General features: G+C 32.8%; 2 long non-coding RNA genes across 5 annotated transcripts; both read right to left on the bottom strand.

The window, feature by feature from the left end:
* Positions 1-104557: 104557 nt before the first annotated feature.
* On the bottom strand, positions 104558-126715 carry LOC140687743 (uncharacterized). The gene is made up of 3 exons (XR_012062264.1): positions 126670-126715; positions 123540-123687; positions 104558-104971 (listed from the first exon to the last, which is right to left on the bottom strand). It is a non-coding gene; the product is annotated as an uncharacterized lncRNA (long non-coding RNA).
* A 22160-nt stretch (positions 126716-148875) lies between these two features.
* On the bottom strand, positions 148876-257566 carry LOC140700455 (uncharacterized). 4 transcript variants are annotated; one of them, XR_012078857.1, is made up of 4 exons: positions 257406-257566; positions 235633-235714; positions 178229-178329; positions 148876-149128 (listed from the first exon to the last, which is right to left on the bottom strand). It is a non-coding gene; the product is annotated as an uncharacterized lncRNA (long non-coding RNA). The 4 variants fall into 4 exon arrangements; XR_012078849.1 differs by lacking the exon at positions 148876-149128 and adding an exon at positions 166970-167112; XR_012078853.1 differs by lacking the exon at positions 178229-178329.
* Between the last annotated feature and the right edge of the window lie 30792 nt (positions 257567-288358).

The following is a 288358-nucleotide window of genomic DNA, read 5'->3' as shown; positions in this document are numbered from 1 at the left end:
AATTGCTCCATTTACCTGAATATACATTGCAAGCATGCACACCCACACATATCCATCCACATGCATCCATCTGTGTATGCATGCATGGATACTAATATTCTTACTTAGGACTTCAGTTTAAAAGATACCATCTTCAGAAGCAAATTTCATCCCTAGTGGAGAACGAGAGAGTCTTTGGTGTATTTCTGTTTTTACCATCTTGCTCTTCTCAGTGTCATACTTTTGATCACACAGTAATGGCATATTAACAACCCTTATTCCCTTATTATGCTCCATATAGCTTGAGAATAAGAACCGTACAATGATGTCTCATCAGCACCTGTTCTAGTGCCTTGTCCATAGTAGATGATCAATGATTTTTAATGAATGCTAAAGATAATCATGAGTTACATTTTTGTAATGAGAATTGAGATACACAAAATAACCTTCCAGCTTAAAGCTGTCCACATCCTTATCCCTGGAACCTATGAAAATGTTACATTATGTGGAAAATGAGAATTAAGGTTGCAGACTGAAGCAAGGTTGCTAATCAACTGATTTTACAATGAAGAAATTATTTAAGATTATTTGAATGGGTCTTAATCTGGGAAAAGAGAGGCAGGAGAGTCAGAAACAGAGCTGACCTTGTGAAAAAGACTCCAATGGCCATTGATGGCTTTGTAGTTGGAGGAAGGAGCCAGGAGCTGACGAATGATTTCCAGAAGATGTTGGTTATCCCCTGAGTCCAATTCTGACTGCTCCCTCCAGTATTGTAAGACAACAAATCTGTGTTGTTTAAAGCTTCTAAGTTTTGGTAATTTGCTGCAGAGACAATATGAAACTAATAGAATAACATACTGTATTGTTCTCAGCAAAATGATCTGAAATTATTTTAAAAATCAACTGCAGAAGAGATATAATTGTTCCTGAGTTTTCTAAATCTAATTTAATATAAATTTTGACAGTGTATTATACATTTAGAAAGAAATCAGTATTTTAAAATTCAGGAAGAAGCTAAGTAAACATTTCAGAAAAGGGATCAATTATTAAATGTGTGAGGAGAGAGATACTTTATTAGTTAATTTAATCAATATTTTTTCTTTACCAGATATGAATTTATCATATTTGATGCTTAATCACAGTCCACTAGAATTCAGATTTAGTTTATTACAACAGCTAAGTTAAAGGATTTACATGAAATACATGTACTAAAATTGATTATAATACAGATTTCTAACAATTCTCCTTTACTGCCGAGATATATTTAATTTTATTCTCTTTGATGTTGATAAAAATCTATACTGAGAGCCAGTTTTCTTCTTAAAAAAATTTTAAAGATGTAGCTTATTATTCATGGACTCTGGACTTGAAACAGATTCAAACAGATCAGTGTTCATATCAATTGTAGAATATTTATTTTTAGGTGATAACATTTTATTAAAAATTTTCCTGAAAGAAATTAGGAAGGAATTATACTTGAAGAATAAAAACAATCCATATGAATCAATACAAAGGAAATTAAAATAAATCAGTAAAAATGAAATTGATATAATGTTTCATGACGAAAATGATTCATTTTCATACTGTGTTTCTGGATTCATTCAGTGTTTTCACGCTAGTTATTTAATTTTAATATATATTAACTTTTCCTTTTCTTTGTTTAATGATTTTTACCATCAAGTAAACAAACTGTGTATTAATCACTGATATAATTTATATGCTTTTCTAACTCATAAAAAATTATTTTCCAGTATTATTAATTGCATATATTCTTTTTATTATAAACATTTTAGTCTTTGACAGAACATCACTGGAAAAAGCTAAAATAACAGTAGTGGCTTGTACAGGGACCAAATTCGATCTTCTGATTTTAATAATATTTTCAGCAATTCTTACATTTACCACTCCATGAATTTTACTTTATAAAAATCCTTGACTACTAACCAAGAAAACATAAATTTGTCTCTGTTTGTTTGTTTACAGTTAAAAAGGAAGCTTTCCTACAAGTAAGCTGCAATCTTAATACAGTGACTATTTAGGATGGTGAATCCAAGAATTAGGAAATCATGTTGTCCTGTTGAAGCAATTATTCATGTCCTGAAGTCTAAATAACTTAGAAGTTTCAAGACATGATGTATGTAGGAAAATCTTTATTGAAAAATATTAATTGCCAAATAATAGTAGTTGGATAGTAAGAAGAAACATACAGGCATCTGATACATAGTGTATAATATAAATAAAATATGGCTTTACAAGATGAGTGCTATTGGAAGTAAATTCCTATAATATTTAAATCACACAGAGTGATGGAATCCTAAATACGGTTCATGTCATGTATTTACTTATTAAAAGACCACAGTTCATGAGTATTAAAATGGGAGACAGGAAATTGAAAATTGTCTTAAGTCAACACCTGTATGTGTGAGGGAGGTGGATGGCCACAGGAACCAGTGAAATGGTGAGTTACAAGACAAACTTTAAAGTTTTGCCTTTTGATTTCTTACATTTACTTTTCCTTAGGTGCGAGAGAAGAGTAATTAACATCTTGGATGTATGTTGGTAATGGCCTTCATTACTCTTATTCTGCCCCTGCAAGTCTCCAAAATTTAACTGAGTTCTTTCTCCCAGTATCATATTCCCCAAAAGGTTAAAAGTGTAACTCTGAAGAGAGAAATTTCCTGATTTAAAAAAAAATTAAATAAATAAAATAAAGAACGTAGTAGTCAACTGTGGTACTTGGAGCTTCTGACCTAGCGGTCTTCACTGTTGCTTTTCTCTGACCTCACTGGGCTAATAAGGACTGAGATCTGGCTGTAAATCACTCCCCAGTCCAGATTACTAGACAGAGTAGATGAAACCCTTAGAAAAATATTAGCTTAAAAGACAAAATAATTAAACTAGAGCTACCTCAAAATAAAGACTAAAATTGACAGCTTATACTAAATGAGTATAGAAAAGATATATCTGGGATTTAAAATATACTTAATACATGTTCATAAAGAGAAAAGGGAAGATATTAAAATGCAAGCAGGAATAAGAACCTAGTTGTACTAATTGTTTATTTAAATGCAAACTAGTTGAATCAATGAATACAGTGGATAGGATAAGTACTGAGACAGATGTAGGTAAAGAATAACTTAAGGATACATCTATCTAGGTATAAGGAAAATATTAAAGATATCAAATATAAAAGAGGTAAGATATATGGAGGCAAGAAATACACTCACTAACATCTGAATAATATTAGACCCATTGATTAAAAAACAAGGGCAAAAATAAAAATAAAAGAAGAAAGAGAGGAAGGGTGTGTAGGGGAAGATGTTTGAAAATTAATGTAAACCTAGTTCTCGAAAGAGTTAAAGGTTATTTGATCTTGTCGAAAACGTCCAATAAGACATTTGCTCCATACCAAACATTTGGTCTTATCCAAAACATCCATGAGCATATTTGGTCCATGCCTAATGATTCTGGACAGGAGCAATTACAAGGACCTTTTGGCATGGACCAAATATCTTATGGACTCTCTGGACAAGACAAATGGTCCTGCAAATATCAAGGACATTTTGGTGTGGACCAAATGCCTTATGGACCAAATATTCCATGGACCTGATGTCTTATGGATATTTTGAAGTGGGTCAAATGTCTCTGCGGATGTTTTAGACAGGATCAAATATAACCAAATATTAAGGATATTTTGGCATGGACCAAATGTATCATGAACCAAATGCCTTATGGACATTTTAGACAAAACCAATGTTCTACAAGACTCAAAAGTTAAAAATCAATTTGCAAGATCTCAGATTAGAAAGCTGCACAGAAGTCAAACAGGAAAGGAAATATCCATTATTATATTGAAATTTATGAACACCAAACTAAAGAATACGAAGACAAATAAAAAATTATAAGAGATTCTACAGAAGGAAAAAAACAGTTCATTTACAAAGAAACAAGAATCAGGCTGACATTAAATTTTGAACAGCAACACTGAATGAAAAAGGACAATTAATTGATAGCTTTATTATCTAGAAAGAAAATGATCATAGATGTAAACTTTTAGATCTTGTTAAAATGTCACTGAAATATGAGGATATAGTGAAAATATTTTCAGGTGTACAAACCATAGATGATTTGTCTTCAGAAATCCACATGGGAAATATTTTTATAGGAAGTACCTACGTAATAATATTAATTTTAAAAATTCATAAAGTACTCAAGAGCATTAAAGAAAGAAAGTGATCATATATCTTGATAAAAGTGTCTTGTAAAAAAAAACTACATACAAAGGGGAAAATGAGATATAAAGTATATAAGGAAGAAATAAAATTTTAATCACTTTGATTATTGTTGGATATATGACCTGGTATGAAAACATGCTGATATATTTGTCTAATTATAGGAAAAATACAAACATTAATAAGTTTAGATGAATTAATGAATAGTAGTTAGAAATTTTAACAAACCTCTTTTGTTAGCTGATAATTTTTTCAGTAGAAAAAATTAAGAAGAGACATCAAAATTTAGCAAGTCTAACATGCCTGACCTATGAATATAGATAACTTGACCCCAAAGTAATAGTCTCCAGCATATACAAGCATATGTTGAACGTTTTCACAAATAGACAATTATTTAGGCCAGAAGTATACATCAGTAAATTCCTAGAGATAAATATCAGATTACATTCTCTAAATATAAGGCAATAAAATTAGAAAGTAATAACCAATACGTAGACTATAAATCCACATAATTAGAAATGTACTTTACACTTAAAAATTAACCAGGCAGCTAATTAACAAATATTTAGAATTAAAGTGCTGTAATACCATCTGTCAAAATATGTGAAAACAAAGCTACCATAGAAGAGAAATCTAAAAATTTAAATTCATTAACTCAAAAGAAAAACATAGGAAAAAGTACAACAGAAACAATAACAACAAGAAAATTTAAAAATCAAGAAAAAATGAAATCAATATAAGGGTAAAACTAAACACAACAAAAATACAAGATTATAGAAACAAACATGTTCTTTGAATAGATGAATAAAAAAGACTGGTCTTTATCAGCACTAGTCAAGAAATGCTAAGAGATGATGCAAATAAATACAATATTAGGTTAAATATATGAAAATAAATTTACAGATGGAGGAGATTGATTACAAATGCTAGTAGGAAAAGAAAAAAAACCCTAATTTTAAAACAGTTAATATAGATTAACAATATAGACTGTCTTTGTGACACAGAAGATCAATTAGGGATGATAAAGTATCTCTTTAAACATAAAAGGTAAATTCATTAAAATTATTAATTTGATTACTTTATATCAAAATTAAATATTTCCTTTCAATTAAGTACAATGAGGAAAAATGTTAATAGACAATTGACAGAGAAGTGAACCATACTTAAAATACCTAAAGCCGACAAAGGATTATTAGATAAAAAGTCCATGATAATTCCTTGCAGGTGCATTTCAAACACCTTAAAGTACTCTTTGGGAATGTGCTGAAGGAAATTAAAGAGATACAGAGATAATTAGAAAAGTAATATAAAAATAATAGTTAATTTTATATGACTAATTACTTGCCAGGTCTTGTTCAAGTATGTTAACTCACATTTCCCTCCACTCATTTGGTCTGTGAAACTTTTACACATACCTATTAATATCTTGCAGAATCTATTGCACTGAAGTCATTACCAATAAAGTCAAGAATAAGGACGTGATGCCTGTTTTTATCACTATTATTCAAAATGATCCCTGATGCTAGTAAAAGCAGGAAGCTGGAAACAGAAATAATAACTTGTGGAAAAGCTTGCCTACCTAGAGCAGCTATGAAACTCCAATTAGAGCTGGAATGTAACAAGTGAGTTGAGGAAGTTGGGCAGATATGTACATTTTTAATGGCTTACTCCTTGGCAATAGTGAGTTAGAAAGTACAATGGAAGCAATACATTAATCAACAATATGAAAATTACAATGAAATTATAAAATATAAGCCAATGATCTGGGAGAAAATTATGAAGAATCTATATAAACATAAAAAAATATGTTAAGGCATATTCAAATTTTTTAAATAAGTTAAAAGGTGAATTATATGCCATTGTGAAATTATCATTATTTTTCAAAGCTATTTTATACATTTAGTGTAAAATAATTCAAATAATTTTTGAAAACTGAAATCATATCTTAAAAACTTAGAGGAAGAATTTGATAACCATCACTACACAAAAGTAGCAGAAAAATGATTTATAATAATGAATATGATACAAGTTACCATACAAAAGTGCAATGGAATATTGGCCTAGGCTTGGAAAGAGTAATGGAAAATAAATATAAAATGAATTCATAAATGATCAATAAAGTTCCATCAAATCAATTTGGGAAGGACTAATAACTGTTTTGCTTGATCAGCTCTGCTCTCACTGAGTGGGATGCGGACCAAGCCCACTCAGCTCCTTTGGCACATAGAGTAAGAGTGAAGTTAGAGGGCTTCACTGCTTCTGGGATGACCTTTATGCAAAGGCGGTGGGAGGCAGGTGTCAGTGAATAAATAGGTCATTCCTCATTTCAGGCTGAAAATTCTGAGGTGTATTCTAAATAGTAGGGTTGATGCCCAGTTTCCCACTTAACCAGCTGAATCGTGCCTTCTCAGTTTAGTTTTTCCCTCTTACTCCATAAGCCTTCTCAATGTCTTCCTCTTCCCTGTTTTCATACCCTAAAATAATTATCCAGGTGGTGTATACAAGCGCTGATTTTGGTGGGGGTGAGCTCAGCTACTGAACGAGATGGAAAGAAAGCTTCAGAAAAAAAGCAACAACAACAACACAGAGTTGCTTGGGATACCTCTGGACCCTTAAGCTTTTCTCCCTTTCACTTCTGTAGACCATAGAAATGATGCTTTTAGGGACAAGTAGCTATCTTTAAAATAGAAGTTGTTACATAAAGGCAAGACCTAATTCTAACGCTAGGAGAACACCAAGAAGAGTCTAGTTTTATCATGCCATTGCTAAACTCTACTTATTTAAGCCTTCCTACTAGGTTTTGCCATTACAACTGATCCTTGAACAAAGGGTGCGCATGTGTGTGTGTATGTGTAGTGCGGAACTGGGCGGGGGTGGGGCGAGGTGAAGGAGTAGGAAGAGGGGTAGGTTAGGGGCCTGACTCCCAGCGCAGTGGAATATCCTTGTATGATTTATAGTCTGCCCTCCATATGGGAAGTTCCCCATCTGTGGATTCAACTAAGCTGTAATGTGTGGTAGTATTTACTACTCAAAACACAACAAAACAAAACAAAATGTGTTAGTGGATCTGCCCAGTTCAAACCTGTGTTATTCAAGGGTAAATTGTACTTATAGCCAGAAATGTTCTTGACTAAGGATATTCAGTATAATCTCAGTAGATCTTAATTTGGAAATAAAACAGGACCTATACAACAGAGGAATGATCAAGAGCCTTTTAATAGCCTAGTTATCCCTGCTGAGTTGGATTATAGCACATTTTTATTCTTTTCATTATAATTTTCTGACTTTAAAAACTGTCTATATTTGTAATTTAAAATAAAAAGGTGTAAAATTTAACAAAAATATGAACAGATATTAAACACTTAAAGAAATAAGTGAAGGAACCAATCTATAATACTAAAGAAAGGAGGTAGTTTGATAAAAGTCAAGAATGAATTAATTTCAGATTCTAGTTTTGTCATCTTATACCTAGGATAATTGATAATTTGGGCTGGGATAAACTAAGTGTCAAACAAAATTTGATGTAGCTGGTTTATGTAAAAAAAGAAACAAATTAAGGAATCAAGGCTATAACAAAGAGCCTAAACCAGGAAACGTAACTATAGATGTAACTTTACCAGCAAACTCCCATTACCTCCCATCTCCTTAACAATCTTATTTTATTATTATAATTCCAGGGCTGGGACCTTGTGAAATGCTACCCACTCATCAGAAATGTGACAGTAGATTTAAGAGAAGTTTCCTGGCTTAGGTAAGCAGCTTGATAAAGTCAGCTACTGTTTTGTTTTGTTTTGTTTTGTTTTGTTTTGCTTTGTTTTGTTTTGTTTTGTTTTGTTTTGTTTTGTTTTATTATTTTATGACCTCTTTTAAAAATTATATGTGAATTTTTTTCCTAGATAAATTACCTTATACTTCTTATACATCCCCAGATTGATGAATATTACACTTTTCTGCTTACATTCAGAGTCAAGAACTCTTCATATCACTTATACTCATAAATTAGGCATTTTATTCTCTGAAAGAATTTGGTGTCATTGGTATCTGTCCATTTGTTATCAACTACAAAACTAAAAGGTTTTGTCTTTCTATTATCTTAAGAAAACAGTTTCATAAGTAATTGTCCCACTCCAATATTCAGATCTTTTCTGTTACTTTTCTAAAATTTCAGGCTTGAGAAAATAAAGTCTGAATCTCAAAAGGCAGTATCTACTAGTATAATTAATCTCTGCTTAATTATCATATGGTAAAGATTGTTAATTTTTCACTGAGAATAAGAGGAATCTTCTTTGTCCTCAATTCTACTTAGTCCATACCATATTTTATGTACTGTCACTTTAAAGGCTTACTTCCAGAAAATAATGTCTATATTTGTCAATTTTTTCTCAGTTAGCAGTGACAAATAATACAATGCAATTTAAATAACAAAACAGGAATTTGTGTATTTATGCTGTTAGAATGACTTTGGGGACAAATGGGGCTAATGTTTTAAATGGTCATTTCAGAACCCTCTATCAGTCTCTGCTTCCCTCTGTATATTGGTTTTTTTTCTTGCAGCTCTTTCCTCCTTGCAGTCAAGCAATACAACCATCAGCAGTTTAAGGCAAATTTTGTTTAATGTTTTGCTGTCAAAGAGGAAGCTAGCATGTCTTTTCCACTGAATTTACTTAAGATGTTTCAGGGAAGAATCTCATTGGTTTATTTTGTGGATAAAGAATTCAGGGAAGAATCTCATTGGTTTATCTTGTGGATAAAGATAATGGGCCCAGCATATGTTCTAAGCCTACCCTTTGCTGAGGGGTGGCTCTCACTGCATCTATATTGAGTATAGGGCAACTTCTTAGACCAATAAAGCAAAACAAACAAGAGCAAGAACAAGAGAAATGGAGGAAAAATTCTCTGGATGGTAAAAAATCATAGGTTAATATGTCATCTAAGTTTATCATTATTTGACAAAAGAAATTAATTAAAAAGAAATTTACCAAATAAACTAAATGATAACTTCCCTCTCCCACAAAAAAATTTAAGATGAAGTACTCTCAAAGGCAGAGTGTCAAAGTGGAAAGAACTATGTCATGGAAGTTGTATATACCTAAGTTGAAATCTTGTCTCAGACATGTTTGATGGATTTGAACAAATTCTAACTCTCAAGAGCTTATTTTGCAACTTCTTACCAGAAAAAAAAAATCCCTTCAAAGTATTGGGTATTTTGCTGAAAAGTTTTTGTAATATCAATAAATAGTGGAAAATAGTTAATTAATAAGTCATTGAAATATAATAGTGTCTACAGCTTTCCAGCAAGTATTTAAATGACTGTAATATATATAATACTCTAGTTTAATTAAAGTATTGTTATGCATTATGGCAGAGTTATGCTACAAAGTACTAATCAGTGAATTTTCTCTCGTTTGTTTGTTTACCATTCTGCTTTCTTTCTAGTACCATAAAGCAGCATAGGTGTACCTGAAGTTAAAAAAAGATCCACTAACTTAAGTGTGGGATCGAAACTATAAATTCATTTTTTTAAAGCAAGTTTTTGTTCTACTGAAGATGAAAAAAGACATGAGCTGAGGAAAGACAAATGAATCCCATCTTCAGAGGAGGGGAAGGTCTCCGGGAGGACCAGAGAGCAGGCTGAAGGAGCACTGAAATACTCAGTGCTAAGCTATCTTAGATTCTGCATCCTCTCTCCAGCCAACATCACATTATCTTTAACTCTTGTAAAACTGATTAGACAATTTAATGGGGAGAGGGGGGCATGTGGAAAAGCCTACTAATCTGATGGGCACAAAACAAAACTTGTTGATGCTTTCCTTTTAACATTTAGCCTATTAAGACACTGTGAGTTTATACACTTGAGATTTTTGTTTTTGTTCTAAACTACACATCCTCACGTTGTCACAGTGTTAAAACTATGGTAGTAAGCAAACTCTTAATTAATGTTTCTTCAATTGCCACAAATACAACTTGCACTTGAACTTCATCTAATTTTCTGTTCTAAAATTGACACAACAAAACGATCGTCTTCTATGATTTTTACTATATTCTCTACTCTATAATATAGCTCTGTCTCTTCTGTATAAAGTCAATAAAATAGTGCTTCAGATATTAATGATGTAATATTATAGTTTAATATGTAAAGCACTATAAAATAAATCCTATTGCCACATTTAATTTGTTTAGCAAAACATACCTTCCTTCAGTTATTAAGTATTTTATTGACTTTACACTTTTACATTAGTAAATGCTTATTAGAATCAGTGTTAGGAATGTCTGTGGGACTATTGGAGGGGAAAATGGTGGCTTTTACCTTTAAGAAGTTTATGGTCTAGATTGAGATACAAATATTAAAATGAAGTATTGAGACCAGTACAAATGTATTGAAGTTAATATGGATTACATAAGTTTAGGGTGTTGGGAGAATTCAGTTATTCCAGTTGAATTTCCAAGATTGTGTAAGTTTTCTATTTGTTTATTTGTTTTAACAAGTAGCAAGGAAGCCTGAGTTCATAAGGAAAGTACATGGGGAATTTTTTTTTAAGCCTGGTAAGCTTATGGAGAGTATATCAATGAAAAAAGTCCACTGATGGAACAAGTAAACTCTAAATTTCAGCGTATTGCAGCAACCAGTGTTTTGTTTATTTGTTTGCTTTGTTTTTTCCTTAATTATGCTAACTATCTATCCATTCATGCCATTTTCCCAGCAGGACCAGCCTGAGGGATCACCCATCTCTGTCTAGAATACTGACAGTCTCTTGACAGACAAAAAAGAGATATGCAAACTATAAGTCAATCCTAAATCTGTCCAAATGACACATTGGCCAAATTAAGTCATATAGACATTCCTGAGATGAATGGCATACAGTAGAATAATCCTCCTAGAATGAGACTTAATATTTTAAAATACAAACTATCACAAAGAGCTCAAACCTTTAGCTCATAACATTAATTTGAGTTCCCAGGTAAAAGTTTTCTAAAATTGTTTACACTTGAAACACTTGTCTTGCAAACATGGCTTACTACCCTAGAGGAGAAAGGTTGAAGGTATACGTGGACACGTTTATTACCAGCTTCTAACACAATGTCTCAAACCCAGGCTTAATACATGGCAACTGAACAAAGCAATGATCACAACCAGAACATTTAATCAGCCCATGGCATAATCCTTCTACATGATATAGAACATTGTCCAGTAACAATTTCCTTAAATGTCAGTTTCTGTATAAGGCAAAATTCTCTGTAAAGAAATCCAGATCCTATCATCATTCTCACATCAATTTAATGAGACATTCTTAGATTATACAATCAGAGATGTAATTATTTTATTTGTATTGCTGCTTCCTTGTATATTGCTTGGATTTTCTTTAGACTCAAAGTTCCATCAAGGTAAAGACTGTGAGAGGGTTTGATACGCGGGACGATGCTTAGTAAGTGTTAGCAGAATGGAGGTATTTTAGAAGCCTTAAACAGGCTTTGAAATCATGTAGGTGACATTAGTTAGTAATCATTATATGAGACATTTCCTACGTTTCAGTTGTGTGGGTAACTACATTACTGAGATGAAGAAAATGTGCAAATGGTTCTGGGTCCAGTAGGATAATGCTGTTACGGGTTGTAGATTCTCTTCTTACATGATGCCGTTCTTGCAAGAATTTGTTATTTGGCAGAAACAGAAATCACTGTCTTATAGGCTGTTTCTCAAAGAGATTCTCAAAAATTGCTGACTTCCTCTACTACTCCTTCCTTTGGATGGGTCCAACTTTCCATGGTGATGATAAGAGGAGAGTGCGCAATCAAAGCAGCAACCAGCAACTCTTAAAAGACACAGGAAAATAAACCTTGTCCTAGATCATGGATCCTTCCAAGCGGCAACATTACGGAATAGAATAAAGGATGCACTGTGGATTTGTAACATTTCCTCAGTGGGGAAAGTCCCAGGTACCATAGCTTGTGTTCTCACTTTCTTTTTAAAACATGCAAGTCATATTCTTCCCTGTCGTGACATCATGCTTTGTCTTCAGCTCTGCCTACTCTCTGGTAGAGCTAACTAAACTAAGTAAACAGTTTTTTTAAATTTTCATTTACAGGTAGTTTTCCTCATTACATTATTATAACCACATGTGAATTTGAAGTGGCCAGTGTAACAGTGAGTGACATATCCCTGTTGAATCTTATAAAGAGCTTTATTTCTTTCCCAATTCTGCCTTAGGAACTCTCACTCTAGAGGTTAAAATGTTGTGAACCTTTCCTCTGGACTGCCTGTTTTCTCTCTCTGCTTTCAGGATCTCTCTCACGCTCTCTGGCTCTCCCTCTGCCCCTCTACTCCCTACAGTCTCTGGCTAATAAGTAATTTCTCCTGAATACACCACCCGAGTTCCTTTTATTCACCTCTGCCATTTGGCTGCCCTCCCTTCCTTCTGTACCAGAACTATCTTCTGTGTTCATATTTTAACAATACCTCATGTTCAGTCTTTGCTATTATTTTAGTATGTCTTACCCAGCTTTTTGTTGTTGTTTACCTCCTTTTAAAAAAGAGCCCATTAGTGATATTTTCCTTGTCTGTGCTAAAAGAAGAAGAATAATAACCATTATTTTGAAAACGTTTTATCGCCTTTAAGTCAGTGTATGAATCTTACAGTTACAGACCCAAAATGCCTCATCTATTCTACCCCTTAACATGGCCATTTAGGAAAATCCATTATCTAGGAAAGGATCATTCCCCTGCTGCTTTGTATGAGATTTTTGCTGCAGCTTAGATGATCCTTTCTGTCCTTATATTGAAAATTAGTTGTAAAATATCAATGGCCCCAATTTCTTCTTCCAATGAATGACCGTTTCTTTCCCAGGTCCAAAAGCATTATCTTTTGATCATATTAAACATCTTTGTCCCACTTCTTTGCCATGTTGTTTTAAGTGCTGTCATGTTTCACTATCATCTCCAAGTTTACTAATAATTGGTAGGCCATCTTTTCTAAATCATTTTCATCATTAAACTACCACCAGACTCCCTGTGATCTGAAAGGTAAATTGTTACACTTCTACTGCATTTGAAGTCACCAAATAGTATCAAAATAAAATTATGACTAGGTGAAAAGTCTGTCCTATCAACAAGAGCAAAAACACTTTGAAACGTTTGCTTGTCTAAATGACGTTTCCCATGATTTTGTAATCTTGTGTAAGCTTCCCTTTACCACATCTCCAATTTAAATTCTATTAGGAGGCGCTCTAATTTTCTCTCAAGTGGGAAGTCAGATGTGGAACAAATCCATCCCAAAGGAATTGATTCTATATTCCACTGAAGACCAGGTAGCTTCCATGTGTCATTTCACCTCATTCATAATGTTTCTCTTTTAGAGTAAATGGGGGTATCCTCTTTAGGAAACTACTCCATCTCAATTAGAGACATTGCCTCCAGGGGATAACCCCAGAGGAACTAGAATTACAATCATATATCTTGGATAATTGGGCTCAGATTTTGATGGCCTCTTGTCTCAATTTTACAAAACTTGCCTGAGATTTTACTGGATCCCAGAACTGTCTAACAATATTCAGTTCCTCACAGTCCCTAATCAGCCAGTATTCAACTCACCTCACCCATGTGACTTCCTGCAGTATTTTCAAACTCTGCCCCAAATGGGAAATCTCTAAGTGTGTTCTGGGGAGACAATTTTCCACTGGTCTCAAGTTTCTGCACTTATTTGTTCTAGCCTATCTGTTGAAGGATGTTTGTATATTGAACAGACTTGGAAGGCAGAGATGGTATTTTCCTTCAGGTCACAGTGCAAGCACATTTCCTTCTTTTTTGTAACACAACCCATTGTGTTTGCAGATATTCCCTGCCTCAATTTTGTATCTTCATGTGGAAATTGGGGCTCAGAGAGCTGACACACATACCCTCACACAAATACTGCTGACACTTTGGCTACTGCTATAGCTGTGAATAATAAGCTGTCTTTTATTTCTGAACCAGGACTCTAGTGTCTTCTATCAATACTCATGAAACCATGGCCGACTCACTTGTTAGCTTGCAAGTAAGGGAAAAAAACTCTCAGGCCCTTTACAGTTTTTGATACTGATTGTCTCTTAAACCTTAGTGTAGTATATGTTTCTTGAAGCAAGAACCACATCTTACTCTCCCTTATATTTTCCACAGTAGTGGAAGCCCAAGACGATGCCTTACATGGAGAAACTACTCTACAAATCATGTAGGAAATACATATTTCTTTCAAATCTTATCTTACCTAGAGATCACTTAGATCCATTTTGCCTTTTGTTGAATAGTTGAAATATGCTAAGAACAGAATGTTCTCTCTGAATAACATTTAGAATCATCATTAGTTTAAACTCCCTGACTCATTTGTTTATGAAGTGAGACTCACTGTAAGAACATTAACACTTGCCATAGAATTGTTTTGAATTAATCACCAAACTAATGTGTTATAACTTTTGGAAACATAATTTCTCAAGTTGGTTTAGGTTATGGCCATGACATTTTTATTAAATAAAACAAAGTAGAAAATAAAGTAAAACTCTTGTGAACTTTTAACCTCTTTTTGTTAATTGCTTTGTTCTTTCCCTATGGCACCGGCAAAACTATTTAATAGGGAGATACAATTTTCTAGTTGCTGGGTTTGCTACCTTTGTTAACATTTTCAAAACATAAAAATTTGGACATTGCTTGACTATTTACTAAATTACTGATGTACACATATAAACATAAAATAATTAATGAGTGTGACCTTAGTATTTCTCTCATTGGATTCTGCTTTGCTGTATCATATTTGTTTTAAAATGCAATTAATACAGATTCTACATATAATAACATCACACTCACTTCCAACTTATCAGTAGGTCCATCATAGACCATGTATGGCGTCTACTCATTGCTATATTGTGATCAAGAGATATCTAACAGAGTCCCATACTGATGCACGTAGATGTTTAAAATACAGTCTCTTGTTAATTTGCTAGGCTCTGATCAGTGTGCCTGAAAGATGGTATCTCCTGCATCAGGTATGACTATTACAAAATGTTATTAGTGTCTTATATTATGATGAACCAGGTGGGTTAATTTCCAACTTGTTAATTAAATCAGAACAGAGAAAATCCATTTGTATTTGTCTTTTACTAGTTTTTTTTTTTAAATTCTTTCTCATGATTGTTTTTGTGTAATATTTATCATATACCTCAACTCCTATATCTGAAAATAGAAAAGAATAATCCAAATGAGTTTAACACATAATAATTTTAAGAAATATTTTTGAGACCTGTTGTATTGTGTTAGCTTGAGAAATATGGGAAGGTATATTTTGTAGTGTTTTCCACTTTCTACATGCCCTTACTGATTTCATGCTTTCCCTACTCTTCTTATGATGGTTATAACCTTTATTAATAATAACAAGCAATGGAAATTCATAATATTACTCTTCTTTAGGGAGTGTATTATTTTAGCAAGAATCCATGATCAGAAATACAAGCCACTGCTCATCTGGTAAGGGACAACATTGATGTCTCTGAAATCTCAACAAATTGAGTTTGTCTGTTGTCTTAATGAATGTTGATATCTCTGAACTGAAGGTGTATAATTCACACTGAAGTTTATTTTGCATTGCAGACAAGATTTTATTGAAGTCTAGTCATTCCAATTTAGTTTAGGTTTCTAGTGTATCTTAACTTATTTACAGAAAATACTTATACTTGAACGTCCCTTTTTCTATTATATTTATACTGAAGCCTCAACTAGTCAGAGATGTCAGATCTGAAAAGCACTACCATTCTGTAATTTCTATTTCCTAGGATGAATGGACATCCAATTTGAGTAAAATTATCCAACAGTATTCAAATTCCAGCATGAATTTAAAACATAGTTATTACTTCTTAAAAATCAAGTATTAAAATATACAAACAACAACATCTCTGTCAAGTTGCAAATGAAATAAACTTACACAAACCGTTCTTAAAACTTTCTAACCTAAGGAATCTGATATCATGGCCTCAGGGTAGTAGATTCAATGTCTATAATATGTTTCCTACGAGAGAGTAAGGTGGACTCTGAGTCACTGTTTGCCTAAGGCTGACCTAACAGTGCTTCTGGTATTTTTTTGTTTGCTTGTTTTTTTGAAAATACATCACTTGGTCTTACTCAGGAAGTTCAGAGTTTGGAAATCTGTGTAAATTAAGAATGATCTTTTTATACGTTTGTCTTTTACTACATCAAGTTAACATTATTGAACAGAATGTCACTAAATTAAAGACTATGTTAGGAATTGCATAAAGTAATGCTACTCAAAGTAGTTGCACTTTGAACCATGGGTCTTCAGTCCAGGAGGAGATATGGAACTTGAGAGAAAAAAATAAATCATTGCTTCCTGTTTTAAGAAAGTTTCAGTAGGAAAAAAAAAGTCAGCTAAATTAAATACTGTGTTTATGAGAATGAAGATATTAACTACTATGTATAAAACAGATAAACAGCAAGGACTTAATGTATAGCACAGGAAATTATATTAAATACCTTGTAATAGCCTATAATAAAAAAGAATATGACAAGGAATATATATATATATATATAACCATATCACTATGCTGTGTACCAGAAATTAACACAATATTGTAAACTGATTGTACTTCAATAAAAATAATAAAAAGAGATAGTGTGTTTAATGACAAAGTGATTTACATTTTTCTACAAGCTCCTTATCACCTGTGAATCATAACAAGTATTTCATGAGTCACCATTAATCCTTCTCACCTTGTTACACTACTGTAAAGGACAGTCAGAGATTGGCAGTTAAACCTCTAAAAGTGCTACAGTTGAGATGAAATACCATGTATTTCCAATTAGGATGGACATATGCAATTTATTATAATGCAATGAAAAAGAAAAAAACAATCATTTCGAATGTAAGGCCCAATTTTAAAACCTGCATCTCATTCGGTCCAAATTACAGAACTTGACTAGTGACTGAGCACTTCCTACATGGGCAACTGTATGCAATGCACCCAGGGTAACTTGGACAGAGATTATTGTTTCCTTTTACCGATGCTTGATTATTCTTCCTAGCAACGCAGAGAAGACTCTCTAATTTTAAATCAACTCTCAATAATTCACTGTTACAAATTTAAGATTGATTAATTTTCATGGTTTTATAGATTTATTTATATTTAGATTGTTTTACAATGTTCACAATACACATTAGATATAAAGTCTGTGTATACATTATACTGAAAATTAAAATTAAAATGACATTGTAGATGATTACTAGAAGTAGCATTTCCCAACTTCCTTCACTATGTAAGTTGTGTTGAGTTATTTATAAAATCTCCACTGAATCATAAATCTATTCTTTGTTGGAATGGTTGGTAATGTTCTTATTTCAAAACATGCATTTTGTCTATAAGAGTACTCGAATATTTTTGCTAAGTGGCTGATTGGCCTTGAACTAAAGAAGCTCAGAACATTGCACATCAAAATAATACGGTGTGATGAACCACTATGGCAAGTTATACATATATTAACCACAGAGGATTTGCAAACCAATCTCAGAGTCAAATTCGTTTTTCTAAGCGATGTTTTGGACCACTTAGTACTATCATTCTACTGAAAACTCAGTGAAATCATTCAGATTTAGAGTTCAATTCATGTTCAAAATCATTATACATACTTTGTGAAACTTTTGACATTTGTTTAGTGAATAACTATTTTATTCTGAAAACATATTTATTTTCAATTCTGAAAAATATTTGTTTTTTCCTCTTATAATAGTCATCAATGTGAACTAACAGTAGAATTTGAAACAAAGAGGTAAATTAAAATAAAGGTAGGAGAATATTTTCCTTGTCTTAGTTCTCCTTGACTAGAAATACATTAGAGCATATTATCAGTTTTAACTTATCATGCACTTTTTTGGACCATTTTTACAGACCAGTCTGTTTTATTCCTTTCAAAAGATAGAGGTGTACTTCTTTAATTCACACAAATTCCATTCCATTTGATAAAACCTGAAATAAATTTCAATAAATCAAAAAATTTTTAAATTACATCTGTTTAAATACTATATGGCAAAGTAAAACTGTCAAAAATAAAGGGGACACACACACACACACACACACACACACACACTACCCCACGTGCTGGCAAAGTGCAAGAACAGCTACAACAATAGATCAGAATAATTCCACAGTTAAGTGCTACTGAAACCTCATTTAACAACAAACAGATAGACGTTAAAACAGCCCAATTTTCCAGAATTCATGAAAAAGCCACATGGAATTTATTTAAAGATAAAGACTTGGACAGATACTCCTCAAAGTTAGAAAATTCAGAATTTAAGGATTAGATAAATATTTGCAGTGTTTATTATACTCTATCTTTTCTTCAAAATATGTCTGTCTTCTCTAATAATTTGAGTTCTCCCCCAATTTTTTTTTAATGTGTGTCACTGTGTGCCAAATGTTTCGAGACCTGACATTCTTCAGTGGATTGCCATTGTGCTCAATCAGTAGTTTGGCTTGATGTAAAATAGCTAGTTTCAAAAATCCTTTCCATCTATACATAAAAAAAGCATACATGCATACACAGCAATCCTTTTCTATACACTGTTACTATTGAGAATTTTGTTGTCACTGTGATTCTTGTACATTTCAGGTGACTGTTCTTTCTCTTGGGCATCATTTATGCTCCTCTCTTTGTCTCTGATAAATGACTGTATTTCCTTCTCTCTCATGTTTGGCATCCTTTCAATCAAATATCTATCATCTTTATTTAATCCTTCAAAAATATGTCTAATTGCTTATTCAAATATTTCCTCCTTTAATTTTTCTCCCTTTTTCTGTTTCATTTTGGCAGAAGTCATTTATTTGTTTTTCAATGCATTTATTTATTTCACATCTATATTCCTGACTATCCACTCTTTATCTCATTCTTTATTTCAACAATTTTACCTTAATTAATGTTGATAGCATTTCTTTTTTCCTTATATATATCATTATTTTATCACATTAATTTTAAATTATTTTTCTGCCTGTTCTAATAATAACACTTCAATTTGTACATAGAGCTCACTATATTGTCATTTTCAGAAGAAACGTCATTATATTTTTTGTGTGCATTGCTCTTTTAACCAGGGAGTTCATTTTTTTCTTAGGATCAGCAAGCTATTGTAAAATCAAGGTATGCTAGGATATCCTAAACAAACAAACAAACCAAAAACATGAAATCTTGGCAGCTTAATTACAGAGAAGTTTCGTTCCTCAATCAGTCAAGAATCATCATATACTTAGCAGCTTCCTTCTAGCTTGTAGTTACAGTACGTGAAAAACTTGACTTCTGATGTTACTATGATATGGTATATTTGTTAGAGTTCTCCAGAGAGATGGAAGAGAGAAGTGGAAGATATTCTTTAGAGCCAAGTCTAGAAGTGGCTATCAAAGTATCTAACCAAATTCAACTCAACCTCATTCACTTGCTGAACCATAAAGAATTCTGTGTATATTTCTGTGCACACACGTCTCTCTGCTATGACTACTTACCTGGCAATGTGCATCCATGAAAGATTGACGGCCAGTCACCACTCCATGGAAGAACTGGAGAACTTAATGAGAAATGTACCAATGAGGCAAAGTTCAGAATCACAAGTACCTCAAAACTTATATAGATTACCTCCAGTTGATGTTAACTCTACAAGGCAAATCCTATGGTCAAGATTTCAATTTTATCTACAATGAGGTTTTTCACCTCACACCAGTCAGAATGTCCATCATGAAAAAGTCCACAAACACACTTAACATATGATCCAGCAATCCCACTCCTGGGCATATATCCAGAGGAAACTCTAATTCAAAAAGATTCATGAACCCCAATGTTCACAGAAGCACTATTTACAATAGCCAAGACATGGAAGCAACCTAAAAGTTCATTGACAGATGAAGGATTAAGAAGCTGTGGTACATTTATACAATGGAATACTACTCAGCCGTAAAAATAGAATAATGCCATTTGTAGCAACATGGATGGACCTGAAGATCATCATTCTAAAGCAAAATAAGCCAGAAAGAGAAATAAAAATACCATGTGATATCACTCTAAAAAGAAAAGATGCAAATGAACTTATTTACCAAACAGAAACAGAATCACAGACATAGAAAATAAACTTACAGTTACCAAAGGGAAGGGATAAATTGGGAGGTCAAGATTTGCAGATACTAACTACTATATATGAAATAGATATATAAATTTCTTCTGTATAGCACAGGTAGCTATATTCAATATCTCGTAATAACCTATAATGGAAAAGAATACGAAAATGAATATATGTATGTATATGTATGACTAGAAACATTATGCTGTACAACAGAAATTGGCACATTGTAAATTAGCTATAATTCAATAAAACATTTTTTAAATAAAAAATTAAAAAAGATAAATAACCCCCCAAAATTTCCATTTTAAACCCTTGTAAAGAAGAATTACTGGAAGGAAACAGTTTTCATACTTTATCATTCATTAGCCTTAGGTGTTTGGAGGGAAAAGTGTGAATGAATAATACTTTAGGGAGCTGGTCTCTCCAAATTTTTTTATCTAGTCCTTATCCCTTCAAGGATTTTATACAGTCCTGATATCCTCTTATGATTTGGATTGATTCCTGCCATGAGGGGTCAGTAAAAAACTGTCCCAAAGGCAGAAATAGGACCTAAAAAATATCAGCGGAAGACAGCTTTGAGTCCTCTCAGGGATTTATCAGTGTTTACTTTTTGTTAGTATCTGAAACATATTTTTCTTTTCTCATTTGTAAAATTTCTCCAGAATTGACTTTGGAGGAAGGATGCAAAAGCACAAGTTAGTTCAACATTTTAGCAAAAACTTAATTTTTAAAACTCTGCTTTTTTACCATTTATCAATTTCTACTAGCTGACATATCCCAACACAAATAATATAACCATGGGCTCTTTATCAAAATCTACAAATTTTAAATACATATGTCACTTTTTTCCTTATTTTTCAACAAATTTTGTATTATGTGAATTGGTCAGATATCTAGTTTATAAAATTACACTGGAGTTTTTAATAATACATATTGGCAAATATTTTTATTTAAATGCAGTTTTGAAAGAAATATACTTCTTTAAATACCACTTTTTTTCTGTTTTTTAAAAATTTTATTGGCAACTGATAAAATGTTTATCTAGATTATGAATGTTAGATTGAAAAATGATTAATAGATGTAGGTTCAAATTATTATGTTCTATTAAAAATGATTTAGTCCTTGATGAACATCTGTTTGATAATATGTTATACCCAGATATAGTAAATTAATGACATATATAAAATTACAGGGAAATGACACCTTCAGATCCATTATGAACAGATCTTTTAAAATGCTATTTGTCACAACCTATCATCCTATCATTATATAGCATTATGTAGCATTTAAAAGATGTTTACTTTTCATTTTGAAGTTCTTTAGAAATCTAAAATACAAATTTCTATGATTTCTGGTTGCATATTCCTTTATTGCCAATATGAACAAATCTGTATGGTTTGACTAAAGCAGTTATTACATTCTGCCTATTTGGAAAAAAAAAATGAATGTTTATTCTCATCTTCTCACCCTTAGCAGGTGGTTTAATTTTAGTGCACTTCAGAATTATAATTTCATATGTATTAAAAACATTTATTATGATTACTGATGCAACTCTATATAGATGAACAAAACTTTTACTTCATTAAATTATTTACCAAAAAAGGCTGTTTTTCACAAAATTTCTTTCCTTTGAGTAATCACTTTAGAGTCTTCAGAGAGGATCTAAAAGTATGGGAATATGTGGGTTTTGAGTAGTTATGAATTGGTGAATTATACAATTGTTTCTTTAAGGCTCGTGTATATTCCCCTTTATATGCTATAGAATATTTTGAAAGTAAATAGGCTATGTTATATGTAATTTGTTCTGGGGGAAAATTTTTATCATATGTTTTATAAAAGTTTGCAGTCTTTTAGCATTAGGTTATTTGACAATTTATCAAATGTCTAGAGGGCACTCACTACGTGGCAGATGCTACTTTACATCAGTGGACAAAACACTTGGCTTGGCAGAGCTTTTATTTTAATGGGGAGACAAAATATAAGCGATAAATCTAAATAAGGAAATTATGCTTATGTTGAAAGATGATGAGTACAATGGGGAAAAGGAAACATTAGATCAGGGTGAGAAAAATCAAGATTATTGGGTAGGGATGGGGAGTTAAAATTTTAAGTAGGAAGCTCAGTGCAGTTATACTAAAAGTGACATTTGAGCAAAGAAATGAAAAGGTGAAACAGTTTGCCAAGAAGTGTCAGCAGTAAGGCCACTCCAGACAAAGGGACTGGCCATTGCAAAGGCCTTAAGGTTGGATCATGCCTGGCGTATCTGAGAAATTTCAAGGAGGCCACTGTGAGTGAGTGAGGAGTCGCGAGAACGAGGTCACAGAGGTTAAATGAGTGGCTAGCTCATGTAAAAGCTTAGATGTCATTGTAAAACTCTGGCTTTTATATTTGAAAACTTACTGTGTGATAGAATTTCCACTAATAACTGAGAGTTCAAATGTCCATAACTTCAAGGATACTTATTCTAGCAAGATAGAATAAGGAAAAGAGTTTGGGTTTCAATACAGTGTGACAAATCCTATGAGAGCCAAGTGTAGGATGTATCGAGACACAGAAGAAGGCCACTACAATCAGGCTGATCTATTTGGTGACTTTATGTGACTATACATTAGTTTATATTGTCTAGATTTTTACAGTAATGGAATCACACAGTATCTCCTTTTTATTTTCTGGCTTCTTTTACTCAGCCTACTTATTTTGAGAATTGTCTAAATTGTGTATATCAATAGTTCAATTTATGCTGAGAAGTAATCTCATGTATAGTTATATCATAATTCATTTATCATTGCTGTGTTAATGAATATTTGCATTGCTTCCATGTTTTTGTATGAACGTAGGGTATGTTTCTCTTGGGTAAGTGCCTAGGAGTAGAATGGCTAGTTCATGTAATTAGAACACATTCAACATTTCAAGAAATTTTCAAACTGTTTTTCCACAGTGTATTGTGTTAAGTGCCATCAGCAGTTTAGGAGAGTTCCTGTTGCTTCACAGCCTTGCCCAGACTAGGTATAATCAGACTTTATAGTTTTAGCTGTTCTAATAGATGTGTGGGTGCATCTCATTCGGATTTTAATTTGTATTTTTTTGATGTCTAAATGTTGAGCAGTTTTTCATGTGCTTATAAGCCATCCATTTATCCTTGGTGAAGTGTTTCTTCAAATAATTTCTCCATATATACAATTGGGTACTCTGTTTTAATATTTGTAAGGTTTTGTATTTCTATTTTTCATAATCTGAGTAGATACCATTATTAGATATATGATTTGCGAAACCCTTCTCTAATTTTATGGCTTCTTCGTTTTAAACAAAAATTAACAGTGTTTTCAAGAAGCAAAAATTCTTCATTCTGATTACACCAAATTAATGATTTTTGTGTGTGTGTGTGGATACTGTTTTTGGAATTCTGAGAAATCTTTGCTAAACTGAGATGAAAAATACTTTTATCATATATTTTCTCCTAGAGACTTCATACTTTTAGCTTTTGTATCTCAGTCTATGATGCATTTTGAGCTAATTTTTGTATCTGATATGAGCTTTGGATCATTTTTTTTTTAAATATGGATGTCTAGTTGTTCCAGCACCATGTTTAGAAAAGACAATCTTTTCTCCACTTGTTAGGCAGTTAGCTAGAAATGAGCACTGGGCAGGGGGAGAAAGGGGGACAGGAGCAACCCAGAAAATAACAGTACACCTGCACTCAGGATGAGTGGCTCCAAAAACTTTCTCTCAATAAGGGACAGCAAAGAAGCCAGCTGGGACCCAACGCTGCAGCCGGGCAATAGAGAGAAGGACCCGGCTTAACCTGACCCAATGTCCACTGTAATGTAATTAACATTACAGTTGGAGTCCCGTCCATGGGTTTCTCTGTGTGCTTCATGGGTAAGAACCTGCCCAAAAGGGGATGGGCATCCCTGAGTACAAGGACCGTGAGCTGTCAGACAGCCTGAGAACTCAAAGAACCTGAGCCATGAGTCAATCACCACAAAGGAACGCCCCTAAGCCAGGATATAAAAACAGGAAAAACAAAGGAGTGGTGCCATTTTCCTCTCTTGGATTGGCCCGCTCCCAATTCTTGGGAGTGTACTGTATTTTACTACCTTTTTACTTTACTAATAAAATCTTGTTTATATCACACTGTCTGTCTCTTGTTAAAAATTCTTTTTTTTCAGGTGACTAAGAACTGAGGTGATTCTTATTTCCCTCCTAGTAACACACTGAGATGCCTATGCATATTTGTCAAAAATCAGTTGATCAAAGATGTGTGAATTTCTTTCTGGACTCTATTTTCTGTTGCATTGATTTATTTGTCTGTTATGACACCATTACCTCATTGTCTTGATTTCTGTAGTTTTGTAAAAACTCTTTAAGTTAGTATCCATATGTTCCTTGTTCTTTTAAAAATTATCCTTGTTGTTTTTTTTTTAAATTGGCTGTTCTTAGTTCTTTCATTTTTCATTTGGATTTTAGAATTAGCTTGTCAATTTCTCACAATAAAAATAAAAGCCTGCTAAAATGTTTAATCAAGACAGCATTGTATCTACTGGGAAAATTGACATCTGGTAATATTAAGTCTTCAGATCCATGAATACTATATAGCTTTCAATCTACTTTTCTTTTCCTTTTACCTCAATAATCTTTTTTGTCCTCAATGTAAAAGTCTTGCACATTTTTTTCAGATTTGTCCTTAAGTATTAGGTACTTTTGATGCTACTGTAAAAAATATTTTTAATTTGTTTGTAGCTAGAAAATAGAAATACACGATTATTTATGTGCTGTTGACTTTTTGCAACCTTGCCAATTCCCATCATAGACATAGACAATTATGCCATTTGTGAGTAAATTTTACTTCTCTTTTTCCGAATAAGACTATTACATTCCTTTCTTCCCTTATTGCACTAGCTGAAATTTTAGTTCAATATTGTTTGAAATGATGAGAGGAGACATCCTTGCTATTCTGTATCTTAGGGAGTAAATATTCAAGGTTTCATCACTAAATATGATGTTAGATATTGGGGGGGAGTTGTTCTTTCATAAATGCCCTTTATCATAATGAGATGTTTTTTCCCTCCCTTTTTACAGTTTGATAAGTGTTTTATCCACAGTGGACATTGGCTTTTACCTAAAGATTTTTCTAAATCTATAAAAAGTACCATACAGAGGTCCTTTTGTAAGTTGTTATACTTTCAAATGTAGAATTAAACTAGCATTTCTGATATAAACACTGCTTAGTCAATGTGTGTTAACCTTTTTATGTATTTTGGATAAATTTTAGTATAACGTCTAAAAGGTGTTTGCATCTATGTTCATGAATGATATGGTGGTGTTTCCTCACAATTATTTTTCTGGTTTTAGTATCAGAGTAAGGCTGGTTTTGAAGACTTCGGTAAAAAGTATCCTTTTCTCCTCAATCTTCTGAAGAATTTGTATATAATCAGTACTGCGTCTTCCTGAAATATTTGGCAGGATTTCACAGCGGAGTCTCTCAGCCTGGACTTTTATTTGTGGGCATAATTTTCTTGCAGGTCTATTCACATTTTCTGTTTCTTCTCAAGTGAACTTCAATAGCTTGTGTCTTTCAAGAAATATTCCACCTCTTTCATTTCTGATATTGGTAAGTATTAGTAACTAGAACATTATCAACTTTTGAACTTCTCAAAGAAAGTCATTGATTAACTATGTGTATTCTGCTGTTGTTGGAGAACTTTCTATAATATCAGTCATTTCCAAATAGTGGATAATTTTGTTCAAGTCTTCTGTATCTTCCAAATTTGGGGACTACTTGTATAAAATACTAAACGAGAAGAAATTTTTTTAACACAATTGCCAATCTTTCTATTTCCCCCTTAACGCATAAGCTTTTGTTTCATATGCCCCAAAGGTCTTTTACTGGGTGTATAAAAATCAAGAATTGTTATACTCCTCAGATTAACTGACCCTTTTTCTCTTTTGTAATTTGAAATGAACTTCTTTATGTCTAGTAATAGATTTTGCTCTAAAATCCATGTTGCATCTTGTTGATATAACCACAAAGCTTTTTTATTAGCATTAATGTAATGTATGTTTTTCTTTACTTTTAAGACACTTCAGTATTTATACCTTAATTAATAAATTAATAATTAGCTTAATTAAATTTTAACTTAATAAAAGAAGAAGGTTTTTTTTGGCTCTAGACACATCTTCCTAGATTATCCTAAAATCATTAAATCATAAGCTGAAAACTCCTGGTCAAAGATATAATTTTTCAACCTTGTCTTTTATTTTTTTAGTTTTCCTAACTCTCATTTTCAGTATGATCTATTTCACTTCCAAGTCTCTCCCTCTGTTTTCTATATGCCCTGTTTCATAGGAAATAATTATCCTGGCTATCAGAAAATTCTTTGTTGAAAATTTATTACATCTCTTTACCTTATTAAAAACTGGTTTTTATTGTAAACTGACTATAACTCAATTAAAAAATAGATTTAAAAAGTTATCAGGGAAAAAAAAACTGGTTCTTCTTTGACTCATTTGAGTTTTTTTCAAAGTGGGAAATAATCTTCCAAATGCTCTTGTCCTCAAGATCAAGAGTATGTCTCAGCCTCACCTTTACTCTTTCTGAAGGTCTCTTTTCAAATTCTTGCACCTCTTTTTGAAGCTTCTGCTTTTTTATGCTTCCTGTTTTTCCAATGATCTATCTTCATTGCATTTGGTTGCTTCAATAACAAGTCTGATTACACACTATCCTTGACAGAAAACTGTAAGATTGGAATTGTAGTAGTCTTCTTCACCCCAAATCCTACTAGAACCCTGAGTGGCTTCATTCATTCACTCACTCACATAACAGAAGATCCATTTCAACGCTACCTTGATGACATCCATTACACACGTATTATGATCTTTTACCTCCTAAACTTTGCACTTACTATTGATGTCCACTGAATGTCTAAGTACTAATAATCACTGTGTTTTTAATCAGAAAAGACATCTCCACCCAAGTTTTCTATATACCAGGAAATGAAGACTCCACTCTTCTGTTTGTGCAGATAAAATAAATGTTGACATATTCTGTCTTGCACATACCCCATCTCCTTCATCAGCAAATTATATTCATTAACCACCAATATATACAGAACAAACCATGTCTCACCACTTCCATTACCACCAACTTAGTAAAAACACCATCATATGTTCCTGAATTATTGACCTGATTGGTTTCCCTCCCTCACTGCTTGGTCCACTCCTCCCCCTCCCCAATCTGTTTTTGGCACAGCAACTTACTTAAAAATAAAATCAAATGGTTTTATTCTGCTGCTAAAACTTCATCTGGTAGCTTCCCTTTCACATTAAATAAAAATGCAAAACATTTCTACATGCTAGAAGTTCACCCATCCCTCCTTTCTTCCTTTCTCCATCTCTCTGACCTCCTTACTTGTCTCCTTGCTGTTCCTCCAATGCAACAGACAAGCTGCTCACTCAAGGTCTGTGTACTTGTTACTTTCTCTGCATGGAACATGCTTTTTCTTTATATTTGCATGACAGTCCTTCACCTTGAATGTTTATTTATTTTGCTCAAACAACATCTTATAAGTGAGATATAATCACCTTATATAAAATAAAATTAACCTCCACCCTGGGATTATCTAGTGACCTTTATTCTTGTTTTTCTTTGGAATACCTATTGCCATCAGCTACACTTTTATTATTCTACTATCTGTTTATTTTGCTGTTACACTTCATTAGAATGTAAGCTCTTTGCTATCAAGTATTTCGCATGTCTTGTTAATTTCTGCATTCCCAGAAAGACAGCTGGCAGATTGTAAGAGCTCAATAAATATTTGTTAAATGTGTTTTTGTTGTTGATGGGCTTCTTTGGTGGCTCTACTTCTTACTTTAAAACTCTACCCTTCAGAAGCGATCAGTAGAAATAAAATTGTGCTCAAAGTTCAGATGAGTAAAAGCTTGTATTAAATGGCAAACTTTGAAAGCTAAGTGAATGGCCTAATATTAGTATATGGAGGAAAAGGAAACATCATTTCGACAGTTTTGTAGTGGAATTCTTTTATAGAATTTCTTTAGAAGCTACACTAACGTAGTCTAATGGGCACTTGTACATTACAATTATAAACACTTCGGGTAATTTATATCCTCTTTGTGATTCATGACTAGATCATTTAGGCGCGTTATAGTATTTCAAGTTTTCATGTTCAATAAACCTTTTGGGGTTGCAACCTTTCCTGTTCAAATGGAAAAACTGTCTAGTGTTTTCATCTAAAAGGTTTTTGTTTTTTGTTTCTTGTTTCTGTTTTACTGCAGGAATAAATTACATTATGTTAGTTGCAGAGTTTTGTTAAATTTCCAAATCTAATCACTGATAAAAGTCTTTCCATAGAGAAATAATTTTACACAAAACACAAAAGTTATGAAACATTTAATTGTTATACTATCTGTGTTTCTATCTTACATACTGACAGCATACATCTTAACTCCACCTAAAGCAAATCATTGCCAGGTGACTTCTTAACATATGGTATAGAATCAAATCTAGTGTAACTAGGAGTTTTTGGTTTTAATTGGTATGTAAATCAGTTTAGAAAAAAAATATTTTGAATGAAATATAATTCTTTAAGATTTATTTGGCAATCATAAATTATTTGCATTTTTTATTATATTTTCTCAAATTTCATTGAGCCCTTCTACAATAAGAAACAAGTTATAAAAAAATTGATTTCTTTTTCTACAAAATTATTATTATTATATATTAGTAAGGTAGTTATAGAGGTTGAAGTATTTAAAATATTGAACCTAGAATGTTTGATTAGACATTCTGCTGAGCATTCATTGTTGAAGTGATGCTAATATTATCAATAGATTGATATAGTCAGGGAGGAGAAAATTTTCCCTTCTACCCCTTTTGAGTTCTTATGACTCAACAAATAATAAAATTGACACAAGACAGACTAACAGGAGAAGAAGAAACAAATTTTAACTAATGCATATGGAGGGCTTATAGAAATGGGACCTAAGAATTGGCCAAAGCAGATTATCTTTTATCCTTTTTAGACAAATAAACAATAAATTTGTGAGGAATTGACAAGACCAAAAAATTTAGGTTTTATGTGAAGAATCTAAAACAGAATTTGGGTTTAGGATAGTAAATAAAGAAGTAACACAGTCTGTGTATATAGGCTTTTCAGCCAGAATCTCCTGTCTTTGAGAATAAGAGTGTTCTCCTACCTCCAGGTGCAGGGACTGTTCCACAGGAGAGATTTATTTCCTGCTTTTAGGGAGACAGAAAGGAGGGTCAGTGTCCCTCTTGCATCAACCGTTTCTTAAGTAACTTTAATTCAAAATAATATGCCATTGTAGCATACTTGGGGTCCCCTGCCGTGAGCCTCAAAGTACAAACCTAAAATTAAATACATTATGTGCATTTTTATGGTGAATGTCTACTTGATATATATAACAAGATTTTGGATGAGGAGGGCCTTCTAACCATATTTGATTTCTACAGCCCTTTAGGCTTAAAATTCTTCATTAAGAATCTACTACAGCTTCCTTGGCGACTTTGCCTCAGGATTAGGTTACAACCCTAATTATTTTCAATTTCTGCAAAATTATTTTGAAATTTGCTATCTGTATTTGAATCTCGTGATAGGATGTTGTGGTCTTTATTTGGAGCCCAGAACATCCTTTAGCCTCCCCCATCCTCAATGTCCTCTTCCAGAGTGGAACATTTGTTACAATTGATGAACCTGCATTGACATGATATTATCACTAAAAGACCACAGTTTATGTTACAGTTCACTCTTGGTGTTGTACATTCTATAGGTTTAGACAAAAGTACAATGACATTATCTACCATTAGTGTATCATGGAGAGTAGTTTCACTGCCATAAAAAAATCCTCTGTGCTCTGCTTGTCCATTTCATCTTCCCTCTAACCACTGATCATTTTTCACTCTCTCCATACTTTTGCCTTTGTCAGAAGTCTTATAGATGGAATCATAGAATATGTATTTTCAGATTGGCTTCTTTCATTTAGTAATATGTACTTAAAGTTGTTGTATATCTTTTCCTGGCTTGACAATTCATTTCATCTTAGCACTGGATAATATTCCAATGCCTGGATTTACCAGTTTATTTAACCATTTATCTATTGAAAGTCATCTTGGTTGCTTCCAAATTTTGGCAATTATGGATAAAACTACTGTAACTAACTAAATGCAGGTTTTTGTGCAGATACAAGTTTTCAACTCATTTGGATAAATGCTAAGAAGAATGATTGCTGGATTATGTGGGTAAAGCTTGTTTTGTCAGAAACTGCCAAACTGTCTTTCAAAGTGGCTGTACCATTTTACATCCCCGCCAGAAATGTGTGACCATTTCTGTTGCTTCATAGCCCCAACAATATTTAGTGTTCTCTGTTGTTCTGGATTTTGGCCATTCTAATGGTGGTGTAAGGTATCTCATTTTAATTTGCATTTTCATGATGACTTAGGGTGTAAAGCATTTTTTCCTATGCTTATTTGTTATCTGAGCATTTTCTTTGGTGATGTGTCTGCCAGGGTCTTTGGCCTATATTTTAACTGGGATGTTTGTTTTCTTATCCTTGAGTGTTAAGGGTTCTTTGAATATTTTGGATAACAATCTTTTATCTAATGAGTGTTTAGAAAATATTTTCTCCCAATCTTGGTTTATATTTTCATTCTCTTGACAATATCTTTCACAGAGTAGACATTTTTATTTTCAATAAAATCCATCTTATCAATTCTTTCATTCACAGATAATGCCTTTGGTGCTGTATCTAAAAAGTTATTTCCAAACCCAATGTCATCTAGGTTTTCTCCAACATTATTTTCAGGTAGTTTTATATTAGAATTCCAACTCTTTCCTCTCATTCTTTGTGTTATTGTTGTCATCAATATATAGCAAATTAAATCAATCAACATGGTAAATATATAACATATCTTGACCAAATGGATTACAACGTTGATTCAACATTCAAAAATTACTCATTAATTCACCATGTCAACAGATTAAAGAAAAACATATCATTATTCCAATAATATGTAAAGGAGTTTAATAAAGTACCACATCCAATTAAAATAAAAACTCTCATAATCTAAGAGTGAGCATCAACCAAAGACCTACCACTAACATCCTACTTAGTGGTGAAATATTGAATTCTTTCTCTCTAAGATAGGGAAAAAACTGAAGAAACCACTCTTCTTATCCCTCCTGTGCAACGCAGTTCTCCTGATTATGTCACAGTGTCTTCAACTACCCCTCTATGAACTTGGACTACATTGGATTCTCTTGTACTTTTGTTCTCTCCATCATGATTACATTCTAACAAAAATCATTTTATTCTTTATGCATAATTTTTCTTAGATTCCCACTTTAATTTCCTTTTTGTAAACAAAATATACATTCTAACATAACAATGTGTCTGAAATATAAATTTAGCTTAAATTTCCATTCTATTATTTGATGCATGATGTTTACAAGGAATTATTCCATTGCTGGAAACATGATCACACAGAATTGATTTTGAGGGAATACAGTCATCCTTTCAATTTCGACTTAGGTGTCAACTCCTCAAGGAAAACCTCTGTTTATCACTACTCGAGGTGTCTATCTTGGGGAGGGAAAAGCAAGTGGTTTAGTGGAAAGAACGTTTACTAGGAAAACAAAACTTGTGGAAGGGACAGAAGGAAGCAAGATTGGCCAGAGAGAAAAGCCAAGTTGCAGTGCTGCCTTGGTTCACTCCACAGGAGGCTTTGGAGATAAAATCGCCAATTAAAGTTGGGTACATAGGTCCAAAATATCTGGGTGTTTATATATCCTATGTTATCCCATTAATGTAACATTCTTGAAAATTAAAATAATTAGAGCAGAAAAATCAGTGATTGCCATGTGTTTTGAGTGGAAACAGAATAGGAGATCGACTACAAAGGCACAATAAATCTGTTTTTATGGTGGTGGAAATCTGTATCTTGATTGTGTGATAATTATAGGACTGTATGTGTTTTTCAAAGTTCATCAAATTACATGTTTAAGTAGAATTAATTTCATGATATTTAATTAATAAACATGACAAAAAATAAAATAGCAGAACTAAATTGTATTGACAAGATTAAAATTAATAAAGTTATGACACACCTAATAGAGATTAAAGAGGAAAGTTTATTTATATACATGACATTAGTAATAAATAGATATGAAACAGATCTTTAAGTGCAAAGTACACACATAAAAATTCTTTAAAATATGTTGTCAGAAGTACGTGTATATGTTTCTGTGTGTGTGTGTAACATCAGGAAAATATTGCAAACTATCAAAGATAGAGGCAGAAAACTAAAATATGAATAAACCAATAACAATGGGTATTATAAAAAATGCCTACATTGTACATTAATCTAAAGTAAATGCCAAATCTTTTTACAAACTAAAGACTGATTTGTGATATGTAAAATCATAAAAGTATGTTAATCTCACCTTGGAAAACAAAGGAGTGATTAAAAAAAGAAGAAAGCTTAAGACAAGGAGTCTACCAGTGAGGATTATTCAAGTAAAATCTATGATCTAAAATAGAAAGGAAAAGGAAAGAAAAAGTAATAATAATAACAACAAAAGACTGAGTAGAAAAAAAATCAAGTCATGTTTCTTGTAAAATCCTTACTCTGGTGGCTTCAATGTATAGCATCTATCCTTACAAGTTATACAGAGTTGAAGTGTATGCACTTTAGTAAACAGACTATATTTTAGCTCTTAAGTTCATTCTCCTGAGTTCCAGTCAATTTATGTCTGCAGAATGATTATGTTACTACTCTATCCCCGCATTACTTGCATACAAAAACTTATCTTATGAAAAGCAATGTATTAGGTGCGTGTGTGTGTCTATGAATCTGTGCGGCTTATCAAACCAATCTTCAAATTTGAATATATCACAGATTAGGGGGTTTTGTTTAATCCCCCTAATCTATTCAAAATTCCTATCTATATGTGTCCATGTCCCTAGAAAATCACCATGATTAACATCAAAGATATTTTCCATGTCTACCTGAGAGTGTGTTGATTTTTCTTTTTGTATTTCATATATTACATGATTTTTAATGTTCCAAACATAAAACTGAAATTTAAAAACAAGATAGTACTGTACTTTTGTAATCAGGAAAGAAAATGGAGCACTCTGTCCCTCTTATTTTTAAGAGCAGTTCAGATGATGTATTAGTTATTCATTACTATTTAACAAATTACTCCAAAATTTAGCATTTTAAAAATACTTACATTAACTATCTCACAGAGTTCTTGTGGGTTAAGTGTGTTGGTGTGTCTAGCTCACAGTTCCTTATGAGATCACAATTAATATGTGGTCCACAGCAGCTGGCTTCTTAAGGCTTACTTGGTTCTAGAGCCTGCTCTCAAGGATGCTCACTCAAATGCCTGGGAAGTTAGTGTTGGTTGTTGGCAGGAAGCCAAGAGTTCCTCGCCATGTGACTTTTCCATAAGACTGTTGCGGTGTGCTTATGGAATGACATTTAGTTTCCTCCAGAGTTAGTGAACCAAGGGACAGCAAGGTGAAAATAATAATGTCTTTTACCAACTAGCCTTTGAAGTCATAGTCCATCAAGTCAACAGGATCCTCTCTGATACAAAAGTGAAATGTATTCAGTTTGGGTGAGGGCTCAAACTGATATCAAGAAAAAGAAATCATTGAGGGCATTCAGATATTGGCTACTTAATGTGATATTTTCATTGGTTGAAAAGCTTTAGTCACTACACTTATTTTATCCCCTTAAAAAAATTAACCACATGAACAATGTAGATATTGGAAATATCCATTGCCAAAAAAACAAAATAGATAAAAAACTTAATTTAACTTGCAATTTCTGAATTTGTTTTTAGTATTATCAGTATTTCATGATAAAATATTTTGGTTTGTCTCTATACTATAATGTTGTTAACCATTTTCCCCATAGTTATTTTTATTTGCAAATGTAATGTTTTAAATAAGTCAGTGAGAGTAGCTTAGAAAAACAAAAAGGGAAATATTAAAAAAGACACATTAGTATTATAAATGGGACTGTTTATCCTTAGGATATCTGATAAGTAATGACAAACCCATAAACTTGGTAAATATATCACTGGCCATTTTTCTGATGATAACTTATGAAACAGAATAAAAGTATGGATACAAGACTTCGGAAAACTGGATATTTGAAAGTTTCCTGCTCTGACAGATAATTATTTCAATATTTGAAAATTATTTAATTTCAAAAGTCTACATTCTAAAGACTAAAGTTCTCATACACTTTCAGAATTTTCTGAGTTATTAAAAAATAACTAGAGGCTTTTAGTTTAGGAAAGAAAAGGCAAAGATAGATTTAAGCATTATCTTTAAAAGATGATTGACAATTTGCTTATTTTCTTATTTCAGATTAAATAAGACATTTGGTAGGTCAACAAATATTGAGTATGCTCAGCTCAGCTTCAAATGCTCAGATTTCTCACTATTATTAGTATGAAAAATATCCCTGAAAATAAAGTTAAAATTTCCTTTGATCATGGTATCTTAAAATAGAACAGAATTTCATCTGTTTGGAGTAGTTTAGATGAATCCACTTTTAAAGTTAGATGATGGAGTTACATGACCTCTTCAAGTTTCTACCAACCCTATGATTTCATGAGAAAATAAGAGTTTTCAGCTTTCTAGCTTCCCCTTCCAAATCTTATTCAAAGCAAAATGACAGATTTGAATATAATCTAGGGTGATAAAATATTCTTATGGCTAACTTTCAGCCCAATACTTTTTGATGTTTTCACTAATGAACCTCACTAGGGAATACAACTTCTGCTCATTAAAGTTATGTAAGATAATAATTAAATCTTTAAAAAAATTCTGTGGTTGTTATATCTAAGGTTCAGGAACAATATGATTTCACAAAATGTTGGTAGTTTTAGGGCTATCCTTCTCAAACTGTGTTAGAGCTCTAGTTTGAAACTATGCAAGATGTGAGTGGGCAAGGAAGGAGGAATAACTAAACTCATCTTTAGGAGAGTACTTTCTGCTGTGTAGGACATATTCTCATGATAATATATAAAGTAATTTTTCATGAAACCTGAATTAAATATAATATTTCAATATTGACTGATTTCTATTGGTGAGAATGATAGTTTTTTAAACATTTAAGACAGTGACATAATAATTTAAAAAACACTTTCTATAGGTAACAAATATAGATCAATTTATATAAAACATGAAATAATAATTGGAACAGTTGTATGTGACTATGGTACATAAAAAGCTTAAGTTTGCAAATACAGCTTTAAGACTTAGTTATTATAATACAGAAGATTTCCTCTGGACTTTTGATGGAACCATAGAAACACCAGGAACAAACAAGTTGATTCTATTGAATTAGCCCCAGATTCTTTCAATACCAGCTGTAAGCCATGAATGTGTGACAGATCAGTAATAGAAATGGATTTCTTCACTCCCCACTACCAGCTTTCAACACGTTGCCCCCTTCCTTGGATCACTCCTGGTACTTGCTTGTCCATGGTTTTGTAATGGTTAAATTCTGACATTGGGATGGGGTTTGGGTGAAGTAGGGTGGCTGTTGGAGCAAGTCCCATAGGCTGGCTCACAGGAAATACATAACCTGTGATAGCCTAGTTCCAGTCTTAGCAAAAGTTCTTGAAGAGAGGTTTATAAATTTAGGAGTTAAATATATCAGTATGCAAAAGTCAAGTTAATTATCAGATAAAAAAGAAGTTCTTAAGAGAGTGAGAAACTGGATAAAAATGATTCTCCTTGCTGGGACCAAAAGTCTAGTTTGACCACTCTAACAGAATTTTGTGCCTCAGGTCCATTCATGAACTTGTAGTCTTGCGCTTCTGAATTTGTAAGGTTCATGATTATAGACAAACCATAAGGAGGAGTCATGTGGCAAGCTTCCACCCGACCTGCACCTTTGGGTTCTGACATACAGCAATTCTCATTCATTCAAAATCACAGTTGGTGACTTGCTGCTATGTTCCTGGCATTTTGCTAGGATTAAATTGAGGGAGAGCTTGTCTTAGTGGATATTTGGAGAATAATGATAAATACATAAATAGAAAATTGCAATAAGGTTGGCTGATACCATGATCTGGATAAACACAGCATGATACTGGAAGTATGAAGAAGGCAACTGTAGCTTGGGTTTATTTTTATTCAAAAATATTGTAAAGCACAGAAAAATCCACTGAATAATGTAATGAACATTATCCTGAATCCTAATGAACAAATCCTAGATTTGTATATTTTTTTCAAGTTTCCTTAGACAGTATTTTCTTTTTACTAAAATAAATCAAAATGTATGGATAAACCCAAAGCCCCCTTTTAACTGGAAAGGGGTACACAAAACACTTGCCCTAATTCAACCTTTAATGATCATGGTGAAAATTGTGACATGTCACCCAGCTCCACCAAGTAAGAACATGTGCATGCTGATGGGATTGTCATTGTCAACTGCTTAAGGGGTTGCCTCACCCTTGGACGGCCACATGACCTTATACAAGGTCAGTCTCTTCCCAGGGTGGCCCATATCCAATGACTGGTGGAGGTGGACTTAAAAATGCTGTGACATTTTTAACCAACAAAGTACAACTCTGATGGTACATTTTAGCTCCAGAGTTCCTGCAGTCAGCCGAGAACAGTGATCAGATCATTATCATAGTTGAAATTCTCCCTGACTCAGTGATACTTCCTTTCTCTCCCTTCTAAAGGTATCAATTCCAGTTAATACCCTAAGTAACATTCAGATCACTAAACCTCATCTCATTGTCCAAGGAAACAACCTACATCAATGATCAATGGTTCTTCTACAAAAATATGGCACTTACACAGAGACCAGAAAGATGACTACGTGTCACAAAGAAACATGTGAAATTATGTGTACATGAACAGAAAGCATTCTTCTAAACACCCTGCAGCTCAGAAGTAGAATTTGTATTTTTGGTTAGGTGTTTGTGTGGAAATGAATTTTGTGATTGCAAGAAGGAGGAAAAAAGTGAGATTTCAAGAGAAATTATGAATGAAGAAATAAAATTATTTCATGAATAATATAATAACGGGGAAGAAAAAACTGAAATAAACTTGAGGTGATTCCAGGTTTATAAAATGTAGCATTGAGTGGGAAGTCTCTTCCAGGGAAAGATGAATGTAGTTTTTGACATGCTGAGTTTGAGGAAGTGACAATTATCTTTCTGTGTAAATCCCCCGAGCAGTTGGAAATATAACTAGCTCACAAGTTAAAGAAAAAAAAAAAGCATTTGATTGGTTCATCCACTTAAAACATGTTTTGAGCTTCTCTCTGTTTGTTTCTGAGTACGGAATAAGGAGTAAATTTGGTGTGGCCCCTGTCCTCAGGGTGCTTACAGTATAGGATCAGTGACAGATATAACACACATTAATTATACAAATAAACACATGGCTGCAAACTGTGATACAGTCCCTGAGGACAAAGAACAGGATATGATGAAAGAAAAAGGAGAGGACTTAATTGTACTGTGGATGTCAGAGAAAGCCTCTCAAGGCCATGACATTTAAGTTAAAATTAGAAGGACGGATAAGATGTATTTTAGCAAAAGTCAAGAGGAAGAGTTTTCTTACCAGAGGGAGCAGCATCTGCCAAGTATTTACGTGCTGTATGAAAGGACCTGGTAGGATTTGGTTAACATCGGGATGCTAACCTAAATGCCAGTGGAGAGCCCCTGAAAAGTGAAAGACAAAAGGAACACAGGCATGAAGATTTAAGAGTTATCTGTGTTCAGGTTACAGTAGAATCCAAGGAAGCAGATGCTCTTTGGGAGAAAAAGTAGGTAAGAAAAACAAAAATGGGGCAAAAGACAGAGACTCATGGACTCTTAGAGACCAGAAAGTAGGAAAGACCTTAATAAAGCTCAGACTTAAACAGCTGAAAATATACAAGATCAGAAAAGACACAATAGTGCCAAACAATACAAGAAAGGTTGGCGAAGATTTTTAAAATGGTCACCAGATTACGAATTCTAATTTTAAAGTAAAGTTACACTAGTATAATCATATGTTAGGAAGAATACCGTAAAATTGAATTACAGAGTTTTTGTTTCTTGCAAGATTTCCTGAACATCTCTATTTGTTGTAAACTATTCACTATACATATCTATTCCTCCAAGGGAAAAAAATAGTGTTTTTTATTTCTTTTTGTAATTTTCCAATCAAAGTGGTTGGGTTTTAAGCTAGTTTTTAAATTGTGTTTTAAAATAGTTTGCACAAAATATTTTAAAATTCATTTTCTGAAAATTTGAGGCAACTTTTACAAGGTAGAAAAATTTTACCTGCTTATAACCTTCATTTAATGAATTTTATTTAACTAATTGATTTCAATTAAATAATAATTAAAATTTAGCATTTTCCAATATTATGTGGAAATAATATATATTATTTTAAAATAAAATCTAAAGCATAACATATGACTATATGGTTACCCTAGACGTTATTATTAAGTATTCTTTTTTAAAATGTACTTTTTTCCTGTTTCTGACTTTCTGAAAAGTAAAATCTGGTTACTTGTTTCCACAGGTTTGTTCAGGATGAATTATTAAATCGACCACCCAATCCACCATTAACAAATGATTTTAAAAGTATTAATATATCTTTTTAAATGGCTTATTTTCTTGTATTATGATGTGATGGGGAAAGAAAGAGAGAAAGAGAGAAAGAGAAAGAGAGAAAGAGAAGGAAGGAAGGAAGGAAGGAAGGAAGGAAGGAAGGAAGAAAGAAAGAAAGAAAGAAAGAAAGAAAGAAAGAAAGAAAGAAAGAAAGAAAGAAAGAAAGAAAGAAAGAAAGAAAGAAAGAAAGAAAGAAAGAGAAAGAAAGAAAGAAAGAAAGAGGGAGAGAGGGAGAGAGAAAGGAAGGAAGGAAGGAAGGAGGGAAGGAAGGGAGAAAGAAAAGGAGAGAGAGAAAGAAAACCTGGAGGCTTTAACATTGCCTTTATCTTAGTTACAAACCTCGTATCATAAAATCAATAATCTCCCTCATGGGCATGTACTAAACTGAAACAACACCAATTCTTCTCTTTTAGGCCTCCCAGTGCCACTGAGTCTTGCTATCAAACTGTAGTTTATATCTTCTGGCTCACAATACTTAGTCAGTAATTTAAATTCCGTGACGACCTCCAGGGACATTTTGAAAACATGGATCTTTTTTAAAGCCTATCATTATGTGACATGCAGCCATGCTACATCAAATTATTAAATTGTTTGTATTCTTCTATCAGTTTGAATAAGCCATCAATTTGATGATATGCTCAAATATAAGTGTTAAATAAAAATGACAAATTGTGTGAGCAACAACATGCCCTACAAATTAAATACACTAGGCAATACAGACATTCCCTACTTCCACATCAGATACAGTTCTTTTGAGCAGCCATGGATGGCAAGTCTCTCAGCAGATCCATCTTTTAAGCTTTTCCTAATTTTCCTAATCAATTTCTATCCTTATGCAAATCCACATCCTCCAACCTTAAAACTAACTACATACAAACCTTTCACTTTCCATTGGTATATTTTAACTTTACCTACAGAAAATTTATCTCATATGAACCTGCTCAGGTAGAGGCTAAAGAATTTTTCTCATCTTTGTCCTTCCTCCGAAATGAAACTCCCCTTCAGCTCCATCACTAATTCTGTCACATCATTCTCTTTCAAGAATCTGGAGCAACTATTTCATCAACCATTTCAACACTTTCTTTCCTGCCTAGCTCTTGACCTTTGCAAATATGTTCCAGAATCCCTTTTTGTCAGATGGGGTGGGGGTGGAAATCAATCAGAGTTTATCCTCCTTTAAACCATTATATTTACTCCTTGTCAAAGCTTAATGTCTCAGAATAATGAATTAAAAATGCTATTCCCATTCCCTCACAATTATTCCCTTTAATTCCTCTACATTATGGTTTGAAATCCAATAAACATTAAATGTTTAGAGCAAGGAAACATCTTTTAATTTCCAGAATCTCTGGCATCATCTAAATTTTCATTATGCATATTAATTACACCTCATTTAATTTGTAACTTTCTGTCCTTCACTTTCATACTTAGCTTCTGCTCCAGGGATTTTCCCAGTTCTCTATATAGCAATCAAAATTCCAGAGTATAATTCAGTCTTTAAAGGTCTCCTTCAGCTCAGGTATTAAATATAATTTTGAAATGATTCAATTAATTTCATTAGTCAATCATCAAACATCTTCTATGCTTTAAGCATTACCTATATCATCTAAAATTCAGTTGTTGAACCTTGTCTTTTTTTTTTTTTAACATAAGAAGACCTTGAGCATCTCACTGTCCATCTCTCCTCGTTTTTCATACTTCTAAAGTATGAAAGCATGTGAGCATGTGAATATCTTACTTTATTATTTTTTAAAATTTTTCCTGGAGGTCCTGGGGATTGAACCCAGGACCTCCCACAAGCTAAGCATGTGTTTTACCACTGAGCTCTATTCCTCCGCCCCCTGTCTAGCCTACTTTAATTACACTTGTATTCCTACTGTCTAAATCATTAGTTTTCATCTCACCATGAATATCTTTGACAATGAGCAGAAATTATAAAGTTGACAATATTATCTTTCTGGTCAAATGTTGCCTCAAACTCCCAATTTCTAACAAGGTACTAATCACATTCAAGCAGACTGTTCATTCTCCATTACAATTCATAGATTTTATTCTTACTTCTATTTTAGTTTAAAAAATATTATTATAAATGACTGTTAGAAAATACATAAAAACAGAATAGTAGACTGTATTTCTCTATGTCTACCTATAAGCTTCAAAAATTAACAATATTTTTGTCTATCTTATTTCATAAATACACTCACTTCTTTTGTTGTGTCTGATTCTTTTGGTTTTGTTTTTGTCTTTCCAGGAATATTTTATTAAAAATCCAAGACACCATGTCACTACACATAAAACTACTTCAGTAAGTATCAAATAAAGAGATTTTATGTTTTAATATTCACACCAATTTATATTTGTTGTGTTTATATCTTCTGCATATCCCATTATTTTAAACATATATAAAATTTTACAACTGAATTTTATTCTTACAATTTTGTGCTATTTATTTTATAATCTACTTTAAAATTACTATTTTATATTTACTTCTTTACTTAAAATGAGAGCAACAGCTATTTAAATAAGCCAGTCACTTTCATTTTCCACTTTCTTAAAAAATGTGTGTATATCTGAATGACATTATTTATTAGCTGACTCTTGGTAAATATACCACAAATATTAAGATGCTTGTCTAAATGCACTGATGACTTCTGATCGCAACTAAGATGGAGTAACAAGGCCTAACATTACTTTCTCCCCTGAAACAAATACAAATCTGGACAAAATATATTAAACAATGGTTTTTAGTCATTAGGTGTCAGGAAACACAGGGTAGGAACACCGAGAAAGGGGAAACCAACAAAGTGAAACCTTAAATGTTTCCAGTTTACAGACTGAATGGCAGGAGTTGGTCAGTCTGCAGGAGTTGAAAAGATGGTTTGGGAGTCTGGCAAGGCCAAAAAATGCAGGAACTGCAGGGTAGAACATCAAAGAAAGAGAGCTGCACATAGGGAGTTCCAGAGATTAGCAGGAGTTCCCCCCTAGAACCTTCTTCTCAGGAGAAAGAACCACACAAAAATATCAGAGTAAATGATCCTCCAAACTTACATAGAGCCAAGATAATATGCGTTCCCCAAAGTATGATTAAGCCAGTTTACCTAGGATTGTCCTGGGTTTAAAACTGAAATCCTTGTGTTCCAGGAAACCCATTCCAGGCAAATTGGGACATCTGATCCCAGTGGCAAAACCTCAAAATCTGAAATATGTTATGTTAGGAAATTAGATGAGTTTTGCTTTGGTGGTAAAAAGTTAGTCCTAGACTAAACAGTCCTAGACTGTTCTGACCTTGCCTAGTAAAACTTAATAGTCTGAAAGGATCGAACTATTTTTGGGTAATTTAAAAAGTCAAGAATATTTAAAGGAATAAAAAAATCCAGCAATGAACTAGGTATCATCCACAATGTATGGAATCCAATAAAATACTCCAGGCATGCAAAGGGGCAGGAAAATGTGATTCTTAATAAAAAGGAAAAAGTTAATAGAAACAGACATGATAATGACACAGATAATAGAAGAGGCAAGAACATCATAAAGGTCATTATAGCTGTATTAAATCCAAGAAGGCAAAGAAAAGATTTAGCCTAGCAAGTATAAACATAGACGATAGAAAGAAGATCCATCTCTAAAAATGAAAACTATAATGTCAGAAATAAAAATTCACTGACTAGGATTAAAAACAGATTAGACAGGTCTTCTGCCCATTTCTTGATCTGTTTTCTTTTTTTTTGATGTTGAGTTAAATGAGCTTTTTATTTAGGATATTATCCCTTAGTGGTCATACCATTCACAAATAGTTTCTCCCATTCCTGAATAGACATTTCTCCAAAGAAGACATACTTATGACCAACAGGCACATGAAAAGATGCTCAACATTGCTAATTATTTGAGAAATTCACATCAAAACCACAATGAGGTATCACCTCACACTGCTTAGAATGGGTATCATCAAAAACCTTACAAATAATACATTCTGGAGAGAGTGTCGAGAAAAAGGAACCCTCCTATGTTGTTGGTGGAAATGTAAATTGGTGCAGCTGCCATGGAGAACAGTATAGAGGTTCCTTGAAAAAACAAAAATAGAGTTACCATATGATCCAGCAATTCCACTCTTGGACATATATCCAGAGAAAACTCCAATTAAAGTAAAAATACATGCGCCTGAATGTTCATAGCAGCACTGTTTATAATAGCCAAGACATAGAAGCAACCTAAATGTTCATGGACAGATAAATGGATAAAAAAGATGTGGCACACACACACACACACACACACACGTATATAATGGACTATTACTCAGCTATAAAAGGAATGAATTAACACCATTTGCAGCAACAAGGGTGGACCTAGAGATTATCATACCAAGTGAAGTAAGTCAAACAGGGAAAGACAAATATATGACATCACTATATGTGCAATCTAAAAAATAATGACATAAATAAACTTATTTGCAAAACAGAAAGAGACTTACAGACATAGAAAACAAACTTATGGTTACCAGGGGGAAGAGAGGGAAGGAAGGTATAAGTTGGGAGATTGGGTTTGGCAGATACAAACTACTATGTACAGAAGAGATAAACAAGATCCTACTGAATAGCGAAGGGAACTATATTCAATGGCTTATAGTAACCTATAATGAAAAAGAATACAAAAAAGAATACACATATATATATAACTGAAGAAAATTTTAAAAAATTAAAAAACCAAAATGAGCTATCACCTCACACCTGTCAAGATGGCTATCATCAAAAAGAACACAAATAACAAACACTGGAGAGGATGAGGAGAAAGGGGAACCCTTGCACACTGTTGGTGGGAATGTAAGTTAATGCAACCACTGTGGAGAGCAGTATGGAGCTTTCTCAGAAAACTAAAAATCTAACTACCATTTGACCCAGCAATTCCTCTCCTGTGTATATATCTGAAAAAAAAACAAACAAACACACTCATTCAAAAAGTTATGTGCACCCCAATGTTCATAGAAGAATTATTTCCAATTGCTGAGATACGGAAGCAACCTAAGTGTCCATCAACAGATGAATGAATGAATAAATATATATATACATATACACACACACATACATACATATATGTATACATATACAAAAATGGGATAATCTCAGTCATAAAAAAGAATGAAAATTTTGCCATTTGCAACAACATGGATGTACTTGGAGAGTATTATTATGCTAAGCAAAATAAATTAGACAAAGACAACTACTATATAATATCACTTATACATGTAATCTAAAAATTACAAAATAAAGAGCTTGTCATTGTTGATAAAAAACAAGGTAGAACTTTATGTTGTCTATGGGAAAGTCATTTTAACATAAACACACAGATAAATTAACAGTAAATAGATGAATAAATATATACCATGTTAAAACTAATCAAATAAAACTGTCAGATGAAGTAAATTTAAGAAGAATAATACAAGGGAAAAAGAAAGCCACTTACCTTAATACAAATTTTAATTCATGGAAAGGATATAAACACACAATACTTGCGTTCTTATATAACAGCACCTTAAATATGTGAAGCAGAAGCTAATAGAAATTAAGTGGGAAATAAACAAATACACACTCATAGCTTGAGAAATCAACACTGACCTCTCAATGATTAAAAGAAAAAGTAGGAAGAAAATCAGTAAGAATATAACTGTGTTGAACAATACTATCAGCCAGATATACCTGATTTACATTTATAGAGTATTCTGTCCAACAAAATAGTCACAAATCATTTCAAAACTATTTAAATCATACAGTGTGTTTTCTCTGAACAAAGTTAAATTAAGTTCAAAATCAATAACACAAATGCATTTTTAAAATCTCCAAATATTTGAAAGCCAGGTAAAACAGTTCTAAATCACATGTTGGTCAAATGACAGTTCAAAAGACAACTTGGAATGTATTCTGATGTGAATGAAAATGAAAACTCAGCATATTAAAATGGGTAGGATGCAGTTAATGAAATACTTAGATGGAAATTTGGGGCACTTTTAGTAGACACATTACTATAAAAGAGGAAACTTTCCGAATCAGTGATCTCAGCTTTCACCTTAAGAAACTAGAAATAGAAGAGAATTGAAAAACAAAGTAGGCTAAGAAAAATAATAAAGAAATTGCAACAGTTGCCTGTCATGGTCTCACAGATTTGAAAGGGGAGTTAATGACAAATTATACAGAATTAGAAATATAATATTATACACATGAAACATAATATTATAAAGCAGTGTTAATGCAAAATATAAACAAGCAAATAAATAAATAAATAGATAAATTTTTTACAAAGGATAAATTGTGCTGGCATCCAATCACAAAGAACCGAGGCTAGAAGCTGGGCTTGGCAGGGAGTAACACCCAGGTTGAAACTGGAGAAGATATTTCATGATATGAATCCCTTTAATGTAGAGAGGAGCTTTTGACTCTACATTTGGATTTAAATGAGTGTCTGGTAAGTAGTATGCGTGCTCTGGTTCATCCCAAAGCCACAGACAGGAGGGTACAGGAACTGAGTGTGAATGTCTCGCTGAAAGTGCACTCGAACAGTGGTGTTGAATAGAATAAGCTTAAGATAACTTATTGGGAAACAAGAAGGAATAGTACAACTTCTATTTTTATTTGTTTTTCATTTTTTTCCACATGTAGCTTCTATATTTCTGTACTTATTTTGATGTACACAATAGAATAATGTACTAGTCCATGTAAATAATTTTAAACACACATTCGCTACAATACATATTAGGTGATAATATTTAATATATAATGCATAAAATATTTATCAAATAATCACACATAATAAATTATTAAGTTTAATGCAATTATTGTAATAAATAATATATAATAAATAACAACAATAATATAATCACATATATGATTCTTTCCTTTCTTCTTTCTTTCCTTCCTGAATTTTTTTTTCTTTCTCTTCCTTCATTTCTTTCTTTCTGTCACAGATTTAGTTCGAATTCATCTTTCTAGCAGAAACCACACTGGTAATTCATATTTAGATTTCAATTTGTTTCATTCTGTCTGAAATATATTTGCAAAGCAATCTAATTCAAAACACCTATAGCTTTTAAAGCTTTTCTCAAATTGTTACACACACTGTTATAAGTAATTTAAAAGAATATTGTAAATAATTCATCCTTAATAGGTCTTTGCAAATATTCAACTTAGTTTCTGTGGAAAACTCATCCATTTTATATCAGCATTTAACAATTTTGATGTTGGCATAAAAACCAGATAATAACTGTAACAGATAATTATCTAACCAAATAATTAGAACAGCAGCCACAACTGGCATAAATATGCTTAGGAACAAATACTGATTAATATCGGTGAGTTTACAACTCATCCGTTCCGAGCAGAAATGTTTTAAGTATTTGGAAGATTAGCTAGTAATTGCTCTTGGTTGTTAGCAAGCCACAGTCTTTTTCAGGATATTTTTCTAAGAAAATAGGTGGGATTTGTTTACTGACTACTTAACTAATCACCCCCTAGGAGGGTTTCTAATTTATTATTATTGGTATTAAAAATTAGTATTAAAAAATCAAATGGATAGTTGTACCAAACGTTCTTTAAAACTCTTCCTTGTAGCATAATTTATATATCCATTCAATCATACAAAATTCAATTTATTGTTGATGAATGTATTCCCATATCACTATTCCATAGCAAGCTGATATAAAATTAGACAATAATGTGTCTTTTTATTATAGAATAATATAATATCTCTAATGTTTAATCAGAATCAGGGATAAAACAAAGAAAGGCAATGAACAACTGTATTTAATAAATTGATTTGATTCAGTGATTCTTGATTTTTAAAGCTCTTTAGTTTCAAGGATATGACTATAAAATGCATGTTCAACATCCATAAAAAGGTATTTTTCTCTGAATGGGAGAATAAATCACTTTTCTGCTTCTGGTAATATTCTTGTTCATTTTTTCTTACAAAATATGAAATAATATAATAAAACTCATTGATAAATGGCCCATCATTTTTAGTTTGGCAATCTTATTTTCTGTGGAATAATTGAAAATGAAATGGTTTCACCTCACATATATCTACTCTACAAAATAGTAGGATTATCCAAAAATGAGAACAATTTTTCTTCCTAATAAAGAAGAGTTATGTTAATAATTTCAAAAACAATAATATAGCTTAATTTATTTATTTCTCTCACAATGGATGAATTTCTAAAGTAGGACAGTTTGTGTTTGGGGTGGTGAGGTGACAAAGACAGAGACAGAGAGACAGAGATTCTACATATTAAGATAACATGTTGGTTGAAATTATAAATATTTTAATATTTATAATCAAACAGGTTTGGATTTGAAAGCTGGATTAAGAATTTAACTCCTTTTTATTTTTAATTTAAAACATGGGTCTGTATATGATGAGTGATCAAAACCAGACTGTGTATCATAATAACACAGTGAGATTTTGAAGGCTGATGCATTCTTTATTCAGAAGGGACACACGTTTCAGGAATGAATTACTCAGGAGACAGAAAAGGAAAATCGCTCCCGGCCTTGAAGAAAGAAGAGAACTTCCATTTTACTCCATATGCCCACTGTGAATCCTCTCTAGTTCAAGTTTTGGTTTGTTTTTGACTTTTTATTCTTTATAGTCCTAAAGATAAAAAGTAGAGGAGAAGGGGAAAAATAACCCTCTTCAGAGTTTAACTTATTAAGATCCTTTAACCAATTATCTTGCTTCACGGATCTGAGTTAGACCTGAAGGTACTTAATCCAAAAAAAAAAAAAAAAAGGGAGAGAGAGAGAGAGCGATTATAAATATTTGAAAACAAGTCTAGCTTAGTATATTCAAAACCAGAGTAAAATTGAGCTTAACCCTTCTGGAGCAGAATGCTTTTAGCTTCAATATGTGACCGATTAATATTTTATTTCTTTTGAGTTTGTGCTTTTTATGTCGACTTGGAAGAAGAATACTTCCTGATGAGTTGTGTGTGTGCGTGTGTGTGCATGTGTGTGTGTGTGTGCGTGTGTGTGCGCGTGTGTGTGTGTAGATCAATACAACTTTTTTTTAGGTGTTTAGTTTTTCATGGCATCTTTAAACATTCCTAATCACAACAACCTGAACTTTGCATAAAATGGACAACTTGAAACAACTTTTCTGGACGTTGTTTTGACTCGAGTCATCTTTTCTCACTCGTAACTCAGTTTCATGAAGACTTTCTGGATTTTTTAGGTCACTGACATCACTCCACAGTCTCATGGTTTATCTCTTATTCCTAGAATTCTATGAATATATTTGTGAATGTGACTAAAAAATTTTATAGTCCCTTTCCATTTTTCTACCATGTCTTAAACTTTAAAAATTATATTAACACAGCATGAATTCTAATACCAATTAAACTGTATTGACTTTTTAGGTAGCAGGTATTATAAAAAATGCTATCATAAACATCTATTTAAACTGCATAACAAAATCATGAAGTATTTATCATTTTGTAGATGAGGAAATCCTGTCTCAGAGTAAATAACTAGTCTGATTAGGCACTTTTACATATTAAGCTAAATTGCATTAATGAATCAACTGTGTTACTATCTTTCATTACAAACCAATATTTTAAATCCTTTATCAATATCAATCATTATTCTAAGTATACATATGAAATATATACATGTATGTAAATATCCTTCCTTCATACCCTAAACTTTGAGGCAAGACCAATGTAGTCATGGTTGCACACAGCTGTACATTGATATTTTGAAAAATCGAATTCATTTTCATAAAGAACTTTGAAAATTGCTAATTATACAAGTTAACAAATAGGTATCTACTCGTTTATACTACAATCTATATAATATGTTATATTTTAATTTCTTTCTGTAAATGCATTGTGAATCCCAATGAAGAACCTGGAACCTGGTGCATACCTGTCTTCCTCATCTACTAATGAAAATTCTGTACTAAGAAAGCATTAGTCTCCTCTTTACATTCCTGTAGTGAAGTTTTTTTTTTAACTGCGTCTTGCACAAACCTCATATTTTTCCTGGCAATTTATATTATACTTTTGATATTTTTAGTTTATGCAATCGCCACGTGGCTTGTCCGCTTTGGTGATTATATCCCCAGTGCTTATTACAATGCCTATAACACAGCAGGCATTCAGAGGTGGTTTACAGGTTAACTTGCTGGCTCTACCCTCCTCTTGTTATAATTTCACATTCTTTGTTTTTACTTTTTCCCCAGGCTGGGAAGGAAATGACTTGTTCTTACATCTATGCAGAATTCATACATATGAATATATATTATCATATATGTATATACAATACATATGTAATTATATGTGTGTATATATATATATTTTTCAAATTTAAAATCAGGATAAATAAGTATGAGGATACTAATTTATGCAATATTGCCTGTTCAGTAAGTGGCTGAGCCATTAACATAATCTAGTCAGTCAATGCATCCTACCACATCATGGTCACAGATGTCCTATGCCTGACCATTTTCTTTTAAACTATGTTTAATCATGACAAAACCAATAATCAAGGTCCTGTAAGAGTGCATTCTCTGCCTGTAACTTGATACATACACACACACACACACACACACACACACACACAGATATCTATCCATCTACCTATCTACCTACTTACCTATTTATTTATCTAACAAATGTATACCATATTATTTTTGCCAAACCATGTGTTCTAGTTGTGAAGTGTACAAATGGAATCAAATTGTTTGCAGAACACTCCTTGAGGCTTACATTTTTTTGCAAAAAATCTTGGCAACAAGCAAGTTTAAAATGTTATAGAACGTGAAAAAACAACACAGTGTTTCTTGAGAGAGAATATTGATTGGCAGTTCTGTCAGTAGCTATTTTAGATAAGGTGGTAAAAATGTCATTCTCAGGAAGTGAAATTTAAACAGAGACATAAAGATGAAGAATGAGCCATCAATGATGGGGAAAAAATGATGAAAGGTGGAAAAAAATTGAGGCAAATGAAACAAATAGACCATGTAAATTATAAGACTATAATATTCTAGAAAATCTCAAAAGGCTAGTCTGTCCAATACATATCAGTAAGTAGCAGTGTTGCAAGAAATTATGTTTGGCCACTATATATTTGGAAATCTGTCTAATCTCATTAGCAATTAGAAAAATGTATATTAAAAACAAAATGAAATAATTTGCATTCAGAAAATTGTCTACATTTTAAAATAAGGCTATATAATGTCAAGTTTTCATGAGATGAGCAGCGATCTTATACAATGTTGGTTTGAACAGACATCTGTTGCAAGCTCTTTGGTAAACTACTTGGGATTATGTGCGTACTCTAATGCAGTAATTCCACTAAGGGATGTATACCCTAGAGAAACACCTAACAAGAGAGCCTTAAGACATATCAAGAATGTTTAACAGAATGTGGCCTAAGACACACCCCAGAACATTATTTAGCAGATAGTGTAATTAGCACAAATTTTCATTCACAGGAAGAAACATAAATATATCTTGGTCTCTTAGGGCATTGGAATATTATAAAGTTTAGTAAAAGACCACCGTAATTTTAAACTAAAAAGTAAACTTCAGAAAATATCAAGAAACTAGAAATAAATCTATGAAATGGTGTGCCAGAATGATACACTGCAAACTATAAAACACTGCCACAATAAGTTAAGTAAGCTATAAATAAATGGAAATGTTTCCTGTTTTCATGGATGGAAAGATTAAATATTGCTCAATGTCAATTCTCCACAAATTGGTTTATAGAATGGATGTAATCTCAATCAAATCCTAGTAGATCCCAAAATTCATAGAAAATTTTTTTAAAAATCTGAAATTTTGCATAACAACAAATTTGGAGAAACGATCTTGCACTTTTAAATTTTGTATAAATCTAGACCAAATAATACATAGCACTACTGGCACAAACATATAAGGATAAGAGAACAGAATAATGTCCAGAAATAACCTGCTTACACCTATATTATTAATTCATTTAAGACAATTTTGCCACTGCAATTTAGTGGAGGAAGTAGTTTTTAAAATAAATTATGCTGAAATAATTAGATATCTGTATGGAAAGCCAATTAATTTGACCCCTACTTCACACCACATGCATAAATAATAGCAGTCACTTATGAAATAATCAGAAGACATAACAAAAAAAGAAGGTCTCAGGTATAATAATGCATGCAAAAATACGCTTTAGTAAATGCAACTGGAAATGTACAGGGCTACTGGAAACTATTTTTTTTAATTGGAAGGGAAAAATAGAATTCAACAAATGAAAAGACATACTCCATTTTGGATTTGAGGTCTCAAAGTATTAGAGAGTTCAATTCTTTTTTAATTTATGATATGTTTAATGCAAATGTGATTTTTAAAATTCCAAGAGTTTTTGAGTGAGAAAAAAATGATTCCAAAAATGATGTAGAAAAGCATGTAAGAATAGTTTTTAAAAATTCTTAAAAAAAGGAGAGCAATGAGAAGATATTAATACTACCAGATTTTTAAAAATGTAAGTTGGTTCTATTAAACTAATGTGATACAGGTATGGATAAAACAGACAAAAATAAAACAAAGCAGAAAATGCAAACCATGGAAAACATACACGAGGGAAATTAGTTTAAGTGTGCACTCTCAGTCAGGAAGGAAAAGACGGATGATTTAATACATTTGATAGAAATAACTGGATAGCCAGTTGTGAAAGAAGAAAGGAAGAAAGGATGGGAGGGAAAAAGAAGGCTCTATCTTACTCTGTTATTCAGGATAAATTTTAAACTATATAAAAAATTTTAAAAATATATAAAAACATGTAGAACAAAACCTTTGTTATCACGAGTAGGAAAAGCTCTTCTAATTATGAATCAAAATACAGAAGATAAAAGAGATGGATAAATTCAAAAACATAAAATCACAATTACAACAAAAGCACCTAAAACTCAATCCAATTAAGAAAAATTCTTAAACATATGAATAGACAATTCAAAGAAGAAAATATATGGTTGTCACTAATATTAAGCTAATGACACTTTAGCATCATCAACACAGGGAAAGAGTTTCATATGCTTTTTGATGTGTCCCCAACCCCCCATCTCCTTTGAAAACACATAAAAGACTTTTCTTGCTAACATATGATAAAAATCAATTGAAAAACGAAACAATCATCCAAAAGAAACATGTGCAAAGAATATCCACAGATATTTCAGAGAAAACCTACAAATTTTGCTGATCTTCTCATTAGAAAAAGTTCTCAGCTTCAATCATAATAAAATTAAGTAAATTAAAATTATAGGGCAATTCTATTTTCCACTTATAATATTGGCAAAAATTAAAAGCTTTGAAGCTCCAAAGATAGACTACTTGGCAATAGCTATTAATATTTCAAATGTAGGGAAAGTTTGACTGAGCAAGTCCACTTATAGAAAATTTTTGTTTTGAAATATTCATACAGGAACAAAATGCCATAAGCACACATTATACTTACAGCATTATTTTCTGAATATGGAAGCAGCTTCAATGTCCTTCAGTAGATTAATAGTTAAATAAATTATGCTTATTTATTTGTAAGCAAAATTGAGTAAAATATGCTTCTCTAAAATCAATGAGAATAGGGACCTCTATGTTGTGATAATTAACTAATATAATTCCCAGACAAATAGATCTAGGGAGAAAATTATATAATCAATCTTTGTAGATGACTCAAATCCTGTCAAAATAATGTAAGACCTCTTCTTAATTAAATACATTTGTATAAACATTTGGATAAAAATTAAATAAAAGCAAAAGCATACCCGACACCAGAGTAGTTCCAATGTTTGAGATCTGTTTTTTTTTTTTTAATTTTTTTTGTTTTTGTATACTTTATTACAGATAAAACAATCTTGCTTGACAAACTAACAGGAAAGACAAAGAAAACAGGAGAGGATTCTTAAATACCAAAGAGGTCAATAAGCCTTTAAAACTAACTCACAAAGGAAAGGCAATAGAATAAAAATAAATAAATAAATACACACAAAACCAATCACTTCAATTACATTTAAATAAATAGTCTGAAAATGAAAAATACTGCCTGCTATATCAGTAAATAAAAGATGCTTCAGCCATCATTGGCCACTTCCTGCCCCTGACAGTAAGCTGAGGGGAAATCAGGATGGAGACAAACAGGTAGCCCTGCCTCCCTCACCTGCAATGGTGCACCCTCAGGGAACTCTCAGGATGGGAAAGAACAGGATACTGGTCCTAGGTAGCTAGGTGCATATCAAAGGAATAATTTCAGTGAGCCCAGAATTTTGCACCTTCCCATATAGAAAAGAGCTAAATTCTTTAACTTGAGATGTCTAGTTTTCTTTAATTAACAGTAATCTTTTGATGTTCCAGACTACCTGGTCTTTGTTGCAAAACCTCCTACATGTCCTGGCTCTTCCTTGCCTGTTTGGAGCAGATGTGGGAGAGGCTGCATTCCTGGGCTGAGGTCCTCAGAAACGTCCACTGAATGAAACACAACTCTCAACTTTTAGATTGTGCAGTTTTTTAGTAACAATAGAAATAGTTTCATGACAAAACTTCATTGAAAAAATAGAAAAATAAAATAGGATTAATATTTGTAACATGTATCAAAGAAAAGGACTAATCATAAAATATAAAGAACTTTTCAAATTAAGATAACAAAATTTAAAAAATTGAAAATAAATAAAAAAGCATAAACCTAAACAAATAGTTTATAGAAAAAGATAGATATAATGAGTTAAAATATTCAATCACTCTCATAATGAGTATAAATTTTACTGCACTGAGATACGACTATCAAATGAATTAAAATGAAAATGTTTAATAATTTTAAAACATGAAAACATCTTACATATTTAAATAAAAATCGCATTCAAACATTGAAATCAATCTGAAACAATTCAACATAATTTTATATTATAATTAGTAGAATAAAGCATACTAGAAAAAATTAATGGAAGTGTTTTATATTAACTTGACTATATTAAAATAATTTTTTGTGTAGCAAGTAAAACATCAATAAGGTAAAAAGGGCAAGCCACAGCCCAGGAAGCAATACTCAAAACACAGATCATCAAAAACCAACCCTATCAAAAAATAGCCAGAAAGACAATATGTAGAAGAACAACTCTGAATAACAAGTAAATATACGGGGAAAAAACCCTTGAAGTTAGCCAAAATTTACAAAGATATTAATTCACAATCATTTTACTGTCAAAAGATGTAAATTTCCCAAATGTAAAGTATCACCAACAAGAAACCTCATATGACAATGATGTGTTGGTATAATAGTTAAAATATTTGGAGAAAAGTTGGAAAATATTTAGTAAATTTTAAGGTACACTCTAAGTTTGTTTTGAAGTACACAAACGTGGCAATACATTGTAGAATGGTTTATCAAGAGTGTAAGAGTGGCAAAAACTTAGTGTTTATCAGTAGGAATACGAATGTAAAAATTTTGGATACTCATATATTAGAATACAATACAAGATGGATTAGAATAAACTAAGCAGATCTATGGGTATTGACATAAAAGTATCTTACAATATGCTATTGTATAAAAAGAGGAAGGTGAATGATACAGGGAGTGTAATATATTTGTGTAAGTTTAAAAATAAAAATATAAAAGCTATTTACAGACATGGAACTATAATAACTCTTAAAAACGATGGGCCACAAAAATAACCACTGCCTTCTAGCGAGAGAAGTAGAACCATTAGATAATGGAGTCAGCTAGGGGTATCATGAGGATAAAAGGCTATCCTTAGCCTTTTATTTATTTTAACCCATCTTAAAGAAGCATAGCAACATATTAACATTTTAACGTCTGGTTCCTATATGCATCTGTGTTTGATACTTTACTTTATGCTATTTTTAAAACTAATAAAAATAACTCTGAAGTTTCATACAGGTTTCTGGGAAGATTGCTAAGTGCTTTATGGAGATGTTTTTATAGAACAGCCCCACTAAACCTAAAGGGTGAATCTCTGATTAATTATTAAAGCAAAAAAACCTGACAAACGTAATGAATTTTAAATATTTAATGGTACCGTGCAATTTTGTTACCTTGTGGTTCCAAGCTCTTTGATGAGTTGTGAAAGCTGCTTCTTGTACTGATATCAAAGACTCAGTTATTTTTAAATGATGATATTCTTGATCTGTAAATTTTTTTTATCCTCTTTAAATCATTTTAGGCCTAAAATATCCTTATGAAAAACAGTGTAAATCTTCATTCTGAATTTTTTTTAAGTAACTCATTTGTCTTTTTCTAGCTTTCTAAATATGACTGCAATTTAATAACCCTCATTTGATTTTCTTTTATTGTTTTCTTAGGTCATTCTAAGTGATGGATTGAGACTTTCCAGATAATACATGCAATTTAAAGCATACACATTTGAAAAAAAAGTTTATATTAAATAATCATAGTATAGAGTTAATGTGTAATATTTTAACCTGTGATTCTAAGGTTATCTTTAGTTTATAGAATTAAGTATTTTCTTCTCTACCATAATAATTAGATGTATATAGAAAATTATCTATGTCATACAGAATAGTGATGGCATTCATTACACAGAAATATTTAGAAAAAATATTGTTCAAAAAATAGTCTCAAGTTACCATTCAAGTAACAACTGTTCAAGTAATAGAATGTTTGGTAGATATTTTAAAAAGTGTGATAAGTACTATTTTATTCATTTTCTGGTAATGAAGAATAACATATTAAAGATGACTTCTTCATGTTACAATTCATTATTTGTATAGTGATTTTATTATGTTCCAGTCAGGTTTTAGAAAATTGCCTAAGTCTTTAGGTTAACATATATTACAATTTTTTTTCTGTTTAAGACTGAAAAACAAAACCTACCAATTGCATTTTTTTGTGTGTAGAACATCTATCTTCAAGATAGGATACAAAATGCTTGTTTATTTATTTAGGTTCATTTTCCAGGACACTCCATCATTTTTATTTCATCTGGATTCAATTTATGTGTTGAAAACAGATTTTGTAGGCAATTTTTGTTGGTAGTAATTTTTTAGCTAGTTGTTACAGAGACTTCCAGCTGCTCCCTGAAACCCACACTGGTGTTTTTTTTTTTATATATATAGTGAGCAATGTTACATTTCTCTCTCTTTTCTGTTATTTGTTGCTGAATTCTAGCCAATATGATACAGGAAAATGGGACATAAGAAGATGGCCATGTCCCAGGTCCCAGGTGAGTCCCTTGGGACACACCCTGTCAAGCGAGGGTCCATGGCTTCATGCAGGAAGGAATTCAAGAGTGAGCCACAGTTGAGTAAAAGTAGATCTATTCAGAGAGATGCACTGCATAGACCGAGTGTAGGCCACCTCAGAAGGCCAGAGGGGCCACGAGGTGTGGAGTTGTTAGTTCTTAAGGGCTTGGTTACTTCATATACTAACAAGTGGGAGGATTATTCCAACTACTTGGGGAGGGGCTGGGATTCCCATGAATTGGGCTGAAACCCTCTTTTTGACCTTTGATGGTTAGCCTTGGAAACTGTCATGGTGCCTGTAGGAGTGCCATTTCCCATGCTAATATATTACACTGAGCAAGCATATAATGAAGCTCAAGGTCTACTGGAAGTCAAATCTCCCACCGTGTTGGGCCTTAAGGTCAATTGGGAGTTGAATTTTCCATCATCTTGTTGCTAACTGCTGTGTCATTCTTTTAATGGCTGTGCCCTGCCTCCCCCTTCCTACCTGTCTCAAACAGATTGTGGGTAGAAGTGACACTATTCCATAACAACTTTCAATACCCATTTACTGTGCTTTTTTCACCTCTTGTCAATGGCTGGAGATATAAATCCCAGAAGAAACCTTAGTGTAAACTTTAAACATTTTATACTGTGGAAAGCATGACTAACTAATACATGTATTTTGCAACTTAATTTCAAGGGTCTTGTGGGGGAAATTTTTAAAAATAAGACACACACAGAAACACATACATCCAATTTTCCAGTCATTCATTATAGAAGATTTGAGGAATGTTTACTTTCATCTACCACAAAAATGTTTTTTCAGAAACACTGAGGATTTAGTAAATATAATCACTAAGGTGTTTTAAGACGTAGCACCTGACCTGTTGTGAAGGGTATGTTGATATATTTAAGCCATGACATAAGACTTCTGCTTTACATATATAAAGACCACTGTATGCATATATATATGAGGAGGATCCACTGCCATATATATTTGGGAAGTGGGTCCTCCAACTCATATGTCTTTTATTGTGTGGTGATTCTGGCTTCATTGCTGTAATCAACTTGAGGCACTTTTATTCTGTTATCCAGCTAGAGTGGATGAGTGGATCTTCAGGTCATATCTAACTCCTTATGAACCTAAAACCCAAAAAACCACAGCTTCAACACCACTTACCATTATGCATAATTTATTCTAGGAAATGGTTTTGTGCATGCCAATATGTTAGTACTAAATTTAAAGAGTTCTTTTACCTGTCATTGCTATAGTTTTGTCACTGGGTGTATAACAGAGGTGGCAAGGCACAAATCATGATTTCTCATACCATCTGGATCACAAATACAACATGTATTTATTGCAGTTAGGCATTTCCATGGCTCACCTTTCACTTAGATATGAATATCTTAATTAAAACTAACAATGAAACCTAGTTGCATTACAGAGTAAATCCAATTGCTGTATTGAAATGAAATATTTAAGGTCTTTCTTTTGATTATATTTTGCTAATTAAATCAAATGCAATACAGTGTAGATGTTCTGTTACAAAATACCACATTGTTCAGCAGATGTAAAAACTCCTTCTTTTCAAGGTCCTTGAAAAGTACAATCAGGGCATCATTTGGATAATGACTTAAGAGCAACAGGGCTGCTAATCATATCTATTTTATATGTATCCAATCACTGCAATAATAACTGTATAATTTGGTGTGCAGAATCCAAATAGCAGTTCATGGTATGGTAATAGTCATTTTAATCTTTGATGTTTAATCAGATGTTTATAGGAATATAGTCATTTCATGTTTTTATTGTTTATATGGATATGTAATTTCTTCTTATTTTTACTCATTCCCTGATCTTCTGTTAAGCATACTTAATAGTCACTGCTGAAATTCCTTTCCATTGTATGGATTACATTATATGCTTTAGGCACAAAGAAAGAGAAAATAATGGATCTTTCAAATAATTATGCTTCTTGTCTCCAATGAATGTAAGATAATTGCATTAAGAAAGAGAAACAAAATGTTATGCTTTTAACAACAGGAAATGGTTATCATTGTCCAACAAAGAATAAAATAAGCTGTGTAGATAAAGACTCTGCCTTGATCCAACATAAATCATACACAACTAACACATTTATCCTAAACGTCTTTGAGAATGGATAATGGATTCCTTGTTTGATTGAAGTGCTGGAAAAAGGTTAAGCTGTATTGCAGTAAAAGCATCAAAAATAAGAGTCTTTTGTTAAGAACACAAATTGTGTTTAACTTCTCTTAGTCAAAACATATATGTAATGGCCATGGGATAGATCTAAGGAAAATACTTATTTACAAATAAGACATGGATTAATTAGGTAGTGATTGATTACATGTACACACACTTTTATTTGTATGTGTAAATATTTTTAAAAAGGTTGTAGGAAAAACTTATTTATCTACACAAATATTTCCATACACATATTTTCCATAAGGCATTGAGCTAATTTATGCACATGTGTTATTTTAAATTTCTTATTACAATCCCATAAAGACAGGCCAACATAATTTTACAAATGGAGAGCCCATGATTTAAGTGGGTTAAGTAACATACTCAAACTGACTAGCTCATACATGGCAAAGCAAGGAATCAAGTTAAGACTGTCTGACTATCCAGTCAAAGCTTGTGAACACTTATGTGTTATGTAGAAGTCAGATAATAATCCAGGAACAGATGCAAGCTTTCATATAAAGGAAGTTGTGTCCTCTCAAGATTTGTTATCATGCAGTAGCAAGTTGCTGTGATAAATGATATGATTCTCTTTATATGTATATTGTCAAATAAAAATGTGTAAATGTTTGAAATAATCTCATTCATGAAAGCAATTTCTCCCTATTAACATTTCTTAAGCCTGTATTTTATAAATGACTTATTCAAAAGATATTTTCACATAGTATCACAGATTCACTTACATTCTTTTTTTTTTACTTTTTTAAATTGAAGTATAGTCAATTTACAATGTTGTGTCAATTTCTGGTGTACAGCACAATGTTTCAGTCATACATGGATATACGTATATTCATTTTCATATTTTTTCACCATAAGCTACTATAAGATACCAAATATAGTTCCCTGTGCTACACAGTAGAAACTTGTTTATCTATTTTATATATACCAGTAAGTATCTACAAATCTCAAACTCCCAATTTATCCTTTCCTACCCCTTTCCCACCTGGTAACCATAGTCTATGAATCTGTTTCTGATTCATAAATAAGTTAATTTGTCTTTTTTATTTAGATTCCACATATGAGTGATATCATATGGTATTTTTCTTTCTCTTTCTGGCTTACTTCACTTAGAATGACATTCTCCAGGTCCATCCGTGTTGCTGCAAATGGCATAATTTTGTTCTTTTGATGGCTGAGTAGTATTCCATTGTATAAATATACCACAACTTCTTTATCCAGTTATCTGGATGGGCATTTAGGCTGTTTCCATGTCTTGGCTATTGTAAATAGTGTTGCTATGAACATTGGGGTATATTCTAATTTAATGTTGATTTCAATTCTTCATAACAAAATTTCAATCAATGATAGTGTATCTATTTACTATGTTTTCCTATAATGGACACTCACTATATTACAATATTGCTACAAAAAGACACTTTACTGAATCTTTAAAAATAAGCAACAAATTAATACTGATTACATATAATTGGTATTTGCGCACTTCTTCTATTCAACAGATATTTACTTATCTTCTGCATGCCTCACAGTATCTTCCATATCAGGTATATGGTCTTGAACTAAACAAAAGCCCCAATTCTTATAAAGTGGACATTTGGGACTGGAATGGGAAAGAGAAAAGCTTCAGATGATTAAAAAATGGACAAAACAATATTTCATGTGCTAATAAGCGAAAAAAATAGAGCATGGTAAGGAGTAAAGATGGCAATGAGGCATTCTATTTACGCATAGAGTTCAAAAAACAAGAAAACCTCTGTTACAAGGTGATATTTGAGAATAACGTAACATGATGTAAAATCAATCCTGAAAGACTTAAATGTACAAGGGGGGTAAGAAAATAATCGAAGACGATTCATTTTCTATTGTTAAATCTTTCCTCAATTCTTGAAGATTGAATGGCTCATACAATTTAAAAGTCACATATTTCATTTCTAAAACAAGATCTGATAGTGATGTGAGCAGAATAGGCATATTCCCTCCTTTACTGTCTTACCACAGGGAAGATCTTTGTCAGTAAATCAAAGAACCAAATTTTGGAGATATGCAAAATAAGAGGTGATTTCTCCAGACACAGAAAAGAAACTTATAGTTACCAGAGGGGAGGGAGATAGGAGGATAAATTGGGGTTCAGGATTTGCATACACTAACTACTATATATAAAATAGATAAACAACAGTGTCCTACTGTAAAGCACAGGGAACTATGCTACACAGTAATGACCTATAATGAAAAAAACATAAAAAGGAGCATATATATATATAAAACTGAATCTTTATGCTGTATAACAGAAATTAACACAACATTGTAAATTGACTATACTTCAATCAAAAAATTTAAAAAATAAGTGATTTCTCAAAAGAAATATCACATTAAAAATGTGATATTTTTGGATTTTCCCCTTTAATATATTGTACTCTGTTTAAAGGTATAAAAAAAAAACTAGAAAATGTTTAAATCTTTTATTAATAGATGTCTCTAGGATTTGGCACAGTAATTTGTGGCCTATGATATATTATTCCATTGTTTCCCAAACAATAAGATTCAGTTATGATTTGGAAGGGCCAGAGGAATGATGTTTAACTTTATTTCCAGTAGATAAACTAAATATATCAAGAACTCCGAAGTCTTTATAGTGTAAAATAAAGGTAGTCTTGTAATTTATAGTGATCTTTCTTATAGAAATCCATTAGGAATAAAACTAATGCTTTTATTAAATTTTTTACTCATTTTGACTAAATATGCAATAATTCTCTGAAATAAAAAGGAAAATGCTGTATGATAAATGTAACAGGTACTGGCATTTTGACATCAAAGACTATCTATCCCCCCATTAGGATTTGCCAGGAAACCCCAGAGCTATCTTAAGTCATTGAAGATTCTTTTCCCATTCTCTGTGATTTCTGATAAGCGAGATTTTTTTAAAGTAGGATATCCCTAGAAAAACTTTCATAAACTTAATAAAGTTCCATCCAGAATTTTGGAGTTGGTTCTAGTGCTTTAGGTCAAACTCACAGAGTTGTAATATTATCTGAAAATGTGTGAAGATTTGAGTAAGCATAATTAGCAATGCTGCTAAGATCTAAGAAACTTAAACCATCTGTCTATTATCAAGTGCTTTGATGCACTGTCAGTGCGCTGGATGGGAGTATCAGCAAAGACTGGCTCAATCAGATCAGACATTTTACAATATGCTTGTTTTATTGGAGTTGTTAGAAACACAACACACATATTTATTCAATGAATGTAACATGTATTTTGTGAGCAATTACCACAGGCAGATAGCAATGCACCCTGTGAAACATTCCCAAAGAAATATAAGATAAGGTCACTAATGGGCAGCTCTGAATTACACATGCTGAATACTTTAGTGTATGAACATGCATTTTGAACTTCAGAAACAATGTACTTTCAAATATTTGAAAGTTGTTTGAAATATTTGAAATTTGTTGCCACTTTCCACAACTTTATCATAAATAATGATCAATTTAAAAATAATTTTATATTTTTATGTGCCATCTAAAACTCAGATTCCATTCCAGATGCTTAGAATACCTCAATAAATAAAATATCCCTAAATCTGCAGAGCTTACATTCTAGTGAAAGAGACAGAGAGGAAACAATGTATATAATTACCAAGTAAATTATACAGTACATTAGGAGGTGACATGAGCTATGATTATTATTATTATAAGGATAAAAGAACAAGACCAGAGAAGAAAGAACATGATTCTGTGAAAGTTACTGTCTGGGAGATGATAAGCAATTTAATATTGAGTGATCACGATATGTCTCATTGAGAACTTGACATTTGTGCAAATGCTTGAATGAGGTGAAGCAGGTGGCCATGTGGATATTGAGGGGAACAGTGTTCTAGGAAGGGAGAACAACTGGCACAAAGGCTCTGAGGACTGAATATCTTTCAATGCTCAAGGAATAGAAAACAGGCCAGGAGGTTTCAATGGGAGTTATGAGGGGCAAATAGTAGATGAGATCAGAAAAGGAATAGGGAATTCAGATTATGCAGGCCCTTGATACTATTAAAGGACTTTGGCTCTTACACTGAGAAGTTTTGTAGAATAACATGATCTCACTTTATTTAAAATGATCATTCTTACGGCTGAATTTCCACAGCACTGTCAATAAGTGTCTTTTGCCTTTTTAAAAAAAATACTCTTTTAAGATAATCACGAAATCCTAATTTCTAGAATATTTAGAACTAAATATTATACTTTATCCTAACCCCTCAGAGTTTCTGGTAGTGTTGGACATACAGGTAAAGCATTCAGGAAAAACATAATATTTGATTAAGCACACAATCATTAATTCAACCAACAAATGTATTTGAACTCTCTGTAAGAGTCTGATACTTAAGATGCAGTAATGAACAAAGAACATGAAAACTGCTGACCTCAGTGTAGCTTATATGACAGGACAATCGTATGTCCAGTGACTAAATACAGCTTTTGCTTAAAATCTGGGTAGTAATAAGATTGTTTTTACTAAACTGCTTTTCCTATACTATTGTGATTGCTGGTGTTTATGAACTGCCACCTAAACTTGCAGGTGGATGAGACTCTGCTCACATTACACTACTCGATCACAGTCATCAGAGCATCCTGCATTCACCTACACAGCACGCTCAGAAGTCACTTGCTTTCCTGTGCTTTTATCGCTGAGGATGGGGAACAGTTGTCTTTGAATTCTTCCGTTGTCCTGTCTAGAAATCTGAGTAAAGAAGGTGGTTGGGAAAGATGTGATGGATGTCGGAAAACTTTACCACATAATGAGAATAACTTCAAGTTTTACAGATAATAAAATATTTGCATATATTAGAAAACCAATCTTTGAGCTTCAATCTCATCTGCGAAACTGGCATATTAATGAGCTACCTCACTACATGATTGTGAGAATTTTAAAAGATAAAGGTGTGGTAGTGCTTTGATTAACTTGCATACCCATCTTACTGTCAGTTAAGTAATTATAGGTATTATTTCACCCCCAATTGCAATTTAAATTATGAAAAGGTTAAATGTCCTGTGTTTTTTAAAGTAAGCTACCTCAGTGAACTGAACAAATTGTATAATAAAAATTCTCAGCCCAGTTCTTAGAACCTGGACCTACTTCAACATTTTAATATCAGTAGCTTTCCTATATTATCGAAATACAACTTTAACCTGTATTCATAATTATAATGCATATATATGTATATGATTATATAAAATTCATTCTTAAAATATCTATTTTCAATCAGTGAGCATAAAACAGGTTAAAAAACTAAACGGACAATGTAATACGGTTCTGTGGTAATTATGTCACAAAAAATTTCATTTTCTAGGATTCTGTGTAACAGAGTTAGTATCAACCATTTAAGGATTCATCAATATAAAGTACATCTGAAGGCAAAAAGGCATATTTCAGTGAACACTTAAAGTAGTTTCAGAAAAGAGAAAATTGAATTAATAGTTAACTAATTCTTTCTAAAAAGGCCTCATTTGGCAGGTTGGAAAAGCAGATGGCTCATCCAGACTGACAGAAGCTTATTAAGATCTGAAAAAAGTGGTTCTCTCTATTGGTTTTGCAATGCCAGTGCAGTTTAATCCATAAGAGAAAGGTAGTTTGTTGCAAAAGACAGGTGTGTTATTATTAATATGAAAATTAACCGGTTTCCTTTTTATAAAAATATTATAAACCTATCTAAAACATTTCGTACAGAAAGGGATATAATCGTTGCAAAGTGCAAGGCCCAACCCCAAATGTGAATCCAGGTTGTTTCTTAGCTTGCCACCACCATGGAACCACTCTTTCCAATGAATAATGTATTACTTGCCTTGGGCCCACCAAAAATGTAATAAGAAGGTCAATTTCTGGTTGGTCTTTATGAATTTTGAAGAAATCACACCCAACATTTAGGGATACTAATTTATCTTAACTACCAAATAATTGACATAGAGTTCATGCAATGATTTCTTTACCAAAATTCACTGCATAGTGGAGGAAAAAAACTTAGTGTTGAATTACACTACGTGTAAAATTCTTGCATCATTTTTTTTCTTTGAAAAAGATAATTGGTGATATAGTTCTTGCTATAGAACTCCTCAAGGAAACTCTATGAATAAAGGCTGTATATCTAGAAACATACCAAGTGTGGTGGAAAGGAAAATATCAAGGAAACACTTGAGCAGGTGGCTGCAGGCTCTGAGGGTCATGCCCATCTTCCGCTGACACTTTGCCCCTGACGTAATGCAACAGACATAATTAACAGAGACTTTGGTTGATAGATAAAAATGCTAAAATGGCTAAAAACAATTTCGGAAAGCTGTGGTGTAACATTCTATTAATGGAAAAAAACAGGTCTCTGGATGTTGTGGCCAAGAAACTTCCACAAGAATTATTTGCAAAAGAATGCATTGGCTCATCAGTGACAGCCATGTGGTTACAGAGATAAGCACAGGAGAGCAGAGACACTGCAATATGGCAGCAGGAGTGGTGGAAATTGCTGTGTTTCTAGACTCTAAGATTTTGGGGGGCTACATAGATACTTTAAAAATGTGTTCCTAAAATAGCACCCAAAGTAATAAAATATCTAGGAATAAATCTAACCAAGGAGGTGAAAGAATTATACACAGAAAACTATAAACCATTGATGAAGGAAATTAAAGACTTTAAAAAATGGAATCCCATGCTCTTAGTTTGGAAGAATCAATATTGTTAAAATGGTCACACTGCCCAAGGCAATCTACAGATTTAATGCAATCCCTATCAAATTACCCAAGACATATTTCACAGAACTAGAACAAATCATAATAAAATTTATATGGAACCATCAAAGACCTAGAATTGCCAAAGCATTACTGAAGAGAAAGAAAGAGGCTGGAGGAATAACTCTCCCAGACTTCAGACAATACTATAGAGCTACAGTCATCAAGACAGCATGGTACTGGTACAAAAACAGACATATAGACCAATGGAGAATAGAGAGCCCAGAAACGAACCCACAAACTTTTGGTCAACTAATCTTCAACAAAGGAGGCAAGAATATACAGTGGAACATAGACAGTCTCTTCAGCAAATGGTGTTAGGAAAACTGGACAGCAGCATGTAAAGCAATGAAACTAGAACACTCCTTACACCATACACAAAAATCAACTCAAAATGGATCAAAGACTTAAACATAAGACAAGATACAATAAACCTCCTAGACGAAAATATAGGCAAAACATTATCTGACATACATCTCAAAAATGTTCTCCTAGAACAGTCTATGCAAGCAATAGAAATAAAAGCAAGAATGAACAAATGGGACCTAATGAAACTTACAAGCTTCTGCACAGCAAAGGAAACCATAAGTAGAACAAAAAGACAACCTACGGAATGGGAGAAAATTTTTGCAAATGAAACCGACAAAGGCTTGATCTCCAGAATATATAAGCAGCTCATACAACTTAATAATAAACAACCAAACAACCCAATCCAAAAATGGGCAAAAGACCTGAACAAGCAATTCTCCAAGGAAGACATACAATTGATCAATAAGGACATGAAAAAATGCTCCATATCACTATTATTAGAGAAATGCAAATCAAAACTACAATGAGGTATCACCTCACACCAGTCAGAATGGCCATCATTCAAAAATCCACAAATGACAAATGCTGGAGAGGCTGTGGAAAAAAGGGAGCCCTCCTACACTGCTGGTGGGAATGCAGTTTGGTGCAGCCACTGTGGAAAACAGTATGGAGATTCCTCAAAAGACTCAGAATAGACTTACTGACCCAGGAATCCCACTCCTGGGCATATATCCAGAAGGAACCCTAATCCAAAAAGACCCCTGCACCCCAGTGTTCATAGCAGCACTATTTACAATAGCCAAGACATGGAGACAGCCTAAATGTCCATCAACGGATGACTGTATAAAGAAGAGGTGGTATATTTATACAATGGAATACTACTCAGCCATAAAAACTGACAACATAATGCCATTTGCAGCAACATGGATGCTCCTGGAGAATGTCATTCTAAGTGAAGTAAGCCAGAAAGAGAAAGAAAAATACCATATGAGATCGCTCATATGTGGAATCTAAAAAAACAAAACAAAACAAAACAAAAACAAACAACCAAACATAAATACAAAACAGAAACAGACTCATAGACATAGAATAGAAACTTGTGGTTGTCAAGGGGGCGGAGGGTGGGAAGGGATAGACTAGATTTCAAAATTGTAGGATAGATAAACAAGATTATACTGTGTAGCACTGGGAAATATACACGAGATCTTACGGTAGCTCACAGAGAAAAAAATGTGACAATGAGTGTGTATATGTCCATGATTGACTGAAAAATTGTGCTGAACACTGGAATTTGACACAACATTGTAAAATGATTATAAATCAATAAAAAATGTTAAAAAAAATGTGTTCCTAAAGGCATATTTGCTGGATGAATGGAATGCAGAGTTTATGAATATAAGCTATAGACACAGAAAAATCAGATGCATGCGATCGGTTAATATGGGAAGCCAAATAGCACATAAGTGTGGGTCTATTTGGGATGATTACCTTAACAATTAGCAAATTCTACATAAACATATCTGAGTCCAAGACTCACCTATGCTATAGACTGAGACTTTCTACCAGTGAAACTTCTATAGGACAGCATCTTGAATTGCTGTCAGAAGTATTTCTTTGGATTTATGTCCACAGTACCAGACAAGTTTAAGGGATTATAATCCAACAGTAAATTGAACATTAACTTAAAAAAGAAAAAAAAAACTTGTATGGCTTTGCTTTTGTAGTTCCTGCAAATGATACTACAAGAAAGGCTTAGAACTATTACATTGTTTGTTTTTCATCAATTTCATCTTTCATCAAAGCAGACCTCCTGCTTAGATCTCTGACCAAAGAGTGACTTCATATACTCTGTAGAATAGAGAGGACAAAGCACCATATTATAAAATATTACTTTTCTATCCATTTATACTACCAGAGCAATAAATTAAATAAGATTGTACTGGGCAGACAAACCAGCTATTATATAAAATGAGTAAACTTTGGAAGGGACATTAAAGGCTAACTTGTGAATTGGGAAAAAAAAAGTATAAAGGAAGATTTTATGAAGTTTTGATTAAAGCTGAATAATTATGCAGCATTACATGAAGGTTTTAGGATGATGTTATGGAAATACTTTGCCTATTATATGATAATGCCTCACAAAAATGTTACCAAATCACCTAATACTTCTTTCTGCTAACAGCCATTACTCTTTGTTTTACTTTACCTAACATGTGATGAATTGGTATTTGTAGAAAATAAGGGGTAAAAGCATGGAAGACATTGAACAATTAGGTAGGATCAAAGTAGGGTAGGAAACTAAGAATAAGCACACCTCATTTTATTGTGATTCACTTTATTGCAGTCCATAGATATTGCATTTTTTACAAATTGAAGTTTTGTGACAATCTTGTGTTGTCAGTTAATGGTAAGCATTTTTTTAAACAATCGAGTATTTTTTATTAAGGTATGCACCTTGGTCTTTAGACATAATTCTATTGCACACTTAATAGGCCACAGTATGGTATAAACATAACATTTATATACACTGGGAACCCCACAAATTAGTATGACTTGCTTTATTGCCATATTAACTTTACTGCAGGGGTCTGGAACCAAACTCACAAAATGTCCACAGTGTGCCTATAATTATCCAGTGAGTATGATTGTACTACATATTTGGTGGCTTAGTGTACAAACATTAATGAGCTGAGAATTTTCAGGAGACAGCCAAATAGACAATCTAAATGGTGATATATAAAATTGTATAAGACCCTTCCTTCATGTTAGTTTAATAGCTTGATCTCAGCACATAGCTTTCATAAACCAGAGTATGTAATTTCAATAATAAGCAGTTAAGCAAAGACAAACATGGCTGAAATGCATGATGAATCCTAAGCATTTACTCAATTTTTTGTTAGTCTGTTTTTACTCTTTAATACCCATACTGTGTTCACAGTATCCTAAGTGTTTGTGGTTTTTAGAGTAAAATGAGTTAGAAAATTTTCATGAGGAAAAAAATAGTATCTATTAAAAAAAAAAAAAAACACCCAGGGCACCTTTCCTGTGTTTGTTTTCTGCCCTTCCCTCACTGTTGTAAGCATTTTCATCAACACCCACCACACACTGCACAGGCAGCCATCTGTGTTTCTGTCTTTAAGAAGTTATATCCTACAAGTCTTTCCTCATGACACTGCTGCCTATTACATAAATCACAGAGACATTCAACCCTTTGGAATGGAATCAGAAACCCACAAAGCTGACTGCTGTCAGGACTCATAAGGAGTGCAATTAATAAATTTATTATTTAGGAGTGGAGTTGTTTCCATTCCAAAAATTCATGCAAAATTGGAGCGTTGGCCACAGAGCGCTTATCAAAGTAAGTAAGCTAAAAGTCTTTTCATCTTCAAGTTCACCCATTTGACAGTCATTATGTTTTCTGCTTCATCTCTGCTTCTGTAAGCTCTGCTAGTGTCAGAACACATAACTCACTCACTCAATCAACAAAGATTCACTTAGTGCCAGTTTTCGTGTGTGATGAACAAGAGAAATCCCTGCCATCATGTAGCATATGATCTAGACTTTAAAATTTATTTCTGTCCTCGAAACCACAAACATAGCAGCATTTATAAAATTGAAAAATATATAAATAATAATGATATTAAAGAGAAATAAAAACTTAAAAATTAAAGACAGCAAAACTGGCATGCCTACTAGCAGAAAAACAATATGATATAGTTAAATATCAGCTAAAACAAAGTTTCATAAAGTTGGGGAGGTGCAGTGTTGTCATCAAGATGTCAACATAGGTTGTTCCTGACTTCAGTTATTCTCACAAGTAGACCAACTAACTCACAGATAAGACACCATTGTGAAAGTCCCAGAATGCAGGGTTAAGGCTAAAGAAATGCCCTAGGCAGTAGAGAACAAAAAGGACCACATTAGAAGCGTAAGAGGAATAGTTCCAGTTTTATCATATTGTCCCTTGAGTGCCCACCTAGGCCTACAGTTTCCTCAATGGGAAAAAGAGAACCCAAAGTAGACAGAGCACCCTCAGAGCCTAACTCTAGTACTGCCCAGCCATAGAAAAGAGTTTACCGCCCTACGCAGCAGCAAAGCTCTGCAAATTGTCCTCCCAGAATGGCTGAACACAGCCTAAAGGCCCACTAGTAGCAGACACCAGACTACAGCCCTGCCTGATAGCTGAACACACCCTGCAGCTCACCTAGGCGAGGAGTTCAGCCATTGACCTTGCCCAACCCAACCAGAGAGCCTGGACAGTGATCCCACCCAGCGACAGAGCACAGTCTCTAGCCCCACCCAACTGTGAAGTATAGATGGAGGCCCTACCTGATAGTTGAGCCCAACCAGCAACACCACTTAACAGTGGAGGACAGCCAATAGTTTATCTGATGACAAAGCCCAGCTTGCAACTCATCCTGATGCTGACATAGAGCCTGCTGGCCCAACTGGTTGCAAACCATAGCCTGAAAACCCATCTGAGCATAAAACACAGCTTACAGCCCTACCTGAATACTGAATTCAGCCAACTGAACCATCCAATCAGGGAGCACAACTTGAGGCTTCACCCAACTGGTTGCAATAACAGAGCCATATCCCTGCTTTATCATGGAATCCAACCAGTGGCACCACCCTGCAAGAGAACACAGTTTGAGATTCAACCCAACCAGAGGTGATTTCAGAGCCCAGGGAGTTGCCTCATGTGACTGCAGAGCACAGCCAGTAGTCCCACACTAGCAGTGAGCCCATTCATTGGCCCTACTTGAACACAAAGCCCAGTCAAGGTAACTCCCTCAAACCTCAGAGCACAGGCAGTGGCCCTGCCCATGTAGAGAGCCCAATAGAAAGACCCACTTGCCATGAACGCTATCTGCTGATCTATCCAGTATCCTCCAACAATCTGACTGGAGAAGGTCTTTCACTGCTAAAACAAACCTATAAAATCCAAGAGGAGACCTCATACTCAACTACACAGATACCAATGAAGTGCTACAAAGATCATGAAGAATCAGGGGAACATAACATTTCCAAAGGAAACTATTAAAGCTACAATAACTGATCATACAGAAATGAAGATCTATGATCTAGCTGATGAAGAATTTAGAATAATCCTCCTAAAAGCTCAGCAAAATATAAGAACAAAGACTAACAACTAAACAAAATTAGAAAATCAATGCATGAAAAAGAAAAGTTCACTAAAAATAAAGAAATTATATTATAAAAAGAAATGCTAGAGCTGAGGAACATAATAACCAAACTAAAGAATTCAATGAAGAACTTCAACAGCAGACTTTAACAAGCAGAAGAAAGAATCAGTGAACTTGAAGACAAATTGTTTGAGATTTTTCAGTCAGAGGAGCAAAGGGAAAAAGAACAACAACAAAAAAGTAAAGAAAGCCTAAAGGATTTATAGAAACAATTATAAGAAATTATATATACATTATGGAAATCCCAGAAGGAAACGATAAAAAGAAATTCAGGCATCCATTGAGGCTCAAAAGATTGAACCAAAAAGGGCTACACCCAGACACATTATAATTGACTTGTCGAAGTCAAACATAAAGAAAGAATTTTGAAAGCAGCAAGAGAAGATACTCTTCACATGTAAGGAAGCCCCCATAAGACTATCAGTGGCTTTCACAACAGAAATTTTGCAGGAGAGGAGAGAATGGAATGAAAAATTCAAAATATTGAAGAAAATTGTCAATCATGAATACTATACATAATAAAGCTATTTTTAAGGAAAAAAGAAAGATAAATACTTTTCCAAATAATTAAAAGCTGAGAGAGTTAAAAAGGACACAAATGAACTTATTTACAAAACAGAGACAGACTCACAGACGTAGAAAACAAACTATGGTTACCAGGGATAAAATAGGTAGGGAGGGATAAATTGGGAGTTCGGGATTTTTACATACTAACTACTATATATAAAACAGATGAACAGCAAGACCCTACTCTATGGCACAGGGAACTATATTCAATACCTTGTAATGGCCTATAATAAAAAAGAATATGAGAAGTCATACATATTAATCACTAGGCTGTATACCAAAAATTAACACAACATTGTGAATCAATTATACTTCACTTAAAAAAACAAAAACAAAGCAAAACAAAAAAACCCAGAGAGTTTATCAACACTAGACCTGCCTTACAAGAAAAGGTAAAGGGAATTCTACAAGCTGAAATGAAAGGGTGATGACATGGTAAAATATATGAATACATAAAATAGATCAGTAAAAGTAAATATAGTCAACATCAAATTCACTACTATTGTAATGGTGGTATGTAAATAATTTATAGCTCACTTTAAAAGTTAAAAATAAACCTGTTAAAATAACTATAACTAGAATAATTTTTTACTGGTTACACAAAAAAATCAAAATTGTAACATCAATAACCTTATGTAATGGGGGAAGAAGTATAAAGTTTCTGCATACTATGGAAATTAAGTTATTATCAGCTTAAAATAGGATGTTACAACTATACAATATTTTATGTTAGCCTCATGGTAACCACAAAAAAAAATATGAAGTAAATACTCAAAAGATTTTGATAAAAGAGTCAGAGTATACTGCCACAATGTCATTGTATCACAAACAAAAACAGCTAGAGAGTAAATAAGAAAAAAAGGATCTACAAAACAGTCAGAAAACAATTATAGGAAAGATAATCCTAAATCCTTTCCTATCAGTAATTACTTTAAAGATAAATGGATTAAATTATCCTGTCAAAAGACAAAGATTAGCTGAATGGATAAAAAAACAAGATCTAGCATTTGTTACATACAAGAGATTCACTGTAGATTTAAGAACACACACATGCAGAGAGTAAAAGGACAGAGAAAGATATTTCAAGCAAATGATTACCAAAACAGGCAGGGTTAGTAATACTCATATTACATAAAATAAATTTGCTGCTAAAAGGGTCACAAGACAAACAAGGTCACTGGATAATAATAAAGTGGTCATCAAAAAAAAAAAAAGTGGTCATCAATTTGTCAAGATATGTAATAATTGTAAATATTTATGTACCCAATGTCGGAGCACATAAATATATAAAACAAATATTAAGAAAATTAAAAGGAGAAATAAACAGCAATACACTAATAGTGGGGGAATTTATTACCCTACTCTCAATAATACATAGATTACCCAGACAGAAAAATGATAAACAGCAGATTTGAACAACAATAAACCAAATGAACCTAACAGATTTACACAGAGCATCCCATCCAACAGCATTAGAATACATATACTTCTCAAGCTCACATAAAACATTTTCTAGGGTAGATCACATGTTAGGCCACATACACATACAAAAAAAAAAAAACCTCAAAAAATTCAAGATGATAGAAAATATACCAAGAATCATTTCCAGCCACAATGTTATGAAACTAGAAATCAATGACAGGATGAATTCTGAAAATTTTAGAAATACATGGAAATACATAACACATTCTTGAACAACCAATGGATCAAAAAAATAAATCAAAATGGAAACAAAGAAATATATTTAGACAAGCAAGAATAGAAACAAGATATACCAAAACTTAAGGGAGGTAGCAAAAGCAGTTCTAGAAAGAAAGTTTGTAACTATAAATGCATACATCAAAAAGAAAGACCTCAGGTAAACAATCTAATATTACACATCAACAAACTAGGGAGGAGGGTATAGCTCAAGTGGTAAGAGTGTGTGCTTAGCATGCATGAGGTCCTGGATTCAATCCCCAGTACCTCCTCTAAGAATCAATCAATCAATCAATCAATAACTGAATTACCTCCCCCCACCAAATAGAAGGAAGGAAGGAAGGAAGGAAGGAAGAAGGAAGGAAGGAAGGAAGGAAGGAAGGAAACTAGACAAAGGAGAACTAAGCCCAAAGTTAGTAGAAGAATGGAAAAGAAAGATTAGAGCAAAAATAAATGAAGTAGACAATAAGAGAACAATACAAAAATTAACAAAACTAAGAGATGGTTTTTGAAAGCTAAACAAAATTGACAGACCTTTATCTAGACTAACTCAGAAAAACATGAAAGGACTCAAATAAAATCAGAAACAGAAGAGGAGACATTACAACAAATAGCACAGAGACACAAAGGATCAAAAAAGACTATTATTAACAACTACATCAACATTGGCCAAAGTATAAGAAATCAACAAATTCCTAGACACACTCAACATATCAAGACTGACTCATTTTCAGAAATTGAAAATCTGAACAGATCAATAATGAGTAAGGATTAAATCAGTAATAAAAAACCTTCCAACAAAGAAAAATCCAGGACTAGATAGTTTCTACAGTGAAATCTACCAAAGATTTAAAGAAAAAATAATAGCATTACTTCTCAATCTCTTCCAAAAAATTGAAGAGGAGGGAACACTCTCAAACTCACTTTACAAGGCATGAATTATCGTATTACTAAAACCAGATGAGGATATTATAAGAAAAGAAAACTACAGGATAATATCCCTGGTGAATATAAAATGCAAAAATTCTCAAAAAAAGAAATACTAGTAAACTGAATTCACCAGCACATTACAATATCATACAAAATGATCAAGTGGAATATATCCCTGGGATACAAGGTTGGTTCAATACACACAAATCAAATATTATAATAAATAACATTAACAGAATAAAAGGTATAAATCATATAATCATTTCAATAGATTCAGAAAAAGTATTTGAAAAATTCAACATCCTTTGATGATAAAAACACTCAACAAATTGAGTATAGAAGGAATGTGCCATGAAGGCCATATATGGCAGGTCCACAGCTAAAATACTCAATGGAAAATGGTTGAGAGCTTTTTCTCTAAGATCAGTAACAAGACAAGGGTGCCTACTTTCCCTACTCCTATTCCATGTAATACTGAAAATCTTAGTCAGAGAAATCAGGCAAAAAAAGAAAATAAAAGCCACTTAAATAAAAAAGTCAGGAGTATAATTGCCTTAATTTGGAGGTGACATAATCTTATATGTATACAATTTTAAAGATTTTACTAAAAAACTCTGAAAACTAATAAACAAATCCAGGAAAGGTAAAGGCTAAAAAACACCAACATATAAAAATTGTAAACATTTGTATACTCTAATAATGAATTTTCTGAAAAATAAAGCAAACAGTCTAATTAACAATAACATAAAAAACAATAAAATACATAAGGAATAAATTCATCCAATGATGTAAAAATTTGTATACTGAAAATTATGACATTGATTAAAAAAATTGAAGAAGAACATAGGTAAACAGAAAGATTATCTATGGTCATGAATTTTAAGAATTGATATTGTTTAAATGCTCATATTACCAAAAGCCATTTGCAGATTCAGTATCAAAATTCCAATGTTACTTTTCACAGAAATATAAAAATGAATCCTAAAATTTGTATAGAACCACAAAATATCCCAAATAGACAAAGCAATTTTGAGAAAGAAGAACAAATCTGAGGTGCCACAATTCCTGATTTGAAACTATACTACGAAAATATAATATTCAAAATAATATGGCACTGTCATAAAAAAAAGACACAGACCAATGGAAAAAAATCAAATGTCCAGAGTTAAACTCTTGCATATACACTCAAATAATATTTGACAAGGAAACCAGAATACTCAATGAGAAAAATATAGTCTCTTTAATAAATAATGTTTAAAACATTGAATATCAACATGTGAAAGAATAAAACTGTCCTATTCATACAAATTAACTTGAAATAGATTAGAGACTTAAATACAAAACCTGAAAATCCAGAACTCCTATGAGAAAACATATGAAAAAAGCTCCTTGACATTTGACTTGGAAATATGTCTTTGGATATTGCAACAAAAGCAGAAATAAATACGTGGGGCTACATTCAAACTAAAACCTTCTGCACATTAAAATAAGTGATGAATAGAATGAAGAGACAATCTACAGAATGGAAGAAGATATTTGCAAATCTTATATCTGATAAGGGGTGACAGCTTATATGGAACTCTACAATTCAATAGCAAGAAGACAAATAATACAACTTGAAAAACAGGTACAGAATCTGAATAGATATTCTTCCAACGAAGACCTACAGATGCTCAACAGGTTCAGGGAAAGTTGTTCAGTATCAATAATCATTAGAGAACAGTAAATGAAACTCACAATGAGGTATCACCTCATATCTGTTAGAAAAGCTACTATCAAAAAGTTAAGAAATAGAAAGTGTTGATAAAGATGTGGAGAAATGAGCATCCTTGTGCACTGTGGTAGGAATATAAATTTGGTCAGGCACTATGGAAAACAGTATGGAGAATCTTCAAAAAATTAAAAATAGAACTATTGTATGATCCAGTAATCTCATTTCTGGATATATATATGAAGGAAATAAAATCACCATCTTAGAGAGATACCTGCACTCCCATACTCATTGCAGCATTATTTACTACAACCAAGATATGTAAACAACCTATGTGTTCATTGACAGATGAATGAATAAAGAAATGAATATATACAAAGTACACACACACAGAGAGAAATATTATTCAGCCATTAAAAAGATGGGACTCCTGTCATTTGCAACAATATGGATGGACCTTGAAGGCATCATGCTAAGTAAAATAAGTTAGAGAAAAGCTATATGATATCAGTTATATGTGAAGTCTAAAAAAAATTGAAAAGTCAGTCTCATAGAAACAGTAAATTAGTGGTTGCCAGGAGTTGGGGTGGGTGCAGGTGGTCCAAGGTAACAAACTTACAGTTATAATACGAGTAAGTTCTGGGGGTCTAATACAAAGCATGGTGACTGCAGTTAAAAATACTGTATTATATATTTGAAAGTTGCTAAGAGAGTAAATATTAAAAGTTTTTACTACAAAAAAGGAGTTCCTATATGAGGTGACAGATGTGTTAACTAACCTTATTATATGTTATTTCAAAATATATATGTATATCCAATCATCACATTGTACATCTTAAACTTACACATTAATGTCAATTGTCTCTCAATAAAGCTGGAGCTTTTTTTTCTAGAACTAATCTGTTTTTTCAAAAAAAGGAAGTAAAAAAGTAGAAACTGTAACTAACCATGAAATAATAGAATATAAAATCCATTTTAGTTATGTATACTGTGACCAAAATATTACTTAGTTTAGATTGAAGCAATATTTATGAAGCATGGAAGATAGACTATAAAAAATGCTGAAAGAACCTGTTTTTAAGATTTAAACTTAAAGTCTTCCTCTAAAATAGTAAGTTGTCCATCTGGTTTTTTAAAGATAAATGTATTAACTGCATGAACTTATTTTATACAATTCTATAGTCTAATTTCATAAGAAAGTGCCATACAAATTTGAAATAAGACAGACTTGTTTAAGCTTCTTTACATTCAACAGTGAAGGATACTGCTTTGTAAATAAATATAAGAAAAATCAGATAGGATATTCATTATACCCATTATTATTCATAAGGAGGTTTATATTGGATTATGGAAAGTACATTCTTAAAGTAGACTAGAATGAAATATATTTTGGTAAAATATGTGTCTATGAATAGTCAACACAGTACCTTGTAATTTAAATTAATAATATTATTTTGAACATTTTATCATTTTTTTAAGAATTATTAGTTATAAGTATGAAAATAGCTACCATTTTAGCCTCAGATATGAATCCATCATGTTCCATCATTTATCAAATTCACACAACAACTCTGTGTATTATCATCACTACTTCATGGGTGAGAAAACTGAGGCTAACAATATTTAGAAAACTAGCTTATGATTACATGGCTAGTAAAAACATCACACAAAATAGGCTTTATGATTTCAGAACTGTACCATTTCCACTACACATTCTAATATTTTGTAAATCCTTGGCTTGTTTTCATTTAATTGTTTAATTATATGCATGTGCTGATGGCTTAAAACGTCATTTATAGGAAGCTTGGAAAATTCATCTAACCAAGAGTTCCACAAGAATTTAAAGTGACACGTTTAATGTAGACATTGATATCACTAGTTGACAGAAACAGCTGTACCCCACCCTGGTGAGATAACAACCAGACATTTTTCTAAGTTTTAGGCACTCAGTTTTAAAAAGAATTTTGGTAAAATGGAAGTATCTAGATAAAAGTGACTAGATTTCCAGGTCAGGTCTCTCCAAGAAAACGTTAGAAAGCTCAGGAAACAAATGAAGGCTTGACCACTGAGGTTTGATACGATGGTTCTTCAAACTACTTGGCAGAGTATAGAAAACCCTATGTAAGCTGGCCTCAGCTAAGCTTTTCCACCTCCAAGCATATAAAAAAAAAAATATATATATATATATACATATATCTTATATATATATATACATAAATTGAAAACTCGTATGACTGACACATCTTGAGAAATAGAACATAGCCAGCACCAAATTACACCTTTCCACAACTCTCCAGTTTGTTAATAAATAATTATAAATATTAAATATATATCAATTGCTGTATAATATACAATTATATAAATATTCCACAATTTTTTGGTTGTTATAAACAAAACTACTATAATCATCTTTATGCATCTCCTGGTGTAAAAATGCATTTAATTTTATGCTGCATTTCTAGGAGTGAACTAAAAGTTATGATTGTCATCAAGCTTTTTAAGTATTTCCAAAAATACCTAAAGTTCCTACCAGTAAATATGGACACTGCCCATTCTTTCACATTCTTGCCAGAGAGTTTTACTTCTGGCCAATATAGTGATTGTGGAGTGATATCTCATAGTCTGTTTCAATCTGTATTCCAGATTCACAATACAGATAAATAATTTTCATATACAAGGGGCCATTTGGATTACTCTTTCTGTAAATTACATATTCAAAACTTTTGACATTTTAGCATTGGGTTGCATGTATTTTTTTAATTGTAAGAGATCCTCGTATTTTACAAATGTACTTTTAGTTTTTTAAAGTCTACTCCATTTTAGTTTTATATCTGTTGATTGTTTCAAACTTTTTGTATTTATTTTTATAGTTTGCTTTGGTTTTTGTTTTGTTTTGTCTTAAATTCAGCTGTCATATCTTTAAGTTATAGAATACCTACTTGGTCCATTAATAATTTTTTCTGTGGCATCATTTTTAGTTTCCAGCTTTCCATTAAATATATTATACCTTACTTTCTTTTCTTTGAGCACAGTAGCATAGTCCATTTTATAATTTGTATCTGATTACTTTAGTATCTTTATGCCATGTTTCTACTGGAACTTGCCAATAGTATCTTCTTTCTTTGTGTGTTTTTCCCTTTTGCTGTGTCAAAGACATAATATTTAAAACTTTTTGGGGGATGGGAATAATTATGACCTATAAGAGTGGGATCATTCTTTTGACAAAATTTCCTTTTGCATCTGAGACCCTGAGAGGCAATCATATTCTAAGTTCAATGCTTGACTTTCTCAGCCCTCATAGAAAACAAGCTAGACTGGTTGTACTCTTTTACTTCTGCTTCCCCTTCTGCTTTGAGGGATCTCAACTTAAATTTGGATTGTATCGAAGTCCTCAGATTTGACTGATGCTGGGTTTTGAATTTGCTTCTCTAGCATCAAGTGTCTGTTACCCAGCTATTACAGCTGTTACACAGCTCAGTGTGTTTTCACTGTTTCAAATGCCCTTATAGCAAAAATTGGATTCTAGTGCATGTACCTCTAGGTTCTCATTATATTCCACATCTTGGCTCAGCAATTCTTCATTTATTTTCACAATCATTCTGATATTTTTAACATTAAAAATTATTATGCCTGGATTTTTGGTTGTCTTTGGTAGGAGATTTGGTTCTTAATGTTTTGATTGCTACTCCTGGAAGCAGCAGCAAATAAACATCAAAATATTGGCAGTAATTTTTTCATATCTCTATGGCTTTGTACTTCCTATAGCTGAGGCATTCTTCTCCTTAAATAGTGAGGCACACTCCTATTTACTCTTTAAATCACGACACAAAAATTGCTTCATTTAAGACATGCTCAGGGATTACTTTTCCTTACTCTTGTTACCAAGACTCCCACACAATCCAAGTTGACTGCACCTTGTTTATACACTGTCATTCCCTATGTGTATCATTATCATCACAATCATGCAATATTATATCCTTTCATTAATGGTTGTTGCATGAGCATTTGTTTATGTGTTTGTCTTGTGGAATGTGATGTTCTTGAGTCCAGGAACTATAAACTAAGCCCTACTTATCCTTTAGAGTATACATTAAGTATCAGTTCCACAGGGAGTTTTTTCCTTTTCTCTCAAACCCTTGTTAGTTATTTTTGTTTGTTCCCAATTAGAACTTTCCTTATTATGGAAACTTTCCTTCTCTTTCTGGTTTACTTCATTTAGTATGACTATCTCCAGGTCCTCACATTGCTGCAAATGACATTATTTTATTCTTTTTTATGGTTGAGTAGTATTCCACTGTATAAATATACCACAACTTTATCCAGTCTCCTGTTGATGGACATTTAGTAGTTTTGACATCTTGGCTATTATAAATAGTGCTTCTACGAATATTGGAGCTCATGTGTCTTTTTCAATTAGCGTTTCCTTCAATATATACCCAGGAGTGGGATTGCTGAATCATATGGTAAGTCTACTTTTGGTTTTTTAATGAATCTCCATACTGTTTTCCATAACAGCTGCACCAAATTACATTTCTACTGTAGGAAGTTTCCCTTTTCTCCACACCCTTTCCAGCATTTATCATTTGTGGACTTTTTAATGATGGCCAACTGGTGTGTGGTGATACTTCTTTGTAGTGTGAGGTGTAGTGAGGTGACATCATATGATATCACTTATATATAGATTTTTTTAAAGGACACAAATCAACTTATTTACAAAACAGAGACAGACTCGAAACATAGAAAACAAGCTTATGGTTACCAGGGGAGAAAGGGAGTGGGAAAGGATAAATCGGGATTTCGGGATCTGGAGGTACTAACAACTATCTATAAAAGAGACAAAAAACAAGGTCCTACTGTATAGCATAGGGAACAATATTCAGTACTTTGTAATGGCCTATAATGAAAAAGAATATGAAAAGGAATGTGTGTGTGTGTGTGTGTGTGTGTGTGTATACACATGTGTGTATATATATATGAATCACTATGCTGTACACCAGAAATTAAACATTGAAAATGAACTATATTTCAATATAAATACAAATACAAATAAAAAAGAAATTTTCAGCCTGTATTGTGACTTCAGAGTCTTTATAATTTTTTTCCATTCATATACATTTTATTGAAGTATAGTTGATTTACAATGTTGTGTTAATGTCTGGTGTACAGTACAGTGATTCATACAATTTTTTTATGTTTGGAATAATCACCCATTCCTGAGCTATTGTACGGTTTCTTATGTAATATCATTCAGAAATCTGTTCAAAGCTGACTTCCTCAAAGAGCTCTTTTTTGACCATTCAGTTAAAAGATCTTTTCTCAATCACTGCTCCTCCTTTAATCTGCTTTATTTATTTCAAAATATGCATCACTTTATCACACACACACACACACACACTGCAGATGTTTAGTTGGCTTCTCCCAGTAGTCTCCCATTTATCATCTGTCCCATGAAAATGATTCTCTTCTAAGGCTGGGATTTAGTTTGTCTCATCTTTGATTTTATCCCCAATATCTAGAATAGTGCTCAACTCAGACCAGGCATGCAATAAATGTTTGCTATATGAGACTTCTACTAGATTCTTAACTTTATGAAGGCAAGGATTCTGCCTGTCTGGTCCTTCTTTATCCTTGATGTCTATGATTTCATAGTCATTCATGTTACTGATGGTACAAATAATAGAAATAAAGGGTTAACACTTCAGAAAAATCATACGGATTGAGTATTATAAAACTTTCTAAAGTTGGTGCTGCTCAGAAATTGAATGTTCACTGAAATTTTGATTTTTTAAAATTATATTAGAATTTAATTGAAATTGAGTACCTGTACAGTGATAGAAAATTATAAAAATAATTATTCCTTAAAGTGAGAATTATACAGTCATCTCTGCTAGAAGCAAAATTTTTAAAGGTCAAACATCTAAAAGCTTAGAAGTGGAAGTGAGAGTGTGAATTGTGCTTCAATGCTCTTTTCTTTATATTTGGAAAACAGCTTCATTCACACCTTTCCAGTTTTTCAACTCTTTTGACAAAGCCTTCAGAGGAACTACTGCTGATGACAACCATAACAGCCTAAGAGGAGAAAGTTTATAAACAAAAATGATAACACACTTTTTCCAAATAATAAGAATATGGTGAAATTAAACCAGATTCAAAAGAGAAAATGCACAAGTAAATACATTATGTAATAATGAATTATTTTAATAGTGATCTTACAGTTTTTCAGATAGTTCAGTATATGAAACATCACAGCAAATAAACAAAAGCAGACAACAAACAAAAAACTAGGGGGCAGAGAAGGGAAGTATATAATCCAAAAAGAGCACATGTTCACAGAACACACGTATCTCTTCAAGTAATAGAAAAATAGTGAATATATGATTCAGACCCTACCAGTGAAGTCATAATGGGACCTTAATCGTAAATCCTTGTCTTTCGATCAAGCAGGTCATTGGGGGCTGCATAGGTTAAGAATGGCTGTGCCGGTCTTTCCTTTTTCCCTCTGGGATGGGTCATATATTCCATTGCTTCCCCTACACAGCTGCCTGATCCAAGGACTGATTCTGGTGACAGCCCCTGCCCTGACATACTTCTCAACATCACATATATTGATGACTGTAATCGCTCTTCCATTCCTCTGCAACTGTCACCATGTTAAAGTGTGGAGAAGTTGGCTCACTTTTGCTGGGTATTTGTAGAAATATGAAACATAGATGACCTTGCAAAGTGTTTTATTGTTTCTAAAGATGCATGCATTACAATGTATGCATATTTTAAGGAGTGATAATAGCACATTCTGATTTTAGGGTGAGCTGTAGGATGTGAGTACTGAGTAATGTACTGAGATTAGGCTCCAAAGCTCACCTTACCTTTCCTCCAGTGATTGGTAATTGCTTCCTCATTTCCCCCTCCTATGGGACCAGGAGCAACCTGAGTGTTAAAGCAAAAAGACAAACTGAGTTGCATATACCCTGTGAAACTCAAAATGATTACTCACTTCTGGCTTCCTAAGTCTTCTCACTTCGTTATTTACGTCAGCATCTCCCTGGAACCAAGATACCTGGAATCTCAATCAGGGCATTTCCCTGCTTAATACAGGGAATCACTCAGTAGTCTGATCTCCACACCTCCAATAAGTTTTCTTAAATTCTTATGCTCATAATCCCAGATATGCTTTGTCTCCCAGCTCAGTTACAAGAGGATTTCAAACTGAGAGGAGGTCTGAGTAATGCCACATTCAGTCATCTATTTTACAATTCCAAGTACTTGGAACTAGAGTGTGATAGTAACATTTATTCCAATAAATCACCCTGCATTTATTAGCATCATGCAAGACATCAATAAAGATCATTCAAAATCATCCACATTTACAACTTACGGGATAAAGCCCGTACCAGTGGGTCTTTCTGTGCTCTGGGTGGTCATATTGCTGGTGAAAACTAAAAGATCTGTTACAAGCTCATCCTCATGACCTCTAGGGAGCCTAACTAACACCTTGACTGGTGTTAGAAAGGAATGAAGCAGGGAGGGATAAAGACTAATTAAGTATTGGCTAGGTGAAAAAAAATCATTGTTGCAAAGTAGATTTTTTAAAACAATGTTATGTGTTGGGAATAGTATTTTATAAATGGTGGTATAATCATTTATTGAGAGCTCACAATATAAATTATATTAGTCCTTGCATTCATCATCTTATTTAACTCCCACCACAATTCTCTGATCTAGAAACTATCATTCTTCCTGTTTTAGTGATGAGGATATTGAGACTTAGAAAGCTTTAATAACTTGTAAGTGCTGAAAAGAGCTTAAGCCAAGAGCTGACATCAGAGACTGAATACTTAAATAGAGCTACACACTGTATTGTATTTAAATGTACTGTGGAACTAAGTTTAAATAATATTTTGAACAAGTGAGAAGAAAACCAGATATTCCTATTGCTCCATCTTCCTGAAAGTGGAATTCTAGCTCATACTCTTCATGTAGTGCAACATTTTTCTGCTTGCAAGACTTCAAAAAATACTGGTTTTTAGAGGGATTTATTTAAAAAGCTGGAAAAAAAAAAAAAACCAAAACATGAGCCAAAATAGAAGTCTACACTTCTGAATATGTACTTAGCATACTAGCAGAGTGTATCCTGTTGAAAATGCAAGGAAGTTAAACAACCAATTTTTAAGGCAAGCACAGAAAGAGAAGTTGTAAGTTTTAAGTATTATAAATACATTCTAGCTTAATTTAGAAATCCTAGTATCAAATTTTTATTAGTACTGTCAAGAATCAAAATCCTAGCATTTTCTCTAGACTTCAGCATTACTGAATTTTTTTTCTCAGTGATACACGTTGTCTGATTGTTCATACAGAAGGCGATGATATTCTAGTCACTGGCTGGTAGCACTGATATGTCACTTTCTTTTTACTTATCAGTACATTCTATCTTTATACCCCGAAGAGGTATATATTTTAAAAGAATCTGAATTTATGACAAACTTTTAACAAACTCTCAATAGTAAGGAATATCATTGTAAGTCATCCCAATTATCCACCTAGGTGATGATTCAGTATATTTTTCTGTCGGTGCCAGATACTGTATGTGGGACTCAAAAAGGGATATTTTTCTAAGCTGCAGATTTCTCACCTGGAAAATGCTGATTACAGTCTCACAATATAATAGACTTATAGCTTTTATATTTTTATGTATGAAAATTAATTTAATTGGCACAAGCAATGAAGTTAGAGAAACGTGGGGGTCACGGGAAGCACCTTATTTATCATGACCATTATTAGAAATTAAGTGTACATATATAAATTTAACACGAGTCTAATGTTTTGCCATATTTTCTCAGTCACCTTTACCATTTTCATGTTTGACATATTCAAATGTGCTTTTTCCACTAATAGCCAGTTACTATGTCTTTTTGTCAGAAGGATGCCCTCATGAATTATTTACAATATTGAGATGATAAGAGAGATCCTTGAAGACGCTAAAAAATTGTCTTAACCACTTAGGGTTCTTAGACATCAATAAGAGGAACAGCTCTGGCAAATTAATCTGGGAGATGTTCACAGAATTCACAAATCAGCCGGGTATCATAGACTCAAATGATAAACTGAAGGACTAAGTTTGGAAAATGGGTAAGAACTATGAGGGAAAAAAAATCGTATCCTTAAGCAGAAGAAATTGCTAGGTCCTCTCAACGGAGTCCTAGGCTTTGCCTGGCAGAGTCTTTGGTTTTTATCTGATTCTACACACGTTACATTGTTTATTGGGTCACCAGTGACAAAATTATTTACAACCCTGTAGGGGAAGATGTTAAAATGTAGTAAATTGATAGTAATGCAGATGATTCCTGTTAATAATAATAGAAAATATAATTTCTGTAATCCAAAATTTCATGTGAACTAGTTTAACGTCAAACTCGTTCTCTTATTCACTTACTTTTGAATAAAAATCCCTGGCTTGTGAGTATTTTATATTTGTGTGGTGATTATGTATTTAACTTTTGGAGAACAAAATATATTTTAGCATAACCAAAGAGAGAGGTTGTAACCATCACCAAGTTCATTCACAGGAACTAGCTTTGATAACACGCTGCTGCTAATACTGTGGAGGGGGGAATGGTAGGAAAAAATGTAGAATATTAGCCTTGTATTTGATATATCTCCACTTTTTGCACTAAAACAAACATTAACTTGGACTGGAATTGGCATACATGGAGGAAAGTAAAACAGTACCTACATGTTAAAATAAGCTGATCTTCGAGGTGTTTTTGATTCATTATAGCTTAATTTTTCAATTGCCTTAGAGCAACATGAGTAGAACACGAAGTTCTGGGTTTGAAAAAAAAAAAAAAAAAGGATGAGGGGAGAATCATTAGGATTTACGACTTCTACCAGAGAGGATCACTGGCTTTGATTGTTAGCATATGGAAATCTGCCAACAAAAATAAGATGGAATTCTACTAATTTTTGTAGAAATCAAAACCCCCCTCCAACATAATTAAACACTAACACCCAGTAAGTAAAGTCTTAAAGCAATCCAGTGCCCCCAAGCCTCTCCCTATAGTAATGTGTCTGTGAAAATAGGGTCACCTCAAGGAAAGGCATCGTCTCTAAAATATATTTCAGCTCTAGGATTCAAGTATAAGAGAAAGAGAATCTCTCAGCTGTCAGAACTTGGGCTGCCGTATTTTCTAGTTAGTGAGCAAAGAGTTCAGTATAATTTGAAAATTACCATCAACTAGCAATTGATGAGAATTTCTAATGTTTCCCTTTCTGAATAAATATTGTAATATTTTTCCTGTGTTTCTTCCACAATCATACTTGGTGTATTCATGCCAGGTAAATTATCATCTATTTTATTAGTCACAGGATCACAAGGAAGTGCATTTTGTTCATATGGAGGGAATGAAAATTCATGCTAATTTTAGCTTGGTAGGATAATTTGAAATGGCATCATGTATGTTCTGAATATGTTCTTTTGTTGGGAAGAAGGGAGTGTAGAGATGTTGGCTGTCCAAAGAGAGACCGGCAGATGTTGACAGTGGCCAAGCCAATATCCATCACCCTTTTTCCTTAATATCAGAACCCACTGCAGATTGACAATAGGCAAGCTTAAAAAAACACCAAGATTTTTCCTTCCTCCTTTCTGGTTAGATTATAGCCATATGATATAGTATTAATCAATAAAAAATATAATGCTCCAATCTCTCTCTCTTTTTGCCAGAAATGAGGGCTTAATATTTGAAACTCAGGCTGCCATTTTTTGCAACTGTGACTAAAAAGCCATGAAAATCTCCAACATTAGATTTGACTTCTTTAAGCCTGTGAACCAACATGAGAAATTGTTCCCTCCAGTCTTGTAAAATGAGAAAATATGGTTACCACGGTGGTCAGTCTATGTTACATGCTGCAAAAAGTAAATCCTAACTAAAACACCTGCTCTCGATTGTGATTGAGCCCTGAGTCCTGAGATTTTCAGGCTTTCAGCTTCAAACAATACACCTTTGGTCCCCTGAAGGACAAGAGGAAGGATACTCTACCCCCTGCATAAGTTAAGGAAGAGAAATCTGTGCATTTAACTTGCACCACATGAAATTTATCAGGTAATCTCCTGACTCCCTCCACCCCAGATTACCCGATGAACTGTCCCCTCTCCTCTGTTCCAAGCTTCTGGCTTTTGTGGGATTCTGTATCATATTATGATTTGTCTTATGTTTACCTCCTTCTTAATAGCTAAAGTTCTGTTCTTCCTCTGTCTAAAAATTCAATAATCACTGCATAGTTCGATTCCCATTTTCCTAAAGTGTGTTGATTCCTCTTACCCATTATTGTTTTCTCTCTCATGCTCTGTGTCCTTGTGAATTCATATTTTGTTTTTCCCCCATCCTGCACTGAGATTATGTTATCAGATCTAATAGTTACAAAGAAAAAGTTAAAATTCCTGCACAATCATCAGTGATTATTTAGCAAATCTTCAGAAACATTTAACAAATCCCCTAATGCATCCTGAGTTCTGCTTTGGTTCCTGTATCAACTTGAGTTCTACTTCTTTCACTTTGTTAAGTGACCAAATAATTTTCTTTAGCTCCAAAAGGCTAGTAAAGAATCCTCACAGTTTGACATTTTTCTAAAATTTAAATACTAATTCAATTGATGCATAGTTTGCATATTTGCTATAAAATATTTGAATAAAATGTGTTTCATTGTTATATTTATAGATTTATGACTAAAGCTGCATTTCTTGAAATCTTCAAAAATTTAAAATATAGTGATTCACTTCAAATGATTTCACCATAAATACTTCTGATGTCAAATGCAAACCATGGATTCAGTTTGAATTTGAACTGAATTTTAATTTGGTTTGAATTTGTGAATTTAGTTACAGTGGTGGACAGTGTTGTGGACTGAACATCCTTTGTCTTTCATCTTAGAATCCCTTGGGCTTTGCCCACATGGATTTGCTCTGGCTGAACCTAAGCATTGTACAAAATTGCAGAGGAGTTACTATCCTCCAAACATAGCACTCAGTGAAGGGGATATACGAGCCACTGGTAAATGTGCCAGCTTCCAGATCTTCCTTGGGACAAGTCTGAGAGGTTCCCAGGAGATTCCAGTGGAAACAAGCCTTCATTGTCCACAGCAATTCCATCAACCGTGTACCTTAACGATGAATGTGCCGCTTTGCCTCACTCTCCCCACTCTCTCACTCGGAATGTTCTCTGCCTTGGATAGTTGTCTAAATAATTATCTCTACCCAAATCCCTGTCCTAGGCTTTGTTATCAGGGGAAACTGAACCAAAAAAGAGATCAATAACCTTATGTCAAGGTCTGAAGCTGCTCATAGGACCATTTCTGCCCAGATTCTCACAAAGGGACCCTTTAATTATCAGAAGGCTATGAGTAAGCTCCAAATGGGAGGAGCAAAAGAAAAAAGAAAAAAAATTATATTTGATTTTTACCCAGAGTTAATAACATTTATTAATTATTAAAAATGTTAAGTTCATTAAAGCATGAATCTGTGTGAGGCAATGTAACAATAGAAGAAATGCTCAGCCAGGTACCTAGGCGCATTATAGTTCATTGTTTAATCCAAAATTTTCCATGTATATGAACCTAAACCATAGGATTGTAGAGTTTGGACAGACTAACAGAAAATAATGGACCAAAATTCATGTGTTTATATTTCTAGTTGTGTTCTGAAAATCAAAATGCAATTGCTGGTTTGATATGGTAAAAATAATAATGCTTGTGGACCCAAAGAGTATAATAAATTTCAAATTGTACTGGAGAGCATTCAGGAAACATATAATTAATTGATTCTCAAATCCTCAAAGAACTATGATCAGGTGGTGGCATGTACTGAATCAACAGCACCATAATACAGCATTTTATGTATATGGCTAATGACTATTTCCATGAGTGTTTGCTAGCTAGTCAGCCAGTACAGAGAGATGTTAGGTAGAGAAATTACTCACAGTCGTGTTTAGTAAAATGAGAAAGAATTATCAAATGACACTAATAATAATGATCCTAGAGCAGGCTAAATAATTCAATGATGATTACAAGTATTAATCTACCTTTCTTCTCTGATTAGGAATCTTCTTTTATCATGATGGGGGTAGCAGATTGTCTGCAATGGATTGTGAAAACCCAGCAGTGACTTTGGCAGTGAAGTTCTCCCATCAATTTTGATGGATTAAAATAATGATAGTTGGTCTTGAGCAAATATGTTAATTTCTCTTTTCTGCGGTGTCATTAAAGGAAAAAAGATGCGATAGTAAATGTGTGCTGTTATTTTGCAGAGGAGAAACAGTCATACTGTCAACAGGAGGCAGTTAACAACGTAAGTGTAGTTAACTACCTTCAGCTACTAGCATTGGAAGTAAAATCCCAATATTTCACATAACCTTGCTTTTTTGATGGAAAAGAAACAAGATATCACTTACATTTGAGGGTCCTGTTATTATGTAGCTATTTTGAACATGTCTATTGTAATATATTTCCTTTTTTTAGATTGCATAACACTTCACTCAGATCAATTTGGATTACATATTTTTGTCTGGGTTTATAATTTAAAATGGTTGAAAGAGGAAAAATATTTTGTATTACAATTAATACAGTGATCAAAATACTCACCTTAATATTGACTCCTAATGTACAGAAATAAATTTTACAATGTAGTTATCATTCAGTATAAATTCAGTTGGCCATTCTTTAAAAATTATCATTGCATCTCTATAGGGCGAAATGTGAGTTTGACAATCTCGTCCAGTTCATTATATCAGACCACCTGTGTAGTTGTGCCAGATACTGTTTCATCTTCTTTCTTAGTTTATCTCAGTCACTTTCTTGCCAGGATATATTTACCTTGTCCTAGGCTCAAATAAAGATCAAGATTGTTTTCTACTTTGTGAAAATAAATAGAACTGGGTTAAATTAATCAGCTAATCAACATAAGTAAAGTCATTAAGTAGTTAATGAATTATTAATTAAAAAACAAAACAAATAAACAAGCACTACCACTATCAAGCTAAAAATGTGTTACTTAGGACACTGGTCTTCAGACAGCTAGGCATAGCACTGAGGGCTACACTAAAATTTTCTAAATTTAAAAGTGTGCTAATAGTCTTAAAGAAATCACAGCATACATAGTCTACATCCATATGTACTATGTGCTAACCCTCCTTTTCTACTTCCTCTTTTGTAGAAGGATTTCTCCTGCTTTATAAATCAAGGGCATTCTCACCTAACATCAATCTGATTATGGGATGTTACTCCATGTATAAAAACTTCCAGGGAATCAAACAAAAGTGCAAAGGGAATACTGCTTTTCAAAGAGGACTCTTTTATCGTTAAACAAGGCTCAGTGGACCACTGTGGGACTTCTCTATATGTGCATGGCATTAAAGTGAGGTATTTTGCCTTGTTGATACATTGTTAAATTTGACTTTGTACAGAAAATGGGCAATGGGAGATTTTAAATTACCCATTTAATTAATATTTTCAAGTAATATATAACCCTTATGAGAGAATGTTGTGAGAATAAAGAAAGCACTAATTTAAAAAAAATCAAGAGCTATTTTTCCACAAATATAAACATAAATTAGCTAATCTCTTCTCAGTTATAACTGTTAAAACAGAAAATACCTTCAAACAGCAAAAGAAATTCAAGTTAATTCAAGTTAGTGGCACTGACCCAATTAAATGTAACTGAATGTTTTCAAAACTATCATATTTTTTGGTGTTATATAGGGTATGATTCAAGGCTAAAGACTTTATACACTTTCTTTTATATGTAGTATATTCATTATTTACAAAAGTATTTCCAAACTTTTTGCACAAATCATGAAATGTTTATTCTAACTACAATTTATTTTCATAATATTTTGTTTCTAAATGTTTAATATATTTTAACTTCTAATAACAAAACTATAAAATCAAATACTACTTGATAAAGCTACTCATTTTAAATAATATAGACCTTCACTTCCACTAACTACCCAGAAAGAATTTTATCATGATCTCTAATGACATTAATAGTTATAAGTAAGTATTTACATGTGATCTTTAAATATTATTAAAGCACAACACCAGATTTCAACACACTCATGCCTATTGAAATAATAACATGTCTTGTATCCCAATTCTTATTTCATAAATATCTTACAATTTCAGCTACTATAAATTTGTTGAAAATTTAGTATTAAGAAACAGCATTTATTCATGTTACTAAAACTTATGACTGTGTTAGAACCATGTTTATCATGATTTAAATGCTATTAGTAATACAGCTTATAAAACATAATCTGGAATGTATTTTTCATTATATTTCTAATATTTTATGCCATGTATATAAATAGCTTCATCTACTTCACAAATGAAGTAACTTTTTGTTTGACAGAAAGTAAATCTGATTTTCCAACTGGTATAAGATTAATCATGTTTTGTTAAGGTGGTAATATGATAGGCATATTTACTCCATAAAGAGGAAGAGATAAAAATATACATATGAAATTTTGACAAAAATTTGTAAAATCCAAGGAATATAAAATATTTGGTCTAAAAATATAGTCTTGACACAGATGTATTGAAATTAACTTTTAAAAAGCACATCCACAACTTTTTATGATCAAATTGGGCAAATATGTTCCCATGGACTGAAACAAAAATTACAGGCATAATTATTACTCTTGCTAGGAAATTTATGCTTTAAAATTAACTAAGTTCATAATTCTACTGAGCAGATGCTAATCCTTTTGTCGATAAATTGATTTTTAATTATCTATATTTAGTAAAGAAGGAAAAACTAATAGAGATTTCAGTTTTCATGTCATTTTTAATATATTACTATTTTTATCTGAATTATAACTTGGGAGGAGTTTAAAGAATCCAGCAAAATTTTTTTTCCAACAAGCCCAACCTCCTTATTAAAATGAAATTCAGTAGTAGAATTGATTACAAATCCCCATCTCATTTTAACAAAATAGAAATAAACTGTGGACTTGAAAAAATTGCCTCACTAATCTCATTAAAAGATTATTCCAATAAATTGTACTTATTGCCTAATTATTATCAGTAGTATACTTTGTGTTCATTATATGGTTTATAATATCAATAATTTAATATAAATGATTTTTGTTTTTACTATTTATAGCTTTATTTCACTTATTTCTAATGATAAGATTGTTGAAAATATCAACATACATGCCTATTTTCATTGTAAAACTGTAACTCATTAATAAAAGTCTTCTTACACTGAAATATATTAAACTAGACAAAAATTCCATGGCATATGTAAAAAGGAAATATATGCCAAAAAAGATAAGGAATTATACAAAACTGCGTACTGTTAAAGAAGAGTGTTTGCATATATTTTAAGTGGATAATGTTGTATGTCAAATCACTGTAGTAAAAGAATGGTTTAATTGTTTTGTTTTTAAGTGTCAATACTGACAACACTCTGAAAACTATGTCCTTTGAAACAAATATTGACATTCTGTCCTATGCCAGGCACTGGACTGTGAGAAAGTCATAGCAACATTCAAGAACAAAAGCCTACTTGAAAGATTACAATATGCTCTTGTAGGAGATAGGGTAAACATTCATAAGACTATGGATTAAATATAATAATAGAGTTATATAAAGGCACTATCGCAGAAGGGAAGAAGGGAGGAATTACACTGCCATCAATGGTTAGTGCAATATCATTGCTCTAGTGAATTTTTTATTTAATTACGGTCATATATGGTATTTCATTTGTACAGTATGTCATGTAATGATTAATATAATGAGGTAGTACTGAACAACTTTACATGATATTTGCTAACTTGGTAATATATGTGTATCTTGGATTCTGATAACACTTTTAAACATTATTCTAAGCATGCATACATTTACTTAATGAACTGATATTTACCTAAAGAATATGATACATGAATTATATAACGTTAATAACTGAAATACATAACATTTGTAGGAAAATTATTATGTTCGATATATTTATATCACTTCTTGTAGGCTATTCCCCAATGGTATGAAATTCTGTATCACTTTTTTCAAAGGAATCTCCTGACTCTGTACGCTGTCTTTTCCCCTTCTCAGGGGCTGCAAAGTGTCAACTTGGTGGTGAGACAGTTTTAATCATGTAAATGACAAACATACCCTAGAGGTTAACAGGGCACATTAGATATAATCTGGGTGCAAGATTATTTTATATAGTAGAACCACTTACTTGTCCTGGAATTCTGAGTTCTTTCTACACTACAACGAAGAAATAAATTTCTATATCGTTTGAGCCACTGCATTTTCGTTTTCTTCTTTACAATAACATAACCTGTGACAGATTTCTTTCAGTTTATTGATATAAGGAGACAAGCAAGTCTGTTGTCGGTTGAAAGATCAGGAGAATACTTTAATTTGGAATAAACGGAGAAAGTTCAGATTACTCAATGTGGAGAATACAATAAGACGACCCCTTGCATGCTGCATTGCAAAATTCAGCTTTGTCCCTCAGAATAATCACATATTGCTTCTGTTTTTGAAAGTTTATTTTTGAGACAGTGTACAAAAGGAAGATGGCATGTTTATAAACTTTTTAGGAATAAAGTTACAGAGGCATTTCTCTAAGAGATACGACTTTTGTCATCACTCTTTTACTGAGAATTTCTACATCATCAAAGCCCCATCATTCTGGTGATCTATGATACTAATAAAGCATCATGATGACCATGATGATGTATATGTGAGTCATAATATATCACCACAATGGTATTTCTGAAATGATTTATCAGGATAGTACATCACTATGGTGATGTTGCTTGGATGTTGAACTACCAGCAAGAAGACATCCCTCAGACGTAAAATCCTTATTTTAATAATAAGTGTTTTATTTTTCATGAATTTATTTTTATGAGAAATGAACTGTTATGTCAGGTTGGTGAAAAAAACAATACATTCAAAATATTAACTCTGTGGTTTTTACTACCATGGAAAAGGTACTGTTATATAAAGAAAGGTTTGAGGACAGAAATTATATGAACTGTTCAATTATTTCTGGAAATATTTTACTCCCATAAACCAAAAAACTACAGTTAGAATTTTGCCCTGGACTTTCAATTTTCTTTTTCCTTTGTATACACGTAGTAAATTAAACTTATATTAGTTTACAGTGATAATGTAAAAGGAGGTTTTATGTTCAAATTCCTTCTTGATAACCAATGAAAAAGTTACATCTGAACATCAAAACACAGATGTCCAAATGAAATCACCAGCCCCAAGTAACAGGTGAATGTATGTGTTCTCCCAGTTCTCTGAGAGCTTAAAAACAAACACAAAGCAGAAATTCATGTTATTACTTAATCAAAAGCAGAGTCTGTACCTTACTTAGCAAGATTTAAATTTGCCAAATTGTTGAAGTCAATGCTGTTCCTATGGTCTGTTTTCATGCAGACTAGTGGTAAGCGAAATTTTGCGATTTCCTGGAATGCTTTATCACCATGACTGCCAAAACTTTCATCTGTGGTGGCCTGGGATGGAGATGTAATAGCTGGTACAATGTTTCTGGCTTTTGAGTAATATGGAGAACATAGTAACTATAAGGATTATGGAAATCAAGTGGTTGTTGCTAAACATCATTAATAAACAAATTTGAGGGAAATGGTAGGCTCAGATTGATCAATCAGAAATGTAAAGGAAAGTGTGGGAGAGTCTCCTTGGCAGTATTTGTTTCCTGGACCTGGAGAACAGACAGAACCAATGAGCAGGCAAAGGACTTAGATCTCATACAGCTAAAACTGCCAATCTTGAGTCTGAGAATGTAAGATTTATTAAGTCACACGTTTAGTGACATTAGCAGCAATCCATTGTAATATGGACATGGTACATATACGACTGGCTTGAGCAGATTCAGAGGGTGCAAGTAGGCTGCGGGAACAGTATGTTCAGACTGTCTTGACTTCTTTTCAGCTCACTTACGGCTTTATAAAGCACTCCCTGTAACCAGCTGACAGAGATAGACAAATGCCAAGTTTGTTTCATGAATGGGTGAGAGAAGTATGCAGGTACAGGCTGAAAATGTATCTCCCATACTACAGTCCCATTTAACAATAAGCCTGAAAGACCGGGCAAACTTGGGTGTAGGTCTTGATCACCTACTGGGCCCTGTGGGCAGAGGGAAAATGCCTGACTTATTATTCAGGAGCCTGGAAAGAGCAAAACTGAGGTGACATGAGGGAGAGGCATGCAATAGACATACTGCAATGGAAACAAAGTGTGAGAATCTTTTTTATTGTACAGTAATACCCACAAGAAAGCATTCACTAAACAGAAGCATTAAATTCTTTTTTCAAAAAATCTGTTGGGTATTTCCAAATAGAAAATTTGCAGGTACCTCAAGTTGTCCAAAAGCAAACAGCAGGTTACTTCTTAAAACTTGCTTCTTTTCATTACTTTATCAATATTTTTCCATTTGGAGCACAATGTTCTAGATTTTAGAGAGTTTATCAGGACAGAGGTCAATCTCCTCGTAAGACATCTGGAAATACTGGATTGAATGTGAGAGTCATATGGGTTTGTATGTCAAGAGAGAGTTTTAAAGTAGCTACATATATATTCTAAATTAATTTTGGTATACCTGGTCTCTTTTAAGAAGACAAGCTCATGTATGTAGAGAAAACATACAAATAGAAATTTGAGAATGGAAACTATCTCAGAAGAGCACAAATTGAAATTATCATTAAATTGAATAAATAATTGAGAATTTTGTCTTTAAAAGGGAATCTGTAAGAATACATGGACACTCTTGAATCTATATGGTTTTTCATGTACTCAAATCAATATTTGCAAGGCTCATTTTTATTTAAGCAGTTTTAAATAAAGCAGCTAAAAGCAGAGGAACAGAAAAGGAATCTGTCTAAAAGTGTTCTTTTTTTTTTTTTTTTTGACATGTGTAACACGTATCCAGGCAACCACCGGGCGATTAATGATGCCTTTTAGTACATACTAGTCAGAGCAGCCTCGTGTAAAAGGCAAAGAACCTCGGGTTGAATGTATTTTGTATGAGTAAGTCCTATTAAATAGTTTTGTAATATCCATTCATTTGAGAATTAACCTTTGAATATCTAAGTTGATTCAGAGTGAAATCTTGTCCTCAGGGAACTTTTAGACTGCAGTATTATGTAAGGAAACAGATGCAAGCTAAGAAGACAGTTCAGGAGAAGAATCTATTGGGACTGCTCTTACTGAATTAAGATCAAATTTAAGGAAATAAATAAAAATATAAACCAGTGAATTAGATAAACTGAGGTAAACACAATAGAGAAGATGTGGGATTCCATTTGGAAATGAAGTGAACTTATTGGTAAACTATTTTTGAACTTTTTCCTAAAGCTACAAGTTATAAAAACTGATTTAGTTAATCTGTAAAAGCATAATTGACACTTAATTGTTCACATCACTGCATATTTGATTCAGCTTTTTATTTTGGCAGCTTGGCCATTTGTCTACAAAAATACCATCAAAAATAATGATTAAACATTTAGGTAGTGAGGCTTTTGAAAAATACCAAATTCCTATTTTTCTTTTAAGAATTTCTTCTTTGAATACATTCATTCTTATGTAAACTTCTTACCTTAGAGTAACTGACAAATATATGACGCTTTATTGCCAGGAATTAACTAAAAAAATAACTTTTGTAACCCATTATTTTGATGACTTCCATTATTTCAGTGTTAGCAGATATGCCCAAAACATATTTAATTTTTAAGAGGCTAATTTTTTAATATTATTTTATTAGAATATTTCTAAGATAGTATTATATTAGGAATATAGTCTGGATTCATATGAAGGGGAACAGTTGAGAACCTCAAGGTCAGATATCAGGTGTTAGTAAGAACAGAGTTTTTCAAAGCTTTTTTAGCTCTTCAGTTGAATCCCCAGATGTTCCAGAGTTGTAAAGGCAGTGAAAAGGGCAAAAAGAGGTTATTGCTTTCAGGATTTATATATATTGAAAATCATTTTATTGTTGATGATATTGTTGGTTTTATTTCATATGTCAAAGAAAATAAATGACTTTTATTTATCTTTTTCATATTTTATAAATATATAAAATATATAACACATACAACTATAAATAAATATATACTTTTATGCATATATGGTTATACTTTTGTGAGTAGAATTTTAGGATTACATGAATAATTCATCTAAAACCAAATAATGGAGAATTAAATCTTATGTACAAGAATATGAAGTCACATCTAGAAATGGCTGATGGGAAAATATAAAAATAGAATTTCATGCTGAGCATAGCATTGCATTTCAATATCAAACAAATAAATTGACATTGCTGTAAAATTACAGTGAATCTAAATTGCTTTACCAAGTATAGATGACACCGTCACCTGGGTAACAATCTTGTAAGTTATACATAAAGAATTCACCTTAGGTTTTAAAATCTTTTTTCTCCATATTCCCAGTTGTACAAAATAAAATAATCAAGTTAATTATTACATTTAAATGCACTATTTTAGAACAGTGCTTATGTGTTTGTGTCTCTGTGTAAATGTGTGACAATTCCTGCATTTCTAATCCAAGAAAAAAATCACAGCTATTTAAAAATGTTTTTAAAAAATGCTCAGCCTCTATAAGTTTCTTCCTCAGAATAGACAGTGACAATTTCTCCAGGCACTAACTGAAACCTAGTAACCTGTGCTTTTGTAATTAAAGCCTTATATTCCTGTTTTCCTTTTAGGAAGAAGAAAAGACATAAAGTGGGGTTAATGATTAATTTTTTTCAGAAATACATTTTCTGTTGTTGTTACAATTTTGTTAGAAACATGTTTTATTTTCATTTACACAGAATATAATATTAAGTTCCTAAACCTATGTCACTGAAGTTTGAAAGTCAAAGTTGTCATTTTATTTTGAAAATAATGAACAAAGAAAAATGCCAATCTCCCGGTGACAAACTGCAAAGGAAAGAGAGTGAATGGATGAGACAGAAAGAGAGAATTAAAAACTGAAATGAAATCAGGGTTAATGTAGTAGAAATGGTACTATATTGTAAATAAATTTATAATTATTCAATAACAACACCTCCTTTTGTATTGAGGAAAAAGAAATTTAGTCAACAAAATTTTTTCACAGTTTTTACTATAAGGGAAAGTAATAAATAGAACCTACATTGAATATGACATAGAAAAATAAAAACATAATTATTTCTATATAATATTGCAATTAATAGTTGATATTTCTATTTTGTTTCATACTAAAATCAATGATCACTTGGGTTCTTTTAATACTTAAATGAAATATTTGTTATTAGCACCTGAAATCCCAATTTGGGTGAAGTCTGCTACAGAGATGTGCTCAGTATGTTTCTAAATTCACATCCACTAACTGCCAAACGTGTTCTCTTAGAAAAGTAATATTAATAGTTTGAGGAAGAGCATTTCAGAAATTGTCAAAAGGTTATTTTTATAAAAGTTAAGGATTTTCTTACATGTTAACATTGAAAATCATTCTGTAATTTTCACATAAGACAACAAATATTAAATTGATAAAATCTCTAATTCACAAAATGAGCATTCATGCTGACTATAATAATGCTGCTTCCTAAAGTTTTCCATTAAACTATATTACATAATAACAAACACCCTTGTGCTATTGGCAGAATCAAACCAAAACAGAAAGCTGTATTTAAATTTATTTATTTGTTCAGAAAGTATACTTGTTTCAGAGAATACCCTTGAAAAAGCCAGCTAGTTCTGGAATTTAATTGCTAATAATGGCTATGTAGCCTAATTTTTTCCCCTAAACTTATTCCTTTTTTTTTAATAAAGAGCTAATTGTACTGTAGTTAAAAATATTTAAAGCATAGTTTGATTTAAAGTGAATTATAACAACAGTTTTCAGAAAACATATGTATTCACTTTGGCACAATGTTTCTGTTTCAATCCTTGGCCTTAATTTTTTGTCCTTGATTTCTGTGTCACAAAGTTGAGAGGATGTAGACAGTGATTAATATAATCTGGAATCTAATTCCTCCTGGATAGTACTGCTTCTGCCTCATTGTATTAACTCTTCTTGGAAACATGTGGGTGATTATTTTCTTCCAGAAAAAAAAATGAAGTCAAGGTCAATGAAAGCCTGATACACGTATGTATTTCATTTCTGAAACATTGTGCACTTTCACGGCATAAAAGTTGTATTACATACAGAATTGATACAGTACAAATTATCTGTAGCCGATCATGCAATTTTATATAAAGAATAAAGAGCCTCTAAGGAGTGGCCCTAAATCCTTTGTCTTTAGAAACATTTTGTAGTAAGTTTGGCATCAAGCAGAAACACCAGGTTTATACTTTCACTTTAAATGGTTATTCCTTGGTCTCATATTTCAGAAGAGTTATAAAGGCAGAATATCTTACCTTTATGATACAAGTGGGCAGTGAGAATATTTTTGGTAAAGATTGTTGTTTTTATAATGTAAGAGCTTAATTTAACATACATATCTTTAGAATCATTATGCAAAATAAATACAATATAATTATGTTTACAAGGTAGGTTTACTCTGAGCTATGCTAAAATCAAGTCCAGCTTGAAAAAAAGACTCTTTATGAAAAAGACCTCATTTAAATGTTTATTTTATTTCTCAATTCAAGACCTCTAATGAATGGAAATTATCAGAGACAGTTCATAGAATTATGCTTCCTTATCACCAGAAATAATTATAGCTAGCATGTATTAAGTGCCAGGCACTGTTCTGAGTATTTTTTAAAGAGATATTAATTAATTAAATCTTCCAAACAACTCCTCAGGTAAGAACTTATTTTCTCTATTTTGCATATAAAGAAAACAGGAAGGTTGAGTAACTTGTGCAGGTTCACACAGCCACTATGAGGTAAAACAGGTTTAAGTATCAGAGTCCTTGTACTTGACCACCACTCCATGTGGACTTTGCTATATAGTTTTTCATCCTTTGTAATAGTCTAGTCAATTCTTGGCCAGCAATGGCCATGGGACATAAACAGATAATGAATTTTATTCTCTCTTCCAAACTTAAGACCTACTTAGCATAGCCTTTCAATTTCCTGTTTTCATGGCTCATTTGTTTCACTCGGCAATATATGTGTCATTTGCTATATGTCAGGTGTTAGGCAGGGTTCATATTAACTTGTACCCTCTGGTTAGCCCACATTTTTGTTTATAGAGGTAGCCTTGATTTTTCAGTGCCCAAAGTCCTGAGAGTTGACTAATATTTTGAGTATCATTTTTAGTGCCAGTCACCAGAAATGAAATCTTCATCTTCCTTTATGGAGTCAGGAAATAATGTAAATTATAAGAGAAATATTTTTCTTGAAAGGGTAACTTAAAACTCAATTCACTATATCCTTTTACATATTTGCTTTAAAGAAAAGTCTTATTCATTATTATTAGTCATTTTTATGGATATATTTGTTAAAAATGGATCAATGATATAAAATTTTAATTTAAAATATAGAGATATTTATTTGCTCATTTAATATAATTAATCTCATAACAAAATAAACTACCAGTGTGTGTATACATACATGTATATATCTTTATGTTTATAAATTTACAAATAAACAATTAATTACATAAAACCTATCAATACAGCTACACATAACTTACTTGTAGTCATTGTTAGTTTAACTAATTCAAGTTTTACATTTAGGAACTATTGTTAATAGTGTTAGTATTTAAAATAAAATAACTATGCATACTGGAAGATTTAGGAGATCATTCATTTATTTAATGACATTTTTGGCAGACAGGCTTTCTATTTCTCAGTCGTTTACATCTTGCATTTCTGTTCTGTGAATACAATTCAGGGCTTTGGTGAATTGCTTGAACCTTTGAGAAGGTTCTGTATTAGGGTCAAAATAATTTTGTAACTACTGACTTGGATTTTTCCTAGGGATTTAGAGAGATCATTTGCCATAGTTTTTTTTTTTTAATGAATACAAATTAAAATGATTTTTGGAAGACAAATTAATTTTTTGCTAAAAGATGTTGTGATAGAAGATACTGGAAACATCTCACAGTGAGAAATACACCTGGGGCATGTTGTTTGAGAACATATTTTTTTGAAAGTGGGGCTGTGCCAGAAAATTCAGGATATGTAGTCAACAAACTAAGGATGACAGAGACACGAAAGTAAATCCAATGAATATAAAGCAGAGATGCTCATAACACCCAGCCATCCACAGACAGTTTACTGCATCTTTTTGTCTCAGTGCTATATCTTTAAACATTTCCATTATGGTAATTTATTTCAAAAGTTGATTATCTAGTCAATGCTAGTTTTCAGACTCAGAATTGTACATATACTCTCAACTTTCAAACACCATAAGGAACATTTTTGTGACATATAAATTTACAGTATAGTATATTATCACAATTTCATTCAATAATCATGAGTTTCCAATATGCCTTTTTCTGTCTTGCTCAAAATTATTAAGTAGATTCAGATTCATCATGGTTAACAAATATTAGAAGTAGCAAGATCATCATACATGTTTCTCTAGGTTCATGGGCACGTGGAAGTCCGCAGAATTGCCCCAGAATCCAGGAATTCTTGAATATTTATTTTTAATTTTCTAAAATTTTAATAAGTGAAGTATATATGCTTCTCCACATATCACTATATGTATCTTTGAACACCTGGCTGACTACCATCAAATATACAATAGGTTTTCATTTCTTTGCGTGTGTGTGTCTGTGTTTCTAATCAGTTTTTAAGTGTTTTTCTTTTGTTTCTAATCTCTAGCCAAGAAGTACTACTTACATTATCATGAGGTAATGAGAAAAAATTATTAACTTTATACTGCACAAAGGGATTCCTGCCAAGTGAAGGCCAAATATTGTCTTTGCACCTTGGAGAAATTCAGCTTTTTTCATAGTCTAAACAACAACAAAAAAATTTAGCAATAACTAAGCCAGCACTTTACACACAGCAACATAAGAATGACCAGGCTAAACGAACCTAAGTCAAAGTGGTCACTACTGTATTCATATTTTGAGTAGTAATTCATTTCAGCAAAACAGTACATTAATAAAATAGTTTCCAACTATATTTCATTGGTTTTACAGTGCTGTTCATTTTTAATTTGAAAACTGCATTTGTTTGGTTGTTGAATAAATGGTATAAGCATTAAAAGTTTATTTCTCCTTTTATATGTATATATTTAAGTAATATTGCAGTAAATGCTCCTACCTGAACATCCAGGAAATATATTTTGATTTAAAAGTTAGCAAATAATAAGCAAATGTAGAAAAATATTCTGTACATCAAAAGGAACGGAGAAAATTGTAACATTTTAATATAATAGAAGCATTTGCTGTGATGTATTTATATACTTAATGTTAGGTATTTGATTAGCTTTCTATAAAAATATATAAATGACAGTGTTGGAAAATTTACTGTAGGCTGAATTTTCTACATATTAAAATAGAAACTATTCTATAACTCTTTTCTTTAAAAATTTATATTAAACACTTTTCAGTGTAAGTCAGCCTTCCTCTAAAAGTATTAGTTTACAGAATTATAGTATATAAAGGATACATCTTACCATAAAGAAATAAAAATATTTTAGAAATAGTGACATTTAATTTAACCCTGTTAAACTGATCAAATATCATACTGAAATGGAAGTTCTTATGAAATCTGAACAAAAGTGTTGATCTGGGAGCTTAATTTCTTTATATATTATATTTAATTTCTGTAGTCTATTGAAAACTCAGAGCTAGTGAAAATGAAAAGTACTGAGATTCAAGTAAAAATTTTCCTGACTTCAGGCAAATAGAGTTTATTTTAATGAAATTAATTCAATGAAAATAGGGTAAATGTTTCTGTTTTACAGGAAGAGATACAGAATTAGTATGTTTTTCCAGGCCTGATAAACGACTTACGGATTGAATAGGTTTGCTAAAAACTCACACTATCACTCTATTAAATATTATTGACGAAGTTAAAAGTAAAAGACCATCTATTCTAAATTAATGCAGATATCTGGGGAAAACAGCCAACCAAACAAATAAGCAAATGTTTCAAACCACTTCTGGAATACTTACTTCATCCTATACAAGAGAGGCAGGTCAATCCTAATGCATAGAGTAAAACAGTTTAAAATAAATGAGAACATGGTTGTGAAAACTATCATTTGACTATGAAAGGAAAATTTCTGTCTGTGAGGTAGAATGGTAGTGAAGCACGAACAGGATTAATAGATGGTCTGGTTCTCAGACATGAGGAGACCCTGTCCACGCTGCCTGGTGGTTTTACTGGAACTAAAGCCAGTGGGGCCCAAAACAAGAAGACCTGTGCACCCTGGAAAAGGGGGCATGAAATGAAAAGAAAATACCTGAAAATGAGCATCTCTGTGGGCATATTTTATTAGCAGCTTTAAATTGTTTCTTTACCAAATATTATATGGTAATAAATTAAGTGACAATATCAGGGGTAAAAGTTTTATTTTCCCACAGAATTTGACAGGATACAGGGAAGCCGCGGGAACACGAGCAAATCAGAACTGCTTACAGGTAGCTGGTTGTTATCATGAAAACAAAGAGAAACTTCTTCTGGTTTTGTTAGAACAACCTCTATGATTCATCCCAAGTCCTTTCTTTCACATGAAATATCTTAAATGTGTGGATATGTGTGTCTGTAAATACAGTCTAGGCAACAGCACATGCACGTACATAGACTGAATATGGCCATACGGTAGCTGTTTGCAAATTTTTGCCAGCATAGGATAAGTGTTTAATAATGTGTGTTGCTTATTTAAAGCCTGTTAATAAAAATGTATTTTTGTCTTCACATATTCCGAGTTAAATAATAAAGGTACATGCCAATTTGGAAATAACTCATCATTTCTGCCATCCTCTAATGTAATATTTTAGAATGCTGTATATCTTTTGTTCTAAGTTGAAATTAGAAAAACAACCACAAAATAGACACGAAAGACAAAAGGTCGCACAACACCCATGACGTGTGTTAGGCTTTCGCTGAGCTACGAGACGAGTCGTCCCAGTGATGCTACAGATGCCTTTTTGGAAGGTGGCTGACGCTGCCAAGTGTAGCAGTTGAGAAATCTATGTAATCTTGTTTGATGCTGAATCCGAGAGCAAAGTACTGATTTCATTGCTCAGAGCAGGAATGTTACATGAATAGGAGATTTCTATTTCTAGATATGTCTCTTGGGGAACTTTTGAGAGAATGCTCAAATATGATAAAGAAAATCTACTTAAATGAAAATACTTTACACTATAATCGCTAAATTAGCATTTACAAAATTTAATCAGAGTTGGAGAATGAAAAATTATTCTGGAAGTCTAGTTTGTCACTCAAAAGCAAGACCTTAAGAGAGTGACATATAAAGTTCTTAGACATTTTATTGAAGCTTCTGAGGGAAATGCGTTGTGAGAACCTGTCATGAATTATCTGAGCATAAAGGTGATCCAGATCGAAATCTAATAAAGAAAACTAAAGTTTAAGAGAGGAAATCAATGGTACTTTTAATTGTATGAATTAAGACCATTCATATGTGGTTCTATGAAATGCATTTTTAAAAGATACAGATTTTATAAAATGAAAAATAAAGACATGCACTTCTCTATCAAATTATAAGAAGGGCACATCCAGAAACACACAAAAAATGGAAAAAACATGGTCTGTATATTTTTCTACAGGGCCTGCTGCTACCATAAATCTCAAATTGTTTTCTTTTTCTCATTCCTCACTGTCTTGTCTATGAGGATGTATCAATATCCAAAATATCTGCAAAACTTTAAAAAATACAATAAATTGAGGGTATCATTTAACAGCAAAGGCAAATGATCAATGTAGACAAACATGAAAAAACATCAAGGTTAGGAAAAGATTACTGTATATTTCACAGTGTCAAACATACAGTCAGTTCAATAAATAATACGAACAAATGTGAACTCTACAATGTCAACTAGAGATGGAGGCTGGGGATATTACAAACTGACATTACTGTAATTAAGGAATGAAAAAAAATAGCACCATTTCAGGACATAACAAAGTACACCATCTGGGCCTGCCAACTATAAATATTAAATATGGAAAAAGAAAGGACAAACAGCTAATATAAGCATAGAGTCATTTTGCAAATTCATAAAGAATCAAAGAAAATCAAAGAATCATTATAGCCTCTAAATGCTTCTAAGGGTAATTTGTTGATAAAAGGAGTTGGCATCACTTCATAATTTACAAAGGGAGATAGAAGACAGATGTCAGAAGCAGATGTACACGTCCCAGAAAGAGGAAGAAGGAAGACTGAAGCAAATCGGGATCATCTGCAAAATAAAGATCAAATAAACTTGAAAAAAAGTGAAGACTGAAAACGCACTAATTTTATAGAGTTGACTTAGATACCCTATCAAATTGATGCATATTACTGGGCCATAACCTTTCAAATTTGGAAGTTGTACCGATTGAATAGATAAGTGATTGCCCTCCTACTCCATGCGTACCACTGAGCCAGGCCAGGAGGATACTTCAAGATGAAGAAGACAATTAGTCGCAGAGACCTCAAGGGAGGATCATCCACAAAGAGTATGGGTGCTCACACAAGTCAGAGAACGCTGATAAATGCTTCATGTGGTGGTCAAGAAAGAGTGATTCTTGTATGCATCCATCAATCATCTATTAACCCAACCCTTTATCCACCATCCAGCCACCTACAAATAACTGAAGGCCTATTCTAATTATAATCTCAGACACAATAGAGTTGAGGGCATTTTAGAGGGCAAACAAATATAATAAAAGAATAATTAATTTCAAGTAAGAGCTCTTTATTGGACTGGAACAGACATTGGATTTGAGTTATTCTTTATTTAAATGCATGAATGCAAATTCTACTTGTCAAATTGTTTCCTAAGTACTTCAAAGTAAGCGTATGATGAGAGCAACAGTACTTTCCATTGGCCTGATTATCCCTTCTATAGATATCTGCACACATATATATACAATACTTATACACCTATGTGTAATATAGACATCCACATACATGTGTACACAAACATCTCTATATGTGTGTATATAAGTGCATGTGTATATGTGTATAAAATACAGGTGAAAAATCTTTATTCTTAGATTCAGCAATAGAATTGGTCATACACACATGCATATGAAAATGATTTTCAGCTGAAAACGTATTTGTGACCCAGCAGTGAAGCTGATCACAGCCTAAATCTATAGGTAAAGTGATCTCTATACTTAAAGAATTATTTTGCCTTTGCACCTCATTGTCTTCTATCACTTACTAAAAGAAGATAAATAATGCGACTGAATACATTTTTAACAACTGGTAATATCGATCACAAATGCCCTCTCTCCTCCTTCTTATTGACCCCAATGATCTTTATCTTTTAGGACCAGCTGTTCGAGTCCAATCTTTTCCACTTAGTCCTTCCTAGAAAGACGGCTTCAACAGATCCTCCTACCCTTTTGCACTTGCAAAGTATTTAATGTCAATTTAGTCCTTGATAAACTAACATTATGAAAAAGCAAAGTGGCTTAAAAGAAAAAAACTGCATTAAAAAAGTTGATTCTATTTAGTAAATGTGTTTTTAGTTTACTGCCCAATTGATTTATTTTGTACAGGCAGAAGTTTATTTGATGCATACATCAAACCATACTTAATAGAATCCCAAACAACTATGTGTTATTACCCATTTACATAATCTATAAATACACATACTTCCAAATCTCTGGCTTTATTGAGCTATTACTACTTGAAGAATATTGAATTAAGCAGTGTAACTACCAAGTTTATAACAGCATGAGCTCAGTGCTGGCAAGTTATGAGTTACACTTTTATGGGCTTTCTGTGGAATGACTAGATGCCAAGCCACCATATACATATTGTTGATCTCAAAAGAACCAGCTGAAAATAGAAAGGCTTCCTGCAAATCTACATTAGTATGTGCAAACTGTGATATGTGTGTGTATACACCACACATCGTGTTTTGCCAGGAACAGTACTGGTTTATGCCTACTGCCTTGGTATGTTTACTAAAGTACCTCCTTCGACATACATATAGGTATATATACATACACACACACACACACACACACACACACACACACACACATATATATATATATATATATATACACACACATATAAATAAATGAACAAATGAAATAGCTCATGTATTTTATCACTTCCTTCTCTGATGCTACTCCTTTTTGTGTGTGTTATATTTTTATATGAAGATGTGCACGTTTGCACATATGCATGCTCATAATGTACAGACATATATGTACATAAACTTATGCACTCATATATACTAATGGCCTTTTCTTTACCTCATAATAGTTCATGGGTGTAGTTTTTGGCACAGGAGTGGTACAGCTAGGAACTAGATTTTTTTTTTTCCTCTGATTGTATATGCAACATTAGCCACTATTGTCAAAAACATTTGTTTCTGTCTTCAGCTGAAAATTCTGTTTAAACAGGATAGTGACATGCACGAGATAGAGATGTCTGGAAGTGATAAATCTATTCTTGCTTGGTGAAATCACACAGCTGATTAACAGTAACAGCTACAAGTTGGAACCCTGCCTTGAGAATGTTTCTGGGGCTGCTAGATGGGACTGGAAGTCTACCTCCCTAAGAGGAGTAGAGGATATTTGTAAATGTATTCTGTGTACCTCAAGTAAGATTTAGCTTAAGAGTCTTCAAGTGATGCATTAAAGCTATGGTGTTGGAGAATCAACTACAACATTACTTTTAAGACAAAGTCACTTTTCCCAGACACTTAAATGTGTTAGGTGTCACTGGGTGCTACATCAGTAATCTGGGAGAGTAAAAGCAAGAATTATTTGTGAAACATGTTAAGGATCATTTCCTTCCCATTTGGAATCAAAGGGAGTAATGAGAAAAAATGTAAAGTTCTAGGAAACAAGTTGCTGTGGCTAGAGCAGCAATAGTAAGTTTATTATAAGATTTTACTGATCGCCCAGTTATTCAACCTAGATGAGCATCTGACCTAATTAGTTTTTCTTTCTCTACAACTATTTAAACATCAGACATGCTTCCATTGCCCCACATGTATCAATTCAAGGCTCCTGTTCTCACCTGCTAACACCAGTCTCATCAACTTTCCTCCAAATACTTTCATCTCCACCACTATTACTGATTCTGTCCCCAGAAGGAAGTCTAAAATACAGGAAATTGCTACTCTCATTGCTTGACAGGCAAAGTTGTGAGATAAAGAAGCCAACTGCCTGTTTCCTAACCCAAAAGGAGAAGTGGAGGAGTGGGAGAGGGTAGTGGTGATAAGGTGTGGGCATCATAATTCAAATTATTTTAGAAAAGTTATTATTTATATTTATCACCATCAGTTTCAAGCTTCAAACTACATAATGCGTTTAAAATGCTTTTGCCAGAAGGAATGGGAATTCAAACTCCATGAAAAGTCAGATGACATGATTGTCAACGAAGAGAACTGTGAGGAGCACACAGACCCACAAAAGAAACAGAGTTGGTGATTAAGACGGTCCTTAAGGAGACGTAAGGATTTTGTGGGTTTGTACATGTACATTATTTTTTCTGAATGGTATAATCAATTTGGAGATTATCCCTCCATCCTTCCAACACAGCATGCTCTATGTCTGGAATATGATGTGGAAGGTACCTCAAGATGTGAGCAGTAAACATCCATACTTGAAGTTGAAGCCCTTGTCTCTTACTTCGTTCTGATCCTATGGCAAGATGTGTCTCTAACAATCAGTGGATATATTCCTAGATTGGCCTTTGCTTAAACTGCAAAACCTAGTAATATTTAATGCTTCAATAATGTAGTTTCAGAGTAACAACTTATGAATGACAACATGATTGCTCATATACATAATTCTTTAACATGATTTAGTTGACATAAACACAGTGCACCACAGGAATGAAAATAATTGACAAGTTATTTTCAAAATGAGAACTATTATGTTGAGTTGGATGTCCATTAAAAGTTTATTCTAAATTCAAAAGCTTGGTAGTGAAAATTGCTTCAAGAATTTAAGAAGTCATTTCATTTCTGCATGTATTTGCAAATGTAACTACTTTATGAAACTTTTTCTATGTTTGTTAATGGAAACTTTTGTATTTCATATTTTCTAAATGCTCAAAAGATTTTAGTCTTTGTTTCTTTGAAAGATGAGCCAATTAAAATTAACAGTAAATTCATAATCTGTTTTTAAAAAAAAGCAAGTACTTGGCAAATAGTAAGCTCCCAATAAATAGTAGGTTACTGAAAGAATTAATTTTACATTAAGCCTATTTTTGTTCAGTTTCTCAAACTACTTAATCATGATATCAATTACATAATTACACCATCAATCAAAATTTTGGTGGTCTTAAACTTGTATGCATAACAATACAATGATTACCCCCAAATTTAAACTCTGCTTCCTAAAGTTCCTAAAGTTCCACACAATCCCATCCCCATTAAGGAAAGTAGTGTGTTTATTATTTTATCAATTACAGGTCAGAATATATTTTGCTTGTTTGTTTCCTAAAACCACACGTATTCTCAAAGGAAGACCTGGATTATAACATGCTCAAGGTATTTGAAGAATAAGTTTTGAAAGCTTTGCCATCACTGCATATAATCAAGAGACTATACCAGAGTTCTGTGGACAATTCCCAATGAGAATTCCCAAATGTCCTGAACACCACTGCATCATCATAATTAGCATTTCATCTCACAGTAAAGAGACCGTATCATGTATTTGGATGTGTGTGATTCACACCCTGAGAGTTGGAGGAAGGACTGACCGAAACAGAAGCTAGTTGAGTGAATCATTCGGGAATAGGGTTCTGAAGAGTGGAAGTTTGGATAATCAAGACCCTGAGCAACCAAGATTCTAAGCCAAGATCCTGGTAACCAAGATCCCGAGCCAGGAAAACATCTGTATCAGAAAGCTGAATTCCAAAAAATTTTGAAAAGTACTAGTTGATTATTAATCGACCGTAGTGCACAAAGACTGAAAAACCCATAGATATGAACTTGAGAATATGTGGTTCAAAAATGCACACAGATTTAGGGGTTGGCTTCTGAAAAATTTAGGTAATGACTCTTTTCCCTTTAATGCTTTCAGTGAAATATCCAATATTTTAATACTAATCCTCCAAAAGTATGTTTTCTTTTAATTTATGTACATGGAATAGGTCTTTAATTCATAACTCGGCAACATATTGCTTTCTCTTCAAAATTCTGTAAAAGGGAAGAAAATATAAACTATTGTTAACAATATGATGCTTTCGAAACCTTTAAATTGGCTTTCCCAAATATAATCACCAGATGTCTTTTCAAATGAAGTACTTCATATACTTATCTTATTAAATAAAAATTACTGAACTTAAACGTTGGTAACAACGACAGTTGAAAAATAAGTATAATTTGAAATGAGAGATTTTTGATGTTTATTTTTTTACTTTTCCTAACATATAGTCATGTAATTATCTATAAAGGAGTAAAATAACTAAAAAGTGACAATCTCAAAATATTTTGATTTTAATGTATGAAATATTTATTTAATAGACGAAAGTACAAAACTTTTAATATCACCTAGTTCAAAGATTAAACTACCACCTAATTTGAAAAACCTTTTACTGTGCTCTTTGCACATTTTTTGGAAAAAAAAAATTTGAGAATTCAATCCTTGCGTACTTGCTTCTCCTTTTTTGAAATCATCGTAGCTATTTGGTTTTGTTTTGGCTGGTTTAGATTTTTATTTATTTATTTTGGTATCACATTTCCAGCATTCTATTTTTAATTTTTTATTGCATATTTCTATTTTTTATTCCTTGTCTTCCTTGACTTTTATTAATCAATTATTTGTTACCCACTTTTTAAAAAAATGCATATTTCTACGGTATTTGTTTAACAACCTCTTTAACATGTGCACTGATTTCACAAAGGCCTAATATAGATAATATTTCTTACTTCCCTTTGAAAAAATTCACAGAAATTTTAAAATGCTTCAAGACAACTTCCTTCCTTCCAGCTATGCTACCTAGAATTTGAAGTTCATTTTGTTTTCAACTTTAAATTGAAATTTTTATTTAACCAATGATTAATTATATTTACCAAAAATTTACCACATTTATTTTTGCTAAACTTGCTACATGCATCTCAACCTTTCCTCCTAGATACTTTTTTAATTCATTTTGTGACAACTCATGGGTGCTACCCACTCTTTAAGATGTCTGTGTATTTCCTTCATTCATGTATGTTAACTGATCTGGGTATAGAATTCTAGTTCAACAAATATCTTCTTCAAATTTTTTTATGAGAATTCTGCTGACAATCTAATTAGCATGCTTTGTACATAATCCAATTATCATCTCCGGTTACTTTTATCTCTGTGTCCTTGATAGTATGTGATTATCTCTGTCTTTGATGACATGAATTTTGTTTTTTAAAAATATCTCGCTTTAGATTCAGCATGCATCCTCTGTATGAAGACTTATATCTTTCTTCAAATCTAGATAATTATAAACCTTTATGACTTCTAATAATGCTTTTCTTTATTCCACCCTTCTGGCATTCAGCAAATCAATTCCTTAGAGGCACTCAGTTTCATGGAAGGAATCCAACTGGGACTCTGCCTTGACTGTGCTTGAGATAATTTCTCCTGCCCTCACCATCATAAAATTTCAGCTTTCAATTCAGATATCACAGCTTTAATGTATAGTTATCACCCAAGTTCCTTCTGATACTGTTTTATTTTTAGAATTAAAGTCATTTTGCCCCTATTGCATTTCTAATATTTTTGGTGAGAATAAGACCAAGTACAGTCAACTCCTTTTGCCATATACCATATTTATTCATGTGCTTTTCTAAAATATACATTTCTAAAAGATAGAAGATATTTAGATTCCTTTCAAATGAAAAAAGTAAGACCAAAAGTCAACACATATAGAACCTGGGAATTTATTACTTTTTTCCATACGGCTTATTTTCAGCTCAGGTAAGTTTACAGATTTGTTGGCTTTTCTCTCTAGTATCCCCAGCAGGTTGACTGTGTCTTTTTTCTTTTTAAATACCCTTTAATCCAACTGTTTAGGAAGGACAAGGCAAGTCCTTAAAATTCTGCCTATGTTCTCCGGAAATGTCATTCGTTTGGCAGGGCTCCCAACGTGCAGCACAGCTTGATCCCATGAACTGTCCCCTAAACAGCCAGGCTAGACACTGGGAAGCTCTTTCAATGACAGTCATTCATTTATCTGAACTTATTCTGAACTTAGAGAAGATGCTGTGTGGGTTTTTTTGTTTGTTTGTTTCATTTTGTTTTGCTTTGCTTTTTTTTTTTAATGTACTCTGAGAGGCACATTCTGGTATCTCTCTGACCCATCAGTATTTCTTCTCTAAAAGTTGTTTTGTAAAAGAGAATGATTTTAAGGGGATCTCTTTTCTTTATATCTCAGTGGGAGCTCTGAGATGTCTGAATGAAAAAGACTTTAAAACATTTTTGGCAGTACCTTTGTTTTAGAGTTGGCATTTGGCTTTGTTTAATCAGAAGATAGAACTTAAAGTTCACTCTTATTTAACTTTGATTTAGAAAAAAGGGACAAAAGCAGAAATGACATGGTGGAAATTTTAATGTTACGATTTTACATAGAAAGATTCTGAGATCTTTTTAATTATTACATGAGAAGTTTTTCAAATCAAAAACCCCACAATTATGGATTATAAGAAGATGTGTTGCACCTATGTTAATCAATATGATATTATGAACTTAATTTGCTTATACATTTTCTTACTAAAAAATTATATAGAAAAAATATTACTTTATAAGCAGAGCTCTAGATTAAAATCTGGATCAATCATTTACCACTTGTGAAAATACAGGCAAATAACTTTTCTGTCTCTTTATCCTCAATTGTACAAAAAAGATAAAAATAGCATTTAACTCAGAGTAATTGTGAAGAATGAATTAATCCATGCACAGTTTTTGTATTGTGATTGGTGCTCGGTGAGCACACAATTGTTAGCTTTCAGTTGGTACTGGTGTTTGTAGGTTTCATTCATCTACAAAGTCCATCAGTTGCAAAGAACATTGTTTTTTCAATTAATCTCCTTTTGTAAAGTCAAATTTCAGTTTATGGAAAGGTTATTATGTATTTGGAGTTTCAAATTTCTTATTTAGAAAAACTGTGGAGTTGCATTTGATGGTTACGAAGAATCTTTTCTATTTTACAATTCTATAGTTCTATGTAATCTAAATTATATCTTAGCTCAGTCTGGTTACTGGAAATGTTACCCCAATGAATAAGCTAGAAGCAATATATAAGCCTAACATATGACTATGTATATCTTTAAAAATTAGAATTTTAAAATGTTAATTGTTCACCAATTCATTGGCAATAACTCTAGATAATTTTTCATTTATATTTATTTTTTTGCCCATTAATGATATGAACAATTTTGCATGTTTTTAGTTTAGACATATTTCTTTTCTTGAGTTGCCTGGTTTTTTTATGTTATTTTTCCTATTTTATTTGTTTTGTCAAACTTTTACTGTAGGGAAATACTGTTTTCCTGCTACTTTATTAGTTTAAGAGATTTATATGATTTGAATGCTTTTCCAGATTACTTTTTATCTTTTTATTTCAATTAAGAGATTTTAATTTTTTTGATTTTTAAAAATTTTTGTTACTTTTTTGTTGTCGTTTTTGTTGGGGAGGTAATTAGGTTTGTTTGTTTACTTATTTATTTATTTATTTATTTATTTATTAAATGGAGGTACTGAGGATTGAACCCAGGACTCTGTGCATGTTAAGCATGCGCTCTACCACTGAGCTATATCCTCACTATCCCCAAGATTTTAATTTTTTAATATAAGAAAAAAATTTTAATTTTATGTAGTAAAATTATTCATACCTTGTAAAATTTAATTTTACATATATAGTTGATTCTTGAACAACAGGGGTTTAAACTGTACAGTTCTACTTATATGCTAATTTTTTTCCACTAAATACATACTACAATATTACATGATCCGCAGTTGGTTGAATCCAGGGATGTGGAACTGCAGTCATGGAGGGATGAGTATAGAGGTACATGTGGATTTTCCATTGTGTGGAGGTGGGCACCCTAATCTGCATGTTGCTCAAGGTTAACTATATCTTTTTATAGTGATACTTTACAATATCTGATATCTTATGGGATGTAGATGTCAGATATTCATATGTGTAAAAAGTTTTTTAATTTTAATATTATTTATCTTTGAATTTATTTGTGTTTGACTGAAATATAGCTTTATTTTTCCAAGATAAAATAAGCCATTTATTTATATTTTAGGGAACCTAAGGGGAAAAAAAGAGGATTTTGAGTGGAATTGTATTAAACACACATAAATTTAAGGGTAATTGACATATTACAATATTAACACGAATACTTCGAGATATACTTTAAATCTTTTTGTTTCTTTACATTATCTTTTTTGATCTTAATAAATTTATGGTAAATAAGCATTTAATACATGTAATTTTAAAATGATTGTTTCACGTATTTTATCTATTCTTTTATAATGAAATAACAAATACTCCAAAGTAGCAGTACTGAGGATGAAGCCAGCCTTTTCAACTCCAAAAGTCGTTCATTTAATAACCAGCATACTAAATAACTGGTGCATAAAAGAGCTTTGTTTTCTGTGTGTTTTGCGTGGGTGTTCTTTGTGCTCATGTGTATTTTTTACCATTCCTAATTAGAGTTCTGTCATCAGAACTATAGTTTTTTCATTGATTCACTTTCATTTTATAGATAATGCATCATTTGCAAATATTATCAACAATTGCACTTTGTTTACTTTTCTATCATTTCTTCTTTATTTGTATTTCTTTTGCTGTTCTTTTACAAATTTCTAAAGTAGAATGCTGGACTTCCCATATGTATTTATTTCCTGCTTAAGTAATTATTTCAACAATGAATTTGATTCTAACTACTGACTAATCTTTACCCCACAGGAATCTGTACATTATTTTCATTGAGGGTAAATTTTCTTAGTATGCAGAGAGCCTCGTGTTATATATGGATGTCTACTTTGTGTGAAAAAGAGAACTGAGGACTGAGGTTGAAATCTACAGATTCATATGCCACGGATAACTGGTTGACTTGCTGAGCAGGAACTCAATAAGGGCAAGAATGGAATATTAGTGACACAGGGAATACACATGGATGGATCTCTCAGAATGGGTCAGAGTGTAAAAATATTTGTATCTCTCATACATGCCCAGTAGAAGGTATCACTCTAATGGGGGACATAATAAACTACTGGAGATAGTTCTTCAGATGTTAGTTTTTTTCAGCTATGTCTGTGTCTGCTTAACAGATTCATGTACAGTGTGTTCATGGTGGCAGAGAATGAGGCTAAGCACATATTCAAGAATATGAAATTTCTCTCACCAAGGTTAGTCCGGCTACTGTCACTACTGAGAAGAATGCATGCTGATACCAAAGGCTAGTCTTGAGCCCTAAAATGGTGTAATTCCCTGGAAGACCTGCTAGCAGGTAACAGGTTTACTAAGGTGTATACTCTTTATTGGAGCGGTGGACGGGGCACAATTTTTCCCTACAAGGATAGATACGTATTCCAGTTATAAACTTGCTCTCTCTGCTCAGCACCATTATTTAAGAATCTGAAGATTATCCACTGCCTGGCATCCTACACAGTATCACTTCTGTACACTGGAATGACTCACACGTCCTACACTATAAAATAAATCCCATGAAATCGCTGGTAATACTATTTGTTCTATCACCTAGAAACATTTGGCTACATAGAATGGTTGAATGAGTTACCAAAGAATAAATCATGGGAAATATCATTTTTGAGGTAGGGGAGCATTTCTCCAGCAGGTGACATGTCCCTTAAAATAGCAGCCAACATTTGAGGCTTTGTCCCCATAACCAGCTATACAGGGTTTTTTCAGGATCTAGGTCAAGCGATAACTCTCATAATTGCATGTATAAGAAGGGAAGAAATTTTCACTTCCTTCCTCATGACTCTGGCCTCACGCGTATGGAGATAACAGAGCCCAAGAGAGGAATGCTTCCACCAGGAGACACAGCTATGATTTCATACATATGAAAGCTGAAACTGCTCCTGGTCAGCTTGGTCTCTTAATGCTAATAAACCAATAGACAACAGAGAGGAACACTACAATGTCTAATGTGGTATATTCTGCTTGTCAAGGGGAAATTTGTTTATTGCTACTCAGTGGGATCAAAAAGGACTTTGTGTAGACCCTAGGGAATTCACTGGGGCATTCCTTAGTACCTCCGCTTAAAAATCTTCAATAGTGGAAAACAGCTTTAAGCTAACAGAGACAGTACCACCAAGGAGTCAGATCCTGAAGGAAGAAGGCATTTATGCACCATATCAGAAGAACTCTAGTCGAGCTAAGGGGAACATGAGATGAGTGGCATATGACCCATAAATAAACCTCTGCATATATAGACAACTAATCTATGACACAGAAGCCAAGAATGTACGAAGGGGAAGGGACAGTCTCTTCAATAACGGTGCTGGGAAAAGTGGACAGCCACATGCAAAAGAATGAGACTGGATCACTACCTTAGACCACACACAAAAATCAACTCAAAATGGGTTAAAGTCTTGAATGTAAGACCTGATATCACAAATCTCCTATAAGAAAACATAGAGGGAAGACCTTTGAAATCAGTCTTGCTGATGACTTTTTGGATTTGACACCAAAACAAAAGCAAAAAAAGCAAAAAAAAAAGAATTAATAATTGGGACTACAGGAAACTATAGAACTTCTACACAGCATAGGAAATCATAAATGAAAAGGCAGCCTATGGAATGGGAGAAAATATTTGCAAGTCATCTGATTCAGGGTTAATATTCGAAATATATAATGAACTCACAGTCCTCAATAACAAAAAACACCAAACAATCTGATGAAAAAAAATGGGCAAAGGAACTGAATAGATATTTTCTAAAGACAACATACAAAAGGTCAACAGGTACATAAAAAGGTGCTTAAGGGAAATGCAGGTCAAAATCACAATGAATGTCATCTCAAACCCCTTGGAGTGGCTACTGTAAAAAAAACAAGAGCTAACAAGTGTTGGTAAAGATGTGAAGGAAAGAGAACACTTTGTGTGTGTCATCTGTCATCTGCTGGAACCTTGACATATAAAAATTAAGCTCTTAAGATAACCAACACAAACTACTACAACAGACAATGTCTAACAAGTCAATGGATTAACAGACTAAAGATGAAAATTTACATATAGGAAATATTTGTAATATATTTAGTATGTTAATATTAGGCAAGTACTAAACTGTTTATGAGATTTTGTTATTCTTTATTTTCGTGAACATTACCTAATACTAGGTCTCCCTACTTTTGCACGACATTAAGATTGACAAGTTCTTGTGAATATTGAAATAGTTTCCGGAGCATTCCAATACACCAATTTATCTTATAACTTGGCATTCACAGGGAAGAGAGAATAAGAGACTAACAACTATTACCTACAGAACTGAAAAAAATAAAATAAAAGTGCAATTTTAGTAAACTATCAATAGTATTTAAGTAAACTAAACCACGAAGGAGAACAACAGCATTCTCTGGTGACAAAATAAAACTGAATTCCTCATTTCTACTCTTGTGGTACATTTTGCCAGAACCACACTGCCGGGTTAATGTTCTTTAAGCTGCCATGAAGAAAAATTAAAGATTTGATTAAAATTTTTAAAAATACTAATTTTGTCAGGAAATAGTCACTTTATAACTGTTACGCACCAGGAGATGTGCTAGATTGTATTTAGGATTATTCACATCTTCTCGGAATGAATTTGTAGGCCAGTGTTCTTGAGGAATTCAGCCCCTGGTTAAAAATCTAAGTCTTTATTTTTCAGGCTGGACGGCAGGCCTAACAAAGGCATTCTCTAGCAGGACCAATGGGGAAAGCCACCCTCCCCACACCAGACTTCGTGCCCAGCCAGTTTCTTCCTCTGTAAAACGTGGGTTATAGAAACAAACTACTTTATAGATTGCAGAGAACATTAGATGAGTTAACACATGCATGGCACTTGCAATACTGGGCACCCTACAAACATAAATAAATATTAGCTGCTCAGTTCAATAACAAATTTGGAGATGCTGTTTATAATGTCATCCCTCTGTGTAACTTGGTGAGTTAAAACCAAAGAGTAGCCTATGAGGTTCTGCAATTCTAATAACAGATCTCTGTTAGCCTCACTAAATCCTTGCCAGAGAGCATGGGGACCCTTTCGTGTGTTTTAGGAAGTCTATAAATTCCAAAAAGTTTCAAGACATATTTTGTATAATGGCCTACATATACTTTTATGGGAAAAATCCATATCTCAAAAAATCCATAAGCAATGGTCTGCTTTTTCATTCCATTTAACCATATAATTGGCTAAAATTAAACAATCACATTAGAAATAATATGCTGGAGTGATTATGAGCAAGAGAGATGCACTTTTATTAACCTTCTTTCTCTGGGAAAATCCCTTCACTTCTCTGAACATTTATAAAATGGAATTATAATTTTTTTCATATTTCTGAAAATGGCTAATTTCACATTGCAAAAAATACAGAGTTAATCTGAGGCACCAAAAACTTAATTCTTTCCTGAAGGCACATTTTACATTTGTGGAGCATATGCTAGCATATTCAGGCCAATGTATTTCTATGCAGAAGTAATTTACTACTCACAACCTGAGTGAGTTAATGTTTTCAGATTTTTCCAAGCCTCTTGTCTCCAGGGAATATTTGGCTCAATATACATTTTTCACTAATGTGGCTTACCTTTTAAAATTTTATTTTATGACCTTAATATGTTGACTTTAGGATGTGCTAGCTATTAAGAAAGGGAGAGCTGGTCACAATTAATAGAAGGGGTTATGCTTTTAAAATTCCAGTTCCATCCTGTGGATTTTACATTTTATCCTACAATATCGTTCACGGGTAAGCTGATAAGGTAAAACAAAAATATACTTATTTCACATATGGTGTGCATTAGTTAGTTTCAATATTTAATACTATTTGAGTGGAACAAAAGCCTATTTATTAAACAGCATCAAAGCTCAACGACAAAATGATACTGACATCAAACTCACGTGTTAGGAGTGCATTTTCTTTTTAAAATGTTAGACCCTACAGTTGTGTGTATTAATTTGTTTACCTGTTTGTGTTTTTATACTATGACCTCAGAAATTTTCTGAGCCTGATTGTTCATAAAACTTCTGGAATACAATATATGTGACATTAAAAAATGAAAAGAGAATAGTCATTTAAATCCACCGCTGTGTATATTCAAGACATTGCTGTATGCCTTTCAATATAAGAAACTAGGGAGATTTTATGGTAGGCGGTTGGGACGGAGTGGGAAGGGTGGGGGGAGAAAGATGTTGAGGAAAAGAGCAAGTCATCTTTTTGTGCATCATTAATCATATAAAGAGTAATGGCAACAAATAAAGACAGACACAACAGACAAGTGGCAGAAATTAAGAAAGCTCAAAAATAACAACAGAAGGGGGAATGTAGGTAAAAAGCAGGAAATAAGAAAGTCTTCGAGTGGAAAAGCTAGGAAAAAGCAAATAAGGTATTTCTGACTTCTAATAATGATTTCCTCAAGAGCTTGCTAGGTAGAAATACCACATTCTTTTCTGACAAAGACCTTTGCACAGTGGTTTTTTTTTTTTTTTCCACTTTTAATGTCATTTATTTTTTTCTTTCTAATTTTATGAGCAACACATGTTCACTGCAGATAATAAGAAATACGTAAAAGCGTAAAGTAAAAAATATCAGTCACTCATATTCCCCACTCTGCAGAGATAACCACCATTAGCATTTTCAGGCTTTTCCTCCCAGTGTCTATATATTTTTAATTGAAATATAATTGCCCTGAATACTATGTTAGTTCCAGGTGCACAACATAGTGATTTGATATTTCTGTACATTACAAAATGATTACCGTGCTATGTCTAGTTGCCATCTGTCACCATACAAACATATTACAACATAATTGACTGTATTCCCCATGTTGGATATTTAATCCCCATGACTCATATTTATTTTGTAACTAGAAGTTTGTACCTCTTAATCTTTCTACCTATTTCACTTATCCTCCCTACCTCTCTCCTCCTTGGCAAACACCTGCTTTTTCTCTGTATCTATGAGTCTGTTCTGTTTTGTTGTTTGTTCCTTTATTTTGTTTTTTAGATTCCACATATAAGTGAAATCATATGGTATCTGTCTTTCTCTGTCTTACTAATGCTGCAGTGAACACAGGGGTGTATATATCTTTACAAATTAAAGTTTCTGTTTTCTTCAGAAAAATACCCAGACGTGGGATTCCTGGATCATATGGTAGCTCTATTTTTAATTCTTTTGAGGAAACTCCGTACTGCTTTCTATAGTGGCTGCACTAATTTACATTTAGCAAGGCAAGTGCTGTTTTGTCACTTGCCTTGCACTTTATCGGTGCTGCATCTCTGTCGAAATTCAAAGAGATATTTAATAATCTAAATATGTCAATGCCATCATCTTTCTACATCAGTTAGCATCATCCCCTGCTCATAACCTGCCAATGGCTCCTTCATGACATTTAACCTGACACCCAGATTTGTTAGCATCCCTTTTAGCTCTCTAAAGTCTAAATAACCTCTTCTCACTCACTCTTTTTAAACAAAAATGAATATTTTGCTATTCTTAGAGCTATAAGGGAAGACTTTGCTGTTGAGGACCTCAACAGCCCCCATGACATTGGCAGACTCCCTGCGACATTCACATTGAAGGACCCAGTAGTGTTTGCACAGATCCCAGCAGTCTGCTCTATGGAGGAAACCAGCAGTTTCTGCCATGGTGGTACAGAATAGCCATCACCCTTCAGAGAGGGAGGTGCTGATGCACTCCTCCACCTCCCTAGTCCCTCAAGAAGCTGCCGCTGAACCATCACGGAACAAAGGCTAGTAGTCTCTCCAACCCCACACAAGCCCTGGAACCGGGAGCCATGGTTGATCTGGGGGCATTTGCACTTGAAAGCCTGGCTCTGAGGCCACTCCAGGCACATTCCAGACCCTAGACCCCATCCCTGTCTCCATGGCTGCTTCACAAGCTCCTAAAACCCAGCACTGGAGCTACTGCCTTCACGGGCTAGCCAGTGTCCCGGGCCTCAGTGTCATATCTCATCGCAGGAGTGCCCAAAGTCTGGCTCTGCCTCCACGGCTGTTCCACAGGCAATACATTAGACATCTGTACCACCGTTGCTGCAGGGTGCCCACAGCTGGACACGGTGGCAGCAGGGATCCCTTCAGCCACATGATCCTCCATGGAGAAAAAGAGATCAGTGGCCCCCAGCAACCTTCACCATCAAAGACCCCAAGAGCACTTACTAGACACCTGCAGCCTTTGCTCCTCGAGGATCCCTGCAGTCTTCCCCAAGGCTGGCCTCAGCTGACTGAGCTGCATGGAGACTATGCAGCTGAGCTGCTCCTGGAGCTGAAACTGCCATGGCCCAACCAACTGGCCCCCTCATGCCCACCTGCAAGTAAGGTCTACCCCATCAATACCAGTTCCCAGTGTTCGGGCAAGGTAACTGACTGCTCCATCCGATGTGCAGACATCAACGCTAGTCTTCCCAAGAAAAAAGATAAAAGATTCATACTGCCATAATCAGGAATGAAAGAGGATACATTCTTAACAATTTTACGAGGTAAAAGTATTTTAAAGGAATACTATGGAGAACTCTACATTATAAAATTACATAACAGATAAAATGGACAAATTCCTAGAAAATTATGAGCAGCCAAAAGTTACTCAAGAAGACATGGAGTAGCTGAATAGACCTAGAACAATAAAATAAATTGAATTATTAATTAAAACTTTCTCCCAAAGGAAAGCTCAGGCCCAGGAAACTTCACTGGTGAATTCAACCAAACATTAAAAAAATTAATTCAATTTTTCACAAACCCTTAAAAATGATAAAGAAAAGAGAATATTTCCTTACTTATTCTATGAGGTCAGTATTACCTTGATACCAAAACTAGACAAAGATATATACAAAAAATAAAACTAAAGAACAATATTTGTTATAAATGTAGTTACAAAAATCCTTCACAAAATACTTGCAAACCAAATCCAGCAATATATTAAAAGGGTTACACATCAAGGCCAAGTAGGATTTATCTCAGGAATGCAACGTAGGGTTTAAAATCTGAATATTAATTATTATAATACACCACATCAACAGAATAAAAGAGAAAATCATATGATCATCTAAATAGACATAGAAAAAGCATTTGACATATCCAACACGCTTTCACAGAAAAAAACAAAAAAGCAAAACACAAAAAACCTCAGCAAGCTAGGAATAGGAGATCTCCTCAATTGATAAAGGGTATCTAAGAAAAGTTCACAGCTAACATCATACTTAATGGTCAAAGACAGAATGCTTTCCCCTTATGAGCAGAAACAATACAAAATTTTATGCTCTACCCCTTCCATGCAACATTTTACTGAAGATTCTAACCAGAGAAATGAGACAAGATAAAAAAAAAATTAAGCATCTAGTTTGGAAAGGAAGAGGTGAAACCATCTCTACCTGCAGATGATACGAGTTTACGATAAAAAATCTGAATGAAGCCACATAAAACTATTAGAACTAATAAACTAGTTCTATAAGATATTAGGACACAAGATCAATAGACAAGATTGAATTTTATTTCACACTAGCACTGAAAATCTGAAAACTGTATTTAAAAAAACTATTCAATTTATTATGGCATCAAAAAGAATAAAATACTTAGTGACATATTGAACAAATAATTGCAAAACTTATACTCTAAAATTTATAAAAGAATGCTGAAAGAAACTAAAGATCTAAATAAATGGAGAAGACAACCTCTGTTTATGGATCAGAGGCTTATAATAGTAAGAAGACAAAATTCCATAAATTGATCTGAAGGCTTAATCCAACCTCTGTGAAAATGTCACATGGCTTCTTTGTATATTTGACAAGCTGATCCTAAAATTGATATGAAAATTAAATGGATCCTTATTAGCTAAAATATCTTGTAAAAAAGAATGATACAGATACTTACATTTCCCAACTTCAAAATTTACTTCAAGCTATAATAAGTAAAGAATGACACTAGTTTAAGTATAGTCATACAGATTAGTAGATTAGAATTGATAATCATGAAATAAACCTCAAGTTTATGGTCAATGGACTTTTGACAAAGGTGGTAAGACAATTAAATGGGAGGAAGAAGATTAATAGCTCTTTTAACAAATGATGCCAGGACAACTGGATATACACATCCAATAGCCACATTAAATAATTAATTCCATAAAACTGGATGCCTTCCTCATACCATATATAAATTTAAATGAAATTTATCATAGTCCTAAATGCAAGAGTTCAAACTTAAAAACTCTTAGAAGAAAATACGTGTAAATTTTTGTGCCCTAGGGTTAGGTCAATGATTTCTTATATACATATAACCAAAACTGCAAATGACAAAAGAAGAATAATTAAAATTCAAAAAGGTACCATCAAAAAAGTTTAAAGCCAATGCACAGAATGGAAAAAATATTTACAAATGATATCTCTGATAACATTATATTTAGACTATAAAAAGAACACTTAAAATTCAATAATAAAATGATAAATATTCCAAATAAAAGTTGAGCAAAGTATCTGAATAAACATTTCTCAGAAATACAAATGGCCATATTAAAAGTTGGTCAACATTGTTAGTCAAAAATGGAACGTAAGTAATGAACACAATGAGGGCTTGCATCATACCCACTAGGATGACCATAATTTTTTTTAAATTTTTTAAAAATCTACTTACAAATGTTTGTGAGGGTGTGGAGAAACTGGAACACTCACATACTGTTGCACACAAATTGTTCCCTTTTCCTTGGAAAATAGTTGGCATTTCTTCCAAGTTTAAAAATATAGTTTCCATATGTCTCAGCAATCTCATCCTAGGTATATACCTAAGAGTAATGAAGGCATAAATCCACACAATAACTTCTACATGAATGTTTGTGACACTATTCATAATATTTCCAAAGTGGAAACCACCTAAATGTCTATCAGCTGATGAACTGATGAACAATATACGGTATATCCATAAAATGGAATATTATTAATCAGTGTAAAGGAATGAAGTACTGATGATATAACATGGATGAACCTTGGAAACATTCTAAGTGAAATAAGCCAGCCACAAACATCACATATTGTCCAATTCTTTTTACAATTCACATCTTCTTTTAATATCCAGAATAGGAAAATTCATAGAAATAAAAAATTATTATGCCTTGAGGAGTTGGTGGTAAATGGAGAGTGACTGCTAAGGATATGTGTATGGAGTGATGAACATGTTCTAAAATTTATTAAGGTGATTGTTTTAATTCTGGAAAACAATTTGATGATAAACTAAATTGGTGAGTTGTATGATACATAAATTATATCTCAATATAACTGTTATATAATTTTAAAAAGAACACCCTAGTGAAAAGAAAGAGTAGAAGAATTATCTAAAATAGAAACTAATTAAATTGTTAGGTTTTTTGCTATAAAACATTGACTAGTGATTCCCTACAGGGAAGCTAGAAGCATATGGAATGTTTGGGCAATTCTTATTCTTATCACAATGCATATTTGGTTTTTTAAAGTCTTGGGCTATGTTTTATTTTTGCCTGAATTGTCCATACAAGAATTTCTAGTCATATTTTTTACAAAATGCACCATCTTCCCTGAAAACAATTTAGGCTAACAAACGCATACAGTTAGATAGGTGCAATATGCTTAAAACATATGTTCATTTTTACATCTTAGATTTCTATTTGGACTTTATAAATGTTCAGACTCTTTCAAATTCTAACTTATTATTTGAATATTCTAAGGGATTTGTAAGCAACTCTCTAATATTTTTTAGTAACTATGTGATTCTGCAGAAACTAATTAAACACCTGTGAACATTACTTAAGCTATACAAATTATACTAGAAACCTGTATAAACTCTCTTAGAATTAACATCACAGTAGAATCAATGAGAACAAAACAAATGAGCTAGAATAAAAATAAAATCAGAAATATGGAAACACAGTTCATTGCATTATCTGAAGTTTGAAAATAAAGCTACATGTCTAAACATATGATCTCATAATCAATTAAAATATTTACACATAACAAAATATACAGAATGGAAACAAATAGAAGTTTGGAGCTAAAGACAATCTCAGAATTAATCAATATGCAGTTGTTTTGCATAGTAGTATGGGACTCTAAAAATGACGGTGAAAGCTAAAATTATGGAAAATGATCTAATTAATCAGTGTGAAAAATTATAATTGTTCCATCATCTATTAAAATTTTCAAAATAATAATAAATGTAAAAGAAAATGAAAAACAGAATTAATATTTATTTGATACACTGTTATCTAAAACATGTTACTTATTTAAAAATATACACATCAAGAATTATTTGAACAATGCTTGCCTTCTTTTTATCATGTAACTTTTAACATGGAGTGACCATCTTTTCAATGACTCAGCAGATTGTCTTATTCCTTTCTAAATTTGTATTGGCTACCCATATTATAATCCTTTGTACTTTCAATGTCGTGAAGTATCTCTGACACTTTGATGTAAAATAGTTTGCTGGCGTCACTTTCTCTAGTACACCTTTATCTTTTTTGTTGCAATCACTTTCCTCATTTTTGTTGGTAAGTCTACTTTCACTATGTTCCTCTAGGGTGTCTAGAAAGGCCAACCCTATCAACATTTCCAAGGTCAGGCATTTTCTCTATAACTCCATTTATGTTTTAATTATAATTTCTCATTCATGTTATCACTTTTCTTTTCTTGACCACACTTTCAACTTCATCAATTACCACTTGAATTATCTATTTTGTAATAAGGGATTTACATTGTCAGATAAGAAACCAGCAAAACTACACACTTCTTGTCTGTGCATGAACTGAATAATGGCTGAATAAGGAGCAATCTGACAGACTTGAAAGGAGTGACATGATTTGTTACTGACCATAGTGTACATCTATTATTTATGTAGTTAGTGATTCACTTGTAGACTGACATAGCAAAGTTTATACTTTATATAATTACTGACCAATAATATACCATGGGAAGTGAAATATGAACCATGTTATTGGGACTGGTGTTACTTAACTAAACTGTGGTAGCTAAAACGTGTGAATATAGCACTGTAGCAATGTGAGGATGATACTGGACTTCACTTGAGAATTCATTAAAAATTCAGAATATTAGATCCCAGACAGGACTTACTAAATCAGAACAACTTAAAAAAGATAACTAGGTTATAAATATGTATGTTGAATAAACTTTGAAAATCAGTAATCTAGATTAAAAACTATTACTCACTAACTGATTTTTGTTTATAGTATTTTTATTAGAAATTATCCACCTACAAAAGAACTTAATAGAAAATTAGTAATACTTATAAAATCACAAGAATTCTTATGATCCCATGCTCCTCTCTCACTTCAAATGTAACCACCATCTTGAAATTTTTATTTAGCCTTTTCATGTTTTTATTTATGTATTTTAACAAATATATGTCCTTAAAGTATTTTTCAGTAGTCTATTTTCAATTTTATATGAATGAAATCACACTGTTGGTATTTTCATTCACTCGCTTTTTTATTCACTAGTATGTTCCTGAGATTCATGCATATTAATTGTATTGCTTTACCTCAGCTCATTTATTTTCACTGTGGGATAAAATTCAATGATATGAATATACCAGAATTTATTTATTAATTCTCTAGCTAATGCATACTTAAACTCGGTTCAGTTTGGAGCTAGAAGAACATTACTGCTGTTAAACTTCTTGTATGCATCTCTGGAATGTATGTCTAGAAATTGAAATGGCTATGTCATAAATTATATACATAATATGGCTATAAAAGTTTCTAAATATTTACTCTTACCTTATGTATTAACTTCATAATGAACTGGTAACAGTACACAGAGTAGTACAAATCTCCACCTATAATTTAAATAGTACTGAATTATAGTGAATTGATTACATTGAATTCACTGGGGGAAAAATAAACACAAAATATAGTCAATTACAGATTTTTTTTTTCATGCTAGCATTTCATGATTCTTTTCAGCCCAGCCAGCCAATTAGATGGATAATGCATTCACAGGCTAGGTTATTTCTATATATTAACTTATTATTTTGCAATTTCAACATTTTTCAGTTGTATGACTATTGCATATCACAAACTGATAAATGCTGAATGTGTGTGTGTATGTATATGGCATGGTCTTCATCTCCTCCTAAAACACCAAAGAACAAGTAGAGCCATTTACTTAGAAGTTGCCAGCCTGTCTTAACAACAAGGAAAAAGCCTAACAGACTGAAAAATCAACAACTCCTTGGATCCACAAGAAAGGTAAGAACACAAGGCAAACTGTTGCCTCCAATGTTAGAGAGACAAGCATTTTCTAATTAATTAGATAATTAATTAGGTAGTAGCAAAATTTCTGAAGTTAAATCTTGAAATTGAATTGAATAATGTCACACTTAGTCCATAAAGAGAGTCAACAGAGAAAATCTGTTATTTTACCACATGCTATCTATAGTTAACCACAAACATCTAACTCTCATTGGCCAACAAAAGAATGAGCAAGACTAGGCAGAGTCCACTTCCATTCATCTTCAATCTGTAGAGCAAAGGCTTATTCAGGCCAGGGTACTACCCATGCAGTGAACAGATAGGTGCATATCTTTATCTCCCTGGCAGGGAAGACTCAGAGTAGCACGGTGTAGTAGCTTTGTTTAGGACCATGCTGTTTATTTTGGGATAGAAAAAGTACCCTGCTTACTTCTCGCTTCTCACTGAGCAAAGCACAGCATGGCTTCCCACAGGGTCTTACTTTTGTGCTGCAAAAGCAAATTCAAAGATGCCTTCTACAAAGCCCACAAGCACTGAGTCAGGGAACTTGGAAAGAGGCTCAGAGAGAATGGCAGCTGCTCAGGAGGGAGAGCACAACCATGGTTACACGTGAGCTGTCCAGATGTGGAGTTGATATTGCCAATCTGAAAGAGACTAGATGACTGGAGTACATGGGGAAAAAGTCCCAAGTTACCTTTACTTCTGGGACGGTCTTCTGAACTCACCGTGACAGCAGAATTCAGTCACTTGTTATCAGTCCCTCGCACACAGTTAGATGACAGCAGTCACCCCATAGTGACCCCCGAAACCCTATGCATAGTGACTTAAATCAGCATACTCAGTGATACCATGACAAGCACCGAAACCCTCTTTACTGCGATGCAATGCTGTTCTCTGATTTTATGGTGTAACACTATGCACAGAGGGGTCCTGTGATATTTAGATAACATCATTCCCTTCAATTTGTTGCAAAAGAGTCACTTCAAATACTGAACACCTTAAAAGTCGCAATACTGGTTACATAGTGAGCAGTTCCTCACTGGCTAAGCCCTGTACTAAATATTTTCCAAATATTATTCATGGAATCTTCACAACTTCTCTATGAGGTAGTATTATCATTACCTTTTACAGAGAAGGAAACCAATTGTTTAGAGTTTGGAGGGAATAAAATCCAAGCCTATTAGTGATATAGCCTGAGGTTTAATCAAATTTCTTAAACTTTAAGGTTTATTCTCAAGAATCAACATGTGATATTGCTTCCTTATATCAACACTGTTACTTTAACTTTAAATGAATGCCTACTTTATTGAAAATTATGTAAAGAGTCTGCCCAGACTGCTAATACTGGATAGACAACCATGGACAACCTCAATGAATATACTGATAATGAGATGCAATGAAGAAATTAGTATGATTAGAAAAAGCACCCAGGCAATCAAGCAATAATGATATATAAAATATTTGTAATGAAATATTCTAAGGGCTCAAAAATAAACACTAGTAAATATAGTAAGTTCTGCACATAGGTATCACTAATCATTAGCTATATGCAATCAATTTCTTCTTTGCAGATGGGAAAAGAAAAATCAGAAATCACAATTTCAATGGAAAATTATAACAGAAGGGAAGTTCAGATCATTATCTCTCATACACAAAATTGTAAATTTGGAATTTTTAGTAAATATACTCGGTGCACAGGTATATAAATGCACATTTAACCAGCATTTATTTTTTTCCAGAACCTAATAACTTCATCATTATTTAAAACATATCTTGCACTCATAAGTAGACTATGATGTTTTCTTGATTCCTTTTTTTTTTAATTGTATTTAATTTTAGTTTTTTTTTTCCTTGGGGGGAGGTAATTAGATTTATTTACTTATTTATTGTTAATGGAGGTACTGAGGATTGAACCCAGGACCTTGTCAATGCTAGGCATGCACTCTACCACTGAACTATACTCTCCCCCCTCTTGATTCCTTTTTGTTTCTTATGCCATTTCTTGAAAAATTCTAGATTTTCTTGCTTCCTATTTCTTTTCTTATTAGTAGCAGGGAAGGAGTAAGTAAAATACACATTAATAACCAAGCTGAAGTTATAAGCATACTGGGATTTATCAACAGAGACCATATTTCCAACAAGTTGCAAAGCACCTTTTCTGGTATATTTCCTCTAAAACTACTCCTCCCCCAACTCCATCTCTTCTTTCTTCTCTGTCAAATTTCTTAAAGCTTTTAAAATTCTTATTTTTTCTCTAAGTACCATTCCAAATGCCATCCTCTTCCTACTTAAAAAATAAAATCTCTCATTATGTATTATTTACGAGCATGTATTTTTCTGTTGTGGCATTGATCAATCTTACTCCACTTTGTCATATATATGTATACACACACACGCACACACACATTTTAGTCTTGCTCTTGCCATCACCTTCAATAAATTGCAAATGGTAAAATATTTTTCTAGGTATCTTATATTGTTAGCAGCATTGAGTAGAAAAAGAGTATGGGTATATGACAAAGAATAAATTTATAATTTAATTAGGCATTAAAAATTAAAAATGGAAAACACTAACTTTTGGCTATGATATACAGTAATATAAAAATAAATTATTTCTCAATTTTAATTTGAATGAAATCCCTTTTTGAGGGTTTTAGCAATGCAATAAACTTTCTTATATTAAAATTTAAAAGTTCTCGAAGCTGATAATGTACTACTATTAATAGATTGGTCATATAGACTGACTGTAACTCATTATTAATAGCAATGACCACTGTTAAAATGTAACTTTCTATTCCAAGTATGCTGATCCACATGATACAATAATAGTTTAAGGTAGTCCAATTGTAAGTATAGATTATTTTTATAGGAAACTATGAATAGTGTTTATTCATCATCAATATTTCCAATTTTTATACCTTTCAAGATGGTGAATCTCTTGACATTCTACATGTCTTCTGAAAAATAGTAAGAAACCTCCCTAACACACTGAAAATTCAGGAAGAAAAGAAAAAAACAAGTCTCTTTTGATAATGTACAACCAAGAGTGAAGCTGCTATAACATAGATGCAGAGTGCAAATTTATAAAATTTGTAAAATGTGACTTGTAAACTAAGAAATCAAAGTGGCACTAGATTGATAGCTCTACCTTAAATTTAATAGAACCAAGTTCAAAACTTCTCTAATGAAAAGCACTTCCCACCACTTATGACAACATGGGCGAAACTTCAGGGCAATACGCTAGGTGAAATGAGTCAAAGACAAATGCTATATAATCTCATAGGTGGACTCAGAAGACAAACAAAAAACAAAAACCAGACTCGTGGAAAAAAGAAATCAGATTTGTGTTGAGAGGTGGGAAGTAGCTGGGAAGTTGAAGGTGTCAAAAGGTGCAAACTTTCAGTTATAAGATGAGTAGGTACGGGGGGTGTAATCTACCACATGATGAATGTAGTTAACACTGCTGTATGGTTCATGTTAAAGTCAGCAAGAGAGTAGATCTCAAAGTTCTCATTCCAAGGAAAAAAAAATGTGTTTTTTTTTTTTTTTGCTTTTTTTATACCTACATGAGATGATGGATGCTAACTAAACTTATTTTGGTAATCATTTTACAATACATGTAAATCAAGTCATTATGATATATACCTTAAACTTATACAGTGCTATACGTCAATTATATCTCAAAAAATTTGAAAGAGAAAAAAAGCATTATCTAATTGTATCTTCAGAATCCCACAGATAATATTGAATAAAAATTATTCTTTAAAAAATTTAACAAATGAGGAAAGACACCATCATAAGTAGAAGTCAGTAAAGACACAGAAGAGTCCAGTAAAATCAATTCTTAGGTTTAACAGTTACAGATATAAAATATCTCCACATATTAGTTTTTAAAATAAAAAACATAAAAATAAGCAGGAAATAAAATATCAAAAGGAAGAAAGTAGATTTTAAAAGTTCCAATAAGTACCTTTAGAAATAAAAAATGATTACTTATTAACAACTAAATAGATATGTTCATAGCATATTAGGCAAAACTGAAGAATTACTAAACCAGAAAACATAACTAAAGAAATTATGCAGAATTTAGCTCAGAAATATGAGATAAAAAATAGGAAACAGAGATAAGAGAAACAAAGAACAGAATTACAAGTGTAACATAAGTTACTATGATTTCACAAGCACAAAAGAGAGCTATTGAGCCAGAGAAAGTATTTGTTATAATTTATAATGTTATCTCTTAAAACAATATTTAGATCCTCTCAGTAATGTATATTAATAGTATCAAATATTATTCATGTTGTTTCTACACTTATTTCTCTGTGAATATCCCTGTCTCTATCTTTGTCTTTATTCATCCGTCATCTACAAAAGTAATTGACATGAATTATTTAATATTGCAAAACATGCATCTGTTGTGAATTCAACACTAATTCCTGTATACTACTGAATACATACATTCTTCTAGAAGAAAGTGTAATTTTCCAGAGTGCTTAACATTCTTTTTTTAATCCTCTTTGAGTCAATTCCTGTATACTACTGTATACTACTGAATTGACTCAAAGAGGATTAAAAAAAAGAATGTTAAGCACTCTGGAAAATTACTTTCTTCTAGAAGAATGTACGCTATTTATGCTATTTGGTATATTAATTAAATTGTGTTTTCCCCTACCTAAGTGTTTCAATCATTCAAGACATTCTCACCCTCAGAAGTAATCTCTGTGTTCTGTTTAAGTGGAGGCACATGACAATCTGATTAGGTACATTTTTTTGTTTTTTTTTCTCAAGGATTTAAGACAAGTGATGTGGAAAGTAGCTTAAACAGGTCTAGTTACGAGAGTGGCTGTTGAGAGTTATGGGTCATAGGTGCCATCAGTGAGTCTGGAAAGAGAAAGCTACTCATTCTTAAAGAATGTCTTGTTTGTATAATTGTGATACTGTAGCACTTTCTAAGTGTAGTGCTCAGGGCAAGAGCCTTTCCTGACTGGTCTAAGAGTGGTACCAAACATGACTTGGAAGAATAATATACCGAAATGAAGATCAAGTTTATTTCTAGTAGGGAAAGAGTGTATGCTTCATCTACATTGGTGTCTTAGATCACTTGGACTGCTAAAACAGAATACTAGGGTGCTTATAAAAACAGAAATTTACTTCTGACAGTCCTGGAGGCTGGGACGTCCAAGATCAAGGAATCTTCTAACTCTGACCTCTGAGGGGCAAGGGAGCTCTCTGGGTCTATTTTATAAGGCACTATTCCCATTCAAGAAGGTTCCATCTTCATGACCTATATATTTCCCAAAGGCCCTCCTCCCAATACTATCACATTGGGGATTAGACTTCAACATAAGAATTTTGGGGGTAAAAACATTCAATCTACAGCAATTGATAATGCTCTACTTCATAAACAGTGGTTTATTCACAGGTGTTTCTTTTGCCATTATGCTTTATAACTTTCAAAGATAATTATTTGTATAAATATTTCATTTCCCAATCCCCAAATCCTCTCATGGTCTTTGTAATTGCTGTTTGAAATCATTTAAGATATTTTACTGATATACAGCTTGTATTTTGCATTATAATGAATATTAAATATTAAAATAGTAAAATTCCACATTGATCATAAAATCACAAAAGCACAAAATACTTTTAATGCATAAATCTCTTCTTTGTCATCACTGAACACACTGTCACTCAGTCTCTCAGTGTTCATATCTATAAGTGGAATGTCATTATCACCAGAAGCCATCTGTTCAAAGTTGGACAGCATGAGTTGTTAGGCAAGTCCTGTGGCATATGTACCAGAACCTCCTTGTCTGTCAGATTATACATGCATTTTATTCAAAAATTATTCTAGTTTTGCTCTCTAAAGTCACACAGAACAAATATATTTTTAAAATAACTGAAATATAAATATTTCATTTTATCATCATATATGAACAGTTAGAAAAATGTTAACAATTGGATTCCCCTCTCATCACAGAATGTTATGTGATTGGTGTTCATTCCTCAAATTTACTACCCCTAGACTCAACCTAATATTCCAGAGATGAAACAAATTATTCCAAAAAATTATGTTCCTTACAATACAACATTCCAAAAGTTATCAACTTTTGATAGGACATTTCCATTCATCTTTAACTAGATAAATGATAGAAAGATAGATGAAAAATAGATAGAACTGTAAAAACTCCAATTATCAACTATGCTGTACCAGTAACTGAGTAAAATAATGATTACAGAATTTTAAACGTGTTAAGTTTTATTTTGAGGGTTGTATTCAGAATTTTTAAACTATTAAAATGGTCTTGAATGTTAAAATTACAATTTAATATTACCTTCTCTTTTGCCTAATTTATGTATACATTTAGAAAATAAGCTTTTCGCTCATCTTAGTGTCTTTAAAAATAATTTGAATATTTCATAGCAAAGGAAAGACTCACATTGTATTTAACTACAGTGTGATAGAAACGCTAATGTTTTCAGTGTGGGGGCTCGGGAGCGGCAGAGGTACATGACAGATGTAACTGGCATTCAGTACACGTTTTTTTTCTTATTTCATCCAACCACTGATAAAAATCAGCCAGAGGGACACATTTTGGCAGACTGATATTTGGGGTCAAAATGATCAAATGACGTTTAGAATATGAAGACAGGAATTCCTACCTGTGTATTTAAATTTATATTCAGACTGTAACTTCTCTTTTTATGACCACAGCTTTTCTAAGGCCTGGTTTTACATTCATTTTAAAATGACTCTGAATGATGGAACAAGTTAAAATTGTATTTTAATTAAGATCATGAGTCATATGATTTTTTTCTTTCCACTATAAATATATTCTTATATTTGGTTGTTTTATGCAATGTGATTATAACTGAATAGTAAATTAAAATAAAAATTAATGTGGAATTGAACATGTTATATACAATTGTATATGAAATACATGACATGAATTATATGTTACACAGAAATCAGTATCTCTGGAATTGCTTCACCTATAACAAACCAGATATTTAAACATGTAAACAGACCAGTCTAGATCAATAATGAAGTTCGACTTTTTCTAACACAAAAGTAAATCTCTCCCATTCTAGGCCAAGGAAATGGCTATCATATATTAACCTATGATTGTAAGTTTATAGTGATAAAATTTCTTCCTAATAATAATTACCCTTTCAAGAACTTAATCATCTACATTAAGTCTGTTGGGTTAAATATAAGTAAGTTTCACAAAAACTTGTAGTAAAATTCATCTTTGTGTAGGATACTGGCATTCAGAGTTATGGTCTTCAGATACTGATCTATCAGTAACCAGTAGGGTGGTCCGTTGTGGATTCCCAAATTGTTCTGTTCCTCCGTATACTCACCCATTTAAAATAACGTGGTTAACTAAGCACCCTTTATGATTAACTGTGGCTCTAAATCTCTTCAACTTTATTTAAATACCTTGAGTGTCTCAACACTCAGAGTAAAAATTCACTTGTTTTACTATTTCTACATATGTCACTTTGGCTATAAATAAGACTGTCAACATTTGAGTTTACCAAGTTCTTAAAACACATAGCAAAGAACTAGAACTCCATTCTTTCCATAAACATAAGAGTAAATATAGAATGCAAAATTAATGAAAATACATATTTATAAATTGTTTGCAATGTTTTTATAGATTAAGCTACATTGTGGATTTAAGGGAAGATTATCTCAGGAAAACATTCATTTATATGAAGAATAAAATTCATAACAGTTAAATTAAGTGCATCCATTGAAAACATTTTAAAGGTTTTTTTTTAATGTAGTAACTAGAATATTGCCTAATCTCTATAAAATGTATTTGTAAATAAATCATAACTGTTTGCATATTCACTAATACTTTTAAAATGAATTTTAGGAGCTTTGTACTTTGTACTCACATGTCTTCTTAAGATGACTTTGTTAAAACTAGGCTTATAAAATATAGTTAATTATCATCATTTCCATCATTGGACAGCGCACAGTTGTCATCATTAGTTTTACATGTGAACAGTTTGTCCAAGATATCATCTCTTTGCTTTGTCATCCAATCCACTAGATTTGGCAAAATGCATTTCGTGGGAAAACAAGAAGATAGCTCAGTGATCACCTTGCAACAGCATTGTTACTTGACAGTTGAGTAACCTCATACTCTGCTTTTTGTGTTTCAGGTGGGTATGAAGGGAGCTTAACTTGATCACATCTTTGAGTTAAGATTTTTATGTTTTTCTAGAGCTAAGGTTTTCTTAGCAGGGCTCTAAGCTGTCATGGGGTAAGTATATTCTTATCTTGCTGTCCTTTGAAGCATGACATCATGACTAAAGATGAGAAGCATATACTGGATTGCAGAAACCTGAGCTGAATTTTGATGGACTTTCTGTACATTTTGTAATCCCTGGGGACAGAAAATCACGCCCCCTGATTCACCAAAGGACCAGTTGATGCTTTAAAGAGAAAGAAGACGAATTTCCTAAAAAGACAAATGCTAAAAGTATATAATGAGTTACTTAGATGAATGACCTTAGTCTTGATAAAAATTACCTAATTGCAATATTAGATGCATTCTTTGCTACAGTAAAGTTTATAAACTCCAAATATTCATTTAGGCTAAAAAAAGTCACCTTTTAGGTAATAATTATACAAGTAGCATAAATATTTACATTGTGTCTTGCAGTTTAAAAATGTCACTCATCACATGAGTTTCTTTTTAATTAATTGTGTCATAAAAAGTTAATAAAAAGTGATTTTCTAGTTAAATAATTTATATCCTGGTTCCTATTAGTCATATTTTTTATTTCTGTGTAGCTGTAATATTTCAGAGAACATATAAATGGACTTAATGGTTGGCATTTTTGAGAAAAATTTTTGTCATTTTAAAAATGTTGATTTTTATTTAGAGTGTTTCAACCTATGTTAACAGTAATAAATTTTGAATTATATAATATGCCTTTTAAGCATGACAGGAGCTATCATGATAATTTATTGCTGACATAATAACCTAATATAATAATAAGCTCTATGATTGTAAAATACCCTCAAATTGATGGCATCAAACTTTTCCTGCTCTACATCCTGCAAAATCTTAGAATAAATTAGTTGATTTGAATGCTTTTTGTCTTTGTCTTCCAAGTTCTTTTATTAGAATGTTGAGGGAAAGAAAATCAATTAATACAGGGTTGACAGCCTTTATTCAAACATTACTCACACAAAATGCTTTTTTTTTTTGTTTGTTTGCTTTGAGTGCCTACTATTTACTAGACTGTACTATATGTTGGAAATAAAATATCAAGGAAATGAAAACCAGAAACTGAACTCTTAACTTGCAATTCAGTATAGGAGGAAGGCATTAAACAATCAAATGCATAAATGAATCGTCTCAACTTCGGCAAATGCTACAAAGTACGTGCTGATGTGCGTACTTAAAATGGGAAATGTAATTTAATTTAGGGGTTAGATAGCAACTTCCTGAGGAAATAACAACCTCGCTGAGTTCTGAAGGATAAGCAGTAATTTTATAAGAGATGAGGCCGGGGAAAGAAAGGAAGGAGGAACTCTCTGTCGCATGTGCAAAGTCCAAAAGAAGCATGGCATGTTTTAAAAAGCATAATCAACTTAAACAGGAAACCAAAGATGTTTTTTGAAAGCAGGTTGTCACAGTATACAATAATTTATTCAGTTAAAATTGTTTATCCCTTATTTATATTTCCACTTTACAGATGAGTTAACTAAGACCCTAAATTATGTAAATTCACCGAAGCAAATACATAATGTACAGCAAAGCAGGGATTTGAAACCAGTTAGACTGACTCCAGAGTTTCTATGCTTCCCAATATTGTATCCAGCATCTTATATGAAAAAAAAAAAAGACTCTTTGAGAAATTGGGATAGAATAGATCAATTTCTTACATAATTGAGGGATGCATGACTTTGGTAGTTAAGATCAGCAATGTTGCCTAGATGTGCCATAGTGAAGTCTGAGACAAAAGGAAAAATACTAATCCTACTTTCCTTATGGTGGATTTTTTGTACTAATTTAAAAAATTGCACTAAAATATTATCTCGATGATGAGTTTTTGGTGCCTCTTTACATGTTGTGCCCAAGGCTACTACCCCAATCACCTCCTCTTGTTCTACACGTGTAGGAGGGGAAAAGGAGCAGGGGTTAGAGCATATATGCAAAGGCATGGTGATGAACCAGTATCGAAATGGCTGAAGAGGAAAATAAGCACATAAAAGGAATGATGAAGAAGGAACGACAGACAGTCAAAGCTAGAGATCCTAGGGATGTGAAATACATTTCTGAAGACGAAGTGGAAAGAGACCTAGAAGGTCAGGGAGTGTTGGTCAGAGTTTGAATTCCTTAGAATTGAGGTTTTGGAGAAGGCGAAGTTATTATTGGCCATAATAAAGAAAATGACTGAACAAAAATTAACACGATGCCAATTAAAATAGAGAATCTCTTACAGACATTGCTACAATTGTACTTAAGGCTAATTAGCTCCCCAGTAAGTTTTATTGATACACATGTAAGTTTTAAAAGAGTTGATTTGTATGATATAAAATATTTTGAGATGACTTAAGTACTATATGATATAGGATCATATTGCTTGTCAACTGGCCAAAATATTTTTGATGCATTTGATGCCAAAACTGAATAAAGTGGATGAAATAAGAGCCAGAAAACAGAGCCTGCACTCAGCTTCTGTATTTATTTTGAACCAGAATTCATATTCACATAATGAATTTCTATAAATCATGATTTTTCAAACCTTAAAATATAATTACAAGTGATAATTTATAATTATTGTCCCTGGCTTTTCCTAGAGTCCTTAACAGCTTCTATGATAAATGATGGTTATGTGCAATATGGTATGTTAACAACTGAATTAGAACATCCTGACCATATGTCTATCACTGCAGGCAAAGTCCAAAAGGATGATGTGAAGATAAAAACATAGGATAAGCTCCCCTCCTAATTATGTGAAACTAGAAACTGATGGTTGACAGATAATAAATGAGATGTAAAATTATTGCTTCAAATGTTTGGATATTAATAAATGGGGACCTTTATGAAAATATATGCAATGCCCAGGAGTTAGGGCAGAGTTTCCACTCAGAGAAATATATATACTTAACTAAATTCTTCTTAATATGAGATCAAATGCAGAATTTATTAATTTAAACACAAGAACTTCAAACCATAAATCTCAGTGAGGTTACACCTTTTTAAAGCTGCAAATTGAAGTTAACAGGTCAAAATCAATTAGGTTTGCTAATCTGTTCACAAAGGTGTAAATTCTTAATCAGAATTTATTACAAGGCTGACAATGTAATTTAACAGCAGTACTTAAATCCTGATCAGACAATTCAACTTTCCAACTCAGGTTCATTTTTTTCCTTGAAGGAAATAGAAAGACTATTTTAATGTTAGCATCATAAGCCAATTGTAATATTATACATATACAATACATACAAGGTGTTGCACATAAATATATCATTTATGGGTTAGAAATGATATTACTCAGTACTAGGATTTTGGACATATTTTATGAGGGTTGGCATTTGACATTTATATTATTGGCACATTCTTTTATGTTGGAATGGATCAGGTGGTAACTTTTCTTAAAATTCCTATGTTGAAGTCATCTCAAGAATGTTCTCAATTTTCTATTATAAGGACTACTTCAGAGCAGTGTAGTTCCTTTTGAAATGAAGTCAGTTCTACTCTCACCACTGCCACTGGTGACAAGAGATTCCATTTGTTTCAAATTTGTTCGGCAAAATTGGTCCCCTTAGATGTCTTGCAAATTTTGCCGTGCCCGGTGCCTTCAGAGAGTGACATGTGGAATATCTGTGGTAGTTGAGTCTGGAGATTAAACTTTTAATTTGCTTCAACTGAATGGATGTCTACTGGGAAGCCAAAACAAGTCATTTGGAGTGGATATTGATAGATACTATAGAGAGTTCAAGTCTCCTTTTGCTCTGGAAACTCAGTTCTGTCTTGGCTTACATAAGAGCACATTTTCCTCCATGATGAGAATAAGCTCATGGAAAGTTAACTGTATTACATTTCTGAGAGCTTAATTTCAAAAGAAATACCTCACACTGGAATTTGGTTTCATGTGCTTTGTGTGTTATTTGGAGTACAGGCCTACCTGAGAAATAGTGTGAGTTGGATTCCAGACCACTGCAATAAACAAAATATCACAGTAAAGCCAGTCACACAAATTTTTTGGTTTCCCAGTGCATATAAAACTTATGTTTACACTTTAGTCTATTAATTGTTCAATAGCATTATATCTATAAAATAATATACATACCTTAATTTTAAAATAATACTTTATTGCTAAAAAATGCTAAATGTCATCTGAACCTTCTCTGAGTCCTAATCTTTTTGCTGGTGGAGAGTTTTGGTTTAATGTTCTGGCTGCTGACTGATCAGGTGGGGGTTGCTGAAGGTCTGAGTGGCTATGGCAAGACAACAGTGAAGTCTGCTGCATCCACTGACTCTTCCTTTCATGAGCTATTTCTCTGTGGCCTGTAATGCTCTTTAATAGTGTTTCACTCACAAAAGAAATTCTTTCAAAACTGGAGTCAATTTTCTCAAACCCCGCTACTGCTTTATCAACTAAGTTTAGGTAATATTCTAAACCCTTTACTGTCATTTCAACAGTCTTCACAGTGTCTTCACCAGGAGTAAATTCCATCGCAAGAAACCACTTAGTTTGCTCATCCATAAGAAGCAAATTCTCATTTGTTAAAGTGTTGTTATGAGACTGCAGCAATTCTGTCACATCTTCAGGCTCCACTTCCAAATCTAGTTCTCTTGTTGTTTTCGCCTTGTCTGCAGTTCCTTCCGCCTCTGGAGTCTTGAGCTCTTCAAAGTTTTTCACAAGGTTTGGAATCAGTTTCTTCCTAATTCCTGTTCATGTTGACCTCTTCTCATGAATCAAGAATGTTCTTAATGGCATGTTCTGGAATGGTGAATCCTTTCCAGAAGGTTTTCAATTTAATTTGCCTAGATCCATCAGAGGAATTACCATCTACGCCAGCTATAGCCTTAGGAAATGTAATTCTTAAATAGTAAGATTTGAAAGTCGAAATGACTCCTTGATCCCTGGGCTGCAGAACAGATATTGTGTTAGCAGACATGAAAACATTAATCTCATTGTGTATCTCCTTTGGAGCTCTTGGGTGACAGGTGCATTGTCAATGAAAAGTAATATTCTGAAAGAAAACTTTCTTTTTCCCTGAGAAGTAGGTCTCAATAGTGGACTTTAAATATTAAATAAATCATGTTGTCAATACCAGTCCTGTCACACAGGTTTTGTTGTTCCTTTGATAGGGCATAGGCAGAGTAGATTTAGCATGATTCCTAAGGGCCCTAGGGCTTTCAGAATGGTAAATGAACATTGGCTTCAACTTAAAGTCACCAGCTACATTAACCCCTAACAAAAAAGTCAGCCTGTCCTTTGGAGCCAGGTATTGACTTCTCCTCTCTAGCTATGGAAATCCTAAATGTCATGTTCTTCCAATATAAGACTGCTTTATCTATATTGAAAGTCAGCTTTTTTACCATAGCCACCTCCATTCATTATCTCAGCTAGATCATCTGGATAATTTGCTGCAGCTTCTACATTGCTGCTTCACCTTGCACTTTCATATTATAGAGACACATTCTTTCCTTAAATTTCATGAACCAACCTGATAGCTAGCTTCCAATTTTTCATCTGCAGTGTCCTCACCTCTCTCATTCTTCATAGAACTGAAGTGAATTAGGGCTTTGCCCTGGACTAGGCTTTGGCTTAAGGGAATGTTGTGGCTGGTTTGATCTTCTATCCAGACCACTAAAACTTTCTCCATATCAGCAATAAGACTGTTTCACTTTCTTATCATTCATTTGTTCAAAAGAGTAGCACTTTTCCTTCAAGAACTTTTCTTTTGCAGTTTGCATTTACAACTTGGCTAACTGTCTGGCACAAGAGACCCAGCTTTTGGCCTATCTTGGATTTCAACATCCCTTCCTCACTAAGCTTAATCATTTCTAGCTCTTGATTTAAAGTGAGAGATGTGCAAGTCTTCTTTCAAATTGCACACTTAGCAGCCATTGCAGGGTTATTAATTGGCCTAATTTTAATATTGTTGTGTCTTAGGGAATAAGGGACACACAAAGAGATGAAGAGAGATGGGGAAAGTCAGGTCGGTAGAGCAAGTCAGAAATCACAAAACATCTACCAATAAATTTGCCATCTTACATTGGCATGATTCATGGAGTCCCAAAACAATCACAATAGTAACATCAAAGATCACTGATCATAAACCATCATAACAAATATAATAATAATGAAATAGTTTGAAGTTTTGTGACAATTGCCAAATGTAAGACAAACACACAAAATGAGCAAATATTGTTGGAAAAATGGGGCCGATAGGCTTGCTTTATGCAGGGCTGCCACCAACACTCAATTTGCAAAAAAACCAAGTATTTGCAAAGTGCAATAAAACAAAGCTCAATAAAATGAAATATGCTTGTATATTGTTGTGTCTCTTGATTTTGAAAATTCCTACTCAGAACTACATCAAAATAATACAAGAAAACTGCATCATTTTTATATTAGTATTTATTGGACATCTACTTTTGATGATGGGTTTCTAGATATTGGTTGATATAGCAGTGAATGAGATAAACACAATATCTGCTTTATAAAAAGTCCACCTAATTGATTATACAAATAGTCACATATCTCAGAAATGTATTTTATAGAGTTATAAAGATAAAACAGTCTAAATCATTTATTATTCAATGAAGAAAACTGCAGTCCAGAGAGTTTGAATGGTTTGTTAATATTAATAAGCTAATTACTAACAGATTGATCTGAGACTCAAGTCTTCTAATTGTGTCCAACGTGGCATAATTGTATCCATGTTTTAAATTTCCAATAATTATTCACTCCTCCTATAACTGCTGAGGATAAAGGACTAACGTAAGATTTTTTTCTTTACTTTGAAGGTTTTTTGTCTAAAAATACTATGTGTTTTATAATATATTATGTGTAATATATATAAATGAATCATTTTGCTGTGTACCCGAAACTAATATTGTAAATCAACTACATTTCAATAAAAAGATAAGAATTAAAAATACTGTGTGTGTGTGTATGTGTGTATATGCAGAGAGAGAGAGATCCTAAGAAGATGGCCTAGTAATTTTCAAAGAAAAAGTCACTGCTTATATTAACCTAACGCTAATTAGAAGTAAGAATTTTCAGGAAAAAGCAGAGTTTGCGGAAAATCTGTCCTGAAGTATTAATTTTTAGTACTCATTTTGTAGAGCTGAGATGACAGAGGTTCACAATGTCAAAGATGCATTATACAGACGTCAGTTTTCTAATAGATGTCTGAGTAGAAAATGTTTTAGTTAATCTGATTGATTTTCAAGCTATTTTGAAATCATCAGTGGACCCTAGAAAGCCTTCTAAAGAGGATTTACTTTCAACAACCCCTCAGGTTAAAATGGTTAACAGCTAGATTAAGTGCTGTACCTTCAATGACCTGAAAGGCAAAGGGAAAGAGCACAAATGAATAATTTGTAGCAATGTTGTACTTTATTCCCATTAAATACAGACAGAAAAAAAAAATGAAGAGAAACTTGGTTACTGAATAGTAGAATTTTAGAACTGAAATGATCTTAGATAAAATTGGGACACTTTCTATGTGTCAAGCATTTTGCTAAATATTTCATATTCACTATTTAATTGTAATGCTCACAATGCATGATAAGTAATAATATTTTAATTTGACTGATGTAGAAATGAAAGGAGTATCCTAATTTTGCTTTCTTTTTCAAATAAGACAGCCGAAATTCAGAAAGAGATTTGACATCCTTAGCAGGGCTTAGCAGTCCAGTGAATTAGAACCTCAGACTCTGGCGATCTCTTACTCCTAGCTTAGCATGTAATTATCTCTATTAATACTGTATGTATGTGTAAGACAATAGATGGGTAGGTAGAAAGACAGACAGATAGATAGATAGATAGATAGATAGATAGATAGATAGATAGATAGATAGATAGATGTAGGTAAAATAGGTGTAAAAATATGTATCTTGAAAATATGAGTAGGAAATTTGTAGAATTCTAATAATAATAAAGCTAAGTCTAATATATTGCATAAACATACTTTGAAGATATGCAATAGAAATATTAACATTTAATTTTTATTTCAATGAAATCAGATTTATATAAATTTTCAATTAAGAAAGTCCAACTATGTATTCTCTTATTGCTTTTTTGAGTACAAATATGGTCACATACTACTACATAATGAACATTTTAAAAGGCTTGTAATTAAGTAATGATTCTGTTTGACTTGGTTTTTGTTTTTCATGCACATTTGAATTTTACTTCAGTGAAATATTACAATAAATGCATACTTGTTTAAAAAGACAGGAAAGTATTCTTCATGTATTTTCCATAATAAAAAAGTCTGCAAGTACAAAGGGAAAAAACTATTTTTGAATAATATTTGTATCTACTTGTGAGTTTTGCCTTAAAAATCCTTTCCACATAAATAAAGATGAAATTGAAACAAGGTAATTTAACTTTTAATTTCTGGCCATTGTAGTAATTCATGTTCAGCTTGAAAAAATATAATATGAAGAGAAAAATTAATCTGCAATTATTCATTCCATGATAATTACTGACATTTTTATTTTGCCTCTAAAAGTACATATGATTATGTGTGTTTGTGTAAAAATACATAGTGTATTTACTTCTAGGACACTGGTTTCACATATCAATGTATGATAAAAGTCTCATGTATGAATGATTTTTTTCAGAAAAGCATAGGTAATAATGACTTCATCTTATGATATAAAATTATAACTAAGCTCAGCTGAAACTGAGAAATTTTACTTATTGGTCTTATCCTACATATAAAAGACAAATGTAGAATGTTAATCTTTTCCATTATCTGTTTTTACTAATATTTTATGTGACAGTGTATTTTCCTGATTTCTTTGGTTTTGGAGCTTATAATATGAAAAGTTAGCAGTTTATAATATCAAATTAAAATATTAATTATAATGTTAAATGTGAAATATGCCTGGGAAAATGCATGATTTTTAATTTCTGCCTCATTCATTTTTCCATCTTCCAAATTCTTTGTGGTCAATACACAGTACTTTTATAATTAGAGAAACTAAACTAATATTTAAGAAAATAGTAAAACTTAGCAGTATCAAAAACATGGGATGAATTATTTGAATTAAGTTTTTTAGAGAATAAAAGTTATTTTAAAACAAAATGATTTAGATACAGCATTTAGAAGTTGTTTAATCCAAAAGGGCTTCAATAAATAGCTTTTTAAATAAAAGAAATTAACAAGCAAGATTTAAAGTAATTTTCCAGTTTCAGATTCAGTGTGACATAAATCAGCAGAGGTTGATCACATTCACAAGAGCCAATAAACTGTATATTAACTCTGAGATGTACTAAAAATGAAATTTACATGAAGACCCTTTACAAAATGTCTTACAGAGTCAAAAAGAAACAGGATCTGTAATTCTGAATCTGCCATTCACTAGGCCAGGGCTTCTCAAATTTTAATGTGCCGGTGACTCACTTAGGAAATTTGTTAATAGGTAGATTCTCAAGAATTCTGCATTTCTAACAACATTCAAGTGATGTCTGTATTGCTGGTCTGTGGACCACTCTTTGAATTGCAGGTTTCTGGGTGCTCTGTTAGTTCCTTCATGTGTATTGGCTATTAGCTTATGGTACTATGTCAAATTTGTAAATTATAAATCTGAGGAAGGAAGTAGGTAAGCAACTTATTAAATCTCTCAGTGATCTGCTATTTTCCTATTGCTGCTAACACATTACCACAAATTCATTTGCTTAAGATAACATGAATTTATTATCTTTAAGTTCCACAGGTCAGAGGTTTGATTTGGCCTAAAATCAAGGTGTTGGAAGGGATGAACTCCTTCTGGAAACTCCAGGGGAGAACCTGTTTCCTTACCGTTTCCTAGAGGCCACTCTCATTTGCTGGCTTTGTCTTCATTCCTCCATCTTGGAAGCCGGCAAAATGACTGAGTCCCTCCCATGGTGCTATCTTCCAGCTTCTCTGTTTCAGTTGTCACATCTCCATCTTCAAGTCTGGCTCCTTTCTGCCTTACTCTTCTACTTTTAATTCCAAGTGATCACTTTGGACCCAACTGGATAAACTAGGATTATCTCCTTATTTTAAGGATGCTTGATTAGCAACCTTAATTCCACTTGCAACTTTAATTCCCCTTTGGCATGGGTTATGGATTAAATTTTGTTACCACAAAAGATATGTTGAAGTCATAACCCCTGGTATCTTTGAATGTGAGTTTATTTAGAAGTAGAGTCTTTGCAGATGTAATTAAGTTGAGGTCATTAGGGTGTTCCCTATTCCAGCATGACTGGGTTCTAATATGAAGAAAGGAAATATGAAAACAGACATAGAAAGAAGAACATGAAATAAAAAAGACAGAAATTGGAGCGATGAAGCTCCAATCAAGAAACGTTAAGTATCACTGTCCACAGCCAGACCTAGGAAAAGACAATGGAGAATTCTTCTCAAAGTCTCCAAGGTAACATGATCATGCTGAGTGGGAGCCCATGATTGGGTTAACAAATTGTAACAGACCCTAGCCGCTTAACTCCTTAAAGAAGAGCAAATGTGCTTAGTAACCGCTTTGCTTACATAGTTGAGGTTTTAGCAATGAGCCAGGCCCTCAGCTGTAAATGCTGGGTGTGCCTGCTGTTAGATAGTCTTCTATCCACAAAACAGCCTTGGGCTGGAATGGTAAACAACTTATAAAAAGCTGCAGACTCAGAGGTGAGAAGGCTGGTTAGCCAATGACGGGTAAGATCCCCTGAGAGGGGCAACCTAAGACAGGCTCAGCCGCCTGAGTCCAAGTTGTTAAGCAACTGTTTCTCATAAGTTCTTCCCTGATAAGCTGAAAAGCTCAACAAGATTATGATTCACCAAAAAGGGTCTTCTGACCTTGAGCCAAACACCAACAATAAACAAAGCCTTTGTACTCATTTGTGATCACACCCTGTCCTTCCCTAAATTCCTGCATTCCTCCTTCGACTGCACTCAATAAATATGGGAGCATTTGAGAGACTCCAGGAGTAGGCTCCCTACTCCCTCTCGCTCTCTTGACTTTTTCCAGAGTCTTGAGTAATTCATTCCGTCTCAGTGGGACTTCTGCCGGCAAACCCACAATGCTGATATTGTGATTTTGGACTGTTAGCCTCCAACACAATGAGTAAATAAATTTCTGTTGTTTTAAACCACCAAGTTTGTTTTATTTTGTTACCAGAGTCAAAAAAATTAATACATATTCATAAATTTATGGGAATAGGACATGGACATCTTTGGAGAGTCATGAGTCCACTTACCACAGATAGAAAGTGATTTTGTAGTTGATTAAAAAGTGGTAGTGACCTGAATATTTTGAGCAAAATATATTGCCCTTAAGCCATCTTTGGAGGATCCCCAAAGGCACGGTAGCTCGTATTGAGAATATAGCCTTAAATTTCTATAGTTCAAACAGAAGTTGTCCTGAATAGGGATTAATATCTTACCAAAAAGTTTGCCCTCAACCTTGATTCACACGAAATTAATGATTATGGTCAGTTATTTAAGATATTGCAACTCTCTGGGATATTAGCTGGTGTGGTTTTTTTTGCTCCTGATAATTGTTTCCATGAGGAAGAATCTCTAATGGTCCATTTTCCCCATTACTGCCAGAGACTATGTCATGGGCTACAAGTTTATGTCCCTCCAAAATTCAGATGTTGAAGCTCTAGCCTCCAGTGCTATGGTAACAGGAGGTAGAGGTTTTGGGAGGTAAAGAGATTTAAATTAGGTATTGAGTGTAGAACTCTCATGATGGAATTAGTGCCCTTCTAAGAAGAAGAAGAAGAGAGAGAGATGAAAGTCCATGTGAGCACACAGGGAGAAGGTGGTTGTCTGCAAGCCAGAGGTGAGCTCTCCCCAGACACAGAATCTACTAGCATCTTGATCTTTGACTCCCTAGCCTTCAAAATTATGAGAAATAAATTTCTGCTCTTTAAACCAGCCAGTCTATGGTATTTTATTGTAGCAGTCCTAGGAGACTAAGACAAGACTGGGAGAATCTATTTCACATTTCTGGTTTCCTGTTCTTCAATTGGTTCAAAGCTCAGGGAAGTATAAGAAGCAGTGGTTACTGGACCACCTCAACCCCTATCTACATTTACTAAAGGTTTTAGTACCTGATAGCCTTTCTTCATGATTTCATTTTTCTACCATTTCCCTGCCTGAATGCAATGCCCACATTATGCAAAATCAAAACAATTTTTCCCATTACAGCTCAATTCCAGTGACTTATTTTTAACGTTAGGCAACCTTTCCTGTGGTCACATCTTGAATCTTGTTCTATGTCACTGCTAAGAGATCTTGTCATGAAGTTGCTAAAACATCACTATTAACAACAGATGAAAGGTACCATGTTACAACATGAAAATTCAACAACTCCTTTTCACCTAAAATGTCTGCCTTCCCACCTGCTTCATGTCCTCACTTTCACTTTGCTTGCTTTTATTTTTCATGAACCCTTCTAATTAAGTCATTCTTAAACTCCAGTGTGCATACAACCCATCTGGGGAATTTGTTAAAAAAAAATATGAATTCCACATCTTTCTTAGGGATTTACTGTCATGCGGTTTTTGATTATTGATAATTCAAAATGATATGAAACACCCAAAGAACAAATGGATATCTACATGCAAAAGAATGAAGTTGTATTCTTTCCTTACAGCACACAAAAATTAACTCAAAATGGATCATAAATCTAAATGTAAAAGTTAAATCTATAAAAAATTTTAGAAAAAACATAGGAGCAAATCTTTGATGTTTTCTCTGATATGATATCAAAAGCAGAAATGATGAAATAAAAAAATATGTAAGTTGGACTTCATCAAAATTTAAAAAAAATTGTGTTAAAAGTGTTATCATGAAGAAAGTAAAAACAATCCACAGTATTTGGGGAAATATTGCAATTTGTATGTCTGATAAAGAATTGTATCCATAATATATAAATAACTCTTACAATTCAATAAAAAACATAAACCAAATAAAGAGCAAGCCAAGTTGCTCAGTAGGTAGTTCCCCAAAGAAAATATGTTTGACATCATTAGCCATTAGGGAAATAAAGTTCAAAACCACAATGAGATACTATTTTAAACAAGGAGGATGACTATAACAACAACAACAAAAAATCAGTAATAAGAAGCGTTGGTGAGAATATGGTATAATTACAATGCTTGTTGAATCCTTTCTGCTGTTGGGACTGTGAAATAGTATAGAGCCTTTGAAAAATAGTTTAGCAACTCCTCAAAACGTCAAACTGAGTTTCCATATGACCCAGAGTTTCCACTCCTAGGGTATACCCAAGGGAAATGAAAATATGTCAAGCAAAAACTTGTACATAGTGTGAATAGAATTGCTGTTCACAATAGTTACAAAGTGGAAACAACCTAAATGTCCACAACTGATGAATGGATAAGTGTGATATATCCATACAATCAAATATTAGCAATAAAGATGAAGCACTGTTATATGGCACAGCATGGAAGAATGTGGATAAAAACATTCTAAGTAAAAGAAACAACTATGTGAATTATATTTTCATAAAGTTCTTTAAAAATAAAATAATAATCACCCTCTATAAGACAGATGCAGGTGTTTGTGGACAACACTGAGGAACATTGCCCAAATTCTTTGATTCTTTCCATTTTGCCTTAGCCTTAGATACATTTCTTCTGAACTTGGAAGAGATGCACTATACTGTCACCACTCTTTGTCCTTTATCAGCAGAGTTTTTCCAGAAAAATCTCAATAGTGGACCAATCTTCCAATTCTCAGGCTTTGCTTCCATTTTTTGACTACACAGTATTGCTGGCAAACAAACAACATTATAGGTTACTGATACTAAAAAAAAAAAAAAATCCTCAGACATTTATAAACCTAAAACCACTTAAAGCTTTAAACTTTTCCTTAAATATCCTTGTTTCATATTTTATTAAGTAATGATTGAAAAATTCTACTAGCTCCTCAAATTCAAGTCTTCATCACTTTCAGCATAATACCTCACCCCCTGCCTAATCTGATAATTGCAGTGATTAGGCACCCACTTCTCACCTCCACCTCTAGCCAGTATCTACCAGCATAATTTAAAACAGTTATAACCTTTTTGTTCAGTCTCAGGGCATGGTCCTTCTCTTCTCTGGTTTCAATTTAACTCAGTGCATTCTCTTACATATTCCCCTTTTTATATTAACCTCTCCAGACCCATTCTCTTGGCATACAGTCATCTGAATTTTAAAATGCCCCTTTATCCTTGTATTAGTGATGGTTATGTTTGATACCAGTCATTGACATATCAACTGCCAGCAGCTTAAACACAGAAGTATAGGTTTTCTCACATGATCAGGAGACTAGAAATAGTCATTCCAATCCTGTTTCATGATGCCATTCCATCTTGTTTCATGAAACATGAAATAATCATGTCTCATTTATCTATCAGCTGTCCAGTTTTTAATATTTTTTAAAAGTTCCATTATCTCTATTATGTTGGATTTTATTCTCAAGTTTGTTGCCTCATAGTTACAAGATGGCTTGCATACAACTGGTTTGTCCCTTTTTGTGTCAAGGATAAAAAAACAAGAAAAAAGTAATGAAGCAGAAACATTTCCAGAACTCTGAGGAAGATGTCTACTTACATATCAAAAAATAATCAGAATATTATAAATAAATAAATAAAACCACCTTTAAAAAATTCAGGGAAGGATAGAAATTTTAGCTGGGAACATTACTGATACATTAGTTTACAATGCTGCATAAAAGGTTACCATAACTGTAGTGACTTAAAACAATACCCATTTATTAGCTGATAGTTCTGTGTCAGAATTCTGAGTTCTCTATTTAGAGGATCACAAGGCCACCTTAATGTATCACCCAGGTTGGGCTCATATCTAGAGATTCTATGGAATAATGGCTGCCAGGCTTATTCAAGTTGTTGGCAGAATCCAGTTCCTCGCAATTGCAAGTCTGGGTCTCCAATTCCTTTCTGGCTGTCCACTGGTAACATCTCTTAGCTCCATAGGGCAACACACATTTCTTCTCATAAGTCTCCCTCTATCTTAAAACCAGCAATGGACCAGCAAGTCCTTCACACACTTGGAATCTCTGACTTATTTTACTTCTACCGGCTGGAGATTATTCTCTAATATTATATGGCTCATGCGATTTCTTTAGGCCCATATGGATAATCTCTCTGTTTGAAGGGTGACTACCCCATACAACATAATTAATCAAGGGAAGAATGGCTCATCATATTTACAGGTTCCATTCACACTGACAGGAAAAGAAACTATGCAAGTTCGAGCATGTGAGGTCATTCTTAAAATTTTTTATATCACAGCAGCTTTTAACAAAATCAGGGCTTTGTTATAAGAAGGTGAAAATAGATTCAGTCAGTCTCTTGAAAACAACATGCACCCTTGCTCACTTGACATCCTCAGTAATCTTTACTATTATCTTCATGAACTACTCCCACCACATCACTTAATGGAAGAAGTCACTATGGATCTCCAGATTAAAAATCCAGGGTGTGGTTTCTAAGCCTCTATTTTTTGATGATTTCTCAAAAATGCTGGCAGTAGTAACCTTTCTCTTTTGTGAAACTCTAATCCTAATAACTTACATGACATTTTTTACTTCTACAAATGTTTGTACATTTCTGCTACATAGTGTATAATCACGTGGTGACTGCAGGGTTATTACAGCAGGAGAAGCTTACAGTGGTTAATTTATGCATATCCTTCTACACGTTTTCCTTGAGGTAGGCAGCAGAAAGGGGATGGAAGAGGAGTTTTCTTCCAATCAGAACAGAAGATGTGACACTTTGGGTTGGAGCTTCAAAACTTGTTGAGCTACTGGCGATGTTCATACATAGGCAGAAGTATCCCATTCAGTTAAACAGCAATCAGTTAGTGGTTATGTGGATCCTGCACTACCTCAGACTGACTATGCAGATTCAATAGAAACATTAACCAGGGAAACTCAATTACAAAGTAAGCATATAACTGAGAATTACCAGATGTTGGAAGAAAGCCATCATCATAAAAGACTGAAAATAGAAAAGGGCTGGGATATAGAATTAACAGATAAATTGAACAGGATGTTACAGCAAGTATAACTAATATCAACAGAGTGATTCAAAAGTATATTGGATACATTAAAATACAATAAAAATAAAAAATGATTATGGGGAAATAAGTCAATAGACAGGATGAATATATAATAGAGGCAGTTAAGGAACACATTAGTGAGCTTGAAGATAAAGCTAAGAAGTAGTCTAAGAGTATATTACAAAATCATATGGGTATGGAGTTTATGAAAAATAAGTTATAAATCAGAAAAGAATTCAGGAATTCAACTGCCTAATAGAAAAAGAGACAAGAAAGAAAGGTGTGAACTCAACACTCAAGATGCTATGAGAATGGTTCAGAAATGAAGGGAAAAACTAGACTCCTAGATACTTTCTTGATAGGTTTGTACATTTAGGAAAAGAGAAAATTCCATAAAACTTCAAAGGTGGAGAATTATAGTTAGTCTACAAAGAGACAATAATAAAAGTTACATATACATGTTAGTATCTACCCATATATATTATTAACAACACTGGATGCAATATTAGAAGACAATACAACAGTAATCATAAGGAAAAATAATTTAAAGTGTACATTTCAATAGGCAGCCAAAAATATATAATTATTGTATAAAAATTAAATAAAGATATATTCATATATATGAAAGCACTGCCTGAAATAATTTTGCAAGGTATACTCCAAACAATTAGAAAAGTTATCCTAGAAAAATTATATTTTTCCCTGAATTAATTTTTTAGAATACAAAGATGAAAATTATTTTCCTGTGTTGAACAAAAACATTAATAGTAAAACATTTTAATTTACCTTTTTATATATCCCTTTGAATAAAGCAGATACCTCTGACCATTTTTCTAAGTATATATATAAAACATATGCCAGAATGGAATATATAAAATGTTTAAATAATGTTAAAAATTCAAAAGTTAAAATACTCAGAATTTTTAATATCTTACTACTTTTACAGCATATGTTATTAAATATAGTGTTGTTTCCTACATATTTTCAGTATTAATTACCATTTTTTCTAAGCACACAGTAATATATGTATATATGTATATATACACACATACACACACTTTATGCTGGAAATTTTAGAGGTAAAATAATTTCACCATTAAAAAAATTACACCTGTAAGACGTTAAGAGATTCCAGAGAAAATGCAAAATGTATGACTATCATTTGCTGAACAGGCCCTGTGAACTATGAAAACAAAGATTAATCAAAGTAAAATCAATATTCAATTACCTGTGTGAGACTGTATGTGATAACTGGGATCCATCACCATCTACTCTGTGTAAAACTGGATCCTAAGTCATATATACCCATGTGAAAAATTATATCTGTTTCTTATTTTCTCTCATTGCCCTTAGTATATCACAGCATTAATAAAGGACTGATTTTGTTTTTCAAGTATGAATAACCTATCCAAACCAAGAAGGAATGTGTTAGCTCAGCAACTGAAAATTCTAAAGGAAGAGAGTTTTTAGGCTCATCTAGTCAAACATCACCAGGAAGCTTCCAATATGGCTTTAAAGGTAGATTCTCTTAGCAGATATGCCAGGTTGATATTCTCCCACTTTAACATTCCCAGTAGTAACAGGGGGACTTTCCTCTGTTAGAACTAATAGAACTCTTGATATGAATCTCTTGACTAGTTTGGGTCAAATGCCCAACCTCAAACCAAGAATCTTGGCCAAAACAACAGAGTGCCTTCACTAGACACATTTTAGTCCTCTGAGGATCCAAGTCAGCATCATATAAAGCATAGGGGCCGGGAAGCAAATAAGACAAAGCTGAAAAAATAAACTCACTAGCAATAGCCTAACCTTTGTCTCTATATGACTTTCCTTTGAAGATGAACAAACAGTGCTAAATTAATGCATACAAATTATTCTGAAAATATACATACACTCTCTGTGAGGAAATCTTATTGCATTATCTATAAGAGAAACAAATGTAAGGGCAACTATTTTACAGGTATTTCAATTGAAGTATATCAAAAATTAAAGTGCTTATAAACTAAGCTGAAAGCTATACATTATTAAATCTAAAACATTTGTAATAATTTCCCTTAATTTATATAGAAATCAGTCATCAGTGCTACAAAAAGCAGTAACCTGAAAATTTCCATTAATATTAGTTCACTGATGCATATTTGACTGTGCTTTGAAGAGTGACATTTAAACATAATAACCACATTTAGGTTTCTCGATATGTCTACCCACGTTGTAAGACATATACCTTGATAAAAAGTTAATAGATTTTGTTTCACATGTCATGATTCATACTCTGCCTCTTTCAAAATATCTCAGTATTGTTAATATCAGCGGTAGTTTCCTAGTTTCTTCCCCACTTCCACTATACTAGCCTTCAGGCAGATTATGAAGCTCTTCTATTTGGTTATTTTCTCTCCTAAATGTCTTTTTACTTCAAATATGTGAGAGGGAACGAGGTGGTATCTCAAAAATCAAAATCTAATAGAAAGACATTATCACTTTTGTGATATTATAGCTAGCTTAAGATGATTTTATAATTCCCTCACAAATAGCAGACACCATAATCCTACCTATGTGTTTGTCTTCAGCATATGCTGGGAGGTAAGAAATCAATAAAAATCAATGAGAAATAATGAAAATTACTCATAGTCACTTCAAGTCTATCTTCTTCAGTTTCCTTGACAATTTTTTTGGGGGTAGCTTTTTGCTTTCACTCTTTACTATTATTAGAATTTGAGTGAAAGAGAACAAAGGCATCACATATAGAGAGATCAGAAAGAAGTGTAACCCACTTGTGTTCCCAAACTTTGACAATTCTTAATTTAGTTGGGCTGTAGACTCTTCTGTCATGTTGAAATACCCTACCTCATTGGATTTGTCTTATATCTCAAGCCCCTACTAACCTGGATTTGAACAACTGATTTTTTTTTCCTTTAATCTGTAACAGTAATCTTCAGTGTTCTCTAAGGATAATGCTAGGATTCTCTCATTTGGCTTTCCCTACTCTTGGCTGATGTGAGTAACTACCTCACTTTAGTGATGGGTCCACTGGCCTTTCTCATGGTCTTGGCAACCTACTTAGCTCTAGGACTGGGCATGCTCATATGATAGATGTCAGGGCACTTGACAGTAATGTTAAGGAACAACCACTGGGTTTAAATTTAGCAATTAAAAAATGTATAAGCAGGCTGCAATCATCTTCAATACAATTCTTTAAAGCAGTTTGCACTTTAACCAAATGTCTAAAAAAAAAAAACTTGCAAAAGGTTGGCTCACGACCAAGATTTCACAATATTATATCATTTTTGTTACAAGTCAGTCATGTTGAATAAATTTTTTTTAACATTTGCTCTTAATGAATGTGGTTGAATAAATTTAATGAGATAGATCACAATCAGTAAACACTGAGGTGTTACTTTTACATCTTACTGATTTATCTTGGAGTGGATACTGTGGTGTGCCACCCAGAACCCTAGTGGGTACATTTTCAGTCACCCTGCTGCTGAGAGTACCACTTGTTGATGGCTCACTAATGAGTCCTCCTTCTAAGCAATGCCCTCAACTGAAGAGAGATAATTTACCAAGTATTATTCTCCTTCCTGAAAGTAGCCTACATTTAACGGTCCACATGGAATATAAAGGCTTGTCTCTCTTGACTTCATTTGAGACACTTTGGAAGGTTCATTCCAGCTTCAAGGATTCTTAAAGGGTTGGATAAAAGATTTTGTTATAACTGCATGACAGTTAAACTTCTACTTCTGCCAAATCCTGCTTCCCTCACTCATGGACAAAAGTTATTCCTAAAATATTCTCAATAATCCACCTGGAGGCAAATCTTGATCTCCCAACCTGTTCCCCAGGGAGGAAAAAAATAATACATTGCTTCTGGGTATTTATCACAAGAGGGAAGAAATTGGATTCATTTAATTCAGTTACATTTATCTTGATTTCAAACTCAGATGATGTTGAAAGTTACTACACTTCATGCAATATAAAGTTTTATTGCTTGTTTCACAAAAAATGATTCAGGATATTTTCTCTGCAGCAGAAAAAAGGATGAAACATACATATTGGATAAATTTTCAAGATATAAGTGATCATACACTGATATGAAAAATAAAAATCTTTAAGCTGTAAGTTTTTCTTTACTCTTGTGGACTTCAATTGAATGCCTCTCAGGAATATACACTTTCATGAAATAAATTAAGATTTGTTTGGCTTTAATTGTGCTGTTTTAGAGCTGCCACAGAAGTGCCTAATGAGACTACCTCATATAATACGATCAGAGCACTTCAGAGAGTCATCTTTCTTCCTCTTTCTAGGCAGGCAATTTTCTTGTGAATCATGAGTTTATGTTTCTTTGTGGCTCTATTAACGTCAACCGTTATCATAAATAACAAAATCGCAAATCAGTCGAAGGCTTTTGGTAGGAAGGTAACAATTAGTAATTTTCTAAGGTACACAATTTTTTTCTGATTACTTTCAATTTCCTAGTTATGTATCTTTAATTATTTGAGATGTGTATAATTATGTATTATATTTATCATCAAAGTAAAATGCATATATTATAAAATGTGCACTTTCTTGGTGTGGAGGATTGAAAAGCATTTTAAAAATCATAAATATAAATTCAGAGGCAAAACTGTTATGAAGACAAAACTTAACCATAGCACATGTTTGTCGCTGCTTATTTTATTCCTTTCTAGAAGCACCATTCTTCCACTAGGGCCTAGCACAGTGCCAACCAATTACATGCAGTCCTAAACATTTGGTAAAGTATTGATTTAATGAATCAATTAAAAGATGAATAAATAATATATTTCCTTAAAGTGAAGAAATATTGGTGATTGAATTTGATAGATGAGTGCTTTGATAGAGAGAGAAGGAAAAAGAGTGAATTCCATGATTCTGACTTGAAGTAGATAGATACCCTGGTGCCCTTTACAGAGAATGTAAGAGTATAGGGCTTTAATTTAATATTAGAGTGTTGGGGATAAAATTTGGGAATTGGGAATTGTTTGGTACATATTGAGTATGAGATGCTGAAATCTTTATTCTTCAGCATCTTTATAATTCCCTTGCAAATAAATACATAATAAGTTGTATTAAATAACATGCTCTGTATGAACTATTTAGGAATCCAACAATCATGAACTTAATATGCTTTCAAACTAATTAATGGTGTTAATATATTTTTAAATGTTAACTATTCATGTTGACAATAATAGTGTTAAATAATGATGCTAGAAATTGCCAGATAGCATCAACCATAAAAGTCAGAGTTTTTTGAAAGCAATATTTTCCTCCATATCAAAATATACAAGTATATTAAATCATCTGTTGTTTTTTGTCTCTGGAGATCTCTCCTGATATCTGTGAGTTTACACTTTGCTGCTCTGAACAAATTTTAGGTATTTGTTAGTGGGAAAAAAAAAAGTAGAAGAGAAAGGAGACAGGTAGATAATCATCTATGTCTTCCAAAACAAAGCAAAAAATGCTCTATCTAAACACAATGAGTCTTTTTTGGTAACCTATGTTGAAACTCATATTACTGTTACATTTTTATGATAAACACCTTAACTTGGAATTTCTTCTCTATTACCTACTTGACAAAACAGATGGGAGAAAGAAATTATGTAGCTCTGCTCCTCTCTGTTTCTCTTAACATTATATTATCTCCCCAGACATTGGCCTTGTCCATGTCTTGTTCTTTCTGCCATTAATATTTTGTATTATACCTTAGCTCATGTTAAATGAGTTGTATTTTACATAATACAATATCTCACTTCTTATTTACTCTCTAGATCCAGCTCAAATTTCATCTGAAAGTTTTCCAGCATCCTTCAGGTAGAGGCAGCCACTCACTCACTTATGTATTCTTCCATCCATTTGACAAATGTTTATTAACTGTGGACCAGTCACTCCATTAAGTGGCAAAAATACAACACAGAGACAGAGGCAATATGTTCATGGAATTTATATTCCAAAGAATAAACTCACATTAAAAGAAAATTATAAATTGGAATTTGTTGTATGTATGAAATAAAGATTTTGTGGTAATAGTAATGAATAGAAGTGAATAATTTAGATATGTTTATGAAAATCTTTTTTCTTCTTTCTTTAATTGAGTGAAAGATTCTTTAAATTCTACAGTACTTTACAATTTTCCAAAGTTTCATGTACATGATTTCAAATAATCCAATAATAACCCTTTTTCCCTTATCCCTATATTTCTCCTTCCTTTCTCCCCTCTCTATTGGTAACCACTAGTTTGTTCTCTGTATCTGTGAGTCTGATTCTTTTTTGTTTTATTAATTACTAGTTTGTCATATTTTTCAGATTGCACAAATCAGTGATATAATACAGTATTCATGTTTCTCAATCTCACTTACTTCACTTAGCATAATGCCCTCCAAGTCCATTCATGTTGCTGCAAATGGGAAGATTTCGTTCTTTTTTATGGCTGAGTAGTATTCCAGTGTGTGTGTGTGTGTGTGTGTGTGTGTGTGTGTGTGTGTGTGTGTGTGTACAGCACAACTTCTTTATCCATTCATCTGTTGATGGACATGTAGCTTGCTTCCATATCTTGGCACTGATTAATAATGCTGCTATGAACATTGGGGGATGTATGCATTTTTTTCAAGTGTTTATGGAAATCTTTGTTTCCCTTTCCAGTGTGCATTTTTGACATTTTTGGTGTATGCTTTTTCTTTATTTCTTCTGTTAGTTTAGCAGCATCCTTCCAATTTTCCTCCCCTTCTGCCTCAATATAAGTCCTAAGAATCATTATAAATATACAGTGCAATTATATTAGTAACAGATGGACTGTGATTAGATAAGGAAAACAATTTTCAATCAGTGCTGGAAATTATTTATTTCAAATTAATACTATTTCTACTTGAGATGCTTAAAGCTCAAGCATATGTTTACTGTCATACTCACAGATCTGTGGACTGTGAAAATAATCCCCAGTACCATATGTTAAAAGGAATATTTTAGCTGATATATAAAATCTACTAATTTTTATTTTCTTCTGTTTTCTTCCTTAAACAACGTCATAAAAATTTTTATTGTTCAATACACTTTTTATTGTTAAGTCAAAATCAAGAGGCCTTATTATAATTATTTTTTAAAGATTTCATTTATTTATTATGTCAGAACCCTCTGAAATACCTCACTGAATATATGAAATAAATTTAAATGCTTAATAAAAGAGTACTTTACTTTTATTGTAAAATAAATCAAATAAAGAAGTGTTTAGAGATGGTTTAAGATCCTCACTTTAAAAAAATCTTCTGTATTAAAAATTCATATGTGAGATTAAAATCTTTGATCATAGACAAAAGGTATCAATTGTTATATTCTATTTTAGGATCAAATTTTGATGGCAAGAATAGCCTACTATTCATAGGATACAAATACAGAAACACAACAGCAAAATGTAAACTACGGTCTTAAGGCAGAGATAAGGCTTCTTAATATAGTAACATATATAGTTTTACACATTTTTAAAAGCTCTTTTACATGCCTATCACTTAAAAAAACTTAATTTTTAAAATTTTCTTCATAAAAAATACAGAATGATGTATATGAAAGATAAATTATTATGAATAATAAATAACTTTTTCCTGTGTCTGGTATTCTACTGCCATTAGTTGAAAAATATGCATACCAAAGTCAGTTTTGTTTGCATTAAATATTAGTGCCATCATGTCATCATCAAATTTGTTTTGCTGAAGTATTTTATGAACCAATTAAATATGAATGCAAACTATTATTTTTTTCACTATGGGAACACAGTTAAATTACTTTGGAATTATTAGATAAAAATGATTCATTTTGAAAAATTGAGTCAGTGGTTCATGAGACACTTTCCAAAGGACTGGAAAAAATAGTGAAAACCTGGATTTTTTGTCAGACTGTTTAATGTTTCTAAGTTGTTCTTTCATAGAAACAAACTGAATCTCTAAATTATAGATGATGAATCATTGTTTTAGTTTTTAATAGGTAAGAATCTTGAATGTACAAGTGAAACTCTAAATCATGACCCTGAATTAAAGAATGATGCTAAAATTAATGGGTTTTATTCATCCTTCTACATTTCTCTTCTTGGAAATCATCTTTCTTGAAAATCCAGGGAAATGATAAAGAAAAAGTATTATCTGCACCAGATATGAGACAAAGTAAACAGTATTTAATTCTCCAAAATAAGAAGAGTAATATTACATACTCAAAAATTTGAAACCACAGAAATAGGATCAATGGTCTGCTAAGGATAATGGTTTGCCTCTATATGGTCTGACACCAAAAGAAAACTGTGCATATGAAGTATAGTGAGAACTATGGTGGGCCCTTGAACAACATGGCTTTGAACCACGTAGGTCAACTTATATGTGGATTTTTTTCACTGAATAGGTACTACCATACTACATGACACGATACTTGGTTGGTTGAATCTGAGGATTCAGCACTGCATATATGGAGGGGGAGGGCCAACTATGAAGTTATACATGGATTTTCAACTGTATGGTTAGTGGGACACTAGTTCCCACAGTGTTCAAGGATCAACTATATATCAGTTAGAAAAGATGGGTGAGTAGTAGTAACAAATGAACACCAAATGTCATTAGTTTTCCACAACAAAAAGAACAATTTTGCTCTCACTGTATATAGCCAAACTCATGACAGTAATCATTGCCAATCTTGCGGCAGAGAGAAAAGGGAACATGGGCAAGTCACATGCTGGCTCTTAAAACTTACACTTAAAAGTAAAATGTTTCTTTCACTCATATTGCATTGGCTGAAATGTGCAAGAATATTCAATATCAATGAGAAAGGAATTAAAATCTTTCCACAGAAATGAAAAGGAATATTTGATATAATTTCTCTATTTACATATAATGTTTCACCATTTTTTTCTGTCTGATATATAATATACTCAATTTTGCCCCGAACTGAGACCAACAGCCTGTCCAATCAAGACATATTCAAAGACTAGGATCTCATGGTAATTCCAGGTTTAAATGTGTATCTTTTTGATATGAGTACCTATGAACTCCAACAAATTGTATTAGAGGAACAAGGATAGGGTAATGACAATAAATATCCCAACATGCAAAGAGAAAGAATGAGAGTTCCACAGCTGACACTAGTCTAGGAAAAATCTAAAATCTTGCTATGAAGACACTGAGCAGGTTCCCTATGTTAGAGGGAGAAATTATCATTGAATCTCCTCCCAAAGACTGGTTCCCTGATTCCTTTCTCCTTCATGGTTCCTAGTTTGTTCTCATGGAGTATTTCCTGTTCTATTACCCTATTTGAGTACATTTAAAGAGGTTATGATAGGGGAGAGAGAGGTATAGAGGACAAGACTGAGACATGAGAAAAGTAACATGAATAAGAAATGCAATGATAGCATGACAGATAGTCAAAAAAGAGCCAACATATTCATTTTTGGTTTCCAAAGTAGGAAAAGGTACACCCTAATAGAGCAAAATCAAGGTATATTTTCAAACACAAATTTTAAACTTAAATATTTTGACTATCCATATAGAAATTACATAGCTATACTTGGAAATGTGGAAACAAAATGAGCAATACTAAGATATATCCTAATAATTTTATTTTATTTCGAAGATACATGTGGAATTCACTGACCTGACTGGCAAAAATGTCACATTAGGAAAGATGGCAGCTGCTTCCTGCTTTTACTTACAGTTATGTTAGCTTAGGATTACTGTTTTGGATTTTCAGTTCTTTGATATTTATTAAAACAACCTCCGTAACAAATAATCTTTGCTAATTTAACTGCTGTGTGTTTTGTTTTCCTAACTGATATACTAGGCCAAGTTCTGATTATTTTTTTTGAAAATAATATATGCTACCCATATTCCCTTTAACTGTATACTTTTTTTAGAGCTTGACATGCTGAAAATTTGATAGTTAAGTTCCAAAACACACTGCAAAAAATATAAATATTTATCATCATTTACCATTATTTACTTATCCATGAGGGAAAGTTTTTTTGTAAGTTGCTAATTGCTTTATTTCAGCTTCTAATCCATGATATGTATGTAGTGCATGCTCCAAAATTTATTGATTGAATAAATTTTTCAGTCCATTGAAAACAATTTAGTGCAAATGAAAGTAAGTGAGAAAATATCCATGATTTTTAAATGTAGAAATCTTAATATTGTCTCATGCAATATATGTATTTTGTAGATGAAGAAACAGATTTTTATACAGTAGTATTTCTTCACCTGAATATTTATGTATAATCATGTATATTTCCTATGGAAAGTTTCATCAAGCTCTCAAGTAGGTCCATCATCCATAAAGTTTGAAAGTTAATACCATGGAGTTTAAGTGCCTTTTTGCTGATGACCAGACTACTAATGCAGAACCAAGAATAGCTTTCCAAACCTGAGGCGTAAAGTCCAAATCTCTACCCCTTCACCTAACATGCTGTTATCATACAAAACTGACTCCTATATTCAGGGTTAATCTCTTTTCCCCTTTGCTCCAACAACATTTGCTTTTTTTCCATTTTTTAAAGAACTTATTATTTTGTACTGTAATTTTTGTGAAAGTAGTTTGCTACACAAGTGTATGTGTGTGTTGTGTGTGTGTGTATATATATTTATATTTATCTAGCATTATAACACTATTTGATACAATTTCAAGATTTATATTGGGAAATTAAAATTGTCAGCTGAACAAATGAATAAAAAAATGGATGAGACAGATAAACAACAAGGTCATACCATATAGCACAGGGGATTATATTCAATAGCTTATAATAATCTATATTGAAAAAAATATAAAAGTGAATATATATATATATATATAAACTGAATCACTATGCTGTATACCAGAAACTAACACATTGTAAGACTTTACTTCAATTAAAAAACAAAACAAATAAACAAAAATGATGAGAAAAGATATGCCATGCTAACCTTAATCAAAAGAATAGAGAAAATCAACAAAACCAAAAGCTAATGTTTTGAAAAGATTAAAATTGATAAGCTTCTAGCCAAGTTAACTAAGGGAAAAATAAAGAGCACACAATTATTAAATCAGAATAAAGGGAGGCCATGACTACAAATCCCATGGACATTAAAGCATAAATAAGGAATAATAATGGAATGAAATATATCAACAGACTAAAAAAGGAAAATTGCACAATTGCATCAGTAGTTGCAGAAAAAGTATTTGACAAAATCTGACACTTACTCATGATAAAAGCTCTCAGTAAACTAGCAATAAAGAGAAACATCCCCAACTTAATACAGAATATCTACAAAAAAACCTAAACTAATATCATTTCTAATGGTGAGAAATTTGAAGCCTTCCTACTGAGATCAGGTACAAGCAAGGATATCCCCTGTCACTGCTGCTTTTCAACATCACACTGAAACACCAGGCTAATTCAATAACATGAAAAAACAAAATGTATATAGATTGCAAAGGAAGAGATAAAACTGTCTTTGTTCACAGATGATAAAACGGCTTCTGAATCTGAAACATTAAACAAAAACACTCCTGGAACTAATAAGCAATTATAGCAGGGTTTCAGGATACAAGGTTAACACACAAAAGTCAATCACTTTTCTATATACCAGCCACAAACAAATGGAATTTGAAATTAAAAGCACAATACCATTTACATCATCTACCCCCAAAATGAAATACTTAGGAATAAATATAACAAAATATGTACAAGATATAAATTAGGAAGACTAAACATCTCTGATGAATGAAACCAAAGAACTAAATAAATGGAAAAATATTCCATGTTTATGGATGGGAAGATCCAATATTGTCAAGATGTAGTTCTTCCCAATTTGATCTACAAATTCAGTGTAATCTTAATCAAATCCCAGCACATCATTTTGTGGATACTGACAAACTGATTCTACTGGATAGGTTGAAGACACAGAATAGCCAAAATAAGATGAAAGGAAAAGAACAAAATTGAAAGACTGACACTACCCAACTTCAAGACTTACTATAAAGCTTTAATAACTAAGATAGCATGATTTTAGTGAAAGAATAGATATATATGTCAATGGAGCAGAATAGAGAGCCCAGAAATAGATCCACATAAATGCAGTCAACTGATCTTTGACAAGGCAGTGGAGGTAATACAACAGAACACAGTCTCTTCAACAAATGAGGCTGGAACAACTCAATATCCATAGGAAAAAAAAAAAAAAGGAATCTAGACACAGACTTTAAATGTCAATAAAATGAACTCAAAATGAATCACAGACCTAAACAAGAAACACAAAAACTATGAAATTCATAGAAGATAATTTAGTAGAAAACTTAGAGGATACTGTGTTTGGCTATGACTTTTTAGATACTACACCAAATGCATGACCCTTGAAATAAGGAGTTGATACATTGGACTTCATTATAATAAAAAAGAAATTTCTGTTCTGTAAAAAAACAATGTGAAGAAAATGAGAAAGACAAGTTGCAGACTGGGAGAAAATATCTGTAAAACACTCATCTGATTAAAAAACAAAAAAAACAAACTATTGTCCAAAACATACAATGAAATATTAAAACTCAACAACAAAAAAACAAACAACATGATTAAAAAATAGGCCACAGATCTTAACAGACATCTCGCAAAGAAGATATGCATATGGTAAATAAGCATATGAAAAGATGCTCCACATCGTATGTCATCAGCAAAATGCAAATTAAGCAATGAGACACCACTACACAACTACTAAGAATGGTCCAGATCTAGAACATTGACAATACAGAAGTTGAAAAATAAATGGAGCAGCAGGAATTCTTAATCTTTGCTGTTGGATATGCAAAATGGCACAGCCACTTTGGAAGATAGTTGGTTTCTTACAAAAACACATACTCTTCAAATTCAATCCAGCAATCCCATTCATTGGTATTTACTCAAAGAAACAGAAAATTTATGTCCGTACAAAAACCTGCACATGGATGTTTATAGCAGCTTTATTCATAATTACCAAAACTTGGAAGCAATTAAGATGTCCTTTAGTAGGTGAATGGATAAATAAACTGTGGTATAACCAGTCCAATATTGTAATAATATTCCAATTATAATGGAATATTATTCTACACTAAAAAGATATGAGATATCAAGCCATGAAAAGACATGGGGGATTTAAATGCATGTTATCAAGTTAAAAAAAGTTAATACAACATTTTTTTATCAGATGAGTGTTTTGCAAATATTTTCTCCCAGTCTGCAACTTGTCTTCCTCATTTTCTTGACATTGTTTTTCACAGAGCAGAACTTTTTTATTTTAATGAAGTCAAATATTATAATATTTCAATAATAATGGAATATTATTCTATGCTAAAAAGACATGAGATATCAAGCCATGAAAAGACATGGGGGATTTAAATGCATATTATTAAGTTTAAAAAAGTTGATCTGAAAAGGTTGTATACTATGATTGCATCTTTATGACACACTGGAAAAGGCAAACCTATGGAAACAATTTAAAAAATCAATGGTTTTCAGGAGTTAGGTGAAGGAAAGGCAAGAACAGGCAGAGCACAGGGCTTTTTTCAGGCAGTAAAATTATTCTGAATGAGACTATAATGGGGGCTACATGTCATTATACATTTGTACAAAACCACAGTTTCTACAACATCAATAGGGTGAATCCTACCCCAAAAGCTTTGCTTTATTAAAGAGCTGCCTTTAAACTTAATACCAAGTCACACTCTTCCAGAAACTGTAGAAAGGAAATCATCTTATTCTCACCTCAAGTAGTCCAGGGAGTCCTTTCATTCACTCATCAAATCTGTATTGAAAATCTCATATACACCAGTTATTGTATAATGTGTTGGATATATATAGATAAAATGTTGAACAAAATAAGCACAATTCATGCCCCCTTGGAGCTTAACGATTTATTGAGTGTGATATGCCTTATTAAGATAATCACATTAACACATATGTGCAAAAAATGACAAACAGAAGTGTGACAGTGACCAAAAAAATAAGGCATACTGTGCTATGTGAAATAAAATATTTGTTCATGTAATAAAATACTTATTGGGCATCTCTATGTGACACTTACTAGGTTAATCAGGAGATAGCAGTTAACAAAAAATAAATTCTCTGCCCTCAGGAGTTTATATTCCAGTGATGGAGAGATAATAACCAAATAAGAAAATATATACTATGCGGAAGTTGGTGAATGATATAGAGTAAAACAGGCAGAGTAAGACAGCTAAGGAGCCAGGTTGTCAAATGATTTTTCTGAGAAAAGGACTCACATGCTCCACTAGCATCTCTAGCCCGGTTTTTTGTTTTTTGGTTTTTGGGGTTTTTCAGTAATTTGTACTTAATCCTGAATAAGAGTTCCATCCCAACTGAATCTATTGATACATTCTTTCGTTATCCTTTTAATATTGGGCTTGGGTCCAATCACTTTTCTTTTTCTCATTTACATTATTTTGAAAAGTCCTTTTGGTATCAGTATGTTTGCATACTTCTGGTAAAACTTTTATTTATAATTTGAGAATTACTTTAAGTACTTATTTGAAGTCCTCTTACTCTTCAAGCACATTGATTATAATAAAATAAAAGTAGAACTACTGAAACAATAAAACCCAGAAATACAACAGCTGAGGAACATAGTTCACTTCCTTTGCGTATTTATTACATTCCTTGGTGAGTCACTGGTCTCTAGTCAGCATAGTGGACAATTCTGATACAAGACATGGCTACCAAGGGTGATTGTTCTCATTCACAAGCGGCATGAAGAAAAGTTGAAGTGGGAAAATGCAGAAAAAGTATCTTTTAAACAAAACAGAGGTCACTATCATATTATACCAGTGAGAGTCCCATGACCATCTATTGCCTTACACTTATAGTCCTGTGATAAGAGGGAAAATGGATTTGGTAGGACAAATTAATCTCCACTATAGTGAGGAATTTAGAATTCTTTCAGTGTTTCTGTAGAAAAGATGGAAATGGAATTTGAGAGTGCCAAAACCAAGTATCTGACCTAATCATTCTATGGGAATGGGAACAACAAAATTGTATAATTATGAAAAGAAGTTTAGCTTAGAATTAACAGGAATTATAGAGTGCAGATAGAGGCTGAGAGAGCTCAAGAAATAAGACAAAGTCTATATAAATTAACAGGTCGAAATTATCAGGGCAGTGCTCTAGTGGCAGAGTCCTAGTCTACTTGTTTTCAAACATTCTGGTCACAAGACCCCTTTGCATTCTTAAGAATTATTGAGGATCCCAAATAACTTTTTATTAATTGGTTATATCAATTGATATTCACTGTATTGGACTACAAAAATAAAAATAAAAATATTAATTTATAAACAGCAATAATAAATACATTAATTTATAAATAGCAATAATAAAAATTAATAAATAGAAAAATAAATTTAAAATAAATTTATAAATTATGTAATAAGTAATACTAAATAGATAAATTTATACATAGCAATAGATAATAAAATAGCAAATAATAATAACAAAGAAATAGCATTTCTTATTAGTATAATTTGGAAAAATAACTGCTCTTAACAAAACAAAAACTGAGGAGAGTGGCACTGTTTTAAACTCTAACAGATCTCTTCTGTCTGACTCAATAAAGATAACTGCATTCTTGTGTCTGCTTCTGCATTCAGTCTCTTAGACGATCACGTGTTGTAGCCTCTGGTAAACTCTACTGCACACTTGTGAGATAATAAAAGTGAAAACAAAAAGTAAATCTTATCTTGCTATTATTCTGAAAAAAGTTTTGATCTAGCATACTAACTGAAATGCCTCATTTATTCCCCAAAATCCCCTGAACAACACAACAAAAGAGGTCTATTCACCTCCTTCTAGTTTGACTCATTAGAAGTATATTGAAAGTAAACAATAGCAATTAACACTTTACAGACATTTTAAAAGTTTTAAACTTCTATTCTCTAAGTAAAACAGTATGAAAATAATTTAATTTTGTATTCCATTTTTTTTTGAAGTAATAAGCTTGCAGTTTATCATCTTAGGCCACAATAATGCAGCTCAACTAATTAAACACTGCCATTTTTTAACAAATAAGACATAATTTGGTGATTTTATTATCAGTGGATTTAACCATATTATTTGAAAATACTCACTTTCTTTATTTCCAATTAATTATATTTTACTCTAGTAAACTTTGTATGTCATGATTTCTGAGAAGTAGGAAAATGCAGAATGGACACTAAATGTTGAGCCCTAATTAATAATTAAGGTACACCAGGGGTAACAAGACCATTTATTCTTACCTACCTGCCAGATCACCTTGTCCTGTCAGAAGAACCTTTGTCCCAAAGACTTTATTTCAAACATACTGCTTCTGAATTAACAGCAGGGACTTCTGGGTTTCTCAGCATCTCTTATTTACCATCTACTGTCATGCTTAATGATCAACATTAAAGTTACTGCTTCCAAATCACCTTAATTAGGGTGGCAAAAGCTTTAAAAAGTTCCTTTCAAAAGCTCAGATCATCAAATTTGATTGCCCTAATATATTGTGATTATATAAGGTTCTTGTGTTGAAACATTATAATAACATTTCCAGTCAGACATCCTGCAGTTCCTTTTTAAGGTACATTTTTCTCCTCACAGTTCTTCCTGTAAGTGCACTGTGTCCTCTGCTTAGTTTATAGTTGGTTGAACCAGAACAGGGTAACTGAACCAAGCACCATGATTGACAGGTTAGCCTATGACTGGGGGACAGCCGGCTACATAATGCTGTGCCCAAACTGAGACAATCTGGTTTAACTGAATTTTCCTTCAACTCTTTTAATGAGGGATTAGAGAGTGCTGTTTAATGCAAATAGTCTCACTTTTTTTTTTTAAGTGAACTCCCTACTGAAGTGTAACATATACGGAAAATCACATGAGTCATATGTTTGCAGCTTGATAAATTTACACAGTAAACCAACTTAAGTTACCACCACCAAATTATAAAACGGAATAGTCTCAACCCAAGAAGCCCCTTTATGATCTTACCCAGCCACTTACAACTCACTAAGGAAACCACTACCTTTACCTCAAACACCAGAGGCTACTTTTCTGTTCCTAAAGGTCTTTTTTTCTTAATAAATTAAATCATACATGATTGACCTAACATCTCTTTCTTAATATGCTGCTTGTGAGAGTCATCCATATTGTTGGGTGTATCAATGGTATGTATTTTTGTCTTTGATTTATAACATTTCATTTTATGGATATTCCTGAGGTAATGCTTGATATTCTGATGGATTTATAATATATTTGTAGTTTTGGTATTTACATACTACTGTTATAAAAATTCTAATACATACCATTGGTAAATAGTCTGGGCATACAAGTGTGATTAGAATTCCTAGTTCATATGTTATATATACCTATTCAGCGAGAGTAGTCACTGCTTGTATTGGTTTTGTATTGCTGTGGTAACAAATTACTTCAAACTTAGTGGTGTAAGATACCACAAAACTGTTCTGTCGGAGTTCTGGAGGTCAAAACGCTAAAATCAAGGCTATAAGGCTGCTTCTGAAGGTTTCAAGGAAGAATTATGTCCCGGCCTTTTCCAGCTTCTAGAGGCTGCCTGCATTCCTTGACTCCCTTCTTCATATAACTCCAACATCTTACACCTATCACATCCTCTTCTACTAACTATGACCTCCCCCCATCTCAGCCTTCCTCTTATAAAGGCCTTTATGGTGACATTAGGCCTACCAGATGAAGCCCTAAACTTAATCATATCTGGAAAGTCCCATGTCCCATGACATATCAAAGGTTCTGGGAATTAGGACTTGGGCATTATTCTGCCAGCCACAATAATGAAGAAAAGATGAGCTGGAGTCCATAATTTTAGGTCCCAATGGTTTTGAAAACTGTTAAGATATGAGCATTATAAGCAATGCTTTGTTGTGGCCTCGGCTGCCACTGCTCTTGTTCTGGAACACAAAATGGTGGGAGTCATTGGAAACCATCTTAGAATTTTTCTGCCACAATGTTTGCATATGTAATATGTGTGAGTGTTAGTTATACAGTGATCTAGCTGTCTTTAGTTGGTCTCACAAATTTCTTAGGATGACTGACTTATTTAATATCCCACGAACTAAAAAAATATAAATTAAGACCAAGTTGCATAGATAAAAACTATCAGATTAAGCCACTTTTCAGAAATAATGTATTAGTAGATGTAAAACTCCAAAGTGTAAAAATACCTTTTCATGGCTACATTTACTATAAAACTCTCTTTTATAAATATTTTATAGCCACAATAAACTTATATTTCAAAGAAATTAATCAATATATATGGCCTTGGGAAACCCTGAGGGGAAAAAAAAAGAAAATGTATTTAAAATATAACAAAGCTTAAGCTGATTTTTTAAATGAAAGTTTGATCTTTATAATAAAGTGGTTTTTGCCCTATTAATATGTTTAACATACTTAAAAACCTACCTTAGAGTCAATAAATAATTCTATATGGGCTAACAAGTCATTTAATTTTACTTTGTCTCTTAATTTGATTTACTTTAGTTCTTTTTAGTGAATTGTACTCTAGGTTAAAGGTATTCTTTTCAGTTGTTAGTATATACAATCAGAAGAGACAAATGGAGGGCATTTTGAAGGTATTTGTTATATTAAATCATATGTATTTCATTTTTAGTAAAAGTTAATACGTGTTTTAATATCACCTTGTAGAACATTACTTTATAACCAACTTAATTTTGACAAAACAAATTCTTTGTATATTTGAAAACTAGAATACAATTGTGGTTATCCATTTCATTAGCTATATTTGACTGAATAAAATTCCTGTCTCTGAGAATTACTGTGTCTTTAGGAACTCATTCTTACTGTTTTATTCAAAGAAGGAGGCATGCCTTGCTTTGAGCTTCTGGCTTACTACCAAAAAGAATATATTCATATTCTTTCAGTTCTAAATCTGTAGTAAAAGATGTCAAAATGAGCTCTCAAGCAATTATATAGTAAAGTTATCTCATATTTTAGTACATGAATTACCAAATTAAAATGTGGTATTGACCTAATATTTTAGACACTTTTACTTAGTGAATCCAATTAGCAAATTCAAGAAATTACTGTCAATTTTTAGATAAAAATTATTATGCTTTATTTAATCTTTATGGAGTACTGATATAACAAAGATTATTTAATACCTATTTCTGTGCACTTCCCCAAATGTTAGTTCTAACTGGGAAAAAACACTTTATCATCAATTTATCTTGAACAAGAACTTTTGCAATTCTTATACTAAAAGATTCTGGGATAAACTGAACCAAGTTTTGGAAGACAGTATCACCAACATACACCAATATTCATTTTATCTTCTCTTCTATGCACAAAGAAGTCTACACTGGTTTCCACTTTTAGTATGGCTGAGTAAGTTCGAAATAGGCCAACACTCTTGCAAATAACTATAAACTTTATATTACACACAACAAACTATCTAAAGACTTTGAAATGTGAACAAAAGTACGTAGATTCTGGGAGGAAGGAAAATCTTGGATGGACAGTATGTGATATACTCCACCACCACCACTCCCTTTTTTCTTTCTTCTGTTTTTAATTAACATTATTATTATTATTTATTATTATTATTATTATTATTATTATTATTATTATTATTAATTATTTATTATTATTTGCTATGCCTGTGGGCATGCTGCAGTCATCTTTTATTGGCTGGTTACAGCTTGATGACTCACAGTCTTCTGGGATTTAAAGGCAAGAGGACAGAGATTAGGACAACTACCACCAAAAGTATGTAGGATAAAAATAGTAGAAAATGGAGAGCCAGAGAGAGGAGCCAAACTTTTATATATAAATACTGTATAAACCTCTGTCTGACCCAGCGCCATCATGCATGAAAAGACTATTAACAACACAGCTCAAGGGAAAAAAAAAAAAAAGACACTTAACTGAGATATGAGCTCCTGTACAAGACAGAATTTTCAGTTTGTATACAACCAAGCTAATAGCCAGTTAAAACCACAATATCAACACTCATGGGAGAAACTGAGTATGATCTAAACTTTACATAACATTTTGTGTACAATCCAAAATTACTCGACAAATAAGATCTAGGGGAATGTAGCCCATTCCTAAGAGAAAATAAAATCAATAAAAATCAATCTTGATATTTTGGAATTATCAGAGAAAGACTTTTAAAAACAGCTGTTATAATGATGCTAAATGGAATATTGCTAAATGGAATAAAGGAAAATATGCTTGTAATGAATAAGGAGATAGGGAATAGCACAGAAATCATACTTTAAAAATTAGCAGGAAAGGAATTCTAGAACTGGAAAACATAATACCAGACCTTTAAACATTACTAGATAGGCTTAATAGCAGAATGGAGATGTCAGTAAAAAGAATTAGCAAACTTGAAGATAGTTAAATATAAATTATACTATGTGAAAATAAAGATAATAAGATATTAAAAAAAATGAAGAGCCACGGTAATCTGTGGGACAATATCAGTAAGTCCAACATGTATGTAATTAGATTTCCACAGAGAGAAAGAAGAAAAAAAGAGTATCAGAAATTACAACCCCAAATTATCACAGTTTTGTGAAAGATATCATCTATATATTGAAGAAGCTCAGCAGATTCCATGAAAGGTAAATATAAAGAAAACCATGCTTAGTCTCATTACAGACAAAATACTTGAAACCAAAGATAAATAAAATGTCTTGATATTAATCAGAGGAAAATAAGCTTATATACAAGGCAACCACAATTCTAACGACTGTTAATTTCTCACTGATAACAATAGAGACCAGAAAATATACATCTTTAAAATATTCAAAAAAATAAAATTTTAAAGTCAAAAATTTTATATCCAGCAAAAAAAAATCCTTCAGTAATGGAAATAGACACATTTTGAGGTAAACAAAAATTAGAAAATTTGTGGCCAGGAGACCTGCAATACAAGAAATACTAAAGATGGTTTCTTAGACCGAAAGGAAATGGTACCAAGGAGAAATTTTAGTACTCATAAAGGAATAAATATATTAGCTCTGAAAAATATCTAGTAAATTAAAAATTAAAATTTCCTCTGCATTTCATTATACCTATATCCTATAAAACAAAAATATTTTTATTGAGCTTATTTACATTATATCTAAAGCATAAAGGATGAAATGAAATGGGGATGGGGATGCTAAATTGGCCTATATGTTTTCAAATTTACTTACTGAATTCTAAGAAGACTGGGAAAATTTTAGAATATATATTTTAATTTCAAGATAAATTACTGAAAAATAACAAAGAGGTACAGCTATAAAGTCAATAAATGAAGTGTACTTTCAAAAATATTCAAATAATCCAAAAAAAGGAAGAAAAGAAGAAACAAACAAAAAACAGGAAACAAATGAACTGGAAGATAAATAAATCAAGCAATTTCTATAATTAAATTAATGTTATTAGATTTCATATACTAACTGAAAAAAATAATTTTTCAGAACAGATGAAAAACCAAAACATCTATATTTTCAGCCCCACTTTAAGTTGTGCAAAATTATGGGAAATACTGGTCAATAAAATGTGAGCAGGAAGGATGTAGATCATTCTGAGCTCAGGCAGTAAAATGCTCAATTATCTATGCATTTGCTTTTCCTGGAAAGGTAATATGAAGGGTACCCAAGGAGGAAATGGAGTTGCTCAATTTGAAGTGCTGAGTCTTTAACGGGAGGAATTGCCCTAGAGAATTGCTGGGATCCAGAGAAGAATTTATAACACCCAACACCAAGAAATAACCATTTGTTTTGTTAACATTATTTATGTTTGTTAGCATAGCTAGCCTGGCTTATTCTAATCAAGAGAAACCCAAGTTGCCCCATTGCATAGAAATTTATGACAACATTGTTAAAATGATACATGATTATTTATCATGAATTTATCAATTAAAATTACTTGCATTATGAGATGACTAATTTTTGATACATACACAATTTTGATAGGAGTAAAATCTAAAGAACATATGACATCAAAAATACTAAAATATACTTATTGCACAGTTTTTAAAGGTTTGCTGTATTACAAAGAAATAGAGACAATAATAACATAAAAAAATTAAGTTTTCATTTATGTGTATATGTTAGATTTTTATGTGCATTATTGGGTCAAATCCATCCATCTACAAATATTTAAAACCTCAATTTTTACAGTTGAAAATTAGATGCATCTTTCTGAAGGATATTTTTTTAATGATAAACCCTTAAAGTGGTAATTTAAATACTGGATAAAAAAGTTAGATTGTTGAAGAAGCATGAAGTAGGAGCCATACTGGTTATAATTTATTTAAAACTATAAATATTAAGTATAGTAATTAAAATAGATTAAATAAAATATAACAGAGATAGATGTAAGCTAAATATCAAACTAGATTTCAAAAAAGTACACCCTATACATTGATATTATAAAAATGTTTTTAAAAGAATAATGGGAAAGATAAAAAGAAATAATAGAGAGAATATAGTATTGCTCCATAAAGAAATTAGAAGTTGAGACAAAGTAAAACTAAAAGAATGGAAACCTTAATCTATAATGATTTATTTATTATATAAATTCAAATAATATCTTGCACAAAATGAATGCCAAATAATCTAATGAGATTTTAAAAATTAAAATTAAAATATGGAAATGGAGAAAGAAACTTCTTGTTTAATTTTTTTCTTTAATATTTCTGGATTTCTTATTTATTGGTTTATTAAATAAAAATATGCAAAAAATAGCTAATTAAATTTCTGTAAAGTATTTTTAAACAAACGTCTTAAAATTGTTAATCCCTTAAACAATTAAAATTTTATAAGTATAGGTCTAAAATTGGAATAATATGGAATATTTATAATGTGAAAATTATGCCTTAAAGGGACTAATACAATAGGAAGCAATGCCCTCCCTTTTTCTATTAATTCTTTGCAAAAATTGTCTTATTTTACTATATCTGATGCTTATATTTATTAATATAATTTGTGTTCTTTCCCTTAAATTTCTATTTGCATTTCCCCCTCTTCAATGAATTAGATTATCCTCAATAGCCTGAGACTTCACTGTCCAAGGAACAAATAATGTGTACAGCAGGTGACTTTGTGCACGTTTTAGGAGTCTAACCAGGGAAAATGTTACTTATTAATATCAAACACTAACCACTTCGAAAAGTGACTAATGCATAGTGTATTTGTGATTAATTCACTTCTCCCACATGTCTGCTTGGCCAAAAGGGTGAAGAATTTGATGTTCAAAATACGCTAGTCTAGCATTTTAAAATTATTCTTCTTGGTTGTTGATGTTTCACGGTATTCTTGTTCTCAGTAATTCAATTTTTCCTGCTTGATAAAATGTTCGAAGTTTCCAATAGTCCATGTCATTACATTGTTTGGTGTTCACAGTGAATGGTGACCTTGATCACTGCTTTTCTTTGTGTATTTCCAATAAAAGGGCTCATGAGCCACAAGATACTTTAGCAACAGTGATATCTCCTAAAATAGATCTGACATTGTCATTAGTCATTCGAAGAAGCCTGAGCTGTTAACCTACTTTGTCTTTTCACTGGACATCAAATGCTGAAGTTTACAAGGAAAAATTTCTTTTCCTCTCAATCAGATGTCTGTCTTCCATTTTAAGGAGCATTCAATACAGCACTGAAAATGTAATTCTGGAATAATTAGTCACTTTCTTTTCTCTTTATTTCTTTACACTATTTAGTCTCTCAATTTGAAACAAATCCAAAATTTTCTTAGAATTTTGATTGCTTTTCTTTCATAAGATTACATACCATTCAAAATGTTCAAAGAGTTAAAAGAAACAAAAATATTAAAGGCAATCATAGTGTCTTTTCCTCCTGTTGTTCTTATCCAAAGCCAAAATATGATTTCTGTTTCCTGTGCTGTCATTTCATCACATTTCAATGTCAGAAACACTGTTAAATGAAATCAAACATGCTTCCTGTTTTTGAACCTGATTCTGATAAAGCTGCTGAATTTGTAATAAGGTAGCACAAAGACCTCAAAACTTAAAATCCATAAATCCTAGCAGCTTAATAAAGAATGTCTGGTCAGTGGGTTTGTATTCTCTGACAGTAAGGATGACTCTGATGGTCCCAGTGGCAATATACTCTGGTATGATGTCTTCTGTTAACATGGAAACAGAGACAAAAGCCCAAAAAACAGAAGGGGGTATATTTTTAGCCTCAAACTCAGATTTACACTTATTTATAGTTTGGGATATTGCATGTATAGTACTACATAACTGACCTGCTCTGGTATATATGTTTTAGGAGATGAAAAATTTTCCTCTACCATTCTAGTTTCTTTTTGGCTGGTCAAAAAATTTAATTGATATAAAACAGATCAACAGTAGAAAACTAATTTAATTTTGTACATTCGGGAATGTCAAAGACATAAGGTGCAAAGAAGTGACTAAAGCAGACAGCTTTTTATGCCTTTCAGAAAAAGAAAGAATTATTTGTACATAGTTGACCAAATAAAGAGGGTTTTGCTTGGAGTAGCAAAGTAATGAAGAAATGACAAAGTTTGTTTATACAGCTTTCTTGGCCTTGAATTCCTTATCTCTGGTGATAAGAAAAAATGTTCATTCCAACTCTTTGTTGTTGGTATTTCTTTAAGCCATTTTCAAAGAACTGGATAGTCTTTATCATTGTGATATCTAGAGATTGATTAGCCCACCTAATCACATTATTTTGAATCTGCTTTTTTATATCAGGGAGGAAATTTTCGACTAAGGCAGAAATTTAAAGATTCCTATGTTCTAGAGCTGGATTTAATGCAGTGTGCCTTTGAAATGCCTGTATAAAATGTTTTACAAATATTTTTGGATGTTTTCTTTCTGGGTGTATGCATAATTCAAATTTAGACCAATTAACTTTGTGGGGATAGCCCATAATATCATTCCTATCAAACCTTGATTATTAGCTTCTAACTTAGCCATTTTCTGGTCACTTGAAGAGGATCCTGGGACAGGTTCTAGCCATTTATTTTCTCTGTGAAAGGGGAGAGGGTCAAGGAACTGGCTTGTCTGATAACTACAACATAATCTTGGCTGGGAAGAATCTCCATTAGCAATCAAAGTCCCTATAAGTGTATTTATGCATGGCAATTAATATTTTTAATTTCTCTTTAAATTTGATAAGATATTTTAAAAACGGACATAAAAGAGCTTTATAACGTAAAAGATTTGCTGTTGTCCAAGGGACTTGAATTCTTTGTGGTAGGGATCCTATCCAAATGACATTGCTTAGGAGTGTCTGAAATTGGCAGGGCAAGTTTATCAAGCCCTAAAATGTGGAAGGAGTTAAAAGGGACTGGAAAGAAAGCATATCACCTGTCCCAGGTGCCTCTGCTAAATTCATTTTCTGATATTCAGAAATTATGCAAGTAAACTGTATACCCCTGCCTTAGGGGTCAGGCTGGAGTGTCCCCCGTAAGCCTTCAGATTTTTCTAGGGAAGTTGGAGGAGCTTTAGGAGTTAGGAGAACTGGCAAGAAGATGGTGTTGGGTTTTGAGGAGGGGATTAGATCATTGGCCTATAGATCCAAAAGATCTTCTGGTGAGTCAGGTTAAGGAAGTTTGGAATAAGGGGTGTATAAGAGGAAGCATGAGGGGGATTTATAGGAGATTTGGTTTTTACTTTTTTTTCTATGTTTTAATTCCTTTCCATTCTTTCTTCTTATTTACAAAGTCCGTAAAAGCAGCTGCTATGTTTCTTCATGTTCTCTTTTCAATTTTCTCTTTTCCATAGATATCAATAAATCAACTATTTAAAATAAAAGCTCTCTAAAAATTTCTCCATTTTTAAGTTTTTCCAACTCGAAGACTCCATTGCATGTCCATTGATGAATAAGAGCTTCTTAATAGAGACTCAAAACAGAAACTGTTTTTTGTGGCTTACCCATGGATGTAAGAGGCATTCCCAAACGGAACACAAAAGATGTGGCCCTCATAAGAGCCAGAAAGTTTATTCCCAAAGGTATTCTAAAACATCAAAGACCTTCATTGCATACGTGGTAAGAATGATGCAATGAAAATGTTGTCTCTAGTTTCCTACAAGAACATGAGGTCCCTTAAGGTACAGATGTATTAATCTGTGAAACTGGGCAGGCGTCACTGGAATGGAACTGTTCAATCACTAACAAAGCAACAAAGGTGGAGATGACAAGGCCCCTTATGATCTGGGATCCATTATGACAATTTCCCCTTAGAGCTGGCTTGGCCTAAGAGAGAAAGTGCTACTTGTGACTTTGTGTCTTGGAACCTCAGTCTATTTGGCCACCAGGATGCAGAAAATTAAGTATATTATCTAGACAGCAGATACCAGGGAGAATATTCTCACTGGTCACAAAACTCTCAGGACATGCGAAAAGAAAAGCCCTCATCCTGTTTATGTCAGGGAACACAGCAAGTTTCATCTCAATAGACAGGTCTGGTGAGAACCATGACTCACCAGTTTATGAAGCCCGCTGGAACAGCAGGGTATGGGGCTTATGCCTGTATTGTACCCTATGTTTTGTTGTGTTTTTTTTTTCTCCTTATGACAAATGACAACATAAATAGTGACAAAGAAACAAAGTCATCATTTCTGGGAGGAAAAATACCAATAAAAACCAAGTGAACTCATGCCAATTTTTTACTAGAAGCTATACCCAAGAAACTAATCCCATAAATATTTTCTCTTCCTAATCTAAATTTAGACAAGGAAGGAACAAGAAAATTGTACCTTCCTCTTTTGACCACGCATACAGAGAGATCTGGGAGAGTTAACTTTGGCAAGAATTCTAACCTTCTGTTGGAGCTTGTCAGGAGTCCCAGAATCTCTCAACTGCAGCAGCCCTGGAGGAAGCAGTGTCCAGCCAATGAGGTTTATCCTGCTGACTACGCCAGCTGTAGGGTAGGAAACATTTTCCTGTATCTTTATATTTTTAGCTGGACTAATAATTAAATTGACATAAGACAGATCAACAGGAGAAAACAAACTTAATTTTGTACATACAGGAACCCCAAAGATAAGAAAGCTCAAAGAAGTGACAAACGCAGGCAGCTTTTATACCTTTTAGACAAAGAAATAATTATTTGTGAACACTTGAAAAAACAAAGGGGTTTTTGCCTGGGGAAGCAAAGTAATGAAGAAATAACAAAGTTTGTTTGTACAGCATTCTTAGCCTTGAATTCCCTACCTCTGGCGATAAGGACGCCTCCTAACCTCCAGCATACGCAGGATGCCTTCACATGGGAGATTTAATTCCTGCTTCTGGGGGACAGAGGACAGTCAGAGTGTTGTTCTTGCACCAGTTATTTCTTAAGTAACTTGAACTCAAAATAATCTATATCACAAAGTGACATAAATTGGGGGAGCCTGTCCTAAACCCTATCAATGTTCAATTGAATGAAACAAAACTATGCAAAAAGAATTAAAACACATCAATTTCAGAAGTGAGATGAGTCTGAACATGTTGCTCTGTTCAAAAAAAAAAGAAAAGAAAATTATTTTTGCTTAATTTGCATAATGGCTATAGCCTGTGTTAGATCTGATTGAATACTTACAGCAAGATTACGGTCCCTAAACAGACTAATTCTGTGAAATAAGTCAATACAATGAGATATTTGCCATCATGTAAATTTATATAGAAGTTGACTATATTGTTTAATGGTTGGTTGTTTTCAACTGTTCAATGGTTTATATTGACATTATATAAAAATAGACCTCTAAGACCATATAAGAGGATTCAAGACAAATTTGAAGAACACACAAATGTTACAACAATTCAATTAATATGTTATAGTTAACAGTATTCTCATTAATTATATATAATTTACTGGCATTCAGCAAACACTGCTCCAATATCAAAAGCCACTTTTTGGTACAGTTTCATGTTCTTACATCCTTAACTAAAAATTAAAATACATATTTGGTATAATTCAACCCTTCCTTCTTATCTTTTTATACATTTCAATCAGAATGATTACAGATATTAGCACATGAAAAAGAACAGCATTAATACATGCACTGGAATCAACTGAAGACCATACATCTTGGGTTATTTATAAAAATGTCATGTAAGAGTATTTTGCCCATTAGTGCTGTCAAACTGTCTCAAAAATTACAGACACAGATTTCTTCTAGACTAGCTCTTCCACTTGAAAGTCACCTAAAATATGTAAGTACTTTATGCGTTCTAATTTTGTTGACAAGTAAAAATTATTAAAGAGACATTTAAACATGTAATTATATTTTGCTTCCCCAATTTATGCAAATATATCTACACTTTTTTTTTTTATTTCCATAATTACAGAATAAACTTATTCTGTATCAAAGCTGGAGTCAAGCAGTCTATTAAGACAATCAGTGGAAACAGGTGAAGAGAGAAGTAGAGGGAACTTTGATCTATATAAAATTATACACTTCATTAGGAAAGGTACACATCCCCTAGAATACAACTTCAAATAATCAGAAGCACTCAATGAAATCATACAACAGAAATAAATAGAATGATTCACTTTACTAAAATATTTATGTGAAATAAATATCATGTAAGTATATTGCAAATAAGAGAAAATGAATCTAGTTTAACTTTAAAAAAGTCTCTTTGGTTTACTATTTAGTTGTGAAATTCTGGAAGCTACCCAAATGGAAATGTTTAAAGAAGGAAGCAGTCTGATAGTATGCCATTAATGTCATAATGTCAAAAAAAAAAAATTGATCGGTAGTCTCACTACTGTGGGTCTGCATTTCTACATGAGAAAATTGGGAGCTGAGTGCTGGTTGCCTCATGTCACACTGGATAAGTTCTCTTCCATTTTTCACAGTCTCCACCACGTCTGATTTACTTACTTACATGCCCTCTTGTGCACAGAGGCTCAGAGTTTGCTACTACTGGAATAAACCATGGGATGTCAAAGAAATTTTGATTCTCAAAGATCTAAGAAGAAAACTCGGCAAGGATATTCTTTTTGTTTTTTCTGAAGAAAATGCCAAAACCACAATGAAAGTGGATGAGGCAAACCTCACCCAATATCAGGCACTGGAAGTAGCAGTGTAGTCAGTAATTTCATTAACAATTATTTATTAAACCACCATTGCTATCAGACACTATAATAAGAAGAGCCTGCTGCTATCTGAATTAGCTCTAAATTGAAATCCCATTAAGCTTTTCAGAACTACCCATACTTGTAGACATGGTTCAAACTTACAAATTTGTTTAAAGTTTGAAATCAGTTAAAAAAGAAAGAAAAATCACATGTTTCATCTATAAGGCAGCAGAAATCTGATTGGAAAACACAACTTAAATTAAAAATTTGCAAGCAACTTATTTGCTTCCATTGTTGAACAACCAGTTCTCTTTTCTGAGATTCTTGTTAGGTTTCATTGGGAATTAGTCATTGAAACCAGGGTTGATTTGCTCAAGAAGGAAAAAAAAAAAAAGAACATAGTGGACAAATATTGGGCATATCTCTCTGGAAGTTAAATAGTTAAACAACCAAAACTGCTGAAAGAAGAAATTAGGTCTATGCTAATTTTAATATTGGGATGTTTAGCCACAAGAAAATTTGCTTTAGTGTAACTTGACTCTGACAACTTTAATGTCCCTCTGAGTCTATATTTTAAAAGTCTTGGAAGAGAGAATTTTATCTGTCTGTTTTGGATCAGGTCAGAATCATTTCTGTTATGAGACTTGCTGGGACATACAGTATAGAAATGGCCACTGAGGTCTCGCTTCTTTAATTTAGGGCCTTTTACAGAGAAGGGGCCCCATTGTAAGACAGGCACCTAACTCAGGTCATATTTAGTGAAGATAATTTTCCTGCCTGCACCCACACATATTTTGGAGAGTTTGGGGGAGAGGGGACAAAACAAAAGGTAATTTCTAATATTAATTTCAATAAATGTTCTACAGGTTAAAAATGCCCAGGTTTTATGCAATGACTATATTCTGAATATCAGAATTATGTCATACACAAAATAAAAATGATTTATCTGAAAAAAATAGAATCAATTTTCCCCCAAAATCAGGTCATTAGGTAATGACAGATGTTAATTTCTGAGGAGATATATGTTGAAAATATAGTCCCATAATACTACTAAACATAAACTGATTAACTTATAAGTATTATCCAATAGTTTTATTTTAGAAAAAAAATTATATACCAATTTAATTAGTAATTAAAACTGTATAATTCAAAGTGACTCAAAAAGTACATGCTTTTTCTAATTAATCATTATATTCAATAATCTGATGAAATGTATTCCTTTTAATAGTCCAAATGGATCATTACTTATTAAAATCAATAGAAAATTAAGTTGTATCCTTCACCATGTTGAATTCTTATTATACCAGCATGGAAAAAAAAATCTAAGGTGAGTGTTTGTGTGTGTACACAAGTGCATGTGTGGTTGTGTGTATTTGTAGCTATTTAATGTGGTGGACCAGTGACTCCAAGTTCTGATTTGCCATCTCAGTTTCCTATTGAGACTGAGTGCCTTGAGCATCCAAACTTAGTTTCTATGGAGCACATTTTGTTTCCAAACAGTCCTGTTCTGAAAGAAACCAACCCTCTTCTGAAAAAAAAAAAAATTCCCTCTCATTTTTATTCATTCATTGAAGATGGTACATAGCTTACTCTTTCCACCTTAAATTATGGAATTATTTCATAAACTAAGTTTATTTAATGTTGTTTAACAGAATATTCTGTGATGATGAGAATGTTTTTTGTCCACACTTTCCAGTACAGCAGCCATGAGCCACATGTGGCTACTAAACATTTATGATGTGGTTGGTGTGACAAAGGGTCTGACTTTTTAAATTTAACTAATTTTACTGATTTTAAATTAAGTAATCAATGACCACTGCCATGCTGGTCTCTTTCCAATACAGAGCACAAAATGACAGAGTGGCAGCTGGGGTCCCTTCTTCAACAGGCTATAAAGAACTCCAGGCAACCATGGGTTTGAGCAGAATTGCAACAGGATTGGTGACATCAGAGGTTGGGATGATTTATCATGCAGCTTATTTGTACCCTTTGGACTGTTCATGCCTAAATCTGTACTACTTCCATCTTTTGATAAATTACTGCCGGTACTTTAGTTTTTGTCACATAGTCGCTTTTTGTCAAAAGGGCAAGTGTTCTATCCTTACCAGAGCCCAGCATCATGACAGGAATATGTCTTTTAAATTTCTGTGATTCTGTGGCATATACAAACAGTGAAATATTATTCAGCCTTAAAAGGGATTTAGTTTTGACACATGCTACAACATGGATGAACCTTGGAGACATTATGCTAAATACAGTAAGCCAGACACAAAAGGACAAATGTTGCATGATTCCATTTATGTGAAGTACCAAGTGTAGTCCAAGTCATAAAGATAGCACGTTGGATGGTGGTTTTCAGGGGACGGGAAGAAGTGATAATGGGGAATTATTATTTAATGGGTGCAGAGTTTCAGTTGGAGAAGGTGAGAAAGTTCTAGAGATGGATTGTGGTAATGGTTTCACAACAAGGTGACTGTACCTATTGCCAATAAACTGTATGGCTAAAAACGGTGAAAATGGTAAATTTTATGTTATGTATATTATACATATTATTATATTATTATATAATTATATAATATACTATTATATAGTATATTAAATATTATGTTATGTATATTATATATAAGAATATTTTAAATGCAAAATAAAAATATCTAGGTGTTTCTCTCTCCTTACCATATGGTTAACTAATTAAATGGCTGTATGAGCATTTGAGGGATATCTGGGAGAACGACTGATGAATAATTCTGCCATGACATTGCTGGGAATTTCTTCTAGGGGATCTGTTCTCACTTTTAGTTAGTTGATTTTGAAAATACATCCTCAATTAGATTTTATTGTATACATGGAGTAATACCATTTTTAGCTGATCCGAAGGATGCCATTTTGTATTAACAATCTTCAAGCCTCTCAATGACCAAAATTCCTGGCTGCCACTCCAACTTATATACTCATTATGATAATTGTAACCACTTGCCTTTGTTGGCTAAGAACTGCCACCTGATCACTAACCTTTTAGGATTCTTATCTCACTGTCATGAAGGAGTCCACCATTCTAGTTCTTTTGCATGAGTTACTCACACAATCCTTGTGACACATCAGTGAGGTAATGATGCCGCTCCCCAGTTTTACAGATGAAGACACTGAGGCACAGAGAGTTTGTGTGCCTTTTGTATAATAAAGTAAGTTATTATTGGTCAAGAATACGTCCCTGACAAAAATAACCTAATAAATACTCATCAAGATCATTCTAAAGGAAAATTGAGAAATGTATGATATTTCAAGTGGAAGTTTCATTCTTATTTAAAAAGATGTAACCGATAGGGATCTATTTACATGATTTGTTACTTGACAGTCAAGATGAAATTTTCAAGTAAATACTAAGACTTAAAAGTTAAAAGTGACTTATTTCCATGAAACAAGCAAAAAATGCCAGAAGGTTATTTTGCTAGTTTATTCTTTTAAAAGTTTTGTTTTACCAAGTAAAAACCTTTTTTACTTTCAGGTGACAACAGAATGCTAAAAGGCTTTAAAGTAATTGTGAAGAGCAAGAAAGCAACTCACCCAATTGACTCACAGGACTTTACTCAGAGTTAGAACCTCATTTGTGGTTCACCTTGCTGTTCATCACTGTGCTTTTTACGGTCTGAAATCCCATAAAAATGTACCTCAGACAATGAATGGAAGATTCGCTTAAGCACAAATGAACGAATGGTTATGATATAACCAGATATGAGACATACTTAAAGAAATGTCTTAGGAGTCATATATAAAATAGGTCAAAGCAGCAGCTCCTTCCACGTAGCAAATCAGTTGTGTGTGTGTGTGTGTGTGTGTGCACTTCAATAATTTTTTTACAAACACTCGAAAAACGTGTAACTGATTTTTGCTGTCATATCATAGAAACATTACAAATATAAAAAGTGAAACATCTATCTTGTGTACATAGAAATGTTATGGTCAAAGAGCAAAATATAATGTAATTTTATCTTAATGAGACTTATAAGGACAATTAATTTGGGATGTATCACAATCTAGTTACCTATACTCAGTTAAATTTTTGAATAAGTGCTGTCAAACCTCTTAAAATGTATAGTATTTTGTATCTTGTATATGGAATAGTCTTGTTTGTAAAGTTGAAAAAGAGAACAGAGTGAACCATTTTTAAATGCAAGTGAATTGTTTCATTTAAGTTTTTATATTGGGTATGTTTAAAAAAATCTATTTCCAGTAAACATTGACTTAGGGTATTGATTTAGAATCAAAAATTAAGTTCCTCTTACTGAGCTGATGCATGCACAAAATAAAATGCTCTTTCACAGTTATAAAGTTCAGTTTGTGGATAAAGACTTTTTTCTTTATAAACCACAAATTTTTTATGCAGACTAGGTAAAGACAAAATATTGAATTGAATGGTCATTGATTTGGGATTTCTAAATATGTCCTAGATTACCATAAAAATTAAGATACTATATACAAATGCTTTGTCTATTGGAGATTGAGTAGATATTTTAGGAAGACATAGACAGTAAATGGTAATTTAATCGACTCTCTGGAAATGTGCGTGATCATGTAATAACTTTAAAACTTACAAGGTGGAAGACATTTAATGATAAAAAATTAGAGATGGATATACTTTACGATCCACAAAAACGCTATTATATCTCTTATTTATCCTTATCCTTTGACAGCTCCTGAGAATCAATACCCCAGGTTGTCTTAGGAGTAAGGGTCCAGCAGCTGAAGATATCTTCCAGGCAGCGTGCAACATGTCCCAGGCACAAAGGGAAAATGAACAGAGTGGGTTTAGCAACTAGCTTGCAATGGCTAACTTGGAGAGTGCATGTTGTAAGAGGTAGTATTTAAGTCTGAAGAGATGCTCAGAAGATAAATTGTGAATGGCCTGATAATTCACATAAACAGATTTTTCATTTCCCTGAAGTCAATTAAATTCCTGAGATAATTATAAACTGGCACATAATGTGATCCACACTGCTTTTCTAAATGAATGTTTTGGCATGAAGTAAGGGCGGGAGGCAGTATACCAAAAATTGATACAGCATTATAAACTGACAATACTTCAATAAAAAGAACAAATCTAAAAAAAAACTGGAATTATTAAAATAATTCAGAAGATGATTAAGATGATGATGATAGAAATTAAAAAAATAGCAAATATTGTATGGTCTTATATATGCAAGGCCAAGTTTTTAAGTATTTTATTTTTTTCTTCCCGTTTTTCTTCCAGTTTTATTGAGATAGACTTGACATAGAGCACCACATAAGTTTAAGATGCACAGTTTAAAGATTTGACGTACATACATCATGAAATGATTACCACAGCAAGTTTAGTGATCATTCATAATCTCATAGATATAAAATAAAAAATTGAAAAAATATTTTCCTTGCAATGAGAACTCAGGATTTACTCCCTTAACTTTCATATGTAACATACAGCACTGTTAATTATATTTATCATATTTTACATTGCATAGCTAGTACTTATTTATCTTATAACTTGAAGTTTGTATCTTTTGACTACCTTCATCCAATTTCCCCTCCTCCAAACCCCCACAGCTGGTATCGACAAATCTGGTCTTTTTCCCCTATGTTTTCTTGTTTATATGTTTCTTTTTGAAATATAATTGACTTTTAATACTATATTAGTTCCTGGTGTACATGTAGTGATTCTATATTTCTATACATTACAAACTAATCACCATGATAACTCCAGTTACCATCTGTCACCATATAATTATTATTATCCAAGTACATTATTATTTTTTGACTATATTCCCCACACTGTACATTTCATACCAATGACTCATTTATTTTGTAACTAGAAGTGTGTACCTTTTACTTCTCCCTCACCTAATTCTCTCACTGCCCTGCCACTCTCCACCCCTCTGGCATCCATCCACCTGTTCGTTCTCTGTATCTATGACTCTCTGTTTTGCTGTGTTTGTTACTTGTCTTAGTTTTTTAGATTCTGCTTATGAGTTAAAAATACAGTATTTGTCTTTCTCTGCCTGACTTATTTCACTTAGCATAATACCCTCTAGGTCCATCCATGTTGTCACAAATGTCAAGGTTTCATTCTTTTTTATGACTAATATTCCATTGACTTGATAGCATACCAGCTTAGCCATCCTCATGATTTGAGTTTTTGGTTCTTTCTGTCACACGTGTACTTTAATCTCTCAACAATTCATTTCCCCAGATACATGAAGAGAGAGATGTATCCAGTGATGTGCCTTGAAGGCTTATCTCATTCCAAAACAGAGACCATGTGGCATCCTGCTCTCCACCCCCTGCTGTTTTCTTCCTCTCCCTCGGAAGATGGAGTCCTCTCTTCTTTAATGAGCAACATATTCCTCCTTCCCTCTCTGTATCCATGATTAGCTAATACCATGTTCTTACTTGAAGAAAAAAAAGAGGAAATCATCTTCAATGAACGGTGTTAGAAAAACTGGACAGCCACATGCAAAAGAATGAAACTGGACCTCTATCTTACACCATACTCAAAAATGCACTCAAAATGGACTAAAGACTTGAACATAAGGCCTTAATTTCTAAATTTCCTGCAAAAAAGTAGGTGGTAGGCTCCTTGACACTGGTCTTGGCAATGATTTTGAGGAATTGATACCTAACGGCAGACAAAACAAAAAAAATGAGACTGCATCAGATTAAAAAGCTTCTGCTTAGCAGGACAAATCATCAACAAAGTGAAAAAGCAACCTATGAAATGGGAGAAAAATTTTGCATGGTATACATCTGACATGGGGTTAATATCCAAAATATATAAAAAACTCATTCAAGTCAATAGCAAAACAACAATAACAAGAACCTGATTTTAAAAATGGGCAGAGGATCTGAATATACAAAGAAGATGCCCAACAGGTACATGAAAACATTCTCAACATTATTAATTATTATGGAAATGCAAATCACAGCCACAAGAGATATTACCTCACACCTGGTAGAATGACTGTTATCGAAAGATAAGAAATGACAAGTGTTGGTGAGAATATAGAGAAAAGGGAACCGTTGTGCACTCTTGGTGGGAATATAAATTAATGCAGCTACTGTGGAAAACAGCATGGAGATTCCCCCCAAAACTAAAACTACCATATAACCTAGCAATTCCACTCCTGGGCATTTATCTGAAGGAAACAAAAATACTAACAGGAAAAAATGCACTCCCATGTTCATTGCTGCCTTGACATAGAAAGAACCTAAATGTCCAACAATGGATAAATGGATAAAGAAGATGCGGTATACAGATTCAAAGGAATTTTATTTATCTGTAAAAAAGAATGAAATCTTGCCATTCCCAACAACCTGGATGGATCTTGAGGGCACTATGCTAAATGAAAGAAGTCAGACAAAGAAAGACAAATATTGTATGATCTCTAAAGCCAAAACAAAAAAACATAAATCAGGAGATTTATGGATACAGAGAACAGATTGGTGATTGCCAGAGGTATGGGGTAGGGAGTAGGTGAAGTGGGTAAAGAGGTCATAAAGTACAAATTTCCAATTATACAATAGAATTAGTCATGGGGGTTTAAAGTACAGCATGGTGACTATAATAAATCATACTGTATTGCCTACTTGAAAGTTGCTAAGAATGTAAACCTTTAAGTTCTTATTATAAGAAAAATATTCGTAAAAATGATGTTATTCTATAGATGGGTTTATAACAAAGCAGGGGTGGGGCATGCTTGTTATTATACTACTAATTGCTCCTATATATCCTCCTTGTGCACTCAACAGATTATAATATGATGCAGATTCATCGTTTGGAATTAAACATTGTGTTACCATCCCCAAAAGAGAGAAAAAGAAAAAAGAAAGAGGAAGCATTGCTCGTAGGGCTGCTTGTTTTTCCAAAGAATAATCACCTTGTTGATTTGGGGGGGGGGGCTGTCTTTTATACTGGCCTCATTTAGGAAGATTTGGATAGGATAATATGAGGAGCCAGAAAAGAAGCCATAAGGAAATCTTTCCTGGATACCCAGTGTTTGGAGGTTGAACGTTTCTTAGAGTGATGCTGAAGGCTAGAGTCAGTTCTTGTACCACGCCTGTGCTGGTATATTCCTTGATCCTTTTAATACTGTATCATAATATGTCCTTTCTTTCTGCTAGGCATCTACTTTATGTGTTGTAATTCCAGAGAAAATGGAAGGAAAATAAATACTGAGGGATCAACATATTTGCTTTATTTATTTGAATGATACCATTTCCTCCTTGTCCAAGGCCAATTATGAATAAACAGTATCTAATTCAGTCTCTAGAGGAGTTCTAATTCAGTCTTACACTGAGGGTATCGGAAAGAAATATCATATGGATCAACAATGTAAGCCACATATATAACTTAAAATTTTACAGTATTTGTGTTTTTAAAAAAAGATGAAGAGTTTAATGATTTGTTTTAACCTAGCATTTCTAAAATACAATCATGTCAATACATAACCAGTAAAAAGGAACAAGATATTTTACACTGTTTTTTTTATGCTGAGTTTTCAAAACCGCAGGCATTATACACATTAAGCACACCTCAATTCGGACGAAACACATTTCAAGAGCTCAATAGTCAGATGTGGTTTGTGGCTACCATCACAGGAATAGTCCATTCATTTCCCAGCTTTATGTACATGGAGATGGGGGCTCCTAATTGTCCCGTGTGTTAGTGGGTCTTAGGTTATATCCCCTGCATTATTACCTCAAATGAATTAAAAAATTGAAATTAATTTCATGCAAATGTCATCTGGGCAGAAGCCATCGTAAGTATTCAGTTTTCATCCATGAGTTGTCATATTCACTTGTTTTTTTTTCCAATTTTTAATTTTTATTGTAATGTGTGAACTTTTCCTAAAAGAAAATATACGTACAGAAAAGTGAACTAACCCAAAGTGCACAAATCAAAGAATGGTCGCAAAGGAAACACACCTGTGTACCCAGTCCATAGCTCAAAAAAATCAACCAATATCAGCATACAAGAAATCACCCTTGGGTCACTTCCCAGATCACAATTTTTCTGCAAAATTAATCACTAGCCTGACTTTTAACACCAAGTATTTGCCTGCTTGTCAACTTTACGTACATGGAGTTATACAGTAGGCACTCCTTTGTTTCTGCTTTTCTTTCCATTCACCATTTATGTTGGTTTTATTTGGTTCTTGATTTCTATGAATACTTTTCTAAGTTGCCAGGCATTGATACATTTTGAAAATGAGCAGAGCAGCCTCTGACAGCCAAGACTGGCCTAGCGGTCAGGGGTTGCTAGGAGCTAACTGGTCACTCACAGCCAGGGCAGGGTGTTCCGCTGTGGAACATGAACAGTTTCACAGAACACCTTCAGACAAGCGCTCTCCATGATCAAAATGGATCCCCAGGAAAACATGTCCATTCTGTAATAATTTATGAAATCAAAAAAAAAAAAAAACCCAAAAAACAAAAACAGAATATATACCAAACCACAAAAATGATCAAAATCAAATTTCTCTCTGTTCTGGCTAACATAAGAAACTTGCTGCTTCTTTCCAAATTATAGCTCTAGACTTGCCTCATTCCTCCCACCTACTAGATAAGATCTATTAAGATGCCAAATCATAAAATTATCTTCATATTCTGACAGCATACAGTTTAGAGCAAAGCCTACTTCCTTGATTCCTCCCCTAAACCACATTCAAAAGTCAAATCCTGTAAGTACTTCTGTCGCCCCTTTACTGAGATGCTTTAGCTTTCCATGATATGCTTTCTCTTCTGCTCCAACAAGTAGAAAGCAAAACAACACAATTTTGTTCAACTACAGATCCTATGAGTAAACTGACAATGGAAAAATTTTGAAATAAAAAAATGTTAAAATGTTAAAAATATAATAAATGAATGTGTGAAATGCAGTCATTTGATTGTTACCAAATACTTTGGATGCTATGGCCTTCTACCTTATCCTAAAGCTCTTTGTGAATGAATAAAATTAAGTCTTTCAGAAAATTTTAAAAGTGTACATCACTTTTTGCATCTTCCATTTATATGCTTGTAGATTGTTTTCATTTAGTCATCAAAATCATTACATGCTTTTATGTTTAGGGCTATCATACAATCAATATTTGGTAAAAAAATGAAAGAAGTCATGAGAAAACTACTGCTTAGATTATTAATGAGAGATGAGCTCCATCATTCATTTTCTTTTGTTTCATTTCCTCAGACACCAATGACACGTACAATAGGTGATAGGATAGTGACCTGGAAAGAATATTTTTCTCTGTGCAAAAACCATTGTCATATGTCATATTCAAACCCTTAAACTTTGACATAATTAAAGCCTTTTTAACCAATTTTACCAAAACGATCTGATTTAGATGATCTATTTTTAAAAGGATGTCACCCATGTATTTATATTCAGGAAGACATGGGCTCTAAATCTCTCTCCTTCTTCACTTGGAAGATGTGCATAGTGACTGTCATCTACTCCACAATTACAGCTCCTGTATGATTTGCTAGTCAGTAGTGTGAGAAGATCTGTACCCAGACTTGGAACAAATGGACTGTGTGATGAGAGTCCTGGGGAACGTTTATGATGCTTGTGCTATTCCAACTGCTGTTCTGGGTTTTCTTTTTCCTGTTTCGAAGACTGGCTGTGACAGTGGCAGAGACAGTGATTTAAGAGCGAAGGAGAGTGCTACTGTTACAGCTGGGGTGTCTGTGATGAATGGAGGCAGAGCAAGCCAGAAGGAAAGAAGATGTGAAATAAGGGAAGAGGGATAGAAGATGACAGATTTAAAGCCATTCTCTAAAATATCTGCCAGTTTATCCTGTGAGGTAAAATACACAATTTGAATTTTGAGAGATTTTATGGAATGTCATGCTAAATTTGTTTGAATCGTGGTTTTAAAGATAAATCATTATCTATTTAACAATTACACTAGTTTGAGAGGAGATTCTATTTATTCTTTGTTCTTGGACTTCTTAAAATTTTGATTTTTGCTGAAATAATGCACAAAATACTGTTTTTAACAAAACATAGTTGAGATATTTAAAAACATTGTAAATGTTTTCTTTATTGCTCAGGTCAATAATATTTTTGAACCATATTTTGCTTTCATTTGGAAAACTTAATAAAATGTTGATATGGCCACTGTGACTTTTCTAAAATTTGATTATGTAAGCAATGTACGAAGCATATTTTATATAATCTCTGCAATGGTGGCTGCTGTAAGAAACAAACAAAAAGGTGGATACAATAAACTTTTACTCCATTAAAACTTTTAAATATTGGATCAAATCTAACATTTGAATACACACAAAACAATTGATGAACAAAGTCAGTATACAATTTAGGCCAATAGGAAACATCCTTTGGGGATTTTGGTACAATCAGGAAAAGAAAGACCAGAGTTAAGCACCTTTATTATGGATGGTAAAACACATGGATCATCCAATGGGCCAAGAGGGTAATTAATTAGAAGGATTCCACTTTTTACTCTAAGCTGTGTTTACCTAGAATTTCATCATCTCACAGCATCTCTGTAGAGTTGGTGGAACGAATTTCAGAGGATGCAGTTTGCATAAGACATGGAGAACTCCCTAAGAAGAAACTCATTCTAGGAAGAAGACCGCAAGACACCTATGCCTGTTCTCAAAGCACTACTGCAGAATGGAGGAAGAGAGACAATTATGAATATGGCTAACCTCTTGCCAAGACATCATGGGTTTGTACTTGTAGTTGAAAGGAGAAGAGATCTCCCTGGAAAAAAATAAAGTCTATCATCACAAAAAAATCTCTGGGGTGCCACAGCATGAATCACTCCAAAAGGTATGTGTAGGCGATCCTCTCTTGCTCCATCACAGAATATAGAGCATTAACAAACTACGCAAACTTAGGCAAAATAGTTGAGCTTTAAGAACCTCAGTTCCCACATGTAAAAAAATAAAAGAAAAGTAACAAATGATAATAATAACAGTGATAGCAATAATAGCATCAATTTCATGTTGTTGCTGGGAGATTAAATGTTTAATATTTATAAAGAACTTGGAAGAGTGTTTCACATTTATTAACTATTCACTAAATGCTAACTCCATTGATATGCACTTGGAGCTGTTTTATATATATTTCCTGCTTATTTAATTTGATGACAGAGAAATTTTCAATGTAGCCCTGTAACTTAAAATCATTTAAAACTAAAATTTACCCACAAGCAATATCTATATTTTAGTTTACTTAATGAATATATCTTAAAAACAAATCTAATTAAAAAATAAAATATTTATACATAATCTTGAAGTTCAATAGTACTAATGAATCTCGACTCTGAAATTACAAAATGTCAAAACTTTTCATGTATTATTTATTTAACATATCAACATAAAATACATAAAATACAGTAGAAATAACAAAACTTCAATAAATCTCTACATGAGTTTTAAAATCCAAAGCTACGTGGTTTGGTTTGAAAAATAAAATCTCCATTATTCCAGGATTTTAGCCTAGAAAAACCTCTTGTGGATTTCAATGATCTACAAAAAAGGTTATTCAGATATTCATGGATTCATTCAGGACATGCCAGAAAATCAAGAAGATAATTCTATATTTGATCATTTTTGCTATACATATGTATATACTGAAGGAATGCATAACCGCTGGATAATATTTGTAGTAAAGCAAATAAGTAAAGCAAATAAGATTTCCTTTTTAAAATAACTCATTTAAATAAAGGCTATATAAGGTTAATGTTATCAATGTAGAGATCCATATTAGATTTTATTTTTAAAACATTGGTATTTAAGTACTTATTATTTCAATCAATTACATACTTTGACTACTGTAGGCAAGCCACACTGGAAGGTGAACTGGGAGTATATAAAGATTATTAATAGCTTTAAAATTTAGAATAGACTAGGAGAAAGTTACTATAGGCTGAATTACATCCCTCTAAAATTAATATGTTGAAGCTCTAGTCCCTAGTATCTCAGAATATGTATTTGGAGATAAGGTCTTTTAAAGAGGTAGTTGAGTTAAAAATGAAGCCATTAGAATGGACCTCAATACAACCTGACCAGTGTCCTTATAAGAAGAGGAACTTTGGATACACAAAAAAGATACCAGAAATAGGTTTGCACATAGAAAAGACCAGGTAAAGACACAGGGTAAGGAGGCCTTCTGCAAGCCAAGAAGAGATGCTTCAAAAGAACCCAAACCTGCCAACACCTAGATGTTGGACTTCCAGCCTTCAGAATTCGGGGAAAATAAGTTTCTGTTGCTTAAGTAAGCTAATCCATGATATTTTGTTACAGCAGCCCTAGCAAATTAATACAAAACCATGCAGTCTCTAAAATAATCGGGGGACTAGAATCAATAGACTTTTTTCACCTCTGAGTTCTCATCAGAAACTATAGTTCATGTTTGTAAAACACCTTATTTCATGTTGCATTCTTCAGTGTTATAATTGTTCAATTGATCTATCTTTCCAAGTAGACTATAGACCATTCAAGGACAAAAAAACTATGTATTACTCATTTATGTACTTGTTATGTATAGCATAGATTTATGCCCTTTTGTAGGAGATGAACAACTGCCTGTTAACTGAATGTTTGTTTGGCTACCAGGGGAAACTGTAAAAGAGGGAATTATATAGATGCATTTAGGTCATAATGTGTCATCATTAAGATGTTAATGAAAGCAAAAGAGAACACCGAAAGGGGACTGATTTGAGATGAATTCACTGAACTGGGTTTGGGCATAGTGTATGAGTTGCTGGTGTGCAACTTTGTTAGAAATTACTTCATGCAAGAAATGTGGGATGAGTCAAGAGAAAAGGATCTGTAAAAATGAGAGTCACCAAGATACACACAAATAATGAAACCATGTAAATAGATGATATTTTACATGAAAAAACCTTGATAATCCTGCATATTAAAAAGTTAGGTATAAGAGAAAGTACCAGTGAAGGAGTTGAAAAGGAACACAAAGGAAAGAGCTAGACAGAAAAATCAGTCCTATAAAGGAAAAACATTTAAGGAATAGATAACCAAAATTGTCAAATACTAAATAGAAAGTAAAGGAGACAAGGACTGAAATAACAGTAATTATGAAGTGAAACAGTATTACCAATACTAAACTTAGTAGTGAGAGAGATAAAAAGTCAACAAACAAAAGGAGAAAGAGTACATGTGCCAGACACTTCTATTGTTCATTGATAGACAGTTCTCTTTTTAAAGGCATACAGAAGTCAACTCTTCCCTATGACTTATAGACAGGTAAGATCAGGTGACTAATGTTGACTAAAAACATGTGACAAAAAATAAAATATTATACCTTGACTAACATATTTAATTGCAACAGAAAGCCACTTTGTGTCTTCTCCTACAAAACAGACAGCCACATAATCTAAAGAATGCAGCTATACCAGGAAGGTCTGTGAGTGACTTTGTGGAGTGGGATTCTACTAACCTCATTGATACAATGAGCCATGAAGAAATTTAAACAGATTAAACTGGGCTAATCCTTAGGTGTTTTCTGAAGGAAAGCTAATAAAAAGACGAATGGCAGTTTGAGAGGTAAACAAAATGAAGGCAATGGTTTAAGTTGAGTGACATAATATTTTTGCAGCTAAGGAAAATGGATAAGTGAATCAAGGGACTGAAAATATATAAGTATAATAAATGGAAGGCATATAAAGAGAACATAAGTCAAAATCCTCTCCTTCTTGGGAAATTCTACAGACAAAACTCATGGCTAGGTTTACCACAGGCTTGTGGATATGGAGTAAGTACCAAAGGTTAGCTGAGAGGCGAAACCATGCAGAGAATGAGTAAGGAATGAAGATACAGCTGAAATTGTATTTGTTGCACCCAGGATGGGTAACAAGATGAATGCATGTTGACAGGGATGATTGAGGGGCAATTATTGAAACACTGAGAATGTCTAAACAGAATTAGTCATTCTTACTGTTAAACTTGAACAAAGTTTACAGGTAGACCAGAGGAGAACTGGCTAATTTCATTTGTAGAATATCAGGGAAGGATGAAGACAGGAGATAATATACTTACAAAATGAGTGCTTTTGGAAGATAAACAGGAGTTTGGTTGGGAGATGAATTAGGGGAAGCCATTTCAAGTAGAGAGAACTAATTTGGAAGTAATATATAATCAGATGTTTCAGAAATACAAGCAATGTAGAATAATAGAGCAATGAGATACTAAGAAAAATTAGGCAAATTCTAAATCTCTTGTTATTTTCCTTGCTTAGGATTTGGATTTCATGTTAGAGGGAAAATAATACTATTAAACAATACAGGGACATAATACATCTTTCATTCTAGAAAAACTGAATCACCAAATGGCTAATACAATTTAAACTCCATAAAAAGGTATCAAAGTGTACATATCTTACAAACTTTGTTATGATTCAATTTATTTATTTGTTTTATGGGGTTGTAATAATAATTTATGAAGTGCTATTTCATCCTCAAAAGAGATGGGCTAACATCACAGTTTCAAAATTACCAAGTATTTTGTTTTGCCACACCTGTCAAAGGCTTAGGTAAGTTTTGTCATTGAGGTTTTTGGTCCATTTTGCAAAACAGACATAAGAACAATTGTACTCAGTTCTTTTGTAAAGGAAAAAGGGATGTCAACAATTTATAAAAAGGAAGAAATTATTTAATAAGGCTATAACCCTTATAACCAAATAATGTGGAGAAGCAATATATATAATAACTCTTCCAGTATGTACCAAGCTTCAAAGTATTTTTGATGTTTTCTACTAATTAAAAGGACTCACTGTAGCTACATTCACAAAATATTTGAAATGGTCATATTTAAACTTTTGATGTTTTACCTTAGTGCTTACCTTTAAAATTGTAATCATCTCTATGATGCTACTTTGAATCTGCTCTAAATTTACTATACTAACTTTTGTGATGCCTCAACTATTGGCACAGCGTTCTAAACAACTCTGAGGGATGACTGAGGTAATCACTTTGAATAATTCCTCAAGTGGCAAACTTCTGCCATTTGCTTAAGAAAACTTTCAAAATAAGCTCAATTACCATTACGAGAAAAAGTTTCTACTTAGTCAACTCTTATTACAGTTGTTTCTTCATTTTTAATTTCACACTATCTTGGCATTAACTTAACCATCAATCATCTCCCATCTGTATTCCTGTAGTGTTTTCTCCATCCTTTCATATAGCAATTGTCGCCAAGAAGCTCCACAAGGAGAAAGATTATTTTTAATCTCAGTAACTATGTTTAATAAGGTTTTAATACATTTTATTTGAATAAAATTTTCATTAAGGACAATAGAAGGCAAATTAATTTTCTAAAAAGATAAGTTGCCTACATTGAAATGCTAGTCAACAAAAAAAATCTATAAACATCCCTTATATCTAAAATATTTTCTGAAAAAAAGTCCTAAAATTTCCTCTGTTAAGCTGAGGTATAATCTTCAGGAGTAATCTTAAATTGTAGGGCACATATTATATTAGGTAAGATGAAGATATAAATACTAAAATAATGTTGTATGTGTAGAGAGCCTTTTACAGTGAATACATGTATTTTACACACATTTGATTCTTGGAACATCCATATACAGCAGGTAGACCTGGTATTATTACTCTCCCACTTCAGAGGAGAACATTAAAAGACTAAAATCTTAAGATATTTTTCCTAAAAACACTCAACAACCAAATGACATTGGGATATTATCCAGGTTTCCTAGCTCCAGGTTTGTATTCTTTCTACTAAATCACTACATAAATTCAACAGACAGAGTTATGCAATAAAAAATCTGTATTAAAGCCATGAAACCATAGAGAATAAGGATAAAACTTGTACATTAGGACTATTGATAAAGTAATAGAAAGAAAGACTGAGGAGAATTTAAACATGAAGATTTAAATGTGTCACACCTAACAAGGCTGCAATATGGAATAAAACTCTACTTGTATCACTACGAAGAGCTGAAGAAATGAATATAATTACTTAAAAATTGAATTTACGTAAACCAGAAAATATAAGAAATATCCCAAAGTATACTTATGATATAAAAAGCTATGCTCATTTGATTTAAAATTATGATTAAGGGAGAAAAGGCAAACACTAACACAGTCCACTGTTAATCAAATACACAAACTAACCTCTTTCAAGGTCTGAATCTTCTTTAGAACAAAATGTAATATAGAGGTCAGGCACCAAAGGGTCAAAAATAACAGGAAAGATAAACACCATTTATTTCCCTGTGAAGAAAATTTGTAGCTAGACTAGTGATGCAGTACTTACATTATGCTGACATACTGGCTGTTAAGACTTATGTGGAAAGCTGGGTTCAGGAAAATAATAACGTGCAATTGTGCATAGTTTTGAAGGATGGTGGTAGCATCTGTGTTACACTGTCCTTGCTGACTAAATCACTCTTGCTTATTGGAATCTACTTTAGGGGCAAAATTTTTGCAGAACACTGGAGTTGAATCTAATGGATAAAGATTTTATATTGCCTTTGGGATGCTATTCTACAGAGGCATCATCTGAAGTCTCACATTTATATCAAATTAATGTCAAGGTTGTTTGCAAAAGTTTGTGCTGTTCTGAAAAATTCTATTAACTGAAGCCAGAGAATTTCTTTATTATTCAACGTTCTTTTTCCTCTTTCACTATCATTTTTCTCCTTATAAGGTGACAAAATAAAAGATATATCTTTTATGTATAACAATTAAGGTTTTAGGTTCAGAAGACTTGCACTTCAAATTTGAATTTTTCTACTTAGCTAAATGCCCATATGCAGGTTACATGTACTACTTTAATCTATTAGGTTTCTAAAAGAACAAAACAGGTGAAATTAACACCTACCACTTAGGATGAATATTAAACAACATAATACTTATCCAAGAACACAAAGCCATGCCTTTTATATATTAGGTACTGATAACATATTCATGGAAGATTCTGCTATTTGCTCCTCCACAAAGCATAACTCTCCTTCTTCTTTACCATTAGAACACTTGATGCTACATGAATTAGAATTGAAGGTGATTATCAGCTCCATCCCTCTGCAGCTAGAAATGATCCATTAAATGAGTCAAAGCAGAATTTAGGTTGTGCTTTCCTTATTATAACTCATATCCTTCTCCCTTAGTATGTCATTTTCATTCAGACTGGAAAATAGATGCAGACTGATGATGCAGCAGCCGTCTTGAAACCAAAAGGACAGACTACACCCTTAAGATATTAGAATGCCCAAGTGATAATTTTAAAAAATGATTGGTTCCTTAATGTTATCATGTTTTTACCCCATCCTAAAATGCTTATCTCTCGACATATTAGAGAACATGAGAAAAATAAACAACTATTTGTTAAAGGCATTCTATCAGCTATTCCATAGAATGCATATAAACACAGTCATCAGTGACTTAAGTTTTGATGGGATCTAATAATGTATTTTTAGTCATTTCTGCTATGTATGATCTTATCTCATATGATGTTATGACTATCCTATTCTAATTGTATCAAAAAGTTCATTTAAAAACTATTATTAAAATTATTTATCTATCAACTTTATAAGGAACAATAAAAGCCAACTGGCATATTAAATAGAAACTATATAGGGTACTCACTATGTCTAGATGGACTGCACTCTTATAAATGTCAACACAGTTTTATGTAAACCTCATGGTAACCACAAGCAAAAACCTATAATAGATTCCAAAAGATAAAGAAAATAGAGAATTAGAACATACCAATACAGAAAATTACTACTTCACAAAGGAACACCAAAAAGAAACAAGGGAACCAAAAAAAAAAAAAAAAAAGGCCAGAAAACAAAAAGATGGCATTAGTAAGCCCTTATCTATCAACACTTAATCTAAATGTAAGTGAATTGAATTCTCTAATCAAAAGGCATATAGAGTGGCTAGATAGAAAAAAACAAGGCCCAACTATATGCTGCCTACAGAAGACTTACTTCAGCTTTAATGACACATATAGACTCAAAGTGAAGGGGCAAAAAAAGATATCTCATGCAAGTGGAAATCAAAAAAGAGCAGGGATAGCTATACTCATACAGAAAAAAATAGACATTAAGCCAAAAACAGTAACAAAAGACAATGAAGGTTGCTGCATTATGATAAAATGCTTGATTCATCAAAAAAATATAAATCATAACTATATACACATACAATATTGGAGTACCTAAATATGTTAAGCAAATACTAACAGATTAAAGAGAAAAATAGAAAATAACACAATAGAAGGTCACTTTAATACCTTAATTTCAGCAATGGATATATCATCTAGACAGAAGATGAATGGAAAAAAAAAGAAAATTGGAATTGAACAATACTTTAGACCAAATGGACCTAACAGATAAAGAGAGAACATTCCATCAACAACAGCAGGATACACATTCCTCTTAAGGGCACATAGAACATTCTTCAGAACAGATTATATGAAAGGCCACAAAACAAATCTTAGCAAATTTAAGAAGATCGAAATCACACCAAGTACCCTTCTGATTAGAAAATACAAAAATAGAAATAAATAACAGGAGAAAAACTGAACAGTTTACAAATACATACAAATTAAACAACATACTCCTGGGTCAAATGGGTCAAAGAAGAAACCAAAAAGGAAATAAAAGTATATCTTAAATAAAAATGGAGAAAAAAAATCATACTAAACCTGTGAGATGCTACAAAAGCAGTCCTAAGAGGAAGGTGTACAGCAATAAATCAGTATTACTAGGAAAAAAGAAAGACCTCTTGAAACAACTTAACTTCACACTTTATGGAACTAGAAAAAAGAAGAACAAGATAAGCTTAAAGTTGGAAGAAGAAAGGAAATAACAAAGATTGGCAGAGAAATAAAATGAATCAGGGACCAGAAAAACAATGGAAAAGATCAATGAAACTCAAAGTTTATATCTGAAAAGAAAACAAAACTCACAAATATTTAGCTAGACTAAAGTAGAGAAAACTCAAATAAATAAATCAGAAATGAACAAAGAGACACTCCAACTGATACCATGAAATACACAGGATTTTAAGAGCCTACTATGTACATTAGAATGCCAACAAATTGAGTAATCTAGAAAAATGGATAAATTCCTAGAAACTTACAACTTACCAAAACTATATCATAAAGAAACAGAAAATATTAAAAGTATAATAATGAATAAGGAGATTCAATTAGTAACCAAGAACCTCCCAAAAGAAAAGCCCAGGACCAAATGGTTTCACTGGTAAAGTCTACCAAACATTTTAAAAAGAATTAGTGCCAATCCTTCTCAAATTCCTTCAGAAATTGTAGATAAAGGAACAGAACCTAACTCTTTTTATGAGACCAGCCTAACCCTGATACCAAAGCTAGATAAAGATACTACAATAAAATAAAACTACAGAGAAATTCTCTTATGAATATTGATTTAAAGTTACTCAATATAGTATTAAAAAAATCTGAATAGCACATTAAAGAATCATACATCATGATTAAGGAGGTTTTATCACTAGGATGCAAAGATTCAATATGCCCAAATTAATAACTATAATACACCACATTAATGAAATGAACCATAAAAATCATTTGACAAAATACATTGTTTTACAATAAAAAAAAACCGTTAACAAATTGCATGTAAAAGGAACAAACCTGAATGTAATAAAGACCATATATAACAAACCCATAGCAAACACCAAACTCAATAGTGAAAGTTTGAAAATTTTTCCTCTAAGATCACAAATAACACAAGGGTGCCCAGTCTCACCAATCTTATGCAAAACAGTGCTGGAAGTCCTAATCAGATCAGGCCAGACAATGAAAGAAAAGGCATTTAAATCAGAAAGGAAGAAGTAAACTTGTCCCTGTTTGCAGATGGTATAATATTATATGTAGAAAATCCTGAAGACGCCATCAAAAAAACTGTTAAAAGTAATCAACAAATTCAAAAAGTTGCAGGATACAAAATCAACACTAAGAAGTCAGCTGTATTTCTATACACTAACAACAAAATATCTGAAAAAAAGAAAGAAATAAAATAATCCTATTTACAGTAACATCAGAAACAATAAAATACTTAGGAGTGATTTTGACCAAGGAGGTGAAAGATCTTGTACCTGAGAGTACAAGACATTGATGGAAGAAACTGAAGACACTACAAACAAATTAAAAGATATTCATGTTCATGGGCTGAAAGAATTAATACTGTTAAAATTTTCACGACATTCAAAGCCATCTATAGACTCAGTGCAATTTCTATCAAAATTCTAATGCCACTTTTCAGAATAAGAGATTAAACAATCCTAAAATTTGTATGAAACCAAAAAAGACCCTGAATAGCCAAAGCAATCCTGAGAAAGAAAAGAAAAGAAAAAAGAGCCCAAGGCATCACACTTCAAGCTATACTATAAAGATATATTAATCAAAACAGTGCAGAAGTGGCATAAAAACAGACACATAAAATAATGCAACAGAACAGAGGGCCCAGAAAGAAACCCTACATATATGGTCACCTAATGTTTGATATGGGAACTGAGAATACTCAATGGGGAAAGGATAGTCTCTTCAACAAATCGTGTTGGGAAAACTGGATAACGATGTGCAGAAAAATAAAGTCGAATCCTTATCTTACAACACTCAGAAAAATTAACCTAAAATGGATTAAAGAGTAAAATATAAGAACTGAAATTGAAAAACTTCCTAGAAGAAAAAAATAAGAAATAAATTCCTTGATATTGGTTTTGGTAAGATTTTTTTAATATGGCACCAAAAGCGCAAGCAATAACAGCAAAAATCAGTAAGCGGGACTACGTCAAACTAAAAAGCTTCTTCACAGAAGAAGAAATCATCAACAAAATGAAAAGGCAACTCACAAAATAGAAGATGTTTGCAAACCATATATCTGGTATGGGATTAACATGTAGTATGTATAAAGAACTTATAGAACTCATTAATAGAAGAAATAATCTGATTTTTTTAAATGGGCAGAAGAGCTGAATAAACATTTTCCCAAAGAAGACATACAGATGCCTAACAGGTACATGAAAAGGTTTTCAACATCAGTAATCATCAGTGAAATACAAATAAAAACCACAATGTGATATCACCTCATACATGTTAGAATGGCTTTCAACAAAAACACAAGACATAAGTGTTGTCAAGGATTTGAAGGAAAGAGAACTCTTATGCACTGTTGATATAACTGTAAATTGATACAATCACTATGGAAAACAATATAAAGATATATCAATAAATTAAAAACAAAACTACCATATGATCAATCAATTCCACTTCTGGAATTGATATGGAATCGGATCTATACATCCAAAGGAAATGAAAACAGAATACTGAAGAGATGTATGCACTCCTATGTTGCTGCAATATTAGTCATAGTAGCCGAGATATGGAAACCACATAGGTATCTGTCAACTAATGAATGGATAAAGAAGATGTCACATGTGTATTTGTCTCAAACACACACACACATACACACACACACACACACACACACACTCAAGAATATTACTCAGCATGAAAAAGAAGGAAATCCTGCCACTTGTGACAATATGGATGGACCTTGAAGGTATTGTGGTAAATAAAATAAGTCAGACAGAGAAAGATAAACACTGCATGGTATCACTTAGTGTAATCTATAAGTTTGAACTCATCAGAACAGAGTTGGGTAGTTGTTGCCAGGGACTAGAGAATGGGGAAAATGGGGAGATGTGGTTAAATGTACAAACTTCCAGTGAGAGGATGAAAAGTTCTGGGGATCTAATACACAGAATTGTGATTATAGTTAACAACAAAGTATAGCTGACCCTTGAAAAATACAGGTGTTGGGGGTGCCTACTTCGGCACAAAAATTCAAGTATAACTTTACAGTTGGCCTCCGTGGTTCTTCATTGATGAATTCAACCCACTGTAGATCTTGTAGAACTATAGTGTGTATTTATGGAAAAAAATTCATATATAAGTGGACTCATGTAGTTCAAACCCATGTTGTTCAAAGGTCAACTGTATTACATATATTCAAAAGTTTCTAAGAGGGTAGCTCTTAAGTGTACTCACCATAGAAAAGAAACGGTAATTAAGTGACAGGATGAAGATGTTAACTAATGTCAAGGTGGTAATCGCTTTGCATCACACATGAGTATCATACTGACATGATGCACATCTTAAACTTACACAAAGTTATATGTCAATTATAGCTCAATAAAGCAGAAAAAAATAAGTGCCAGGTGAAATAGGTAAGGCATTCAACACAGAAAAATAATATGGTATAATGAGATAAATAACTGACTCTAGATAGAGGGGAGCTTTCATCACTGATTGCTATTTTCAGTCATTTGAGAAATTTTTCTCAAAAATACTGGCTTTCCAACAGATATAGAAAACAAACTTATGGTTACCAAAGGGAAATTGGGGAGAGATAAATTAAGAGTTTGGAATTAACAGATGCACAGTACTATGTATGAAGTAGATAAACAACAAGGTCCTACCTAATGCACTTGACAGGGAACTACATTCAATATCTCATAATGGCCTATAATGAAAAAGAATATATATAACTGAATCATTATGCTGTACACCAGAAAGTAACATAAGACTGTAAATCAACTAAACAATAAAAAAATAATTTGTCAGAAAAAATTTATTGACTTTCCAATTATATCATAATCGCTAAAGATTTATCATGACAACAATTTGATTCATTTTGAGAAACACTGCCCCTAGAGCAACATACTCCTAATCAAATCTTAAATAGGGAAAAAGCATACTTTTCCAGTGGAACATATGAAAAATGCAGAATTCAAATCTGCTAATTATAGGATTTTTTTAATATTTCTGTGAAGATAATTACATTTTTCTTTAATTTTTAAATTTTTCTAAAGCATTCTAATTCATTTAATGGGTAATTATTTTATTCTGTTGATCTGTACCACTAAAAAAACTATTTCAACATCTGCTAGTCTTTAGTTATTTGTTTCTGCTAGAGGGCCAGTGTGTGTGTGTGTGCATGTGTGTGTGTGTTCTAATGGTTTGTATCTTTTGATGTATAATATTTATGAAATTGACTTCACATATCAACAAAAAGTCTGGCTAATGGCACCTACTTTTGTGTTAGTGTTTTATATGTTACACAACTTGCACAAAATATCTTTTATTTAAGCTAAATAAACATAACCAGATAAAATTCTGCAAGCAAAATTTTAAAAGCTTAGAGTATCCCTTGAACAAACAGTGGGAAATGTTTGCAGGTTTGTACTTAATAGTTTATATTGTTTAGTTTAGGTACAACACAATGTAACTAAACCAAAACAAAACTGCATACAAAGTCCGTGTGCTCTAAAATTCTGTGATTTTTACACATTTTATGGGTCTATTTTGACATTGGTACATATAGCGAAATCTTAATCCATTTCTTTGAGAAGCAGCAAAAGTAAGGCCAACTCAATTGACCATGTATTATAAATAGAATTTGAGTGTAGGTTTAGGAAATGGTGTGAAGACTGCACTTCAAATTGATTTTAATTCCAATCTGGGGGTGGTGTAGGGTAGGTGTCTTCAGACTGTATTTAAGTGGAGACTCTGATGAATTTTGAAGAACAGAATGGCAGAATGAAATCTATATTTTAGCAAGATTAATTTGGCAGTGCTACATTAAACGGATTGACAGAAATAACAATTTAAGGACAAAACACCAGCTAGGAAGCTATTACTGTGGTTTGACTTAAATGTGTTGGCAAAAAGTTAAACAGCAATAGAAATATTACAACAAAGAAATACATGAGATTTCAAAATAACTTCAGGAATAAAACAGGGACAACAAAAATTACCCAAGTTCTAATTCCATGTAGTCCAAAGAATGTTCATGAATATTAATGAAAAAGAGGAACAGGAAAAATATAAAGCACCTGAATATGTAATAGAAGCCACTGAAGATGTATAGCAGTCCTAGAATAAGCATGGAACCTAGATATAAAAATTATGTAAATAATTCCAAATTCTTTCTTAGGAACAGTAGTTGTAGTTCAATGGAAGTTTTCCTAGAATAACAATGATTGCCATGTGTTAGTTGTTATAAAGGACCTTTCGTGGTTAGGCTAAAAAAACCATCTCCCCTGCTAGACAAATTGCCGGGTTCAGTTTGCTGCCTTTGTATCCAAGGACTTCTTGCACCATCAGTGTACTCTTAATAGCCCCTTTCTGGTTCTCTTGTTGATCTGTGATGATACTCAGGAGAATCAAGAAATACTAAGACTTTTTTCTATAAACTATATTTTGCTTGGGTCTGAAAAGACCCTTATGAAAATAAGAAAGGGCAGGATAAATTCTACCTTTTTTCCCTGATAGTAACCTGATGTTACAATGATATGCTTTCTATTGTGATTATTTTCTAGAAGTGTTTTGTTAATCTGCCCCTTATACTAAACTATGACATTATTAAACCAATGGACAAGAGAGATCTAAAATACAAATGCAAATTATTCACTAGTTATTTTGGTTCAACAGTGTTAAAAATGACTATGTTCTATTTGAAACTTACATTTAATTATTGACAGAATCATAGCTAAATTTTAAGCAAATTAAAAATTGTAAAATCCAGACCTCCTGCATTCAGGGATTTCAAATATGATCATTCCATTTTCAAATGAGTTTACTGACACACAGAAAAGTTAAACCATTTACTTACAATTACATAGCCAGATTTTAGCGAACCAGATCCCAATAATTCAGTCTCTCCTTTCATTGTTTCTACCCTTATTCCCATTTCCCTTCAATAGTTATTGCAATATTAATGTAAACAGGAAATACTATGTTTGGGATTTATAATATTAAGGAAGAATGATCAACATAAGGGATATAAACTGAATAATAATGAAAAATTAGTCTCGTGTCCTTGGCAAGAAGCACCAACAGCACACTATAATTAATTGCAGCTGCTTTCACATAGCAATTGTGCAGTTTCCTTTTCTTTCCAGGAGTTGCTGAATCAGGCTATACAGCAAAGTTGATGTATACCTTCCGTGGAAATGAGATGTTTTAGATGCACTGTTCTCGGATGCCAGGATGGATGACAGTGTGAGATGTAATCCTTTCCTGTTTAATGCAACCCAAACCAATCTACATTCCAGAAGTCATTTGATTTCTTCCCTCTACAGTGCTATCAGATAGCAACTAGCTCTCTGGGGATCCCATTGATGCTGAGATTGCACAAGCTAGTGATTACACTGCTGAATCAGTCTGTAATCAATCTTGCATCCTACTGATCTTCTTTGGAGTTCTTCTTTTGATCACCAAGTAATGGGAAACACAGCATGCTAAAGAATAATATAGTTTCATCTAATTGTAGCTCCATTGAAAAGGCCTCTGGGTACTCGTGTATTCACCTTTCAATAAAAGTGTTTATAATGTAGTCAGTTTCTAAAGTCAAAAGAGATAATTACTACAGAGTTTGCTTGATTTATCTTTAGTATAAAAGTATCATTTAAAATTTTCTGAGTTCTCTAAATAAATATACTTTTCTAAGATAAAAAAAATGTGCTTTTCTTCTCTTCTGTTTTTCTATTTATGGTCACTCCAGAATTTGGAGCGAAGGGAACACTGGTGCACTGTTAGTGGGAATGTAAATTGGTACAGCCTTTATGGAAAACAGTACAGCTTTATTAAGATATAATGTACATGCCATGAGACTTATCCTTTTAAACTGTGTATTCACTGGCTTTTTAAGTCATATTAACAGAGTTACGGAATCATTACTACTAATTTTAGAATATTTTCATCCCCAAATAAAACACACCCACTAGCAGTCACTCTCCATTTTCCTTTCCCCCATCTTCTAGCAACCACTACTGTCTATGTCTATGTCTATGTCTATGTCTATGTCTATGTATATTTATCAATTCAAGACACTTATACAAATGGAATCATATAATACATGATTACTTTTACTACTTTCTTCCACTTAGCATAATGTTTTCAAGGTTTATCCATATTGCAGTATGTTTCAGTACTTTATTTTAGTGACCAAATAGTATTCCATGATATATATATATATATATACACACACACACATATACCAAATCTATTAGTCAGTTTTGGTACTTTGTATCTTCTAGGAATTTATCTATTTCATTTAGCTTATATAATTTGTAGGCAGAGTTTCTTATAGCATTTTTTATAATCCTTTTTTATTTTTTTTAAGTTTGGTAGTGATGCCCACTCTTTCATTTTTTACTTTTGTAATAGAAGTATTCTGTTTTTCCCCTTGGTCGGTGTAATTAAACATTTGTCAGTAAGATTTCACTATTCCAAATAACCAAATTTTTCATTAATATATCTATTATTATATTATGCCATATATTTTTTTTACTTCCCCTATATTTTTTTTTAGTTACTCCCTTCGGCTGTCTTTGTGTTCAGTTTGGTCTTGTTTTTCTAGTTTAAGATATAAAGTTTAAAGTTATTGATTTAAGACCTTTTTTTTGCCATTGTTTTAGACATTTAAGAGCTATCAATTTTCCTCTAAGTAATGCTTTATCTGCATTCTATAAGTTTTGGTATGTTGTTTTTGTTTTCCTTCTTAAATTCTTTAAAAATTTTTGAGAATTTTATAATTTCCTTTGTAATATCTTCTATGACCCATTGGTTACTTAAGAATGTGTTAATTTCCACATAGCTATGAATATCCCAAATTTCCATCTGATGTTGATTTGCAATTTTATTCCATTGTTTACAGAGAACATTCTTCACATAGTTTCAAATTTATTGAGTCTTTTGTTATGGCCAAATATACGTTCTACCATGCAGAAGTCCCATGTACACTTCAGAAATATACGTATTTTACTGTTGTTGGATACAGTGGCCAATAGATGTCTTTTAGATTTACTGTTTAGTTGTGTTATTCAAGTCTTCTATTTCCTTTCTGAGTTTCTGTCTACTTGTTTTATCCATTATGATAACAGAGAATTGAAACCTCTGATCATTGTCTTTTCTGTTTTAGTCATTTTACGGTATGTATTATGGGACTCTTGTTAGATGCATATATATTTACAATTGTCATGTCTCCCTGACCATTTGTCAATGTCACTATTGTAAAATGTTCTTTACCGCTAGTAAAATTTTTTCTTACCCTCCATTCTGTTTGATATTAGTATAGCCATTCCAGTTCTTTTCTAGTTAGTATCAACATGGTATATTTTTTACATCCTTTTGCCTCCAACTTATTTGATTATTTTAATCTAAAGTATGTCTCATCCACAGTATATGGTCGAATTCTATCTTTCTAATACATTCTGCCAATCTCTAATTTATGAAGTTGTGTTTAAGCCATATAAACTTAACATAATTAACGTGATAAGGTAAGACTGATAGCTGACATTTTGCTGTCTATTTTTTCCTCAGAGAATAGCACCTTAACTTAAAATAATCTAGTTTGCATTAATGCCAAGGTAATTTTAATTATACAAAATAATTTGCTTCAATATAACTTTATTCCTTCCTCCTTTATGCTATTATTGTCATACAAATTATATCTTTATACATTAAAAGCACATTGTTTTATAATTATTAATTTATGCCACTGCTGTTTACAATGACATGAAAATTTTATAAAGTTACAGACAAAAGTACATTTTACTGTATTTTATATTAACCTATGTAGTTATCTTTATTTCTTCATGTAAATTCAAGGTACCATCTCCTATCCTTTCATTTCAGCCTAAAGGATCATCCTGAATACAGTAATTTGGTAGGGCAGGTTCTAGCAATGAATTTTCTCAAGTTTTAATTTTCTTAGAGTATTTTAATGTTTCGCTTTCATTTTTGAAGAATAATACCATTGAATACAGAATTTTTGATTGACAGTCTTTCATTTCAGCACTTTTTATATTTTATCCACTGCCTTTGGACTCCATGGTTTCTGATCAGAAGTCAGCTGTTAATCTAATTGAAGATTCCTTGTACGTGATGAGATATTTTTCTCTTGCTAGTTTCAAGAGTCTCTTATTCTTTGTTTTTTGAAATTATTACTATGATATGCCTAGGTGGAGAAGTATTTGAGTTTATCCTACTTGGGATTTTTTTGTGCTTCTTGGATGTGTAGATTAATGATTCTCATCAAATTTGGGAAATTTTATCCAATAATTCACTTTTAAAATTTTTGGCCAGCCTCTTCTTTGTGCCGGTTGGTGTTGCTTTCTCAGCTACCATAATGTTAAACAATTGCTGCTGGTTATTTTCAACAAATGCCTTGGGAGTCAGCTTAGTGAGACAAGACCTAACTCAAACCAAATTAAAATCACCCCTATGAATGATACTTTTTCAAGGATCTGCCAGACAAGTAAAGCAGTGACAATCTTCTGGGAACAAGGCTTTGGGGGAAGCTCCAAAGTTGTTCTACCCTTCCATGCTGTGCTGCTGTTTTCTTAGCTATTGTGGCTTCGAGGCTGGTGATTTTCATGGCTACCACAGAACCAACTATAGAGGGATGGGAGCAGGAAAGTTAAAACACCACTAAATCATTGTTCTTTTTAAGATTTGATCATCCTTATTTAATAAATCCTGAAAGGATTATTGTAAGCCTACAGTTAATTTCCAGAATTCTCAAAAAGGGTTTTTTGATGATTTTTTGCCATTGTCTTCATTGCTCTTATGATTGAGCAGATTTTCAAAGGTCTTTATTCTGATATTTCAGATATGCTTCTATCCCACTCCATTGACAATTTATGTAAACTTAAAGTTTCCACATAGAATTCTGAAACTCAATTTATATAAAATAAGAATCATAGCATTTGTCTTACCTTTCTCACAGGATTATGAGCATAAAACAAATACTTGACATTTGTCTATGCCATAATAAAACAAAAATAATAACAATATTATACACCATGTATTAGGTGCTAAGCTGGGCACTTCATATTTACTATTGTTTACCTCCAAAAAACAGGCAAAATAGGTATTTCCCCCATTTTAGATATGGGAAAATTTAGACTAAAAGTGATGTGAGTTATTTGCTCAAAGCCATGCATCTAGTAAGAACAAAAACAGGAACACAAACTCGTGACTATCTGCTTTTGAGGACAAGCTACTCTATACAGCACAATGCTAAAGAAAACTGAGGAACAGAAAAAGGAAGATGGTGATGGTGATCTTTTATCCCTCCTTTGTACTATAAAAATTATATTAAGACTTAATCATTACATCTCAGTAGAGATAATTCTGTATAGTTCAATCTTTATCTAAATTGAACTCTATAAAGATCTGATATCATTTGCTAACTAAAGGTAAGGTACTGTAATCTTAAAAAGTATTCACTAGTGACAAGCTGGTGACAGCTTAATTTAGAGCATTATTATAAATTGCATAACGTATAATTCCTACAATTATACATAACAATCATATTGTTCAGTGGAGACTTTTCAGAATAATAGTATATTTGCCTTTAACAAAAATGGTTAAATTCTTACAATCTTTGTGCCACAGTTATATAGTTTATCTTGCTAAGCAGCAGTGAATTTTGATAGAAATATGGATAGGTTATAGACAAGCAAGTAGCGCAAACTTATTGATACTTCTGCTCAATTCCTTGTGATTTTATTCATAGCCTTATAATCATTGAAATGCCCTGCTACTTTTAAAGATCTTTGTTTTATTACCTTTATCTTGGTTTCTGTGTTACTTGTATCGATTTACCGTTAGTTAATTATGCAAGCAAATAGTTATTAAGTATCTATTTTATGCCAGAGAAATTCTGGAGAAGTACAAAATACTTTTTTACCTCATGACAAGCCTTAGTACTTTAAAACTGAATAACTGAATATATGTATACATGTTCAATCATTTATACCCCAAATCAGATTATTTTTAAGTTAAAAACTTTATTCTTCCAGCTTTGCCATATAAAACACTGTCTTCAGCCAGCTCATGGTACTCAGGTTTGTTTTTGTTTTTTTTTTTTAATTTCTGCTTATCAAAGTCTCTCTTAAAAATTGGTATGTATCACATGTTAATTTGCAGAGATTGTCACTAAGTCAGGACAATTAATTCCTTTTCAGACACCTTGATTTTTGTTTGTTTTGTTTTGCATATATTTGAGTAGAGAAGATTTTACCAGAGAATCCTATTTTTAAAATGAGGGTCTGTGGTCAGTTACCTAGGTTCAATTCAATGTCTGTCACTCACTAGTTCTTTAACCTTGTGGAGGTTACTTTACTGCTTCAGCAATTATTTGGAGAACAGAACTCAGAGAGGTAGAGCGGCAGAGAAACCAGGTATGATATTATGGCAAGAGTCCAGGGAGATAAGATGGGTGCCTTAATGAATGCAGTGCTTTATTAAGCAAATACCAACAGCCCCATTTTCTGCGAGGGGACAATGACATAAAATTACATAAGTCACAGTCCTTGCATGCATGTAATTCACAGTCTACGGTAGAGGAAAGATACATAGAAAAACTACCTATAAGCCAAGTTGTTAATTGCCATAATATGGGTGTAAGTAAAGTCCTAGAGAACACAAAATTGATTCCATTATTCCATATGTGTCCTGACCAACACAGTCCAATGGCAATATTATTTCCCATTATCTAGGCAATTAACTTCTATTATGCATCCGAAGATTGTATTACCTTTGTTAACTACACCTCACTGAAGGATCAAATTAAGCAAGAGGAAAGGAGCTGGTTGATTTGTGTCCTTTACATTTTTACTATTTAAGTCTGCAATGGCATTAGATGATTCTCATTGTAATACTTTTGAAGAATTTACTTTTTCAGTAAGCATTTATCATAACTATACGTTAAGTTTTACAATATATGACATATTTTGCGAATCTTAAGGGAGAAAATGGGTTCTGATAATATTTTGCTTTCAACCCTACCTGCTGTTCTGTGATAAAAATATTGCACCTGTTCTTTTTTAATGGCTTTTTCTAATAGATGGTCTCATGATCTGCTCTTTGATGTTAGAGTTAATTCAATGCTTAGGTCAAATTTAAGAAAATATCCATGTTAATTCAGTACAGCTGTAAATTCTGAGACCCTCTGCACTTTAATTATTCTGGTAAAAGTGTGGAAACTTTTTAACGTTAAGATGAAAGGAAAAGAAAACCAAGATTTGAAGTCAAGCAAATATAAATCTGAATCTTAGTTCTCATTCATTATAAGACAGTGTGGGTAAGTTACTTTTTAGGGTGTAGGTCTCTTCATGCATAAAATGGGGTAATGCTCCCTCCATAAAGTTATTTGAAGATTAAATTATAATAATTAAAAAAATCTTAGGACAGTTTCTGGCTTTTGATAAATGATCAATAACTACACTATCTGCATTACTACCCTACTCTCATATGTTGTACAGAATATTGTTCATCAACTGGCCATTGGTTTTAATACCATAATGCTACTATTATTAGCTTTAAAATTGTATAGTTTTCAGTACTACAAAACTTAAATTAAAAAAATATTATATAGAAAAAAAAGGAAGACATTAGCCATACCATAGAACATAATTTTTCCTACTGAAAATTGCAAAAGACTTCCTCATTTCACAAAAAAAAAAATTGGCAAAATTATCTACAGAAAGAACAAATAAATATACTGTAAGTTTAATATAAATTAGTTTTGAAATTCTTAATGCAAAGAGGAAACATGGAAGCAATTCTATGGGAAAAGCTATGTAGAGAAGCAAGATAAATTCTTTACCCTTTTGGGGTTTTTATTTCTTCATCTCTTAATTGGATAATGCCAGCTTAACTAATGGATCAATTATATTTATCAAGGAAAGATTCTACAAATGTAAGTCATTATAACTGAAATCCAACTAAAGGAAAATGTAGGAAAAGAAGGAAGATTTTCAAAAGTTCTTTATCCCAAAGGGGATAGCTTTGGATAAATACTGTTGCCACTGTTGGCTAGATCAGACAGTCAAGCCAATGGCAATGTCTCAAGTCTAAAACTGTGCAGATGGGGCTGACTGTTGGCCAAGGTATCCAGTGACAGAATGACTGTGGTTGGGCCAAATTTGTTTATCCTTGAGTCCTGTCACCAATCAGTGACATCTTAGCTAAGGGATGAATAGCAGCAACTCTTCAGCAAGCTTCATTACACACAATGGTGGCTCTATTGCCTGTAAAACATAGTAACTCTTTTTGCTGTTCCTTCATTTGGTCCCAAGAAGCTTTGCAGTAGTTAAGGGGTATAGGACAGTTGTGACCTCCTTCACTACTATGGCATCTAGCAAAGGACTGAGAAGAGGGAAGCCAGCTCCTCCTGCAGTGGGATACCTCAGGGGATCTGGATTTGGCTCTCTTCTGTAGGTACCATTTCTATCTTGGGAAGGAAACCTTGGTGGCTATGCCAAGCTTGAGGGTACTGCTTCTGTGACCCACGACATAATGGGAAACTATGCAACAAGGGTCATGGGTTCAGAACCTATGAGAGATTTTATTTCCAGGAGAGTCCAGTATGCAGCCTGCAGTCAATACAATGGCATACAGCATGGTGCTAAGGAAGGCAGTTTCTTCCAGCAGAAATTCATGAGAAATTCATCATGGGTGGCTGAGAGATTCCAGGAGGAATGATAATAGGTTGCTAAAGTCTCTACTGTGAAGGAGAATCTGGGGTCACTAGCGGAGTGCCTGTGGTATTGCACTGTGGACACATTCTGGAGATTTTTATCTTAGGGGATCTCATCCAATGTGGGCTAATTTGCAAGTAACATCATAACAGGCTCAAATAAAATTCATAAACAAGGAATATGTTGCCTTCAGAACCCAAAAACACCTAAAATGTGTTTGTCTTGCTTTAATGTGGTGGCTACTGAGAAAGCCAATAGCTGTGCCTTTACAGAGTCAGAGATGCAGTGGCCGTTGGTGGAACAAACAATTTTCACGAATTTAACAGGGGTGATGGGGCCTTTTACCATGTGAACTATGTGGGACAATGACCCGTCTCCTTTATATGAACTCTTTTGTGGGTTTCCGCATGTCCTTAATCAGTGTGTCAATGAACCTCCTCCTTGGAAGAGGATGTCATCAATGCAATAGTATACCTGTGCTCTGGGAGAGTAATTAAGATCTTGCTTGTAAAGATTGTGCCTGATGGCAGGGCTGTTGAGACAACCCAGCAGGGTTAAGGCATATTGTGCCTCTTAGAAGGTGAAGGCACACTGCAGCTGAGAGGCTTTTAAAATAGGCACTGAACAGGCTGTATCAGGTCAATCTATGACTGCAGATGATTTATCATTTGCTGACTGGATGAAGGCAATACTTCCAATAATATTGGATGTGAGGACTTTAATGGTTGGGGGCTATAGCATTAAGGTTGTGGTAATCTACTGTGAGGTGCTATTTTTTCTTTCCAAGTTTAAGAACAAACCAAACGCGACTGCTAAAGAGAGAAGCAGTGTGCATAATTACCTCTTCTCTGAACAGGTCTTGGGTTTGCATCTTGAAGATACTGTTCTAATTTATATTGAGCTGTATTGGCCATACTAATCAGGAATGGAGATTCCTGAAGGATCTTTTTATCAGGCTAATTGTGTAAAAAAACATTAGTTTAATTTATTATTCATTGGATAAGAGTATTTACTCCTACTCTGGGATATTTTAGGGCTATGGCTATGGAGAATTTAGGCAAAGCAATAGTTCTCACGGAAAAGGTAAAGTATACTTGTTCATGTCCTGCATTTTGTTTGCTAACCCTCCTAAGAATAAAGGGGGTACCAAGTTTAAATGTAATGGGATCCCCAAGCTTAACTCTAAATCAAGACCTAATGTTGATTAAGTCTATTAAAGTTTCCTAATTGGTGCTTTTCTGCAGATGTTAAAATCAATTAGAAACTATGTTCCAGAGGTGCAAAAGTCAACCAGCCCCCTTTTTACTTTGTCATAAATATCTGCAAATATTTGTATTTTCAAATTGGATGAAAGTGTGTACCTCTATTTTAGATTTTGTTTTACACCCTGTGTCCATTATCCATGTTTTTTTGGGGGGAGGTTTGGTGGTTTCTGGATATGCTTTAAGGAGGTCCTCATATACACTGCTTCCTCTAAAACATCATGAGTCAGTATCATTTGGATTTGGGCCCCCCCGACAATGGTCACTTTATAGGGTTTAAATACTCCAGGCTTATGTTGGGTTTGAATTAACCCCTTAATTGTGCACTGGGAATGCATTGGATATTTATCCCTGAAATTCTAAGAATCAGGATATTTTTAATGACAAGGGTATAAACAACAGGAGCAAAGGGATTTTGCAGGATCCTAGTGAGTCACCTGTTTTTAGTGACCATCCAATTGGCCTTTATATCATACAAGATATCAGGCTTTCTCCCAAGCATGCTCTAGATTAGGGCCAACACCAGGCTGAGACACAGAACTCATTTCATGGTCACAGGGTGAGAGCTGTTCCCCTGAGCCCAGCATGCATTCTGGCTTTTGCTGAAATTGTCACATCACTCAGAGAAACACAGATATGTTGGGGCAGAGACATATAACCCAAAGACACTTTGAAGAGGGCCCAAACCCACACCCCTGTCCCTAAACATCACTTATGGAAACTGACTTAACTCAGTTAATCTACAACAGAGGTTCAGTAGAATTCAACACATGCAGCACAGGGCAGCATGAGCAAGATTTACAGCAGGCACCAGCTCAAAGCTCAAGTTGGCCAGCAGGCAGCCACACAGCTCAAACAACATGCTAGCCAGCAGGCAGTGGAGCAAATTAGAAAGCTAACGCAAGAGAAGAAAGACCCCTGGTGGTTGTGATCATCACCTAGGTATCGTGCTTAGAGTGGCAATGGTTAAGGTTACTCCACAGAAGTAAAATGGACATCACTTCCAAAATTTGGGTTGGATGTTAAGACTGATGATGCCATACACACACCAAGAAGGTATACAAAGTTTTATAAGGCTTTCTGGGGACAGCAAGGCAGGCTCCCAAGCAGATGTGTAAATGGCTTGAAAGAATAGGGTAAGACTGGATTGTATTTTCTTGTGGATGAAGCATCCAGCTAGGGTGAGATTTCCTGTGCATGCATTTTTTGACTGTGATTTAAACGGTTTGAACTGCTCTTTAGTGCCAAAGTGGGGAGCACTTGGGATTTCTTACTAAATTTCCCAGATGTAGGCTGAAGGTGAAAAGAGAATAGAGGGACTGAAAATCTACCAGTAGCCAAATATTAAAATTGGGGTCAGACTGTATGACACCAACATGTTCTTTTTCAACAAATGTTGTTTTTATCATTCTTAGAGTGTTAAATTGCATGTCATATTTGTCAGTCCACAATCACAAGATGGTGGCTGGACTCACAGGTCTCACACAAACATCCCCAGAAGGAGGAAGGGGAAACGACCTAAGTTGGCACACATTGCATCTACCCCTTTTATCAAGTAAGAAAAAACTCTTCCAAGAACTCTTACTGCAGGTTTTCCCTTAAAGATCATTGAATGAAGCTCAATGACATGACCGTGTCTACCACATGGAAGACACAGAAAATGTATTTCTCACTTTGAACACAGTGAGGGGCCCTCTTAGAAAAGAGAGGGTTAATGACTATTGGTAGGTAGTTAGCTGACTAGGGCAGTAATTTTTTTTAATATCTTTCTGCAAAGACATTGCACCATAGTTAATCAACAGTTATAAATGCTGTGAATTGTTTTACTGCAGAACACATCCTATCTCCTACTGCTAAAAGTTGACAATATTCATCACATACAAACAGCTGAAGCATCTGCAGTGATTGCTGCTTTGACAGCACTGCTTCTTGTTTCACACACGTGAACAAGAGGAGGGGTCCAGAGAAGAAGCCCTTATTACATTGGAAACACACTAAAATCTCTCATCTTTCTGTTTTAATGGCTAATGAAAATGCAATTTTTAAGAGATCATTGTATGGTCACCTATGTAGCTTATCTTTTTGAAAAGATAGAAAGGCTTGACCCTGGATACTAAGCATTATCTTGTATCTCACTTTATATCAGACATAAATGATCTCCCCTACCTATCCCCAAAGGTCAAATAATCAGCTATGGGAAATTTTTTTAAAGTACATTTCTATTCAGTTATAGAAGCAAACAAGAAGAGGAGGGAAGAACTGTGTATTTTAAAGAACCCGCATAAAAGCTGTCCACGTTGGATGTCACAACTGTGTATCTCAGGGCCTTTCCTTTCATACTTAAGAAACGTAATGCCCCTGAAAAGGAAAAGAAGAAATTCAAGCTATTAAGCACATGTTCTTTTCTCTGTGCCTCTCCATTGATTAATGCCCTGAGCTCACACAGCTGTAAAGTTATACTGATGTCCTCTTTAGACTGTGCCTCACATGACTTTACTCAGAAAGGGAGAGAAAGGCTTGTTAAGTCAGGAGTAAATGAGATATCTCATTTGCATTGAAATATAGAGAGGACCAAAGAAAAGGGCTGTTTCTTCTTTGCCCAGTGCATTTCTTTCTTCATAATATGTGGATGATAAAATGGAGCTGGACATGCTACGGTCATTTGCATTTGGATGTGCTTCTTATAATGCCTTCTTATGCCTCTCATTTCAAACACAAATGATACACTGAATTCTTATCCATGCAGGAGGCTATTAGACCACCATGCAGTTTTATTTTGTATGCCGAGAACAAGGTCTGGCTTCCTGCTTTGGATTATTTTATCCTGTTAGAGTATCCACATGATTGAAAACAACCTTATAAATAAAATATCCCAAATTTACTATATGATAAAAATGTTTTATAACCCATTCTCCTAACAGGAAGTACAGAGGTAGTCAAATGCCTTAAATCAGACATTCTTTACTACTTGGCTTAAAGCATTATTCACCAGAGGCTAGTGGTTGTTTGAACAATTATTTTAAATTAGCCTTGCTTTCCGGCCATATGAAATAAAGTGATTCTTTCAAAAAAAATGGTTCAGGTGAATCATTACTCATTATGAAAACATTACAATAACAGGTATGTTTGTTCTCATTTTCCATCACATTCTTATATATAAAAGAAACCAAAACCAAAACCTTAAACCTACATTTCCCTACTGAAGGAGAATAATAATATTATTTCAGTTAGTGACTAAGTATATAAAATTAACAATCATCTCAGCCAGTAGACTCCTTGTGAATGGCGCTGAAGAAGATGGACAGTCCTAGAATCAGCAGAGAGCATTCCTTGCACTGGGTTACCACAAGCATCACACTACAGGGAAGGCACAACATTCTGTCTTGAAAAGTAAAGTGGCATCCTTTCTCGCCTGGTTCTCCTACAATGTTGGATCCACTCCTGCTTGCTGGGATGGTAGCAGGTTAACTCCCAACCTGCTGTTTCTAGGTCAGGCTAGCCTGCCCTTGCCTGGATTCCACACACACAGACATTCCACCAGTTAATTACTTCCCCTGCTGAGTATTGTTCAAGAAGCTGCACCATTGTATGTCACACTCCTAGGTTACTATGATAAAAGAAGCACTAATTTAATTTCCTATTGGAGGATATTGACTTAAACACAAGCAATGTCACATGGAAGACTCCTTTAGGAAGAGAGTCATTTCAATTGTAAGCCTTTAATTCAAGGCCACCCATAAACAGCATTGAGTACGTGGGACTATCTGACCCCAGCGAACAAAGTAACAAACAACTTGTTATTACAAAACATTTAAAATTAGATTACAACTCATTTCCAACATTCAGATTTTTAAACTTACTGCTTGTTAAAATTTTTGGAATAGTTTATTTACATATTTTCTAATGAGTTTTATTTTATCCTTTTACTTAGCTTGATTCATTCATGGACAGATGTCTGGTCTTCAACGAAATCTCTGCTTAAGTGAACTTCATGAAAACCACCTAAATTCACTACCTTCCACTTCTTCAGCTCTTACTCATTTCTCACCATGGAATTGCAACTCTCTTAGTCTCACCAGCGCTCTCACTAATTCGCAGTGGCAGAGCAACTGTGGGGGTGGGAGAGAGCCCCTTGTATGAAGCAGTACAAAAATAAATTTTTGTTAAATTTAAGGGATTCTTAAATTACACCTCTTACTTCTAACCCTCTCAATTTAGGAAAAAATATATAAACAAGTGAGTGTTTTTTGTTTCTTTTTTTTAAGTTTACTAAATTTACTGCTTCTTAGTGAAAGTAGCTTTAGCTGTCTGGTCAAAATAACTTCCTAACTTTCTAACATTGAGTTGAAGAGGCTGACCCAATCTGTTTTGTGGCTAAAAAGAAAACAAAATCATGAGCAGACCATGAAGAACCTTTTCTGCAGGCAGAAAGAGGAAGTGAAAGAAGCTGAACTTCCTTCCCAAATTTACTGTATTAGTTTCTTATCACCACTGTATTACCACAAACTTACTGGCATAAAGCAAGACACATTTATGATCTTCCAGATGAATGCATAAGACTCTTACACAGGTTTCACTGAGCCAAAATCAAGTTGTTGGCAGCGCTGCATTCTTTCCTGAAGACTCTAGGGAGTTGATTTCCTTGCCTTTTCTGGCTTCTCCAGGCTGCCTGTGTTCACTGGCTCTTGGCCCTGTCCCTCCATCTTCAAAGCCAGTGGTGGCGGGTTGAATGCTTTACACATCAAATGATCTCTGAACTCCTCTTCAGTTTTCCTCTTTCTCTTTTAAGGCTCCATTTTGCCCACCCAAATAATCCAGAATAATCTCCCTATTTTAAGGTGCACTAATTAGCAAATTTAAATCCACTTGCTGCCTTAATTCTCCTTGTTACATAAGGTATCATATTCACAGGTTCTGGGGATTAAAGTGTGGGTATCCTTGAGGTACCATTATTCTGTCTACCATAGTCACACCTGATCACTGCTCTTCCCACCTGAGTGAGGGGTAGGTGAGGACCTAAAGGAATCATCCAGATGATATCTCCCTGTAGAAAGCTTGAGGAGTGGTGAATATATATTCCTCCCACTGTTAGATTAATTGCAGAAAAATGTCCCAATTCTTTCTTCTCTGAATATACATCCACCGTAATGCATCTTATCAAAAGGTAGATCCCATTTTCCCACTCCTTGATTCCTGGTAGGCCCAGTGACTTGCTTCGACCAGCAGAATGCAGCCAACATGATAGTGTTCTTTACCTGAGCCTATGTCTCAAGAGGACTTGGGTTTCTCTTGCTTCTCTGCCTTTGCCATGGAAACACACCCAGGGTAACCTGCTAGAGGATGGGAGACAGTCCTACCTCTCCCTTTAATCCAACTGCCAGCGAGACACCTGCCTTCTAAGTACACTCAAGGTCACAGAACCATTCAGCCATCTCCACTCTAATTTGCCAAATCCAAAACCAGTAAGTTAATAAATAAGTCAGTTTTAATGCACTACATTTTGTGGTTGGTTATGCAGGAGTGTGGTGGCAATAGATTTCCAGTACACAGGATATTAAATAATAGTGTCTTCCTAAAATGAAGTTGTAAAAAATTTCAACCAGACACATCATCTTCTCACCTAGGAAAATGTCCTTTTATTAATAGTCCACTTGCAGTTTCCTATTAGCAAACTGGTTTCATTAGTCTAACCTCAACTCCTCATTCTTCTCATCTCTGCTACACTGAAGGTTAAAATGAAGCTCAGCCCTTTACTAAGGGCTCTCCAAACGATGGCCAAGTCTGGTCAAGATGTTATGTGTCAAATTTCTCGATAATTTATTCTAAAATAAACTGTGTTGTACAATAATTTAAGTTATACTTTTTCCAACTTCACTAGCCTCGTTAAAATGTAGTATTCGCTGACTTTTCCAAATAATGTTTGCAACTCAAATAATGCATAATGCCATATGAATACATATACATAATGTTTTGCTTAATGCATAATTGTTAGAAATATTTGGAGAATGGAGAAAGGCAGAACTGGACACCAGTTAATTTAATGGTTTAATTTTAACTCTATGAGTTAAAAACTGAGAGAGATGGGTTGGGCATAGTTCATGCCACACAGTAAGTATTGTGACAAAGAATAAACTAAATGATAAGAGAAAGTGTTTATAATACTGGTAGTCACATGGCGAATGTTTAACAAACATTGACTAAAATAAGTATTGTAGATAAAACTTATAATAATAACAAAGCTACTTGATAATACATAAAAATTATAGCCTTTTATCTTTGAATTTCATAAGTTTTTGCCACAATATTTGACTTTTTATATCCATTTCTTTTTCAACTTAAAAGTAACCAATGCAATTTCAAATAAATATTTACCAAAATTTAAAGGTATTTATTCCTTTTCCAAATTGTTCTATTTCAGTAATGGTTATTTGTGAAAATTCTAATGTAATTAGTTTTTATGCTTATAACTTGACTAGATGATATATAGAAACAATGGAGGGAGATAACTAAGAAAAGGTAAGGTAACTGAAATCGTGAATAATATCACATTTTTTAGAGTCAAACTGGCTTGGGTTTCATTTGTGGCTCTACCACTCACTATTTTTATGCCCTAATCTGTACAATAATGTCAATGGTAAGCATATCTCTCATCAAGTTATTATGAATATGCAATGAGTTAATAACAGTTAATTGCTTAAAAAAACAGGCCCAATATGAATTCTGTATAATTGTTAAAGTCGTTTCTTTCACAGTGCTAAAAATTGGAATGGAAAATTGCAATGACATCAAACGTGATCATTTCCTTTGCCTTTGATGGGGAAAAAATAACAAGGTAATAAACACGCAAATACAGAGGACGATGTACAGTTAATAAGAGAATTAGAGTACGATAACAAAGAACAAATGAAATTATCCTCTTGTAGTCCACATGGTCCTGCAACGTTGAACATTCTGATTTTTTTTCACACTACAGTACCTTGGATTAGAGATCAAGTCTACTTCAATTTGCTCTTACTCCCAAGAACCCACTGAACAAATACATGAGTGGGCAAAGATGACTCTTGTAATATAAGCATCTGTTGACATATAAGTAACTAAAAAAAAAAAAAAAAAACTTCATATCTATTCTCCAAATTCTGTTCGGTTCTCATACCATTTCAGTTTTCTCAACTGACCAACTCAACACCATACACTGTCCCCAGCCTCCTTCCCTCTTTTCTTTTTCTTTCTTTCATTCTACTCCTTCATGTTTGAAATACAATTCCCACACTTGTTCTTCAGGTGAAACTGTTTCATTAAATAAAACAATACAAAAATAAATTAAATAGAAATCCTGGTGAATATAATTTTCTCAATCTTTTTACACCTAAGAATTAAATTAAGAACAATCATGTATTATCTCAAATTCAAATATTCAAAAAACACTATGCAGAGCTTAAGAAGTTTTTTTAAGGTATTATCGTGATGTACAAGTGGATGCTCTGTATATGTACAGGCAAAAGAATCAAATTGGACCCCTATCTTACGCCACTCACAAAATTAACTTGAGCTAAATTAAAGACTTAAATGCGACCTGAAACCATAACATTTCTAGAAGAAAACATAGTGAAAAAGCTCTTGGACATTGGTCTTGGCAATGGTTTTTTGGATATGACACCAAAAGCACAAACAGTAAAAGCAAAAATTTTTAAAAAGTACGACTATATCAAACTGTAAAAGCTTCTCTACAACAAAAGAAACAATCAACAGAATGAATAGGCAACCTGCAGAATGGGAGGAAATATTTGTAAACCATGTATCTGATAAAGGAATAAGATCAAAAATGTCTAAAAACTCATAAAGCTCAGTAATAAAAAAATCCAATTAAAAATGGTCAGAGGGACTGAATCAACACTTTTTCAAAGAACACATACAAATGGCCCACAAATACATGAAAAGATACTCAACATCATTAATTATCAGGGATATGCAAATCGTAAAACCACAATGAGATATCATCTCACACCTGTCAGAATGGCTAGCATCAAAAAGACAAGTAACAAGTGTTAGTGAGGAGGAAAGGGAACCCTTGTGCACTGTTGGGGGGAATGTAAACTGAAATCACTATGGAAAACAGTATGGAGCTCCCTCAAAAAATTAAAATTAGAGCTACCATATAATCCAGAAATCCTATGTCTGAGTATATATCTGAAGGAAATAAAATCACTATTTTAAAGTTATCTGCACCCCCATGTTTACTGCAGCTTTATTCACAATAGCCAGGGTATGAAAATAACCTAAGGGTCCATCAACAAATAAATGGATATAATGTAGTAGATACATACAATGGAACATCATTCAGCCTGAAAAATAAGGAAATCCTGCCATTTGGAGTAACGATGCCTTGAGGGCATTATGCTAAGTGAAAGTCAGTCAGAGAAAGGCAAATACTGTATAATTTCATTTACATGTGGAATTAAAAAAAAGACATATAGAAACAGAGAATAGAATGTTGGTTGCCAGTGGCTGGTGACTGAGGGAAATAGACGTAGGTCAAATGATACAATCTTCCAATTATAAAATGAATAAATCCTGGGTATCTAATATTCTGTGTTATGGCTATGGTTAATAATACTGTATTATATGCTTGAAAATTGCTATGAGAACAGGTCTTTAATGTTCTCACCACATATACACATAAATTTTAATTATGTGAGGTGATGGATGTGCTACCTAACCTTACCATGTTCATCATTTTACAATAAATAAGTATATCAAATCATCAACTTGTACACCTTAAACTTACATAATGTCATGGTCAATTATATCTCAATAAAGTTGGGGAAAAAGCAGATACCATGCAAGATGAACAACTGTTTAAACATGGGAATAGAAATACTATGATTATAAAATTACTCTAGAAGCCTCTAATATATTTTACTCTATAGTCTTAAGTTTCAAGCCAACATAATGTGTCCAAATTTTCTTGCACTATCTTTTTCAGCTCTTTGTATTTTTAACTTCTCTCTTATTGCCCTTATGTATAAAAATTGCCAACCACATACCAATTCAAGGTAACTTAGGAAGGTAAAATCACAAAGGAGGAATAACATCTTAAAAGGAGAGAGATTAAAGGGAAGATAAAGGCAGTCTCTCAAAGACTGCTAATAGTAAAGTTTAAACGACCTTTGAGTTCCTGGGAAGCATTATTTTGAGAGAAATTTTGGTAAGAATAATTTGAAAGAATTTTATTATGTTATTTTAGACTATTTTTCTCCCTGGAAGGGGAAAATCAAAGTAAAATACTACACTTTCAGATCATTTTGCTCACTCTCGATGAAGAGAAATCACTTACCTCATATTGGGTAGACTATTTCTACATTTATAAAAGCCCAAGACAAAATTCCTGAAGATATTTTGTTTAAGAAAATGCACATGAGAAAAAAATGTGACAGTGAGTGTGTATATGTCCATGAATGACTGAAAAATTGTGCTGAACACTGGAATTTGACACAACATTGTAAAATGATTGTAAATCAATAAAAAATGTTTAAAAAAAAAGAAAATGCACATGATATTTTTGATGTTTTAAAATAATGTTCATATTTGGAACTTACATTCCTATAATGGCTCTAAATGACAACTGTATCTTGTACTGTAATTGTCTCATGGTTTGGCTATTTGTGTGTTTGCTATTTATTCATTTCAAATAGTTTTACTGAATTAATTATATCAACAGAATTAAAGTTGTCAGAATTGCAGTCTAGTTAAATGAAATAAACTAACATAGACCTTGGCCAAATTTCCCCTGGTTGGAGTTGCCAGGTCTTTTAAGAATTGGAAATAATTTATCTTAGGAGACTAACAGCATAGGAGAAGGAAACTTAACAGGTGATATAATGAAAAAATAAGAGAATAAGGCACAAAAATAATGAAAAATAAATATAATAACAAAATCATTAGAGAAGGATAAGTAACTTAAGAAACATTTTCCTTCTAAGAAGGAAATTTTCACTCTAAAACTCCATTACATTATCATTAGGAGACTGAGTCACTAGTCACTAGGATTAAAGTTCTACTTCTCCAAAACATGGCTGTGAACCAAAGGTCAAAGTGAAGACAGGTAAATTAGTAGTACCACACTAGACTGAATTAATACATGGCTGGCCCATGTGTTTCTGCTTCCATGGCTTAAGCTCAGACTACGGACTGCATCACTTGGAGGGCAGGAACAAGTTAGTGAGGCAGAATGAGTGATGAATACATAGACAGAAATGTGTTGATCTAGAAACGTGCCCAAGTAGAGGAAACCAGGCCTAAAGAAACTGTAGAGGAAACCAGTTCAATGCCTAGAGAACAGACATCAGTGATGTAGCACCTATTGATATTCTTAGGTTTGAAAACAGCACCAGTACCCATGTTGAACTATTAATATAAAATAGCAGTGGGAGTATTCACTTTGATGGGTTAAAAAAATGAAAATGTAATAGGTCTACCAAACACCTGCTCATTAAGGAAGTTTGATCAGAAGTGTCATTTTCTCATCAAAAGGACATGGGTTTACAAAACCTGGTAGTACTAATTGTTCTGCAGAGCATAATACACCTTAAGCTACTATCAAGCATTTTCAGGACTTGAATGTCACTGAATATGCACTGTCCTCAGTACCTACCTGCCACTTTTCCTGTGGTGGTTATTGATTTATGAGGTTCACCAAGCAGCTCCTGGTTGATTCTTTTGCACCCAACAGTGTGTGCGTTTTCTTTAACAGTTTTCCCAATTGTACTTTGAAAAACTATTAGATGCTCATTTCTACCCACAAAGCAGGTCAGTCCAGTATAAAATAACTGATAGCAAATGAACATACAAAGAACCTCAAAGCTGTTGAACAGAAGTCTTTTGAAAATCATAATTTATTTAACATGTGAAAGGCATTTACTGAGGGTCAACCATCAGTCAGAAATGGAGTATGGATATGAATACAAGCAGGACAGTCTCTTCCTTCAAGAATGTTATCACGGAGAAATTGATGGAAACAGGCAAATGTGGCTTATAAAAATGTGGAACAATTAATCTAAGAGCATTTATTTTGACTGAGCAGATAAAGGAACGGGACATTTTACAGATCAAGGTGCAGCCCTGTTGGTACTTCTTCAGTCAAAATATACACGCTCCAGCGTGTTCCACTTGTGGGGCTTTTTGGTTTGTTTTTTGTTTTAGTATCAGTTTTGATATTTGTACAATATTTTTCAGTTTTCAATCCTTTGGACACATAGTCTCATCATTATTTCATAAATGTGTTTTTAATCAGTATAAATGTGTAGATAACAGGGACGAAATGCGTGCTGATAGCCATAAAGTGAAAATTTTACATATAAAACAGACATTCTAATGTTAAAATAGTTTAGAGTTTATTCTAGATGGTTTTGGCAATATTACAGAACTCACACTGCTTTAGAAAGTGAGGAACTAGCAGTCACAAAGATTTCCGAGAAGGACTAGCTTTTAGAGGAGAATTGTCAGCCATTGCTTCGTTGATTTCAGTTTGATTTCCTTTCAAAGTGAGAAATTATAATGAATCACCACCAATCAGCAAACCTGATTATAGATGTCAGCTACATAGTCTTAAAAAAGCACCTGCTTCCTGGGCAAGTATTAGGCAGCTGTGGGCAAGACTGGAACTAAGTAGTCTTGTGCCAGCAACAAAGATTAAAAAAAGGCCCATCTCTAAAACCTCTCCATCTGTAACGTATTTCTTAAATGGAACCTTAATTATGCCACACACAATTGAAATCTAGGATTTAGAACGTATTTTATATAGATTTAGGTTATTTTATATATATATACTATATAATCAGTTATCAGGTTTTTGTTGACAGAGCTCTCATTTTAATGCAAAAGTGCAAGTTAAATATGAATGCATGTGTCCATGTATGTTTTGGATAACCTTCAAATTTTACTTTCTGATGTAGTGTTATCTTCATTTCAAATTACTAATTTATAACTTTTTGCAAGGCTTAAAATTACTAAAGTTTTCAATTCAGCCCAGATGTTGTCTCTGCCCTTCTATAATTTAATTGGTTCTCCTTTATTTGGCAGAGTCCTGTGCCAAACCACCTGAGATACAACTGGGGTGTTGGGGTTCAAATTGTCATTGTTAATCGTCTTTGGCTTGAGCATAAACGTCTTATGAAATCTGTCTAGGTCGCAAGTTTGAGCAAGTTTTGACTTGCTCAAAATAACAGAAATTGGCCAAAACATGTATCACCAGAGAGAGATCATTTTAGTTATATTTCTCTGGATGCAATGTAACAGACAGAAATTTAGGTAAGATAATCTCTAGGTTAATACCTTTAATTAATGCTGTTACAGTAAAGGTTGGATTGCTCTGGATGGGTAATTTGACACCCTTTAAAAATCTCTCAGTTCTAATATTTTGATTATAAATGTGACAGCTGGGATGTAATACAAACCTCTTTTGAAAATTTTAATTTGCTTAACAAATGCTTTTGGTATTGAAGATAAGGTAATTTAATTCTCTCTCTTTTTTGTTTTCTTTTTTGCAAAACACATGCTGTCTTAACTCAAGGATGGTATTATTGATAAGATTTAGCATCGATGAGTGAGCATGACCACAAAGATCAACATAGGACCAACAGATCTTTTTGTGTTGTAAACATATAATGATTTTACACATTATGTGTAAAACAATTAAAATTAAAACAAAGCAATATGTTTCAGTGAGGTTGCATCAACCATATGTATAGTGCAAATAAAGCACTGTGTTTTGTGTCATCAGCAAGACTTTTATATTAAAATCTACTACCAAACTGTTTCAAAGTTTAGAAACATGATTCTTTTTTTTTGCCATCTGAATAACCCTCTTTTATTTTATCTCAGGTCTCAATAATACACTCTGACATGAAGAAAGAACCAAAAGTCACAACGTTTACATATACTATCCATCTTAACTCCATGTTTCAATGAAAAATGATGAATGAAGATGAAGAGGTTTAAGATAAATAGGAGTTAATAGCAACAGCAGAGAAATAAGAAGTGAAATGTGGAAATACTAAACTGACCAAATAATGAAAACAAGGGGTGGATATTGGTAATCTCCGACAACTATCATATTGACTTTGTCAATTAAAATTATCATTTTATTATGATCTTCATTCACTTCAAGATTTTTCTTAGAAAAACTAAAAAAGACTACCTACTTTTGGAAATCATGGCTATATGACCTTCAGTGATTTTAATGAAATCTAAGAGTCATCAAATAAAAATTAAATAGTATGGTTATACCTGAAATGTAAATAAAATATTTATAAATAATATAGCTTGAAATATCATTGTAAACATCTTAATCTCCAAACAGAATAATTTGAAATGTCCCCTTTTATAGCTATAGGGTGCTATATTTAGTACCTATAAAATACACTTTCCTTTGTAGATGTAATATGTAGTAAATATCTTGTAGTGATATAATTTAAAAAGCATATTTTCCATGACCTGTTGTGGTAGTACTCCCACATCATTCCAAAAGTGTTTATGGACCTTTTTCCTATAAAACAATTATTTCCTCTAGGATAGAAATATGTTTATTTCCAACTTTTCACATTAAGTGATTGAGTTTTATCTGACACTTTGAAATGAGTTTAGATGCTAGCTCAATTAGGATAAGCAAAGAAATAATATCCTAGAACTGTGTATAACCTAGTTATAAAAGACAAAGATAAAATAAGTTATAATGCCGACTAGAACAATACACTTGGTGGTGGTGATGGCCCCTCTGCCTTTACACTAACTCAAACTTGCAGGATTCATCTAATTAAATATATTTAAAAGTATATGCTTCAACTATATCAATGCTGTTATATTGTTAAATAAATGTTTTCATGTGCTTCTTTTAGTGTTTACCATATAACTTCTGTCTTATAAAAAATTTGCTAGTAGTGCTGTTAAAATGTTAAATGATAACGGCAACAAAAGAAATTCTTGCCTGTTACCTTATACAGGGTATACCAAGTGTACTTTTTACTCAGGCTGGAAGAGCATACTAACACTCGATATACAAGCGTCTCTTAAAGTATCATGTACATTTTATACTTATGGGAGTAACTAGACTTACTGTAGTAATCACTTTGTAATGTGTAGAAATATCGAATAACTATGTTATACGCCAGGAACTAACATAATGTTGTATGTAGGTCAACGTTGTAGTCAACTTCAAAAAATTAAATAAATAACCAAACAATCGCATAAGAAGAAATCAGATTTCAGTCACCAGAGGTGAGGGGGTTGGGGGAGGGGGAATTGGATGAAGGTGGTCAAAAGGTACAAATTTCCAGTTATAAGATAAATGAGTGCTAGGGATATGATGTACAACATGGTTAATACAATTAATACTGCTGCATGTTATATATGGAAGTTGTTAAAAGAGTAAATCCTAAGAGTGCTCATCACAAGGAAAAAGATATTTTTTTCTTTTTCTTTTGTTTTGTATCTCTATAAGATGATGGATTTTTTCAAACTTGTGGTAATCATTTCATTATGTATGTAAGTCAAATCATTATGCTGTAGACCTTAAACTTATACAGCACTGTATGTCAATTTTATCTCAAAAAAATTGGAAATCAAATCAAATCAAATCCAAATAAATAACTACATGAATAATATAAATAAAATTCATAGAAGTTTAGATTAAAGAATTGCCCCAGTTATTCTGAATATACTAACTAGATGTATTGTTCAGACAACTTCAAGTTAAAAAACTAAAATAGCTTTTAATACAAAATTTGTTTTAACACTGGTCTTTCAGCCACTGAGATCACTCCATGGGTAAATAAATGTAGTAATGTTTTTGTGTTACGTTTCCAGATACACACACATCTCCCTTCTTCACTCTTTTAAGAAAATGTTACCATTGTGTACACATTGTTTCTCATACTGAAATTTTTCCTTTAACAAAAATATTGTCTTTCAATTCCTTTACATGAATAAGTTTTGTTCCATTGCATTATTTTTTATTTTGTTAAATCTGCCAACCGTCAAGGATCATTTAGGTTTGTTTTATCCCTGGTCATTTATTATTACAATCAATTTTATACAATGTAACCTGGCATAAATATACCTAATCAAGTATTTCTGACTTGAAAAGTGAAATTTCTGAATTAAAAAGGCAAAGCATAAATGTAATTCTAATTTTGGTAGATATTAACAAATTGACTTTCATGAAGTTGTACCAATCCACATAGGCAAAAAATGGCATTTTGTTTTCATATTAGTATTTTCATAACAGTAATTCCTTTCTCATTTTTAATAACAACTGGATAGTAGCTTTTGTACAATGTTAAATGACAATAACAACATGAGTATTCTCATCACTTTGCTTATTTAATGGGAATGTCTCTATTTTCCCCAAACGGAGCCAGTACTGGTTTTGAAAATGATTTTTTTTTTATTTTTTGGTTAGAAAATACCCCATATATACATATGTAGTTCTTGAAAATGATGTTTTAATAAATGCACTTTCAGCTTTTCTGAAACTGGAAATATTATTTTTTTCTTAAATTAACGAGGTAAATTACTGTGATAGATTTCCTAATATTGCACTATCCTTGCATTCCTGGATTAAATAAAACTATCCCTTTTCCCAAAAACAAGATGAAGACACAAAAATATTAAAAATAAAACTTCTTTCTTCTAGGATAATGAGGTTGTCTGGCTTTATTGTGTGCAGAATATATTTCAGTAAAATACATTTTGCTATGGTTTTAGAATTATAAAATTGATGCTACATTACATGTTTCATAGGTGTAAATAACACTAAAATTACAAACAGGCATTTTAAAGTGATCTTCTGCATTACTTGATAATTTTAGTTTACTTTTTTCAGTTTTTTTATTATTATAATTACCCAGTTTCATTATTTTCATTTTATATCTTCAAGTATAATTTTATTTTTAATCTTATTTTCAAACAATAATATTCACTTTGTCTACCTGTGTCTTAAATAGATCATAGTCACATATTGTTCTTTTAATTCAAGTGAATTATTGTAGCAAATATTTTTTGCCCAATGTATTTATTGCTATAAAAAATGACTACTAATTCTATCATACTATATTTATTTTACTTTCTGTGTGTATTTTTAAATACCTTTATTATTTCTGCATTTTTGCTTTGAGTGTGGTAGGTTTTTATGTTAGTACATTTTGCTCTAGTAATTAACTATGTAACCTTATATTTGATACCTCAAATCTTCTACTTAAAGTTTTATTTCCTAATGTAGATGTTTATGTTCCTTCTTCCACCACATCCTTGTTTTCTCCACTAATTATTTTGCATCAGTTATAATTTCTGTGTTTATATTTTTAAAACAGTATTTTAGATAATTTATTTGCTTGATCAAGGATAATATCCCTCACCCAATGAGATCAGACAATTTAATTATCTCCCATTTCTTTCCCAATTTCCATTGTAAAAATTAACATATTTTCTTCTAACCAAACATGATTTACAGAAAGGGAAAGCAGATATAATTTTTAAAACATCTTCAAAGAAAAATTTTTCAAATGTTTCTTATTACACTGTTGATAAGGAAACCAATTCTGCTAGTAATAAAGTAATTTTTACATTGTAATTATTTTCACCTGTCAGAGTTTTTGAAGAATATGAAAATTATTGCCAACTTTAATTTTATTTCAAAAAAGTTATTAGAGATTTAAAAAATTTCAAATTCTGCAATTGTTAACATCATAATGGAAAGATACCATATTTGATTTCTACTGCTGCTGTGACAAATTACTATAAATTTAGGAGCTTTAAATAACATGTATTTATTATTTTTTGTAAATGAGTTTTGTAGCTGAGAAGTCTGACAGCTAAAGATCCCACTGGGCTAAAAATTAAAATGTCTGAATAGTTGTAGTCATTTCTGAGGCTCTAGGGGAAATGTTTCCTTGCCTTCACAATTCTAGAGGATTCCTGCTTTCCTTGGCTCATGGCTTCTTCCATCTTCAAAGCCAACAATGTTGGGCTGAGTCCTCTTCAGCCTTTTCTATGGTTGTCTTCTATTCCCTCTTCCACATTTTATGTATTCGTTGAGCCCAGCCAAATAATCCAGGATAATCTATTTTAAAGTGAGTTGATCAGCAAACTTAATTCCATCTTCAGACTTAATTCGGCCCCTCTCCTCAACCCCACTTGGCCATGTTGCATAACATAGTCATAGGCTCCAAGCATTAAAATGTGGATCTCATTGGAGGAGACTTTATTCTGCCTCCCACACATATCCTCCACTATTCATCATGAAATTCAGTGTTAGTTGTTTCTCATCAACTGACCAGTGCTGTGGCCAAATACAAATGATTTAATCTTTCTGAAATATTTTTCCTTATGGAGAAAATGAATGTTTTTTTTGATAAACTCAGTCTTCATGTCTTGATATGGGTTTAGTGACTGCATTTTTAAAGCTGTTAATTTAAGCATTACATATAATTTTATATTTGAAAATTTTATCCTTGTCAATATCCTACCTCTCAAGCAATTAAAATGCAGTGATGAGCAAAATAATCAGTTTCTTTTAAGTGTTTTACTTGTGGATGAGATAAAAAAGCAGAAGGTCTAATGTAGATGTTTATGTTCCTTCTTCCAAAAGAAACCAGAATCAGTTTTATTCTTATAACCCTACCTTTCAGCTAAGGAAATAGAAATGTTTGGCAAAAATATTCATTGCAGAAAAGTACATAGCTCTTAACAATCAGATTTTTGAAGATCATTCAACAACATCTCATAATTTTCTGAAAATAAAAGATACTAATACTTTAGTTTCATATTAGTAATTCTGTTTGTTTAAAATGCTTGTAAAACATCATACATGGACTCAAATTAAATATAACTAATTAATCAGCACAATTTTCTCTTGGGATATCCTATATATAATATTCATATATTTTTTCTTTTAACCTCTTTGTATTTTTTACTTACTACATTGAGATCATATAATTATTGCTTCAATAAAAATACTTTAAAGAAATGTGCAGATTTGTAAGATATAAGACAATGCATTTGTTAGGAAGTTAAATTAGTAACATAGTCCCATGGATAGTTAATACCTAACCGAGAAGCAACTACAGATATTTTTGTTAACACAACATTTTAATCCATCTGTCATTATCCAGAAGTACAAAACCTATAAAACAACCATTTGGATACCTCAGTTTCAAACCACATTGCACAACTTGATTATTTTGTAACTTCAAACATACCAAGTCTTGACCTCATAAATGTCTCCAGTTCAGTGATCCTTGGAATTTCTCTTATTCACCAGCCACTTTCTATCTTCATTTTATTCCCCACAAAGTTTAGGTTCTATGGGCATCATTTCTATAACTTTCCTTCCAATATATTAAATGTCCTTACCCCTTCAAGTTAAATTTCCATTATGTCCCTCTGGCTAAAACTCATTCCTGATTGAGTTAACCACTGACATTTCACAGCTCTATCACACGTCCTAAATACTTCAATGAAAAAAAAAATCGCATGCCTATTTATGTTAACAACACTATATTTTCAGGACCATTGGCTATAGTTCTAACTTGCAAATCTGTAAACCAATGAAACAATGTTTTTCTACAAGACACTTCTATTTTTTTTTTCATGAACATAGTTGGAAGTATTATCCACTTTCTTCAAATTTCCAGTTGTGTCCTTGACTACCACCTTATACTTAATTATCTGACCTCTTACTTGCTGGATAACATAGAAGCCATAATGAAGACAACACCACCACCACTCTATATTGATGTTTTCCTTCATCCATCAACAGATATAGGTATCTACAGCCACACCCAAGCACATCACATCTTTCAGAATTGTGTTGAAATATCTTTTCTTCAGGGGTCTCTTTTCAATTCTCTCCCACTTTGAGCTCATATTTCTTTTAATTCTGTAGTATAATTAGTTTTGCATTTTTTGGTTAGAATACAAGTATTTGTGTCTGTTCACTCTGGCTTTGAGCTTTACATAATAAAAAGTATCCAAATGTACAAAACGCAGAGAAAGCAACATATGCCATGTTCCCATCACCCACCATCAATGATGATACACATTCTATTATACTTGTTTCATCCATCCTCCCCATTTTACTGCAGTGTTTTAAAGCAGTTCCAGGGTATCATATTATCTCATCATCAAATACTCCAATGCACATCTAATAATAGAGTTTTTCATAACCACAATACCATTATCATACTTAACACAATTAACAAAAATATTTGAATATCATCTAACATCCAGCCAATTTTCCATAATTGTATTATAAAATTAGTTAACTTACATTCAAATCAGGATCTAATCAAAGCACACTCATTCTATTTGGTTGTTATATCTTTTGTATCTCTTTTTATCTAGAACATTTCTGTCCCCTCTGCCATCTTTTTTTTTCCCCACAGGCATTAGCTTTTGAAAAAATGAGGTCAGTTTTCCTAAAATGTCTGGTATTCTGCATTTGACTGATTACTTTTTTGAGGTATGGCATTTATTGTTTATATTTTCTCCATATTTTCTTTAAACTGGAAGGGAAAAGCATTGTTTGAATTTAGATCCAATTTTGGAAGCTAAAGTATTTCACGGGTAGGCTGTGTATTCTTTTATTCACATTGCTTTACAGCATCATAAGGCACGTATCCCTAATACTGTCATTTTTGTCTTTTAAAAATGGGTTACCTGTGCACATGAATCAAAAATTTTCTGAGTACTATGCCCAAAATGGTGGCATTCCATTGGCTTATGAAATGTAAATAAAATTACTCTCTCAAAAATCATACTAAAAATTGGAATAACATGGCTTTTATTAACAGCATCTTAGGTTGTTCAGCCAGATAAATTTGAACTTCCTTTTGTATTATTTCCGTAGTAGGAGGAGTCCAAGTTGTACACCCACATTTTTTGTTCAACATCATTTTCCTTTGATAAATGATTTTGATTTTTACCAGAAGATTTAGCTATTCTGTATTTAAGCTGTTGGCTAAATTTTCAAACTAGATTTTAAAATAAAAAATTATGTTTTTTGTTCAAACAACATCCTGCAACAAAATTCCTTATTTTGGGGGAAGCATATCTTTATCATTTCCTTATTTATGACACAAATAGTTTACATCGTTCAGTCCTGAAAAGACCTCACAATATACGCAATGGCTTTTATCATTTTTCTTTGTAAGTCTCCTCAAATTCTTAGAATTTGATGTATTTTACGAAAATACGAATGTCGCAGGTAATCGAGATAGTCCCCTTACATTTTTACTATTAACTCCTTCAAAACGAAACAGAAACAAAACACTCACCTGTAATCCAGAGAAGTGGGGCTTTTCTTTACATTTTTCTTTGTCCTAATTTGTAGGGAAATCGAACTTCAGCTTCCAGTCACTAACAACAACAACAACAAAAAGATAATGAAGCATTATGTACAGCTGCTAAGTGATTTCAATACATATTCTAAGAGTATTCAACCTCATCACCCTTTCATTCCAAATGCTCTTTTAAAACCATGCATGCTCTGTCACAGCTGAAGAAGATTTTAGAGATTTTCCACTCAAACCTCATCATTATACAGATGAGAAAAATGTGGCCAAGAGCAGGTGGGTGGATTTTCTGAAGAGTTAAATGCTAATTACAGGCACAGCTGGTACTAGAGTAAGTGTCTCCTAGTGGTCAATATACTACTTTCCCAATTACTTACATTCTTTGCTGCTTTCATTCCTATGTGCTTTGTAGTTATTAGAACTAAGATGTAGATGATTGAATCAAATTGTCTTGAACATAAAAGAAAGTCAATAGTGGTTAGTAAATTAATTTGTTTCAGCTATTTAGTAGGTAAAAAACATAACTATACTTAAGTACCTTCCAAAGAGTGTATTCCTTTGAGAGTTCTATGAAACAGGGTTTTCACAGTGAACTCATCTCCCACTCTTTTAACTGGTAACAGCCTTTAGCTACCAAAGAATTATTAATGCAACAAATGTAACAATTACTTTAATTTTTTATGAAGTTATTGTATTCATGTTTTTTAACTGTTTTGTACGTTTCTTTCTATCCATTAAGGTATCTTTGTAAATTAAAACAAAAATATATATAAAGATCAAAATATTGTCCCAAAACTCAAAAATCTAGAAACAAACACTTAATAGATGGTAAATATATACTTGTTATCTCCATGTAAAACATCAAATTTTATGACTACTTTTATAATGCTCCATTATAACAGTAAGTTTCAACATAAATTTTTCCTAAGCTTATTTTTAATCACTACAAAGTATCCAATTTACCCAGCAATTAGAATAAACTTCTCAATCTAAAATGATTATCTTAATTTCTGTCCATGTGAATGGAAATACATTATAAAGTATATGACTAGATAAATCCTCTTCAAAAGATTTGCCACACTGATTTCCATAAACAATATGACAAATTCTATCCATGAATATAGTGTTAAAAAAAGTGAGAATTTCACTGAACACTAAACATTATCATATGTGTTTTTCAAATTTCATGAGCGACAAATGGCAATCTAGTGTTGTTTAATTTATGCTACTTTAGGTATTTTGCTCATTTTTGATTAGTTTTTTTGTTGTTATTAAAAAGAATGAAATACTGTCATTTGCAGCAACATGGAAGGATCTAGAGATTATTATATAAGTAAAGTCAGTCAGATAAAGACAAATATATGATATCACATGTGGACTCTAAAAAAATGACACAAATTTACACTCTTAATTATAGTGAGAGTAACAACAGAATATATTTTCACAGTGCTTAATTATCGTATAAAATTCTCAAGAGGCCCATTTCAAGTATGCTTCATATTAATCACTTTTTCTATCCCCTCTTATTTTATAATATGGGAAAATGTAAATTGCAAGATCAAGATGGCTCAACAGCATTTTTATGTGTATTACAAACTACACCATTTGCAGAGACACAGATTTGTTGCATAATTCAACTTGCAACTGAACCATTAGATATAGTTGTTTAGAATAAAGGGACTAGTGGGTAACTACCAAAATAAATTCATATGCATTGTAGTCTGACACACAAAGTGACAATATTTACCCAATATTTTTAAACAGTATGGTATACTCTTTTTGCCTAAATAATGTACTACAGAATATATGTGCATGATACAGGCAACATGTATAGGAAACACAGTAGGGGCAGAAATGAAAACCTGATGACCCAATTTAGCTGCCAACAAATGAGGGTTGCAGGTGCTGGTGGCTGAACAACAGACTCAGGGGAAGTCCAGTGTACACAGGGTTCATTGGGAATGAACATCTGTGCTAGGGAGGGTAAGGAAGCAGGATTGGGGAGGGTGTGGTCAAGCTGCACAACACATCCAATAATAGCCTCAGCTGATGCCATCTCCCCCAAAAAACGTGTGGAACTAAATTGCCCCTCAGAATTCTGTTGGATCAAAATAAAAAGGCCTTTGTACCCCTGCTTCAATCATTCCACCCTAAGAAGGGAAGGTTCTTTGGAGAACTGGCTTTTGGCAATTGAAGGCACTCCTGAAATTGGCTGGTATCTGAAAGCTCTCAGCTCGACAGCATTCTCAGCAGCTCAGAAAACAAGTGCTACCTAGAAGAGGCATGTGGACGGCACAACTCAACGCCCGGCATAAAGACTCTTCAATGATGTAAGAGAAATAATTATATCACAAATAGGAAAATGGTGGAAAACCAATTGTTACTGAGATGTTTCAAATTCTCCAACTCACTTCCAACAGATGACCTTTTAGATCACAGGTATTTAAAGGAGCCTGGGGTTATCACTTGTTCCATGACTTTTCTTAACTTTTTCACTTGGCTGCAGTTACGAAATCACTGTGGTTACATGGCATACATATATTGTTAATATACATTGTATGAAAACAATAGAAAATAGTGTGAATTCCTGTTTGCCTACTATACAATACTCACATTTGAAATGAGAGAAAACAAATTTACAAAGTTCTTAAACATAATAAAATGACACAAATCTTTAGGCCAACCTCTTGGCTGCAAAGTGAGGTCAAAATTGCATCACGTCTTTATTTCAGCAATCGAGTATATGTTGGAATAAAACAATAGTTTATATTAGAATGTGATTGTGAAAACATGATTTTTTGCTCTAAATATGTAAGTGCCAAGAAATTTTAGAATTAAAGTTTGAGGTTTAATAAACTAAATGGTTGTATAAATGTCTGTAAGGAAAAAAATTTCAGATCAAATAGCAACAGATCAGACAGTTATAAAGAGGAAAAAGATATTTTAGGACCTTAAGTATCCACAAAAGTAAGCTCAAAAAAATACAATAAAAGGTTCTAAATTGTTTAATAAACCTCCTAAATGCTTCATAAAGTCTATTATCTGGTGTCATGGTTTTTTTAATCTCAGTAGTAGGGAAAAAAAGCCTGACATCAAAACCTTATGGTTCTCATTTCCAGTAATAGTTTTAGAAATACTTGAAGAATGTATTGCAGGTGGAAGGCAATTTTAATTTAAGAAGTGGAAAATACGACTATTTATTAAATGTTAAAGTCTAGGAAAAGATTAGTAATAAATTAAAAATCTGTTTCAGTGATATAAAATACCAACTTTTATTTATGATTATGAGCTCTTATTTTAAATATACCCATACAATTTGTTGAAAAAAATTTATTTAAAATAGTTTTAAATGCATTTTCAATATATTTAGTTGTCACTGTCATTTCACTATATTTTGAGAGATGGAGTTTAATCTTCTTTACCTATAATGTGGGCTTGAGTTAGCTCACTTTTAACATACAGACTAAGAAAAGAAAACAATGATATTTTTCACTGCAGAAACTAGCAATCACCATCTTAAAGGAATAAAAGTTAACATTTTCAGTAATGTTATGTAAGCACTCATACTCCTGTCATGATGTGTTGAAATCAGTTCATCACTTCTCTGGCATTCTTCCCCAGAATCCATAACCTTAGTATAAACATGGAAAATATCAGACAAACCTAAGCTGAGTGGCATTCTGCAAAATATTCGACCCTTATTCCTCAAAACTGTCTAATACATAAAAGACAAGGAAAGACTGAGAAACTATCAAAATTGGAGAAGACGCCAATGGAGAGTCATGATAAATAAATGCAGTGTGGTACCTACCCTGGACTGGATACTGGAATAGAGTAAACAACATTAGTGGAGATAGTAATGAAATATGAATGGATTCTGTAGTTAACAGTATTGTAAAGTTAATTTCTTAAGTTTTGATAAATGAACCTGCTGGAGGAGGTCATCCAGGAAGGGCATGACCTCTGGTTGACCCTAGAGCTGGACGCATATAATCAGATGCTTCTCCCCACGCTCCCCCTGTCCTTGGAATATACGGCTCTGTCCAGTGTTCTTACATCAGGAGCTGTTTACGAGGAAACAGCCTTGAGCAAGGTGCTGAGACCATCTGGACAGTGTATGTGACGGAACCCAGGCAAGGCTGCTATATAAACTTTTCAGATTCTGGCAGGCAGATGCAGAGATCTACGTGTTTTTCAGCTGCCCAAGACAAGCCTTGCATGTTAAATTCTTTTGCTTATTAAACCTGCCACCTAGCAATACTGGGCGGCCTGTCTCTTTCTTTGGTCTCTCCTTGCCCTCTGTGTATGAGGGTCAATTTACCAGCCAACAGCACAAGGCCATGTAAGCTATTATCACTGGGATGTTAGCGCAGGTAAAGGTTACATAGAAGCTCTCTGTACTGCCTTTGCTACCCTTCCATAACCCTCAAATCACTGCAAAATAAAAGTATAAAAAAACTGCACAATTATTAAAGTTATTTCCAATATATTTCAGATCTCATTTATGTTCTTGTTGTTTGACTAATTATGTAGGACAGGATTTATTTTTAAAGTTAATAGTGGAATATTCAAATTCCCAAGAGGCGTCCTGTAAAAAATATACTTCCATACTTGTGCCTTGGGACTGCTTTATCCTTTTAGTAGTTCGATAAATGAAACTCCCTTTCATTCTCTCCCTCTCTCTCTCTTACACACACATACACACACACACACACATTTATATTGATCTCTATGGTGACTTGATCATACCTAAAATTTATATTCATAGTTATAATTGGACAACTTTGTAGAAAATAGCAAGAATTCTGAAGTAAGTTTTGATCATTTTCCACTTAAAACTAGTTTTCATAAGAGCAATTCCCCGCTGTACTCTCATTATTTTTTCTTACCAAGGGTCCTGGAAGTTTTAACTGGGAACATGGCTATGCAACTAAAGTCTGCATTTGCTAGCTTCTCATTCAGCTAGGCATGGCCACAGTATATGCAACTTCTACCTCGTTACTTTTATGGAAAAAGACAAACCTGCATTTTCTGCTCTTTTCTCTCATTCACCAGCAGGGATATTGAAATTAGGACTGGACTAGAGACAACTTAGACTCTGAGAAGAACACAGCCAATGGGGGGTGTAAGAAATGATGGATGATAACTGAATACTTAGATGCTTTCCCATCCACTCTATGTGATAGGAAATAAATTTCTATCTTATTTGTCATTATAATTTGTGTTATCTCTTTAAATCAGTCTAAGATTATTCTTGTTAATAGGGTCATTTGCTGGTGTGGAAAGTTGAAACAAGTTATGTTTCCACAAATTAAAAGGCACTAAGTTGTACAAGTCAGTGTTATATTGAAACATTCTTATATATTCACTTAAATGTATACATATGACCACCAAGTCAGTTACAATTATTTTTCCAGTAGTAGATCACTGTTTTAATTTAAATTTGTCATTTTATCGTCTATAAAATTAGAATGAAAAGGTGGAGGTAGACTGGTACATTTACATAATTTAAATCAGTTTTGTCACACTTGCATAGTATTTAGTGTGAAAATATAGTTGAGTATCTTTACTGTAATAAAATGCCTTAAAATTTTTTTCCTTTTTTCTTTTGTTTATATGTTTTAATCCTTTAGACTTTATAGAGGTGTGAAGTATAATGCTATTTTCATCTAATTATTTCTATGAGATAAATTAGATTTAAGTATAGATAACTACAGACTTGTCACCAGGATTATATTAAATAGAATAAATTAGCATTAAAGTTTTATCTGAAGCTGTCTGAAATAAAATATAATCACTTTCCCATTTAATAACTTAGGTTTAACTACTGAAATATGCATGTTATATAAATATATTCTTGACCCTAATTAGTCACCTTTGGATAAAGGGAAATATTAAAAATATGGCTTCACTAATTATAAAAAATTTATTATTTAGATTGTAATAAATATTAGCTGAAATTTATCAGGTGGTATTTTTTTTTTTTTACTTTGTGGAGAAACATTTTTGAGTTGTATTGCTGAAAGTTACTTTTTGTTTTTCTGTTGTCCTAACTTAGTTAAAGAATTTTACTTTGCAGCTACATAATTACTATCTCTTATTGTAAAATACTAGGCAGCTATCTTTAGTTGTTAGGTGTTTAAATGAGTTTTCAACAAACCTCGCCATTTTAAAATTTTGTCAGCCTTAGTCTTTTAAACAAAGTCCACAAAATAAATTAAGTAACAAGTTCTAATAATAAACAAACACTTCAAAATTATGCTATCCATAGGATAACGTAGTCTGTTGGATGTTACTAATTAATATTTTGCTGAATTTTGGGGGGGCAACCTAAGATAATTTAAGGTTGGTAGAAAAATTATCTTCCATCTTAGTATACAGTATGTTTGGAGGAAGATAAAAACTTAGCAAGTGCTATGTGGACATTGATAGCTTTAAGGAATCAAAGTCCAGATCCTCAATTTCCACATGCACTCTTCCCAAAAAGATGTACTGTTTCTGCAAATGCAAATGCTACCCAGGAGCCACTCTGGTTCTTAGGTCCCAACTTTCTTTTCAACTTCAGAGAAATGAATGAAAGAAAGAAAAGGAAAAAGACAGAGAAGGAAGGAATGAAAAATTATATGAGATTCCCATGCATTCTAAATCTTATGGTGGCAAATTTATCCACAGAATGTTCTCTTGGACAATTCAGTTCTCAGTGTAAGCAGTCATCTCAATGTCAGTCACGCAACAGCTATCTTTCCCACTTTCCTGTTCAATGCTGCTGTAGGCTGTACTTGGCATCTGAAACTGGCACTGACCATTTTCAGATGCTTTCCGAATTTTGGTAAGGTCTAGAGTGAGGTAGGAGTGATACAACATTTTATGTAATGACTCACTTTTTTATCCTATAGCAATCATAAAAAGTGCATTGCTTCTGAGTGAAAAATCTGCTGAAATTTAAGCATAGTAAAATGGTGAAAATCAGTGGATCTGGCACTTTTTTCCATCAGGCAACAAATTTTTGGTAAAGCTCTGTGCCTCTATCTATCTATCTATCTATCTCTTATCTATCTGTCATTTATCCTAGAAGTAATTGTCTTTTTAAAAATCACAGTAGCTTTTTTAAGAATGTAGTTTCAGGTGGCTCACTCCACTCTAACATGTGTCATACATTACATAATCATAATTTTCTTTTTATATGTTGTATATATTCCATACAAATAATATGTAAAATCTCTAATCTAAAAATTTTGATAAAAATATATTTAAAACACATAAATACAATGATATTCTCAAAAAATGTTTATTTCAGTATGTATCAAAATTAAGTTTTGTTTTCCAACACTTTTTATATTTTCCAACTATATCAGGTTAAAAAATGTATCTCTAAATGCAACAATTAAAATAAAATGTGTGAGTGAAACATTATAATGAATCAAGTGTCAGTAAGATCTTTTTGGAATACTTTCTAGAACTTACAAAAATAAACAACGTAATGACTTGACTGTCAATTAATACATAGACTTGGTAGTTTCACTTTTTTTCTCCATATAAAATTGAAGACCTAAATAGAACTGACATAAGATTCATAAGTCATTATGAATAATTTTTAATGATTGACCCAAATGTGGTTTTATGTCATATAACTCAATGAAATTCAGAAAAATATGAAATTTGACTATTAATACACATTCTATTGTTCCCTAATTATTTACATGAACAAAGTTTCTCAGCACTTACACCTGTGAAGTTAAAAAAACAGGTTTATAATTTAACCTACAAACTGTTTCTTTCTGTAATAAGTTGTGGTTATCATATACATCATAATTTTTTAAAAAGCCCTATTCAATTTATTAACAAACATTTCCAAAATTTTAATCTTTTGTGTTTATTAATTGCTCATCAAAATTGGTAACTTTTTAATAATTTTTCAAACAAGGATGTACTGATACTTTTACTAATTAAAACTAAGAATATATTTTAATCATTACAGCCTTATGATCACAGGAAAAATTTTTAAATAATCACATTATATCATTTTTATATGTAGAGTATAATATGAATTCAATAAAAACTTTCATGCTTGAATACACCAAGATGAAAACTTGTGGGAAAAGTGAACTGGAAATAGAATACTACAGAAGTTACTCCTGAAAATCTTTAAAATTTTGGTTGTTAATTTTAAAAAATTAAGAAAGGTTCATTTTAAATTTTATTTTAAATTTATTTTAGGATGCATTTAAAGTTTATTTTAGGATAGCATAAACTGAAATTTGAAAATACTATGTTAATGCATCTCAAAGCAACACATCTCTTAAAAAAGGTCTGGACAGGGTGCAAGATGACTATCTTATATTGTTTTCTTAGAATTTTATTTTGGTTCAAATATTTAGGCAGATTTTTAAAGCAGTATGTCTCAGATTCATAGAAGTAACCAAGATACAAGGTTGGGATAGGCAGCTCATTTTTGACAGACCTGAAAAATCTGTGATTTATTCAAAAATTGTCAAAAATGTAGAGCAGGAATATTGATTGAACATTAATTAGAAATATTAAAAAAAATCTCAAATCCAAACATTATAAATTATTTTCTAAGATTACATGTCGCTTTATTTATGTGTATTACAAAAACAACACCTAGTCATTATAGAAAACAAAATAAAAAAGAAAAAGAAAACAAAAGAACATAAGAACACCTATTACTCTTCCCCAAAGATGGACATCCTTCAGGGTAGGATCCTGTAGGTAAATAGTACAGCTGGGTGTTTATAAACACAGGTTCTTCATTTCAAATCCTAGCTTTTTTTTGAAAAATAGCTGCTCACTACTTAATCCCTTGTTTTCTCCTGTAAACTGCAGCTGTTAATAGTACCTACCTCACATGCTGGAGAATTGAGTTAATACTTGTAGAATACATGGGAAAGTAGCTGGCATGTGTTTAGCAACCAGTAAGTATTATCCCAGTTTTGTATATGCACATATTTATGTAATATTTAAATAAAACAGTGTGATATTTATTTCACATAAATTTAAAACATTGTACATATAACTTATAAATGGTGCATGGGTATGTATTATGTGTTTGTATGTGTGTGTTATGTGTATGTACATATACATAAAATTTTAACATATGTGAGTTCTTCCACAAATCACCTTTTATCTAAATTTTTTCCTGTTAATCTTTTCTAAATAATGCAAAGTACTAATAATTGGGTGAATGTGAAAAGTGAAAAGTAATGTGGAAACGAAAACTTCAGAAAGTAATGCAAAAATGATCAGACTGATTCAAGGCTAACTCATAATTCTCCAAAACGGTGTGAAAAAAATGAGTGATTTGTGGGAATATTTTTAATCATATTTCAATTTAAGCAGATCATAACCATAACATCTGCTTTACTCAAGTCTCAATCAATTGCAAGTAAACTGGGGGAAAAAAAGTTCAAGGAGAGACCATATTCTGAAAGACAAAGCATAGTAAGCCAAAAGTAAAAAGTGTTTATTTAAACACTTTAAACTCAGCTATTTAGATAATTTTAAATAATTTAGGGTTAAATCAGATTTAATATTTGAGATGCAAATATTCAGTGTTATACGTTAACAGGAGTCCTACACCAAGAATTCAGATCCTACACAAATAAAGATTCAATTTCTTTATTCCCTGCTCTTGCAGCATCTGCCCATTCTTTTCCTAGCTATTTGCTAAATGTTTACCCTTTCTTTTTCTTTTCTTTTTTTAAAGTATCATCAGGTTACAATGTGTTAACTTCTGGTGTACAGTATAGTGTTTCAGTTATACATATATACATATATTCCTTTTTGTATTTTTTCATTTTAGGTTATTACAAGATATTGAATATAGCTCCCTGTGCTATATAGTAAAACCTTGTTTGTTTATCGATTTTATATATAGTAGTTTGTATCAGCAAATCTTGGTTTTAAAGTCTTAAAAAATTCTTGTGTTTTTCCTAATCTGAATGTGAGATTTTATGCTTCTTGTTCTTAACACTCAATACAATTACAAGTAAATAATTAATTGTGTGATTTGTTCTTCATTATGCTCACTTTGTTCTAAAACTGAAAGTTACATTAGGAAAAGAAATATCTTTGTCATGTTCACCTATCACAGTGCCTTCTCAGACAGAGTAGACAGTGAGTAAATATGAACTGAATGAATGAGAATTTATTGAATACAGGGATGGATGAGTGAATGAAGAGAAGACTAATAAATTTTCTTTATATTTAATTAAATTCAAATTAAAGATTCTTAGAAAAATATGGTTGGTAATTGGAGGAAATTGAATGATTTTTGATCAGTAGTCAATGTACTAATTCATTTTGCAAAGCCAACACCCTAACTTAGGTGATCTTTGAAAAAGTTCAAACATATTAAACCCTATGCTTGAAACTCTAAGAGTTCTACTATAAATTCATGAACTGATACCATCACTGGTGTACCCAGGACACTACATGCTCTGGTCTCCGGCTACCTGTCTGAAGGTGTTTATCCTGCCCCTCTGACCTACCCACCGCTCTACTGAAGCCATTGTTCCTCCTTTTATATATCTAGTTCTTTGTCTTGCCAAAGCTTTTGAAATTGCTATTAACGCAAACTAGAAAGTTATTCCTCTAAAAACTTGTGTACCTTACTTCATGTTGCAGTTTCTGTTCCCTGGGAAGCCAGCTTTGAGACAAAGAGTAAAGAGTTTGCAGGAGCAGCACCTGTGGAATGGAAAGGAAGGAAGCAGGATTGGGCAGAGAGAGATACTGCTACAGTCTCAATAAATGCCTCATCCAACCACACAGGGAGTTCAGAAACTGGAATGATCTTCCATCAGTCCTGTTTTGACCTGGCATTGGAAGCAAGCCTCCTTGAAGAGGATGTGACCTTAGGTGAGGCCACTCATTTCAGTTCAGGAAATCCAAAGAGACACATCAACTGCCCCCTAGGACCTGGGAGAATAAGATCATCAGTCTTGAAGGGAGATCTAGGAGACGTATCACAGAACCAACACTCCATCACATCATAGTCTTCTCAAGTTATTATCTTTGAGAAAAGTACACCATTACTACAATTGGCTCTATTATTTATCCTGCCTTATGTTTTTTTTTAATTATAGCACTTACAACTACCCAATTATATAACATGCATTTAATTGTTTATTCATGAATTGTGCATTTCCCCCTTAGAATATAAACTCCACAAGTTTGGAACTTCACTGCTTTACCTCCACTGCCTAGAATGATGCCTGGTGAAAATACAGCTATCCAGTTCTTTGGGTTTTGTTACTGGTGTTGTTTTTAGTTTTTCTTTAGGTACTAAAATAAGGTCTCTCTTTTTTTTTGCATCACTCTTGCAAACAAACACACTAAAATATAACTTTCCTTCAGTGTATTTAGTAAATTGAGACCAAGAATTCAGTCTGATTATCTGATTATTTTACTAGCACAATTTTTTCGTAAGATTTTTTTTTTTTCAAATATCATGTCAATTAACTAACAGGATTCTGGTATGTAGTGAAAAAGAATGCTTGACATTTATATCTAAAATTGAGAGTTTGATAATTTTTCATGCACTTTGAAAGTATTTGGATATTTTGCAAAAATTAGCATGTAATTTCATGAAATGGGATATGTGGGGGAGATTAATTAACTGAGCATTTTGATATATAAAAAGACAAATTTTCAGACTCTTCTAGACCCCTAAGAAGGAAGCCTGTACAGCTGAGAAAGGCAAAGCCAATATATTCACAGTGGAACATTTTACTTGTCTTCCCTCATTGCAGATCCACTTAGTTATGAAGTACATACTATAGGAATAAAGAAATTGGGCTGCTAAATATGCTTTTTTCCTTTCTGTTTAAATAAAAGAAAAATAAAATTATGATCTTTTGAACCAGGCTTTCCTGAAACATTAGCCATATGTCACTAATATTTTAGATTGACCATCTGCTGTGGAATATCTCGTGTGTATCAGAAGTAACAACACACAGAACTAATGAAAAATGTGAATCTCAAATTAATTATTTTTGTCTATGAGTCTCATTCTAGCAAATAGTGAGACAAGAAATAATTTTAAAAATTATTTCTGGGAAACTATACTGTCTTTTTAAAAATTACATAATTACTTTAAAACATTTTCCCTTTATATGCTGAATTATGTTTCTAACATGTTCTGAACCTTGTTAAAAATACGTTTTATAACAAGTCTTATTATTTAGAAATGTTAGAAATATAATCCAATATATGTCACCTTTAATAAACCAACTAGGGAAAAACTGAAGAGGAGCAAATTAATTGGCTGGATACAGTTATTAAGAATATTTTATTAGTGATTTCACAAATATCAAAGATAAGACCACTAGCTTGTTTATTAGAACATAATTAAGAAGTTAATAAAAATGTTCCTGTTGGCACTTAGTTTACAAATGAGGAATCATTGTGTGCATGGGAGAAATATGTTAGGTGGACAATAATGGAGTAAGAAATTTAATTGCTATCTATTTTATATAATTTGGGGCTAAATTCTATAAAGTTAAATTGACATCTAACTTGCTCTTGAATCTTTTTTAATTCAACAAGTGATGTCACCACAATTATAAAATTAATAAAAATAAAGAGTTTATTTTAAAGTTAAATTTAAAAGTGCCAGTTGTCTGGGTATTTGCTTCTAAAATCTTTCTCTTCACAAATTCACAATATGGTGTCAGAAAGTAATAAGCATGAAAATAAAATCAATATATCTGACTTCCAGTGCAAACTGGCATTTCTCATTTAATAATCTTTAGAATTTATATTTGTAAGAAAAGCCTGTATGACTTGTATGATAGATATGTTACATATTATCTACATAATGCTAAAAACTCATTTTTCATAAATTCAACAACAAAATAATTTTCAATTAATTTGAACCTTATAAAGGCCAAACAGATGGTTATTGACTGAGCTTTTTGTTTTAAGCCAGCAATTGTGTTATACAGCCGGGACAGCAAATTTTTTCTGTAAAGAGTCAGAAGGTAAATATTTGGGGGTTTGTGGGTTATAAGGTCTCAGTGCAAACAAGCGTGACAACAACCAGAGCCATGACATAAATAAAAGAGCTGGCTGTGCTCTGTGAATCTGCATTCACACAAACACGCAGAAGCAGATCTTGGCCTAGTATCATTCTCCATTAAAGGAACTAGAGGTTTCTGGAGAAATGATTGATCTTAGGACTCGACAGAAAATATGTAAGATGAGCCTAGAACATTCTGTGGTGCCAAACAGTAAAGTGCTAACCCTACCCCCCCCCACACACACACACACAATGACAGGAATATGTCAAATGTCAAAGGAACTCAGACATGAACTAAAGAGCACCCAGTGAGCAAAACCAGCACAATTTGAGCAACAACATAAAGTGGCATTGAAATATGTCTCAAAATGTAAAATAAATATTCATGAGGTGATACTAATATTAAAAAGACTGAATACATAAATAAATAAATGGTGAAAAAACAGATCCCTCATGCAGAATTCTAAAAGTGTATGTAGTTACTGCAACCTTAAACTCCCACTCCTTTGTACGGACTGATGGTGACCTCATTCCATTCCTTCTTAAACAGAAACCAAAAAATAGGTGGCAGCTAAAGAAAATTTTTAGCAACTTATGTTCTTAAAATGTCCTTTTTTATTTTTTAGAATATAAGTGTTGGGTCATTTAGTTTTTGTTTCAAAAATAAAATTATGGGAAGTGGGTAATCAATTGTCTGTAAACATTATATCTATTTTTATTTCTTTCAAATAAAAACTGATTGCTACTCCTATTAAATCAACATACATGCCTGACTCTTATGTTGGTTTTTAAAATTCTGCATTCATTTTTGGTGCCTTTAAGTATCATTGGTTAAAAAAAAGATAAAACCCTATTAAAATTTATAGGCCATTCCTTTACAACATTTTACTTTATACTTTGATTTACTAATGGGATGATAAATGGTATTATAAAATTTCCTAAGCATGATTTACTTGCATATTGTAGAAAGGTATGTTGATAATCCAGATTATCAACTTAATCTCACAATGCTTTATAATGTATTATCATCAGAATGAATTACTTTACACACGGGTTCCAGCTTTTATTTTAATTTTACCATTTGAAACATTTACTTTGGATTAAATCATATGTTTTATGGCTATATTAATGCTTTTGTGAGGCAATCATAAATTCCTGAAATTTTAACATAATTTTGTGATACGTATTTAGATTTATGTAATGACCTTTTGAATGTTACAGTGTCATTGTTGAAGCATTTTAGTTTTAATTCCATAATCTGGTATTATCTCCTCCAATTTAAGGCTATTGAATAATAAGCATAATTGAAAGATTCATTTGTTAATGAAATGTCCTCACAGTGTCAAATCTAATTTTTGGATTAATATTTAATCAATTTTTAGTATTTTTAATATCTATTCTTTAATTTTACATTCTAAATAAATTTATTTCCAGAAGTACTTTCACAACTGTTAAGCAGCAATTGAAATCATGCTAATATTAAAATTATAGATGTGTTTTCATTATCATTAAAATATATTAAAGTTTTAAAGTTCCTTTACTTACAAAATAAAAGCACTATTTACTTATGCGAATGTGTTTTTTTACGTTACTTTTCCCTCAAAATTCCCAATTATCTGCATTGCTATACATGTTTCCAGATGTATATCTTTCCTTGAGATTATAGTCTAGACCAAGAATTTAAAACTAGTAGATGGTGGAAAATACATTAATTTGAGTTCACTTATAACGTAAAGGATTATCATGGTCAAATAATGTCACTGAAGTATTGAAAGTACAAATCCAACCATAAGAAAGGAAGTCCACTAAAAAATCCAAAGCTAAATGCTGTCAACAAATACAAGGCAAATGAGCTAAATCAGTCACATATTTCAGATAAATAACCATAAACAGTATTTGAAAAATCTGTTTTAAGGGTCTGGGACCTCACAAATTTCTCAGGTTACCACTCTGTTGAGCTTACACTCATGTCTTACGTCTGTTAGTTTATAACTTACTATTAAATATAGCTGCCATTGTATTCAGTAAGCCTTTAAATATATTGACATTTAAATTCAAGTATTTGGGATGCACTTCCTTTTGCAACATATAGTCATTGTTCAGTCTAGTGCAGGAGCGTGGGGAGCGGCTTTTATAGAGAAGAGATGAAAGCAAAGTAAGGAAGTTGCTGGCTGGATTGGCTGACAGCCTGGCTGGCTGTTCATGACTGGTTTGCAATTTTGTGACCTTGAAGCATCTATAGGCTTAGATTTTGCTTTACATACGTAGGTCACCAGGGCATTAGAGCCACCTCACCCTAATAACTTCCTTGTTTCATTAATTTAAACAATATTTTTGAGTTCCTAAAAAGCAAAGTAACTTTGTTACATTATGTAAAGGTAGATCAGAACATAAACATTTTTTAACAAGACCCTAGACCAACTGACTATCAAGATCATATAAGCAAGCTAAAATTAAAAATATTTTTTTGAAATAGTTGCTAAAATCTGATTATAGAGTTCTGTTAAGTTATAACAAAGATTTTTTGGTAATTATGTTAGTGATAATATCACTATGAATAAACAACAAAGAAAAAGTGAGCATAGTATTATAGATGCCTACAGAGATGTGTGTGTGTGAGAGAAGATATAATATCTTGTATTTTCAAAAAGTAACACCACAAAGGGGAAAAAAAGAAAGCCAAACAACTAAAAAGGAACTTGTTGAAGTTTATATTCCCAAGAGCCAGTCTCTGAGATGGAGGTTAGTATTTGTAATGTTCATTGGGAGAACTCTTGGGATTAACAAATGTCCAGACAATAAAAACCTCTCTGGCTTTGGGACCAGGGAAAAGTAATTGCATATTGCCATTTTCTTCTTTGTCCAGAACATCAAAAGGCATTTCTCTCTTTATTTCTTTGAGGTATCTGGTATTAAGAGGCTGAATGCCTTTGGAATATGGAGATGACCTTAAAAAAACTCACATGGGCTGTCTGTAAATTATTCAAACAGTCTAGAATCTAGTCTTCTTATGATTTTTTTTGTTTCTAGACAAAAAATGGTGCTAATATTTTAATTAGCATGTTAAAACTCATGTGGCCATTTCTATCATTATTTGGAAAGGATTAGATCCTAGACTAGTTTGCTAGGTTTAATGATTTCTTACTAGTGTCTGTTATTTTCAATCATGGACCAAACACAATCCTGACCCTTGTGACTTGATGAACGGCCCATGATCATAACTGCATCACCAGCACTTCTCAGTGTGCTTAAAATGCAGGATAAAACTTGGCAGCATGACATAATTTTTAAATGAAGAAATTATACACTTTAAAAAAAGAAGTAGGGAGTAGGAGGAGAAATAGGAAGAGGAGAAATAAGAGGATGGGAGGAAAAGGATGAAAAAGAGAAGAGAGAGAGAAGGCAGAGGAAAAGTAGGGGAAGAAGGAAACATTTTGAGAAACTCAGTGTTAACACTGCAGTGTTGTTTTTGTGTGATGTTTCTAACTGAGCCTCAGCTGACATTTAGATGTGCCTAGATTCACACACCCACCAAATCAGATATCTATTGCTATATACATACATATATCCATATCTAAAATCTGATTTGATTTAAACGAAAAAAGATGCACAAAAAGGACAACAAGAGGGAAAGCATGAGGTGTTTATCACCAGCTCCATGAAGGATACATGCAGAAGCACTGCCCTTCTGAACTAATGTAGTTGGGAGCAGAGTCAGCAGAAGTTGGATATAAAATATAATGTGTTTTTTTTTTTTAACCTATGTGCTAGCAAATCCCAAAGAAAACCAGAGTTCATTTATCTTCGAGATATGGTACTAAGCTGAATTATTTTATGATGTTTATTTGAAAAATGGGATATAATTAACTTCCCATTGCATCTCAAATTCTTGATATTTCTACATTTTGCATCTAAAAATATTTTTAAGTAGGAGACCATACTTACTAACATCTTACATCTTTATCTTTTGTTTTTCTATCTCTTCTCTTAGCAGTTATGATAAGAATTCATAGCAGTTATGAAAAGAATAGACTTATGCTAGTTCACTTAATAATTTGTTTTAACACTAATCAATCAATATATATGCAAGTTTATGTGAGGGAAGCATCATCGTGGTCAAGGATTAAGAAGAAACAATTTAGAGAAGAGAAAGGTTTAAACCTACCTGCGAAGGTGTAGTTTGGTAGAAAATAAATGGTAATATTTTTAAGGGGTGACAGTTGTCTCAGTGAAGCCAAACAGATGGAAAAGTTTGGGCTATTTTTTTAAAGAGAGTTAACAAGTCAGTGTTTCTTTAGTATGGAAGCAGTGAGAGTTGTGAGACAAGGCTCAAGCATAGTTTTGACGGGTCATTAATCCACATTAAAGAGTTTAGACTTTATTTCACCCACAATGAAGAATTATTAGGGAGAATGAAATGGCAACTTGAAAGCAATGTTTAAGCTGGCTGCCCTGTGGAAGAGATGTATTAAAGTGGTTGAAACTCCCAGATGTGTGTCTAGTAAGCAAACTACTACAGAAGTAATAAGTGAAAGATAAAGGCCTGGCTATGGAGCTTAGACTTCTTTGTGTGTATGTTTCCCTCTTTGTGTTTCTGTATGTGTGTTTATTCCTGTTTATTAATGATCTAGTAATTTTCCAAAGTCATAATATTTACTAAACTTAAGCCCAACAGTCACCAATCTGTCTGTTAATACGTTTTTTCGTCTATTACCAACTGCGTGAGTTTGTGGCTTATGTTGGGGAAAAAAGGAGTCCTGCCCTAAATAGATTACGGATACAGCTGATCTATGAAACGCTTCCGCAACACAAAGTGACTCATGCACAAAGGACAACTTTTTTCCCCCGAGTTTAAGTGGCAAAATTTTTAATTTAAAAAAATGTCCTGGGTGGGGGGTTGGTGGTAATAGCTCAGTGGTGGAGCACATACTTAGCATGCACAAGGTCCTGGGTTCAATCCCCAGTACCTCCACCAAAAATAAATAAATAAATGCATTTTAAAAACAAATTTAAGAGGAAAACAAAGGGCCTGATTTCACAGCTAGCCAGTGGGATTTAGCTACGGAGGAACAGCAAGTAACACATCTTTATATCTACACATCCAGTCATCATTGACAAGGGTATATAGACACAGAGATCTGGGTTTGAATCCAAATCTTCTTATCAGAGTGACCCGGAGCTAGTTACTCGCCCTTGCTAAGAACAATTTCTTCAACACCACTCCTCATGACAGTAAAATTAATGTAGTAGCAGTATGCATGCCTGCTTTCCAGAACACCTGGAATACAGTAAGTATGCAGTTAAGAAGAAGGAATAACTATTAGTAAACTTGGCAGGCTCAGATCCACAGCCAGAAGTGGCTAATGACTTCCAGGTATTTCTGCAGGTTCCTCAGAGGAATTCATAATCTTGAAAACCTTGTTGGAAAAGTTTCTCCGAGTAAGGAACATCACAGGTAAAGGAGCTTGAGTACTGGCAAACAGTGTGACATATAACAAGAATTCAAAGTAGTTTAGTAGAGTTAGAGCCTAAAGAATCTAAAAGGTGATAGATACGCAGGGAGTGAACCAGAGTGATTCCTATATACCACCTAAGGAATGTGTCTTTTATGCTGTGTGTACTGAGAAACATTTGAATGCAGGCAAAAGAAATGATAACACTTAGAAAATTATTTTTAAAAGCCATGTTAAGAAGGAGTGAGAAATCTAAAAAAAGTAATAAACATATTTGAGGAAGTAGGAACAATGATACTTGGTGTTCCCTTAGATGTGTAATCTGGTGAACATACCATGGTCCCATCTTCCTCAACCTCTCAGCAATATTTGTAATAGTTATCAATCCTTTCTTTCTAGAAAACTCACATTTCTAGACTTCGAAGATGCCATAATCTTCCAAATTTTCTCCTTCCTTATGGCATATTTCCTGTTAATTCTCTTTGCTATTTCCACCTCTTTTGACTTTTAAGTACTGGAGGACCTCAAGGTTTGGTTTCAAACTCCTTTTTTTCTCAATTTACTTTTTTGTGTATTAAATAACTCATTTACGTGTCATTAATAGTTGTTAACAATTTACAAAAAGAAATTCGTTGCCAAAGACTTTATTAAAATTCTCAGTCTTACAGCAATGTGTTAATGTAAATTAAAATAATGACATACCACTTCACACTCATCAGTTTAAAAAATAAATATTAAAATCTAACAATGCCAAGTATTAGTAAGGATGTAGATTAAAACAAAAAAACTTTGATGCATTACTTAGTGAGTGTAAATCAGTTCAATCAATGAAATTTTGATGAAGTTGGGAGCAATTTTTTTTGTTGTTTACAGCTATATTCTTGGAACAATGGCAAGTGCCTAGCATGTAGTAAGTGTTTAACACATATTCATTGAATAATAATTTAGAAGTGCAAGCAATTTGGAAAAATCTAGTAAAATTAAAGTTACACATTTGTTACCTAGCAATTCAAATTGTAGGTAAATTTCTGAAGGACGTCTCCAATCATATGCCGAAGGAGACAAGGACTGTCATATTCATTGCAACATTATTATAATGGCAAAAAAAATTAGGCAGACAAAGCATAGAAAAATAATAAATACATCATTCTAGAGGGTAACCACCTCCAGTGAGAGATAAATAATTGGGATGGAGAGGGATACACATATTTTGAATAGTATCTATAGTATTTTACTCCTATAAAAATAATCCAAAGGAATTATGACAAGATAGGTGTAACTAAGCTGAGTGGTGGGTAAGTTTTCATTATATTATTTCCTAAACTTTTTTCTATATTTGGCATTTATCATAATTTTAAAGATGAGAAGGCATACTAGACCAAGAACTATGAGCCTGTTGATGAAACATTAATCAGACAATCTGAGAAGAAATGGGAAAATTTATTCAAGTAAACTTTTAGGATTATAACCCAGAAAGAACATCTCAGAAAGCTCTGAGAATTGTTCTGTCTATTAGAAGGCAAGGTGCAGTTATATGTTTTTTGAGACAGAGGGCTGTACATCAAACGACATGTTATTTTAACAGTTTACATAATCCAGATCTATGGGTCATCATTATAGTGGATCTTGTGCCCCCTTACAAGATCAAAAAGGAATGTTATCTTTTAAATTGTTTTGTTGATGCCAGGAGAACGTGGCTCTTTATGGTTGGGCAGGTATTGGCACTGATGGGGAAGGTTGGTCGATGCATAATGCAGATACACAATGCACGGTAGGGGAGAGGGGAGGCCAAAGGGCAGAAAAAGATTTTTTATGTTTAAATTTTTTTGTCTCACTATAAAATATGAATTTTATTTCACAAGCCCTTATATTAGAGTCCCTATTCTGCATTGTAATAAAATTTCTGGGGAATTTACATACAACATTGGTGAAAGAAAACATTTTATTAATACAGTATAATTTTTTAGCAAGAAAAATTTGGGTGGTTTTAATTACTATTCATAATTCTCCATACATTTAAGGAAAGAAACAAGATACTTTTCCTCATTTTCTGCTTTTTTCCTCATTCTGGACTTCACCTGTAATTATTCTCTACTTTTACATATCATGTATTCTTGCCTTTGTCCTGGCTTCTTTTCTTCACTATTTTTGTAATTACACCTTTTTAATAACCTAGCAGCAAAACTATGGATGCAGTCAAATAACGAATTTTGATCTCTATAATAATAATGAATGATAAGGAAAGTACTAGAAAACGGATAGAAATGTTATTTTCTCAACTGCAGTATCACAGTGGAAGTCATGTAAGAAGGCAGATTCTTACCAGGACTTCCAAGTACAGCTATAAGGGGAATTTAGTAAGTACTAACTGCTTAATAAATATTGGTTGGATTTATGAGAGAATGGATGAATGATTTAATTCACCAAGAAGTTATAATAATTTTAAATTTGTATAAGTCAATAGTGCAAGTTTGTTATGCAATAGTGTATAGTAAGTCAAATTTACTTTATGAGTTCCCATAGGATAACCAAGTGTAACTTCTGTCTCAGGGCATTAAGCTATATCACCTATTAGTACCACTAAATGCTTGGTTAGAAATCCCTTTATATCTCTAGTGACAACAATATAGAGTGCTGAAATGTATCAAAAACAAACACACAAAAAAACACTAGTCCGGGCTTATTTAAAATCTTCTGGAAAGATATGATGATTCAAAATGTTATTCCTAATGAGATAGACATTACCAGAGATTCTGCAAGTTATTCACTCTTAAAATTTTTCCCAAGTCTAAAAAGCAGTCAATTTACCCTCTTAATGTTCATATATGTTCAGGCTTTGCAGGCAGGAGCAAGGATGGCTTCTCATCCCGTACATCTTGTTTCTTGCCTCATCAAAGCATTTTCTAATTCAAATTGCATTAAGTGGTGCAGATCAGAAGAGTACATCTAGTCATTGAATGAGGAAAGTGTTCCACTGAGGGCTGAGCTGAGGAATCGCTTAGAGCTTTTAACTATCAAGCTGTTTTCCATCTATTTATTTTCCATGACATTGATTATCATTTTCCCAAGACTGGTTTCTCAATAGTTTCTTTTCCTAAAGAGGTGGTATTAAAAAAAAAAAAAAAGTAATCTTCCTCCGTTACATAAATCTCAAATACCTAATCCACATCATATTGTCAAACAGCCATCCTACCTAAACTCACCCAAATGTAATAAGACAAAATACAGTATTGTATCGCAAAGTAGGATTTTAAAGTTTTACTCACTTTATGAGTACAATGCTGGGAACTGACGAAGACGGTACCATCTTAGAGTGTATTAATTCATCGTCTGTTTTGACCACATTCATTCATTTAACGATTGGAAGACCAAACTCTTTGAACAGGTTTCTTCTTAATTCCTTGATATTTGGCCATTTCTTTCTATACATTTTTTTCCAATTAATTGAACTAGCATAAAAAAAATTTAAGATAATTATCTATTTTTCAGTGATTTATTTTTAAAAAGAGTTAAATTAAAGGAAAATTCAGTCCAATTTTCAATTAGAACACAAACTTTGTCAACATTCACCAGTTCCTCTAGCTGCCCACAATACAAAGCCACATGCCTTATGCCAGAAATTCCTTAATTATATTTAAAAGAAATCAATGAATAACATTTTGATTCTAACCAAACTTAAAATTCACACCTTTTTCATGGGAAATCAACTCCCCTGCCAATAACCATGGTAGTAGATCTCAGGAATTTTTATTGAGAGGATACTGATATCCTTTCAATGAATGCACAAATAGGAGATAAACATCTGAACGAGTTTTACAAGACTAATTATTGTCTCTTGAGAATCTGGAATTCTGATAATGAGATTGAAAGATGGCTTCTGTATGGGACTGAAGGTGAGACATATAAATGTGTAGTCAGTCAATGATGATGAGAACTAAAGAAGCTAAGAAATTTATTCTGCTGGAGCCATGAATAAAGCTGGCTGTTTTCAGAGAAGCACAAACTAGGGAAAATAATCCTGATCTCTTGATAATATCCAGAATAATTCAGAGAGCTTATCAACATACTTCATATAGGAGAAGGATCAGTGGTTAAAATGCAAACAATAGGTGTGTGTGCACGTGTGTGTCTTTTAACGTCCCATGAATTGAGAAATTTGATCACTTTTCAAGTCCCTTCTCTTCAAGACCATTGTAAACTCAGAAAAGTTTTATAAATGCTAAGGCCCATTTGCAATATACATATAAGTAAGTTTTAAAAAATGAAAGTGGTATGAGGGAATAGGTACAATACATTTTTTCAGGTATAGCTCAGATTAGAAGTTATTCTCTCCTTAGAAAAGTGAAGGTTGTTTTTAAAGGCTGCCCCCACTACATTGCTGCAGAAAAAAAAAATTAAAAGAGAAGCACACTTTCAGAACTTCATGAACTTTTTTTCAGCAGAAAACATGAATAGGATGCTGTAGAACTAGTATTTATAGTTAATAAAGACTTTATACTTGAAAGTCTGATCTTGGAGCAAATGTAAAGAGAAAAATTACTTGGCAGAGCAACATTATTATAGGAAATTCACTTGAATACAAGGAAATATGCCATTTTTCCATGATTTTGTTGAGGGTGTACAATAGGACTCATAGAAAAAATATATATTGGAATCATGCAGTCTCATAAAGACCTTAATATAGACCGAAATAAGTTGTAGTGAAAGGTATTGAGGAAAAGTTAAACAAGTTTCACATTATAGGAACAATATGAAAGGTATAAGTTTGAACAACTAAAAATAGTTTAAAATAGTCCAATTCATAATAGAAGTCAACAGAAAGAATACATTGCAAAATTAGTATGTGATTGCACATAACTGAAGATACATCAGCATTTGTATATCTAACAATTGAACCAATGACCTGACGACTCTTAAGTTTATTTTCCATTATGAAGTATCATCAAATGTTATTTAGTTATTGATCGAATCATATTATTTTCAACAGGAACACAGTAAACACTATGAAAAACCAATAGAGATGTTCTTGGACAAGTGCTTTGTGAAATTTATAAATTGTCCACAAAGATAAAAAAGCTCAAACAACAAAGGCATAATTAAGAGTTGCAATTTGTGTGGGAAAACAAAGAATGCTTTATCTTGTTACTGGGATTCCTGTAACTCCAGTCGCAGTGTTGCTACCAATATGTGCACAAGGAAAGCAGAAGCAATACAGGAAATTCATCTTATTAAAAAAATACATACCAATGACCTTTACTGTTAAAAAACAGTAGCATGGTCTTTGTGCATGACCATAGATACCCTTTTTACAACAAGGATAGATGAATTAGTATACAAATCAATACTTAGCCTATATGTAATACATACTCAAAGGATTTTTTTTTAACTAAAATTTATTTTGTGAATTTTCATGATAACCAGAAAAGGTAAACAATACCTGCATGCCAATTTATCTTCAATCCCCTGAAAGAAAACAGTGGAGATTGAAAATAACTATGCAATTTTGATTCAGCATTGAAGTAATTTTTTAAAATGAATGAACTACATTGTGTAATTTTTCAACAACCAATGAGAAGAAATGAGCAGGGACTACAATAATATGCATTTTTGCTCTAAACTTAACTGTGTATCAAGGCAAAGATGAGATAAAAAGCTATAACTTTGTGGATTTTTTTGTATACTTGTTTTAATTTTGAAGACTCCTCTACAATTCTGATTTCTCTCAGGCCCTAATGATTCTACTATACTACCAAGTTTCATTAATTCTTGCTTACTTAATTGTATAATTTTCAGTAAAAACCATTGATTATCTTTTTAATTCAGCATTTTATTACTTTCTGTTTAGTACTTTTATTGTTTATAAGTCCTTGCACATAATTTTAAGTTTTAAACATATACCTGTGTTCACTTTATTTTCTTTGTCTATTAAAGCAATAATACAAAGCATTTGTGTGTTTCTGCTATTTTTTTGAGTGCAGATTCCACTCATGTTTCCTTCTTATTTTTTATTTGTATCTATTTTGACTGTAACTTTTTAAACATTATCCCTGGAAATTTATTTTAGAAATTCTTTACAACCTTGAGTAGAATTGGGTTCCTCCAAGGTAACTTTTGCCTTTGCATCTGCCAAGCACCTGGAGGTACCTGGTCAGATTTCCAATTTGTGATTTTTGGCTTCTTGACTTCATACAAGTTGTGAATTTTGGCTACAAACCTGCGTTAGAGGAACTTTGTGAATATAAATTTTCAGTAGTCTTTTTACATGTTTTTGTTTATTACAGTTATTAGTACTGAACTTTCCAAGTGGCAGCAAGTTACAAAGGAATGAATTTTCCATTTAGTACCCAAGAAATGTATTTCATATTTTCACTTAACATTAGAGATTCTCACTTAGGTGTTCAAGAGCTCCTTCCATACCCCACTATGGATGCTCTATTCTTGGGTCTTAACTCCTCCCTGAGATGTCTTACACAGCTGATTTGAAGTTCAAATGGTCTGGAAGACCTCTGGCGAAATCATCGCTGCAGGGAAACACTCTCCTTGTTCTGACTCCTTGTCTGCTCAGGTCTCTGGCATTCTTATCAGATAACTGATGGTTTTAAACAGAAATGTTTTCTATTTTACCCAGAATTATTAGTTTTTTCAGCACAGGGGCAATGCAGATAACCAGCCTGTCATATTAGCAAAAATAGATGTCCTTTTTTTTGTCAGTTTACTTGTTTTAAGACTGATGATGTTTCAAATGGTTTAACCACTGAGACTTTTAGTATACCTTAACAGCTAATTATTTTCTTTACTCATTACAGAAAGAAACTAAAGGCTACTATTATTAACTGGGCACTGTTAAATTTATGTTCAAATTCTGGAATAAAAACTGATAAAATATTCTCTAAAGGAATCCAAGAGTATATTAGAACTTCACTCTACACCAACCTGCCTTGTTGAAACATGCAAACATCCAGTCTTGAAATGTGTTACACCTCTGGTCATAGTGTGTGATTTAACCTAAATCCCTAGGAAGGACTAAATCCATAATTCTTCCTTGCATATTTCATCTCCTAAACCAAATAGTTTCTGCTATTCCTGGACAGTTATAATTCTTTGATAGGAATTTTTAGTTTACTATAGATGAAAAATAAGAAAAACTTAACTGATGGTATATGTAACCTGATTTATAGCTTAAGCCATTTACATGAAGCAGGTCATTGATGCTCAGGTAAAAACGACAAGTCTTGTCATTTCTCACAGTGTTATATAAACACAGTATTTTTAAAAACGGTATGCTAGCTTTTATTTCAGTTATTAATATTGCCAAGTATTCAATGGTATAATGTACATTGAGTGGGCCAATGAGCAGCAGTGTTGATGCTGATAATTTGAAAATTTTCCTCCAAGAAGAAATGTATGTCCTCCTTGTAGGTGGATGAGTGGCTATGGGAAGAAACACCAGCATGTTTATGGGTCCAATCTCATATCTTATAATACTTCTTTGAAATGGCTACATTTGACCCATTAATTTAATATTTTAGATAAACTACAATTCTACATGTGTATCTGAAATATGTGATACATTTTATTTACACACAAGATGGGCATTTTGTGTCTTAGATGTTTTTTAAATTAGGATAAACTAAATGTATCAGGAGACGGCATAACTTATAGAAGACTGTATTTTATTTTCTTGGAAACCTTTGACTTCTAGGAAGTTGACTGGCTTGGGGATTTATTAACACATATTAATAACGTCAGGACAATTTCTGAAATTCACTGCGAGTGGAAGCTATTCAGAAAAGATGCTGTCTGGGTTTTGAACAGGGTGACTTTCCTTAACGCACTCCACTTTTTCACCCATGTGTTTTCTCTACATTATTTCAGAGTTGAAATTAGTGCTATTGTCAAGAGTTCATAATGGAAGTGCCACTGTTATTCAGTGTTTATATTATACTGAAAACAACGATCAAAGATTAATTAAAGGTTAAGGAACAGTGGGTTAGAAAACAAGTAAACACACACTCACAAAACTGGCAATTAAGGTTAGAAGCACATAATGAGTGGCAAAATTCCCTCTTAGTGATTAAGTATATACTGCAACTGAATGTAAAAATCAAAGGTGATAGTGACAGAAATTAATTTTGTTCATATCATGGACAGTTACAGGAGACACAGCACCAAGCAAGTTCATAGAGTTGCAAAAACTGAAAACACAAAAGACTTATTAAGGGCATCAAGTTCATCTCACGCCTGGTGAAAGCTTGTTTAGAAAAAGAATGATGGATGGTTCTTATTCTTAGTCTTCTCTAGTTTGAAACATTTGGAGAAGTAAAGCTTTTGCTTGTCCTCATTTCAATTCAGAACAGTCCCAATCTAACATATCCCTTTCATCATAAACATGCCCCATGTATATACCCAGAGCTCTCCAAAAAAAAACTGCCCTTTCTGAAGCACAGCCAATTTTATCTTTTTTGTGCCTTTTCATAGTTTTCATACTGTTGAAATAGCCTCCCCAGATTTTCCATAGCATTTTCTTCAACTGTTTTAGGTCATCACAAAGGCCATCACCGTCATGAAGCATTTCCTCAACTACTCAATTTTTACTTCTTTATCTTTACTTTTTAATTTCTTAACTTTTTATTTTAAACTAATTTTAAACTTACAGAAAAGTTGCAAAAATAGTAAGGAAACCTTTATATCCTTCTTCCACTTTCCTTAATATTAATATTTTAATTAGTTGTAGTACAATTATCAAAAGTATGAAATTGGTATCATCACAATACTATTTAAAAACTACAGACTATTCAATTGTTGACAGTTTTCCACTACTGCCCTTGTATTGAATACCTGTAGCTAGATTCATGAGACTGGAATTCATGGAAGAGATTGTGGCTAGAGATTATTTATTTGGGAATTATAAATATATAGAATATTTAAAATCATGGTTTGGGGGAGGGTATAACTCAGTGATAGAGTGTGTGCTTAGCATGCAGAGGTCCTGGGTTCAATCCCCAATACTTCCATTAAAAAATACATATATAAATCAATTAACCTAACTACCCCCCCTCAAAAAATTAATAAAATAAATGGGTTTGGAGGAGATCACCTAGGAAGTGACTGCAGACACAAAATAAGATATCAAAATATTTGTCCACGGAGGTGTTTATCATTCAGAAACTGGGAAGATGCAAATTCACCAAAGAAACTGAAAAAGACTATCTAGTGAGTGCTGAGGTTGACATACCAAGTATAAAAGAAATACTGATAGTGGATTATTAATTTTGAGAAAGAAGTCCTGAATAAGAAATCTGGGATTTGACCCTATGCATACAGAGCAAAATTTAAATGATCATTTTTAAAGAAGGAAAGGCTGTGTTTATAGCTACAGACCCAGGTATGTCAGTAGTTAATAGTTTTGGTAACATGTAGAAATTCTCTTCTATTAGCTTTATTTTTAAAGTGAAATTTCTAAAAGCAAGATTACCAACTGAGAGTGAGGACCAAGGAGGAGGTGAAAATAAGGTTATCAAAAGTAAGAAATTTCAACAATCAAAGCTTCACACAGGGAACAGCCTTCTTACTCACTAGCTGTCTGGGTTGTTTTATTTAAGCTCATCTACTGGGTGGATCTCTTCCAAGTGGCTCTTGGATTCAGTCTCTGTCCAGTAGCTGGCTCCCATGGACTTCCAGCATGAAGCTTCATCCATGTGCAGGAAGGGCCAGTAGGGGGAATGTGGAGTGGGAACATTAGTTCTTAACTGCCTTGATTTTCAGGTGACTCATAATTTGTGGTCACATTTCATTGTCAAGAATGAATCACTTGTTCTCTGCTCAATTGTGACAAGGCCAAGCATGGCCATTTAGCTCCATCACCAGGTGGAGGAAATGGCTTTTGTGAGCATGTAGCTCATCTTTGCTATAAAGGGGGAAAAGGGGGAAACACTACTTAAATCCTTAGGAAGATAAAAATGATTGGATATAGGAAAACTGCTGAGCAGAACTGAAGTCTCCCTTGAGATTTATGATTCTAAGTGAGAGTATTTTGCATAGTTTAATCTAGTTCTTAAAGTCATGGTCATGACTCTAAAGTTAAGGTAGTCAGTTTGGTTGTGATGTTTTCTGCCTGTGGGGACTAGGAAGAGAGCTGGACTTAATCACATTAGAGTTTTGCCTGGAAGGTTCAAGTGAAGGAGGCAACAGAGTTAAAGGAATATGCAAAGGAGTGATTATAAAGTTGACTGGAACAAAAGCCCAAATGGGAAGAACATAAAGATAAAAACTGAGAAATAATGAAAAGATTGTAGGGTCAACAGACCCTGGCCCCCTGGAATTTAAAAAAAAAAAGAAAAAGTTGAGTCAGGGACCAGAGGGGATGAAGCAGAAATGTAGAAGTTGTGGTCAGGTAGTAAAGAGCTTATAATTGGATGTGACAATGAGAGATGGGATAAAGAGGAAGATCATCAGAGGTGAAAATATTGGAAGTAACTTCTACAGGAATGTTGAAATAATTCTGAATTACGATAGGAGAAATAGAGTGGCAGTGATTCAGGGGATGAAATCTTCAGGTTATGAAGAAGAGTAGACTGGGGGACTGCAGATGATCATATGATTTTCAAAAGAGTTTTATAGACTAGAGAGAATCATCTGGAAGTGACAAAAAGGATCCAAAAGATGCCTGTTCAACCTCTAGGCACTGATGTGTTTGAGAGGAAAAACAGCCATCCTCAGAGAGATCCAAGGAAAACAAAGTCTTGGGGCACTGTGATGATTTTGTTTTTAACAAGATGGTGAAGGAACTCTGGAAACAAGGGATTTCGCTGATAAAAAAAAAAAGGCATGAATTTCAATGGACAAATAAAAGTTTCCTTACTGTCCAGAAGAGTTAGATTGCATCAGATGAAGCGATTTACAGAGTTATTTCAGGATGAGAATCCTGTTGATGAGGGATGATAGGAAAGTAGTTAATTTCAGTAGCTTTGATCAGTTGACTGTTATTTTATATCTTTTCCCAGTTATCTCCGGAACACAATGCATTTGTTTAGGCAATGGTTTAACCTCACACACAACACACTTGGATACATATACACACACAAACAAAGGAGATATGACCTGGAATATAAATCACATGCATAATACTTGAGAGGCCAGAATGTAAATCAACAGAGATGCCAAATGCATCATAAAGGCTGAAATACTGTAATAACCAGAGGGAAGAAATTCAGTTCACGTAAGTATTAGAGGATTTGGGTTTTATTTTTTTGTCAATGGTCTTATTGTTGAAGGAAGATAAACTATTATCTAAAATCAAGTGAGTCATTTTCATGTGATTAGACTCATCTGTTTTTGGAAATACTAAGGGATTCTCGAAGTGATTTAAAACTTAAGAAATTATATTCTAAGTGAAGTAAGCCAGAAAGAGAAAGAAAAATATCATATGAGATCACTCATATGAGGAATCTAAAAAAACAAAAAACAAAACAAAACATAAACACAAAACAGAAACAGACTCATAGACATAGAATACAAACTTGTGGTTGCTAAGGGGGTGGGGGGGGTGGGAAGGGACAGACTGGAATTTTAAATTGCAGAATAGATAAACCAGATTATACTGTATAGCACAGGGAAATATATACAAGATCTCGTGGTAGCTTATAGTGAAAAAAAAAGTGACAATGAATATATATATGTTCATATATAACTGAAAAATTGTGCTCTACACTAGAATTTGACACAACATTGTAAAATGACTATTACACAATTAAAAAAGTAAAAAAAAATTATAATGTTTTGTTAAATTTATTAAGTCTATTATCATCCTGAAGATAGACAACTATTGAAAATAAATGAAGAATTGGTATCAAAGACATGCAACCAGAATTTTAATTAATGCTTGTGCTAACTGATCTTTACTAACTGGGATGAAGAAATGTTATGTGGTAATTAGATTAAAAAATTTAGTAACAGAAAAAATCAGTATTTTATTAAGACTTAAACCACCTAATGCTTAACAGCATGGTGGTATAGGCTATATAAGTAGTAATCATAGCTGGTTCTCTTCCCTTTCCAGGTATACTCAGTTGAGCTAAAATGCTTGTTTTGAAAATGCAAATTGGTCCCAACTTGATTGATAAAGGAGGGAACTGTTTGGGCAAAATAAGAACTTTGTATTTGCTTACATGCAGACTCATCAGGAGAAACACTAGTGAACACAGAAAACTGTATGTAACTGCATCGAGCCATGTAAGGATTACACAAACCGTGCAAACTCCTAACATCTCTGCCAGCTACTTCGGTTCCCAATGCACATCAGAACTTTCCATCATTTCAGATAACCCTCCTTCCACCGCTTCCCAATAATCCCCAAGATGTGTTTATTCTGATGCTCACTTCTGCAAATAAACCTTAGGTTTCTTTCAAGGTGAACTGACTTTGTTTTTTGTAGTATTTATAAAACTTTGCTACTATTTTTATTACGTTTCTTTTTTAAAAAAATTATAAGTCACTGATGAAGTTTTTGAGTGCTGTTCCCCTAATCTCATTTCTTTGTGTAAGTCTTTTGTGGTTTGTGTTTCATGATTCTATATAGTGTGGTAACTTTTGGGTAGAACTAACCACACTGGAAATTTATACTCCTCAGCCTTCTTTCAGTGGGGTAGGCACGATCATGTGGCTTATTCTGGCTAATAGGCTATAAGCAGAAGAAACATGTAACTTGTCGGGTAAAGTACAGGCTCATAGACACACAACTCTCCAAGTGTCTCCTGTTCTGCCTTATCAGTGTGGGAAGTTAAGTATTCCAGACAGTGCAGCTGCAGAGGGTAGAACCTCGGTCAACTAGATCATTTCGTCTCTGCATGGAGGACAGTTTCTTTCAAGAAATTTTGGAAGAACATCAGATTTTATATAAGAGAAAAATAAATACTTATAATGTTAAGCCACTGAGATTTTGAAGTTGTCTCTTATAGGAACATAACTATTAAAAAAGTAATCAACAAATTGCATGAGTCTGGGGTATAAAGTGCTTCACCATTGACCTATTCTGTGGTTTTTAACATTCATCTTTATTAATTTTACCTTGGAAGTATATGAAGTCCTCTGTATCAGAGGTGCTCGGTACTTCTTATTAAATACATCACAGTAAATATTAAGCATCTGTCCAACCTTGCCCTCTCTCACCCTAGCCCTTACCCTTAGAGCAGTGGGGTGAGAGCCAGGTCAATGGTCCTATGCAAATCACTGGACAACTTAGAGATGAGAGATGAGGAAGAATGATTTTATTTTGCTTATAAAGGAAAAGAAGCCACTGCCCCCTCCCCTCCTCAGCATCTACTCTCTACTCCAGCTCTTTGGTATAAAATTAAAATCTCTCCAGGAGCCAGATAGCCCCCCAGTGCCTCTGCTTTGGGCACTTAAGATGTGTCTAAGTTATCTGGCTTCACTGTTCTTTGAAATGCAAATATGTAGAAAAATGGCAGCTCTGGCCTTCTTGGCATGCTGGGAATTTGACCTAGGACCCTACTCTGGGATGTAACACTGGTCTCCTAAAGATAAGAATAAGTTTTATTATCCTTTTGGATAAAACCAATTAAATAGAGAAACATCTACAGATAGAATTCTTATGCTCTGTGAAGAATCTTAGAAGACTGAGGCTTTTTGCAGAAAACACTGAGAAATCCAGGAAATTTTTTACTCCCATACCTATCAATGTAGCAAACAGGATGCCTCCTTTTTTTATTGCCCGCTAACAGGTTACTACAATTAATTGTTGAGTCCAAGTTGAGTTATATACACCTTCTGATAAAGTTGACAAATTATGTTTTTTTCTGAGATGGGATTAGATAATTTTGTGCTCCAGGTCAAAACAAATACCAGTACAAACGGTTTTTAAATTTTCAAAGAATAACTTTTGTTTTCTGACTTAGTACTAACAGTAACTAACACTTGTTCAAATACTAACTTTGGGTCAGGTACTATTTTAAGGGTTATATTAACTCATTCATTTCCCACAACCCAGTAAGGTAAGTACTATTAACAGCTTTATTTTACATGTAAGGAAACTGAGGTACAGAGAAGTTAAGATATTTTTCCAAGGTGACACAGTAGATGTGTAGTAGCAATCTAATCCTAAGTCTGAATCTAAGACTCCAGTCTCTTAATTAATATACTCTACTGCTCTTAATATAGTGAGGTATATAATATGTTCCACTGATTCTCTCCCATGTCCATCCAACCTATGAGATTTCGTTGAAGTGAGATGGAGATTAATGGCTCAGTTACATCAACAACAATTTTGAGAGTGACGCAAAAGCAATTGCATAAACAGGCATAATATGTGCAATAATAGACTCAATAAGTGGGTCAAAAACCAAAATGAATATAACTGAATAATAAATCAGTGAGCTGGAATATAAGGCTGGGAATTTAATCAGAAAACATAAATGTAAAGTAAGTGGGTAATAAGAAGAGAAACAAATGTGTTCATTTACATGTAAAAAAGTCTCAGACAAATAAAAGTGAAATATCTATTCAGGCATATATATTTGAAAAATAATGGCAAAGAATTGCCAGAAGAAAGGAAAGGTGTGAGGCTTTATACTGAAAAGGTAATTGGCATGCCAAACAGCATAGATAAGAAAGAATTCACAGCTAAAAACCATACAAATTAAAAAATATCAAAGACAAAGTTCAAATTCCAAAACCTTCTAAAGAGAGAAAACCATAAATAAGAATTATACTGACATGCTTCTCAGCAAAAACACTGACTATAAAAAGACAATGGAGTAATATTTTCAAAATGTCAAAGGAAAGAAACTTAAAGCTAGAATTTTATATCCAGTAAAAGTGTAAGTATTGTGAATGAAAAATACTGCAAACCATATCAGTAAACAAACAATGCTGAAACCATCAGGTCATCAGCAGCTGCCACCACCCAGCAATGAAGACAAGCCTGCAGCCCAGCCTCGCAGCCACTCACAATGGTGCACCCTGAGGGGACTCAGAATAAGGACAGGATACTGGCCCTAGATAGCTAGATGCTTGTCAAAGGAATGAATTCAATGAGCCCAAATGTTTGCTTCCTCCCATACATAGAAAAGCACTAAATTCTTTAACTTGAGATGCCTGATTTCTTTAAGTAATCTTTAATTGTTTCAGCTGTCTAGTCTTTGTTGTAAAGTTCCTCTATATCCTAGCTCCTCCCCTACCTCTTTGGAGCAGTCCCTCAGAGCGATCTGGGAGGCTGTGATCCCAGCTCAAGTCCTCCCACCAAATAAAACATAACTCTCAACTTTTAGGCTGCACATTTATTTCAGTCGACAGTATTAAGGAGAATATTAACCTTGAAAATTTAACCAAAAAAATGAATCTTTTTGAAAATATACTTGAAGAAAATATCCTAACAAAAGGGGGGAAAAAACTTGTCTGAGGACATTATAAAATATTAGTGAGGGTGGCTAAGTAACCAATAATGTTTGCTATTGTGTGAATAAGCAGTCAAACAAAAGTAACATAGGCTTATTAGTCAAGGTTCTCCAGGGAAACAGAATCAATAGGTCAGTATAAAATATATTATATCATTAAATATATATTATAATTTATATATATTATATATGTTCTATATAAATATATTAAATTTATTTATTATATATCATATATCTATTCTATATACCAATAATATATATATTATATTCTATTGGAACAGTGAGGTACTAGCTGATTGTTATCCGTAAGCTGGAGACACAGAAATGGTGGTGGTGGTGTTCAAGGGCCTGGGATCAGGGGGACAAATGGATTTCAGCACAGGTCTGATGGCCTGAGAATCAGGATTGCTGAGGGCAGAAGACTGATGTCACAGCTCAAGCTTCCAGGCAGAGCCAGTGAATTCTCCCCCATACACCTTTTTGTTCTGCTCAGGTTCTCAGTGGACTGGCTGATGTCCACCCAAGTTGAGGAAGGCAATCCTCTTTATTCAGTCTACTGACTCAAATGCTAATCTCTTCTAGAAACACCCTTATCCACAGACCTATCTAGAAAATAAATTTAAACAGATATGTGAGTATCTCATGGCCCAGTTAAATTGACACATAAAATTATCACAATAGGTATAAAAATATTGACAATATTCTATGTATTGATGAGGTTCTATGTAATAATAATACAATGTGTTGGGGGCTTTTCTTAGTCTGTTTGGGTTGCTATAAGAAAATACCATAGTCTTGGTAGTTTAAACAGCAAACAATTACTGCTTGGAGTACTGGGGGTCAGGAAGTTCAAGATCTAGGTGCTGGCAGTCTGGTGTCTGGTGAAGTCTGTGTGTATTCTTTTCAGAAAGAAATAGTCATGACAGATTGTTCCACCAGTAAAAGTGCTGCCAAGTGAAGTTCATCCAAAGTGCTACGGTCTTATCACTAGGGGACTTCTAATGAGTTATCACATGTGAGATCCTAAGAAACAATAACTTTTACTTTCAAGTCAGTCTGATTAAACACAATAGAAGAAATGAAGTAAAGGCTTTGAAATGAAGGCCCACCCATGAGATACTGTCCAACATTAGTAAGGGAAGAGATCATGCAGTTAGGACAATCAAAATAACAGGAAAGAATGTTACAATACTTAAGACTGATATAGAGCGCCTTCTAACCTTCTAATTAATTATTTAACATATTTGGTTCTGAAATGCCTGAGTACTAATGAGACATTTTTATCCAAATGGAGTCATTTTGCTAGGGTGTTTCCAACTCTCTCAAATGAGAATACATATAAACATACCAACCAGTATTATAAATTTTAACCTCAAGGAATTGGGGTATATATCCCTTTACATAAACAAAAAATAAATAATTTATTTTTATTACAAAAATATTGCTTGGCTTTTGCAGTTTTAAAAACTTGTTGTTTATATGAATGGCAATGGAAAGGATGCATGTTTCTTCCTTATTTTTGACTTCTTCTTGACTTGGCTCCAGTTAACCTTTGCAGCTTGTTCAATGAGAAACTCCAGTGAACTGTATCACTGTACACAATTAATGGCTGAGTGGTCTATAACAAATGAAAATGCCACCACTGCTTAGCAATTAGCTTATGGATCATCTCCAAGCACTTAGAACCTCTTCTGTCTACGGCATTTAAACATGCTGGGTGATTTAAATTATACTTAAAGCGAACAGCAATATTCAATTACTAGTGGGTTCATTGTGTGGAATTGTCACCATTATGATTAACAGCCCTTATGAAAAACAATTAATTTGGTGTCTTGTTGCTAGGACAATTATAAAAGTTAATTCCCCTGGGGGAAGAATTCTGTTTATCAGTACCTACCCTTTTTAATGCTTTGATCTAAAACATTAACATGATCCCTTTAAGAAAAATTTGCAGACTTATGTGTGAAAATGTATCTGCAACATTAACCCAGGAGGAAAAAATGATGGAGTCCATTTTTTTTTTCTTGCTAAAAGAACATAGTGACAGGTAAAAGGGAAATAAAAGCTTCAATCTACCCAGAAATCAGGTATATTCTCTCATATTTCAAATCTACCTTTGGGAACTCAATTACTCACATTCAAGGGAGGAATCGCAGTTAGACAAAGATTTTTGACTTTTCATGGAAGAGTTCAAGTACCAAGGAGATATGTGTCATTTCAAACCCAGGAGCATAAAACACAAATAGCTATCTCATCTGACTAAACCCCTGAGTTAAAAACAGGAAACAGAGCAACACAGTTTTTTTTAGCAAATGTTTTCAATACGTATATAAAAGAGCTGTTCTTGGCTTATTCATAATACCTTGGGTGAGGTGAGAGAAAATACCACTCTGCTCTTTTGAAAATCATTGTCTGCTCACAGTTATAGTCTTCCCTGAAGGAGACAGGATTTAGTATCATTTTCCTCTATGAAGATCTTGGAATAAAGGGTCAATGAGTTGGATGGCGCTTTCATGGTGGTTATATCTGTCATATTTATATTCGTACTTGTTGCATTTGTGTCAATTATACCGATGGATCTGTTTGGATGATGTCTTAACCTCTTTTCTAGTCTTTCTTTTCCAAAAGTATTGTCTAATGTTATTTAATCCTTTACAGTATATCTTCTTCATGACTAATCTTTCTTTTTCCCTTAATCAAATTCTTCAGTTGGGCCTATATAAAAGTTTCCTATATCATAAATTGTTACTGCTCTGGGCTTCTCATGTGTCTTGCCAAAAAGAAAGAAAGAAAGGAATTAAAAAAATTTATAAACCTACAGAATTGGAAGAGAACATTTAACTGTTCATTCATAGTATAAATGAATGAACCTACAATTATTGAGAAATTTTAGGATTGCAGTTTGACATGGCAATTTGTTGCCTGTCTTGATCTTATTGAACAATCTAAGAATGAGACCATGCCAGGGTCTCCTTTTCTGTGTACCAACATCATCCTATATATGTTTTTATTTTACCTTCTCACCATACATTGTAATAATACCGATGGATGATTCTCCATCCCATTATAACTTAAGGATAATAACAGTGCATTATTCATCTTTCTATCACTTATGTTTATACAGCATATGGCCTATAGATATTTGCTAATAAATTAATGAGTGAATTAATAACTGATATATTATTCATTTTATTCAGCAAATATATTGAGAAACAATTGAGAACTCTGCTAGGAGCTGTATACACAATGGTAAACAAAGTATCATTGTTCAATAGTACTGTCCAATAGTACTTTCTACTAATAATATTGGGCTATCCAAATATCCATATCAGTAAAATATAGTAAGACTCAGAAGCTACATGGTTTACTCTTATAGGCCAAATAGTCTGGCCAAAATCCAAAAACAGACTCTCGGGAATTTGCTAGTGGATGAAACTCAATCAGGAATAGCTTTAAATAGGTTACAGAAAAAGGATAAAGATGAATGAATGAATGAATGCATGAAAGAAAGAAAGAAAACACTACAACTATATCTAATTAACTTAGAATTTTATGGTTTGTAAAATATAATGGGGAATGATACCTTGTTGATGCTAAGAATATTATAAAAACAGTTTTGGTTTTGTTATTCCCATTTCACAGCCAAGGAAAATAATTCTCAACAATCAAAAGGACTTCTGTAAAGAAGGCACAGAAATTTGAAGCAAGAATATTTGGCAGCCTTGTTTCTCAAAATATTGTCCTTGGATCAATAGCATGGTATCTGGGAATTTATTGGAAATGCAGAATCTTATATCTCAGACATACAGAATCAAACTCTTCCTTGAGTATATTTCTCATGTGATGTAACATTTGAAAAATGCTGCTCTAATTCTCTTCATAATATATCATACCTGTGCCAACCTGCACAAAGTCATCCTGGTGAACAGAAATTATAACAAACATTTGGGAATATTTCTTTTACTTGTTTTGCAAAGAAAGAAGTTTGGGGGTCAAATAAGAGGCTTCAAAATGAGTGACAAAAAATAATGCAGGGAAAAGTCAAGATTCAGTGTTTTGGTCAATTGAGTGGTGAATAAAATTAAGAATAAGATTGTAAATGTAGGTGATTGTGGACTCTTGAATGATGCTGAATGTATGTTTCTTTTTATTTTTCATCACTATGCCTAACAAGTTGTGGTATTTGAAGAGAATTTGCTAATTGTGACAATTAATTAAAAACACAAAAATGAAGTGATATCAGAGAATATCATTCTATAACATGCATTAGAAATTGTAAGGCACATGATTACCAAGTTACATTAGAATGTGTGTCACACTAAAGACAGAATACACTGAAGTTCAAGGCTACTTATGAAGCTCTGAGATTTTGTTTTGTTTATTTTGTCAATATGTTGGCTATTTCTTCTTTCCCATGCTGATTCTTAATGTCAATACTGAAAAGATCTCAGAAGAATATTTTACATGACAAAATATGATAAATTACAGCAACATTTACTTTATTTGAGTTGCCCTATGCTACCTAAGGTTTTCCAAAATGAGGCTTAAAAAGGTCTGAATCAAAAAATACAAAGAAATTCCCTGTCTGGACTCAAACAAATAACTGAATTCTGGAGAAGGTGAACAAAAGATACTTTTTATTCCATTCGGGTGGGAAAAAAATCAGAGCTCTTAAATGTTTGAATATATAGATAAGCGGTTCTTCCTCTGGCTGCAAGTTCAAGCTAAAGATTCCTCTGCCCTTAGAGATTCCTTCAATCTTGATATTCTTAGGTTGCACAGAAATCCTTACTGAAAATTCAGTTCTCAAACAGAATACAGCTTCTCTAAAGACGAAATTTCAGAGCACTTCAAATGATGTCGAAGCCTTTCTGTTGTACTGTCATCAACCTTTAATGGCCTAATGTTGAAACGATCAGTTCACAAATATTTAATGAGCTAAAAAGTACTTGGTGCATAGCTTTAAGGGGAGTTTAAAAAGAAATGTATCATGAGACATCTGCTTTAAAAGAAAGACAGTATGATATGGTAAATTTATTTCACTACGTTAGCTTTCACCTGTTCATCATGGAACATTGGGAAATCTAGCAACATCCTCATGTCTCGTTTTAAAGTGAGGACAACACCATTCCTTCTTTTCTCCACCGCCTCAAGAAATATTTATTGGGTGAACAAGGCAAAATAAATTCTTCACTTCAGGAGAGGGTGGGCAGTTCAATGGAATGCAAATAAGCCACATGCTGCCATCTAGCAATATGCTCTGTAAGGGAATTAAATGAAAATAAAGTAATAAGGAAGTTATTGAAAATTACTGACATATGAAAGCTAGGGAAGCCATCTCTGAGGAGGTAGGGTTTAAGCCAAGGAAGTAAAAGGTGACACAACATCAATCACTGGAATAGCCAGGAAATAATGTCCAAGGTTTATGACTTAACTCCTTTCAGGGCTGTGAAGACTCTGATACACACACACACACACACACACACACACACACACACATTAGATACCATATATTGAGTGTCAAATATTTAGTTGATCTCATATCTTTCTTATAACAATCTGGAGAAGTATGTTTATTACTTCTTTGTGACAGTTTGAAAATTGATGGGAAAAACAGGCTTAAAAACCTGAAGTACTTAGCTGACACTATGCAACAAATGATCCCAGGTTTGTCTGAACACCAGGAGCCTCTCTTTCTCTTACCAAACAAGTTTCAGCTATCATTGTATAAACTGTAAATGCTATAGAAGACCAAAATACAGTTTATTCCAATTCACTCAAATATTTATCTAAGTTTCCAAGCTTTATAAAATATTCCTCTTTAGCTATAGGAACTAAAAATAGGAAACCATATATTAAACTAAAATAAGAACTGAACATCTTTTTTTAATTTTGTGATTTGTTGTATGCTAATTACCCATTATATTTATATTTATTTATATGGGCAATTTTTAATTATTTGATTATATTTTAAATATTTATTTCTCTTTAAAGAAAAGAGAATTTAAAAAATAAACATAAAAGTGACAATATACTGTGGGATTTATTATACATCACTTTATATATGAGAAGCTTGTTAATTAACATCTGAGCATTCATCAGTGGAAAACCAAATGATTGCCACTTAATCATGAGGACATACAGAAATGGCACAGCCTCTAGGGTAAAATATACATATATGAAGAAGCAGTGTGGGTGGGTGAATGTCAATAAAGTAAATAGAATGGCCACAAAATCTTACTGATATTTATAACGTTGGTTATAATTAGCTATTAAATAATATTTATTTACTTGGAAGAGATGGCTAAAAATATCTAGTCCAATTTCTTAACTCTAAGAAAATTGAATAAAAGATATCATAAATATGTATCTATCAGTCAATAATACTATACATCATGAAGTCCATACATGAATATTGGATAATTATTTGCCTTTAAGGACCAAATAATTTAATTATCTTTATAAGATTATTTAATATCATGGATAAAATATTAAAAATGATACATTTTTGCTTCTAAGTCTCAGTATTTTGTGTCAATATTTTAAAGTAGCTGTTCTACAGTTTTATTTTGCAACATCATACTATAATGTAAGAAACACTAAGAAGGTGCCATTAATTTCAAAAAATTAATCATTATATCTTAAAGAAAAAAACAATAAAAATTAAATATAAATTTTTACAAGGACCCAAGAAATGGTCCTATATCCTTTAGGAACATGAGAAGAATGAGGAAAATGTGGTTTAGAAGAGTGGCCTAAAAAAGAATATCTATAAATCTAGTTAACAGGGAAATTGTGTCAGGTTGAGGGGAGACTCAGTACAGATAAATCTATGTTTTCTTTCTCTTGAGATGTTAGGGAAAAAAGATTAAGAATGTTAATAATTTTAGATCTTATTATGAGGGATTGGGATCTAGGTAGAGAATTCTCTAGTATTTTGAGGAAATTAAACTCATTATTATCTGAATAATATTTCTTCCTGAAGTTAAATCCTATCTAACTGTCTTTCTGTGGTTGTTGTTTGTTATTGCTTTTTTTTTTTTACCATAGCCAAATTATGTTCAATATTATTTTAAATGTGTTATTTTCAACAATGGACTCCTGGAATTTTATTGTGACTTAAGGCAGCAATGTAGCACAGTTTATTGATTTTTACTACATGCAGAATACACATTTACACTGTATTCATTAACCTTACAAAGACATTTGACTTAATGCAAACACTTGGAAATGTTTGTTGCTTACATTTGTTAGTATCATATGAGAAAACAGCTATCATCCAGGGGCAGGACTCACTAAACCCAACTGATTGCTTGAAATGAGGCAGAACATGAATTGTAATATTTTACTTCAAGAACATAAATTACTTCATTTGGAACGAAGATGTATCTACATTCTAGAATGTATCTGTATTTACCAGGTCTTTTATTTCCTGCATTGATACTTCAACATTCGGGGTCTTGTAGACCCTAGATGGACCCTCCCGAGGCGATCCAGTTTCTGGAGATAGTAAACAATTCACCCATGAAAGCACTTACCAAATGCTAACCACCCAGCCCCAAGCCTCTATGACCAAGCACCTCTATGCCCAACCACCTCCTTTAACAGGCTCTTAGAGTCTGAGCCATAATCTGCCTGCCCTAACCATCCTGGAGCTAACCAGAGGACAGTACCTTCACCCAGAACCCACTGAAATTCAAATTAGTCAATCCTAAACCTGCTTACTCTGCCTCATTCATTCCTACAGCACAATATAGGCTCTTCCCACAGTTGACTTCCCTCCCTTTTACTTCTGACTGAGCCCAGTGCTTCCCTATGTTATTCTCCTAGAGGTGTGGGGTGCCCCCTACTCTTGGGATCTGTGAACAGAACTGTCTTTTCAATAACAATAGTCTCCTGATACTTTGACGTTATCATATCTAAATAATAATAAAAGCTATATCAAACAGTATCATGACTTCATTTTTCAGGCTAGAAAAAGTGTATGACTATATATATTTTTTAATTAAATAGGCCCTGAGTTACTAAAGTTGTTTTGTTGTCATTATACTTTGATAGAAACATTTTAAGAAATTTTTGTTTTCTTTCTGGAGTACAAAAAAACTAAGTAAAATATACATGCTAAAATTGTTCTTTTCCAATTAAACTAGAATGGCACAATGTCCTACAACTTGAAGTCAAAAAATGCTGATCCTATTGAATACATTACAACTTTTTCCCCCTAATTTTAGGAGGATCATGAAAATCTGTAGAGAACTTCTAGATGCTTAAAAATCTAACCTCATTCTGTAGTCAATTACAGAACTTTCAGTAAGGTAACTTGACCTTCTGTTATTCACTTACAATTGTATTGAACAGTGACCATCTGTGCCCAGCATTACAGTAGGTGCTGTAGATGGAAAGCTGCACGAAACAGTTTCTATTCTTATTCTTCTGTTCTCTCTTATTTATAGCAAATATAACATTTTTGACGTGTAATAGTCTGAAAACACTGGGAACTTGGTCAAGGGGAAACACAGATTTAATGTGCACCAAGTGAAGCAACAAAATAGTAGTATGCCTGATATATACAAATGTCATGAGATTATCACTAAATTAGAGAAAAAGGCAAATCAATTCCTTTGCCTATACACAGTATGAATATTCAATATATGAGAATGACATGTCAGAATTATTCTGATCCCTCAGAATGTATTATAGATCATAAAATATATAACTTAAACTCAACTTCCAATAACATAGTGAATTAAGGAGATTCCATAATCTCAACTAAACATAACAGAATGATGGAGAAATATAAAAGAATCTCTTAGATTCATGTCCAGTATTAAAATAAAGACATGGAAAGTCCCTATTAATTACATATGAAATAGAAACTCAAAATCAAAACCCAGCAGGTCATAGGAGTTGTACAAAAATGTAATACCCAGGTAGATAATAGCAAAGAGTACTTTAGTAAAGTTTCTAACAGTCATGGTCCTTGTCTAGGCAATTTGGGATCTGGAATTCAGTACTGATGTAAATCCCATAGCTCAAAAATGCTACTCAAATCTTGAACTGAAACAAAACAAAACAAAACAAAAATCCAAACCTCAAACCAAAACAAACTATAAATACCACAACCACCAATGTAGTAAACAAACAAGAAAGCCATCTCTCTTCCTGCAGACATAGAAATAAGAATAAAAGTCAATTATAAATAATAAAATCCCTCAACACAATACTGACAAAAGCTTACTTGGGAGAAACTGAACTCCAGATGTACATGCCTTCCAATTACAGAAATTGTTACAGAAATTAATTTAAAAAAATACCACATGAATTATTCCAGGACTATTGGAACTGCTGGAGGGGTAGGAAAGGCAAACATGAAATTGCTGTTTGAGACAATTTCCCAGAGCAGGAGATATGACTTCAGTTCAGAAAATGACTTCTCCACAATGAAGATCTCAAAACTTAAAATTACAATATATACAAAGAAATAACTGAATATGAAGGGAATGTCAGTTATAAAGAGAGAGACAGAAAGAAATTAAGAGGAATCAGCTTCTCAATTAGACATGATATTTGAACAATATAACACTAATGTATTCAAATTCTTAAAAGACAAAGTAAGAAGAGAAAATACACTTAGAAAAATGTCAGCATTTCAGTAGACTCACATATTAAAAATTATTTCTGAAAATATTATTTACTGAAGTAAAATTCACTAGATCAGCTAAAAAAAAATAAGACACAGATGAAGAGAAAAATCAAAGAACTGGACAGATCTGAAAGAGAAAATGTTGCCCAGAGGTCAGAAGGATTAAAATATGAAAGAATTTGAGATTATGGATGTTTACTAAACTTATTATGGTAATTATTTAATGGAATATGTAAGTCAAATCATTATGTTATATACCTTAAACTTACATATTTTATGTCAACATATTATATGTCAGTATCTTGAGAGAAAACTGGAAGGCAAAAAAATTATTTCAATTAAAAAAATATGTTAGTGCCTGAAAGGCATGAGAAAATACAGAGGAGAGTATGATAATGTCCACTAATTGATGTTTAAGTAGGAAAAGATTAGGAGAAGCAATACTCAAAAGAATGATAATACTCGATAATTTTTCAGAATTAAACATAAAAATGCGTTTGCATTTTGAAGATACAAAATCTCATGAAGAGATAAATAAAAACAAATGTATAACTATCTGGCAAGATGCATCATATGAAAGCAGAAAACAAGGCTAATTAAGGGGGGAAAATGAAAATAAACTCATAAAAATTAGTGGCAAATAAACAGAATTTTTCACTACCTATCGTAGAGTCTAAAGACATTGAGATGAATACCTTAAGAATGTTACAGAATGGACATAAAGATAAAGAGCTACAGAGTAGGAAAAGTTGGAGGAAAAAACAGCAGCCTAGAATTCTCTACCTTCAATACCATCATGAAAGATTGAGGAAGGAATAAATATTTTACTTTCAGCTTAAAAAAAAGATTGAGAAAGCTTACTTTATTAGTTGGTGTTCTCCAGTGAAACATAATTAGCAGGATCTATCTATGTATCTATGTACATACGTATGTATCTGTGAAACATAATTAGCAGGATCTATGTATCTATGTACATATGTATGTATCTATCTATATATTTACATCTTTTGAGAGAGACATTTTAAGAAATTAGCTCACAATATTGCCGGCGCTACCAAGTTCAAACTCTGTAAGGCAGGCTAGCAGGTTTGAAATGCAAATAAGAGCTGATGTTTGAGTTCGAAGTAGGTCTGGAGGCAGACATTTTTCTTCTATAAGGGATCTCAGTCTTTTTTCTTAGGGCCTTAAACGGACTGAATGAGGCCCAGGAAGTAACATGTTTTACCTGAAGTCTTAAACATTAATTACATCTAAAACATACCTTCACAGCAGCATCTAGACTGATATTTGACAAAAAGTTGGGTACCATGACAATGGCATGCACAAGATAACACGTAAAGTTAATCATTATTTTAAAAAAATTTAATGAATTTTTTTTCAAAAAGAAGGATATTGAACTCTTACTTTATGTTGAACAGTTTCTAGAATTGATATTATCAAACTAATTCAGATTATCTTGAATAATAATTAATAAAATTATATCTTCTCTTTCTGGAAAGAATATCTAACACAGAAGACAACATAGTTTATGCTTTAAGTCTCGGATATAGAAACAAAGTGAATTAACTCTCCGGTATTTTTTCTTTTACATCAGATGATGAGAACTTACATTTCAGAATTTCCTTTACACATCTGTGAGTTTCATTTCTGGATTTGTTTTGGATGGTCTTACCATAATATAGAGCAGTTATCACCATTGAGAATACTACTAATATTAAAACTCAGTGTTAAATCCTTTTACATGTTTACTAATATTTAATTCTCTTCATAAACTCATGAAGTTATGTTAGACCAGATTTCCATATCTATATTCTGAGTTAAAGGATATCAAGACAATGTTGGAAAAAGGTCTCATACCTTTATTTGCCTTTCAAGAAATACTGCCTTAATGAATGCTAAAATACTGCTTTCTGTGGGATCTGGCATCAGAATCAACCATGTTTAATAACTGCACAACAAATTATTTTTAAAACACAGTAAGGTTAATAAAGAATCTTCATAGTCAGAACTATTTTATGATTTGACCATATGATTTTTTTCTGTTTGCCTTTCTTGCTATTTTTTCAGCAAAACTGACATACTTCTTGCATGGTGGATCTTGTACCTTTAAGGTTGATTTCAGAAGGTTTTTTTTTTCCTTTGTTTATCCGACTTAGCTGTGACTTTAATCTTTGTTTAAACACCTTCCTAAAAGTTTCTGTCTGTTCTGTTACTTAATATCTGGTGGAAATTCAAGAGAATGAGGACATCATTTGACCTAGAATCAAATGCATATCAGAGAAAATTCTAAATGGAAATTTGAAATAAGGTATTGTATTAACCATATATAAACAGAATGTTAAAAATCTAAATTTCTTACATATTCTTCTTGACCCTATTTCTGCAACTTACAGGGAAACAAAGAAAGAAAGAAAAGAAAATGAATACACTGCTTTGATTCTTTGAATCTGTTTAAAATATGTTTGTTGACACTAATAATTTATAATCAAAATTTAATTGTCTACAAATTAATATTAATTTCTCTGTGTTCTGTAATACAAAGCAAAATCTCTTTTTTAAAATTTAATAATTTACTTTTGAGAATAGACCTTAACATACATTGAAATGTTACTAGAAAGTGTTAACATTAGGAATGAGATCATTATTCTATGTTTTCATCTTTTTGTTTTAGAATCACAGTGGTTTCAAAATGCCTTTGGTAAGTCTATTGGCTTTTATTCATTAAAAGATTAAATGAACATTTCCTGACTTTTGTTATTCTTACAAGAAAACTGAATCTTCTAACTATTAAGGACTATAATCAATGTTATCTTTGCCAAGTAAATGCAAATTTCCTAATAAGAATATACTTACAAGAAATACAGCAAAATTTTTATTTTTTAATATTAGATGTGGAAGCTAAAATTCATAGTTTTAGTACAAAACTTTAATTATTAACAAAACAGAAGATTATTTAAGAGTAGACTCCGCAGTGGATTTTACAGCATCACATATATATTACAACCTAGTCTGAGGTCACAGTTAACTGAAATAATTTACTAGCTAGTTACTCAGTATGTCAGAAATATTCAATTTTTTCACAGGAAATAATTTATAAAAGTGGTTAATAATGTCTGACAAGGCCTCATTAATTCTGAACTCTTAAGGCAAATTCATGAGTTTGAATTTTAAGGTAAGATACCTGTGAGCCCTAATTGGTATTTTGTATGGTAAGCAACATTATATTCATTTTTTCTCCTGGCCCATGAAACATTCTGGTACTCAGGAAGGAATTTCTCTTTGTGTGTTATTAACTAGATATTTCTAGACTGTGGAATAAAACAATCCTAAGCAGAGCAAAGTTTTAGTATTTACTATAATCAAGTATTTTTTAAAGTCACCAAACATAGAATTTTTACTATCACTGCTTTGGGGGATACTTTGAGATTTTCAGTAGACATTACAATATCTTCTCTTATATTCAGCATATTCCTTTTCCTCTTTTCTGAAAAGTCAATATAAACCCAAAATTCACATATAAAACTCAAGGATTCAAAAGCAGGTTTTTAGAACTAACCTGGAAATTGCCTCTTGCTCTATCTAAAGTGGTCTCTATTAATTGGTACATATGAAATATTTCAATAATTGTTATATATTATCATATTCACTTAAATTTAACTCTGAAAGTTCTGGTTATAGGTACCCTCAGGATAATGAGAAGGATTCCATGAGATACTAAATTCTGAGAACACTCTTGACATATCTTGCTGAAATACATATTTCACCCTGAATTTTTAAATAATCACTTTAATTTAATTTTTAAGTAATCATTTAGTTATTTATAAACATCAATGTTGAATTCCAGTTTTTCTTTCAGAATGTAAAGAGTTTGCAAATCATTATTTTTACTCTCACAGGAAAAAGAAAAACTGAACAAACTGAAATGCAACTTAGATCTATCAGGGTATTGAGGTCACAGGACAAGTTGCCGCTCTGAAAACCCGAGAGAGGAGTGACTTCAGGGAATACAGATCAGCATATCTGAAGCAGGAGTCACTGGAGCCTCTGAATGGTAACTTCAAAGAATTGCTGAAAGCTGAATGTGGGCTAGCTTGAGAGTTACACACTCCTGGTTGCCCAGGCTAAGGGGGCACTCCATACTCAGAGGTTTTACCTCTAAGAACCCCACCAACTTATCCCAAAGAAGATCAGAGAAAAATCCCCTTTTGTTTGGCCAGGGAAAGGGGAAAAGTAATCATTCTGAAATACACCTATGGGAAAGTTAACCATTTTGAAATAAGCCCAAAATGTTCACCGCAACAAAGTCCTATCTAGAAAGTCCTTCACCAGAGCCTGATCCTGTGTTTTGGATCAGGCTCTGGTTTGGGGAAAGGGAAACTAACCAACTCCAGCCCCTGTAGCCTTCCTGTCTTAACTGAGGGAAAGGAAGCTAAGAAACACTTGCAAAGGTCACAGAACAGAGCATATATCAGTTAAGGGACTGGAACCTAATCACAGGTTTACTGACTACTTGCCCTCCCTCAACATTTAGCAATACATCAACAGGACTCCTGTATAATAACAGAGGATACAGCTGAAGGTTTTTCAAGGCTCAGACTCTACCTAAGAAGGAGCCCAGGGAAGACTAAGACAACAGGGGAGACAAATAAGGACTTTGAAGGAAAGAGATGCTAGTGAAACCTACAGTTACAGCAAGCAGTAAACACAGACCAACTCCTAGCAAGATAAACATAAAACTTCACATTAAAAGACCATTTATCACAGTTCCTATCACCTAACACATTACGCCCAGCTTTCAACAAAAAAATTACAAGGCATGCTGAAAGGCAAAACCACACATGCATACATATATATACACACACAAACACCCACAAAGGCAACATATATTTGATTTTAAAAGGAACATTTTTTTTGATCTTAGAAATTATTCAGATATTTAGTAACATTTTCTAGAAATGTGGGCAAAATTGAAATAAGAGAAAAACATGTGGGGATTACCACATCCCTAACAAAAACCAAATCACTATATTTGTTTTTTCCTACTTAACATAATTGTAGAATACTTGGCAGATATAAGCAATACATCTTTCAATTTTCATCTGTTTCAATGCAAGTGATTTCTGAGTTGTGCCAAATCCTTTTGGAATGTCATGTCCATATTATTATTATTCAGAGTTTTATAGTTTATAATTTCTCCATCATTAATGAAGCTAATGCGATAAGCTGAGAAAAAAAATAATAATCAACTTCAACATTGTCAAATGTACAAAGGCCATGATATAGCAGAGGTGCTTTCGATCTATATTTCCATCTTAAAGTTGCTTTTTGCTACAATATACAGACATTCATCTACAGCATAAAAAATTTGGAACCTGGCAATCAAAAACCAACAACTGTTTCAAAATGCTCTTATTTTAATGTTGCCCAATGAGCATTAATATTTTTCTACCTAAGCTTGTTGAAAATAAAGGTTTCAATTCATTAAGGAAGATGAAAACACAAACTAGCCAGGCTAAGTGTAGCCAAACTGTATACATTAGAAAATATTTACTTTCCAATTCAACAGAAATATTGAATAATGGGTACTATTTGATTCTCATGCTCAGTAATATGGATTCTGGGAAATATTTAACAGATTGGGAATTCTCAGTCACATTTTGATTTGCAGCTACTTAGAGGCTATCAGTAATTCAGACTATAAGGAAAAATAATAGTTTCCATAGTTGTTTGTTTCATCCATTTTGCTATGTTTTTCTAGGAAGGTCAGAAAGGGTTTTCTATTGCAAAATACATTTCACAGAAAATAATGAAAGTCAACCACAATTTTACTAAGAATTTATCAAACAGCATTTTTGTTGCCAATCTTTATGCATTGTGTATAAAAACTCAAAACTTTCCACTCTCCATTCCATTATTAAAGTCATATTACTGATATATACACTGTCAGGCCACAGGTTATGGCTTTGAGATTTTTTGACATGCTTTAGTTATAGTAGGTATTATAACATTTCTTTGTGAATGATACATGTAGACTTTTAGGTGTCTTTGGGACATGCAGAAATGCCCATAAAGACATCCATAACTTTCAAATTGCTTGTACACTTGTACAAAAAAAAAGTGTGCATTTCACAAAGCCTGCTTCACTGTATGTTACTCTTACGTGGCCAGGTTTGAGTTTTGTATGTCCACATGGAGTACATTCGTACTCTGAGGATACAAATGCATTTTTAGACAATAAATGTTTCTTAGCCACATTTAGTCTGAGGTTTTATGTTTGCAATATATGGATAAAGATAACATGTACTTCATAGAAGGGTAAAAATGAGGGACTTGTAAAATTTTTTCCTGAGAGGGCCAGGTAGTAAATATTTTCAGCTTTGCAAGATAAGGTTTCTACTGCAACTACTCAGCCCTGCCAGTGTAGCATAATAATGTGTATTCCAATATGTACAGTTGTGTTCCAATAAAAGTTTACTTATAAAAACAGGCAGTGGACTAGATTTATCCCACGTGACATAGTTTGCCAGCCCCTGTCTACAGAAAACAATCGTTTACAATTATAGTACTCACCCTTGAAACACATACATGCTAAAAAAAGGGAAAGGTTAGTAAAGTAGACTATGTAATGGGGAATGGGGAGGGAACTACTTTAAGCTCAAAGAAATACAGTGAGCAAAATCAAAGGCAAGAAACAATTAGAAAAATAGGTTTGAAGCACACATCACAGATATATATTAATTACTTTTATAACTAAAACATATCTACAAAGCAAATAAGCAAAGGACCTACTACTCAGTAGAATAATCTGCAAATTCTATAAACAATCCATTTCACAAAAAATGAAAAACAAGTAGCCCTCAAACATGGAAAATGCTCAGTTTCACTCATTATAATTTTAATCTGCCTAGTTTTCAGTTTATTTGTATATATGAGTTAAGATTTAGACTAAAATTATATTATATATATTTAGTATATACATATACATATATACTTGATTAGTCTTAGAAAATGCTAAAAACTTGATTACATTTTATAGGCCACACTATGGAAAAGTAGGCAATTTGACTGCTGAATCAAAAATAAATCGGCACAAAACCCTGTGGACGGCAACTGGGAATGTCTAACAATTGTACTTCTAAGTATTTATCCAGTAGATACATCAGATATTCGTAAACTGATGCATTTACTAGGTGAGTCTTTATTTTTTATTTAATTATTTTTTTTCCTTTGGTAATGGCAAAAGTTTAGCAATAGGAATGGGTTCTATAAATGATGGCATATAGATGCAATGGAATACAATCATCTTAAAAACTAAAAAAGGTTCCTATGTATTGATATGGATGAATTTCCTATGTATTATTAATTTCAAAAGCAAGATGAAAAAGAGTGTATAAGAAATATTATTTTTCTTTAAAAATAATATATATTTATGATCTAAATGATTGTAAAGAGACATATTATGGATAATTAGTAATAATTACGAGATGTAAGTGGAAGGAAGACAGTGCTCCACAATGATTACACTTCAATTGTCATTGAGTTCAAATTGTAGGTTGGGCATCCGGGGAGGGAGGGAAACTCTAATCTTCACTGATTACATTTTAATACTCATTTTGAATTTGAATTATGTAAATATAAAACCTACTCAAATATTAATAAAAAATAAAAGTATATATATATAAACATACATGCACAGCTGATCAACATCTAAATATAGTTATTCACATCTCTGTCTGAGTTCAGATCTTAGACATGGATTCAAACAAATAAAGAAATTTAGATGTTGATAGGTTATAACCCTTGAATGAAACAATTACAGATTAAATGTAATGGAAATTTCCTCATACTTTGATATTTAGCCAACAATACCTTAAAAAAAAAGTGTACTAGCTCTTACATCCTCACAAAAAGCCTTACTTTATAAGTGGAGTTGATAAGGGAGGACAGATTTTATTCTGTTTATTGGGCACCACAGTAATACCAGGGACAAGTATTTACTCTCCATCGTGGGTTAAAAAATGCATTTATCTGACTAGTTAAAAAAAAAAAAAGCAGTTATTTAAGCTTTAGAATGCCTAGGTTAAAAAGAAATTGGGCAAAGAATACAGTATCTTGTCAATGCTGATAATTACCAGAAATGCTATTAAAGAAGAATAAAGCATGATGTTTACTATCACTTAAATCACTGCAAAATATAAGGAACCTTTGTCGTGGAGAGAGCATAGGACTGAAGTTTCAAAACAGTGATTACAATCTTAGCTCCACCACTTAGGAGCTGTCGATCAATTTCCCTAGTTTACTTTAATAATTCATAACATACTGAAAATATTCCCTCAGTCAGAGTCACAGTCAGATTTAAATATATAATAGATGTAGAAGTGCTCATCACCACACTGCCCACTCTGCAAGCATTAATTAATATTATTTGACTCTGGACTAGTGTCTATATATTTATATATAGTGTCATTATAACTTAATTGATATATACTTACATATATATATTATATATAGTGTCTTTACAAATGTAAAATGGCTTTTTTTAATAAACCACTCCATGTTGTGGTACTGTTGAATCAGAGACCAAGATTGTAAAACATGAAAGATTACTTGAGCATTTTTCTTTGACAGAATTTGTTACTTTAAGTGAACATATTTTATTAAGTTAAATTAACTGATTGTCAATTTTATTCCTTTCCAAAACAGTTCTGAGAAGCAGTGTGAACAGAGCCTGAGTTTCATTTTTGAGCTAAAAAACATAGTTATTCACTAAGTGCAATCACCTGAGATTATAAAGCACCTGTAAATGAAATTCATTTCTATTCTTATCAGAATCAATAGCCTCACACTTCAGGTATCTTCTACCCCTTGAAATACAACTTGTTCCTGAAACTTTTAATCAGAAATATCTGTACAGTTTGCTAAAAATAATGACTACAGTAACAACCACCACAATTAATGATTCTTTCTTTATCCTAAATCAGAAAGCAAGTTTGGTAAATGCCCCCTTTTCATTCTCCATCTACACCCATCACTTTATAATTTGAATCTTTTAGATAAAAGTATATGACCTGTATAAGTATATGACACTATATATATATAATTTATATAGAGTCAATATAGATATATGACTCTCATGTATCACCAATAAAGATTTGATAGTGCCAAA

Source organism: Vicugna pacos, chromosome 2 (genome assembly GCF_048564905.1).
Source record: "Vicugna pacos chromosome 2, VicPac4, whole genome shotgun sequence".
Classification (NCBI taxonomy): domain Eukaryota; kingdom Metazoa; phylum Chordata; class Mammalia; order Artiodactyla; family Camelidae; genus Vicugna; species Vicugna pacos.
The sequence above is the reverse complement of the archived record's forward strand: the minus strand, read 5'-3'. Positions and strand labels throughout refer to the sequence as shown.